General features: G+C 41.1%; 14 protein-coding genes, 1 long non-coding RNA gene and 1 other non-coding gene across 43 annotated transcripts; 6 read left to right on the top strand and 10 right to left on the bottom strand.

Moving 5' to 3' along the window:
• Positions 1-10,166: 10,166 nt before the first annotated feature.
• On the bottom strand, positions 10,167-19,690 carry kif23 (kinesin family member 23). Of its 2 annotated transcripts, XM_086028901.1 has the most exons (23): positions 19,151-19,690; positions 18,856-18,919; positions 18,618-18,746; positions 17,064-17,169; positions 16,816-16,952; positions 16,625-16,734; positions 16,371-16,541; positions 16,207-16,251; positions 15,379-15,491; positions 15,015-15,136; positions 14,648-14,744; positions 14,480-14,559; positions 14,283-14,402; positions 14,036-14,195; positions 13,689-13,850; positions 13,430-13,596; positions 13,168-13,341; positions 12,872-13,078; positions 11,700-11,933; positions 11,479-11,567; positions 11,324-11,396; positions 10,683-10,753; positions 10,167-10,522 (listed from the first exon to the last, which is right to left on the bottom strand). In XM_086028901.1, the coding sequence occupies exons 1-23, from the start codon at positions 19,162-19,164 to the stop codon at positions 10,507-10,509; spliced, it is 2,661 nt and encodes an 886-aa protein (XP_085885027.1). In that variant the 5' UTR covers positions 19,165-19,690; the 3' UTR covers positions 10,167-10,506. The 2 variants fall into 2 exon arrangements, with proteins under 2 accessions (XP_085885027.1, XP_085885028.1); XM_086028902.1 differs by lacking the exon at positions 16,207-16,251 and having other exon boundaries at positions 19,151-19,688.
• On the bottom strand, positions 15,227-15,324 carry LOC147148777 (Z30 small nucleolar RNA). The gene has a single exon (XR_015086697.1). It is a non-coding gene; the product is annotated as a Z30 small nucleolar RNA (small nucleolar RNA).
• Positions 19,315-24,652, top strand: ddb2 (damage-specific DNA binding protein 2). Of its 3 annotated transcripts, none has more exons than XM_086028904.1 (11): positions 19,315-19,780; positions 19,853-19,998; positions 20,071-20,177; positions 20,401-20,592; positions 20,679-20,824; positions 21,568-21,667; positions 21,776-21,953; positions 22,554-22,699; positions 22,823-22,978; positions 24,136-24,181; positions 24,262-24,652. In XM_086028904.1, the coding sequence occupies exons 1-11, from the start codon at positions 19,587-19,589 to the stop codon at positions 24,498-24,500; spliced, it is 1,650 nt and encodes a 549-aa protein (XP_085885030.1). In that variant the 5' UTR covers positions 19,315-19,586; the 3' UTR covers positions 24,501-24,652. The 3 variants fall into 3 exon arrangements, with proteins under 3 accessions (XP_085885030.1, XP_085885029.1, XP_085885031.1); XM_086028903.1 differs by lacking the exon at positions 20,679-20,824 and adding an exon at positions 21,278-21,444; XM_086028905.1 differs by lacking the exon at positions 20,679-20,824 and adding an exon at positions 21,278-21,444 and having other exon boundaries at positions 19,315-19,773.
• A 1,219-nt stretch (positions 24,653-25,871) lies between these two features.
• On the top strand, positions 25,872-31,134 carry LOC147148779 (zinc-binding protein A33-like). Its single transcript, XM_086028907.1, has 6 exons — positions 25,872-26,372; positions 27,654-27,749; positions 27,826-28,056; positions 28,134-28,156; positions 28,246-28,364; positions 29,350-31,134. The coding sequence occupies exons 1-6, from the start codon at positions 25,986-25,988 to the stop codon at positions 29,904-29,906; spliced, it is 1,413 nt and encodes a 470-aa protein (XP_085885033.1). The 5' UTR covers positions 25,872-25,985; the 3' UTR covers positions 29,907-31,134.
• Positions 28,780-40,053, bottom strand: gatd1 (glutamine amidotransferase class 1 domain containing 1). 3 transcript variants are annotated; one of them, XM_086028911.1, is made up of 8 exons: positions 39,896-40,053; positions 39,712-39,788; positions 38,794-38,899; positions 38,589-38,696; positions 38,423-38,514; positions 38,057-38,150; positions 37,860-37,971; positions 28,780-29,678 (listed from the first exon to the last, which is right to left on the bottom strand). In XM_086028911.1, exons 1-8 carry the CDS (start codon positions 39,942-39,944, stop codon positions 29,657-29,659), a joined length of 660 nt encoding a protein of 219 aa, XP_085885037.1. In that variant the 5' UTR covers positions 39,945-40,053; the 3' UTR covers positions 28,780-29,656. The 3 variants fall into 3 exon arrangements, with proteins under 3 accessions (XP_085885037.1, XP_085885036.1, XP_085885038.1); XM_086028910.1 differs by lacking the exon at positions 28,780-29,678 and adding an exon at positions 35,096-35,138; XM_086028912.1 differs by lacking the exon at positions 28,780-29,678 and having other exon boundaries at positions 37,520-37,971.
• On the top strand, positions 32,589-37,523 carry chid1 (chitinase domain containing 1). Of its 2 annotated transcripts, none has more exons than XM_086028909.1 (12): positions 32,589-33,049; positions 34,009-34,152; positions 34,315-34,447; positions 34,511-34,555; positions 34,613-34,719; positions 34,820-34,881; positions 34,998-35,087; positions 35,166-35,267; positions 36,628-36,777; positions 36,866-36,946; positions 37,030-37,069; positions 37,212-37,523. In XM_086028909.1, the coding sequence occupies exons 1-12, from the start codon at positions 32,930-32,932 to the stop codon at positions 37,308-37,310; spliced, it is 1,173 nt and encodes a 390-aa protein (XP_085885035.1). In that variant the 5' UTR covers positions 32,589-32,929; the 3' UTR covers positions 37,311-37,523. The 2 variants fall into 2 exon arrangements, with proteins under 2 accessions (XP_085885035.1, XP_085885034.1); XM_086028908.1 differs by having other exon boundaries at positions 32,590-33,049; positions 37,027-37,069.
• A 218-nt stretch (positions 40,054-40,271) lies between the features above and the next one.
• On the bottom strand, positions 40,272-47,209 carry cd151 (CD151 molecule). Of its 2 annotated transcripts, XM_086029242.1 has the most exons (9): positions 47,064-47,209; positions 45,755-45,839; positions 45,223-45,414; positions 43,095-43,169; positions 42,772-42,792; positions 41,758-41,862; positions 41,492-41,647; positions 41,322-41,408; positions 40,272-41,221 (listed from the first exon to the last, which is right to left on the bottom strand). In XM_086029242.1, exons 2-9 carry the CDS (start codon positions 45,836-45,838, stop codon positions 41,162-41,164), a joined length of 780 nt encoding a protein of 259 aa, XP_085885368.1. In that variant the 5' UTR covers position 45,839; positions 47,064-47,209; the 3' UTR covers positions 40,272-41,161. The 2 variants fall into 2 exon arrangements, with proteins under 2 accessions (XP_085885368.1, XP_085885369.1); XM_086029243.1 differs by lacking the exon at positions 42,772-42,792.
• A 196-nt stretch (positions 47,210-47,405) lies between these two features.
• cracr2b (calcium release activated channel regulator 2B) lies at positions 47,406-55,055 on the bottom strand. Of its 5 annotated transcripts, none has more exons than XM_086029239.1 (20): positions 54,964-55,012; positions 54,417-54,464; positions 53,716-53,759; positions 53,044-53,308; positions 52,866-52,977; positions 52,646-52,793; positions 51,704-51,850; positions 51,511-51,601; positions 50,773-50,868; positions 50,496-50,683; positions 50,159-50,230; positions 49,807-49,861; positions 49,224-49,303; positions 49,051-49,138; positions 48,811-48,937; positions 48,664-48,745; positions 48,486-48,600; positions 48,202-48,309; positions 48,039-48,115; positions 47,406-47,636 (listed from the first exon to the last, which is right to left on the bottom strand). In XM_086029239.1, exons 2-20 carry the CDS (start codon positions 54,438-54,440, stop codon positions 47,552-47,554), a joined length of 2,004 nt encoding a protein of 667 aa, XP_085885365.1. In that variant the 5' UTR covers positions 54,441-54,464; positions 54,964-55,012; the 3' UTR covers positions 47,406-47,551. The 5 variants fall into 5 exon arrangements, 4 of the variants coding, with proteins under 4 accessions (XP_085885365.1, XP_085885364.1, XP_085885367.1 ...); XM_086029238.1 differs by lacking the exon at positions 54,964-55,012 and adding an exon at positions 54,898-54,957; XM_086029241.1 differs by lacking the exon at positions 54,417-54,464 and having other exon boundaries at positions 53,716-53,841; positions 54,964-55,055.
• Positions 55,056-55,300: 245 nt separating this feature from the next.
• On the top strand, positions 55,301-58,348 carry tmem138 (transmembrane protein 138). 2 transcript variants are annotated; one of them, XM_086029522.1, is made up of 6 exons: positions 55,301-55,446; positions 55,864-56,171; positions 56,236-56,374; positions 57,316-57,487; positions 57,575-57,650; positions 57,731-58,348. In XM_086029522.1, exons 3-6 carry the CDS (start codon positions 56,247-56,249, stop codon positions 57,841-57,843), a joined length of 489 nt encoding a protein of 162 aa, XP_085885648.1. In that variant the 5' UTR covers positions 55,301-55,446; positions 55,864-56,171; positions 56,236-56,246; the 3' UTR covers positions 57,844-58,348. The 2 variants fall into 2 exon arrangements, with proteins under 2 accessions (XP_085885648.1, XP_085885647.1); XM_086029521.1 differs by having other exon boundaries at positions 55,864-56,374.
• A 264-nt stretch (positions 58,349-58,612) lies between these two features.
• On the bottom strand, positions 58,613-61,644 carry tmem258 (transmembrane protein 258). Its single transcript, XM_086029523.1, has 4 exons — positions 61,476-61,644; positions 61,101-61,210; positions 58,834-58,962; positions 58,613-58,752 (listed from the first exon to the last, which is right to left on the bottom strand). Exons 1-3 carry the CDS (start codon positions 61,476-61,478, stop codon positions 58,836-58,838), a joined length of 240 nt encoding a protein of 79 aa, XP_085885649.1. The 5' UTR covers positions 61,479-61,644; the 3' UTR covers positions 58,613-58,752; positions 58,834-58,835.
• Positions 61,645-61,857: 213 nt separating this feature from the next.
• On the bottom strand, positions 61,858-93,303 carry myrf (myelin regulatory factor). Of its 6 annotated transcripts, none has more exons than XM_086029251.1 (27): positions 92,783-93,303; positions 79,063-79,153; positions 78,647-78,931; positions 77,482-77,543; positions 76,793-77,018; positions 75,218-75,318; positions 74,960-75,074; positions 73,482-73,678; positions 73,314-73,398; positions 72,276-72,386; positions 72,093-72,198; positions 70,459-70,659; positions 70,219-70,327; positions 69,971-70,080; positions 69,104-69,264; positions 68,941-69,013; positions 68,771-68,853; positions 68,499-68,567; positions 68,307-68,393; positions 68,078-68,145; positions 67,601-67,675; positions 66,830-67,060; positions 66,639-66,732; positions 66,475-66,537; positions 65,079-65,184; positions 64,904-64,978; positions 61,858-63,616 (listed from the first exon to the last, which is right to left on the bottom strand). In XM_086029251.1, the coding sequence occupies exons 1-27, from the start codon at positions 92,826-92,828 to the stop codon at positions 63,536-63,538; spliced, it is 3,111 nt and encodes a 1,036-aa protein (XP_085885377.1). In that variant the 5' UTR covers positions 92,829-93,303; the 3' UTR covers positions 61,858-63,535. The 6 variants fall into 6 exon arrangements, with proteins under 6 accessions (XP_085885377.1, XP_085885378.1, XP_085885379.1 ...); XM_086029252.1 differs by having other exon boundaries at positions 73,314-73,390; positions 73,483-73,678; positions 92,783-93,302; XM_086029253.1 differs by having other exon boundaries at positions 72,108-72,198; positions 92,783-93,302.
• A 5,777-nt stretch (positions 93,304-99,080) lies between these two features.
• Positions 99,081-126,177, top strand: eps8l2 (EPS8 signaling adaptor L2). 5 transcript variants are annotated; one of them, XM_086029624.1, is made up of 21 exons: positions 99,081-99,289; positions 106,952-107,002; positions 107,430-107,476; positions 114,370-114,434; positions 116,112-116,273; positions 116,390-116,539; positions 116,941-117,020; positions 117,106-117,212; positions 117,962-118,032; positions 118,306-118,432; positions 119,836-119,924; positions 120,005-120,079; positions 121,295-121,443; positions 121,528-121,714; positions 121,788-121,822; positions 121,898-122,003; positions 122,818-122,937; positions 123,662-123,737; positions 123,816-123,987; positions 124,080-124,212; positions 125,508-126,177. In XM_086029624.1, exons 2-21 carry the CDS (start codon positions 106,968-106,970, stop codon positions 125,583-125,585), a joined length of 2,064 nt encoding a protein of 687 aa, XP_085885750.1. In that variant the 5' UTR covers positions 99,081-99,289; positions 106,952-106,967; the 3' UTR covers positions 125,586-126,177. The 5 variants fall into 5 exon arrangements, with proteins under 5 accessions (XP_085885750.1, XP_085885747.1, XP_085885748.1 ...); XM_086029621.1 differs by lacking the exon at positions 99,081-99,289 and adding an exon at positions 102,900-103,084; XM_086029622.1 differs by lacking the exon at positions 99,081-99,289 and adding an exon at positions 103,484-103,593.
• Positions 99,899-102,752, bottom strand: LOC147148788 (uncharacterized). Its single transcript, XR_015086587.1, has 2 exons — positions 102,633-102,752; positions 99,899-101,174 (listed from the first exon to the last, which is right to left on the bottom strand). It is a non-coding gene; the product is annotated as an uncharacterized LOC147148788 (long non-coding RNA).
• Positions 126,178-126,563: 386 nt separating the features above from the next.
• On the bottom strand, positions 126,564-134,611 carry fads2 (fatty acid desaturase 2). 4 transcript variants are annotated; one of them, XM_086029626.1, is made up of 15 exons: positions 134,475-134,610; positions 134,172-134,274; positions 133,993-134,084; positions 132,602-132,813; positions 132,424-132,534; positions 130,629-130,826; positions 130,439-130,540; positions 130,249-130,374; positions 130,091-130,151; positions 129,914-129,990; positions 129,214-129,311; positions 127,910-128,006; positions 127,751-127,830; positions 127,561-127,686; positions 126,564-127,465 (listed from the first exon to the last, which is right to left on the bottom strand). In XM_086029626.1, exons 4-15 carry the CDS (start codon positions 132,791-132,793, stop codon positions 127,414-127,416), a joined length of 1,320 nt encoding a protein of 439 aa, XP_085885752.1. In that variant the 5' UTR covers positions 132,794-132,813; positions 133,993-134,084; positions 134,172-134,274; positions 134,475-134,610; the 3' UTR covers positions 126,564-127,413. The 4 variants fall into 4 exon arrangements, with proteins under 4 accessions (XP_085885752.1, XP_085885751.1, XP_085885753.1 ...); XM_086029625.1 differs by lacking the exon at positions 133,993-134,084 and having other exon boundaries at positions 134,475-134,611; XM_086029627.1 differs by lacking the exons at positions 133,993-134,084; positions 134,172-134,274 and having other exon boundaries at positions 134,475-134,603.
• Positions 134,612-138,418: 3,807 nt separating this feature from the next.
• On the top strand, positions 138,419-140,950 carry lrrc10b (leucine rich repeat containing 10B). Its single transcript, XM_086029629.1, has one exon. It carries the CDS (start codon positions 138,561-138,563, stop codon positions 139,704-139,706), a length of 1,146 nt encoding a protein of 381 aa, XP_085885755.1. The 5' UTR covers positions 138,419-138,560; the 3' UTR covers positions 139,707-140,950.
• Positions 140,951-150,598: 9,648 nt separating this feature from the next.
• syt7a (synaptotagmin VIIa) lies at positions 150,599-243,589 on the bottom strand. Of its 4 annotated transcripts, none has more exons than XM_086027076.1 (14): positions 243,337-243,589; positions 205,013-205,116; positions 194,112-194,191; positions 192,813-192,947; positions 187,873-187,962; positions 185,060-185,479; positions 180,031-180,162; positions 177,246-177,272; positions 168,749-168,851; positions 167,448-167,715; positions 165,156-165,325; positions 164,754-164,868; positions 162,994-163,193; positions 150,599-161,256 (listed from the first exon to the last, which is right to left on the bottom strand). In XM_086027076.1, the coding sequence occupies exons 1-14, from the start codon at positions 243,368-243,370 to the stop codon at positions 161,152-161,154; spliced, it is 1,983 nt and encodes a 660-aa protein (XP_085883202.1). In that variant the 5' UTR covers positions 243,371-243,589; the 3' UTR covers positions 150,599-161,151. The 4 variants fall into 4 exon arrangements, with proteins under 4 accessions (XP_085883202.1, XP_085883201.1, XP_085883203.1 ...); XM_086027075.1 differs by having other exon boundaries at positions 187,873-188,040; XM_086027077.1 differs by lacking the exon at positions 192,813-192,947.
• Positions 243,590-243,793: the final 204 nt, after the last annotated feature.

Here is a 243,793-nt window from a genome sequence, read left to right on the forward strand (position 1 = left end):
ACCCTCGTGAGGATAAAGCGGTTCAGATGTTCCATGAACACTTGGACCCACTACGCTACTGTATTTTAATGTCGTTCATTACCGTGGTACTTGGAGAGTTAAGTTAAGTTTTTTTTAGGTGCTAGTTGGTGTAAAGGGTTTAAGAACCGCTGGGTTAGTGGGCTTGGAGACGTTAACTTTGCAGTAAAGTGGCAGTGTCTTTGTTTTGGTTTTTATAATCACACAAAAGCCAAAAAGTGAAACTTTCCCAAAAAGGGTCAAGGTCTTGTCATCCAGCAAGTGTCAATTGGAAGTTCTTTTGTGTTCTCAGTGAGGAATCCTGGCATTTCATTGCTTCCGCAATGTTACAAGCAATTTGATGTAGATATTTGAGGTGGCATGCAATCAAGCATAAGTCAGATGAACAAAAGAGAAAGAAGAAGAAGAACTGGCAAGGCGGACATGTTTGTCTGCTTATATTGAGGAAGAAAGAGGGGAGGGGCGTTGTCTGTTCTGCATTTGAATGCACTCGGTTCCTGTTCAAACACAGAGGATGCTAGCCAAACAAGCTTATTCAAGGGGGTTCTGTGTGGACTGTGTTAGCTCAGCAAATCCAGCTCCACAAACACGCTTCAAAGGATTCAGCCATCTCCGCGCAGCGCTTGATGTGCGTATTGATCATGCAGGGTCCTGGGAGCAACATGGCTGCTCTGATTCTAGCTCAGATTGACGAGAAAATAGCCAAAAGATGCCATCTGCGATTTGGCTACATGACCGTTTTGTGGCCGGTGGGTGGATGTGATTAGTAGTAAAAGACAAGAAACCAGCAAAGAGACCAGCAAATTGGATCAATTGCTATGAGGACAGGCTGCGGAAGCACAACAGAATCTAAATGAAATCGGAATTCATTGCAATCATTCACGGCTGAAGTTGATTGATCGCAATTTGAATTCCGCTAACATTTGGGGGGAAATGATGACTTGAAAGTTGTACACTAACTCCAGCATGACGTCACGTGGCATGAGCATATTGTGCTGTAGGGCTGCTTGATTATGAAAAAAGTATTAATCACGATTATTTTGGTAATAATTGAAATCACGATTATTCAAACGATTATTTATTTTTTGCGAAAAAACAAGAACAGATTTGAACATGTAAAAAATATTAAGACAAAATTCTTTGAAAGGCTATAATAATTTAAGTTTGTTTTGGACCCAACAACAATTTGAAACAAAAATGAACACAAAAAAATTTGACTTCATATCATAGACTACACAAGAAATTTAACTTAAGGCACAGTAATAATGTTTTAGCATGGTTTCTATTTTTGTGCTAGTAAAATTATTGTATATTTGCATAAGATATGTTATTTAAAATAAATCCCTCGTTCCGATTTCGGATGACGTCAAATCTAACTCTGTGTTTTCTTGCTTTGGTGTATCATAAGATCATCGTAAACCAAACGATGGTTGAATAGATTCGTTGTGTTGCCGGTGGATGCAGAGACAACTTGCACTTTATACGTCTTCCATGGCAAACACAAAATGTAACCAAATAAGCGATTTCGACTTGCCTTGCTTGTTTACAAGTCGTTCCTGTGGCGGGTCTTGTGCCATTTTTAGGTCTGTTACTCTGTTAAAACGTTGAGTAGGAGCGTGTGCAGTGTGACTTGCAGGGTGTGGGCTGGCTGGCTGGCTGGCTGGCTGGCTGGCTAGCTAGCTAGCTTGGAGAGGGCGGAGCGGCAGAGTAACTCGTGTGCGCATGCCTCAAAACAACTCAAAATCAACATCAATAATCGTTTTTTTACAATTATGCCAATTTTGTAATCGTGGAGTGTAATAATTGAAATCGTAATTGAATTCGATTAATTGCCCAGCCCTATTGTGCTGACGTCAGTTTCCGTATACGTTTTGTTCTTTCTTTTTCGTTATTTCTTTTTTGGGCTCAGTAAAGCTCCAACTTCACTATATGAATTGTCACTTGTTGTTTTTATCCAAGTGAAGGTGTTTTATTGTTTTTACATTTTACTATCAATAGCGGTTAACTTCTTTTTAAACTTGTGTGTTACAATTAAGTATATGGTATGGTGTGGTGTGCTAGGCATCTTTTCACAGATCGGTTCACATTTGGTACAGTATAAATAGTGAATTGTCAAAAAGTACAAATTGCAAAACATGAACCTGCTTGTCTTTAGTGTCAACAGGAACATACATAATGACATTAATACGTGAAAAAAAAACACCTTCTGGGAGTAAATTCTCGCCACTATGAAAGACTCTCAAACAGAATGCTTAAAATAAAATAATTTTATACTGTATAACAGCTTAGAACCTTCTCTTTTAGGAAAGTATCTCTTAAGACAATAGTTTGTCTTTATAGCAAATGAACAATGCAGAGAGTAACCACAATAACAGTTTGAGTTAATTTGTATGCAATAAAAACACCAATCGTGTTTTTTATTGCTTTGGCTCAATCTCAGGAACACGGGAAAGGTTTAAATGCTGCTGCAACTGCACTGATATCTACGTGCGTGGGACGCTGTTTGACTTAACAGCCATGACCTTTAAAAGCCAGAGGCTGAGCTCCACTGTATTTGTTTACAGAGTAGAGGCGTGACTAAAGTGCGAGGTAGTCTCCATCATTTGTCAAAGTTAAGACAACGTTGACTTAGTTTTACAAATTGGTCACAATTATGATGAAATAAAAATGAGAAACTTTAGCTAACCTCCACATAGCTTTACCGTAGGAAAGTCCGTTCAGGTAATGATAAACAATGCAAAACGCCATAGATTGGCTAACAAATAGCATCGATATCCCTTTAAGCAACCGATAGTTGAACACAAATGTTGGAGCAACATGTAAATAAAGTAAAACTCAGTTATGTATTCTTTATCCTCTGCAAAGAACTACTGATATTACTGTGGCTTAACGAGCTAGGTTGTGACATCGCCGTGTACTGTATATCTGTGTGTCTATATTATACTGCACCCAAGGTGTGCCCACCAGAAGGAGCAGCATAATGTACATTGAATTGAAGCAAAAAAAAAAAAAAGTGGTACAACATTCTATTTATTTATGTCATTACTGAATGTGTGAATCAAGTACAATACCACAGATTGCACTTTTTATTGTTAAAAAAAAACTTTTGTTTTTTTGGGGGGAGGCTTGTTTGGATTATTTGCATTTTAATTCATTTCAATCCCAACGCACCCACTGACTTTCTTTGGGATTTTTTTTTCTCCTGAATCCGAACCTCTTAAACAGATTTGTGGTGCGCCTGGGTTTTATACGGTCAGGCCTTCCTCAGGAAACAAGTGTACAATGTTTGGGTGAGGTGCTTCCAGGTGCCACAGTCCAATGGCAAGAAAAGGCAAAGCAAGCACAAACAAAGGCAACACTTCCAGAATCATACAGTCGACTTGTAAGATCCACAAAGACAAACAAAGGCTGTTCCTCTCCCGCGCCACCCACGGCCCTGCTCCTGTCTCACACTGAGACCATCAGTCACAATGATTTCTCTGCCAGCTGTCCCGGTGTTTGCTTAAATTGGCCTCACAGGCATCTTGAGCCTCTTTTCAATTTTGACTTGGCGTTATCCGGTATGCGCTGCGTCGTTGCCATCCGGGAAGCCAGATACATATTTATGCGCTCCTCAGGTGATGTTCAAATGCAAATGTTCAATGGGCGTTAATCAAGTCGGATAAACACGGCGTGAAAATAACATGCTCTGTGAATTACACGACACACTGCAGTAAGCATTCAGTGTTTTTGCTCTGGTCCTGTTCGCCAGAATTCTAATCTTTGCCGTGCACAAGGATGCGGTAATCTCAGCTTTTCTACGCATACCTGCTCTTGTGTGATAAAAGGCGCTGCCTTATTAGACTGAACGAACGTTACAACTTGGCCATGTCTAATGAATTAACAACTCCTTAATGCACCACCTATAATTACCGACCAATTACAAGTGCAATGTGCAAAGTAGTGGATAAGAGCAGCAGTGTGGACTTTATTTTCAAAAGATGAGCCACTAATGTGCGTATTTAAAGCCCAAGTATGGGCCTGATTTACAAAGCGCACAGGTAATATGGTTTCAAGGTGAGTACTGTGCGTGGTTTCATCTTGTAGGAAGTGCAGTAGATATAAAAAGTCCTGTTAAAATGCCAGATTTTGGTGGTATAAATGAGACCCATACAAATCATTTCCAAAATGTTTTCCATCATCAATGTCACCCGTACAACTTACTGGAAAATACAAATCTGTCTGAGAGAGGAAGAAAAAATAAACGGGTAATATGGTTGCATAACTCACTCATAACTGGGATGAATTAATCACATCCAAACTCATGTAAAGTGTGTTAGCACACAACTGCCACCATTCGAAGTGATTCTGATTAACCCCAAATAAAAATTCTTCTGTTCTAGTAGGAGTTTCCTGGCACTGTATTACAGCACAAGCTGTAGTCCGCAGATCAGAGGGATCGCACGGCTCAACGGTATCAGTCAGGAGATAGAAGACTGTGAAGGCAGTCATCAAGTGGAGAAAATATGTCACAACAGTGGCATAACCAAAGAACTGGGCATCCCTTCAAGATTGTTTTTCTTCTGGTCCTCATCAGCCAGGGCGACTCCCAAGAGGCCAACACTGAAGGTAGGTTTAGTACGTCACAACAATCTCCCGTACTTTTTATATGTCTTCTTGGCTATGGGGTAGCATGGCATAACGGAAGCTTCATCTTACAAAGAAAACATCCAAGCAAAATAAAAAAATGAAAAGTCATTTGAAATCTCCCAAAGGCATGCGGGAAAACGTGTTGTATTCTGAGGAAACCGAGTTGAACCTTTTGGCAAAAATTTCAAAGGTATGTTTGGCACAAACTCAACACTTCTCATCACCAAAGGAACACCATACCTATAGTGAAGCTTCATCATGCGTTCCTTCAGTTCCAAATACGACTCAGTGATAATAGAAAATCTTCCGCATCTGCGAGTAAAAAAACAAACAAAAAAAAAAGTTAGGTAAAGCCTACCAGAACATCTGAACTTTATTTGGGCTTAACCAGAGGCTCTTGGAAGGAGCTTGCTGACTCCCATTTAATATGTGTTTTAATGTGATGGGTTCGTTCTGAACACAGCCACATTCCTTTTATAAGAAGGTGTGCACATATGTGCACCCACATCTGTTGTTTACTTTTACTTTACCATTCAAAATAATGACAATAATAATAACGGTAATAATAATAATAGTTTGGATAATGGATGGATGGATAATAATAAATCGAGTTCTACAGGTTATAAGTCACAAAAATGGTGGAAATGTTTTGAAACAATTTGCCTTGGTCTCCTTTTTTTACATCACAAAAACTTGGAATTTCAACTGGGGTGTGAAGACTTTTGATATCCACTGCCTTTTGGTTAATCACGCTCATTCGTCACTCTTTTTTTTTTTTTTACTTTGAAGGCTCATGTGACGTGAAAGTCAACCTCTGTCACATTCAGACATTTAGTCATCATCCACTGGGCTGCTCTGTACAAGCGTGAGTGCAACCTCCCCGCTCATTTCGTCAGCAAACTCCTTTCAGTGCTGCTTAAATCATCTGCCAACTGCACGCAAAGCCACAGCTTTAACTGGATGACATCAAGCACTTGAGATTTTTTTTTTTTTTTTTTTTTCCTCCTTCTGAGGGACTCATTGCGGTTACAATGAAAGTGAGTCAACGGAAATCCGTCATGGCATACTGTCACCACAGGAAGGACACCGCCAGCTAAAAGTGCAGCCAGTGTACCCTCGGCTGACAACTGCAACCACTTAGTCGACTGCCGAGAACAAAGAGGGCAAGGGGGGAAAATATTCAGCTAAATTTGGTTCTTTGTGATAGTGGCTTCCAATATATTCAGGAGGAATCTACTTGTTTTATTCAGCGGTCCACTGACCCAGAACAGAAATAAAGACCAGATAACAAATTGTTTTTCGTTTTAAGCCACTACTGTGGTCCAAAAGAACATTGAAACATTGAGTAACAACGTAATTAAATAGAATGTAAAGCATTAAACAGTTTGTGTATCATGATTTAATTGACTAATTCCATTAGGATAACGGGGGCATTCTTCAGGCAAAGTTGTGTGGATGTTTTAAAGTGGAAGTCAACCCCAACTTTTTCTTAACAAGAATATGTTCTATGCAGGCCCACTAGTCTAAACAAGGCATTCTGATTAATATTGCGTTTGTGGAATGAGTCAAGAAGGAAAATCCACCCGTTTGTCCATCTCAAGGTGTGGCCATTTTTGACTTCCTCTCGACTGAAAATGACATCACTGTTGCTTGCTCAGGGCTCGGGTAACGACCAATCATGGCTCAGATTCAGAAAACAGGTGAGCCTTGATTGGTCGTTACCTGAGCCCTGAGCAACTGTGATGTCATTTTCAATCGACAGAACGTGGCAAAATGGCTGCCCCCTGAGATGGCTAAGAAGTGGATTTTGCTGCCTCACTCATATTCTACAAACACAATATTCATCAGAATGCCATGTTTAGACTATTGGGGGCTCATGGAATATATTTTTGTAAAGATGTTTTGGACTTTGCCTTTAAATGAACTTTTCTACAGTATTCTAATTCACTGCGATGCACCTGTATCTTATGAACGGCCAAAACGACAGTTATCATTGTGTAGTTCAGTTGTTTCCGTTTGAAAATGGTGTCAAGTAAACAAGCGCCGCAATAGCTTGTGACATACCTTGAAACATTAACGTACTATAAATGGCATTTGATGCTAGCCTGACACAATAGTTAACACCACATTCCTCGTGTAGACCATTTAAGTAAGTCGATCCTGTATTGCCATGGCAACGAGATTCTCTCAAATAAAAGCCAGTGTACCATCAAAATGAATATAATACAATTATTTCTAATTGTTGCTTGCATATTGTTTAACAGAGACATAAAGCATTTAAACCAGTTTCCAGTTGAGTTAACATAACAACATGGTATAATGTGCTTTTGTGTGTGTGAGTGTGTGTATTTTTATGTTTTCATTTGATTGCAAGCGCCTCTGCGGGCTTGTGACTCTTTGACCTTTGTGTCCGTCAACAGCAGGAGGAGAGTGTGAGAGCTTTTCATTCCTTTCGCATATTCTGCAACATAGTGATGTTAGCATACGCTAAAGCAAAGGAGCGTCAGGTGAGCAAGCCCTGAAGAGGAAGAATTCCCAGGACGTTTGCAGACTGGCTGAATGACAATTGACTGTCTGTCAGCCCTCATCTCCAGTCTCCGCTCTTTTGTCGAACATTTGGCTGGCAGGCAGCCACAGTTTTGACATACGACAATGTAGACGGACCCCACTCAAGCAATTCTCGGCTCTCACGCACTATTTGCACACTTGCCACTAATTGAATTTCATTGTCGCGGTTTCTTATCTTTGCCAATGATAGAAAGTGTCATCGTGCATTCTAGTGTGGTTGTGTTTGAGGTTCTTGCTTCAGCAAGTCATTTTAAATCAGCATCCATTAAATTGCTAAAATAATACTTACAAAAGCACTACCATGACTGGATAGCTTAATTTAACTCTTTGGGATACGGGAACAGTTGAACATAACGTAACGTTATAACGTATTCAAACTTTTCAATGCCTCGTCCTATTTCTGATGCTCACATTATTATTTTGATTTTTTTTTACAGCAGCCTGATACTTTTATTGTGAAAAAGCTTTTTATAATCATTTTTCCACAGGACTTAGCCGCATTTGGGTCCCAGCTGACTTGGGGCAAGAGGAAGGGCCTGGACTGGTTCCCAGCCAATCACAGGGCAAATAGACATAACTCATTTACACCGATGGACAATTTAGATTTGGTAGTAAACGTGACATGCAACATTTTGTAGTTTGTATAAGATCTAAGGATTCCCAAAGTGTGGTAGGAGAACCACAAGTGGTGTGTGTGCTCACTCTATTGGTACACAATAATCATTGAATTAAATGTTCAATCTGTGTCAAAGTTTGTCTATAACATATGTCTTCATGCCTTGTCTTTAACCTTTTTAAGTATAGTAAATTAGTTAAGTTCAAAAGCGAATGAGTTCCAGTTGGACCAAACTTATACTTCTAACTACGGAAACGTTTTTTTCTTTTTAGTTTAAAATGGCTTACCTTGGTTAGAATTCCACGTCGTATTGTGGCCAAAGGTAAAATCCTGATCGATTATTGTGCCTTTTTCTGCTGTAAATCCTTGTTGTGACAAGATGGCCGCATACTAATACAGCGATACGTCACACAGTCGCCATGACTACTACTTCTACATCTACTACAACTTCTACACCCTTATTTATTTTTCAGGGAGGTGGCAACCCACTTCCGTCCTTGCTTAGTCTGTCCTTTTTAAAAACAATTTTCCATCCCCAAAATGGGCATATGTCCATCCGGTTCCGTCCCTGGGATGCAACATCCATCTCTGCAATCACGAAAATCGCCTCACAAAAAAATGGCTAAAACGAGTCAGTTGTCATGTCCCTAGCAAATATAAAACTAAACATACAACAAAAAGAATCACCCTCATTGTACATTTAAGTACAACACATATCCCCAGCTAAATGTTGACACACAAATCTTCACACATCATGTTCCAGTCGGTCAACACCATTGCAAGCACAATCAATGTCTTAAACTCGACTTTCTATAAATGGTATTAAAGTTTAAACTGGATTCCAAAGTCTTTTGTCATCACTGAGCCGAAGAATAAGTTATTCGCCCTCCAAAACCCACATGCCTTTCTGAGTTCTGGGTCATATTTGTTATTTTATTTTTTGTTTTTTTATTTTTAGTACTTTTTTCTTCACCCTTCAATTTCGGCCCACTATGACAGCACATTGCTTACCTGCTAACTCCTTGGCACTTTTTTTCCCCTCATCGTGTCCATATTCATTCCTCACTTTCTATGAAGCAGCACAAACATTTTTTTTTCTTTCGAATTTACAGAGCCTTTATTTCTTTCCAAGTTCAAACATTTTGTTTCTACAACACGCTCTTGTGCCACTCTTTGTATCTTGGCCTCGGCTTTCTTCTTCTAACCAACCTTTTAAGTGTGTTAATCTGCATGTGTGCACCAGACTGCGCCCAAGAGGCCAAGGCGTGAACAGCAAGGAACAGCACAGTAAACAAGGCAGGACAAAGCTTGGTTGTCCTTTAAAAAAAATAGCGGCCACGAAGGGAAGTTGTGTAATGGCGTTAATAACGCGATATCTTTTAGATCAGTGAAATATATACTTTTCTTACTTTGCAATAAAACATTCATTTTGATGTACAGGCCGTCTATGCCTGCTACCCTACTACTGAATATATTTTATGGTGGTAAATAATAAAGAACCACTAATCTAAGTAAATAGATGTGTCTGAAATTGGATATTTAATATACAATTGGTTGCTTTTAATATCTTCAACTTGGTGATGACTATGGTGATGAGTGTTACTTAACATTTGTAAATGTTTCACAATCGACAGTGCATGCTCATTGCAGACCTCTGGTTGCAGCTCTCACTGATTCTTAAGAGTCTCTTTTAAAACCTGTAATGTTGATTAGGGGGCTCAAACGTAATAACATCTCTATGGTGCTCGTGCCACTTGGCGTTGAGGGTTTGCAGACCATAATAGTGCGGTGCAAGCCTGGTCAAAAAGTCAAAGCACTCGGAGTGAATTTAATAGCCGCTGTTTGCTCCGGGCTCTTGACCTTCTCCAAGAGGCTCCACGTTAGTCACTCTTCAGCGCTTTCCAATTGAAACTCAGCCAGATGAGAATTCAACTGTCTACAGCTGGGATCAGCGTCGGCTCTCATTTGCACAGGAAATGTGTGTTACCATTTATCTGGATTTCAGAAAACGTGCAGATTGCCAATTATAGTGTGCAATTTCAACGTAAACAACTGGGGGGAAATTTACTGGTACTGCTGATGCACTTGTATAGCCAGTACAAATACTTGTTACTGTAGCGGATACACTTCAATAAATAATGTATTTCATATAATTGCAATTAATAGTCTGCAATCCTTTCTATTGAAAAGTTGTCCAAATTGACATAAGTGAGCCAGCAGAAATACGAATGAAGTTTCTCCGAGCCTTGTCCAGATTTAACGGTTGTCCTGTGATGCCATTCAGTGGTTATTAATTGTATTGCACTAGGCCCCATTTGTTAAAAACAAACCAAGCTGGCGCCAAGGAATTTTATTCCCGAGAACAACTGGAACGTTCCATTAAATCGATGTAAACTTCGCCAGATAAAAAACAAAACAAAAAACACTTAGAAGACTATAGACTACACTGCAGAAACTACACGTCACACAAAACTGACCTAGATCTCACAAATTCTGTTGGTTCTAACAACACACAACATATTTTATAAACAGCTTTGGAAGTGTACACTTGTATAATATAAACGTGTCAAATGTTAAATATGAGCATAGATAAAAAGAAAAAAAAAGAAAAGTTTTGGGCTATTGCACAAAAGGTGATAAAGTGGAGTGATCATGAGTGGGGCCACTTGCTGCTTTCAGGGTTTTCTGCGCCTGTAAAACCAAATACCAACCATAACCAAAATAATACAATATAACCAAATATAATAATATGTATTTATATATAATAATATAACCAAATACATTTATTAAAATAGTCCTGTGTTCGTGTTATACATATAAAACATTGCGAGTGAAACACACGGCAGCTTACTTTGTGATGCAATGATGCTCAACACCAGGTCCCATGGTGGAGCCAGCCTTCATCTCCATAGCCACAGCGCACTGTAGAGAAATCATCTTTTGAAACCCACTTACAATAAAATGTCTTTTTTATTGATCATTTTTAAAAGGATTGCCAAATTCTGCCAAAAAAAAACATTACAGCTTTTCTGCCTGAACATATTTTACCTGAAGGACTCAGACACAAAGAGGATAATTTGTAAGAAATGTGTTGCCAGTAAATGAGTTGCATCACTTGGGCAACAACAACGCAGTCACGCTTATTGTTCAGTTTTGGTTGTCCAAATGTTTTGATTATATTCAGATCATTTATCACTTGCTTCAATTCATGCACGCGTTTCAAACGTGGCATCTTTGCATTTGTAACAGGGCACAATGATATGCAATACTACAGCTTTGAGTTAGGTCACAGAAGCTGGTCGCAGAACAAATTCAACTTGTATCTTATGGTACCACTACATAAACCTTTTTGGGGGGCATCAATTACACACAGATTTTCTCTGTTTGCACCAGGGCTCAGTTCTCATTCTCCAGAAATAGGGGGGGAGAGGGGGGTCATCTGTATTTTTAGAATCAATCTATTGCAATGTTTTCTGATCATAATCATCCTACCCTCTTCTCCACATCTGCCAAAGAACCACCTTTGTGGTCTCCACTATCTCCTTCTGAAGATTTCCTCTTTCGACTTTGGAGGAGAGAAAAAAAAAAAGTTTGTCAACACACATTATGGAAGCTCAGCAATTAAATCACAGCCAATGAGTGAATACCATTCAATCGTGGTGAGTTGCTGTTTCAATGTCTCGATGTCAGTGAACTGAACAGCCTGTCCCCCTCCTCTGGTCTTCATCACATCACCCTGGAACATGCACAAACCTGTATGAGTGCTAATGGTCTGTGCTTTTAAATTGGCAGAGCCACAGAAAATTCCTCGATGTGAGCAACGTTAAGAGTACGCTTGTGGTTCTACAAAAACTTCACACTAACTTGCCTTAATAAGTTGGGTCTTTATCTCGCCGTCGGAGGCAATTTCCTGGTGCGTCAACACGTATCGGTCGCACTTGGACAGCACCTTCTCATTGGGAGCAGACACTTTGATGGCGTTCGGGATGATTGGCTGCAGCACTGTTCCCAGGTCCAGGCTGGAGGAGGGTTTATGGTCCACCCACTTCTCCCCACCTGCCGAGCGGGACCGCCGGTGCAGGGGCCGAACCGGCGTCGACGTCTGGTTAGGGCACACAGATGGAAGCAACGTTCCCCGACGTTGAGTAGAGTCACATCCAGAAAAATAATTCAACGTGGCAATATGTCACAATGAGACTAGAAGATTTTTCAATTTTGGGATTAAATACAGAAGCCCCATAAACAAGAATATTAAGATTGCCGCACCTATTTTGGCTTTCATTATGCAAGTTAAAAAGTGAATGAAGAGGAAGAGTTTTTAATCACAAGTCATGTCTCAAATTGCCATTTTAGGAACACCACGTCGATTTGAATTTTATTGGAGCCCAAATAAGATTACTTACTACTAATTAATATTTGAACATTGGTAAACTCTGATGGCACCGATATTTGGCTTTTTGACGAATATCGGCATCAGCCTTTTTTTTAAAACTCTGCTGGCCGATAATAAATCGATTTAAAATTGTGGAAATCAAATCAAAGATATGTGAAACTTTAACATTTCTGTCATTTTCATTTACTGTAGAAAACTACATGGAGCTATTGTTTTCCTTTATCCTTTTTAAGGCATGCTGACAATGCTGGGCGCTCCCTGAAATTTTTGTTAGAATTTTATAACAGATGTATACTGTCAAAAATTTCTTGTGATAATGATTAAAAAAAAAAAAAAAAAAAAAAAATCACCATCATGCAAACCTGAAACATTGTTCAATAAACATGCTTAAAGACGTTACAACAAAGTTGAGAGTAAATTTTTCTTTAGATTTTGATGCCAATATTTTCCTCTTCACTGAAAATTAATATCGGCTCTCGACCTCCTTGACTACTAATAATCGGTATCGGCCCTTAAAAAAAGCATATCGGTCTATCTCTAATCAATTTGTGAAAAAAAATATGAAATTGAGCATATTTGAACACACGAGGTTTCTGCCCAACAGTAGAACGCCTGCTTTCTATACGTGCTTTCTCAACGCAGCGTACCGTCGGTGAGGGCGACGCGGATCTTTTTGCAGGCAGGGGGACTCGCTCCTCCCTGGGAGGCGGCTTCGGCTGTGTCTGACGTGGTGGGGGCTCAGGGCGACCTGGCGTCTTGCCCTCGGTCACAATGGCTTTCAGCTGCTTCAGCTTCTCATCTTTCACCCACAGTTTGTTCTGCATCTGCTGTTGCATTGCGTTCACACGTCGCTCCTGCACGGCGAGACGGAAGCTTCACGTCATACAGACTTGTGTGGCTTTCGCAAAATGAAATTGGTATTTTGACTTGGGGAAACACTCACGCATTCTTTCTCCCACTTGTGCTGCGTGTCTGTAACGGCACCTTGCATGCGCTGCTCCATGCGTCTTTTCTCAGACAGCTCTCTCTGCAGCCTTTGTGCTCTCGTTTCCAACTCATGCTGCAGGGAACGCTTGTCATCCTCATAGATTTTGGTTGTTTTCTGAAGGATGTCAATCTAGAAGAGGGACATAAGGGATGTGTTTAGAAACGGCTCAGTCAAAGAAAGCAGATCTGAAGGGCTTGAGCCTTGGACATGAACTCACCTTATGCTCGAGCATCTTTGATTTTTTCTCCAGCCGCTCAATTTCTGCCTTGTTATTTTGGATGATCTTGTCCTTCTCCAAAAGCTTGCTGTTCTGTTCATGAATATCATTCTCTTTGGAATTAATATTGCTGTCAAGCTGTTGTAGGAGGGATGTCATTGTGCTGGCTAAAAAACAAAACAAAAAAAAAGTGGACAAGTAAGCCTGGAAGGTTGTGGATTCATGACAAGCGAGGATGATCTCAAACATGAGCGGGCACCTGCTTTGTTGTAATCTTCTAACATGGTTTGCCTGATTCTGTGTCTGTTCTGCAGAGCCTCAATCAGCCTTGGCAGGGTGATATCATCGTGAGCGTCAGTAACCTCGGCGGAGGGGATGGGAGGGAGGCTGTGCATGGCCAAGTTCAAAACGGAAGGCATGTCTGCGGGGAAACAACATAATCAAAACCATTTTTCTCTACTGCGGCAAAATGTTCATCTCGCTCGCACATTCTAACAATACCTTATTTTTTAAAACATTACTCAAACACTACCATCTGCCAGTGTCAACCAAAAGTGGGCATTTTAATATTTGTAATGGAAGATCTGGCAATTTACACACTACTACCTCTGTCCACTGGACCACCGCGCTCCTCCAACTTGCGAGACAGCTCGTCTTTGAAAGCCTGGTTTCTATTGCGGCGGCCCGGCGTGAAGCCACAGATGGGTCTGTCCATTGGCCGAGCTACTTCCACTTCCTGCGTCATTTCTGCAAAGCGCATCACCAGCTGGGCAATGCGGAGAATGCCAAGTTAGATAAAGGAGGAACTTGCATGTTAATGAAAACAACGGGCTAAAATGCAAGTTGAGCTCACCAAGGTTTCTTCGTAGTCATCGGCCTTTGGGTTGACGCAGACGACCATCCTGACTTTGCCTTCTCCATCAAAATAGTTTTTGAATAAATGGGTGACTTTGGAGTCTCGGTAAGGAACCATCTAGTGTAGAAATATATACGAATCACTCACATTGTGGACTAAAGTGCACGAGGAATACGCTTCAACGGAACACTAACCCTGTTTGTACCACACATCTGGTTCTCTCGGAGGATCTCGATACACGTCCGCAGTGTCAGTAGAGACTGATTGATGTTTCCTGCAAGGCAACACATTCGGTTGAACATCACATACATCCCCCGTGAGCATCAAGTCCAATCGGCTAATAACAAACTTTGAAATCCTACCTGCTTCACGTACGCGAGTGCCTTCGGCCCCCGTTCTGCCAGTTCGTTCACTTCCTGCCAGGTCCACCAGACACAGCTGGCTGACAGACACTTGGTTCTTCTCATTCAAAAAAATGTCAGAAGGGGAAAAGAGCAAGTCAAGTCAAAGCAGTTTTAGAAGGGCTGGCTGAGGGAAAACAAGTCAACCGCAAAAATATTGACAAGGCCAGCGGGATTAATGTCCCTAGCTGTAATTGGCCGAATCAATCAAATTCATCCGATTCATCGATGGAATAGTCGATAAAACAATCGATTTTAAAAAGATTCAACTGTGACAGTCCTAGTTCTTAGTCCAGTCACAATTAATGTAGTTTTGGCTCCAGTTCACCTGCAGGATGCTGTCGCCATCTGCGTCCAGAGGAGCCTGCGCCAGTTTGATCATGAACACGCTGTGGGAACGACTGGACTCACGATTTAGCCGGGTGTTTGCCACCTTCCTCCTCTTCTGACCTAGTGACACCACACAGCAGGGAGATTAACAACATTCTCTACCAAACAGAGATAACATCTTCAAAATCTATTTTGAAACTCTTCCGTAGCCTGCTCAGAGAGAAGATTAAATGGAGGTCATTTCCCGGTCAGAGTCGACCCGGAGGGCAACAATACCAAGTCAGACAAATCTAAGATCATCAGTGCAGAAACACCTGACCTTTACATTTTTATCTCCTTACTTTGAAATTTCCACCACTCACCTTTCCAAAATACTTGAAATGCCTCCTCAGCAGATTTGACTTCAACTTCCATGCAACCGGCAACATACATGTTGTGGTTCTGGTCCTCTCTGAGAATTTTAGACTGAGGCGGCCTATGACATGAGAAAGGGAGGGACAAAGGAGCATTAGTCTCAAAACATACCAGATTGTATGTGACATTAAGTTAGGGAGGATACAGCAGGTGGGGGTGGGCAGACAAAGTACAAAATAGATGCTTTAAAGACATTGGAGCTCTGCCATGACAAACACAACAAGCAGCAGGGCCGGCGATATCAGACGGAAAGAATGTCATCACTGTAGACGTATTGATTGCATGCACTTCTTAGGAGAATTGTTTAGCCAATGCAGCTGGGTTTTCTGCCACAAAATTAGTTACACCTGCGCAATCCAGATCTGCATCCTAAGGCATGCCTACACAAAAGATAACATGCTTGGGTTTTCTAATGCTCTCAGTGAAATTCAAAACTGTGTATTGTTTTATTGCTGTGCTTTATAAACGCACTGAATTAGAGAGGTTTCAAAAAATTTGGAAACAAAAGGCAAAAATCTCATTCGATTGGGATGGTGCACCTATTATTGAAGTCTACAGTCAGTCGTAGATAGAAATATTACATTTTCCTGACTTTAATAATTGTGTAAATGTACTGTATCCAGCAAATGGCAGTTTTGAGACAGTTCACATACTAATGAGCAGCTGGAATGCCAAGTGTCATGGAAAACTTAACACAATCTCAAACAAACTACAAAGTATTGAGTTTTCCATCGGATGCTATTGTTTGTTGTACTATGTGTTCACTGGTCACATACATGAACTCAGTGTTCTGACGCACAGGTGTGCCTCCACCATTCCACCTGGTAAGAAGAAAATACAACAATTTGACATTCAGCTACTTTCATATACTCTACTGTAACGATCTGAACGTGTTGCTAGTTTTCAAGTCAATCCAATCATTTGATTTGCTGCAGCTCACTTTGGCCTGATTGCATCCTCCTGGTTATCCTCGAGAAGATCATAGACGTAGTTGTTGTAGATTTCAATGTAGGACACAAAGACGCTGTAGCTGCTGTCCTCATCCACATCATCTGTTTTACATGCCTCCGCCATCTGAATCATGTCAGCAATTTCAGGATCCTGCTTCTGTCTAAAGTCCAAGTAGCCAATTCCAGGTTAAACATCAATTACATAGACACAGGTTTTGTGTTAATGGACAGGAATTGGACGAACCTGGATAAGGCAATTTTGGGAACGCAAACATTTTCACGCCTCTGCCTCTCCAATAGGGCATCGACTTCATTCTGGACCTCTATGCCATTTTTATCATCTGACCTAAAGACCTGCAAAAACAGATTACTTAATGTTTGGTCAAATGTGTTACACAGATGTGTGTACAAAGGGGGTTTCAGTGCAACCCTTACAAATCTTTTGGCCTGCAAGGGCCCGATGCTGTTGAAGAGCATGTCGAGAGAGCGAGGCAGAAGTCCACCTAGGCCCGGAGAGCCAGTCATGGTAAATGTCTTCCCACTTCCCGTCACGCCATATGTAAAGAGCAGGCCTGAATTGAGCAAGAGAGACAGAATGGAATGAAGTGCACCTTGGAGGTTGCAACATCAGCAACACTATTGGGATATTAGGAATCTGATTACAGCCAGTGTTCTTATCTTACCATTTCTGCCATGGATGAGGTCATCAACGAGAGGTTTGGCGACACTCTCAAACAGCTCGGTTTGAGAAACTAATACTCCAAAGACTTTTTTGAAAGAGTACTGCGTCTGTGAAATGAAGGAGATAGTCAGTCAACCTTTAATTCAAGAGAGTAGGATTCTAAAAATTGCACTGGCTAATTTATGACCCTCCGAATAGCTTTTCAAAAGAAGCTAGTTTAAGAGTGGTTTAGAGTACTTTTCTACTTTGAACTTAGCAGCCAATAGCAGTGGAATGAGAAACATGGCTAAAAATAATGACCAAATCACTAAGATGTCAACAATTTTGTGAAATGCTTCCACTCTCCCGTTCTTAGCCATGTCATTCGTGGATTCAGTGCACGTAAGCCGCAGATGATGGATAAATGTTGAATTGAATTCATTTGCGCAGATCAGGAATATTTAGCTTGACACGTTAAAATAAATTCACATGGTATTTAAGAGTGCACATGGTAATCATGCTTATTTGGCATTAGAGTTATGAAGGGGTCTTGGAAAAAAAAAAAAAAAAAAAAAAAAACCTTCTCCCCGGTAAGCAAGCACGTGTATCCATCGCTGGCTGGCTGTCGGCGGTGGTTACTCAACGAGCTTGATTGTGCAATCTAAACAGCAATTGAACCGCTGTAATCCATGTTTCACTGTACTTGCGTTTTCCTTACCACTATACACCAACACTGATGACATCCCAGTATATCCACAAATTCAAAATGTTCATATCAACCAAGTACAACAATTATCAGACAACAATTCCCAATATTTACAAATGACCCTCAAAAACATGCATCCAACATGCATAACATTGCATTAAACCATTGCAGGGGTTACACAACACCCAGAAAGTAAAACTAATGCAGAATTGAAAGAGTTTTGTGACTTTGTAAAAGTTGGGTGGTCTCCAAGTAAGCTCTTTTATCATTCAGAAGCTACTAAAGTCTACTGCCAGACAGCGAATGTGCTGAAATCCTTTGGTGGCATGTTTGAACAAGTTCATTTTCTCATTTTGCCACACTCTACACTGATTTGCTCCTGCCTTTCTTTCTTCTTTTTTCATTGATTCCAGAGACATCAGGAATCACAAAACATCAAAACATACAAAATGGGTAGGTAGGTACACATACATATTAATACACTTCCTACATTTATGTCAATTTTTCAACATGCCTAAAAATGGGTAGGAAGAAGTAAATCTTCATACGGACTAGTACTTAGAAGCCTGACACAAAGGCACACTTCAATGCTCAGTCAGTAGTAGTGCTTTTGATCACCAAATTGTTTTATTTATAATACGAAAACGTGTGCCCTGCGATTGGCTGGCAACCAAGCATGCCCGCGACCCTCGTCAGGAAAAGCAGTTCGGATAATGGATGGATGGATGGATGGATGGATAATATACAACTGGAATCGTCTTTACGAGACATGTTTGATAATGCCGGTCTCATATAATCTTTTTACCACATACCTATTTAAAAAGGGTTAACTTGTTTGTGAACTCCTGGCCTGTATGTGATTACATTCACCTCTTTGTATTCTCCATTGCGGTTTGTTTTGAAGCCTTCGGGTGCATGCAGCTGGATAGTGCTGCTGCTGATGACCTCGATGCAACATTCTTCGTCTTCTCCGCCAAGGGGTCGCACACGACAGTAAACCTGATTGAGGAAAACAATGACAATGTAGACGGTTCACCATAAGACTAAAATCTACCCCGCATCTCGACACAGTACGTCAGTTAATTGTGGACGGCCGTTTAAGACTCACCCCAACTGGATCTTTCTGGCTGCTTGTTTTTTTTAGAGGCGGTCGGCGGGGTGTTTTGGATTTACTGAAAAAGAAAAAAAGGCGGTTTTAAAATTCACACAAACGTTATTGAGTAGATAGGAAACAAAGTCACATGCTCGGTAAACCTCAGGCTATGTAGCCATGCGACTAAGCGTTTCAACTAAAACTGGTGAACGTCCGAAACAACATAATGAAAACAAACACGCCAGCTGTAAATGTCACGATTCTCTTTGCTAACAAACAACACATTTCGCATTTTGTCATGTTTACTTACACTGGTTTGGTCATTTTGGCTTGCACGGTCTATTTAACGTTCTTGTTGTTGAGTTTTCATTCCCTCCCTCGTCTTTGTTCAAACGAAATAACGTTTTCAAAATGGGCCGGTCGCAGCCAATCAGATTCGTCGTCTTTGAATAGGTATTTCCGCTTCCGGTTTGGTACCAAGGAAAGTCAAGAACTGTACAAAAAAATGTACGAACGTGTCAATTTTTTGGACGTCATATCGATTGTACGTGTTAACTACGATTTAACCATAACACACAATTTAACGTTTAAATTGTCTGTTTAAATTTTAAACAACCCGCTTAAGTCTTTTGGAAGATTAACGTTCCAAAATGAGACCACAACGGTGTTTGCGGTTTTTTTGATTGCTTCAAAAAAGTTTTCAAATTAGAATTTATCCCGCCGGCGATGACAGTAAATTTAAATCGATGGTTTTGACGACTAAAACTGAACACGCCTTTCACTTAATACACGAGTGGTTGAAACACCGCCACCTGTCGTGGAACGAGGGGAACACACGTTACAAAACAGCCATGTTTTTAAGTCACGTGTGTTATGTAAACGTCGCCAGTGGTCTGCTTGCTAAACCGCTACCCCAGACGCCAGACATCACGGGTGAGCTGTCAGTGTCTATGATGCGTGTTTGACGTATTGGGTTAACGCGTCCTATAGTCAACCTCTCCGTTTTTGCAAGGTTGGCGATGAAAAGCAAATCCTCCAAGTCAGATAGCCCCGAGTCGAAAAAGGCTCAGGTGAAGAAAGGTGCTGTTGGGGAAAAGTCTGGTGCAACTTTGTCCGCAAAACTACGAGACAAGAAAGATGCAGAGGAATGCAAAAAAGGTGTGTGAACTAGTGAGCGTGCCTTTTTTAACTACGTGACATTGTCTGTTCTTGCTGTCTGTGATTTTGCAGGGTCGCTTCTCAAGTCCACAAGGATCCATAGGAAAAGTGCACATAGCATACTCCACTACATCTACAAACACACTCTAGGACAAAGTGTTCATACTCAAATGAGACAGGTAGGGCAGCTGCTGTAAAACAAGAATACACGTTATGTCATTAGCAGGGGTGCCGCTGGGAATTTGGGCTCCAGTGAAAAAAATATTTTTTTCAGTGGTGAGCATTTGTACTGAATATATATATATATATATATATATATATATATATATATATATATATATATATATATATATATATATATATATATTATTTTATTTTATTTTATTTTTTTTAAACTTTCAGTGTCTCCAAGAGCCTTTTGTCCGCTCGCTCTCTTTGTACCATTATCACGCGACAAACCTTCCCTTCGACCGGCGAGTCACCTGCCTGGAGTGGCATCCCACTCATCCCAGCACACTGGCGGTGGGATCGAAAGGTGGCGACATCGAACTGTGGGACTTTAAGCTCAACGACCAGAAAATGTTCATCAGAGGGGTGAGCCAGCTCTCAGTGAGCGTTATTAGGCGGTGATGTGCTTGGCTTAGCTCGGCTTGATAGCCTGCTGCTGGTTCTCTGTTCAGATGGGTGCTGGAGACTCAGTTACAGATATGAGGTTTAACCTTTTAAACCCCGCTCAGCTGTACACATCATCTATGGGGGGTACGACAGCCCTCCGAGATTTCAGTGGGACCCCTCTCACATTGTTTGCCTACACAGATACACTTAAGTAAGATTACAATCTGCTTTTACTGTATTGGGTGCATGGAGTGAGGGTCACAGAGCTTTTGGGTCTGATCATTGATTCATCAGTCTTTTTCGAAGGTGGTCCTTACTGGTGTCATACCACCGCCTCGTCTTTGACGGAGATATGTTATGCAACCCCCATAGAGATTCAATCATTTGTGTGGCGCATGACATCGTAGTCAATCCCAAACCCCCCTCTTCCTCACATCAAAAAACATTGCGCCACTAATCAGAAGCTAATGCTGGTGACACGGTTAGCTAACACAGCTGAAGCACACTGAACTAGGCAGCTAACAAACACAACTTAGTTGTGCAGTTTCACACTTAGGCAAGGACCACTATTTGTATGCAAACAATAAAAAGAAAAAAATCCATATATATCCCCTTTAATTACAAGTGCCCAATGAAAGGCCCGCATTTGTGTTTGTGCGCATAGAACGGCGCCGGAGACTTCATCGGTGGGATGAAGTTTTGCTCCACGGATCCCTCCAGAGTTTACGTGGCCTCTGGCGAGGGCACATTGACCATGCAGAGCTTTGAGGGCCTCACATCCACCATTCTATCCAAAACGGAAGATTGTGGCCACAATCACCACAACGTATGGTGAGAAAAATGCGGGGAAGACTGATGAAAAATGCTGGACCTTATTTAGTTGTTTTAAAATATTATTTCAAACAGTTGAATCCAGATTTTAAAAGGCATATTTTTCTAATGTTGTACCTCCAGTTTCTGGTACTGCTGTGTTGATGTGTCCATCAGCCGACAGATGCTTGTGACTGGAGACAACGTTGGAAATCTCCTACTGCTGGGTTTAGATGGGCAGAAGGTGTGTGTGATTCTTTTTAGTTTTGAATGCAAGACAAGAATGACTTCACCTTTAGCCTATATAAGAATACTAAAGGCTTATTTGTTTTTTTTTCTCTCAATATTGTAGATTTTCAGTGATAAGTTACACAAAGCCAAAGTGACTCACGCCGAGTTTAACCCACGCTGTGATTGGCTGCTTGCGACGGCATCAGTGGACCACACAGTGAAGCTCTGGGACCTGAGAAACATGAAGGACAAGAAGAGCTTTCTTTACGACATGCCTCACGAGAAACCCGTCAACTCAGGTGCTCTAAAAATTCAAACTAAATCACAACTTGAAGAATGTCATTGTTATTTGCTTTCTCGATAAGCAAAGGAGAACAATTGGTTAAAATTAAAAATTACAGCATGGTGCCACAGGCCATTTAGCTGGCCAGAAAATACAAAGGAGAAGAAAGAGTAGAAAGAAGAAATAGAAGCAGCTAGGCTAACTACTAGCTTATTCCGTAACTAGATTTTGGAAGCAAACTCTTCTCCTTGTTGTTTTCATCTTGTGAATGACTTTTGAGACACCTTACAGCAACACTCAACACAAGCAGTTGCTCCTCTCCAACCAACAGCATGAGCTTCAGCAAACATCCTATTTGGCTATTCTTCCGTTACATGTCACAATTTACAGAGTATGGCACTCTGGTTGACAACACTGTTGGAAAAATGAACACATCCCACACCACAGGATAATTGCTAAAGGTAATCTTTTAGAGACTTTCAACAATTGTCCCTTTGCTGAGTTTGACTGGAAGAGAGGAAAAATGCTTAAATTCGGCCTGATTAGCGTTACCTGTGCACCCGGCTTTTTCCATGATGTCAAAGGACATGCATGATTTTCTGTTACATCTTCACAGCCTATTTTCATCCCTTGGACTGCTCCAAGTTGCTAACAACTGATCAGTATGACCAGATCCGTGTGTATTCGTCCTCTGATTGGTCCAAGCCTCAGCACATTATCCAGCATCCACACAGGCATTTTCAACATATCACGCCCATCAAGGTTGGTTGTCTCAACACAGTGACTTCGTGGTCCACGAATTCTCCCAAGCGTTCACAAAACGTGCCTGATACGAGTCAGGAAAAAACTTACCAAGCCAAACTTGTTTTGTCAACATTTCTACAGGCTACATGGCATCCTGTATATGACCTTATTGTGGCGGGTCGTTACCCTGATGACAGGGTTTGCGTGGGCGACCAGAGAACTATTGACATCTTTGATTCCAACACAGCCGAGCTCGTGTGTCAGTTGTCCGATCCCAACGTTGCAGGAATCAAATGTGTGAGTAGAACCGAGCACAGCAATAACAATGTTCGCCTACAGACAGTTCACATGCACTTTAGCCTACTCAACATAACACCACCGGAATGATTTTTTTGCACACATGCTCAGGTTTTTTATGCCACTGCACAGGTTTTTTATCCCACTGCAATAAGGAGTAGAATGTATTTTGTACATTGGGCCCGATAACAGCTTCTTGCTTCAATAAGATACATTTCGTCGCTGTCCTGTGAAAAACACTTTTTTTTCTCTCATTTTTACATGAATGGTGTTTCCACGTTAAAGACATCGCATTAATGTGAAAATTTAAAAAGTTTCCAAAATTGGAGATACGTGTTTTTCACAGGACAGCGACGATTTGTTACATTATTATTAGAAAGCATTAAAGTTGTTTAATGCCACTCACTCCCAGATGTAGTTTGCTTCGCTGTCAAACTAAACATAAAACAATGTTCATCCATTACCTGAACTAGGGATGTCCTGTTAGGCAACGTATTAAGAAAAAAAAAAGCAAAATGCATTTTCTAAAATTGATAAAGACATATACAGACATGTGTATACATCAATTTACTATTTCTAGTCTTTGCCCCACACAAATTCCCCATTTTTCAGCTGAAAATACATTACTGTTGACATCCATTCTTTATCCAAACTGCTTATCCTCACGAGGGTCGCGGACGTGCTGGAGCCTATCCCAGCCGGCGGGGCACACCCTCAACTGGTTGTCAGCCAATCGCAGGGCATAAATATACAACCATTCGCACTCACAATCACACATAGGGACAATTTATAGTATTCAATTAACCGACCACGCATGTTTTTGTAATGCGGGAGGAAACCAGAGTACCCGGAGAAAACTCACACAGGTGTGAGGACAACATGCAAACTCCACACAGGAGGGCCGCAGCCCAGTTTCGAACCCATGACCTCTGCACTGTGAGGCGGACGTGCTAACCAGCCGACCACAGTGCTACATTACTGTTTACGCTTTTATTCATTTTCTTGGTATTAAAGGGCTTTTACTTGTCTGTACTCCTTGTACATGTTATACACTTAACATACTGATATTTTACAGGGTGTGTGAGGGGAACGTTTAAAGAAAGATGAATACATGCTGAATGTTGTCAATATAAATGATTGTAAATCTATTTTTTCAGATCAATAAATTCAATCCAATGGGAGATGTGATTGGCTCTGGAATGGGTAAGCTGACAAAAAGTGTTTGACACTTGCTTTTTTATGCACTGAAAAAGCTCCGCCTTATACTGTATTTTGTGTCACAGGTATGACGGTGGTCGTTTGGGACCAAGATGAGTCGTTGTTTGATGATGAACACACGCCGCGCGAGGAAGTATCTACCTCAGCCGCGGGACCACAAAGGGAGCGGAGTCGTCAGCCGCGGGCCGCCAGGAGCAGGATAAGTGGTGTGGATCAAAGCAAGCTCAAGAAAAAACTGCTATCCGAGCATGAATCAGAAACAACAACCAAGACGAGGTGTACAAAGCGCACAAGAAAGCTTTGAACTGACGCTTGTGTATTATTTTGTTACTTACTGTTATGTGTGTTAAATCAGGGTAATGAACATTTTGAAGATATGTTTTGTACTCAACTGGAATAAAGTGTTATTGTTATATGATTATTTTCTACTGAACTGGAATAAAGTGTTATTCTTAAGACCTGTTCTTTTCTGTATTTGATATTTGAAAAATCTCACAGTACACTAAACAAAAAAGTCACAAGAAATCTGTCCGTCTGTCTTCTTTATCAACAGCATCTAATCTATAGGCTAATTGTTCCTTCCGCCATATAGTGAAAGAGCATTAAATTGTTCTTAATGTCCCTGTTTGGATATTTACAATTCAATTTACAAATGAGAACAGATTCTCATTAGCAATCCTGCCCTGGCAGCAGACAGTAGAGTAAAACAAAGAAAATACAAACAAAAGTGTTGATGTGGTGATAATACATGACATTACAAATCCTATACTAGAAATACATGAATAAAATACAGAAGTATATGTCACTGGCATAAATAGATGGACAAAGAAAATGAGTTGAGCCTTTCCCGGTAGATTTAGGGCAAGAGACGGCGTATACTGTACCCTGGATTGGTTACCAGCAAAATGCAGCACTTGAATTTTCTGTTCATGTAACACCTCTGAGTCATTGTACTTTCAACCGTGTGTTGGAAAAAACTCTTCATCACCCTTAAGAAGGGGATTTTTACACACTAGAATGAAATGTTGGCAAGCATGCCTTCTGGAAGATTTCCAGTGTAGTGTTACAAGTTTTGGGAAAATGTGACTTACCGTACATTGGTATTTATATTGGTTAAAATATTGCCAATCATGACATGACTAAGAAAAAAAATATTGATGGAATTATTTGGCAAACAAAACAAATGCTAAATCAAAACAGAAAGTTTTATGATTTAGATTCTTCAAAGTAGGCACCTTTTACCCAGATGACAGCTGTGCAACATCTTGGTATTTTCTTAGTCAGCTTTATATTGTAGATGATGCTTTACGACCTGGAATGACTTTCAGTTCACAGCTGTGCATTATCAAGATATAAAAGTTTTGACACATGGTGAACAACACTAACCGGAAGATTATGCGGAAATATGTATTTTTCTATACTGTATTACGATAATTTTCACTTTACAGGCCAGTCTGTTATTTTACCGGTTCTAGTTTGCGCTTTGGTAAATTTCCCTTAGCTCATGCTGAACTAAGGGAAATTTTAATGTTTTAGTCCTTTCTGCCATTAGTCTTGACATATTTCTATTTATTTGTGTTCCAGACAAGTGACGTCGTCACAAGCAACACCTACACGTACATCACTTGTTGTTACATATAGCCAATAACTGAGCGTGTATTGAACTAGTTTTACAAGTTTGACAACATTGATGGTTGCAGTGCGTGCGGAGTGATACGTGAGCACTCAGTGCACCTGAAAAGCAGCAAAGATCCACACTTGGCCCACATGACCGTCTCTCGTCAAAGAAATGGCAACATACACCGTCATCTCCAGAGCGGACCTCATTTGTCCTCAGTGTACGGACATCTACTGCTTCCCTGTTCTCCTCCAGTGTGGACATAACGTGTGCAAAGTTTGCCTGCAGCAGTTCTGGCAATGGAAAGGATGTCAAGAGTGTCCGGTGTGTCGGGCTGTGTCCATTCCCAAAAGGCCTCCCATCAATTTGGCGCTGAAGATAGCAGCGGACCAGTACCACATGGAGAAGATGAGTAGAGACCGTTGCAGGCTTCACGAGGAGAAACTCAGCGTTTATTGCCAGAACGACGACGAACCCATTTGCCTGGTGTGCCAAATGTCGAAACAACACAAAATCCACGAGTGCTGTTCGCTGGATGAAGCCGCTAAGCAGAAGAAGGTACAAAAAGCAATGTTGAACTATAGCTGACTTACACTATTGAATCCTAATTTATGCCACTCACAAAAAGTTAGGGTTGAAAACAATACAATAAGAATTGGTATTTAAACGTATTAGAGAACAACAAGTTATGAAAAAAAGTACTGATTGGGTTGTGTGCACATTTAAAAATTGATTGAATTAAAATACACCTGTAAAGGTTCTTGGGGATTTTAGCTTCATCCTGATACAAAATAGTATCTTGTCAAGCGCGGGGAATACATTCCAAAATTCCCCACGATAGATGAAATAGTGACTCTGTATATCGCTGGCGTCGGGCTGAATCCTCATCAGTCACAATTTGGTCAAATTCACATTAAAAAAAATCTATGCTATTGGTCACTCCACATGTGTTTTTTGTTGTTGTTTTTTTTACAAATTATTGACCAATCTAAAGTGTTGAAAATGGCTGCTCTTTTTGATGGAGCAATGTTAACGCTTAAACTAACATAGTGTTTTGGGCATCTCCTGAAAAGTTACTATTTTGGAATTACAAGGTTTTTGGCAGTTCATATTATGGTAAATTGACCAGGCAAGATCCAGAGAATAATCAAATGGTCACTGAGCCGAATGGAACCCAAGATGCAGAACAAAATGCTCTGGTTGGCTGCCTCCTATTTTTACCAAACACACACACAAAGAAAAAATAATTAAAATAAATATCGCTTATTGTTATTATTGAGGATTTTTTTGTTTTACATGAACACATTCCAACATAAGACGAAGATAATGACATTCAAACAAACAGTTTTGTTTTCAAATTGGCAAACATAATCGGTCGGTTTTTGGCACACCGTAGTTTTCTTTCTGCTGTTAAGTTTAACATATACTAAATGACAAAGTATTATAAAACAGCCAAATGTTTTGTCTGCAATTCATATATTGGTTGTAAGTGTTAAGGCACCAAACAAAAATCATGTTAGTCATGATACATTTTTTTATATTCGGATTACCGGTAATAATTTACCATAATTTTATCCTGCCCAATATTGACATCGGCATCAAAGAATCCTTATCAGCCGGGCCCCCCCGCCCCCAAAAAAACATGATATTGAGAAAACTTCGCAAAATAAAATATGATATTTACTATTTAAAAATTGTAATACCGCGATAGTGAACCATGACATAGCAAAGGACAACTGTATCACCCAAAAGCTATATAGCTCTAACTTTTTGTGAGTAACATATTTCATGTTAACTGATGTGGAGGTTGACCATTCCATGTTAATGTGAACATGTTAGGAAGACATTTCAGGCAGGCTGAAGTCTCTGAAGAAGAAGCTGCAGACTCTCAACAAGACGAAAGAGAGTTGGGAAAAAACCAGGACATTCATACAGGTTTCAGTTATGACACACACACATAGTCTCGCTTCGGCGTTCATGCTTTGACTAAGAGGCCGCTGTGACATTACAGACGCAGGCGGAGGAAAACAACCGAACCATCAGGGAGGAGTTCCAGAAGTTGCACACGTTCCTTCTCAAGGAGGAAAAATCCAGACTTCAGGTGCTCGCCCAGGAAGTGGAAGTGAAGGTCAAAGTGATGAGCCTCAAGCTAGATTCCATTGAGAAGCAGATCAAGAGCCTGGCGTCTGTCATCAGTGACGCCGACAGAAGACTGAAAGAAGCCGATCTATCCTTCTTGGTGGTACGCACAAACACACAGAACCTTTCTTGTTCAAAAGACTTAATCATAGCATCAAATGTCTCGTCTTTACTCTGCAGGACTACAAAGACACCAAGAAGAAGTGAGTGTGCGCAAGTTCCCAACATCTGTTAGTTACACTACTGTGCTTACACAGTCCACATGATTGTTATTATTTTTCTTTTAATGTAGGCTCAAATGCAATATCAGAGAACCGGAAATAATCCGCGATATCCTGATCAACTCTGCCGCACATCAGGCGTCACTTAAATTTCAAGTTTGGAAGAAGATGGGACACCTCGCTAAATATGGTGAGTAAACCAAAAAAACTGACTTGTTTTTTTGTTTTTTTTTAAAGGGAAGTCAACGCAAAAATTTTTTTTTCAAGAATATCTTCTAAACAAGCCCACTAGATGAAGCACGGCATTCTGATTAATTTTGCGTTTGTGGAATATAGGTTAAGAAGCAAAATGCACTAGTTTTTAGCCATCTCTGGAGGCGGCCATTTTGTCTTCTGTCGACTGAAAATGACATCACAGCTGCTCACAACGACCAATCACGGCTCAGATTCAGAAAACAGGTCAGCCGTGATTGGTCGTTGTGAGCAGTTGTGATGTCATTTTCAGTCAACAGAAGACAAAATGGCCGCCCCCAGAGATGGCTAAAAACAAGTGCATTTTGCTGCTTAACTTATATTCTACAAACGCAACATTAAATCGGAATGCCATGTTTCAACTAGTGGGCCTGCTGGGAACATATTCTTGAAAAAAAAATGTTTGAGTTGACTTCCGCTTTAAATTAAAACAATAGCTAGAAGAGGGCAGCACGGCGGCAACATATTTGATCTATGTTCGGAGGTGGCATGGCTCAGGTGGTAGAATGGTCGTCTCCCGACCCGAAGGTTGTCGGTTCAATCCTCAACCCTTGTGATCATGTCCACGTGTCCTTGAGCAAGATACTTAAAGCCCCAGTTGCTCTTGATGCTGCGTCATCAGTAGGTGACGGTGTTAAAGCGCTTTGAGTGCCTCAATCAAAGGTCTATAACAAGTCAAAGCCCATTCTCCATTTTATAGTCTCTTGTGGGTCACAGAATATGCAGTTGCCCACTCAGCTGATGTCAGGGCAGGCAGCACAAATTGAGTTCCCACTCAAGAACGGAGTTAAAGCGGGAGAGAATGCTTGTCTGTCTCTGTCACCGATTGACGACCAGTCCGGGGTAAATCGACGATAATCAGTTGGGATAGGCTCCAACTCACCCATGACCCTGAACAGGATTCTCTCTCAACATTCTTCCAGTTCCCATCGCGTTGGATCCAAACACGGCCCAGGCTAACTTGGAGCTGTCTCAGGAGTTGAGCTGCGTCCAGTACAGCAGTCAGCGCATGCTCCCGGACAACCCGGAACGCTGCACGGGTGGAGTGTGCGTGCTCGGAGCGGGTGGCTTCGTGTCCGGAAAGCACAGCTGGACGGTGGACGTGAGCCGGGGTAAAGACTGGTACATCGGGGTGGTCCAGGAGTCCGTCCAAAGGAAGGGGGCCATGTCCCTCAAGCCGTCCGAAGGCGCCTGGATCATTGGAGGGATGATAGGGGACGTGCTGTGGGCTCAGACTTCGCCTCGTACAAGACTGGAATGGAAGCAGAAGCCCGACAGGATTACGGTGGAGCTGGACTACGACAAGGGGAAGGTGGCGTTCAGCAACGCTGCGGATTCAAAGACCATTTTCATATTTAAAGACAAGTTCACTGAGAGGATCTTCCCTTACTTCTCTCCTGGGATTCATAATGAGGGCAGCGGCTCCTTCCCCCTCACCATTTGTTCTCAGACCATCACAATCTGCATCTCAGACAAGTGAAGACCGTAGCTCAACGGCCATTCCTGCACCCATCCAGTTATACCTCCATTATCTATTCATCTACTAACCCAGCATCCATCTTCATCCACCCAATGATCCATCCGTCCATCTCTCCAGCGATCCATTCACATCAATCCACCCTTTCACCCACCTTCTCTTCATCCAAAGATCCATCTGTCCCTCAATCCATTCATACACCAACCCATCTATATATCAATCGACCATCTTCCCATGATCTACGAGTATTCATCCACTGACGTATCGTCCATCCACTCTTCACCCAGCGATCCAGCCGTCCATCGATCCATTCATCCAACTATTGATCCAAAGATCCATCGATCATCCACCCATCACTATTTGTCCGCTGATTTGGCATCCATTCATCCACTGATCGATACATTAATCCGCTTATCTATCCATTCATCCATCAATACACCCACCCAGGCTCTATTCATCCAGTGCGCTATCCATCCTCATCCTCTTTCCATTCATCCACTAGTCATCCATCCATCTATCAACCATATTTACATCCAGCATTGCTCAATCCCTACAAGTTGTGTTACATGTAGTACACACAACACACAAACTGTACATGTATTCATGCCAGACCGCTGACCTACTCGTCTGATAATATCCTTCTCTTAAAATCAAAGGATGCTGACCATTAAATGTGTGCAGATCACTACAAACGCACTTTACTTGTCAAACTTGTAACAAGTTTTGCTCCCGACCAACAAATTAGAGGATGGGAAAAAATGATGTTCTTGTGGTCTCACCTCCGCTGCAGTTCAAACACACGTGCACACCAACACTGTGCTGAATGTGAAAATACAAGTCTGACAGATCCAGGAAAAAAAGCCTCAGCATTGTGAGATGTTCATTAAGTCACTACAGCTATCACAATGCGGTAAATCGTGCCAGACTTGTTCCTAGGTCATGTTTATTACCTTGTGGTTGTTTTTTCCTTGTCTTGTGATGTCAACAATTAAGTCTCACTGTGGGAAGTAATAAAATACATTGTCCATCAAAACGTTTTACAATTTTACTCAACAGTAACTCAAACATTGGCCATTTTTGAACTTTTCTTTCACAAACTGTTTTTGAAAATATGTCCACATTATTTGTGAATTATATTATCACTTTTATGACACACATTTATGACACATTCAAGGCCCAATTAAGATGGAGGGTGCAATTCTAACTAGACTAGTACTAAGTATGGTGTGCGGTACAGTATCTGCTCAGATTAAATTGTCCTAAAAAGTGAAAGCATTAATTGTGGATTATCATATTTCTAATTGTCCAACCATAGTACAGTATATGTCAATATGAACAACAAATGTTACTCAACACAAATCATAACCCTCTTAAGAAGACTGGTACTTTGTACTTTGTTTAATAGAGATCATACGGAGAAATTGAGGGTACTTTGCGGATCCTAATTGATAAATAAGTAAAGTGCTCAGATTAGCTCAGCCATTTCATATGTTACTGTGCTTTCATTTGTGTCTGTTAAAAATAAAGACCTTGCCAATTCTTTACATGCCTAACATGCACTAGAGTGGCGAAGAGCTCTATTGAAAAAGTTGAACTAGTAACAAGTTGGGGATTTTCAGTAACATACTATCACTACAGTGTGGTCGGGACTTGATGACTGTGCTGATGGAGAGTTAAAAGAATGTTTTAGCAGCGTGATGGCACGGTTGGCACCAGTACAAACCAAAAAAACGTTGGCTAGCAATAGCAACCGACTTGTGTCATACTTGATTCTAATCAGAAATGACACACCTTGACAGCACAAAATGACACTGCATTGATACATCTTACACACACACGCACACGCACACACACTACATAAAACATTAAAATATATACAGTACAATTTTGGGACGTTGTGTAAAACGTAAATATAACCTGAATACAATGATTAGCAAATCTTTTCCAACCAACAGTATATTCAGTTGCACCACAAATACAATATATTTAAAGTTCAAACTGATATTATTATTATTATTATTTAGCAAATATTCCCTCATTTTGAATTTAATGCTTGCAACCGTTCCCAAAAAGCAGCGAGAGGGGCATGTTTACCACTGTGTTATATCACATTTTCTTTTAATCAGTACCAGACATTTTCAGACCCTGTTTTGCCGTAACGTTTGGAAAACAATTTTGGAGGAAAATATATAAATAAGGTCCTGGGATTCAATGGCTGAACTGTGAAAAGATACATATGTCTTTGGATTTCAATAGCACTCAATAAGTGTTTGGAAACCAAGGACATGTTCCTGAACCCACGTGATAATATCCTTTACACAATTATGTCACATTTTATTGCAATGCCTGCTAAGGGATTGAGGATCACAGGCATTCGGGGTGGTTTTAAGCTATGCCACTTACGTGCAGACATTTTTCCAGAATTTCTGAATCTTTCGATGATATTATGGACCACACACGATGAAATCCCGAAATTCGTTGCAATGGTACATTGAGAAATTTTGTTCTTAAACTGTTAGACTACTTCACAACTCACGCAGTTGTTCGGAACCTCCTCCTGTCCTAGCTGGTGAACAATGGAGCCTTTCGGGGAAGTTTCATTTATTCCCAGTCATGACAATCACCTGTTTCCAATTAACCTGTGGAATATTCCAAACACTTTATTAAGCACTCCAGCAGTAGTGACATATTACATTACGGATAACTGGAGGACACGTATTCTTGCACTACATTTATTTTGAAAAGAAGAGCAGCGGAAGTGACCTAGCGAGCCGTGTAGACTAGACAGGGGCACGTTGTCAATCAAGCTACTCACAAGTTATTTGTCGTTAATTGTTATTCGTTTTAATTGCTGTTAATTCGTAGTTATCCGAATAGGCTCGCTTTTTGGCTTGTCCTTGAGCGCGACTTGAACGCACAGCCTGAAATGTTCTGTTACGGCGGTTGTTCACGCTGCGAACCCACATAGCTGACCGAGCCACCAATTTGTTCACCCCCGAATGTAATAATTTAGTTTTTGTTTGGAAATGAGAGCAACGTCATTGGTGTTTGTTGTCGTGGTGTGCTCCTGCTGCTGCTCTTTGATCAGTGGAACACTCTCGAAAACAGATTTGAAAAGATCACAGAAAGCTGAGCGTGAAAATGAGGTGAGCACCGCATACTTTGATATTACAAACACAAGAGTAGTATTACAGGCGATCCATAGCTTACTATGGAGTTCCATTACTACGACGTAACCCAAACTAACTTTTGCTAACGCAGTAGTAAAGCTATAGTTAAATTAACATTTCTAAAAGCACAATGAAGCCAAACTTACACGGTGGTAAATATGGTGCCAGACACAGTACGTACCCGTAAGTGTCGTATGTCGGGGCCGTGGTAAACCCAGGTTGTTTGAAATCACATATTCGTGTTTTTAACTTTGCAATCCATCCTCAGTTGAAAAACTCACCTGTTCAGTTATTATTGTCTTATTTCTAACTCTCTCAGATGCCTCAAGATGGCGCCAAGAAGTTCTAAAAGCTTTCAACTAGGGCTACACGATATTGGGAAAATGTGTGATATTAGTATTATTGCAATATTTAGTTATTGTTTATAATGTGCCTCGTTACTGATCACCTGTTGGATGGTGATGTACATGAAAGGTTTAATCTGATTGGTCTAAGTAGATAAAAGCATATATTTCCATATGAAATTTATTGCACAACTTTGTGGTACGCATTGCATGGGTCAATATCGCAGTGATAATATTTGTAATATATTGTGCAGCCCTAGTTTTAATTCCTATCTAGAAAGTACTGTATATTGAAATGATACATCTGAACTATACATGTACGTATGTCAAGGAAGAGCTGTGCACGTACACTCAAAATCTGCATTATTTTCAAAATCAAACATACAAGCAATTTGTTTTTATTAGTAATGTTGCAAAATGAGTCTTGAATTACCGTATATAAAACTGTTTTGGAATATATTACATTTACTGTTGTAACTATTCAGGTAAGCAATTAACATTTTGTGAGGACGCGAGTTAGTCAGGTTTGTTTACCATTTGTGACTAGGCTCTGTCCCCATAACAATATCATCATTGTGTGTTGATGTCCAGCCATCCCCAACATCAGAGTCTGTGTTGGAGAGAGGACTGGTGGCAAAAGCAGTTAACTGGAAGGATGTCGTCAGGGAGGAGAGGAGATATTGGGCTCGTATCCAGAGGACATTTAAAGGAGAAGTACTTGGTTATGTTACACCAGTAAGTCTTAATTACTGCACTGGTGTACTGTTAATCAATAACACACACATTTGTATTATTATTGAAAATAATTCCCACGAGTGTGGACTAACCATTAGAACCATAAAATACTGCAGCCTTTCCCACACCTAAAAGGTGTTCCACTCTGTTTATTTTCACTAGTGGAATTCCCACGGTTATGACATCGCCAAGCTGTTTGGCCCCAAACTGACCTCAGTGTCTCCGGTGTGGCTACAAATTCGCCGGCGAGGGCCTGAGCGCTTTGAGGTCACGGGGCTTCACGACCATGACACAGGTACTCACTCTTTCTTCTGCTTTAAAGTCATTCAGAGTCCATTAAGTGGTTGCATCTTTCCAGGCTGGGTCAAAGCGGTGCGGAAGTCTAACAAAAAAGTCAAGATTGGTGAGTAGATGAGGCTTCGTGTGTTTTTCCAGATCAAGACAGAGTGTTTGTGGTTAGTGCCTAGGCTACTGTTTGACGGCTGGTCCTATCAGGACTACATGAGCGTGCTGGCCAGTGAAGATGAGATTGAGGAGCTGGGAATTGAGATGGTAAACGTTGCCAAGGTAAACTAGTGGCGAGTCCACTGCTTTGCAATTGACAGGTGACCCAATTCTTTTTTCCATATGGTGTATTTGCACATCGGTTTGTTTTTTTCTGTTGCAGTTGGAGAGATTTGACGGCTTCACATTGGAGCTGTGGAGCCAGCTAGCAGGCAACAAAAGAAAGTGAGTTTTTTTTTTTCCCTCTGCGGTCGATCATCTGCGAGGACTTTTGAACTTGGAATGGCACCAAACCTGCTCCGACCTGCCTGAGGATGAAACACTGTACGTGCGTTCAACAGGGAACTGGTGCACTTGGTGACACACACGTGCGAAACGTTGAAGGCTAACCTATTAGATTGCATCCTCGTCATTCCTCCTGCTGTGACGGGGTGAGTGAAGCCGATAAGACGAGTCACAACGTCTGTGATGGCGATGTTGACCTTGTGTGAAATTTATGTCTTGATCAGCACCGGGCAGCCTGGCATGTTTGGCAGGGAGGAGTTTGAGCAACTCGCCCCTATTGTGGACGGCTTCAGCCTCATGACATACGACTACTCCAGTGGTGCCAAGTAAGAACAAATATACAGCAGTCACTGCTGCAAAAAATGTCCACCTGCTCTTGATATTTGAAAGGAAGTAAAAAGTAAACATAAGGTCACTTTCAGACAGGACTTGGGCATTCACATAACCATTGCAGCGTTGCACAAAGAAATAACTTCATGCATCATGCTTTCCCTGCACGTGACTTTTAGCTTTATTGTTGTATGCAATATTTTAGGGTACTGTATTTTATAGTTTGGTCCAAATTTATTTGTGCCGCAAAGTGCATTGACAAGGGCCTGACCGATACGGGTTACTTTAGGGCGATTCCAATATTTGGCAGAATAAAAAACAGATAACCGACTTATCGGCCAATTAATGAAAAAATAGGAGGATTATAATACCTTCTTTTTTGGGTTCCCATAACGCTTACAACAAAGATATGAATTACAGGCAGAATATTTGGCTGTTTTACAATAACGTATTTTCCGGACTGTAAGTCACCACTTTTTCTTTATCTATGAATTCTTACCGACGAGGTCAACAGATTTACTACCTACAGTCTTGTCACATCTGACCAATGAAATTACTGAACATGTCATAGTGGACCAATGAAACTGTCCGAGTCCTCATATTGAATATTTGTCGGCCATTTGCGGTTGGAGTGCGCAGACTGTGAGAGACAAATATGGAAGTGTGTGTGCGCGCGCGTAGCAGTATGTGGCTGTGTAGAAACGAATACAGAGGATATAGAGCTCCAAACGTCGCGTGGCTATTCCTGAGTGCATTTGTTCACGCAGCCAAAAGCCAGCCAAAAGAGAAAAGTAGTATAGTAGCACCAGAATGCCAAGGACTAACAATGGAGCGCAGCGATAAAACTAGCATTTATCTGTCAACATTGCATGCAGGTCAGTTCACATCTTAATTTGATGTAAAGGATATAATGAGATACATGTACAAGCTGGACATGATATTGGATATTACTGATCTATCAAGTGCTCTATCAAAGAGGGCTTTTTACAATTGGGGGGAGGGTCTAAAAAAAATCCATCTGTGTGACCTCTTTCTTTGTAAACATCACGTTATAATATGGAGACCCGCAGCTATTAATACGAAATTTGGGGGGGGGTGGCTGATTATCATTATCTTTATCATTTGGTTTAATATGTATTACAAAAAAAAACCCCAAAAACATCCAATTCTAAAAAAGCTAATATTGGCCAAATAATTGGTCAGGCCCTAGTTATGACAATACATGAACGAATTCAATTCTAGTTAAATTGTTAACATCACAACCGACCAAATAAACAGTGGCAATAACTTGCAGTATTGTATGAACAAATTTGTGAGAATGAGACGAGCTGATTCATGGTGGGTGTTTGTTGTCAGACCGGGCCCAAGTTCCCCCGTATCATGGGTGAAAGACTGTGTTTTTCAACTGGCCCCCAAGAAAGAGTGGAGATCCAAAATTCTGCTTGGACTCAATTTGTACGGCCTGGACTTTTCAAACCAGCAAACAGAGCCCATCCTTGGGGGGAGGTGAGCATTATGCTGCTGCCCTACTTTTATGCACGACTGATATTTTAGTGGAATCAAGTGTCACGCTCCAGTGTGTGACCTCTGGCAGGTACATAGAAATTTTGCGGGAACACAAGCCCAAAATCATCTGGGATGACTATAATGCTGAGCATTACTTCACCTACAAGAGGTAAAAATGTCCGTCTTTGTTTACTCACCATTGACTTCCATCACGGCAGTTGGAACTAATCTACCCTCTCTTCATTTCAGAAGCAATGGAGTTAAACATGTGGTGTACTATCCATCATTGAAGGTACAATTTGATTTAAATGTATTGCATTCCTTTACAAATACTTTCTGAATGGTAAATGACTGTAATGATTAACCAAGTCAGTTTTTTGTATTACAAATCTGTGTTCATGGTTCTATATTGAAATGATCATTTGACTTTCCAGTCAGTGCACGTGAGGATCACTCTGGCTGAAGAACTGGGTACTGGCATCTCCTTATGGGAACTGGGACAGGGGCTGGACTACTTCTATGACCTCCTTTGAGTCATCAGGACATGGATTTCTCATCTGATATTTCTCATTTTCTTGCATGGAAAAGTCAAGTTGCTGTTTTGGTCCAGTTGGTTTGGAAGTGCAACTGACATGAACTCTTCCATTGAGCCACTGAAGGGATTTAATTGTTGATTGTGACAAAGAAAATGTACTTTGGTGTGTTTTCTGTGTCATTTCTGCAAATAAATCAACTTGTGAAGTTCAGTTGTGTGTCGTTTAGTGAGAAGGAGCAAGTTTAGCAGGACAAATCAAGCAGCTTGAATTCAGTCCAAATAATACATTACTACCTTCACTAGTAAATACATTTTGAAAATAAGTAGCTGTTTGAGTTAATCACAGTAATCACAAGTTGAAGGTGACCGCCCTTGAAAGGTGCTATATAAATCTTGAGTTCTTATTAGACAGTCAGATCTTCACTTAAATTGATTTGATACGAAAGTAAATTGAGCCGAGTTTGGTCACGGAACAAATTAAACGCTGAGGTCAAGGTACCACGATACGGTGGTGTGAAAGTAAAAAATGCGACACAGCTAGCCTTACTTGGCGCTAGAGAGCAGAATTAAATTGTTGACGGCAAGCCAGGTGGACTGCGTGTTCTGTCCAGTTATCAGGTGTCTGTCAGCGACGACGTGCACAGAGTCCTCTTGGCTTGCTGCAAAATGGAGGTTTAATAGATGTTCTCAAAGAAGTTTTGAAAAATATGATCAAGACATCAGCCATGATGAACCTGCACTCACCTGTGTATGAGCCACCGCTGTCCTTCACAAAGTCTTCCACGATTAAAGGCAGGTTGGCAAAGTCTGGCCTCCGCACCAGTTCAAACACTGACGGCTTCAACAAAGACAAAGAATTACAGCCAGAAAAATACTCAAGGAATGGAACTAGGACTGAACAATTAGATTAATAAATGTTCCTTTATTTTAGCGATAGCTTAACATAAAACCAAAACATCTATAACAAAAATGATATTGTTTATTAAGGAGCTTGAAAAAAATGATTGTGTATTCAATCACAATTGCAATATTGAGGGGGGAATTACAATTAGATTTGTCAAAATCGCTTAGCCCTAGGTGGAACTTTCCAACATTGTTTACTGAACATACCCCAGTCAAACTATAGCCGTTGAAGATCCACCTGTTCCCCTCCGTGGCGCAACACAGCGCCGACACTCCCTGTCCGACTGCACACACGGGCTCTGGACGTACAAATACTTATTAGCGTACACGCTGTTATTCTTTACAGGAGACCTTGACAAGAGGCCTGCCTCACTCTGCTGAGAGATGAAGTGTGTAAGAATACGGTGCAGTGAGCCGCTGTGTGCCAGGTCGCTGGGTGCTCCCGGGCAGTCGGGAATGAGCAGAGACTGGTAGCGAGCACCTATTTGAAAATAAATAAAACAAAAAGTCATGGTGACAAAGCTGAGCGACAGTGACACAGCAGACAAAATAATTGACCGTGAATGATTATTTCTCACCATCGATGGATTCAAGTTTGGCAGGTGTTGCGTAAGGTTTCATGTTGAAGTCCTGCACCCATCTAGATGTGCTGTCATCCACCCCGACAAAGTCTATTGGCTTCCCCTTGAATACAATACAGGCTATTTTTTTCTTTTAAACATCACACAGCATAAAAAGGCACGCTCAATTACCACCCTTCTTACTGTATCCCATTTGATCATAAGCCTATTTTTTTCCCCTCAAAAATATTTACTGTAATTATGATTATGACTTTGCGGCTGCGACAAATTATATTGTAGCAATGGAACTCAGTATAAATCAGGGGTGTCCAAACTCGGTCCCCAAGGGCCGGTGTCCTGCCTGTTTTCCGTCTATCCCTGCTGCAACGCACCTGTTTCAAAAGATCATGATCGTTATCAAGCTTCTACAGAGCTTGCTGATGAGCTGATCATTTAAATCAGGTGTGTTGCTGCAAGGAGAGCTGGAAAACGGGCAGGAAAGCGGCCCTTGAGGAGCGGAGGTGGACACCCACAGTGTAAATACTTAGAGGACCCTTGTACATTTGTGGTCATAAGTTTTACATTTGCTGGCAGAATTTGTGAAATGTTGGCAATTGTGGGTACGACGGACGATTGAAGGGTCATTATTTTCTTCATGGCAATGTATTGTTCAATTGTTAGTGTGCTATAATTATACATATACGTGTATAGTTTAAATCAAATAAAATACTGTAAAAAAAAAAAACAGCGTGTTACCTAAACAAATATTTGCATTTTGACATTTTCATTTGTGGCTCCTCAGGGTTAAACTAGAATAGGGAGAAAACTCAAAACTAGGACTCTTCTCCAAATGTAATTATTTTGTAAAATTACATTTCAGTTTAGAATACTTTAGTCCCGTTTGAGCGAATTACATTATCCAGTAAAGAGACTTACCGCCGGCGTGGCTGTCTGGAGGTTAAACACAGAAGAGCTAAGATTGAAGCACTGTTGGAAAGACTTCGCTGACACACCTAGCACCAGTGAACAAACCACAAGTTAAAACCCCCATACATGAAATGCTATCAAAAAGGGGGGAAAAAAATCTAATATTTCAACTTGAATAGTTTGACACACACACCTTGAGGAGAGGCGCTCAACACAATCAAACAAGTCGGCTTCGCAGACATTCTCTTATCTCTTTTTTTTTTTTTTTTTCCCACTTAATCTAAAATCAGTGACAATACTGTAGCAACCAAATTTAGATTTGCCTATGCCAAACAGGAAGCATCGCGGGGAGGGAAAAGGGTCAGCTGACCACAACATCCGCCTCAAGACCTTCATAAGAAAAGCGCTGGTTCAGTCGCATATTAAAAATGGCATTCTTTCGAATACTCAGCTGAGGGCGTTCGCACAGCATACAGTACAGTGAGTTGTTGATGTTTACTTGTTTACTTTACTCTGATGTAAATGGTTGGTGCGTAAAGAATGGAATGGGCCGTTTGTGTCACACGGGGCATTATTTGCACGCCTGCTTTATTTTTTATTTTTATAATATGGCTCATCATCCCTTTAATACAGAACAATACAATACATTTTTATTTATATAGCGCAATTCATAACAGTGCATGCATCGTATGACATTCTCAGTAAAATTCATTTTCAGCAATACATGGAAATAATAAAATGTTTTTTTGGGGAGCATTAATGCTGATAGAATTGTTTGTTTTACAATTAAAGGGAAAGTCAACCCAAAAATGTTCTTTATATGTTGTATGTGCCTCCACTAGTCTAAACACAGCATTCTGAGTTAAGCTGCTATATCCACCCGTTTTTAGCCATCTCAGGCGGCGGCCATTTTGTCACTTGCTGTCGACTGGAAATGACATCAGAGTTGCTCAGGTAAAAAACAATCAGGACTCACCTGTTTTCTGAAGCTGAGCCATGATGTTACCTGAGCCCTGAGCAACTGTGGTTTTATTTACAGTTGACAGCAAGTGACAAAATACCCGCCCCCTGTGACTGACAAAAACGTGCGGATTTGACTACTTAACTCATACTCCACATACGCAGTATCAATCAGTATCAGAATGCTGTGTTTGGACTAGTGTGGCTACATAGAACCTAATATTGTAAATATAATTTTTGGGTTGACTCCCACTCTTAAATATGAATTTCTTTAACTCAACCTTGTGACACACCAAGAACAACAGCGCAGTACTGTACTTGTAAATATAACCACATCAAGCCTTCATTGTCTGCATTACCCTTGACATAAAAAGGAAACAATTTTGCAGATTGAAGTGCTGCCCAGCAGCTCAACTTGAAAAGTGCAAACTTGTCATTTTAAGGCACTTAAGTCTCAAAGCACTCATCTGGTAATGAGACACACAAAAAAAGTCCTACATCAGTAAGGCTCATCTTTCAGATTTTGATGAAGGCAGCAAGTCAACATCATCCCAAATAGCTGAAATAAAAGATACAAGAAAGGGTTAGCTCAGCAGTTAACATATATTTGGATGGAAATGGATACGTTTGTTACAATATTTACTTATGAGGGACTTCACCTGTAAAATTGCAATCCCAATGCCCAGTGCACCCAGAATATACAGCTGACTGAGAATAAACTCCTCCAATTTCATGACACAGCCTCCCTGGCAGCACAGCAAGAGCAACAAATTTAGAATATTTGTTAATACTCTAAGTCAATTGGTGTCAAGTGGACACGCATACCCACCTCCACCTTGTAGACATTGGAGGGATGGTCTCTGATGCCGCAGAGGCTGCTGGGAGTCTTACAGCAGCTGTCGGGAACAAGCTGCTGGTCCTGTGCGGCCACGACCCAAAGACTATCTTTCCAGTCTGAGGAGCTGTTACTGCCGCAGCACTGGAACTGAGAGGGAGGAACACACACACACACACACACACACACACACACGCACACACACATGAGGCACATTTCAACAAGACGCATAGTGTGTAAAATAAATAGTGCATCCACACCTCCTGATGGAGCTTGTCCACAGCCTGTGTGACACTGTCCTCCCCAGCTTGTTGGTATTTCTGCTGCATAGTCATCTTCAAGTTCTGCCTCAGCTCCTCATCCAGCTGTGAAACCACAAGCACAAGGCAACATTCCACTCGATCTCAAAGTCAACACAATTCAGAATTGACAAAATACTGTACGAGTTCATGCTGTTCAAAATTATTTTGAGTTGATTTAAACTTGAGTGACTGTGCATTTTATATATGTCTGTGACAGAGCATGTTGACATACAGTACAGGTGCATTTCAATAAATTGGAATATCATAGATGAGTTCATTTACAGCTTAATTCAAAAAGTAACATTCATGTACTAGGCAGATGCATTGAACACAAGCGAAAACACTTCGAAAGGAAAAATTCCGAACTCATTTCTATGTTGAAAATCATTTTGATTGTTTTTCACTTTATAATCTAATTTCTTAAAATGGCAAACAAAATGATGAAATATTTAACGTTGTGTGTAGTGACTCTATAATGGATGAGCTTCACTTATTCAATTAAACTACGGACTAATTTAAGTTTTCTATGATTTTCAAAAGAGCTGGGGCGATACACTTTTGTCCCAATCCGATACAGATCCCGATACTTGGGGCGCGATCCGATATGTATTGCGATACTTAAATATTATAAAAATATATATTTAAAAAAAACTGAGGCCTGTGTTTCCAAAGTTTTAACTTAACCGGTAAGTGCCATTTTACATTTATTCAAGTGTCACGATTGTGACGCTTGAAAAGTGCATAAACTGCTCCAGTAACTGTTCCTGATACAAAGGTCAACTTTAAGGACCTCAATGTTCCAAAAGTATGTTTTAGAACTTGCAAAACATAACACAAGGTATCCAAAGTATCGATACTTCATCAACATATCAATACTTGGTATCATAAAAAGTGTCACTATATTATTCCCAGCCGTAGTATTCACATTTTTTGAGAGGCACCTGTAAAATAAATCATGTGGCAGCAGATTACCTGGTGGCAGAAAGGGAAACACTGGAGCAAGAAAAGGGAGGAGAAAGAAGTAAGGTGTGAGAAGGCTAAGTGAAGAAGTGCACAGACAGTATTTACCGTAAACAAACAGGCAACCTAACTCTTTTGTGTTAAAATTATGTGGACAAAAACACCAGATGACCAGAAGAAGGAATACAATGAAGAAACATGCATGGAGAAAACACCACATTTCTTTTAAACTTGTAATGGCATTTAAAAATATATCCTGGACTGGGATTTAAAGGGCTGATAGCACTTGAAACAAACAAACCCAAAAAGAAAATATGGGGTTAACAGAGTTTTACCTCTTGGTAGGTAATATACGCCAAGACGCCTGCGACGATTTCCAGCAGAAAAACACAGAGCAACAGCACCAAATACTGCAAGAGATATTCAAAACAAGAAACAATACAACTGTCAATCAGATTTGTAGGGCTCGGAAGTATTTTCCGAATCAGTTTCTACCCTTTGCTGTTGGAAAAAGTGAATGACAATGACATCAAAACAAGTTTCAGTGTTCAATTACACAAGGGTTGGTGATCCTTTACTTAGGACATGCATGCAGTCCCACAGATATACTGTACATACAACTATTCACAAAAAAACAGGAATATTTGTCTTTCAGGTGAAATTTATGGAAAATGCAATAAGTTCACGCAACAGTGATATCACATCCTGAAAGTAGGACCCTTAAGTACGAGGATGCACTGGTGATTTCCTCTTCTCAAACAATTCACTGAAACAAAAGTTAACAACAATGGTGGATATACACTACAACAAAAAACATCAACATCTCAATAACTTGTCATGTGCCCTTGAGCATCAATTACAGCTTGACAACGACGTCTGATGGTGTTCACAAGTCGACCTATTGTCTGCTGAGGCATGGCATGCCAACTCTTATTGAAGGGCAGCCAATCAGGTCGCTGAGGTTCTGGGGTGCAGAATTTCGAGCCTCTTCACGGCGACTCAGCTGATCCCGCAGGTTGATTTTGATCACAGAATTAATGACTATGAATCAAACACCTGAATTTTGCTGTTAAGCTCCTTGTAAGAGAACAGCAACTTGTGTAAAAAGTACTGAAATATTTAACAGTTGGACATGTGCATTCAAAAGCTTAGAGAAGGTCACATTAAGTTCACCTGTAAAGGTTTGAATGTATTTTAGGCTCTTCCTGAAATTTCACCCAACAGCTAAATATTCCAAACTTTTTTTGAGTAGTGTATGTCTAATGATCTCAATTTTTTTAAAGCTACACAACAAGTTGTTCCTGTTGTCAAAGTACTCAAGTCAGTGGGTTTGTTGACTTGAGGTTTTCTATTTGCACAACACGTATCCTCCGGCTGTGTCTGCATGTCTGCTACACGTGGAGGCTTGTGATGCTCCTCATTCCTCTAACATTAGCCGAACTCTAAAAATGTAAACTCTTGAGGACACACGCCATGTGACCTGGCACGTCATACTGCAGCTACACTTAATGTGGGCTGTCCCTGTGATCTGCAGGCAGACACAAGGTCACCCAGGATTAACTTTCAATGCCCCCAGACCAGCGTCTGTGTGTGTGTATGGGTGTGTGTGTGTGTGTGTGTGTGTAAACCAGGGGAGTCCAAACTTTCATCTGAGGATGGCATTCATAAAAATGCAAGAATGCAAGGGCCACATCTCATAATTCTTCAAATTTAATTTATTAAACATGCTAAAATCAGTCAAGCAAGCAATTATATATTGTTTACATTTTCTAGTTATTTTGAAAAACTGTTACATAACAGCTTTCTGTTTAAGGTGATAAGGCAATTGTTTGGATTTTTAAAAAAAAGATTTGGGGGTGACCAATGGCCCTGTAAAATACTAGTCTAGTAGATCCACCCCTGTACTTCCGAATCTCCACATTCAGAACCAAAACAAGATCAAACTGTAGTAAGCTGACCATTTTTAAAACAGTTATTTGAGGATGATTAATGTGATATGTTCATAAATTGGATCTTGACATAGCAGAATGCAGAGGGAACAATTTTTGCTTCTAAAATTAATTAATTCTCAAATAAATAAATAAATTAATTTTAAATAATTAATTTAAAATTAATTTTTATTTATCAGTATTTTGAAGAGAAATTGTTTTTATTTTTGTCGTAAATAGTTTCTTTGTATCTTTGTATCTACAAAAGCTGTACAGTATGTGAACCAATTTACTAATAGTTGTGGCACCTATGCCCTCCTCCACCCTTTTTATTTAAAAAAAAATTGCCTTGTGGGCCATGACAAATGTAATTTTGAGTATAAGCCGCCAGCCACTGAAAAATGGATGGCGGGTCACAAATGGTCCGTGGGCCGTAGTTTGGACACCACTGGTGTGAACAGAATCTTTAACAAGATTTTCCTTTTCTTCTTCAACTTAATAATGAGGACAAAGAATTGTTTTTTTTTTGCCTCACCACAATCAAAAGACTCTTCATCTCCCACAGAGTAGCGCAGCATCCGATGATGCCGGTAACGATCACGACGGCCCCGGCAGCGATGAGGATGTAAGCGGAAGCTGAGTAAAAGCTGGAGTTCAACAGACTTATGTAGTCACTCTTCTCCACCAGAGTCCACACGCCCACAGCCAGCACTGCACCACCTGCCAGCTGAGAGAACAAACCACCCGATTCATTTTATACACACTTGAATTGTTATGATTTGTTCTATGACTAAGCCGAAGTAGTTGTGCATGATAAACACATTTCAAATGAGGACATCCTCTGAACAAATTGTCCTCCATCTGTGATTTTATCATTCAAATGACTGTCAAATATATAGCTTATCCAAGTATACTTTATATTTGAACAAATAACACACACACTGTATATGATCATTATCATATACTGTATGCATCCTCAATGCATGCACTTAGTGAAAGATTCAAAAGGAAGCGTATCATTTTTCTTTGTTTTTAATCAAATTATTGACATTGCTTTTGTAACTTACCCAAAAAAGAATGTTAAATATAAAGAGAATGTACTTCAGACAAATTGTCCCACAGGTGTTGGAGTTTTCCCTCTGAGTTTCCATTCTGGAAAATAAATAAATAACAGACCAGGTTACTGTATAGTGTGACATGGTTTTAAAGATGTGATAAATGATTGGTGACCTCAAACAAATTTGTATCAGCACATATTAGGGCTGCATTAGATCTATTGCGATATGCGGAGCCAGCACACATGTATGCGGAGCATACATATGGTGTCTCATGTCTTTGAAGCAAAGATTTATTATACTGAGTGGACCCAAAAGTCTTTATTTTAGCAACTTGAACATTTTGTGCCTAAATCAGGCAAAAATAGATTTTGAGTCCTGTCGAATTGGGCCCGACAAGGGCGCCTGGTGTGTGTGAACAATTTCCCGGCACTCTTTTTTGCAACATGAAAACTTTCGATGGTTAAACTTCTAGATTTTGCATCAGCCTTGTGTCTTTCAAATCAGATAAAAATGTATTTTGCGTCTCGTCAAATTGAACGAAAATCGAACCCCTAGAAAAGTGATTTTTTTTCAGCTGTGGGTCATCTCATCATGGGCTGCTGACGTGTGTGTAAGGTTTCTTAGCACTCCTGGATCTGAGAGTATACGACTGCAACTTCAAAGAGTTCTGATTTTGTGACAGAATTATCTGTTGAATTCGACGAAATGCAGCTCACTGAAAAAGTGACTTTTTTGGTCCCATTTTTGGATTCTGTGAGTGTGACATACATTAATATCAATTATAAATTAATATTATGAAAGGCAGTGTTGGCACTCTGCCCATACTTGTGCCAGTCTTGGATGCAATGAAAATTACCATGGTTGCTGTAATACATTTCATGCGTGTGTAGGCGATATTCCCCTTGAGTTAACATGAAGAATGAAGCTTCCCAAACTTGCAAGGAGTGAGCAGGAGCAGCTCACTGATGAAATCAAATATGTGGTGGGTAAAGATACTTTACAGCTTGTGTCGCATGACGTGCAGCAATAATATACTGTAGCGCAACGGCGCCGAAGCCAAAATTAACTGCTCAGGCCGAACAACTTTATAAATTTAGACAAATAAAAATCACATCAATAAAACAACACATCAGAAGTGTTAAACCTACAAACAAAAACAAATAAAACAGTGCTCTTCTTGCCATTAGACCAAGTGCACATGCATGAGTGGGGGGTGAAGCAAAAAAAAAAAAAAAACCTTTCCAGAGATTTATTTTTAACTATGGTGTCATGGAAAAAAAAATGCTCCTGCATTCAAGTGAGGCCAAAACTGTCCTACCTGATTCAAGATGTCAATTTCCGTGGCAACGCCTTCCAAGATCCCACTCAGCCCGCTGTGGATGTGCTTCTGTCTGTGAAAGTTGTCTGCAGCACTTGGAGTGTCTTACAGTAGTGTCCTATTGCAGCCGCTTGCTCACCCACCCAAACACTTCCTACTGTAAAGTGCATGGCTGCCCCCCACTGGCTTCTCCCACATTGAAGTGAGTGTGGAGCATAGAGGGAACCTTCAGCAAATAATGATAATTAACACTGTGGCAAGTGGGCTCAACACAACTATATTTAGCTGAATCCAAGCATTGTAAAAGCATACAAACTTGACAGTAAACATGACTTTCAGTAAACGGAAGACGACACATCTGTGTCTGTATCAAAGGAAGAAAAGATTGACCTCTGAAAACAGTCTCATCCTTGGAATATGGAGGTGAACAAATGGTAGTAGCTGAACCTGGCAGCTGTAACCCTTTACAAACATTTGCCTTTTTCCAATTACACACAGCAGCTTCTTTGTGCGGCACACTCGGTCAGGCAAAGTGTGTCTTCACATTGTCGATCAAGCTGGGCAACTAACTTCCTGAAATAAAGCAAAATTGACGTACATTCAACGGCCAGAGCATTAAATACACCAGCACAATGTAACGAGATTCGATGCGAGAGCAGCTAAGTTCAGAGGTTGTGTATTGCATCACACTGAGAGGTAGTACTGGTACTACTAATATTTTAACCCTGTCACACTAAAAATAAACGGAGGTACAATCCTACGCCACTACATACTACAGCTTGAATAATACACAGTTGCGATGATTGAGCAAGAAGAAATAATAGAAATCTTGGATTTGTTCCCTTTTTATTACATGTGGCAAGTAAGTGTGACGCAAGCAAACCCACTGTGATGAAACAATTTTAATCATTAGCGAATAAAATGAACCATAAACATCAATCTAAAGCAAAGTATCTTAAAAACAATAGTCCGTACTTAGCCATATGAGTCATCAGCTCCTCCGTGTTCGCTCCAGTTTTGGCACTGCATTCGTAAAACGAGGCCTGGTGCTGCTGTATGGACCAGAGTTAGACAGGATAGAATTGTGTATTTTCCTTAGCTGTAAAAGAAAGTTTTGGAATGACGAATTGTGCCCCACCTCTGCCAACTTCAGTCCATCTCTTCTTTCCACCTTTCTGCCGTGACTGTCGGCGAGGTCCAGTTTGTTTCCGAGTAGCATCAGCGTCGCACCATTGCACATCTTCTCCTATGACACATGCCGGTTACGTTACAGACTTAGATAGAAGATACATTTTTTATTGATACACAATAATTGTCGGACAAATCAAATTAAATTGGACGAGTTCAAGCGTGGTGGCTATGTAATCACCCAGAAACAAATTGCAAAATACATTAGTGCTGATTTAGCATCCACCTGCTAACCTCCACAGTGTCCATCCACTCTCTCACAGCGGTGAAGGAGGCCGGGCAGGTGATGTCATACACCACCAGGATGGCGTCAGCCTTGCGGTAGTGTTGCTCGGTGATGCAGCGAAACCTGCACGGATGTGAAGGAGGTCAGACGCGGAGGAGCAGCAGGCTGAGGAGGCGGAGGACTGACCTCTCCTGACCAGCAGTGTCCCACAGCTGCAGAGCGATGGAGGTGGAGCCCAGGGTGACAATCCTCATCTGGAAATCGACGCCTAGTAGCAAACACACTCAGAAAACAAGCAGCGTTAAAGGCTGTGAAAAGTTGATATGAGCTTACCGGCAGTAGCGCTCATCGGGCTGCAGAAATGTCCTGTGCAGTAGTGCTGGATGAAGGAGCTCTTCCCCACCCCGGACTTACCCAGGAAGACCACCTTGAACACATGCTGAGGACTCACAAGTCTGCTCTAAAAAGTGACATCAAATGAAATCAATCTTTGACTTTTCTCATGAGGGAGGAGGTTGACTCTCAGCGGGAGTGCTTTCTGAGTTTGTGAATGAAGTACAGTATCTTCCCTACCTGGCCAACTCTCTCACAACTGACTCTATACGGTGCCTTTGAATTGATCGCTTTTTTCTCTGTGCCCTGTTCCTGCTCATCGCGCGAGCTTCAGCAGAGATCAGCAAGTACACACAATTAGTTGCTTCTGCCTCAATGGGTGGCAAAGATAATGTAGTCTTGCTCACACAAACCTTTTCACCGGCTTGTCTTGTAGCAAGTAGTGCCCTACGACTGACCCTCTCTTCTGCAAGTTTTCTTCCATATTTGGACTCTGAAAGGGGTTTAGCGGAAAGCCATTAGTAGAATTAGTTAATACCATCCACAAACACCGACTTTAAAAAAAAAAAAAAAGGAGCCAAGTGCTCAGCAGATATTTATTCTGCTGTGCAAGTAAGCGTTACATTGAATTGTAATTGATGCATGACAAACAGATGGCATTTCAATGAAGTGATCACTGGTACACATAGCCTCTTGTCCAATATAGCAGAAGGAATGTCGTTTGTCAGAATAACCTCACAAAACGCAGAATAAATGTATTTTCAACACAAGACATCAGATCCCTACACATGCAAGATGCTGACTGAATTCAAAGAGTAACAGGCTGCTGAATGCTATGATGGCCAGGAGACGGGAAGGATCCACAAAGCTGTTCCCACACTTAGTGTAGGGTTAGGGTTAGGGCGGATATTGCTGCTTTGTCCATGCCCTGTAAAAATCTTCACTGAGGTCACACGTTAGCGGCAGAGGAGGAAGGTGTTGGCATGGATGACTAACCCTCTTCTTGGTCAGCTGGGCATCTTTCTCATCTCGAAGCCTTTTATTCATATCCCTGCAAAGAACAAGGATTTGCATGCTGCTCTTATTTACAGTGGATAGAAAAAGTTTACACACCCCTGTTCAAAAGCCAAATTTTTCGCGCGGACTCGACCGCAGAGTGGTCCGCACATACCAGCGAGCACCCTAAGGACCCGCTGAAAGTGAGCAATATTGAATATTGACATTTTGAGACAACATTTTAAAGCCAAATCTTTTATCCGATTACATTTGAATGTGCAAAGTGTTCCTGTAGTGTGTTTTGAGTGTCAGTCTTATTTTGTTACCTTTTATTACTTTGAAATTGACTTACCTCAACAAGCCAAGTTGTCTCAGGAGACTCTCCTTCTCTTTCTGCATGTTTCTTGACACTTTAATAATATTTCTGTGATGAAACAAGAAATAGACAAACGATTGTGTAAGATAATGCCTGATTCATACAGGTAAGAATGTGTATCCGTAATATCTACTGTACATCGTCGAAAAGGTGTTTTTCATCCTGTCACCTGTGCATGTAACCAGATTTTCTTCATTTCTACCAACAGATAAATGCCCTGATTTTTCGCTCCAATTTGTTTAATATGCCTATAATATTTATTCAAAATAAAGAGGGTGTGATAAGTCTCCCCAAAAACCAAAGTGACTCTTACTGCTGTCTGGCCACTTGCTCCTGGGTAGCGCTCAGCTGCAGCTGGGCCAGCTGAACCATCGCAGCCTGCAGCTGCTCCCGGCTACTCTCCGCTTGCTCTTGCAGTTGGACGTTGAGGCTGTGCAGCTCCTGGTTCTGTTCCTTGATGGTTGCATGCTCGCAGATCAGCTGCTGCATTCTTCTCTCCAGCTTCCAACAAAGAGAAGTTCTGTTGACTCCCTCGTTATGCTGGTGGCAGCTTTATGAGCAGGGATGTCGGCAGGACCATCAGCACACACCTCTTTCTGTCTGCTCAAGGTTATCTCCAACTCTTGGTCGCGCATCTTCAACTCCTCCTCAACCTGTATGCCTCTCTGCTTCTGTCTGATGCTTTCCTGTATTGCATCAAACATTTATTCAATCGGTACAAATAATACTGGTAGAACGACCATGTCACGGTCCTGTTTTGTTGTCACCCTGCTTTGTTTTTTTTTTTCCCCTTTCTGTTGCAATGAGAGATTTGGAAGGCGTAGTCTGCTGCATCGCACCTGCTGGCGTTAACATCAGCAGTGTATTTAGACACAGGAAAAACGGTAGACGCTGAGTTATTGTACTGGGTTGTTCTGCACTTATCATCACCATTTCCACAGCACAGTGTTACGCTCATTCCTTCTTTCTTTCTTCTTCTTCTTTGTTCTTCTTCGTTCCTTGTTCTACTCATCCAGCCAGGTATCTACTTTTCACCAAACTTTTGCCCCAAGTACTATTGTGATTCTTTTGTTTTCCATATTTGTTTTTTTTGGTTTTTGGTTTTTAGTGGATCCATGTTGTCTTCCTTCCATCTCTTTTTGTTTCTTCTGTGAATTACCGTAGTTTGAATATTTGTGTCAACCTTTCATCACATTGCCTTTTGTTACTTGTTCAATGCTCAACTGGTTTGAATATATATTGTTAAAACTTCGTAGTTGTTTGCGTTTGCTTTGGAATTTACTATTGGCGTTTTTCAGCACCCTTACAGAGCACACATTGAGCTGTACCTGACACAGGCGTTTCTCTTGTTCCTCTCGGATTTGGATTTCCATCTCCTCATAAATAGACCGAACAACTTGATCGTGTTCACTCTCCCGTCTGAAGTGCAACAAAGTTGAAGGAAATGTTCAAACCCACGTCAGTTTGTGGCCACAAAGCGGAATGTGAGTGGATTTATGAGTGGATGTATTTGCACGGTACCTGCGCAAAGCTTGTTCCAGGCTGTCCCTCTCTCTGATGGAATCCTGCAGATGTGTGATGGCGTGCAGCAAGATGCCTTCCATGAGCCTGAGCAGCTCTGGCCGCTCTCTCTGTAGCTCACACCACAGAGAAAACAGCTCCTGCTGACTGACACACAACAGAAAAACAAAGCGGCCCTTCACAATCATGTTGTCACAATCGCAATTAGCAAAATTCTGACTTTGATACTGTACCTATATTAAGTACTTTGGTACCAATACTGAAACGAAAACATGGGAAAACTTAACACATCAGTAAAAGCAGTGGAATCCCAGATGGCAAAACATGGAATTTCAACTTTATATTGTCATTAATTCAAAATAATATCAGGTAATGGAGGCAATTAATTAAAATGGGTATGTAGATTACATCCATCCATCTTCTTATCCTCATTAGGGTTGCAGGTGTGCTGGAGCCAAACCTAGCTAACCTCAACTGAGAGGCACAGACTGAACTTTTCGCCAGCCAATCACAAGGCACATATAGACAAACAACCATTCACATTCACATGTAAGGACAATTTAGAGCAGGGGTGGGAAATTACTTTTGCCAAAGGGGCCACTTGAAAAACACTTACTTGGCCAAGCCAACATGCAAACCTCAAGTTGTCTATATTATTTGGAATGCATTTAGAAAAAAAACACATTTTCTTGTTTCAATGAATTGCTATGTGTGTAGATGTGGTATGTATTTCTATAATTAGGAAATGCAAATTTAAAAAATAATAAGTTATTAAAATGACAGATTTGACACTTTAAAAATTAAACATATTATAACAACTAATGCAGTTATAACTAAGTGGTGTACTTCCAACTTTCAGTAGTATCTTCGATTATGAGGATGGTGTGGTTGCATTTTCATTCTAAATGCTCAGATTTCATGTTGCAGCAATGGCGATCCCACCTGTCAGATAGTTTGTCATCACCGAGCCCATTCAGTATGTCGGTAAGTCTTATTGTAGTAGCATCCTCCGACCAGTCCACCTGGTCTGCGCCTTTGTCTGCAAGCCCTTGGTTCTGCTCAGCGGCTTCTTTCTGCCCCATCAACTCACCTGCACCACAAAGACCATTGTTTAACAAACAGATTCCCCCATAACTGTCATGGTAAACTGCAATATGCACACCAAGTCCTGTGTTGAACTCGAGTGGTGTAAGGAAGCCATTGTGCTCGCGGTCCAGACTCTCAAACACAGTCTCCAGCTGTTCGGGCGACAGAGGCAACTCCACCTGTAGCCTCTGAAGAAAGGATATGAAGATTAAAGGTGAAGTATTAACTTCCATTCTGCCATGCTATCAGCTCACCTGCATGTCCCGCTTCGTGATGAAGCCTTTGCCCTCTTTGTCGCACAACACAAACAGCTGCTTGGCCTTCCCCATGGTCTCTGCCTGCGGGCTTGCTGCTGCTGCTACATTTCTAGGAGTGGGTGAACCTATTGGGCTGCGAACCCTGCCCAGTCGGGGGCTCCCCACCGACAGTCTCTGAGGTCGCGGGCTTACCAGTACAGCCTCGCTGCTACCTTGACCTTCCAGCACTTCTCCATCATTCAGCCACTTAGACATACTGGAGCTGTGCTCGACCAGACAAATGAGTTGAAAAATACACATCTGAGCATCCACAGTACCACCAGCTTCACAAACGTAGCCCCCAGGTAGCCCCCAAGTACCACATTAGTAACAATTCTAAAAAAAATATCCCAACAGTGATGGGACAATATTTTCTAAAGAAAAAAAGAAAGAAAGCAAGAAAATGTCAACACGAGCAGAGATTTAAGGAAATAAAGTGTTACTTAGATTATTTATCTATTTCCTAATTATTTTGAGAAATCATCAACATGATCACAGTGTCATCACGTAAATATGCAAATATGTTATGGCAGAAGTGTGCATCAATCTATTATCCCTTTGCATTAATGAGCACCCAAGAAGTAGATGCTCAGTTTAAAAAAGGTTGACCTCTGATCTTCATATACTCACTTTTTGTTGCCAGTTTCTGTGACAGGTTGACTCACAGGTCCTCCCTTGTCAAACAAATACAACAAACTCTACTGGGACCATAGACATTATCTCCAGTTGCTCTGTCAAACTTGTCTTCACTCACATCTGCACAGGAAACATGACTCCATGTCACAGTCAAAATATTATTATTATTTTTTAAAAACAAGGTTCTATTCAAGGTTTGATGGGACTCCTTCAGAAACAGTTTGTTAGGAGTTAATTTATATGCCCCAAAATACAATTCACATTAATGCACACCTGAGGGACAATTCCAGCAATCTGAAAGTTACTGTACCTTTCCCTTCGCAAAAAAGAGAGTACACAAAAGCTCCAGGATGGATATAAAGTAAGGAACAGGATGGAGTCATGTGAGCTTATGTGTACTCGAAGAGGTGGGTGGATAGCCAGGAGTGGAGATGCAAAACACTGTTTGTACTCATTTGCATGGTTAAAAACTTACGACTATACCACAATTGCAGGCAAATACTTATTAAAGATGATCTATTACATATTTTAAATGTCACACTACATCCAATTCTTTCCATATGTGATTTATTACAGCGATCATGGACACACTTTAGTTACTAGAGGCAAAACAGGCCATATGTTGAATGTTACAACATGAGAAGCCTCTCCAAATGTCGCCATATCTATAAAAATAAATATTTGGACAGTGACTTATTGATAACACTCTTGGAGATCATCTACGAAGCCCTCACAACTTCCTCCTAACACAAGAGATAAGATGAATTCCATCGTGCAAACTATGTCAACGGAGGCTTTTAAAGTAGCAAACAGGTAGAGCAAAGCGCAAATTCACTTGGAATCTCAGTCATGTGTTTAATGTGAGTTGTTTTCTCGCAGAAGGTAAAGTGGAGAGAAAAAACGTACGTTAAGCGTTTAAAACTTACATGGATAGACATTCTAGTGACAGCTCTGTCAAAAGAACCTTAATGGACTACATATTTTGCGTGTCCAAAATGTTAAAGACAATCTTGTCAAAACAGCTGTCAATCGAATTGTCAGTGTGACATTAGCTAACCAAGCTAACCGAACCAAACTTGACATAAGCAATATACGCGCTTGAAATTTTTCCGAAATAAGCAAAACACACTAATATGTTGTGGAAAGAGTCATATATTTTTTTAAATGGTCACATACTCAAGGTAGAATAAAGAATACAGTCTAAAACAAGTTGCGGGGGGGAAAAGTCAAATGATGACATACCAACACAGTGCTGGACGCAGGTGTCCACTACCTTTGATCACTTCTTACAGCTAACCTGGCGACTGGCGAGTACTGATTGTGGCCCATAGATGGCAGTAGGTACCATTGCCGCTCACATCTTACCGTAAAGTCAAATTTAGTGTTCAATACAAATATCTTGTCTGTCAATTTTCCGGTATTTCAGAGTTGTTTTAGCAAGTATGTCTTATTTATGACTAACATTACAAAAAATACGCATCATTAAAATTTAACAGCCAGGAAAAAAAATTGTTTGATAACTATGTGAAGAACACTTACGTTGTCTATTACGGTAAAAGGTTCCGTTACCATGGAAGATACGGAAATGCGTACGCTCCTGCTGAAAAGCATTCAGGGGCTTCAAGTGGGCATTGTCTCTAAATCAGTTCGCGAGGATCGCGAGAAGTTTGTTGTTGTTTTTAGTAATTTTGATTGTCACCTTTTGTGTTCTCATGGTTTCTGTCGGTAAGTAGATATTTTTGATGCCTCACTGACATGATATCAAAGGGAAAACCAAGTACTTAAGGCATTGAGTCTGGACGGAATTCCTCGAAGTCAATATCCACTGTGCAACCATGCCAACCTATAGCGATTAGTTGTGGCGATAAAATAGTGTGTTACTCATTTCCGAATGAGTATCTGTTGTATGAGCTACTTTACGGGTGGAAACACGCGTCAAAATCTCGCCTAGTTTAGGTGATGACATAACAATTAGAATACCCGCCTGTGTAACAACCAGAGCACGTTGCTTACATATTAGTATTACATCAGCTTATAGCAGCTCAATGAACAGCACAGAATACAGGTACACTGGTATAACCTTTGGTTTCTTTTGATACAACAATAACTATGTCATCATCATTCATGTGTGCTTCCTTGCAGGTAATTCAGCATGAGGAGACCTTCCATGAAACGACCGATTCAGTGTCTGCAGTGATATCTTGGACTACTTAAAATCATCAACAAACTTCTCATGCTTGGGGGAACCACAAAGGATGTTTCTAGATAGAGACAGAGTATTTTGGAAGTACTGTGTACAACACTTCCTCACAATGTGAATGAACACGAGCAGTGCTTCTAGAACATCAGCATCAAGAATTATAATGTAGTTATACATGTAAAGAAAGTGCTTATGAGATGCTGCTAGAACATCAGCATCAAGAATTGATGTTGTTATACATGTAAAGAAAGTGCTTATGAGATGCTGCTAGAACATCAGCATCAAGAATTGATGTAGTTATACATGTAAAGAAGGCGCTTATGAGATGCTGCAGACGGGAAACTACTCTCTGGTGCTGTTGATTCAGCTTACACTTCTGGCTTATGACCTTTTCGTCAACTCCTTCAGTGAACTTCTGACAGGAGCCGCCGTCATCCAGCTGGTGCTCTTCATGTAAGTACCTGGCCTGCAGATGCAACCAATCATTAATCTACACATGCAAATCCTGTAACAGATCGAATTAAACAGATTGCTGATGAAATCTGCTCATCTTAATGCCATCGTTTAGACATGCAGGAGCTACCTGTCTATAAAGGTGCATAATTTAGAGCTGATTCAATTCAAGATTGTATAGTTTTGGTGGTTCTGGGCTTTAGTAGAGCTGGGACAAAATATCCATGTCGGAATCATTATCGCTCACGATATTGTATCTTATTTTCCTTTCGTTCAACATTTTAAACATTAATTGTACACACACCACTCACGCACATGCACACAACATAGAGGAATGTGAATTAACAGTTGTTTGTGTAATGAAATACTTTATTTCCCCTTGCTCCTGACTTTTTTAATCGACTCACCTGTTCCAGTAATATGCGTGAACTGTTTTTTTTTCTTCACTTCACCACTTAACAATGCTTAATGTAGAATAAGATGTTTTTACAAGTTTTTCCTTCTTCAGCCATAGATCTATCATCATATGGTATTCCTAATAAATTGGTGACCACATAATTGCTGCAAGGTGATATACAGTAATCGTCAAACTATTGTAAATTACTCTGCAATTTCCTCCTGTAGATCGTACCTAGTAAGTGGACTCAAGTTAACGGTTACACGTTATATTAATGAGAATACATTTACAGTACATCATATATATATTTTTAATCAAGATATGCATATGTCTGGTGGATGGTATTTAATAGCACTATCATAAACTGCTAGACCCCAGCTACCTTGAATGGAGCTTAACTGCTACCGCATTTATTTAATACTCACATTTGTTTGGCAAGTGAACTTGTTTTTTTTTTTGGACATAAGTGCAAATCTTCAAAGAACTGAAAAGGTTTTGTAGGTGTTCTGTTGGTACTTTCATCTCATTTCAAAACCATTTGCAGCATCCAGGACATCGCCATCTTGTTCAACGTGATCATCATCCTGCTGATGATGTTCAACACTTACGTGTTCCAAGTGGGCCTGGTCTCTCTGCTGCTGGAGCGCTTCAGAGCTCTGCTGTTTTTCTCCGCTCTCTACCTGACCCTCAGCATCTGCCTCCACAGCTGGGTGTTGGTACGCCCGTCTGCTCTGTACAAATTCTTCAATCATACCGACAGCCACGTGAAACCGCGTTTACTCAATTGTCCTTTTGCTGTGTAGAATCTAAGATGGAGAGCATCTAAGAGCTTTGTTTGGACGGATGGCCTTCAAGCTCTCTTTGTGTTCCAGAGGATTGGTAATTTACTAATATCTCAAAGTTGTACATTTCCCAATGTTTTCTTTCTGTGCATTCAGCGAATATCTCTCTTCTTCCAGTGGCTGTGTTGTATTACTACTTGTACAAGCGCACGGCAGAGTACCTGGGGGACCCAAGGCTCTACGTGGACTCTCTTTGGTTACGTGAGGCCTTTGCCAGAGCTCGGCAGTAGACGCAAATGATGCGAGAGCATTTGATTTCATTTGCTATTAAGCAAGAAATATGTATGCGCCTCACTTGAAAAAAAAGGGAACCACAATCAAACCCCTATGTCAAAAGAAAATACGCCTCTGTTTGTTTACTATTCCGAAGCGGGCAGTTGGTTGAAAACTTTCCACTGACAGGTAAGCCGAGGGTGGCATATTGTATTAATCAGGATTGAGCCTGGTAATCTACTGCATGTGGCCTTTGTCCTGCACTCTGAGTAGGAGACTGCATCAAAATTCTGTCTGTTATCTATTTTTGACTTCTTCTTTGACCATACATCACTTATACACGTTATCACTTGTCCCCTATGACAAAGCCTGGTGGTTCATTAGGTTTTATGGAAGACAGGTATGAACATGTTTACATGATGCCAGTCATGATTTTATTGTAAACACACTCATCTGTCAGTGTGGATCTTTTGAATTGTGTTCCTGTTTTTGTTTTTTAATTATTAAATAATCCTTCTGTAATCCTAGTCTAATCCATCACCGCGTGTTATCCTGGAGACAAGGTGAAACGGACTGCTCTAATTTTAACGCAAAGATTAATCAGGATTTAGGTGCCACGAGTGCAACAAGCCATAAATAGCTGTCTGAGTGTCACAAATAACCTTCTCGCCACAGGTCAAGTTGCTGTTGTGGACTTCTATTTCTTGTAACTGGAGTAACATCTATTGCCAACACAGCCGTGCCAGTGTTGCAGCTACCACCCCGAATTAATGGAAATAGCAGAAATTGTACAAAGCCCCCTTTTATTTGAAAACAGTCCAAATTATTGTCAGTGCAGTCCAATCAAACTCAAAATCCATGTCCTGTGTTTGTGTGTGTTGTCATCCGTCCCATTGGAATGTGTTGTCATCTTTTACTTCGGCCACCTGAAACGACAGCAGAGCTAATTTATTGCAAACAAAAGAATCAGTTCTTCTTAAGGAAATAGTTTCCAAAGGATCTTCTACCTTCATACGTAGATGCCAACCCAGAGTAGCAAGAAGAGCACGCCGAAACCCATGAAAAGTGAAGCCACTAGGGAGATAAGCAATTCCTTGTAGACGTCTCTGGTGTATTTGGTTGAAGTCACCTCATAGCTGATATATAATGTCAAGGCTGAACTCATTTAAAAGTAAAAAGTACCATGGTTCATGCTACGTTGGACTTCACAGCGGAAAGTGACATCTGCAGGCAGGTATAGGCATTTCAAGATGCTGAGGTACAACACAATATTGCTGACAGTATTTGAACAGTGGTTGCATATTTGGAGTGCTTTTTCAATGTACTAAAACTACTGTAACATACCTCTTAATAATTCTAGACGATCTTGTCAGCAACATTTTGGACAATTGTATGCTTCTAACATTGAGGGAACAGTTTAGGGATTGTCATTTTTCATAACTGTGCCCCACAGCACAAACCAAGGTAAGACAGTACTTGTGTCCATATAGTGCTATCTGACATTCATATACGTCAGATAATCATTACCTGGGTGCGTATACTAGACTGATGGATTACTGGACGTTAACATTTGGTGGACGTAGGTGATTTAATGCCTGGAATATACACATGTAGATGGTTTCTTAAACAGAGCACACTATCTGCTGCGGGAAATTATCCCCTTTCACTTGGGTCAAAAATTATTGCTTAAGCATAATGCATGTTTGTCCTTCTATTTGGGATGCTTTGATCGATCGGGCGTTTCAATTGGAGTCAATGTAGCACGCGTGGTTGCTTGCGGGGTGGCGCGAATGATGCGTTTGCAGCTGTGGGACGCGGAGTGAAGCACCAAAAATCTGTCCATTCGCCCAATTCGTCGCGTATAAAACAAGTCAACTTTTTTTGCCATTTCGCCTCGCGGCAGCCAATCAGCATCGGGCATACTACATCACACATAGCCAAACGAAGCCAGAGCTCAAAGGTCCCTCGTACACTGCGGTGTGTCACACACGGCCAAACAGAGCCACTGTGAAAAATTTTTTAAAAAGCCGCTGAGTGAACAGGACGCTGTTTGGCTGTGTGTGGCGTAGTATGCCCGATGCTGATTGGTTGCCGTGAGACGAAATGGCAAAAAAGTTGATTTGTTTAATACGTGACGTCGTCCCACTGCTCCAAAAGCATCACTCGCGCCGCCCCGCAAGCAAACCGAGTCCGCCCGCGCGAGCTACATTGACTCCAATTGAAACGCACCGCCAGAAACGCTCCCACCGCAGTTGGTGTGAACATAGCATTGTCTGCTGTGTGTGTGGAGTTTAAGTCTTGTAGTACTGTATATGCCATGAAAAGGTCCCTCGCGGGGAGAACATGGCCAAAAGTTTCAACATAACCAACTTAATCCGACATTTGAAGAACAAGCATTTGGGAGACTATGGTGAGTTTACGAGGCTCACTGCATTGAATAAAGTCAAGGCGGACACAGCGCAGTATAAGTGGCATTATAGCCACAGGGAGACGCATTGTAGGTCACTTGTGGGCAACAGACCCACTATATCATTTTATAATTCACCAAAAGATTAACAGTGACTTTTTTCTCCTTGAAAAATGCACAAGATAGTTTGTCTGCACAAGACAATAAACGATTTCCTGATTCGTTTCAATTTAGGAACTCATTGAATAGTTTATTCGAGTGAAGCCTGCATGTGACTATTTTTTCTACTTTGATTATATTCTGAACCATGCAACGTTTAGGTGGCATGTTATTTATTTGACTTTTTGCATAATTAAGTTTTTTGAGACTGCTGATTATTTTGATCTGTTAAAAACTGTGTTACTAAAAGCTGGTAAATTTAAGTTTTTCAGTTATCTTTGTGACTGGGTAATTACTGTATTGTGCCAGCAACGGTTTTGTATTTCTTCATGGTTTTGAAAATATATATAGATTTTTGTCAAAATTACGACACTAATATGGCTGTTTTTTTTCTGATAACATTGCATAATAGCCATCACCATAAAAACATGGAAAATATACAGATATTCCATGTGATCGGAATCGGTATCGGCTGATCTCACTCATGCAAGATCGGTATCTGCATCATAAAACCTGATCGGAACATCCCTACCTTCTATCTGTGCCAGCAACATGTAGCAAGAGACAGAACAATTTTTAATTAATGTATCTCATTTTTGGGTTTGATGGTGTGTCATGTTATTATTTCTCTGGTAAAGATGTGCCTAGGCTTTGTAAAGGTTTATAAACAATTACCTAATGTGCACTAATAAAGTAGTCTAAGGATACACGAAGAACCAGGCGGTGAAGAACATGCCGATGGCCAGCAGGACCACTGTGAGGTGGGGGAACACAGCCGGGTTCACCGGGCTGGTGTATCTGGTCATCGCCTCGAGTTCCTGTAGCGAAACAACATAATCATATTATAACTGTAAATTGCATGCATTTTTTATGCAATTCAAGCACAATCGTTTGGGCGCACTCATTTATTTATTATTTTTGATCGAATCGAAGTTTGACGCTAGAGGGTAATTCCTCTTTGCTAGCCACCACCTTGTTGCTAAAGAAACGACACATCATAGCAACTATGTTTTGGTAATATAATGCACAATTACATTCCACAAGTAAAACTACATTTAAAAAGATTTGAAATCGATACCATACCATTTCGAATGAAGCAAATATCCTGCCACTGTGGTCGAAGTTGATAAGGACACGTACTGCCTCTTCCGAATCTTTTCCGGGTTTAGATGACGCAATAGGTTAAATTTTATCCTCAGTATGGTCTTTCAGGTTTCACATATCTCGAGTATAGAAACAAACAATAACAATCTAGCAATATATTCAGGAAAAGGCGTTTACAAACTTGAACTCTAAGGGTAAAGATGAGTTAATCAGTTGTAAAATAATCACACAGGGTGAATCCTGAGTCTGTGACGTATTCGTGCGTGCTCTTGGCACCTTTAAGATTTACCTCGGGGCACCGGGATCATAACGGTTTCCTTCCTTTGCTGTCATCTGGTGGTAAAAAGAAAAAGCAGCAGTCTTCTGGCGCCACAAATCATATATTTATTTGCTTTTACAGTATTACAGCATATTCTTGAGATAAAAACATCTGAAAAAGTGATGACAAAGGGGACTTGATATTATATGTAATGATATTTAAGTATGCAAGTTAGTGTTACCATTTTGACTTCACATATGTAGAAATGGACAGAATGCTTTCCTTTCATCATTCCAGTTCACAATAGCTAAAAGTTGTACTACTATGTAGACTGCAACAGAAACATGGATTTTAAAAACAATATGATAACACGCAAAATTGAGCATCAGTTTTTAAACACTGCTGCCACGCAGTTACATGTACGTAATGCATTTCTACTGGAGTATCTAAAGCAGATGGACAGCAAGAGCCGTTCTTTATTTATATATACAGTGTATATATATATACACACAGTGTGAAAAGTGCTACAGTGGTTTCATTTATGCTAGCTGGTGCATTATAAATAAGCAAGAGTACTACACAATACAGAAGTAACAGAAAAGAGTTGCTCTGAGTATTCATGTTATGGTAAAGACATTTGTTTTCTCTGATGGCTGTTTTTTCCTGTAAGATATTGAATTTGTCAAAAACCTGTGTCGACAACGAATTTGAAAGACAAAAGCACAACATTTGAAAACAAGACAAGAATATTTTTAAATCAGAAAATATTATATCAAATTTTTTACCACACGTATTAAAATTGTTATAAGACGGTGCATGTTATTCATCGTAATGTGAGGAAAATACTTTATACAGTGATGTCAATTCTGGAGTGTGAAACGCAAATCCCTTGCAGTTTTATAATCACTGATGAAAATGTCGCAATTGATATTTTTGAGGGAAAAGATTGGAAAAGCAACTTTTTTTTTGCACGTTACCAGCATAAGCAAAATTCAGTGTGAGCTATTCCAGTGTTTTCTTGTGAAATATTGTCAGTGATGGACAAATTATATTATAATCCTCTATGATGTTTCCAGTTATCAACCATTTATTCATCCAGTTTGATCACAAGTAATTCTGAGGAAATAACTTGGTCCTTTCAACAAAGTACACAAGAGTAACCGTATTTGTGCAGTAATGCATACATTATTGGTTTTACGTAAGATTCATATATTTTGAATGTTCCATTAAGAGAAACATTTCCTGTTCTGTTTGTGCAGTATTTTCACAAATTGTGGCAAAAGAGGCCGAGGAAGTAGCAGTGTGGACTATTTGAGGTAAAATGCAGTTTGCAGCCAAACATAGCTGTACCATTAAACTCCCCAGTGTATGAAAGTATTCATGTTGTGAGGTGACGGTAGTTTCAGTGTACATAAATGTGTCAACAAAAATGTGTACAGCGTCATCCAGAGTAGTCTGGTGCACAGTACGATGTGTTTGTGATCGATAATTTCATTTCACGAGCATCATTTCATGGTGGCATCAAACTGTGGTACAACACAGTTGTCAGTTGATTTCAAACATTTCCAGACACAAACAACAGCTGATGACAGCAAAAAGAGATGTTGATACGAGCGAGACGATACCAAATGCAGTGATATATAGCTTCACATAACTTTCTTTTAAAATAATGTACAATCATATGACAAAATGCACATTAAAATGCACATCAACTCCATGGGTGGGTGGATGTGGCTCGGTATAAGGCACAAAAGAGGTGGGCAGGCGCCTTTCTCACATCTCACACGCAGCTGCTTTTAATGACAAAGTGGTAGTCGGAGTAGGAGGATGTTTCTCCCCCAGTGGCACAACTCATTCCATCCTGTCAAAAATAACAACAACAGGAATGGAAATGAAAAGACATTTGATTCATTTGTAAATACCTCTTAAAACAAAAAAACGCACTTATTAATAAATGACAACATTTATAGCAATACAATTTTTTCTCCTATAATAATAACATGATACCACGCAACTGCAATATTATCAATACGATGATGATAACAATATATGACAATCTGTGTAAATTTTGATTTTGTTTAGGGTTGAAACTAGCAATTACTTTAATAATAGATTAATCTGTTGATTATGTTTTTGATTAATCGATAAATTTGATTAAAAAACTGACTTCCATCTCGTTATTCAAAAACCGGACATCATTTAATATTGCTCTAATAAATTGATGATGAGTCAGTTACTGGTTTGGGCCGTGATATATATATCACTAAATCGGCACAAATGTTGATCAGCATTGTTTTCTAAAGTAAGATGTTTGCAAGTGTTTTATTTTGAAAAAACACAAAGATAATCATTCTGATTTAATGGAAGAGAGCAGCAATTGGATAACATTTATTGTTGAGAGACTGAAATTCCAAGCACGTGGACAATTTAAAGTTAAATAAGGTCTCTAAACAATTTGCTTCTCAAAATAGTTGTTGATTAATTTGATAATTAATAAACTGTCATTTAATGGATTAAATTAGCACCTCGATTTATTCTACATATGAAATACAAATTACATAACATAAGTGTTGTCTGTAGGGTTCCTTTTGAGAACCTACAAATGAATACAAATACAGTGGTGCCTTGAGAGAAGAGTTCCTTGACGTGCGTTTCTTTTAAGATATGAGCCATCCCTTAGATTTTTTTTTTTTCTTGAGACACAAGCAAAAATTTGAAATACAAGAGTGCTCCAGACTTCACTTCTTCACAAACGTCACAACAAACTGCCACCATCAATTCACATTGATTTCCTTGGACCATTACATTAGGTACAGTCATGTTTTGTGCCTGCATTTCTCTGGAGAGAGAATGTTATTACCGGTACTATGTTTTTTTATACACTACAATACTGTTGAGTGATTTTTTTTTTTTTTTTCAAAAAACAAGTCTACTTGTAATTTTTTTTCTGGGGCTGAAACAACTGCATCAATTCATATGAGCACGGTCATGGAACGAATAAAACTTGGGTCTTAAAGTCACCACTGTATTGATAATTGATGATTGTGTGTCAACAGGAGGTATCCACACTACATATTTCAGGACTGATATTTTGTCCCACGCCTCCTTGTTTCTTAGCTGATCCCAAGCCAAAATTAAGTGTACTCACAGACGAGGAGACACGAAAGTGATAGGTGATGTCCTGGAAGGACAGCAGAGGCAGCGACCACAAGTGATGAGTGCCCTTGAAGAGGAATGTTAACAATCAGCCAAAAAAAACAGAAGGACTTTTGACTTGAATTAATACATGCCTCGAATTCATGATGAAAAGCAACATGTCTTACCCATGTTGATGTTCTTTGTCCACTGTACAGCTCGGTCTCAGTGTGATTTGGACATAGACGTCCCTTGGTGGCTCGACATTGCTGGACCCACACACTGTCTGTGGACCTGAAATCAATCGAATGAAGCGGCCTCAATATATCGCTGAACAAGCATAATATATATGTGGTCAAAGTTTTTCATTATGTCTTAACATTATATATATTTTGAATGTATTGATATTTCCCCTTCATTCATGTTCTTTGTGTTCACGATTTTTTACTGAAATAACTCCTTCTTGAAAATGAATGCCCCATTGTTGCTATGCGTGCTAGTTAACATAATATAGTTTCTTTGTTAGCATTGTTACAAAGATCTCCTTTCAGTTTGTGGCAGCTGATGACTGACTCGGTTTTAGCATCGCCAGCGTGCCTGTTTTCATACTGCAGCCAATAAAGAGAGCCACATTGTTAGTTACTGTAGGTCAGTGGTTCTCGTACATGTACCACTAGTGTTACGAGGCCTCCCTCTAGTGAAATGCAAAAGAATCACTGCCCAAGTACAGCTCAGTTGTATTTAACTTTAACAGTACATTTCCGTTTAATCTTTAATAACTGTTTCTTTAGAAACTTCATTTACATTTTTTACATTTAAATTTTATGTTCAATACATTTTAATTGAATCATTATTAAAGTAAAGTTTTGTTTTTAATGTTCTTATATTTGAGTGTGAATGTTCAAACTGCATAATGTTACAGTGGCTTGAAATAATATTAAATGTACTTTTTAAGAATAAAACCACGATGGTGCTACTTGGAGAGCTAAGTATTTTTTTAGGTGGTGTACTGTAGGTAATAGCAATTGACGTAGGTTACCAATAAGGCTGGTATTCATAGAAGTCCAAATAAATGCAATATCTTTCAGAAAATACATTTTACTAGCCATGTAAATATTGTGATGTGCAGAGCCGGTTATTTTACTAAATATTTCCCATCCATTTGTCGCCTTTTGTCTGCAGCGTGGACACCCTTCCGCTGTCCGTCTAGCCGCCCTTTTGTCAAGCCGGATAAAATAGTAATCACAGAGAGGAAGGTCCGACTATCATTTTAAACGAGCTTCTGTTAGCATTTCAAACTTCACCGCCAACCCCCCCAACTGTGCGAAATTTGAAACGAATGACTCATCGTGGCATGGAAGCCTCACCGCCACTGCACTAAATATCTCCTTTTAGGACCCAGAAGCTGTCAAAAAGCCTCACCGCGGCCATAGACGACAGATGATTACATGGATGGAAAATATGCGCTTCTGCCTCTGCTTAGTCCGTCTATTAAGTATCCCGTCTATCGTTTATCGCCTACAAAATGGCTGTCTGTCATAGGCGGACAGACGGACCGGTCTGGTGATGTGTTCACATACTCACATCATGTGCAAAGTGAGTTGTGAAAATGAAGAATTTGTGTTTCCATGGAGGGATATCGTGTAACTAGGGGAAACAGGAAAAATAACATGAGGCCTGCATTCAAAGTCTGTAAACCCCAAAGGAAATAAAAATGTAACTTCTGTAAAAAAGATGACAATACACACCTGCAACTCTTGGGGTTTTTACAATATTGTGTTGTAATATCTTGTTCGGTCTCCACTATATGCAGACCAGTCAGAGATGGATTCGACCTTCCTTCTGGAAAAATAAGCACAGTGTTGCGGTGTGTAATATGAAGACCAGCTATGTTAGTTGCAGACAAACATGCTGCTTCACTGTGTTTGCGTGAATTTACCATTTAAATATGCACTGCGCTGTCTGCGTGGCGTTGGCTGCTGTCCACCGGGCAGACGGTTGGTGGCTCCCCCTCCGTCCAAGTCTGCCGATGCAGGCCTTTTGGACTTGGACAGGTAGAGCGGAGCGGACGTGTGACTGAGACGGTTTCTGTTGCGTCCATCCTTGTCTATTATTCTGGACTTGGCCTTCTTATTAATGGTGGCTGGTGTGGGAACCAAGTTGTCTGGAGCTACAGAACACAGATCATTATTTGTTCAATCAATTTATTCAATCACAAATCATTAATTTTAGAATTTAAATATTATGAACTGTTATTAAACACAAACATACTCACTAGACTTTTGATTGACACTATCAGAGGAGTATTCATTTTAAGAATAAGTATTTTGGTTGTAATGCGCCATGTGGCTTGAAACCATCATTTGGTTCACTCATGTTAGGTAGCTTTTTTTATTAACTACATTATATGGCACAGTTTAACCTGCACCCTATGACCACAATAATAAATACACTGTTAAATTAAGAAGCACAATAAAAAAAACATAACAGTCATTGACACAACATTAGTTTAATAACACAATAATATGTATATATTTTTTAAATGAAATCCTCACTTGTATCACTTTCAAATAGCTCTATTAAGGCAGATTTTTTGGGGGGGTTATAGATGTTTTGAATTTAATCTGATTTAGGTGCAGGTGTACCTAATGTTGTGACAGTTGAGTGTTTATCGTCGTATTGGTGGCTTTTTGGTGAGTAGCTTACTTACCTGTGGCGGATTGGTTGTTATTTATCGTCAGAGTGGTCGATGATTGGTTGCTCAAGGCTGTGGTTGAACAGCAAGCTGTCAGTAAAGCAAATTGTTCAGATGTAAGTGAAGGAAAATTAATCCCAGAGCACTTTTATGTAGCCATCCATCTACAATACTGCTTATCCTTATTAGGGTCATAGCTTTGCTGTCCCATCTAACTTTGATGAGAGGAGGGTTACACCCTGGACTCATCACCCTATAGACAAACAATCACACCCATTGACAATTAGAGTTTTCAATTTAGAGTCTTCAATGAACCTTCCATGCATGTTTTCGAAATGTGGGCGACCCAGAGTAACATCATGCAAACACGGAAAGACCATGCAAACTCCACACAGGAAGCAGGATTTCAAACCCCAACCTCAGAACTGTGAGGCGGATGTGCTAACCAGTCGTCCACGACTTTTATAAAAGCTCCAAAAATAAATATTTTACCTGGTTCAGGCGTTGTGGAAAGCGGAACAAATGGACTCTTGCGTGAGGATCCCAGTGCAGCTTTTGACCTGCAGCAATCGCATTGTAAACATGTAGCGCACATTAAACCACATTTGGGCTCATGATGGCAATGTCCTTTTAGACAGGGTTGGAAGAACCATGCAGATCAAATTTAAAGAAAGGATCAGAAAGTCAAAATCGTAGCAGGAAAGTAATTCATGCGTCATACCATGAACATGCAGGTGGACAGAAAGTGACAGTGGCAGTGAAGATGGGCATCCAAGAAATGTAGAGAGAACAGGGGTAGGAAACAAAGCTACAGTAGAGCGGCACAGATCACAGAGAGAGACAGATTAAAGACGCAGATGTACAAAAAGTCAATTTTCGCAGGTAAGGTATGCTTCGGAAACAAATGACATACCCAACTTTGTCTGCGACGTCTCCTCTATGATGAAGAGTCAGTACATAAAGGATGGACATGGATATGACACTGGTGGGGGGAAATCAATTTCAGTCAATATTTGCATGACGTGAGTAAATGCATTCAAAGGCTATAATGTACACGCCAAAGCAAGAAGAAGTGCTGTGGATACTTTCTGTCGGTTGAAATCAGTTTTCCAAAGGCTACAATGCATACTTAAACATAAATAATGGAGGAAACTCTAAACTAAGTAAATATTGTTTCAGTCTAACCTGAAGGCCATGACAATGACGAGGGCCAGAATGCTCCCCTGCATGAACTTCTGACTGATACAGCCTTGCTGTGGAATTGGACTCTGTAAAAAAATATAAAATCTTTTTAATATATTTTTAATACAAACATCTTGCTGCTTATACAATATAGTGTTTGTATCCCAGCAGACCTTGCTCCCAGGTTTGACCGTCTTCTTCTTGAGGGGGCCGCTGCCTGTTCTGCTAAAATAGCTTCCTGACTGGCTGCAAAGAAAATGACAACATTTGACGGATATAAGATGTTCCGTCTTAAAAAATAAGGATGTGCTCCTGCATGCGTCTTTGCACCCTCACCTGACTGTGCCTCCACTCACGGTGCTCTTCATGCTGTCCAGACGTCGAAGCTTGGCCAATTTGCGGCTCCAGCGCTCCAGTTCGTCTATTCGGTTCTCGAGGTTATCTGTCAGCTTGCACAGCTCCTTCACCGCACCCACATTTTCCATGAAGATGCGCTCCTGGTCAGGATGGAAATGAGAGACAGAGTGATCTCAGCGTAGAACGAAGACATACAGTGCCCAGTACCAAGGAAGTTTTGCTTGCACCTGCATATATGATTGTTTATGGTTGATATCAGTTGTTTATATAGTGAGTGAGAATCCACATATTGTTTTTATCAATAAGGAATCATCATTTCCCTTTCAATGCCCAGCTCTGGATGGATGCAGGACAAGAATCTGTCCAATTTATCCCTGAGGTGGGCAAACCTTTGTACTGAAAGCGCACATTTTTAAAATGGATAGTCATTTGCAGATGAAATGAAAAAACAAAGTGTAAGTAAAATGCATAAAACGTTTTATTTCATGGAATAAGTCATTCAATTTTTTATGTAATTATTATTAATTAATTTGATCCTAATCAATTAAACCATAAATTAATAAAGTAAATTAATATTTATGTATTAAATGAACTGAAAATAAAAATTGACCAATATTTCTTTACAATAAGTGAATTAACCAATTACATAATGAGATAAATAAATACAAAAACAAATACAAAATGAATAAATAATTTTCAACTAAAGAATTTTTGGGTGGGGTAAAGGCACAATTAGGCAACAAATCAGGACTCTTATTAATGTAAATGTTTTTTCCCCCAAGACAAAAGGATTTATATAAAAAAAAATACAACAGGTAAAAACAAACAAACTGGTTTCGTTATTACCTTGTTGACAACTAAAAGGTTAGGAATGGTTTCCCCGTTGGCGCACACAACATCGCCCCCCTCCTTGACTGCCTCAGGTAAGATTTGTTGGACCTCTTGAGCAATCACTCCTGGAGGAGAACATGTTGGTATAGTATAAAAGCGAAAGATACAAATCCAACATCCATGAAGCACAAACGCATGCTATTAGGATAGTGAACGTGAAATACAGAAAGTGATGAAATGAGATGAGTGACAATGTTTGTTACCGGTCTCTGCAGTGTTCTCTATGCCGACGGTGGCAGCAAACTCAGGCTTGTATTGATAATGGACCAGCCTCATCTGAGAAATCCGTTTCAAATTGTCTGTGGTGTCCACCTACACGCACACGGAACAACAACCAAGCAGATGCAGATGGGATGAAAACACAGATGAATGGACCAAGGCAGGCGTGAGTCATGATGACAAGGAAGGAATCACAAAGAAAACACACACACAAACATCCTGACCTCTTGCACGTTCTCTTTGGCTCGGATGTCCGACGGATGCACAAGGGAGCCCATGACCTTGACATTCCCGTGTACAACAAGGGCCTCGTCGGGACGGTCGGTGTTGATGCCGACTCTCCCGTGATGGTAGACCGAGTCGGGTAATTGGCCTCGCTGCCACAGCACATCTGAGTCACTTTCAAACTGGCCTGGGTTGGAAGCCTGCGGCCGACACATGTGGTAGAGGTGCAAAGAAGCTGTCGTTGAGTTATTTTAAACAACATTCTGAAAAGGTCCAAATAAAGACAATGGACAAAAGTATTGGGACACACTTGATATTCAATTCATTCCATTTCTGAGTTAGAAGTAAACCAAATTGAGTGAAATAGCTTGCTCAGTGCTGGCTCCAAAAGGGATTGAGCCGGTGCTGGGTTCTTTATACCCATTGGTTTGAGGATTTGACCCAGCGCGTTGGGTGAACATTTTGATCCAACAAGGGGTAAAATCTACCCGCCCATATTAGAGAGTTAAAGCTAACAAGAAATGGGTTACATCTGTACAGCTGTGGTTAAAATCAATGCTAAATTTGCTTCCATTTTCAAAGAAGAAAAAGCAACTCTTCCTCGGTCACCACAGCAAGTCACTCGGATCACATTTGACTACACCAGATGCGCCTCCTGACAAAACCCACCCGTTTTCCATGGGTGGACCCTGACTGGGATTTGAAATCACAGCCAGAAGTGTTACCCACTGAGTAATCCAGCCACTACCAACGTTTTCTAAGACTGTAACATTAAATGTATACTTCAACTTCAGTACACATCCGATCTAAAATTGCGACCGGGTTCAGCTCTTCGGCCCGCCCAAATCAAATTTTCAACCCAATCTGCTGGGTCAAAATACATAGACAAAAATGGTGTGTTGAATTTACTCAATGTTTTTATTTTAAAGTGGATGCACAAAATGAAATCATCTGTATGCAGATACATTTTTTAATCTAAGTCTATGTAAAAAATCTGGATCCAGATGATTTTATTTCAAGCAAACACTTGACATAATAAAACTGAGTAAATTCAATAAACATTTTATAAGTGTTTTTAACACAACCCCGTGTAAAAGCTAATCCAATCTGCACTGAAAAAAAATGTTGTGCATCATTTACTCAATTTTATTTCATCAAGCGCTTGCACAAAATAAAATCATCTGAATCCAGATTTTTTAAAGCAGACTATACGTCTACTTTAAAAATACATATACAGATGTCATACAGAGTATTTTATTTTGTGCAACCACTTGACAAAATTGAGTAAATTCAACCATCATTTTTTTTCAGTGTGAGTAAAGTTGGATCATTTCTCACACTAATGAGGCACCGCACAATGTTTGGAAAACGGCGCTCTTGTACAATTGCCAGCTGTCTGAATAATTTTGTCCATGTAGTGTAACATCAGACAAGCATTAAAGTAAATGCACATTCGATAAACTTTTTTTTAGTTTAAACAATACAACGCATTTTGCAGTGAAATTACAGTTTGTTGTATCTCAGCCACGCAAAGAAAAGGAATAATACGACAGAAACAATTAAAGAATGGCAAGCAGAGGATATGAGATGTCTCATTCACAGCTGATAAGATTGCTGTAGGAGGCAGACAGACATGGCTGGACGTTACCCTGACGATGATCCTCTCAGACACATGAGCAGCCACAGTGTAGGTCTGACTGTGGGACTGAGCATGCAGTGCCACTACCAGCATGAAGTACCTGCACGGACAAAATAAGCAGCACCACTTGGGTCTCGCGAAGCTCTGGTTGTCATGAAAATGAATCGTGGCACACACCTCTGGTCAGGATTTGGTTTGCCTTTCTTTCTCATGTTGTTTGCTGTGGTCTCGCTGAAGTGGAGCCTGCCCACTGTCACTTTTGTGACCTGCTCTGGGGGCAAGGTGACCCTTTGGTGGGAGAAAAGTCATGAGAACATGTTAGAACATAATCACAGGGCTTACCTTCACTAAGGAGGAGAGGTGAGGTGATGTTGTTTGTGAGAAGCTTTGTCGACAGTGTTTGATAGGATTTTATATTATAGGAATATAGTGAACCACAGTTCGCTATTCACCTTTTAAATTTCTTTTATGCTAAAAAGATGGTGCCAAAGCCTTGGCTAATAGGAGCTTAATAATTAAAGTGGAAATTAACTCAAACACATTTTTTTCAGAATTTGTTCTGTGCAGGCCCACTAATTGAAACATGGCATTCTGATTAATACTGTGTTTGTGGAATATGAGTTAAGCAGCAAAATCTACCCGTTTTTAGCCATCTCTGAGGGTGGCCATTTTGTCACTTCTGTTGACTGAAAATGACATCACAGATGCTCAGAGCTCAGATAACGACCAATCATGGCTCAGCTTAGGAAAACAGGTGAGCTGTGATTGGTCGTGATTGGTCTAAACATTTTTAGTTGGGCGTCAATTTACGTGCCTTTTTTTGCTATTCGTGGCAGGGCTTGGTCAATTTACCCTGCCAACAACTGAGGTGTACAATATACAGTATATTTCCATAGTTGCTCCAATTACTATTCCACAGATGCTATCTGTGTCGAATCGTATCTGTTTTTAATCTAACATCCATCCATCCATTGTCTACACTGCAAGTCCTCTGGCGCTAAAGATGAAAAAGAAATATTCACACTTACATTCAAACCTAATTGACAATTTAGAGTCTTCAATGAGCCTAACTTGCATGTTTTTGGAATGTGCAAAGAAGCCGGAGTCAGAACTGTGAGGTAGATGTGCTGACCCTTTAGCAACCGTGTTGCCCTTGAGTCTAAAGTCTTATTGAAAACATGTCTTCAGATGCTTTTTATCAACCTCAAGACTTACAAAACTGGCTTGAAAGGCCTCTTGCTTCGATCCGACTGCGACTGCTCCACACTGATGGATTGGTTCATGGCCTCCACCTTGCAATCCAGAGAAAGAAAAACAACACCCTAAATAAATATGCCGGGAGGCCCCTTTTGACAGGATGGCATCCATCACTTGAGTCCCTCACTTTCACTCCGTTGAGTTTGAGATAGAAACAGTCGATGGGCTGAAGGCCTTCACTTGTCTTGACGTACTTGGGATCTCCCAGCATCCCTACGTACACGGTCACCTGGAAGTGGTTCTTCTTCTGGCACACAAAAGCATCGTCGGACAAGGAGAAGTTGAAGCCTTTGTCTGCATCAACTCGGTAGGTTGGCATCGGACTAAAGACATGGTGACATAGGAGGGAAGCGTGAAAAATAAAAGTTTGCATCGTAGAGACTGGACATTTTCATTAACAGTGGAAACCTATTAATGCATTTTCAGTCCTCAGAGAATCAAGCCATCCATTTATTATACTGCTTATCCTCTCTAAGGTGAGCCGGAGTTGATCTAAATTGCCTTTGGGTGAAAGGTGGAGTACACACTGGATTGGTTGCCAACCAATCACATGGACATTACAGAAAACCATTCACGCTGACATTTACACCTATGGACGATTTAGGAGCTTCGATTAACCAGAAATTTATGTTTTGGAATGTGGGGGAACATTTAAACTCAACACAGGAGGGCCTGAGCGGAGATTAAGACCACTACTTCATCTTTCCTATGATGCATTTTTTATTCAAAATTCAATTAATTGAATTCTAATTGACATCGCAATGTAATGAATGCAATTTTCAAAAAGCAAAGGCAGCAATTTGGGAAATTAGATTAGATTAAATTAGAAATTAATTAGAGCAATTAGATTCTTTTTCAAAATTGTTCAGTCCTATTCAAAATACAAACAACAAAAACAAACTGGTTTGGATTGCGTTGGACCTTAGAGGGTTCCAGAGATTCCTTAAAGCGGAAGTCAACCCAAACATATTTTTTTCAAGAATATGTTCCCAGCAGGCCCGCAATCACCTCTGACCTGTTCTCTAAATCTGAGCCGTGATTGGTCGTTGTGAGCAGTTGTGATGTCATTTTCAGTCGACGGAAGACAAAATGGCCGCCCCCAGGGATGGCTAAAAATGAGTGCATTTTGCTGCTTAACTTGTATTCCACAAACGCAAAATGAATCATAATGCCGTGCTTCAACTAGTGGGCCTGCTGGGAACATATTCTTGAAAAAAATATGTTTGTGTTGACTTCCGCTTTAAGTACATTCAACATCTTTTTCTTGTGCTGACGTCCACGACTGAAAGGTCGACTGGGATCATACTCATTACTCTCCGTTTCCAACATTGCAAAGCACTCGTGTTTCAGTGTACGTGTGCACTAATTTCTTCCTTCACTTTCCTCCTCCCGCCTCACGATGTCTTTCTTAATCGAAACCCTGCACTGGATCACTCCCCCGTGCGGCTCACCTCTGAGGAATTTATAGACCTCTGCGGTTCAGCGATGCCAATTCTGTGGTTGAATTATCTTTTCAAACAATTATAACTCCTTTTCATTTTTGGCTGTTAGTTCTTTCTCTGTTTCCCCCAAAATAAATATTTGCCAACATAAATTCCACCCACAGCTCTTTTCCGTTTGCATCATAAAGTGGCGTCCACTTGTTCTGCTGGTGAGGTTGCCACTTGATGCACTGATAGTTTGGATCCATGTATCCATTGTCCGCATCCTGCATCAAACCTGAAATGAAACCATAGGATATGATATCAGAAGGATGGCAACAACACATCAAACCACCAGAATGCCAAAACATTTCTTTTTCGTTAAAAAGCGAGAGTGGGTGAGGTGGAAGAGGTGAGGGAGAAAGAAAGATGCCTGCCTACCTGGTTCTTGTTTGATGATACCTGTGAGGATTTGGGAATTGAGAGTGCTGTTGGGCGAGTCAGAATGCTTCCTCTTTTTGGCCTGGTGAACAGGAATTCCACTGTTGAAACAAATGGAAACAAAAATGAATTCCAATCATTCCATCTGCACAGTATGTGAACAGTGAACCCTGCGAGACTGAAATGTTTTTAATGGCCTTAATAATTCATGAGTATACCACTAACTATGATTCCGAAGCAAATTAACCTCAAGTCCAGCTGACTCCCCACTAAATTAAAAGCAAGCAAGTCAAGTCATTACTTGGTTTAACTAATTCCTACAGTAAGTCAAGTCATACAATCCTGCTCATTCACAACACACACTGGAGCGATTAATAAAATATTTTTTCACTGATCATAACACAAAAGTGTGTTTGTGTGTGTGTGGGGGTGGGTGTGTGGGGGTATGTGTGTGTAAATGGGGGGGTTGTGAGTGCGTGAATGGGTGGATGAGAGGTCTTAACTTTGTGCAGTATGTAGGCTGTAGCTTTAAAACGTTCAGTCTATTTACTTTAATGTAAAAATGGCGGATGCTCTGATGTAGCTCAGAAACGAGACAAAACACTCAACGGTGTCATTATGTATATACATGTATACGCTCACAAAGTCACAAACACAGTTTTAAAATGGTATGGTTTCCAGTATTGTCTATCACTTGATTGCCTTTGCAAATAAATGCAGAACTGACATACTTAAAATTTGATTAGTTCTGTTGAGCAACTAAATTAACTAAGCTAGCTAACTTCTGCTAGTGATAGCTGAAGGTAGACGTCATAGATGCTTTGTCTCTCATGTGTGGGTTTGAAAATCTACCATGTTGCCATTGTTTTTTCTCTGATTTCATTAAAAAATAATCATTGAATCCAAATGTAAACATCTCTGGAGCTTCATCTGTGACACTTGCTTCATGAGGTGGCCACGGCACTCTCCTCATAGCAAACTGGTGGCCCGAGTTGCCAGGAAAAAAAACAGCAACTTTTCTTTCAAAATCAAACGGCACACTATGTTGAAAATTCAGATTTTCAAATGTAAAAACAAGGACTCCTCAAGTCATATAATTCAAGTCAAAGTCCAGTTAAATCTCATGAATGCCAGTCAAAGTCTATTTTTTTGTAGTTTTTCCTTGTCATCCTGGGGGTTAAGATCAGGAGATGTTACTAATATTTGTCAACTGTGGGCATGTGAATCCCTTTGAGACTTTTGTGATTAAGGGCTATATAAATAAACGTGGCTTGACTTGACCAAGTCGCAAGTCCTAAATTAGGTGACTCAAGTCAGGCTTGAATCAAGTCATGGGACTCCAGTTCCCTGCCTCTGTTATATTTCTATTTAGACAAGTCTTTGACACAACAATTCATGTCTTGGTGCCATCTTAGGGCGTTTTAGAAAGAGTCAAAAATAGCAAATAGTCAGATATGAAGATACAAAACATAAGATTTAAAAAAATGCAAATGGGTGAATTTGCAACAGGGACTTATTGTACTTCTTTGCATTATCATCATCAATAACATGATCATCAGTGTCATCATCACTTACTCCTGCCCCTGCGGATGCTGCAGTAGCTGGTGAAGCATCTGTGTCTGCTGCAGGTCTCCACCTGCACTCGTGGCTGGACCAATGGGATACTGTGATATTATTGGCTCTGGCTTCAGGTACATGTCCCGGTGGTGCATGCTGGGGTAGTGGCCGTGAGGCGGGAGGGGTGGCGTCGGAGTCATGTGACACATGTTTTCCGGTGTCATGGTCCTAATCATGTGCGGATCTGGAAGAGACAGTTGCAGTCATAAACAAGATAAGATCTTTTCTCCTCAAAATAACTTGTTTCACCAAAGATTTGTCCTACTTTCTAACAAGCAATGCCAACCTTTTATAGGGCAGTCATTGAAATGTCAGCCAACTTCCCGAATGATTTACTTCTGTTGTTTTAAAATTGCTATATGGATATTCCATCATTGTCAGTGCCATGGACTGGGAGAAATTACACTTTTTTCCATTTCCCAACTTAAAATTGTCTCAGTTTGTTGTACATCCAACTTTTTTTTTTTTACCAGTGTGCACACAATATTGTTCCTTCATTTTCCTGACATTTCTTGTCCCTATTCTGTGTATATCTGCTGTGCACATATGATGATGTGTGTATCGTGAATTTGTATTTGTAACACTACAGTCGTACCGACCAACAAATTCATAGTGTGTTGACTGATCAGCATACAATAGTTACTCACCATTCACCTGCTGAGGTGAGTACGGCTCTGAGCTTGAGTCTGGCGGAGATTCTGGAAGAGTTCTAAAATAAAACAAATGGTGAATGAATTGATAAATCAAAAAAAAAAATTCTATCTCCAAATGGAAATTTTATGTAACATTGTGGGTTCCTTTATTTAATTTCACTTTCAGGTGGTTATTGCCAGTTTTATATTGAGATGTTGAACCAATGGACAGTATTAGCAAAGTGTGCATCTGTTTTCACGCAAAAAAAGAGAATCTTTTACTTTTTTCAGAACAAATGTCTTCTTCTTGCCTCTATCCATCCATAGCAGGGGTGGGCAAAATATGAATGGTGGGTCACATTAGGCGTGTTATAATCTTGAATGTGGCTCACCGAATGTTTAAATGATGAAGAGTCCTGCCATATTTGTTGCATTGTTTTAATGGTTTCCTCCCCTTAAAACAGTTAATTAAAACAGCTTTTTCCATTGATTGAAATAATTGAATCAGTAGTCAAATGACTAAAACAAAAATGGCTGACATTGAAATTTTAATTCGCAAAAATAGCACTCCATAACATTGTACTTCATAAGAACACATAGTAATGACACAATTAATAGAATTAAAATAAAAAAGTTTTGGTCACGCAGCATCAGTTGAATGGCAATTTTGCTACTCTTTCTGGTATGCCTGCCTTGGCCATCTGGGTCAGTATAAGACAGACAGATTTGATCCCGCCCAGATCATCAGCATGGCACTAATAAAAGTCATTCTTCACAGTGGATAAAAAATATAACTGTGAGTAGTGTTATTTTACCTGCCTACGTGTGTTGCTGCACCATTTGTGTACAACCCATTGCTTCGAGGGTAATAGCGCCGCAACATAGTTGCTATTTAGTATTTAGCATTAGGCTACTGGACTGAACAGGCAAGTAGTCTATGTGGTTGTTTTAAACACACAAGGTGTAATTCTCTTTGTTTTATGTTTAGTTTGACAATAAACTTCAACAAGCAGTGGCAATTAAAAGCTTGAAACCTTCTTTTTGAAGATGTGTTCACCAACTGCTTACTATTAAAATAAACAATTTTGCATATTTTACTTTTTTTTTTTTTTAACTCATCTGCTGATGACCTAGCCCATCAGCACAAAAGTTAGCAAACCCTGATCTAAGGTGGACTTACCCTGAGGCGTAGTGGCCTCTGTGCTCGGGTTTGACGTGTGGTTGCTGGTGCTGCTGGTGTTGTTGGTGTTGCTGATGTTGACCCAGACAGGGATAGCTGTGCCGCAGACTCAGGGAAGGACCCGGAGGATATGCGTTCGGACAGTTCGGGGGTCCGGGTGGAGGGGCTCCCTGGCGGAGAGGAATCGGAGGGCTCACCCCGCACACCAATCCCCCAGAAGAGGACACTCCCGCCTGCGGAGATGAGTAATTTGGTCCCGGGGTGCTGTGGACCTCTGAGAAACAGCTGGGAGACCGAAGAGGAAAAAGGGGGGATTAGCCTTATCACAGAAAACAAATTCCTTTGTAACGACATGAACTGCATGGGCAGTGTGTGTTGTTTTGACGTTGCTGGGTTGGCGTGTAGTCCCTACTGACATGTCAGTGTTATCGTCCTCCTTGCTGATGTACTCTTCCAGGATACTGGTGTCGATGTTGGCTGTATCCAGAGTACTGGTAATATCATGGCCTAGGGTAAAAGGGGAGGGGGTCAGAGAGTGGAGATAGAGAGCATCTGCGAATTAACAACAGGAATCTTTCAGCAACTCTTCAGACTGCCACATGGGACTGTAGTTGCAAGACAATCTCACTGTATTCCGTAATGACCAGTTTGTATCCTTTTCCTCCTTATTGCAACTAACTTGATTAGATGGCAATTTCCTTGTACTTTATTTCAAAAGGATTACACACGTAAAATAAAGGCTATGATTTACTTACCAGGAATGGTTGCTTACTTTCTGTCTAAATATGCTAGTAGTTAACATTGCTTCATACATAAACTGGGAACCTGCCCTCCTCAATTAATCAATTGTTGCTACAAGACTTCATTCTTGTCTCTGATTTATATGTACAGTAAACCCTTCTCCATAGCGGGTTCTGGGTTCAGTTTTTTTGTACAGTATCTATAACTCCATTTTGTCCTGCCTCACGTTTATTTTGGGTGTAATTCCACTGTCGGTCAGTAGATGGCAGCAAACTGTTATGTTTGACACGGTGTAAGTTTGAAAGAAGAAGAGTGAAAAAAGAGTTTCTTATCCATTGCTCTTGCTCTTTCTCAATTAAATGTATGTCTTTAAATGTGTTTGTATTATTTTGAAAGTATTCAAAGAGGCCTTCAAAAAATCAAGTGCCAAAAATGCTATAAAAACTTCCCTTGATTCAATTAGTGTATTTCTACATCTGGGATTTAATTTATTGCGTTGGTGGTCAGCAACGCAACCCCCTCAATGGAGGGTGGTTAATTGTACTGGTTTTTCACACATATTGAAATACTTCAATACATTTCACATTGTACATCTTTGTGTAATCACAACCAGGGTGCCGGCAACCCTATTTTCCCATGAGAGTGAAATGAGTGCCTTGGCTCAATTGGGAAACAATCATTCCGTAAAACTTGAATGCAGGTTCTTTCTTTTTCACCCTTTGTGAGCCCAAGCCTCTCAAATCCTTAACACATGACCTCACTAATAGCCTGATTCACTAAGTTTGCACATGCAAAAAAGCGCGCAAACTTGCTTGTTCACACAAACAGATGTGGAAGCTGATCTGCAACCAGGATTGCGCTTGCACTCGCTTCATTTTGCTTGTTCTGTGAGTAGTATGTGCAAATCGATAATTTGGCACAAGCAATGTGATTCATCAAAACTTGGACAAATTTTAGCGACTGATGATTTTATATTTTCTAAATAGCGCATCTGAAAGGCAGGTGCAAACCGGCAAGGAAAGCAATACCAGCATAGCGCAAGCTAAATGAGAGGCATCTTCAGAGACATACTGGGACCAAAATTCCATCCGGGAATATTAATCGATGGCGGCCGTCATGCGGCGAAGTGCCGTTGGTAATGGGGTGTGACCGTCATGCGCTGAAACGTAATTGTCGACGGAGTGGGGGACGTGGTGGCCCGTGGCCGTGATGTCCTTCACCGGCCTGGAAATACACCTATCCACTATTAATTTCCTTACATCGGTGTCATCGGTTTTTGATTTAGAATTTAGTGCTGGCTTCTCCCAGAGCAGTTTTTGTGCATGCTCTCTCAAGTTTTAAATGCAATGTTACACTGGATGGACACTCGTGCCGGGTTAAATAAAACAAAACATGGCTTTCTTGCAGTTGCTGACCTCCCCAAAATTATCGAAGTGATTGATGTCATCTCAGTAACTAAACATGAGGTTTTTCTGACTTCCACTAACACTTCCAGTTCCATCCCTTCAAATGTAATTTTTCACTTGTGGTGTTCCCAAATGTACCATGGTGAAAACAACCAGTGTTAACTAAAGCACATGCAATTTGTTAGAGCAAGTGAAAATACAATTTAGCTCCTGCCACTTAAATATATATAAAATATATATTTTATCCTTTTCAGTTACAAAGAACCAAGAAAATGTTTCCAAAGCTCAAACCACCACATCAAGTATTCAGGGGACAAACCAGACCACATGTCCTCAACCAGATCAGGGTCCCTCTGAATTTTATTGTGTTAAATCAATCTTCACATTGCAATGTCAGGTCCTCTACAACCTTCACTATGTTTACACTCTCTTCACTGGATCGAAGCAGATGGTAAATGTCTCCTAATGCGTGCCAGTGCAGTGGGAGAAAAGCAGGATGGTTCCCCTGAAATAAGATCCAGATGTGCACCCCACCCACAACAGCCGTAAATCTAAACTGGCAGGCCTGATAACGAAATGCTACAGGGAGAGGGGAGGCTGGGTGGGTGGAGGGTGAGGAGAACGGGGGCAAGGAGGACAAACTATAAATTGGACATCCCAGGATGGAATGAAAGAAAGATGGTATGACGTTATACCACCTTTTTTTGTCTAAGTGATGTCAAAGACCTCCAGTCCAGAGTTCAAGCACGAGATCAACAAGTGATTGAAAAATGTCTCCAGAGGTTTCTATTAGGTTACGACACACTCATCAAGTTGTTAAACATGAGAAAATGATGGCGCAATTGGAAAGTTGAAATGATACAAGATGATAAACCGTTGCTTGATTTGGATTGTGCTTCATTAGAGAAGCTTTACCTTCACATTTATCAGTTAATTAATTTACTGCAATTCCATAGAAGCATTTTTGCTTAACCCTTCCCCCAATGCCACAAACAGAACTTTTGAAGCAAATCATCATTTAACCTCTCCTCTAATTGATTTTTGCACACCAAACAGGACTATCTTATGTTTTGTAAGTTATAGAACTAAACTCTACTTAGCTAATGAAAAGCACAGTTGTGTAATTTTTTTTTTTTTTGGCTGAGGTCAGAGGAAGGCAGCTCATTCACTCGCACCATATACTACACCACAATACACTACACTGCACAGCACTCAAAAACAAAAAGCATAAATTAAAGCAGAATTTCGAGGACTTTTGACTTTTACGTATAAAGTGAATTCTTACATTTTTTTGTAAATACATTATATACGTTTGAGTATAATTGTTGAAACCCATGCCAAACAGAGAACTATGTGCTAGACGTAGCATCAATTTTAAAGAGACCTAAATCACCGTACTGTTTGTGGTTATTATTATTTTTTTTTCCCCTAGTTGAGAAGTGGTTACGGTTATGGTTTTTCAGTGTTTCCATTTGTTGCCCATCCCTGTGCTAGATGGCAGAAGGTACAAACAACTAACCTGCATATCCTTCTGTTGTTATTCATAAAACAGAATAAATCATGGCCCACTTCCAGTGAGACAGCTGTAATCCTCATTTTTGAGTAAACACGATCATCATTATTTCAGTATGTTCTGTTTTGTTACTTTTTTATTTGGTGTTGTGCCATTATTTTTCAAATGTCAAACGTGCTTAATGTTGAGAAACACTGATTTACTTTGAATGTATTTCGACTAATAAGCAGTAATTTTCAGTCTTATACACACAAATGGAACAGCTTCCATCTCCATCACTCAATCAGTGGAGTTTCAAAGATGTGATGGTGAGTACAAGTTTACTCGTATTCAGTCCAGCTGTGTCCAAGAAGAAACAGTGAAATCATTGTCAGACTCACTTCAATACAGACTGGTCTTTTCAGAGATTGGTAGTGTGTTTGCGTGTATGCGTGTCTGTGAGTGTGTGTGTAATTGTGCCTATGGATGAGTGTGAGCGTGTTATGGTCGTTTTTAAAAGCCAGGCTGTCAGCCGAACATTAAACTGAAATGCACACAAACAAAAAGAAATGTGTGTGGGATTAAATCGTAGTCACATATTCAATTTCCCTTCCTTTTTCGTACAATATACTCTTGAAGCTCTAAAAGAGAATGTCCCTGAGATCGTACACGTTATATTTTTACCAAATCCCTGTCTTTGGCTTTTGTGAAACGTTTTGCAGATGAAGGAACAGCCTCAACAAATTATGTTAAGAAAAGAAGAAATTTAGACAAGAAGTGCATTCTGAGCAAATTACTGTTTGAAGATTATTCAAAGCCTGAAAGTTTGTTTATCTGTGACAGACCCCACACATAAAGATTTTTTTTTTTAAATCAGGCATTTCACAGTTTTAGTCATATTGTGTGTGATGAATCTATCTCAACACGGCGATCCACACACATTACGATTCTGTCCCATCATCGGTGTTCAAACAAAGTCCTGAAAGGCAGAAAAATGAATGAGAACAGATACTTCTGGTTATGCGCCGATGTTACTCGAGTGTTTCCAAAGAGGAGCGGAGAAGGAAGCAACTTCTTGGCATCTGGGGAAGTCCTCAGAGGCCCCAAGTCTTTCTTGCTTGCCTCTCTTGTGGTATCTTCAGCTGTTAGGCAGTAAGGCGGAGGCGGCGTCCCTTTGGGGCTTCTTTCGTTGCGTCCAATACAGAGGTAACGGAATGGCCTCGGGCTGGCCCAGGCTCTGTTCTCATACAGAAGTCCCTGCCTCAGCCAGTGGAGTGACCGGCATTGGTCTCTATGAGGAGTTATGAGGAATTTCCGCTGGTGTGTCTTACCTCCTGGACAACGGTTGTGTATGCGGATGCTTGCGCTTCGGCTTGGGGTGGCACCCAGCAGCGCCAAGCAGTGAGGAGGATTTGGCCCTGCTATTGTTGGGGCAACACATAAATGTCCTGGAATAAGCGGTCACATACCTGCCCTACGCCACTTCCTCCCACGCCACGCGCAGTACTTGCACGCGCTAATGCTATTTCTGTGGTTTACTACATAAACCACATGGGGAGTGGTGAGGCTGTGGCTGTTGTCTCAGCGCCTTCTCACTGGGGCGTCCATCCACTTGCGAGCCTGCGGGCTGCTTATTCTCCTGGGCTGTGGAATCAGATTGTCCCTGATGGGTGAGTGGAAGCTGAATCCAGAAGTGGTTTCCACCTTCGGTGGGGCATGAGTGGACCTCTTTGCTTTGCAGGAGGGGTACCATTGCCCTCTCTGGTTCTTTCTGTCAGAAAGCCAGGACACGCTGCGGCGCGACTGGCCCTATCTTATGCTGTATGCATTTTCACAGTTTCCTCAAGTAAGACTTCATTTGGAAAATTCTTCTTGGAACCCACTTTGAGACAAAAAAAAAATACATTGTGTTCGACATTTTTCTTTATATTTACCCCCCGTTTCCCTATTGGTCAGTTAGGGACAAATTCATTCTTTACACACCTCAGAGAGAAGGGCAATCTTATAGGACAATATTATAAATCATGAGAATAATCTGTGTTTGACATTCTTGGCTGGGAAGGTGCAAAATTAGGACACAAACTGCCCAATTGTCTTTATGAAGGCATGTCCAGCTCCGGTCGTCAGGGGCCACTGTCTTGCTTGTTTTCCATCTTTCCCTGCTACAAACACCTGATTCAAACGATCAATTTATCAGCAAGCTGTGAAGAAGCGTGATAATGATCCTGAACTTTTGAATCAGGTGTGCTGCAGCAGGGAGAGATGGAAAAAAGGCAGGGCAGTGGCCCTTGAGGACCCCTCAGGGCCACATAAAGAAAACTGGAAGAAAGAAAGGGGACACTTCAACATGTGTTTATAAAACGTGAAAGAAAACAATGCAATATGACAGAATTCAACATGTTCAAAGCATTTGAACACATTTAAAAAAAAAAAAAAACAGCCATAATCTCAATTTGGCGTAACAATGACCAAGAAAAAACTTATTTGTTGGATTAAAAATAATTAGAAAGTTGTGTGATGGCTATCAAATGTTTTAGTTTGACAAATAAAAATGGTTACATATTCATCTATCCATTTCCTGAACCGCTTATCCTTGGACATTTAAAGATATTTACAATGGTAAACGAAATAATACCGTGAAAAATGTAATAATGTTTTTTTGTTTTTTTCAATTTTACACAAAATATTTTGAAATAAAACATGCCGCATCTTGTATCATTCAACTCATGTTACCCTTACTCCCTCTATTTTTTTTTATTTTTATTTTTTTAATGTGTGCTATCTTTAAACATTTTAACTTCTTCTGGTAACCTTTTCATGTAGGTCAAGCTTAATTTCATTCGCAGAATAAGAGGCGTGACAACGGAAAAGAGAGCAGCTGGCCACAAATGTGCCCTGGGCCATAGTTTTGACAGTCCTGCCTTAAAGTGGAAGTCAACCCATATTTTGGAAAAAAAATATGTTCTATGCAGGGCCCACTAGTCTAAACAGGGCTTTCTGATTAATATTGCATTTGTGGAATATGAGAAATCCACCTGTTTTTAGATAGCTCAGGAAGCGGCCATTTTGTCACGCCTGTCGACTGAAGATGACAGCTTCAGAAAACAGGTGAGCCGTGATTGGTTGTTATCTAAGCCCTGAGCAACTTTGATTTCATCTTCAGTCAACAGAAGTGACAAAATGGCCACCCCCTGAAGAGTGGGTGCATTTTGCTGCTTAACTTCTATTCCACAAATGCAGTATTAATCAGAATGCCGTATTTCAACTAGTGGGCCTGCATAGAACATATTCTGGAAAAAAAATATGTTTGGGTTGACTTGCACTTTAAAGGTTCCACTGCATTCTGTAATTGTGTTCTTCCAGCACAGGCAAAATTGCTAAGTTTGAATGCATGTATGGGGATTTTATTCATTTACAAAGTCTATTTCTATTCGACACACACACCCACACACACATGCACCCACACACACATTCTACTCCTATGGAGACTAAATCACTCACTGAAAGCTTTTAGAACAGCAATAAAAAGACTTTCTGGATCATGTCATTTAACAGATTGCTACTTTGTCTGAATGAGACACCCATTAGACCATTTCCGTCCCCCACGGAAGAATATTCACTTGTCGAAGATAACTATTTAGACCTTTTTCAGGGACAAGTCATGTATATAGCAGGTATGCTACTGTGAAAGTCAACTCTCACGTCAAGGCCACTGTCCCAATGAAAAAAAATGTGTTGTTTTTTTTCCTGAGAGTGTACAGTAGTTCTAAGAATAAAGGTTTGTTCAATGATAGCAAAGTGGTTACGATAAATAATAAACACAGACCAAAACTCTGAATGCAGAAGAACACAAACAATGGACCAGCACTTACATATAGACAAAAAAAGGTGAGAAGAAAGAAAACTGAGCTATACTACAAAGGGTTTCTGCTACACAGCCTAAAGATTCTATCGACTTTATACACATGATGGAGAAGAGGATTCTCCTAAATGAGTGAAGTGCACTAAATCAATCAGAGTACCTGCACGTAGCCAAAGCATGTTGATGTCCTTGAGATGAAAACCCCTTAAAGAAAGACGAGAAGAACAATTCCACTCTAATTTTCACATGTTTCACTAATGGCACTGGACGACTTTCTCCTGCAGACCCGATAGCCACAGATCAGTTCAACAAGTGTGTATGTGTGAGGCTGCGCGTGCATGTCTATGTGCAAAACATATTGTTGTGTGTGTGAGTGCGTGTGAATGGCTTGGGGGTGTTATAATGAGGATTATTCCCCAGTCATGAGAAAGGGCTGTACCAGGCTACCACACACAGTCCTCGTCGCTCACAAGCACTGGTCGCACTGGTGGACCTGGCTCAGGAGATTAGAGGAGTGACAGGGCTGGGAGCGCGACACGCAGCTAGCTTTAAAAGAAAGAAAGGGGGAAAAAAAAAAAAAAAGAAATGAGACGTCGAGGAGTAGAGCGAATGGCTGGAGAAAGACAAAGGAGAGAAAAATGAGGTGACCCTAATAGAAAGACGCTTGGTTAAATTAGGGTAAAAAGATCACAAAGGGGATACCCGTTTTCACATTGATAAATTTCTGAAAATTCACAAACAGATGCTTTATTTTAATTCAAATTCCTTCACTATAAACATTTTTTTTCCTCTTGACCTCAGCAAAGGAGGTTATGTTTTCATCACTGTTAGTTAACAGGATTACACAAGAACGAGTAAACAAATGAGGCAGGGGTCAGGGAACAAACATGAAACCTTTGGGATAAAACTGTAGCTCCAGGAACTGTTTTCCATTTTTACTAACATCAGATAAGGCATGTGATTATATTTCCCCAAAGTTTTCTGTAAATAATGTATTCATCTTAAGAAATGTTAGATATGTGTAGGAGGTACATTTCTTGTGTTACAAAAAAGATCCTATTACATTTTGGTTACGATCCAAAACTTTTCACTCTTACAATCCTTTTGCATTGGGGTTAAGTGGGGCGCAACAAAACAGATCCATCAGATGGACTAAAAGGGAACATAATTTTTCAATCGACAAGTCATGTCTTTTTTCAATCAAAGTCATGTCATGTCAAGACATGTTTAGGAGCTCTAAGCTTGACTTATATACTTCCAATCCAATACCAAATGATTTATAGCGCACAATACACAGGATATGAAATGAAGTAACATTACATAAGATAAAAACAATGAAACAGAAAAATCAAAGGTGTGATTGTGTTTATGAATGATTAAAAGTCTGGGGACTCATTTCCACACACACACACACACACACACACACACACACACACACACACGCATACATACTGGTTGAGGATGACTGTTGGCACTGATGATGAAGGTGAGGCATGACAATGAAAAGTCATACGTGAGCACCTCACGCCTGGCTGCTCTCAAACAATACATTCCTCTCAAAGTAAATCACCTTCGGAGCTGTAAATCACAGAAGGCTGGCGCCTGTATATGGCTTTCAAGCATCATTTCCAAAACGGCCTTCTGGAACTATGATTCACTAGCTTGTTGGGAGTACAACGGGACTTAATAGGAATTCTGATATAGAGACATGAGTAATGAACTGTATTTTCTTTTCCATGGGGATAAAGAGCAAGCCTGTGATATACACACCACTCTAGATGTCAGTGCTGATCATACACTTAGTCCATCAGTTGGCCTCAACTGAAACGCTTTCTGCACCGCAAAAAAAGTTGTTGAGAGAATGTTTTTCCAGCGGCCAAGCATTTCATTCAATCGTTGGCACATTCATGTTTCTGGGTGGGGGATGAATGGATGGATGTGGACATGATGGAAGTACAGCATGCTGATTGTGCTCACTCCATGTTGTCTAACATATACGTCAACATACTGCATGTGATGTTTTCCATGATTTGTTAACCTGTATCCACTTTTTTTATCCAGTGTTTTTCTTTTTTTAACATCAAATATTTGCTTTGGCTCAATAAAAGCAAACACTGACTGCATCATGCCATAGAAAAGAACCACTTGACACAAAGAGTGAAGACACCGGATGGCGCTGTTCACAGGTGTAGCACCCCTGAGTAGTCTGGGTGTTCTTAAGTGCTCTGTGAGCAGACTAGCATCTGTCCAACAACCAGCCATTTCTTTTCACTTGAAGTCCCAAAACTTGGTCCTTAATGGGAAGTCAATCTAAACATAGTTTTTTCAAGAATATGTTCTGTGCAAGCCCACTAGTTGAAACAAGGCACTGTGATAAATATTGCGTTTGTGGAATAAGAGTGAATCCACCTGTTTTCAGCCATCTCTGGGAGCAGCCGTTTTGTCACTTCTGTCGATTGAAAATGACATCTCCGTTGCGCATGGCTCAGGTAACGACCAATCACGGATGACCTGTTTTCTGAAGCTGAGCTGTGATTGGTTGTTACCTGAGCCCTGAGGAGTTGTGATGTCATTTTCAGTCAACAGAAGTGACAAAATGGCCGCCCCCTGAGATGGCTAAAAAGGTGTGGATTTTGCTGCTTAACTCATTCCACAAACGCAATATTCATATCCAACTCCAATAGTTGAAATTCCAATCTCGAATGTCTTCAGCCTCAGCAAATAGTGCAAAGTATCTAATAAAATAAAAAAATAAAAAAAACTGTTTTCATTGTATAAATGTCATGAAGATATTCCATCTGCATACCTTGTACATTATGACTCAGGCTTGCACACATCCAGTTGGAATTTGGTACAATTTCCCATTTTACTATTGACAGAACCCTTTCAAAAGTGTGTCAAAATGCATCAAACAATGGATCATATGAATTAGTTGTCTGCCCCTGTGATTGGCTGGCGACCAGCAACTGCTACTATTGCAACTGGACTGTACTCGAGTGACAAACTGCTTTAATCTAGTTGTGCTTCACATGCTATTTACATTATATGGTATGTTTCTGCTCAGAGCACTGTGTATTACTGCTAGAAAGGTCCTTGACAGCTTACACAAAACCCAAATGCTGTTGTTATATTTCAATCAATAGTTCAGACTTAGAAGGGGTGGTTACTTGAGATGAATCAACACAGCAGCAATAAATGTCACTCAACTTTGCATGTGCATATGTGTGTGAGCAACTGTTTATTGTCTAAGTGAGTCAGAGATGAGAAGGTCAAGTTATGGTGGTGGTGATGGTGGGGTGGGGAAGGGCAGTGGAGATTTGGTTGGCTTTCTCCCAACGGGCGATTCTCTCAGCAGTGTGAGTCTGCTCTGTCTCACCTCCTCACCCTGTCTGCTCACTGTTACTCTAATGGAGTCTGCTGAGGAGAAACACACCAGTCTCACCTCATTGTGTTTTAACAACCACCAGGGCTATGCCAGGAATGCAAGCTGTGCATTAGTGTGATGTATACATATTTCGGTAATCCTATTAAAACACATCTTACAAGTGAGATCCATCACTGTGATGGCTGAGTGTGTTCTAATAATGGCAACAAAAACAAGAACTGTAAAATCATCTAAAATCTAAGTCAAATGCCAACTTTTGCAACTAATTTTTTTACGTAGCAGCAGGAGCAGCAGCATCTTTTACTCTACATGGTTAAATGTAATGGGCCATTAATAGTTTAGTTGTTCAGACGGCTCACTTTCATTGGGAATCAATTCCCAATCTTAACAAATCACCCTGTGATGCAATCAGTCAAAACTTATAGGTGGGAGGAGAGCAGGCCGAGATGAACTACCATATTTTCCGGACTATAAACCGTGACCTTTTTTCTAGGTTTTGAGCCATGCGGTTTATAGTCCGGTGCGGCTATTCTGTGGATTTTTCTTCCACCGCTCGGGGTGCTCTAACTGGAATTACAGTACAATTCAATACAATACATTTGCCCAGCCATTAACTGGATGTGACTGCAGGTGGAGGAGTTCAACAGGCGAGGGTACTATGCACTAGATTATTGCATTAGTTGCTGTAATTCTTTGATTTTATGTTTTCCGAGAGGTCCCTGAAGTGCACATGATGCACATGTGATTGGCTGATGTTACGTATGTTCTGTTATTTCGATGTGAAATTCTATTGTTGATTTAGTAGAGTTGGCACCACGTCGTCTGTCAGATTGGCTGACTTTATTAACATAAAACAAGACAGGTGCATATGTAGAATGTAGTAGAACAATAGATGTTGGAGTCTGGTGGACATTAGCTCAGCCGACAAACTGGAGCGGCAGCCGGCAGTGACTGTACTAAGTACTGTTTATTTTCTCTTGGTTCTGTTCCGTTTTAATCAGCAATGTTGCTGCAGTGTTAAAAGGCACTGTTAGGAAAGAATCTGCTCAGGTTCACACATGTACATTTACAGTTCATAATCGTTCTGTAAATGCAGTAAATATAAACGTTTTCAACATAGATAGGTGCGGCTTATATAACGGTGCGACTTATAGCCTGGAAAATGCGGTAATCGCTATATAGTTAATATACAGTAGTACAAGTTGTCCCAATAGTCACTGTACACTTGTTTTTTTAAATTTTTTACATTTTTAATTCCATCTGTCAAATGCTGTTGACCTCACATCTGTCCCGATAATTCCTGAAATGAAATCGGAAAAAATAAAAAAGTGTGTAGTGACTTTTGGGACAGGCTATTGTTTAATCTTTGTGGCAACTTGAATTTCAACAATTTGGAAACATTTCCATGATTGTTGGTGATGATTGACGATGTGACAGGTTTCATGTGGATGGTGTGAGAGTTCTTTTGCCCTGTTACCAGTTGTATTTTGCCAGGTCTGCTTTGCACTTGGACACATACAATCGTGGTGGAAGGCAGTCTCCAAATGCTCACATCACATATGTGATCTCCTGAGCCAGCTTTACATCATTCCCCCATGGAGGTCTGCTTGCCGTTGCTCATGAACGTACTTGACCTGCCGCAGGACTCAAGCAAATAAGGTTCTTCTTTCACTATGTCCAGGACTACCAGTGTGCACCATTTAAAGGGCATGTGAGGAACTGCTTCGAATGCCAACAAATTAAGTGGTCTGCGTCCATGCCCACAACAGCGCAAAATGCCTTTTTTTTAAATGCGCCACACTGCACTGGCTTGCATGGGTCTGCGAAAATACCAAAACTTGGTCTAGCCCTCCCTTTTGTTGATTTACACCACGCCTCGTGCCAGACTTGCACTGGGCATGAAAATAGAGCCCTTAATGTTGTTTCCCAATAGGTAAAGGTAGATAAAAACTAAATGTGTAAACTGTAACTACTTTACACATAAAGGTAAGATAGACTGCACTGCAACCCAAGATACACCACAAAACCCTTGTAGCTGTGAGCTTCATAGGGATAACACTAAGCAACTTCGTTAGAAGCTATGACATCATTGTCATAGCATTACTTTTCTGACTGTTTATCGTTCGAGAATCACATTATTTCATTTTATGATTATGTCACTTCAATATTTGATTCTCAGCATTTACACAATTGAATTCCCTGAGTAAGATATCAAGGGCTTGCAAGCTCACCGTCTTTATCTTAAAAATCATTATCAGTCCCTCAAAGGCAACATCTGACACAGGCTCAAAGCTTCAAAAACAAGCACCTATTTACTTTTCATGGCCAAGCTGACATTTTAGTGCAAGTGAGTGTGGCTCACATAAAGCCAGAGAGAGAACATCTCTTTTACTCCCAAAGCAAGAATGTAAACATACTAAATTCCTGTCAAAATGGCACGGAATCTCTGACAGTCCAGGGTGGCTGTGGATATAAGTTAGCACTGTGTGTATGCAATAACAAAATGTTAAGTATTTGCACAGATAATTGATTATCCATAAAACCACAGAGTGTCTTTATATGCACTTGACTTCTGCAAGACACTTGACATTGATGATGTCAAATTAGTGAGATGGGAATGCAGAGACATGTTCAACATGGCAGTGTTGTGAATAAGTCAAACAGACGTGAGTAAATGTCAATATCTTGCCTGTGATGTATGTAATTTATTATGAGAGTGTGTCAAAGTCAATTTTGGGATGAATTAAAATTAATGCAGTGCTGCCATGTTTAAAAAAAAGAAGCAAACTAAGCATCTACAAACACCACTTTTTTAATTAACAACCCAATTTTTGAATACAAAATACTATCTGCTATTGTGAACAACATTGTGCATGCAGTTCTTCAACCCTAACTACACGAAATGACATTGCCCATGTCTCAAACTCTTTCGTGTTTTTTAAAACACACCATTTATCTTCTCATTTTGAATTCCTACAACCTCCTACCCCCCCCCCTACAGTTAAACTTGATCTGCTACCCATCACTAGCACTTTTGCTGCTGCACCTTTTAACCCTCCAGCTTGCTTGCATTTTTGAGTTTAAAAAGATGGATAACTGACATGTTCACATTAAAGTGAATGACTGTCGCAGTGAAAAGTGAGTCATAACAAACTGATTATGTTTTATATAGAAGTTGGACACACGTGTTGAACTGGAAGGTATACCTCGAACAACGCAAACTTCTCAAGTGTGCGACAACTTAACTTACCTTCAAAAAATCTCTGTAAAGCTTCAGTTTCATCTACCACGTCCATTCTTGCGGGTCCCACATAAAAAAATCCATCAAAAGCCCCCTCTGCTCCGAACGACAGATATTCGGACGGGGGAAACTTTCACAGATGCATCGGAATACACAAAGTCTGTTACTTATCCAATTTTGCACGCGAAGAGCGTCTTTTCTCCCGTTCAGTTGCTCGTGACGAAACGGAGCCAAAGACGCTACTTTCTCCCAAAAAATCCACAGGTGCTGTGGATAATCATTTTGAAGCGCACCTTCCCTTCAGCTCCCACACGCCATCGCAACCATTTCACGATGTGAAAAATAGCGGTGGGCAGTTCATCAAATCGTTCAAATGGTGTCCGTAATAGCTGCGTAAAAGTCATCCAAAGCGAGGGCAGTTGGTCTCCCTCCTCTCGGACTCTTGGACAGGATGTGTGCAGGGACAGGAAAGGGGTTGGAGGAGAGGAGATGAGGCAGGTGAGGGATGGGCTGCAAATGGGCAGAATCGAAGCACCAGACTTAACAAACAAACAAACAAACAAACAAACAAATAAATAAATACATAAATAAATATGTTTTCCCCATTGGTTTGGCTAATATCTTGAAACAGAAATGATATTCTTAAAACTAAAAGGTCATTTAGCCAAACAGTCTTACAGTTTTGCCCAACAATACAAGCTCATCAGCAAAAGCTCATCTCTCTCCGAAAACTGTTCACACACACGCTTCAAATATATCCAGAGGAATTGCAAAGATTCTTCTCAATTTGTCAAAATGATTTGTCTTATTTGCATTCCCTTAGTGCCAGAGGTGGGAGCAAGTCATATATGTGCAAGTCACAAGTCTCGAGTTGTAACCATCAAGTCTCAAGCAAGTCCCAAGTCACTGTGGAAAAAACCCAAAAAAAGAAGTCAGTAAGTCAAGTCAAGTCATTACTTGGTTCAAGCTAGTCATAAGTCAATTTATAAAATCTTGCTCAGTAAAACATGTTGGAGTTTTATAAGATATGTTTTCACTGATCCTACTACATGCTAAATAGGCTGATAGTTGTATAGTGTTTTTCTACCTAGAGCACTCTAAGCTGTACCTCATCTACCTCCTGATGATGTAGCATTAGGATGTTCAGTATCTTGCTCAAAGATACTTTGTCATAGTCACAATGGCTGGGGATGGAACCCACTACCTCCGGATTGGGAAACAACCACTCTAACACTGAGCCATGCCGCACCCTATAGTTTAAAACTCTAAACATGAGGATAACTTGACAAGTCATGAGTCACTTAATAAGTCTCAAGTCACGTCAAGTCAAGTCATTCACACATTTTTGGCAAGCAAATCGCAAGGCGTAAAAATAGCAACTCGGGTCTTAACTCGAGTCCCCCATTTCTGCTTAGTGCTTTTGCCATATAAATAACCTGGATGGTTCAGCACAAAACCTTGGATTAGCTGCAAAAGCTCATCTCTTCCAAAACAGCATGTGTCAAAATTAATTCCTGTATCATACAAATAGTCAGTTATTCCTAAACGCATCCTCCATTTGGCATTGTGTAAGCACTTCAAGTCAAAATGTTTGGTGTTCATGGTATTATGTTCTTGACTCATTTTGACAATTGAACAGACTACTGAGCATATGATGATTTACACAATGAAATCATTGGGAGAGCACAGCCATTTAGCACTGAGAATCAACTAATAAGTTGAGATCAGCAACATGTATTTATTTGGAAAACGTGCTAAACGTGGGCTCATTGTGCTAGCTGTAGACTACCTCCGTTGTACATAACCATTTGCAAAGATGCGCTGAGACACCTTAGACATGTACTAAGACATTTGCAACTTGATGAAATCAAAGAGAAATGACAAATGAAAATTAGGTTGTGAACAATTGCTAGGTGGTTTGGAGATTTGTCTATGTTATTTTGACCATGCCATTTCTATTTCAAGAAATGAGAAAACTGTAATAAACATTATTTTAAAAGTTCAAATATAATTACTACTATTTAATTACTAGCTTAAAATTATTTTAAATGACTTTGGGGTTTTACAAGTTTAAAGCCATTATCAAATTTGTTAATTTAGCATGCTATAATAGTCACATCCACTGTAGTGTAATTCTATAATACAAATCAGAAACAATAGTCTAAAGAGACAAGTATTAATGGCTTACATTATAGATGGATGGGTAGATCGATGACTATTAACTGTGTAATTATACTACATATATAATACTATACATATATACACAGTATATAATTTCCCAACCTTGACAGAAATTCAAATTCATTCAGACTCATAATCTTAATTAGTAATTAGTTCCATTTTCCTGTGTATAAATCAAAGAAAAAAGACTTCAACCCTTTTAAACATAAACATTGATTTTGCACCTGTATGTTTTTCGTGCTGTGGAATGTATTTAAATTGCTTCCGTGGAACGTTCTTACAGTTATACAGAATATACCTATTGCATAAAACACTTGATTTAGGTTTAACTTTGTAAATCTTCCAGAACACACACCCTTACATCACATCTGGAGGGGTGAACGCGTGTACTAAACTTTATACTGTCACTACAAGTTATGTTTGACTCAGAAAAATTCATTGGATTTACTGCAAGATAAGACATGTTTTCTAATAAAAAAGCATAAAGCATCATTCTTTTATGTAGTTTGATGATTTAAAAGACATCTGCGGGGCCTCCGCAGCTTACATCAACAGGAGTGTTTTGCGTTAAGGCCCAGGCGAGGAGGGGAGGACTTGAGGGAATGATCCATTTCTCTCACTCTTATCAGCTGCACCCCCACCCCCATAACAATGCCACTGTGTGCAGCCCCCGCAGCCTGGACGCCCACCTCCCCTTTGCCACATGTGAGATGCTGTTGTGTTGTCTTGTCCCCCCACAGCTGGAGCATCTCCCTCTTCACCCCCTTCACCCCCTGTGCTTTTCCTCCATTCAAGGCAAACAACGCCTCCCTTCTTGCGGCCACACTATGTAGATTGTTTGAGAGGACAAGCGAGACAGAGAGCCAGATAGATGCTGAGGGGGACAATGAAACAGCTGGCCATGTTAAGGCAGTTCATTTTGCTATTCTATATATCTTATCGCTGTCTTATAATCATTTACTCTATGGTATGCACGTGTGACTCCTGGCTTCTTGTAAAATACAAATTATTACCTTGGGTCGATATCACTATGAAGCGCCATTGCTGTCCTCATCTGTATCACGCAGTAATCGTGAAAACATGGCGGAATAATGAAACGTTTGGGTTCACTTGTATTATACTGTACGTGGCCAAACATTTGCACACACATACCAATCACAACTCTCTTCAAATATTTATTTGTTGACTGTATGTGATTTTGACGTGAAAATGGGAAGGGATCCTTATGGTGACAGTGACTCCTCTCTGAGCAGACACAGGGATTGAAAAAAAAAAAAAGTTTAATTGAATTGATATTATCAATATCGTCTAGCTTGGATGGTGCCAGAGTTGTAGTTTTATCAGAACTGTACGTCTGATAGTAGAAGAGAAAATAAATAGTACCAAAGGAGTGATTTATCTCGCTATATTAACATCCTGACCCAGAGATTGTCTTGCCTCCCTAGTGAGCTCGTGAAATTTCCATTCAATTTCAAATCCTCAAATTCTCATTTTAAACTTTATAATTTGGCCCATGTTTCAGCCATTTGGGGCCGACCAAGGTCAGTCATACATCCTTCTTATCACAGAAATTGACAATGCAGCCTCCATTTAAATCCATGTAATTAGCATCTCATGGTCTGGACCAAGTTTAAATTATTGATCAGTGTGGCATTCATTCAAGTGATACTCAACACTCAAGTGTAATGCTGCCACACCGTCAAGGTTTCCTCCCTGGGTACAGAAGATGCCAGGGCAGACTCACGTTGGATGCAAAGTCTTTATCATATATTATTTTTGTGGTGACACAGATTTGCTCATCTGTGTAAAACAACAGTACGAGAACTTCCTGGCTTGGGTTGTATCATAATTGCATTAAAAAAAAAACTAAGTTTAAACGAAAAATAGTAATGTGAGGGAATTCACAACATGATTGGAAAGTTAAAATTATTTCAGGAAGGTCTCAAATTCACTTTGGTGCAGCAACACCAAGTAGAGTTCTGTATAGTATTTTCACATGCACATTTATGAGCTGTAATTATTAACATGCATCCTCCAATAGAGGGCGCGGTTTCTCTGATAAAGACTGGACAGAAGCTCAAATTCAGTTTAAGTACAGTACCAGGGAGCATGGATGGAATTCAAGGGCTAAATTGGATTTAATGGGACCTGGCAAATAACAGCATATGGCGATTTTAAACCCTTTGTCACTGACCTGCCTACGTGTCATATCTAAAAATAACACATTTGTTCTGCATTACAATTTGGCTGTCCAAAGCTATTTTTAATGTCCATATAAGATCAACACTATAATAGTAATGAGAAATAACTTCAGGATGCTTAAGCAAGGAGTTTACTCCTAGTACACTAATTACACAAGTATGAATATTTCCAGCCACTTTTCTACCTGACATTCTTCAAACAGGTGATTTGTCAGGACTGACAGCTTCAGTTAATGATCAAACACTAAAGTAAGGTTTCCATAGTAACTGGCATAAATACAAATCACATAGAGGCCTTGAACAACAGTCAAGCGCATGGGTCAAACCTTTGTTTGGACAGGCTTTTATTGCGTACTCCCCTTTTACATGGCCCCTCACTGCTGGCATGCACACGGTGTGTGTGGACATTTGATTTTTACACAATATAATAATAATATAATAAGAAGTAGTCCAACTACAGGGTGTATCACACTGGTATTGTTTATTGAGGGGCTCTCTGTTTGGTCCCTGTTTGAATGGTGTCAAAAGTTTGGTCTGCATTGCTGACAGTAGATCGGATTGGTTTTCAGTTAGATTGGACTCCGTCAAGGCTGCCTTTTGTCATTGATTTTGTTCATAACTTTTATGGAGGGAATTTGTAGACGCAGCCGAGGCGTTGAGAGCGTCTGTTTTGGTGTATTAAGTCTCTGCTATTTGAAGATGATGTAGTTCGGTTGGCTTCATCAAGCCGTGATTTTCATGTGGCGCTGGAACAGTTTGCAGCCGAGGGTGAAGCAGGGTTAAAAAAGTTTGGGATTTTTAATTATAGTTATTACTTACTTTTTTTATTTTTGTTTTTTAAGTTCAGTTAGTTTTTATTCATTTTTAGAGCAACTTTGTCTTTTTTTTATTATTTTTTCAAAAATGCGTGCATTAATAAAAGTATTAACATATATTTTTTTAATATATGGAGTATTTGTCGAGTGCAAGAAAAAAAAAAAGGTCGCTGCAATAAAGTAAATAACAAAGTGAATAACAATTCTCAAACGACTGACCTTTTCTTCTTCCATATGGACATACAGCAATACCGAAATAAATATTAAAAAGATCACCAAAAATTCATGTATGATATTAATTAACAAAGATGAAAAGGAAGGAGATTCTCAGACTAGAATTATAGTTAGTTTAAGTCACTTTTGTAAATGTAAGATTTAGTTTGTTAGTTTTGTTTTTCAAAATCAATTTTGTTTATATTTCATTACCGACATGTTTTTATTTTTGTAATCAATTTTAGTTTTAGTTGTTGTTGACAACAATATTGGTGTGAAGCGACTGGGATGAAAATCAGCACCGCTCATTCTGGGGCCATGGTCCTCAGTTGGAAAAGGGAGATCCTGTCCCAAGAGGACTTTAAGTATTTTAGGGTCTTGTTCCTGAGTGAGGAAGCGGAAAGGCCATGATCTCAGTTTACATCTACATTTCCACACTGACTTGTGGTCATGAGCTGCTTGACCCAAAGAACCTTGATCTTGATCAAGCAGTTGAAATTAATTTCCACCTTAGGCCGTCCAGTCTCTCCCTTAGAGATAGGGTGAGAACTTACAATAGCTTGGATGAGGTGGCTCAGGCATCTGGTTGGAAAGGCGTCCTACTGAGGTGTTCTGGGCATGTCCCACTGGGAAGAGGCCCCGGGGACCGATGTCACAAAATCGCAAAACAGCCTTTGTATCATGGCTGCTTAATTTTTTATATGGCCTAAATCATGGAACAGTTCAGTCAGTTGCATCACACCCAACTCACATGCACAGCAACTCCCAACTCACATGCACAGCAACTAGCGACCAACCCACCCTCACTAAAGTGCCAAAGGAGCTCCGCCCCTCACGTATTGAATTACCTGGGAGGCATCTGTCACTCACCTGCTCCCACATTCCCTCCTCAGCGGCTGCTCCAGGGAACCAACACCAACTCTGCGTGTGTGGTGTTAAAAAAGCCGCAGGAACGCTCGCAGGCTCAGGATTAAACAGCTCTGTTGTGATACCAATTGATACGCTATTCCCGCTGGGGTTTTGTGTCTGCTGATTGGCGGCAGGTTGATGCTTCTGCCCCCCCCCCATGTTGGTCACCTTGAGCATCCAGTGCAGAAAACACAAACGTAAGTTGATTCCTTTCTTCCTTTGTTCTTTTTTTTTTAATTTTTTTTTTTACAAAGTGTACTTTTCTATTTAATGGTTATCTTTTAAGAAATCCAGTACATGAATTCTGCTTTCTCAAAAAGAATCTTGCTCAGTGTAAATAAAACAAGGCACCCACAACATTAGTAACATCTCGTTGCGAACATAATTCAATGTAATTAAGTGGCACAAGACAATCAATTATTAACACACTTTGTTTATGTAACACGCTTAAAAGTGCACACATATGCACCTAGCTGCACTGCCAATCATATTCCATGACGACTTTCACAATTTGAGTCACGATCTCCCACTTTCAAAATGACAGTTTTACTGCTTGTAGCTATCGTACATTATTACTTGCAGTCATGCATAACCTAATGGTCACAGTTAGTACAAGTAATTTACGTTCATAATTGTGCTACACATTAACAACCAGTTGATAAATACTGACTGTGAATGGTCTGAAATCACGCTTACTTAAAAAAAAATGCATGCATGCAGTGGGATGTTGTTTCGGTGACATTTCATTCACCTCTTGTCACATTGATCCAGTTGTCATATGATGAACCAGGAAAAGAAGCTCCAGCTGAGACCAAACAGCATTTTATTTTAAGATATAAAACCAGATAACATATCTCTGACAAAATGCGTACTCAAGTACTGAGGACGAAGTCCACATTGCTCAAGCAGCATATATTATTTTCTAGTTACATTATATAAACAGTATTGTGAACACTCCCCCCTCCCCACACACACAAATATAATGTTTCGACTACTGTGCAACCATGGTAACAAAACATCTCTTTTGTGCAGTCAAATCACATAAGTTCATGTCAGACTTGCTGATTTGTATACCAGCCTTGATTATTTAACTATTCATGTGTGAGGCAAGATGTCGCGGATTAGCAGTGTAGAGTTGCTGCTATGGATCTTTATTTAATGGATCAGTTGTTAAATCCAGTGTTTGCCAACCTTTATCGAGCCAAGGAACTGATTTCACATATTCAAAATGTCATGGCACACCACCACCAAAAATATTTTAGAATTAATGATGATTTTGTCTCAATTCACTCCCATATTGACTCAGTGTGAAATGTGGTTCATTGCTGGGTTCAATTTGCACTCGGTTGCAGTGTGAGTGTGAAAGTCTTGTCTATGTCCTGCGATTGACTGAAAACTAGTCCAGAGTGTAGTCAGCCATTTTGCTCGGCGTCAGCTGGCAAAGGCTTCAGCTCTGAACAAAATGGCAAACAATATGAAGGAAAATCGCTGTTCCTAAATCAATCCATCCAACAATACTCTTCCTCATTAGGGTCACAGATGAACTGAAGCCTAACTCAGCTGACATTGGGCGAGAGGCGGGGTCCAACTTAAACTGGTCGAATAATTACTCCCATGGCTAACTTCTATTATTCTATTCTATTCTATTTGCAAAAAATGTCAGTCTTAAATTTGATTGAGCATTTGAGCAGAACAGACAACATGGATGATACTACAAACATAGACATAGACTCAACAAGAAAGGACTCGCCTCGGTGACTAGCTTTTGAGGGTATTGCTGTCTAACCTCATTCCAGCAGATATGAATATCAAAACATTCAGTCAATGCCAGAAGCTCTCGAAAAATATCTCAAACCAGCATGAAACTTGTCGTAAGTAGCAATGCGATGATCCATTTTTGCAGCTCCAATACCACACAATTACATCTAAACAAACAGCTGCCTTTGTTAAACAAAGAAGTTGAGGGGAGTAGTGCAGTGGGCCTCTTGACAACACCTGACACCCAACCTGTCCTCCTTTGCCTTCACCTCCCTCTGAAAGCTGGCTCTGTTCCAGGGGAAGGAACAAAAGAGCTAAGAGACGCTAGGAGATAAGGACAAAAAGAGGAAGCATTGAGTTGGTCAAGTTTGAAGTATACAGGACAAACCTTCTTTGCTAAATCTTGTGATTTTCTGTCGGGAAATTGGAACCGAACTCTGATGAGTAAACTCTGGCAGTAAAGCTTTTTCTTCTATATTTCATGTCATCTGTTGACAGAAGATATCATCACAATGTGCTGCGAGATTGTTCTTAGTGACCTCATCATATTTTGTTTTACCTGCTGCAAGTCTCATTTCGCTAAACTCCCGCAATAATATTTTCTTACCTCAGTAAGACGGGTAGCCACCTTGTAGAAAGTAATATATCACAGGTATGTTTGTGTAGCGCAGGTCCATATGTTATATAGGCCTATGATGCTTTTGGTCTAACATGGATTAAAAGCTCAACAGTGAAATCCTTCAGTCAATTTATTTTTTGTATTAGCCTTTTATAAGGAGTGCATGTTGTTTTTAATCGTTGCTTCATTGTTGATTTATTATCTCAGCCAAGCACTGAAGTGCTAAGGTGAGAGATATTGTTTAGATTGCTCTCTGTTTGTGTTTTAGTTGGCCGGGTTATGCAAAAACTACTTGACCTATTTCCATGACACTTAATTTGCACATACAGGTATGTGTCTATCGAGAAGCCATTCAGTAAAATAATAATAATAGTGATAAAACCTCCGTATAAATAATGTTATGATCTGTTTCTGCTATATGTGTTCTTGACGTATAATTGTTTATGTTGGTTTAAGTTGACAAGATGTTATGTTACACCAGCAGTTAACTGGCTGTTATCAGCACAGAAATCTCAGGCAATATAATCATAAAGACCAGTCATTGACATCGACTTCTCGCTCTGTTGAGTGTGGTTGGAGGAACAAATCCGATGGTGCTCCACCATTTTTAAAACTATTTGAACCTTGGTGTACACTCTAGCAGGTGCTATTCTAGTTTATTTGTTTTTAGGGAGCAAATTCGACTTTATTGATTACAGCAAAACATGACGGAGACATGGGAAAAGGAAGAATCTTCAATTTTCGTGTGGATCCATATCTTAACAGGAAGTTGCTATCTACAGCAAGGGTATCAAGCTTATTTTCATTGCGGCCCATATCGAAGTTATGGTTGCTCGCACTGGGGCCGGTTGTAATGTTGAGACCATGTACAGTACTGGGCACTTGACCATTTTTTGCTGGTCCGGCCATGACCCTCCACCCTTGACTTGGGTACCCTTCCATATGCCATATTAGGCAGGGTACCTGCCATATTCATAAACATTGTCGGTCCCCGCCACATTCCGCCCCCTGACCCCCCCCCCCCCCCCAAAAAAAAAAGTGTCCGTGATTGACGTCGCTGCGGGAGGGACGCTAACGGCAGAGGCTTTTTAAGGATTATTAGCTGGCTAATTTACTATTCGAACCCGCTGTGGACGCGCTTCAAATGCGCCAGTAGTATTTACCCAACTGCGTGCTTCCTTGCATCGCGAGCCCCGGGGTTGGATTTGTCGAATTGTATAATTATTTGGGTCCAATAATTATAGAGAAGAGTCGTAGAAGAAGTCGCAGAAGTCGTAGTCAAGCTAATTATTTATTTTTGCACACTTCCCCTCCTTCCCGGCCTTCAAAAAAAAGTATTCCAGCAAACCACCAATACACTGTAAGTTTGCTATGGCGTATTTCCGGAAGTAGTGAACGCCATAAAAAGTGCATGAACTCCACCTTGATGTGCTAGCGTCTGAATATACTCGTGGACAGACACAAATTGTTTTGAAACAAGTCGGGGGGCGTAGCTTCAAAAAGACAGCGACAACAATGCATATCTCCCTGCTACAACCATAAAGGGATGACTAGACGATGCATTTAATTTTATTGCGAAAACGATCCAGAAGGTGGTGGCTAAGGGGAAACGTGGGTGAGTAGCTTGTTTAATTTGAGTGATGGGACTTTGCAGCAGCAGCAACGAGCTGCGTGGGGCATCCTCTACGTGTGGGGAAACTGTATGTCATCGCAACATGTGAGACAGCAACGTGCGCTCAAGCGTGTTTGTATTTCCTCATTTCAACGTCACGGAACCCGCGCCTCCCACCTGCAACTGGGGCATACCATTACAAGAGGGGGCGTGTGAGGGGGGCAATACCACAATCCCTATAACAGCAGTTGTCGCTCGCGCCGACGCAGAGTAGAAAGACGCCTAAAAGGAAGCCTTTCACCGAGTAGGCTGAGATGACTTTTGGCCGCATCGGAGCACGTCATAGCATGAGGGCCGATTAGTGGGCCGGACTAAAATCAACTTCCGGCCATGCTTAGTCCAGCCATTTTTTAAAAGTTTGTCACCCCCCACTCCTCCGCCCCAAAAATGAGCATCCGGCCGGGTTGGAGGGTCCGACCGGTCCGGCCCAGGGACCGACTGCCCAGCTCTGAGTAAATGTATAATCGCTTGGGGCGCAATAGTATGCCCATAATCGTGTTCCAGTATTACCTCGGTTTTAAAAGGGGACTTTGCAGTTATAAAACTCTAGCAAGTTTTGATTGTAGCCGCACTTTGTTTAGAAACATACCTTCTGTCTCTGACTGGTTGTTTTTCCTGTCTCTGTGGTTTCTTAAAAATCATATAACAGATACAAGATGGGATCAGGGAGGGATAAGACTGCTCGTTTTTACAATATGATGGAAAGTGATTTTCATGAAACTTGCAAACTTCCCAAATTCACGTTCTTGGTCACATGCGGAACAGTAAGGAGACTGAAAACAATCTCTTTGGGCCATTTTGCTTGGCTAATAGTTACCACACTGACCCAGCCACGCAGCTTAAAGGGAATACTGCACACTACTAACTTTTAAGCTAGGTTCCACATGCAGGACCTGAACTGCCAGCAACTCTATTAGACCACTCTAAGAGGACATTTAACCTCACTTTGCTGCAAGGATAATGGGAGCATATAGAGAACGACCAATGAGATATTTGCATTCTACATCCAAAACTGCTGTAGTAGAAAATGTTGTTGGCGACTTGGTTTACGCATTTTTAAAAAAAATGTTTTTATGCTGACCAGTATAATTATCACGATATTGTGTGATATAGTGTTGACATTAAAAAAAAAAGCTCACGATACTGTATAAAAAGAAATGATATAGTCAAAAATAAAGAAAGGAGCTCATGATGTTTTGTAGATAACAGCAGTGACAAAGACATAGGCTTGGCCAGTCATTTTATTGTCATGTGTTCCAATTGGCTGAGCAACGCAAAGTATCATGGTCTATATAGTTCACAATGCTGTGATCGGCTGAAGCAGGCGAAAAGTTATGTTTTTTTGGATGGAGAATAGATGCTTTTAATATGGTAACATAACAACAATGAGATTGTAGCAATTTTAATTTGCCAATATCGCCGTTATCATTACATCCCAAGTGGCTACAGTGTGAAGCAGTCTCAATATGCTTGTTGTTCCAAAATAATAGTTACCCCACCATATTACATAATAGCCTGTGCATTTAGTTATCAATTTTATAGTTTATTTTGACAAATCATGGCAAGCTTTCGCAGTTTAACACCTGTGATCTAGAGCATGGTGTACAATTTGGTGTGGATACAGATTAGGCATGTTCAGACATGTCTGACTTATTCCCATTCCGATTGAGTTTGCAAGTTTCCAAATATTATCCTATATGACAGTTCCTCATTAGATTAATCAATGAATAACGCCACACTGCTGTCACTGCGCCATAATCACCGCATTACATATATGCAGTGAATTGTAGGCATTGTGAAGGAAAACAAACGGACCGTTTTGTTGTGTAACAAGCTTGTTAGGGTCCATGGCGATAGAAGAGCAGCCAGAGCGTGTTTAGTTCGTGTGTGTGTTGGTGTGTTATGTAATGTCATGAGGGCATGCCTTGACAGACGACGTGGAAGCTTTGTGCTCAGAGATGTCTTCTCTCATTTCCTACTCCTATTTGTCTCTCTGATTTCAACGCAGCGCTCTCTTGCACACCGGCTCACCTCCTTGGAGGCCACGCTAATTGTCACTAATGAGCCTGACCGAGTATGAAACCGAATCAAATTATGAAACGTGGCTCAGTAAATGTAGTTGTAAGCAGTGGGTTTAATCAAGCAGTTCATGTCTGCCATTGTCACAGATTAGTCCCCAGGCTGATAATACCGGCTCAGCACCTGGATGAGCTCAGTGGAAGAACAGGCCGTTTAGTTGACTGTTTCCATGTGGGACTCGCATTCTATTTACACATTATGGGCTGTGTTTAGAAACAGAAGCTGGATTGAAAGACAGGAAAGACAAGAAAAACATAGCAGGTTCAAGCAAAGGCAAGATGGATTACACACATTTATATGGATGGAAAAGTCTCATTTGCCTTATTTCGTCAAGTTGTCCCCTTATGTCAAATCAAGAACACGCTAGCGTTAAGTGTCCCCTTGGATGGATGCTTGTAATTGTAAAACTACAGAATTGTGCCAGTCTTTAATGCGGCACCTGTTTAATGCTTTTTCACACCAGCCTTTTTGCGATTTAGCAAATAAACAAATAAATATACAAAGCTAAAACTTTGTAGAGGGATAGTACATGAATCAAACGAACGCCCATTATATTTTGTTGAAGCTAGAGGTAGAGGTGCGCACATAAACAGTAGGTGCTGCATAGAGCAATCCACAATAAGAATCACAATGGTAACACCCACCTTTTATCACCAATGAACCAGGAAGTAGACTGGTTGATACTTAGGCCCTACTGGAATAGATGGACAAACATATTGTCCTGCTGTTTTTTTTTTTTAAACATTTTGGCTTTGGCTTAAGTCGACATGCCAGTGAGTGGCATTCAATTACATTTGGATATTACAGAACTGCCAAAAAGAAAACCCAATGTTGTATGATAAGAGAGTATTTGGCCTCAATATACCTTATGTTGTATAATTGCCTCAGCAACAAATTATTGAATAACGTCAGTTCTTAAGCACTAGCAATAGCTTTGAAATGAAAAGTTTGAGGAATGAGAAGGAATGTTGCAACTCATTTAGCTATATGACAAAGTTAAATTATCAGACAACCAACTCGAAAACATATACTTACGGCAATAGTTCTCTGTGACTAATTATTGTTATGAGGGCAACATTTTTTCTTGGCATCTCTTGTTTTGGATCTTAGTAGACCAGGTGTTGGAACAGGTTATTTGGAGATGATGTAAAAAAACAAAAACATAAAAGTATGTTCAAAAAATAATTGCTACATAATTGAATTGTGATAGATTAACCAATTTTCAACACAAATTATTACTTGTATTACATTTTAATGAGGGAGAAACATACTCATCTTTATTGGCCAAGTATGGTATTTAAAGACACACAAGGAATTTGTCTCAGAGTATGAGCTATCCAAGTATTTCAGTAACAAGCAACAATAACAAAAAAGAACATATTCGACATGACGCAGTACAGAAAGTCTTTACGTAATGTGTGTCATTGGTGCATGTAGTATACCAAACAATGATAGCTGTGCACATGATGAGGACAATCATCAAAAATTAGTAAAAAATAAATCACTTAATAAATTAACAATTGCTTCAAATTCAAAGAAAGAAAACAAATAAGACACCAATTTTAGGGAAAAAGCCAACAAAAACCCAACAAAAGTGCAGACGTCTAGAACAGAGTTGGCCGCATATGCCCAGCATGCCATACGTTGCCCATCCCTTCATTAGACTGGTGTACCCAATGTTGTGTCCGGTCTTTCATGATCTTATGTGTGCCTCTTTCCTCCCTCCCTCAGGTGGATGCCTTGAGCCATGAGTGCCTTGGGATCTCCAACAAGGCAAGCCAAGTGAGTGTGCCGCGCATTCCGTCCTCTCCCTCAGTATTTACCTTTCCCTACCTTAGCTCTTTATCGCAGGTGACTGTCACAGCGGCCACAGAATCACTAAACCAGTATGTGGAAGGTGGTGCAGGTCAGGGACCTCAGGCACAGAGCGCCTCTGTTGAGAATTATTTGCTTTGCCTGGGCTTTTGGCTCCAGCTTCCCTGCAGGCCCCCTCCTCAGCCTCCCCCTCCTCTCCCTTTTCCACTCTCCCTCTTGCTCCCATATGGTCTGAATCTCAGGGTATAATCTCACGGACACTTTGTATATATCACTCCTGTTTTTATGGGCTTGAGACTCATGAAGAAGTGACAGAGCGGGACTTTTAGTTGGTTTTAGTAGGAGACAAGATGAAGGGAATGCAGCGTAATCCCACCTCTTCTTGTCATTGCAGTGGAGTGGCTAGATCGGACAGCAAGATCAGCGCCAAAGCCCTCTTTGGTAAGTGCTGGTACCTTTTACCTCACCAAACACTTTATGCTTTGGTGTGATTTAGTTGTAATGAATTAATTATTTATCAAGCCAACCTGGGTTCCCTTTAAATGTTTGTGAGAAGCCACACATGAATGACTGAAATATTGCGCAATTTGCACAAAATTCATGTGTACCAAGTTCCATTTGGATCTGATCCTGTTTTCACAGTTGGTTGCAATTTCAGTTTAATGTAGATACCCCATTCAACACGTACACTGTGTCATTGTCCAATCTTATTACACCAAGCTGTCGTTTGCTATGTGGGTGAAAAGTTTGAGCTAATTGTAGCTATGAAGATTCTACAATACAGACATTCACTGGTTTAGTCATGACCTTGTTAGCACATGTTTCATTTCATGACTGATATATTTATGGCCATTTTATTGTATTTGCCTTAACTTGTCCTACACTGTAATTAAACAGTCCTACCCTTTTATTTCTCTAATTGCCAAAACTATATTGTTCACTCTTTCTTTTCGAGGCAGAATTGAATGAAAATGGAAGGTTCTATTTCTAGCATTTACTTGTGTGGAGTAAATTTATGCCAGCATGCCACACACTCAGAAATTATATTGAATGTTAAACCGCACATAGTAGTAACCACTACATTAATGCTTGCCCATAGAAGCATGCAGAGCGATACACAGGAGTTGACTTGATGAATTTTCCAGGGCAGAAGAGATTACTGAGATATATTTTCAGATACAGTACATACAGTAAGAACTGATGTGTATATTCAGTAGGGCTTCAGATAACACGTTCTGTCAAATTTCTGATCTGATCGAATCTGATAAAACCAAAAAACATGCTTTAATTTCCATAATTTTACTCAAAAACAGGACAATATTTAAAAATGGACATACAGAAAAATAATTATGATTCTGTTGCTGGTTTGGTCCACAACATGTCAGTAAACTGGGAAAAAAAATCGATGATACCTTTGAATCATCGATTATTCCAATAATCGCGTAATCGGATGGATTTGTTTTGTCTGAAGGCAAGACGCTAGTGACTACACAAATTCACAGACTTTTATTTCATTGCTTGACTGCAGTACCAACTTTCCACCAATAGTGTGCTGACGAGAACCAGAGGGCAGGAGCACATTACACCAGTTTTAAAATCGCTGCATTGGCTACCTTTATGTTTCAGGATCGATTTTAAGGTACTTTTATTAGTTTATAAATGTCTTAATGGTCTTGGGCCATCTTTTTTGTCTGATTTGCTTTTACCATACCAACCCTCGCGGATCCTGAGTTCCTCTGGCGCCGGCCTTTTAATTATTCCTAAGGTGAGGACCAAAACCCTCGGCGAGGCTGCATTCAGCCATTTTGGTCCTCAACTTTGGAATAGCCTGCCAGAGGACGTCAGGTCCGCAGAGACTGTTGATATTTTTAAGAGGAACTCAAGACCTACCTTTTTAGTTTGGCTTTTAAATAATTTAAGTAATTTATCTTTTTCTTTTTATTGGGGATGATTTTTACTTTATCATATTTTATCAAATTGATTTTAGTTCTTGGATTATATTACTGTTTTGTCTTTTAGTTTTGTTGTCTTCTGTTGTTGTTAGCTTTTAGCTCCAGTGTTTCCTCGGGGGGGGCCTCCGCATCGCGGGGGGTGGCTGCCCTTCCCGCGGGGGCCGTCATCACAGGGCCTCCTTAGGTCCAGGTGACTGGGGGCCTCCCCACTAGGTGTGGGGTCTCCCCGGCTAATCTGGGCTGGGGGTCTCTGTGATGGTGGCACTCCCTGTGGCCCGTGGGCTGTCATTCCCCTCAGCGTGAATGAGCCCCCCTTGGGTACCCTTTCCTCATATGGTTTTTCTGTGCCTTGTCATGTATTTTTTAACACAATTTATCAGGTTGTGTGCTTTGTATGTGTGTGTGTGGGTGTGTGTGTATGTGCGAGTGCTGCTATACTGGCAGATATATGTCCTTGGGTTTGTTGGTAGGCAGGGCGGCAGCAGGTCTTCCTTTTATGTTGTGTTTTGGACATTTTTATTGGACAGCACTTTGAGTTGCATTTTTTTTGGATGAAAAGTGCTATATAAATAAATTTGATTGATAATACACAGTGAAACTGTCATGAGCTTGAATGAGGATGTTTGATGACAACACAATGGAGTTTGATGATTGATTTAGACTGTAAATGTAAGTCTGGATGCCTTAACATGATGAACACAATAACACGGTGAAGCTTTGGGGCAAAAATTTCGTGTTTTTTGGGTCAAGGTTCTAAAATATCATTTTTGAAGTCACTGATATTGGGCCTGACCTCACAATCTCTCTTGTAGAGGGTGGGTGACAAATACAGGCATCATCACATGCTGTTTCATTATATGGGAAAATGAAAGTCAAAATGAGAAGATACGAAAAGACAAGAAAATAAATTAAACGCTCCTGAACAATCAAGTGTCCAGCCATCTGCAAAATAATGAATAAGAAATGAGACAATAAGAAATCCCCACTAGTTTTGTCTATTACAAAAAAAAAATGCTGTCGTAATGACTTCAGTGCTAAAAAAAATCTACAAGCTATTTCTAACGTCCAGTTCATTTTCACACACCCTGTAGTGCCAAAGCTCTTGATGGAGTTGAGTTTTTTTCCTCTACACCATACTCTTCCAAGCATGCTTTCATGGACCAACAGAAAAGGGCCTTAACTTCATCTGAAAAGTCCCGGTTTGCTCAAAAATTTAGATGTACAGTGGGCCCCCCTCAAACCTCACGGTTCTGTACCCGCGGATTCTCATATTGGATGTTTGTCAGCGTTTTTGGTACAATTGTTTTGGGTTACTTTTATTTCTCCATTGCATTTCAATGCGTGTCAATTATACGCAGATTTTCGCTTTTAATGGGCCTTCCTGGTCCCTATCCCCCGAATAGCAGGGGTCCACTGTATCTAATAAATGTGTCTCCATAGTTTTGTAGAGCATAGCGTGTGCGTTCTATTTGACACTAGCGAAGGGTGCAGGGTGTGCCTGTTTATAAAGTCTGCTTGGAAGAGGGTGGGGATGCCCATGTCCTGTGGGTGAATAAAAGCCTCTTTGAAAAGGGAGGGAAAGACGAGTCAGACTTTCTTTCCTCTGTTGCAGCCCATGCAGCCTCAGACTTGGGCTCGACTACACGCCGTAAATACAGTGGAATATTGTGCTGCATATGATTCAGAAACAAGCTGCCTCTATGAGAGGCTATTCTAAATTTGGTATGTTATATGATGGGAATTCTGGCATGCTGATGTTCCCACGCCGTCTGGCTTCTCACCTTGTCATCTGTTGGTGCTCTAAGACAGTCATCCAAAAATTCACAGGACGCACCCGCCTGTGTTGTTCCTTGCGAAGTGAATCACAGTATGTGTGGTGACTCGAGGCGATGTTGTTCTCCTTTCGGCTCGCCTCAGCCTGTGCGGCAGATGGTCAGCACGATATTGTGTGCGGCATGAGAGCAGCTTGCCTGTCCTCACTAAGCAGGAGATGGGATGCTGTTGTGTATCATCAACAACAACAACAGCAGTGGCTATCCGCCTACTGCCCACTCCATGTTGAATACACACAAAGTGCAAAGGTCCAATCTCAGTATGCTGTATGCAAAACCGGACACCGTGATGCAAATGACACTTTATCAGCACCTTTGGGATAGAGCAGAAATGCACCACATTGTTTCAGAATTACATACATTAGCTTCGATGAAAACAGACCATAATTTAATATCTACAGGGGATAAAAATAAGTGTGTTAAAAAAACGATACTCTCACCGGCCACACCATTAGGTACACCTACAGTCGAATGGCATCCGATATGAGAGTTTTATCAGAAATCACAATCAGATGGAAAGACACTCAAGGCAGTCAAGTATAGCTCCCCAAAAAAGAAGTTTTTGTAGTTTTTGTTGGTGTACTGGTCAGTTTGTTAGCTAACAGGCCACTACGTCCTTGTTGGGCTGTCATTTTGATTTTATGGTCAACTGTTGCGTTCATCTCATTGGAACTGAAAATAAAGCAGGTTGTTGATTAAGTTTGCTACACTGTATTTTTTTTCCCCAAACAGACAAATATTCAACAAAAGGTAACAGTTTCTCACTTTGCTTCCTGTTATTGTGCGTGTACGGTGTTAGCTTAGTAGCTTAACATTATTGTCGGGTGGAGTATTGTCAATTTCATATTTCGTCACGAATCTGTACTATTTGTCAGTCCCAATGTGGGTCTGTTATTATTATTATTATTATTGTTATTATTATTATTATTATTATTATAACATTATATAATGCTATGGTGCTGTGGTAAACAATCTCATATGGCTGAATGATGTGTAGCTCACTTAAATTTAAAAATAGATATTTTTAAGTTAAGACATGCCGGTCAATATCAATTATCATTTTTTGTAGGACAAAAAGGACAAATTACATTAATTTCAGTAGCAGACCTTTTTAGATCCTCTGTGAAAATACATACAATATAATGTTATAGTGCGTTACAACATTAAATATACATAACAATAAAATCTCTGTCTCGTTTTTTGATGAAGTCTTAGATCACTCAAAGCTACTGTATTAAAATAAAATGAAAAAAAAACATTAAAATGTTTGTATTGATGGTGGTTCTTAGAGAGCGACTTGTTTTTTTTTAGGTCATAGTTGTTGTACAAAGTTTGACAACCATTGCTGTAGTGAATACTTCCTAGTAACAAATAGCCAAATGTTTGTGACCACAGCCCTACACTAACATCCAAATGTCGCTAGGCAGTAAAAACAAAAGGCAGCTGTTGCCAAATCATGTAGTCTGACTTATTGGGCAGCTTTAGCTTCTCATGCGGACATAAAATCAAATCCTAATCACACGGCAGTTTATTTGTATGCACTTAATGTCAAATTGATCCGGTGTTGACCCGATATCAGTTTGACAGTCTGCCATCCTGCCGCCACTGTTTATCTCTGGTCAGTGACTCTTGCTTCTCGGCCCAACCGCCTGCTAAATGGCTCTCACTGCGAGCTGTTGCGGCCCTGTGAATTGGTTGCCATAAGTGGCATTAATAAGACATGGCGGCCAGCTCGACTTTCAGACAGACACCTGATGCCTTTCTTTCACCTGCGTGGAGCCAAGCAGGAAGAAATGAGCCAAGAGGGATTGGCAGGGAGGCAAATGCTGGCGTCGTTTGCACATGGTGGCATGGACACAAGCGATCACTTTTCAAAATAACACTTGAGTCACACAGTTCCCGACAAGGTGCACGGGAATGAAAGGACACTTGACAGAGTCAGTGAATTGTTGTTCAAACTCGGTGCCTTTGTGTGACATTCAACACACAGTACAATGGGCCCAATGCAGAGGGAACAAGAGCTTTTCATGTTGTGTGTGGCATCCAAATTATTTGCTCTGTTAGACATTTGGCGGTGTGATCCTGATAGCAACATGCTCTCATTTAATAACCGTGTAATGGTTACCTGCAAGCCATTCACCTGGTAAATAGGTCAGCGGGCGCAGTGGCACGCTTATGTGCCAGTTAACACACAACAATAGAGTATCACATCATGAGTGTTGGCTGTGGCTATATGAGATTCGACACAACTGAAGTTTGAATGACATTCAGTTAATTACGCCGGAACGTTTCTCAAGTAGCGGCCTGAAAATATATATCCCCACCCCCGATTGTTCATCTGCCCTAGCCCCCATAGTTGCCAGTGAAATAATTTAAAAACTTTAACAGAGCTCAGAATCTGTCTGCCCGTGTCCCAATCAAATTCACGTTAGACTACATGCGACACTATTTGGATATGGTCCAAGCAGGCGTATCCCGCATAGACTCATTTTCTGCTGCCAAATTGTCATTCCTCTGGCGCATCTTCAACGCACCCTTGCTACGCCGGAACACCCAGCATGGCTCAGAGCGTTCTGTCAAATTGAAAACTATTTTTTTGAAGACCACATTTTTCAGCTTGACAACTACACAATGCACCACCCTATCATCATCATCATCATCATCATCGTCTCGTCATTTATGTATAAAACAATGATAGAAAACAAGACAAGAGATTGAAACAAATTGGAACAAAGATGAGTAAAAAAATGAATTAGTTAGGTTTGCTTGAACCCAATGAAAACAGGCGCAAAAGAAAGTAGGTCCTGAAACCTTGCAGGGCGTTTTTAAATCACGAGTTGTAGCGGTGTTTGTAATATGAGCTGTTATCAGATGAGTCATCCATATACACGACATCTCAGTGGGGCACTGCAAGTAGACTTGGAAGTTGTCACTTTACAGCTGGCATCAATAGCACCAAATGACAGCGATGAGGAAGTTTGCATGGTGTTGTGTTGTTTTGTTATGTAGCGAACATCTGTGATCTTTGAGCCTGAGGTTTGGTGCTTTTATGGCGCATTTACAGGACGCAATCCTTGCCAGCATTATATAAAGTGAGAGAGAACACTTGAAGTTGGACCGACTCTTTGATAGCGTGATTAATATTTAACTTTTAAGATATGCATTTTGCCACTCCTTTGGCAGCCAGCCTTTAGGAAAAATCCAAAAACATTATTATGTTTTTTTTTTATTTTTTGGGTTTATTCACTGCAAAATGTACTTGTTAAGTAACCTTACTACATGAGTTCACTTTGGCTGTTATGGTTTCGTTTGGCTCCTATCATTTCCCTGTAGAGTATGTATAAAAAAAGAAGAAGAACAAGCATACATAGAGTGGGTGTTCTTCCTTATTGCCCTGCTGGTGTGCTCAGTTCACTCATGTGTGTCTTCTTTGCTCTATTCACACCTGCTCTGATTGGTGCAACATGTGGGACCCAGGCGAGTGTTATTACTATTAATAATTTTACTCTTTGACTGAAACATTTTCTAAATGTTTTTTTTTCTTTTTCAGAGCAAAGGAAACAATATTCCAACTCCAATTATATTATGCATGAGACGTCACAGTATCATGTTGAGGTAAGGCTGCCATGTTTGTAAATGTTGACCTCAAGTTTTGACAGTGTTTTTATTTCAACAATCGCAATTTAGAAATGAGGCTTGATAAATATCATTTAGCATGTATCATAATTATCGCTAAAGGAAATGAAAGTTTGTTTTATGGGTTAGGTTAATTGAGCTGTTCGACTTTGAGAGAATGATTAGATTAGTTTTTAATTGTCCTTTTATATGATTTCATATTTGTTATTCATTATGTTGTTATATTTTCATTAATGTTATGCATGATCCATGTACATTAATATATAAACATAATTTATAATTAGTAATTACTCATGTAAATTAATCGTAAATTTGAAAATGAACTCTCAGAGGCGTCACAATATGAATATTGCAGTGTTGCAGTACGTCTTGTCTGATTTCTTCTTTTTGAAAAGCTAAGGTGATAAAAAGGCAGTTTCAAGTTACGATTCATCTTGGCATTTATGACAACGCGGAAGAGATTTCAATAAATGTCATAACGGCAGGAAATCAGTCACCAGATATCAAATGAAACTGTTCGAATGGGAATGAAGTAAAGGAGCAAACACAAATATTTTATTGGATTACTTCACTCACAACTTAAAGCTTACTCTGTGTTTTGTTGCTTAATGTTCCGAGAATAATATATATTTTTAAATGATAGAAAAATATGCAAATGTTTAATGCTTTTTTTTTTTAACACAACAGATTTTCTTTTATTTTATTTTTGGATGTATGTACTGAGCTCAAACAGCCCAATTATGAATGATTGCCAGCTAAATTCTTACAATAACACACTGAGTGGACCTGTAACTTTGCTGCAATTTTTTTCTTCTAACCATGTTTCATAGGTTGTTCACTGTGCTCTTCTGGGAAATGTTCTTTTCAGAAAAAGTTGAGCGTCTAAACCACTCCTTTTGGTACTATGTGTTATCCCTTTATTAGACAAAGAAAACAATATTTGATAACCTAGCTAACCAAACAAAAAGATGACTTGAATTTCACCATGTCAAAACAATTCAGTGGCTCAGTCCGAACATGTTCAACAAAAGATATTCTAGTCTGGAATACAATGAATGGCATACTATTTAAAATTGGACTTTCATCTCATTTTAGAAAAACACTCTTTGTATTTATATTGTATTTGACAGAGCTGGGCACTTTCTTTTGCCGTCCTCGTCCCTCCGCCCTTATTCATAAAAATGATCGTCCTCCGAACCGTCCGTATTCGTCCTTTTAAAGCCGTTCCGTCCTGATGTCCGCCCCCACCCCCCAAAAAAAAAAAAAGCGTCCGTGCATGACGCCGCGGGAGAGATGCTAACAGCAGAGGTTTATTTAAAGCTCATTAGCTGGCTAATTTACTATTCAAATACGCTTACCTTATGGGCACCCACTTCTGGGTTAACGGTTTGACGAAGCGCTTGTTACCACACGTATGTTGTGTGTAAAGGGACGAAGTGAGCGAGTCGGGGGTTGTAATGTAACTGTTGAATTCCATTATGCAGTACAGACTACTATAGTGACTTAGTACTCCACTTAGTGACCTAACTCCATGTTGGAGTGTTATATTTATCTAGAGAAATTGTTTCTTCCGTATACTGTATACTTTTCTGTGCTTCAAGTACTGTAATGCATATTTCTTTTCCCTCTATCACCATCTCTGTCTCCCCTGGTTAGCATCTGTCCACCTTCATCATGGACAAGACCGAGTCCATCGCCACTGTGGACGACGCCATCAAAAAACTTGTCCTTCTCGATTCAAAAGACAAGATTTGGACTCAGGAAATGCTCCTGCAAGTCACTGATCAGGCAGTCAGGCTGCTGGACTGTGACACCCAGGTGCTGCTCCGCTGGAACATTGGCACATGGTTACATAAAGTGCAATTAAGAAGTTCATTGACATGTCCACATACTGACTAATATTTAATGTCCACTTCTCGTGACACTCTCCGCAGGAGGAGCTGGAGAACTTCCCCCTACCCACAATCCACCTGTCTCAGGCCGTGCTGAATCAGACGCGTTACCCGTCCGTGCTGCTGCTCATGTGTCAGGACAATGAGCAGCACCGGCCAGACATCCACTTCTTCCACTGTGACGAGGTGGAGGTGGGTGTCGCCGTGCTTGGCTCACTTTGCCACCTTTATTGTCTGTACACAACTGGTCCACTTACAGTAAGGCTTCGTGTCATTCATAAATCCAAAAGACCAGCGCCTCAGTTTGAGGTCACATTTCACGGGGCTGTTAGCGGCTTTGCACTTCTATGTAAGGACTCAAAAGTATCTGTTGACAGGTCACCATTGTGTACCTGCACAGCGGTCCTTCTTATAAGATATTATTAGAAACATCCCTTAGTATGCAACCACTGCAAATTACAATGTGTTAGCTGAGGAGTGCGGAAATATTGTCTTTCAGAGATTTTTAGATGATTTATCTAAAAATGAAACTTTGTGCTCTTGTATATATTTGTTCATCTCATAACATTTGACTGATTGTCTCTCTCACACAGGCTGAATTGGTTCATGCAGATATAGACAGTGCCCTTGGAGACAACAAATATGGGAAAAAATCGAGGCCCCAGACACTCAAGTAAGAGATGCACACGCCCACATGCTCACACAAGCACTGACCAGCAATGTTTAGCGAAGGTCCTGATCTACGCTTCCTCTTGTAGAATTAACCAGGAAAAAATGAAGCACCGAAGGGAGACCATCCTTCCCCAATCGCCCCCCAAAGCCACCCCTGTTGCAAAGGGACGCGTTGCTGCCCCAATCCCGCAAAGTGAGAATACACAACAACATCTAATCTGACATTGTCCAAAATCACTAATAGAGAATTTATTCATCGTCATTCATATCCAAATATAAAAAAAGCTCTGTTAGGAAGCCTGTTTAATTTTGTGTCGTGTTAACATTGAAACTTTATTGGGGCTTTTCCACGCTGTGACAACAAGGCGCTCTAATATGTTCATATGTGTACATTAGATGTCACATATCTAATGTGTTGCAGCATGCTTGCTGTTGAATCAGGCTTCTTATATATTTTTTGTTTTACCTCCCTCTTTTGCCTTCTTTCCATTACACTCGTGCGCTTATGGCTGACAACGAGGCGCTCTAAAGCAGCCATGCGAGCCCGAAACTTCGACCCATACGCTCTACATGAATTGCATGCTGTCTTTTTTCTTCAAGCATGTATAGTGTATTAGAAACAAATCTCTGAATTCACTTAACAGGCTCTATGAGTTTAAAAAGCATCAGTATTACATTATGAATAATGTTTTGTCATGAACTACCTGATTGAATGTTAATGGTTGTAACTTGTTATGGATTGAAATTTCAAATATGATTGCTTATATTACTTATTATCAATGCAGTTTGAAAATATGGTTTGTGTTATGAGTGCAAGTTGTTTATTTTGACGTTAGATTAAAAAAATAATAAAACTGCATTTTATTTAACAAAATAATGTAATGTTAATAAGATCATTTCTAATTTTGTGTAATGCCTGACTTAATGTTTTTTTGGGTGCAGACAGGCGATCCTCTGGACACAGTGACCCAGAGTCACATGAAAAGTTGGCCCAGCGCATTGAGAAGGACGTGGTGAGTGTTTTCCTCCGCCTTCAAACAGGACACTTCATTAGTTACACTTGTAAAATGTAATGGCATGCAATGCAACAGCTGTATCAAAAATTCCCCATGAAAAAGATAAAAATACTTGTGATTACGGTAACACTGTTTTTTGTTACAGTAGTGTAGAACTGCACGGCATCATATGAAAGAAATGTGGTACCCCAGTTGTGCAATGCAGGTGTACCTAATAATTTGTCTGGTGTCATCATGGGACACCCTCATCCATCTTGTTCTTCTTTGTAGCAAATACTCAACTGTGCCCTGGATGATATTGAGATATTTGTGGCGCGAGTGCAAAAGGCAGCAGAGGCCTTTTCCCAACTCAACCAGCGCAACAAGAGTAAGAAGAATAAGAAGAAAGGACCAGCAGGTCTGTCTCCCTTTCTTCTTCTGTGGTGGCAACCATGAAGTGACAATATGTTGAATATTGCTCACACTGCCATGTATCTCTTTGTGTTCTCCAGTGACATGCGTGGTGGTAAACACCAATATTCCAATATGGCCTTTGCTAACAAGTCATTTGATAAATACTCAGTTTTCATTTCAGTGGTATTATTATTATTACTATTATTATTTTATGAATGCTAAATTATAATGATTTAATTTGGTTCATTTGGCTCCATAGTATTTGAACAAAGTCTTAAAAATAGGCCTGCAGTATATTAACGTGAAAAATAATAATAATGCCATAATGTGTTGAGTGATGTTTTATCTATGACATTCCTGTTTCTACATGTTTGGTCAGTGGTGAAGCAATTTGAACACATCAATTTACACAAATTTTGCAAAGTTAGACAGATGTGTGCTGTCACTGACTACACATGCAGTCATTTATTCTCTATTCAGAGAGTCTGACTGTTTCTCAAATCTGGAACTCTGTGAATTTCAGGATTAAAAGATTTCTCTGCATAGAAAATAATGTAAATAGGATTACATTATTAGAGGGAGTAGATCATAATAACCTCCTTGTAATTACAAGTAACACACATAGTGGGTTCTAAGTTGAGAAACCCATTATACACACTCTAAACTGCTGGGGCCAAAGGAAGCGCAATTGGGTGAAATAGCTAACGCAGTGCTGGGTCCAAAAGGGATGGAGACAATGCTGAGTCATTTATACCCAGCGCATTTGGTTGACGACCTGACCCAGCAAATTGGGTTTGGGATTTTGACCCAACAAGGGGCAAAAACTAAACATAATGGTGAGTTAAAGCTACCAAGAAAATGGTTACCAGGTTATCAGTAGAGCTGTGCTTAAAAATAATATTTTTTTTACCAACATTTTCTACGAAGAAGTAGCAGCAACAACTTCCACTCCTTGCATCCAGCTGCTACCAATGTTTTCTAAGAATGTTACATTACATTTACTTCAACTTCAGTACATAAAAACAAAATGGTGACTAGCTTCAGCTCTTTAGCCCGCCAAAATCCAATTTTCAACCCAATCTGCTCTGTCAAAATAACTAACCCAGCCTTGTACTCCAATTTGCTCAAGATCCACTGCTACCTAGCGAATGGGTTAGGAAAACAACCCAGCATTTTTTAGTGTGAAGTAAATCGTTTCTTGGACTTGTATGGCCAAGGTCAACAATGCTAAACTATGCTAAAGCTATTTATTTACTATAGCTCATAGGTTTTAGCAGAGATGGTAACACACTTTTAAGGTTCCTGCGGTGTCCTTCGACATTTACCTCAAACCCTGGCAATAGAGTGAAAGGGTAAGACTGTAAACTTGAGTGTGTGTTCATTGCTGTCTTGTGTGGTTGTTCGCAGAGGGCATGCTAACCCTGCGAGCCAAGCCCCCCTCTGAGGAAGAGTTCATCGATAGCCTGCAGAAACTGAAGCTGGCCTTCAATCTCTTGGTGAGATATCTCAGATCCATTCACCTCTCGCTCTCGTTTATTACCTCACGGCCTCCTCATTGTCATTGCACTCCTCGCAGGCCAAACTGAAGAAGCACATCCAAAATCCAAGCGCGTCAGAGTTGGTTCATTTCCTCTTCGGCCCGTTGGAGCTGGTAAGAGTTAACAATGGAGTGTATGTTGTATACTACGGGGGCCTTTGTCCCCTTATAAAACAATATTCTCATCTAGCCGCAGGTTTGCCCACAGGTGTACCTTAAAGTACATACTGGGACATTGGCCTCTCAAGCCATAGCCCCACCTTCCATGCTGGAAATAATACATGATTGACTTTGTGTTGATATGGTGAACTTACATCTGCACACACCATATTTGCTTGATAAGCAACAGATAAAGCAGCAGTCTGAACTTTTTGTGCCGTAAGGTCAACACGCTTTTGGCCTTTTTTTTTGTTTTTTTTTGTCAGTTTAAGTTGGTCCTTATGGGCTCTCTGGTGTCTGCTGGCACCATCTTGGTGACCCTTGCAACAAGAAGCTATGACTCCATTATGGTCCAATAAGGACGACAGAACTCAGAAGAAAATTGTTGCAGACAGCACAACATTCTTTTTGTACTTAAATTACTAGTGATTCACTTTAAATGTTACCTGGATAATTTTTTAAGTCGACTGGTTAGCACTTCCAGCTCACAGTTCAGAGGTCGTGGGTTCGATCCCGGCTCCGGCCTCCTAGTGTGGAGTTTGCATGTTCTCCCCGTGCCTGCGTGGGTTTTCTCCGGGTACTCCGGTTTCCTCCCACATTCCAAAAACATGCATGGTAGGTTGATTGGACACTCTAAATTGCCCCTAGGTGTGATAGTGAGTGCGGATGTTGTATTGTTTCTCTGTGCCCTGCAATTGGCTGGCAACCGATTCAGGGTGTCCCCCGCCTACTCCCCGAAGACAGCCGGGATAGGCTCCAGCACGCCCTGTGACCCTTGTGAGGAGAAGCGGTATCGATAATGGATGGATGGATGGACAATACAGTATTAATCAGAATGCCTTGTTTTATCTAATAGGCCTGCATACAAGATATTGTGGAATAAATGTTTGGGTTGACTTCCCTTTTAAGTGTATAATGCTACATTTGTTATGGGCTAATTTTAGTCAACAAGTCATCAAATCCAAGGCCATTGTCATTGTTGTGATTTTTCAGCTTGGTCCAACTGAAGTCATGACATCACATGATTGGAGTCATGTCATCACATGATTTGTTTGGCACAGTTTGTCGCTTGACTGTAGTAAAACACAAGTACAGTAGTGTTAAAAAAAAACTAAAACAAAATCCTATACAGGTAAAAGGACTGACAATTACCTGTCTGTGTGTCTGCAGGTTCTGCAGAGTTGTGGCAGTCCTGAGCTGGTCCGTTCTATTATCTCCCCCCATCTCTCCAAAGACGCTGTGGACTTCCTGCGGGGGCACCTCACCCCCAAAGAGACCTCCATATTTGAGCTTCTAGGAGAGGGTTGGACCAAACCTAGGTTTGTCAACTATACTCAAGCTGGTCATTTTTCAAGAATCCAATCGAAAATTGTGTTATCATACCTCTATTGTTGCGTGTTTAGGGCGGAGTGGCCGAGGTACCAGTGTGCTCCTCCTTACTATCCCAAATTCCGGAATGGCTGGGAGCCTCCAGCGGAGTTCTTCAGGACGGCCCCATGGGAAACAGAGGGTCCCGGTGGGCCTCTGGGCTCCCCCATTTCTTTGGGGTCCCCCATTAGCCCTGATTACAGGAAACACTCATCTGATGATGTAAGACTTACTGTATAACTGAATAGAAATTCAAGGCTCAACAACTCTGAACAATTTGTGTGTTTCTTCACAGTTCTTTGGAACCCATTCCTCAAACTCTTCCAATGGGTAAGAAATAATTCCGTTCATTTGTGAAAACTTTTAAATCAGCCAAGGTAGAAAGTCCGATATATATCTCAACAGGTCCTACAATGGGATGCCCCCCACACGCAAATATGCCAAAATCCGCTACCACTTTGTAGCGCGGAATGCCAACGAGCTGTCAGTGCTGACGGACGAAATTCTTGAGGTGAAAACATTTTCATATTTTTATATATAATCAAAGCCAGCCAGCTCTAACCAATGAGACACACTAGGTGAAATTTTTAATATGGTACCCCCCTGATAAGCATTCATGCTAATCAGTAATTAACCATGATGATTTATGGTTAAGTTTTTACTGATTGAGGTGATGCTGAGGCTAATCACTCACAAGCAAGTTATCCATTTAAGTGCGCTAAATACAGTAACTGATGCAGTGCAAATGATGCTTCATTATTTCATTACTGTGTTTACATCTTTCTTTCTCACATTGACCCTCTTCTTTGATTTTTTTTTACTTCTCTGTGTTCCATACAGTTTAGGTTGTATTGACATGTTTACAAAGTTCTCTAGGGTCACGCCCATAAATTCGCCCCTCCCCTCAAAGCAGTTACTGACCAGCCGGAGAGGCGAAAGTGGGGGACTTGGTCTGTTTTATCATTTGTAGTAATGCTAATTAAGCATTGCTTTACAACTACTGATTTATGTTCGCTTAATCGTAATGACGACTTGTTTGAATATGCGTAGTTATGTTAGAGGTTACATTTTTTTCACAATTTTGTGGCGCCCTCTGGACGTCATTGCACCCTTTGCATTTGCCTTTGCAGTGCAATATTGCCTAATGGGCCAGCCCGCTTTGTCATGCTTTCTATTGGTCAGATGTCCACGTGTTGTACAAAGTATGCTTATCTGTAGTGTCTCTTTAGTTGTAGTTGTGAACAGATGTTCAGATACATTTTCAGCAGGATTTCAAATAAAGAGTCTGTGCAACATACAGTATTGCATGATGTCTGGTGTCTCAGGTGATCGAGGACGACAAGCAGTGGTGGAAACTAAGGAACCGTAGCGGCCAGGCAGGTTACGTCCCTTACAACATCCTGGATGTTGTCAAGCTAGAAGAACCTGACGGTATTTACAGCCAGGTAAGCTGCAGCTTTCCATTTGCCTGCACTCCATCGAACATCTGGATTCAGGTTCTCCATCTGCTTCATAACATAACGTAGTGCTTCCCAATCTAATGCAAATTATTTGTAACATAGAAATTAGGTAGGAATTGATTATTTCAAAAGTTTTTTGTTTTACTTTTTTTTTTATTTGAAATTTACCTGTCTTTGAAATAGTGGTTTTGAAAGCAAAGACGTTGGTCTTATTATGGTAAACAAACACTTCTGCGACACAGTTGAGAAGTTCTCATCTTAGTAGAGTTCTTTCATGTTTGCTTGAGTTTTTGCAGGTACTCCACCTTCCTACCGTGTTCCTAAAACATGCATGTTAGGTTCACTGAAGGTTAAATTGTCCATAAATGTAAACGTGATTGTGAATGGTTGTGTGTCTATATATGTGATTGATTTTTATCCCACTCAGCTGGAATAGGCTCCAGCTCACCAGTGACCCTAACGAGGATAGGCCCTATAGAAAAATAATTCATGGATGGACTATTGTCACATATTCTGTCAAAATGAATTCATGTATTTTGTATCAGGTCTCTTGTGCAAGTGTACCTAATAAGTTGTCCCGGGGGTGTACATTATTTTCTTGCAGATGATAGGAAAGTACAGAATACATAGGTTTTAAACCAATGCCAAATCCTTAATTTGATATGTAGTTAAAATAAAAATGTTTGTATGTGTCTGTGACTCTGTGCAGCAAGGCTATGGTGCGTCCTCTCCTGGTTCCCTCAGCCCAGGAGACAGTTTCAGTAAAGGTCGACACAAAGACAAAAGTATGCAAACCTCACTTTTTTTTTGTTTGTTTAATTTAGATTACGCTTACTGATTTGTGTTGCGCCGCTGTGTTTCAGTGATGGATGAAGTCAACAATGAGCTACTGATGATGATCACCGCTAACAAAAGCCAGCCACCCGCCAGAAAGTTTCGCGTTGAGCGACCGGCTGCCACTCTAGTGCCGCTCACGTACAACTCCAGCCCGGAACAAGTCAAGTCTTGGCTTATTGCCAAGGGTTTCTCCAAGGCGTCAGTAACACATGCAGCATTTACCTCCACACCTATTTGTAAAGATGACAGGATGCAAATGACTTTTTTTCACCATGTTACCCGCAACGCAGGACGGTGGAATGTTTGGGCATCCTGACTGGAGCTCAGTTGTTTTCTCTCAACAAACAAGAGCTGAAGGCTGTGTGTGGAGACGAAGGCGCTCGCGTCTCATCGCAGATTACTGTGCAGAAGACACAAATAGAGGTTAGTCGCATATCCGCTAGCAAAACTATGACACATCATTGGAGAAACATAAGACAGATACACACAGGCCATAACATTAGGTACGGCTCCACCAGTAAATAGTGGGGTGGTCTCTTTGGGAAAAAAAAGGAGGGAAAAGTACCAGACTCAGTAACTGTAACAATATATGATATTATATTACTCTGTTACCGCCAAACATTATATATTACTGTAACACATGAAAAAATAACTCATTACAAAGTAATGTGCTACTAACCATAACACTGTCCTCTACAATCTAACAATATTAATCCATCTGGTCAGTTTTGATTGACACCGTCAAAGCTGCATGACACTACATCTATTCGAGCATGGGTTTTTCCTTCCTTCCTTTTGGCATCTGTTCAAAACCAGTTATCGTGACAAAAATGATAAACAAATGCTTGAGCAATTACAGGATGTAATATAATGGGCCGATAAGGGTTGATACAGAACATATTTGATAAGGGTCAAGACGTGTAACGGCCTCACACCGTAACCCAGGGGACAGTGTCACGGCCCTGATATTAAAAAGGACTTTTATTGTTTTTGTTCTATTTATTGTATTGTTTGTAAAGTGCTTTGTTACAGCTCTAGCTGTTATGAAATGCGCTATATAAATAAAATTGTATTGTATTGTATTATGTTGTAGAAGTGATCCTTGCAAAATGTCAACACTTGCAGAAAGAGAATTTGTTTCCCATCTTGTTAAATCTTTGCTTTATCTTTATTTAGAAGAGTGGAAACTATGTCTAAAAATAGCATATATTCAAAAATAATTTGAGCATGTGTTGTTTCAGAAGTGTGTATCAAACTAGTAGCCCTTCACATTAATCAGTACCCCAGAAGTAGCTCTCGGTTTCCAACAGGGTGGTGACGCCTGCTCCAGTCGCATATTTAGGGGAAGGTGTTTAAAATATTTCTTTAGCCTTACAGGCCCAATATCCTTTTGGTTTATTTTAAATATTGTGATATTTTGCCTTTGTTATCTTGTTTGGAAAATACAAATCTAACAAAAATATTTATCCAAATCTACTAAACTCCACGTGGTCCATTAACAAATACAATGTAACTCAGCTTCTGGCTATACTGGATGTTATGGCTATCTTTAGTTTTGGGTTTTTTTCCCCTATAATAATATGGTACTACTTGTAGTACACTTTAAACAGCTTTAGAGTCAAACAATAAGAAATGCCATTACTAGTGTTTTCATTGCTTCATAATTCACTGGTTACGTGACTTCATTATTACGGTTGCATCCTTCATTTTTCTGGCAGAAAACGTGTGGAGACAGCGAGCTTCAGGAGGTCATGAAGCGCAGACAGGAGCGAATCGACTCGGGGAGCACAGACTGAAGCTGCACAACCCACCCCTCCTAATTCCACAATTAATGCTGTTGTGCAGGACCTGCGGCAGACCATATTCACACGTTGTACACATTTTCATTGTATATTTATTTTCTCCCATTTTGTATGTGCGCAAACTAATTTGCATCTCTGTGATGTCTCAAGCTTTGTGTGGATCAACAAATGTGAACAGAGGATGTAGAACTTTTTGTGTTTGCGACATGCATGTACTAGTACATGCTTGTAAAGGCGATGTGGCGCATGTTGATGCTGAATGACAAGATTCATATTTCATCAGTTTAGTGAATGACTCAGTGAATAAGATTGTTGCATAATTTGTGCCAGCAAGTTTTGACATTTTCTCATGCTGTATGTATAGCCAATGATTCGCATTGCTGTTTACATTTTACTCACCATAATTATGCATGAGTCTGTAAATTATAGTCAATGTTTTTTTTTCCCATTGTTTCTGCACGGGTGTATTTTCAACTGTTCTGCTTCAATAAGTAAATGAAGATTGACACACAATCAAAAGGACTAAATATGATGGAAAACAAGTTCAAAACAAGCTGCAAGATTAAACGTTAGTGAATGTTTGCTATCCCGCAGTCTCGTTTGTTTTTGGATGAACCGGATGCAGACAGTGTCATAAAATGTGTGGACCCTTGAGCACAATCCTGACGACTCCTGAGGCACACCTCAGTCCATAGCACGACGTGAGAAATTGACTGCTTGTTAATGATCACTTGATTACTTTTGATCAGCGATGGGCAACTGGCGGCCCACACAACCACACTTACGTGGCCCTTGATTAATCCCTTACCCCAACACAAATTTTTGATTAAAAAAAAAACAACTTGGAATTAAAAAAAAAACTTGAATTGACACCAAAATACCACCAAAATTTGGGGAAAAGCCAAAATATGAAAAAGTATTGAAAAACAAAATCTCCAAATATGCAAATCCTCATGTGCCGAACTCTGAATATGCAGCACAGTGGAGCTTTTATACATGTATTGAAAATGTTTTATCAAAACATATATTGACAGCATGTATTTGGCACATATGCACATATTTGGTCCATATTTAAAAACATTTTTGTCATACACCTGTTTAGGAAGTGTGTGGTTCTTTCTGCCCCCTCCAGCATTTAAATTGCCTAACCCTGATGTAGTTGCAGTGCCAGCCCCAGAAATGGCGTCTTTTCAAGACTCAATTGAAAAGAATTGGAACGTTTAAGTATTTTAAGTACCGGTATCTTATTGACAATTCTGAGTATAGGTAAAAGTTACACTTTTTCTTCGTCCATGTAAGCGTATCTCTGTTGGGAGTAACGTTATAGGACACATTGTGCTAAGGCTTCAGCGTGTGTCGAGAAATGCAGGAATTTGGGGCGCGCAGATCAATTTTGATTGACATATGAAGCCTCTTTTTGTCGTGAAGTGGTTCACAAGCTCTTTCAATTCCCCACATTAGGTGTGAATGTAAGACAATTCTTGCTATCTTGTGTCCTGCTGCGATTGGCTGATTGCCAGTCCTGGGTGTGCCCTGGCTCTCCCCCGAAATCAGCTGGGATATGATAAAAGCTCATTACAGACGAAGTAACACAAAATACACACACTAATACACAAAACATCCATGTCAAAGCCCAAACCTTTTTTTTCTATGACTGTATTAACTACTACATATATATTCTTAGTCGGGGCTCTTCATTATTAAAACAAATATATATGGTCAAGTAATACAAAAGACATTACATTATTCCTGCACAAAATCGGAGAACACACTGAATTAAACCAAATGTAATCGATCCCAGACAGCAGATGTGAGAAAATGATCATTTATGAAGATAGGCATCAAGCCAGAGATTCCCTGAAGTCTTCAGTGACCTGCAATAAGAAGATAATAGCACCCAGTGGTTAAAACCCCACTAAGGATGGAATTTTTGTCCGAGGCAGACACAAATATTTCAGACATATTCTACCTGATGACGTCAATCATGCCTTTCCCCAATGTCTTCTCTTGGTAAGGAATCTTATGTTTGTCACACAGGGCGCGCACCAGCGGCGCCACCCGATGGTAGTTATGACGCGGCATTGTCGGGAAAAGACTGGAACGCAGAATATATCAATCATTAATTCTTTCAATCTTACCATCTTGCTTATGTGACTTACTGGTGTTCAATCTGAAAGTTGAGGTGTCCGCTGAACCAGTCGTTGAAGGGGGACTTTTCAACGTTACAGGTGGCGTGTAGCTGAAGCACACAAAAAAAGAGCCAATGAGTGTGAAGATGAAGTAGTGACCACAAAGGATCTATATTTCCCAGCATGCACCTGCATGTTGAGCCAGTCTCGACGCTTCTCGTGGTCGATGTTCATCGGGAGGTGATTCATCTGAGTCACCCACACGAACCAGTGGCTCTCCAGAAACCTGAAAAATCAGAGCCACGTTACAACATATTTGACATTAACTGAGAAGTTCAACAAAACGAATGGCATGAGCTCGGCTTGATGGCTTAAAGTTGAACAACAGTGGCCTCTGCAGGCAACGGTTGTCATAACAGGATCAATGCGTATGAAAGGGGCTATATTACAGAAATGTGCCTTTTTAAATTGTTTATATATATAAACAATCGGTTCTCTGGGGTGCCTCTCCAGCCATCTAGTGTGAAATTAAAACCAAGTAAATCTATTGTTATCTGCCTTGTTATGATCAAGCTGTTCTGCACTCCCACGTTAACGCAATGTTATGTAAGGCTAATTTACATCACAATCACTCTCGCTGGGTTTTTCGACTAATGACTTGGAAGCTCGGCTGGCCCAAGATCCAGAGCCACTTTCCAGAAAGGGCCAGACACAACTGTCTGAGGCCCCATAATGCAGAGGCATGATAATCCAGAAACACATCCCCCAGAGCCACACCCCTGCTATCATGTCAAAGTCAAAATGTTAAGTTTTGTTGGACGCACAGACTATTCTTTGAGTATTATGACTTTTTGTGACACATATTTAAAATTAATGAAGGAAATGCTTCAAGTCCAAGCAGTGGGGTTAAGTGCTAATGTTAGCCACTAGCCACAAAGAAGCTTGCTATCAACTGGCTAGTGAAATCATAGTATATAATGTAGTTATAGTTGTTACAGAGCATGTGTTCTTTCAAGGGCGAGCAAATGAGAAAAAAACATAGCTGAGAATGTCTCTGTTTTAATGTAGCAATATTACTATTCTTAACTTCTTTTAACACAAGAATGTTACAATCTTAATTTGAAATATTGACTCTATGTTAAAAAGGTTTTATGATACTGAAACAGATTAAGTTCTAATATATCCTATGGCAACAATCATCTTCAGTGGTCATTTGTGTTGGACTTGTTCTCAACAGAGTAAGAACAATGAGAGAGCACTTTTGCAAGTCAGTGTAAAGCAATATTCTCAGTTAAGGGTCACATAGTGTGGCTTTGGTCAGCACTTCAATCATTTGCTTCACACTGGGAGCAATTGAGGGCTCATTTTCCGCCACAGTGTTATTCAGCGATGATTTAAACCCTCGACCCAGCAGCCACAGCACATTAACTTTACATCAAATAGGTGATTTTAAGAAGTGTGAGCCTTATTGCGATAATAAATCCATCACTTACCTAACGAAGATGATGAGCGCCACTGTGCCCAGGAGACCATAAAGTGGAACATAACAAGTGAAGTAGCGAAGGTAGTAAGAAAAGCACCAGGCCATATCCTTCAGAAGAAAAAAAACTTCTTAATATAAATGGCTGGTATTTCTTTATTGAGAATTCTTTATGTATTATTAAATAGTAAAAGAAATAGAAACCATTTTAAACCTAGAACCTAAAGGTAAATCATAGAAAACCACTAAAAATAGTACAAGTACAATACTATATAGCGACTATAAAGCGTTCTACTGTTTTACAAAGTTTGGTGGGCAAATAAGTGAATTAACTTAAGGTATAAATACATTAGATAAGAAAAATGTCATTTCTTTAGGTACATGTTTAAGATCGCAGTAATATTGAATGCCACATATCGCATATTCCCTGTTTTTCCAATATCTTGCAGCCCCTACTTTAAAATTATTAGAGTTATAACGTGGGGCATCTTTGAATATTATTTCAATTTCCTGAAGCTGTGCCAACTGTCCCCTTTTTGGGAAATCAAAATATGGTCACCCTATGCTAATAAGCAAACTACCTAAAATAACTATGATATTATTGAACTAACTTTAGGGGGCCTTTACTAGCAAATAAAAAGGCAATTTCCTAACTGTTGATAAAATTCTCCAATGAGCAGACAGGAAAAGGAAATAGGAAGGCTTCATCTTACCACCCAGTCACGTCGCGATATCATCACATGCATGATTTGAAGGTGAAAATATACTGGAATTAGCAGTGGGGGTCCAACTAAAACAAAACAAAACAAAACAAAACAAAACAAGTTGTTGAACATTAACTTCATTGATTCATTGTACTGAATTTAGAAAAGTGAAAAAGAGGAGAGTACCCAGGAAGAAGTAGTGGTGCTGATGGTTGTAGGGCATATGTTTGATCTTTTGGGTGCCATACTGCGAGAGAGAGAGAGAGAGTAGTGCTAAGTTAGGATAACAGAAGCATGCTGGGTGCTGGTGGTGATATCATGCTTGTGCTGTATGTACAACTTGCCTCTACTGGTTGAATGGCTCCAACAACAAACATGCGCAGCATGTTGACATCGGGGTCTTTACTGAAGACGTTGGGTTTTGCGTGATGTTGGAAGTGTCGATGATTCCACCAGTTAGCAGAAGCTCCCTGTGGGTAAGAACAAGTGATTCAGTAAAACGTATTTCGGGTTTGTTGTCAGAGATGTGGTTACCTTCAGGTGCCCAATGAGAAATTTGTGTGCAAGGTGATTCCATGAGGATTTCTTGAAGACAGATAAGTGACCAAAATCATGCTGCAGCCATCCGGCCTGGATCTTATAAGGAAGACAAAAGAGGCGTTAGTTTGGGATTCATGTTTTGCATATAATAACTTGACGGCCAGTCGCACATCATTCCTGTTACCTGTGCAGTCGCCATCAAAATGACACAGAGCACCGTCGGGATCCAGCCAGTCCCCCCGAGCCGTACGAGCAACCAGGCCAGGACCTCCATCAGCAGGATGTGAGCCAGGTGGGCCAAGAAGAAAAGGGAGTGGGCCCGAAACAGACCCTGTTGCTCTGCATGAGCATGTAAAGCCTTGAAGTCCTGGGTGACTGCAGCCTGGAAGCACAGAATCATAGACGGGGAGGGGCATAAATACACAGAGTGATGATGATCGTGGGCTTCAGGAACCATCGTTCGCCACAGCTGCCCTTCACATTGTCCAACTATGTCAACCGTCAGCGCCTTCAACTCCCTGGGAATTGTGCTCTCTCACAACCTCAAGTGGGACACCTACAGGAACACCATTCTCAAAAAGGACCAGCAGAGGATGTACTTCCAGCAACTGCTGAGGTCACACGGCCGGCCACAGGAGCTGTTGCGGCAGTTTAATACAGCAGTCATTGAATCGGTCCTGTGTCCATCCATCACAGGCTTGATTTGGTGCCGCTACGAAGGACAAAATCCGACGGCAACGACAGTTAGGACTGCCGAGAAGATCATCGGTACCCTTCTATCTACTAATGAGGACTTGCACGCTGCAAAAACAAAGAGGAGGGCAGGCAATATTCTCTCGGACCCTCCAAATCCGGGTCACCACCTCTTCCGGCTCCTTCCCTCAGGTAATCACTACGGAATTACACACCCTAAAACCAGCAGACATTCCGATAGCTTTTTGCCTCTCCCTAACTTCCTAAACACTTGACTTAAAATTCCATTTTGGCTTTCTGCCATTTTTTTTCCAATTATGCACATCTCTGTTGTGACAGTACTACCGTATTCATTGTTGTAGCTTTGTCACTCTGTTATTTGCATAAATGTTGTTGATCAGTATTCTACACTACTGGAAACTTCAAATGTGCCTGAGGACTCTCTGCATCATTTGCACAACTGTCATTGTGTCAACATGACCACACTATTGGTACCCTTACATTGCTCGTTGACTGTCTTGTTGTGACATGATGGGTTGCCAGGGACTAGTGATGGGTTACCATCCTGTCATCAACCCAAAGTTCTGCTAGTTATCACGGCAGGCCTCTAACCTGTTTTCCGGGTTTGGTCACGTGACGTTCGCAAATGCGAGAACAGTTGTGACGACAGCAGAGGGGATATTGCCCAATATGGTGGCCCCCTGAGATGGATGAAAAATGATTCATCTGATTAATTGTTATTCCACAAACACAACCTTAAAAGTGGAAATTAACCCAAACACATTTTTTTCAAGAATATGTTCCCAGCAGGCGCACTAGTTGAAACACGGCATTCTGATTAATATTGCGTTTGTGGAATGGGAGTTAAGCAGCAAAATCCACCCGTTTCTGGTCATCTCAGGGGTCGGCCATTTTATCACTTCTGTTGACTGAAAATGACATCACAGATGCCCTGAGGGCTCAAATAATGACCAATCATGGCTCAGTTTCAGAAAACAGGTGAGCTGTGATTAGTCGTTACCGGAGCCCTGAGCAGTTGTGATGTCATTTTCAGTCGACAGAAGTGACAAAATGGCCGCCCCCTCAGATGGCTAAAAACAGGTAGATTTCTCATATTCCACAAACGCAATATTAATCAGAATGCCTTGTTTCAACTAGTGGGCTTGCATAGAACTGGAAAAAAAAATGTTAGGCTTTACTTCCCCTTTAAAAGAATACCGTGTTTTTGGCACATACGACTTGGGCAGATTTGGTTCCGCTTTAGGACTCTTGAAGATACTTCTTACGTTTTTCTGTCTGTCTTGGCTGGGTTCTGTTTCCGCCAACTCTCCAATCAGCAGTGGCTTCAGAAAGCGTCGCACAAACTTCTTGTCAGGATGAAAAGCAGTGAACGCTTCCTAGACAAAAAATAAAATGAGAGGGGTGAACAACATAACATGAAGATAAACCATACGCATCACGTACCGTGGCATCCTCTCCAGCATAATGCTGGATGACCCGAAAGCCTCCAGGGTGCTTCTTGGCCCACTCTGTGACGTTGTACACTTTCCGATCAATCACCAACCACTGGTCATTCCTGCTGCTGTGGCTCTGCACTTCTTCCCAGGTGAAAACATCGCTGCCCATTGGCTCTGTCTGCTGGCCTCCAGCACCCATTTCTTCAGAGCCTCTACACACTAACACAATTGTGGACACATACGTTTGTACCGTGTGCTCTCTAGGCAGATAGGCAGGTGTTTGAACCTGTTGCCGTGTGTGCTCGGAGCCTGCTTGTAACACGAGTTAAGGAGAACAATGAGCAGTGGAACATGCACACAAATAATTAATGATGAATTTGATATGCAGTGCGCTATAATGTGCGGTTGGCTGTGCATCATACTTCAATCACCTGACATCTGCTACAAATGACCCAATTCATTTGAACCCAAATCTGGGAATATTACTGTATATGGATATGCACCGCGTTGAGAATGCCTTGTCTTAACTGCAAAAAGTAGTCACGAAAACGTTATCAAACCACAACTAATAAACATTTTAGCACAACGAAAATGTCGCATCGCAAATCCGCAATTATATCACTTTTATATTGCCCGCAAGGCTTTTTTATCTGCAGTATCGCAGCGTGAAGAAAAAAAAATAGACTCACATGCGGGGTTGGTCTCACACTCGGCGCGTTACAAGCACACGGGCGCGCATGTACAACTCATTAGCCATGTTTGAATCCGTTCTAAATTGTGAACAATTGCCGAATTCTAATAAATCTCCTTCGATTTTGCTGGCTGACTATTTCACGCTGTCCTTCATAACGAAATTCCGAGGAGATCTTCCGACGGCTTTTTAGCCAATCGGCGTACAGTAAATAAAGGACGTGCACGGGCATGAGCGGGTACCCGTTCCATGCCCAATTGTGTCACATACGCCCATCTACTTTTGAGGAATAATATGTACCACTACTTTCTGTATAAAGTATACAATTAGTGTTTACATTACTTTTTATTATATAGCACCGTGTTTCTTATTGTGATGTGAAAGTCCAGAAAATATATCTTGAAAACATAACTTCAGTACTGTAACTGTACCATAAAGTATTGTTAGAATGTAAATACACAAACATATTATCGTATTATATTGATACTTTTCTTTGTAAAGCCCCAATTTCATTTTATGATTGTTCTAACTTCTTCATTTCTTAATATTTCTGGCTGTCTGTTGATAGAATTGTATTTTACCATCTACATCTACACTTTAAATGTGTCAACCATCTTTCTGTTTGGGGTTGGAATGGTATTTTAGTGTCTGTCTGTCTGTGATGCAATTACTGTGTGAAACAATTGCGAATACATTTTAATACTGACCTTGACCAGCAGGCAGTACAAATGAGCAGCTCAAACAGACACTTTGTCCTCAGGTGAACCGCAAATACAATGTGCTCGCATCTGTGAACGTCCTAAAATAAAATAAATTAATTAAACATTTTGAATTACATGTGTCTGTTTGGAACATGGTGAAGTGAGATAAAAGTGTGTGTCGTTACAAGCTCGGTGATTCATTGAGTCGCTGTCCCGCAGCACAATGAACAAGCGAGAAGTTGTCAGACGTGCGCTTCACTTTTTTTGCGGCTCGGTACCATCAAGACACTGTTTGCAGTCATCAAACAACAAATGAACACAATGTCAGTTCAAAGAACAGGATGAAATACAATGAAACACACTGACAGTCTATGACCTATGACAAACAGGAATAATGAAATTATTAAGGTTAATAACATTACCTATATTAAAGCAAAGAATATTTTGGGGGGTTTATCAATGAAAATTATGCAAGTTCCATAACCTACGTTTGGCCTCTTTAGGTTGTATTCCTCTGCTTTGTGTCCTGAAGCTCCTTTCTCCCTTAAGTCCCAGTGAGCTGTAGTCTTTCCTTGAGATCTCTGAAGCCAATTTCTATGTTACATCACATTGAAAGAGGTTTGCTGACAAAGCTCGAAAGGGGGCTCTAGTGACTGCTGGGCCGAACCTCCAATCAAAGCCACAAAAAGGCCAAACCTCTAATCAAAGTCAACAAAGGCAATTGTCCACTGATCTCAAAGACCTGAGATCTTAAAGAACTGAGTGATTTTCCTATGATATATATATATATGCTATGCGGTTGTAATTTCTCCTTCCTGATTTGCTCAGAAAACAGCAGGAGACAACTATTGGCAATTTAATTTAACGACTATTTAAATTTATATTGACTTTGTACTCAAACCCCGTCAACCGACTTGCACGGACTCATCCCCTGAAATGTGCGATAGATTCATGCAGTTTTTCATTGATAAGGTTGCTACAGCTAGGGCTCTTGTTTCGAACGCCACATTTGACCCCTCTGTGAAAGTTCTTGCAGCGTTTGATTCCTTTGAGCCGATTTCTTTGACATTTTTGGAGGAAGTGGTTTGCCATATGAAACCATCGGGCTCCATTCCCCCACACTTCTTTAAGGAGATTGTCCCGACAATTGGTAAATCGGTTTTGGCATTATCAACAGCAGCCTGGCTGCTGGTGTGGTCCCCCAACATTTTAAGCATGCTGTAGTTTATATATAAACAATCGGTTCTCTGGTTCAGTGTGAATTCTCTGCAAAGGTGTGTCTTGCCCATTTTCGTTCGTGCTACCACACGGTATGTGGCAGAAACATAACACACATAGTATGGCACCTCCCCCTTTTGCCTCAAAAATGGTTTGATCCACCGGATACTTCCCACCCACCCTGTGGTTAACTGGTGACCAGTCCAGGCTGTAGTCTGCCTTTTACCCAAAGTCAGTTAGCCTATTCAACAGTTTACTGTCACCCTGAACAAGATTATGCAAAAAGCACTACGAAATGGATGGATGGACATTTTCCATGGCATCATTTTGTCATTTGCATTCACCTCCACAGTCACATTCATTGACCTCTTCAGCTGTCTTGTTTCAGGGCGGTTTCAATGTGGAGCAGAAATGTGCAAATCAGCATATCAGACAGGATTATCCTCAAGCAGCCAGAGGCCCCCTCGGCACCCCGCCCCCTCGCTGACTGAGGGCTGAAGACTGAGGTGCCGAACATCTGACCCGAGCGGCTTTGCCAGGTTTTTCTTCACAGTCGTAACCCATTTACACAGTGGTCTGGTCTAGAAGGATGATGTCATTTTTATAATATATACCTTCTACTGCAAAAGTCCAGGTCACCTCTGACTTTCTTGTTTGAACAACCTTTTTGACAAATGTCATTTTGACATGATGACACGTAGAGTACATATTAGGGCAGACTTTTGTACACAGAGTTTTTTCAAGATATAGCTTTATGTTGTATTTAAAAATAGCACTACTACTACATTTCTACTTCATGAAAACATGCAGTGCTAACATAATTGAATAGGATGTGAAGTATGAAATAGTGTCTGCATCATGACTTCATGCTGCAATGTCCATTGCCCTTGTAATCACCTTGGACACAAGGGGCCAGAATAATACAAACATATGACAAAGAAGAGTTTCACAAATAAATGACTCAGTAAACTGCAGTAACATTAGTTCTTTTTAAGAGGTTTTCATGAATAAGGATGCAGGGACAATGACGATAGGATGCCCAGGTCGCGAACGGTGGACGGATCGGCAAAATAGGGTAAAGTGCCCATCGCTGTAAATACAGTACATATATTTAAAGTTCAACTGGGAGTGGCAATAAATAGCTTGAAGCAAGCTCTGTGCCTTCAATCATTTACTAGCTGCTACTTGTTTTGAAGTTATGCCACCTTTTCGTGAACAGAACTAAAATTTTTGTTTGAACTGAAGAGAAGCGAGGTCACTTGTAATTGAGGTACAACTGTGCGTCATCATGTGGCACAAGAATGCACGCTTGGTTACAACTGTGCTACGTTAGCGTTAGCGTGAGACTAAGAGTGTTCTGACTTACACACAGACTCTGCATACAGCAAAAATTGTTATTATATATTATATTGGTCATTATGACATTACTAAAACAACACATTTTATGTTTGTCAAGGACTAGCAGCTCTCTCGTATTTGTGTGCCTGTTTTGTGTCTTAGCTAAATGTCACTTAGAGGTTGTCGTCACAGCTTTTTAACTGTTCAATAAAAGGCTGTGAGATAAACCAGTTGCCATCTTTGGAGATGATCTTTTCCTTCTCTAACTGTACAAATAAGATTGGAAATGCCATTCAAGCCCCACAAAAACACCAACAAAAATCTTTGTGGCGTTTTTAATAGGAAAATAATAACATAATTATATGGAATGTAAGAATTTAGCAGTTTGTGCAGAATGATTTCATACTTCAATGCCTATTGACATTGTGCTCCTTCTGGTGTATGCGCCTTGGACACCAGGGGGAAGTATAATACAGACGTACATAATATATGAAGAGTTTCAGAACTAAGTCACTCAGTGAGCCGCAGTAATTTTTTGCAGAGGATAAATAATATATCTGTGATTATTGTTATTTTTGTCTGTCTACGTGTGTTTCTGGAAAGATATTGTTCAAATATCTGTTGCTTAAATGTTTTAACTACCAAAAGAGCAATGCTACTTTTGTTATCCTATCTATGGAGTTCCGCATCGTGTGTTAGCATTAAACCAGCAGGCATTTGTAAGTTCAGTATATTGGTTAAATACACGACATGTAATTTTCAGTTTTATGTTTGAACTTCAACTGGTTATGTCAATAAAGAGCTTTACGCCAGCACTTGACCTCTTGTTTGAAGAATTGTTCCACTGTTTCTTTGAAGATTGCAGCCACAAGTTTAAAAGCACTTTACTGTGTTGCGCTACAATCACATGCAGATTCGAGAATCAATCATGTCATGTTGCAAACTGGTAAAATTATCCATATTTCATGACCGCATTCCATTTGGTTGGAATGTGCACTCATTGACCCCTTCATTAGGCACATCTGCACAATCCAATAAGTACCAATATAAGAGCTCTATCAAAAATGATTGCTTTATGAAGCGAGAGAAACCATATTACCACACCCCCCAGTTTTTTTTTTCGCCATAGTTTTAAACTTAGTTTGTTGTTTTTTCTTTGTTGTCTTTTACTTTGTTGTTATTTAAAAAAAAATGTTTAAAAAAAAAAAAAGGTGGGAGAGCGAGACCAAGTTTTAGAAAGAGGTTACTTTGTACTCATACTCACACACTTGACAATGCGATTTGATGCCCAGCTGTTCGGGTTACACAGTGGGGGCGAGGGAAGGGAGGAAGGAAGGGGAGGAAGAGCAGCAGTTGAAAGTGAACCTCCTCACTGATGGCAACACGCGGACAATATCAGGACGAGGCTTGCAGTCAGCTTAGCAGTGTTGCTAAAATGTGCAATAACTTGCTCCATTGTGGATCAGACATTTGGACGGACCTCAGCATAATTCTATTGAGGATTAGCTGCATTAACTTCCTTTGAGTGTTTTTCTTTGCCGCCGGCCGGGTCACCGGGCTGAGCACTCTGGGCTCCTCCACCAGCGCGGAGCCGGAAGCTGGTCGGTAGGCGACAATTTAATATGCTAAAGTGGAGCTTTCGAACCTTGATAGGCAGTGTCACTCATGTGACCTAAACGGTGTTTAAAATTAACGACAGAGAAAGAGAAGGGTAAGACCGGCAAAGAGTCAACTCAAAATTGAGTTCTATATATTAGAGCTCGACTACCTGCAGTACTACTACTACTACTACTATTACTACTACTACTATTATTACTACTACTACTATTTTTATTACTCCGCACTGTGCTAGATGAAGGCACAAAGAGACGCCTGGCCGAGTGCGGCATGGCGACAGTTAATTGGCCTGAGGCGTGATGTTTTTTTGCAAGCTCATAACAAACGCAGCGACTAGGTTCGTCCGTCATCACATCACATGACTCTGCTGTGACTCAAGCACAGAGTCGGGAGGCCACAGAATGGGCAACTCCTCCGGGAAGGGCGAGGGAGACGAGGAGGAGGACGAGGAGGAGGAGAAAGATGGTGAAGAGGTGGAAATAGTGCAGAAGAAGAAGAAAAAAGCGGAGGAAGTGGAGGTGGAGGAAGAGCTTCCACTGGGGGTGGATGAGTTGCTGGAGAGCGGAGATCCAGTGTTGGACCTGAGCTACCGTAAATTTAAGCGCTTACCTGCTCGTGTTTGGGGACTGACACACGTGGAGAAGCTCTACGTTTGTGGAAATAGCCTGCGCACTCTTGCTGATAGCATCACCCAGCTGCAAGGTCTGCGGATCCTCGCCCTGGACTTCAACAAGATGGAGGATGTTCCCGTCGCCATCTGCCAGCTGGCTAACCTCAGCCGCCTCTACCTGGGCAGCAACCGCCTCATGACGCTGCCGCCCGAGCTGAAGAACCTGCGGAGTCTCCGCTGCCTGTGGCTGGAGAGCAACTACTTCCAATGGTTTCCCAAAGAGCTGTACGAACTTCCCAACCTCAAGTCCCTGCAGATAGGTGACAACCGCCTCAAGACGTTGCCTCCCGACCTGAGCCGCATGGAGACTTTGAGGGGGCTGTGGCTCTACGGCAATCGCTTCCAGACCTTCCCCAAAGTCCTCCTAAGCATGGAGGGCTTGGAGATCCTGGACCTGGACCGCAACAAGATATCCCAGTTTCCCAGCCTCAAGCGCCTCCGATCCCTTCGCCTCTTCTCCTATGACCACAACCCGGTCAAGGAGCCGCCGAAAGTGGGCGAGGAGGTAACGGTGGTCGGGGAAGGCGCTGCAGAGTTCTTGGAGGAGCGTGAGGTCGGGAAGGACAGGAGGCGCAAGGAGGCAGAGGAGGCAGAAGAAGCAGCTCAGGCGGGAGAGGAGCCCATCATTCACGGCATTTTGAAGAACGGCCGCTCCAAACGAGCCGCCGTTGAGGAGGACGAAGAGGAGGCCGGGTCTCCGGTCCCGGAGTGCGACGGCGGCGAGCTGGAGTACGACGAGGAGGCGTTTGAGTATGAGACGGAGGAGCTGATCTGCGAGGGAGAGGGCTTGGAGTACGAGGGCGAGGAGCTGGAATATGACAGGGCTTACATGGATTATGAGTATGAGGACGACATGGAGACGGGGCGGGAGGCATGAGGTCAAACCTCCATCCAGACTGAGAGGATCTGCAGGCAGGTGGACAGCAAGCTTGCTTAATTTTACATTTTTCTTTAGCTGTGAATACGAAAGTATGAGTTTCATCTCAGGTTACTGTGAAGCAAAGCAGAACTGTGTGTGCGCTATTTGGCATTATTGAATTGCCACCCACCTGAGGAAGTCAACTGTCAATCCTTTCTAATAAAGGAAGTTCACCAGTTGCTCTGAGCTGCAAAAAGGAACAAAATGGCATCACTCTAGCGTCTGTAGAATGCCTTGTCATTTAATTTGGTATCAGGATGACAGTACATTAATTTATCAAATGATTCGTGATGGATCAAAATCCTCTGAGTGTGTGAAATAGATTGTTCATTATTCGCGTGTTGAATCAGTTCAGGCGAAAGCACAGGCACTGCTGGTTCGGCCGTTACTTGTTTGCTGTCTAAAGAAGTACGACCTGATTTCTGTTCTGGCAAGTCCACTAGAGCCACACAACGGCACATATTCCTCTGGGTACCATTATTATGATCAATACAACACTGACATTTAAACATTCACAGACATTCTGCCATCTCATGAAAAAATAATGCGATTGATTAATAATTCTAAATAGTTGGGTTTGGAAATGTAATCAAATACTCATCCTTAGTTGGTACCTGTAAAGGCACAGATTTTAAACCTCAAACACGACACCATAGTAAAAGATTCAAATATAGTTACCCTGAAATCCAGTGATACTTGAGTAAACTTAGTGGGCTCAATAACTATATATATATATTATACAATAACATTCATTCAACGTCCTTGAATACCTTCATCAAGGTATTTTAAATTTAATCACAAAAAGTTCAGTCACACATGAAGACACAAATTAAGACAGACTCAGAGTCACAGGCATAGATTCTTTCTCCTGTGTGAAAAACGGCTAATAAAAAAAAAAAAAATTGGGGACAGGCTGGAACGGATTAACAGCATTTCCATTCATTCCAATGGGGAAAGATGATTTGTGATACATGTTTCGGCGTCATTTAAGAATTAAACTGGTATCTCAAGGCACCACTTTTTTTCCCCTCAAATGATGTATTTTGGTTAATTTATCCATGTCAGCAATGACTTATACATAACAGGAAGAACAATTATATGTGTATCCATGAGATGGCAGAAGGTACAATTACCTTATGAATCCACCATTGGCATTCATACAAAAAAACAAAAAAAAAACAAGACTTACTCTGAAGGCGATGGTGTGCCGTGGGATTTTTGTCATGTAAAATATATGCCTTGGCTCAATAAAGGTTGGGAAATACTGTCCTCGTGGACCCCGTCTTTCTTTCTGACATTGCAGAATTTACACCCATTGTGGTCGGCGTCTGTTTAATGTGCCTAAGGCGACCAAGTAAAAGTGCGTATTGGATTTAGAGCAACAAAATATTTATGACATGCTAAACACACGAGCCCCTTCCCGGTGTCTGCGTTGTGTAAGCACCGCAGTGAGGCCCAACGACGAAGATTGCGCGTCGCCACACCAAAAAAGGGCAAGTCCACACGGAGGCCGGCTTCAATCAGGAAGCAACAAGCGGCCCATTCTACATTTCCCTCACTAGCTGCACCTCCTTGTAGGTCACGGCCTCCGCTCCATCATCAACTTTGTATACTTCTTTTTTCCCACCTGTCCACGCCTCCTCCACCTGTGTCTCTGAACGTGAACATGTCCTCCTCTCATCCCCACAGTCATTATTCATGGAGGGCTCTAAGCGTAACGCAATCCTCGCATCTTTTTTTTCCCCCCCTCTCGTTGCAAGAGTGAAATATTCATCCCGGCGCTGAAATATTCATGCTGCCGCGTACTCTCACGTGTCCGTCTGTCTGTCTGTCTTTGCTGCTGGTGTTGCCCGGCGCGCTCAATCCGATGATTGCTTTACTGGAATATTTATCATCCGAGGTACACAAGATTCACATATGAAGGGGAATGCATTAAAGATCAAGCTGCAAGCAAATTCATTTTTCATTGTCACAATCCATCCATTTCCTATAGCGCTTGTCCTCAATAGGGTCTGGTGTGAGCTGGATCGGCGGATTTTAGCTGAAAAACGTGGACCACCGTGGTTTGATCACTAAATATTCAGAAGTAATTTTGATGCCCCGTAGTATGTGCCCCGCAAAAGCAAAGCATGTGTGTCAACTTCCGTGATCCTTGTTAAAATTTGTACCAAAATTCCAAAGTCGTCATGTGTAATAAAGGATAGCTTTGAGATTTTGCAAAAATTGTTTTTTTTACCCTTTCTACAGTAACAATAATTGAACAAGCTATTATGCTTGACTTCTGATTTCAAAACTAGTTATCCATCATTGTGTTGTTGTGACGATTAAACAGTTATTTGGTTTCAGCGTCATAACGGCCCTCTGAGGGAAGTCGTGACTACGAAGTGGCCATTGTCAAAAATGAATTTGACGCCCTTCTGCAGAGCGAATTCAGAGATTTGTTTCTAAATACATTTGACATGTTTGAAGTTTAAATGCTGAAAACGTGCAAAGACTGACACCTATATAGTATTCAATTTTGGTTTCCTGATGTTGAAACCTATTACATAAGTGCCGATGTTAAGATCACCCAAGTGTCCCTTTAAGAAATTATTTGTTTTGACAGAGCAAGTGCGTAGTTGTCTTTTGTACGCATGATGTAAACTCCGTGCACTTTTGGACCCTCAGTTTTGTACAGTGACGCCACATGACGGTGATGACAACACAATGGGCTTCAGTCTGGGTTCAGCGCTGGGCGGTGGAGGGGCTGACACGCCACAGACGTCTGTGGGAATCTGTGTCGCACCCCCTCGCAATATTTCGCTATTTTTGTTTACACTCCTCGCATCCTATGTAGGTCGGTGAATACCAGCGAGTGGCTCTCTCACTTTCCACTGCGAGATTCTCAACGCAGACGTGCAACTTCACCACCACGATGTCGTCCCTGCACAATTGACTGACATACATTACTAAGATTCTGCCTTTATGGACTCGAATAAAAATAGGTCTCAAGTGAGTGTAGGCCTTTGTCAAGTCCAGGGTTATTATAGTTTTGGGATTTTTCAATGTAGTTCGTTGTTATTTCATTTTGACGTTATTTCATGTAGACATTTTTGAAATTCAGTTAGATTCGACTAGTTTTTAGAGCAGGTTTGTTAGTTTTTATTACTTTTTATACTTTTGAAAATGCTTCATTTTAGTTTAGTTCTTATTAGTTTTTCTTTTAATATATGGCGTATTTATCGAGTTTGGGGAAAATAAGTGAAGGCGTATTGCGCAATAGAGTCAAGTAAACTTTAATTTAACTGTTTGATCTTCCTTCCTCTTTATGGACATACAGCTTTCCCAAAATAAATACATTCAAAATGAACCCCGAAAGCTCATGTAAAACAAAGACGAAAACAAAGGACAGTTTTGTTAGAATCATAGTTAGTTGTAGTTAGTTTTATAAGCGTAAAATGGAGTTTCAGTTGCTTTTCATTTTTTAAAGCGTTTTTGTTTTTTTGCATTTTCAATTCGTGACGAAAACGTTTTTTCTATTTTAGGTTTAGGTGTTTTGTTAGTTCTGATTAACTATAACAACCTTTGTAAGACTAAACTTTGATAAAAGAAAAAAAACGTAGCATGTCGTTCTTTTCATCTGTTGCTGAGTAAGATAGCTCTGAGTTTATTGAGGATACAGTTACACATCTGATGTTTTGTATGTCATAATATATAATATGTGTTGTGTTGACTGATTATGATGATTAGATTGAGTTTTGTTTCATGTTGTCTTGTTGGTTGTTAATTTTTTGTTTCCACCTATTAATGTCAGCCTAGTCACTTGTGTCAACCAATCAGCTTCCTCCAGTCTCTCGTGACTCTCGTGTCCAAGTGTGCCTCATTGTCTTGCCAATTTGCTTGTATTTAGTTGCCTGTTTTTTTTTTGTTGTGAGTCTCAATTGGTTCATTCATGTTTCCCTGAGTTTTGTTTCCTTCTCTACTCACTTTATTCCCAGTTTTAGTTTGTTACTTTGAATCTTTAATCTTTTTTGTAAAATGTTCTTTCTAATCTCATGAGACAGCTCTCTCTTTAGCTTTCTGTGGTCCAGTGGCACTTTCGGCACAGTGACTACTCAACATTTTTGAAAAATAATTGCATAAATAAGAAGGTACTGTCTGCCTACAATGAATTATATCAGTAACACATTATGCAAATGAATATTGTGGTAGTAGCTTTCAGTGGTGTTGAATTCCACGAGCGATTGCTTGCATTAATAGTAGTTGTCGAATGTCAAACCACCTGCGTACCCACTCCCACTGCTTGCCATCATCAGTGTAATATCACTCCCTTCTTGCCCTGCTACTCCTCCGCATGATCACATTCTCTCACGAGAAGCAGATCATGAAGGTTTTCGGTGGTCAGTCACAGGCTCTCAGTCATCACGACTGTCCGCTGATCAGCCATGTGAGACCATACAGTAATGGAAACGTCATTGGATACACTGATGGATGACAAAATCCTCAGGGTGCGCTGGCTGGCACTGTAAGCACAAATAAAAGAGGCAAACAGTGTCTGGACGGCTTTCTTTGAGATTGAATGGAACGCAACTCAACTGGAAGTTGTCATGAATGGGATTTGCAGTGGAGACTGATGTGAATCTTTATTAAATGAGTGCAGAAGAGCCTTTGAAAACAATTGCCTTTCATTGCATGTATTCTTACAATAAAGTAACCAGCCATTTTAAGTAACATTTTCTCACAATACACTGTAGGAAAGATAGAAATCAATAAGAGTGCTTATGTTTTCACATGCTCACTTCTAAGACATTCCAAGCAAATCAAATCAGAATGTTCCATCACTGATAAGCTATTTTTAGAATAGGCACATAAATGACTCGTTTGGTCCTTGGGGGATACAGTATATGTATCGAAAATGTAGACATGCTAGTACCGTTTTTGCCTGCCATTATCTTCCTTTCAGTTGTTCTTTAATATACAGTGGGTACGGAAAGTATTCAGACCCCTTGACATTTTTCACTTTGTGTCATTGCAGCCATTGCCCAAATCAAAAAAGCTCATTTTATTTCTCATTAATGTACACTCAGCACCCCATCTTGACAGAAAAACTGAAATATCATATGGTCATAAGTATTCAGACCCTTTTGCAGCAACCTTCATATTTATCTAACATGCTGGCCATTTCTTCTGATCCTCCTTGAGATGGTTCTGCTCCTTTATTGGAGTCGAGCTGCGTTTAATTAAACTGATTGGACTTGATTAGGAAAGGGCTACATAAGACCTTACAGCTCACAGTGCATGTCAGAGAAAATGAGAAACATGAGGTCGAAGGAACTGTCCAAGGTGATGGGAGACAGAAATGTGGCAAGGCACAGATCCGGCCAAGGTTACAAAAGAATTTCTGCAGCACTCAAGGTTCCTAAGAGCACAGTGGCCTCCATAATCCTCAAATGGAAGAAGTTTGAGATGACCACAACTCATTATAGACCTGGCCGTCCAGCCAAACGTGAAGGGAAGAGGAATGCGGCCAAGTATAGAGATATCCTGGAGGAAAACCTCTTTGCGGGGTGTTCAGGGCATCAGACTGGGCTGAAGGTTCAAATTTCAACAGGGCAATGACATCAAACACACAGCTAAAATAACAAAGGAGTGGCTTCAGAACAACTCTGCGACCGGTTCTTGGCTGGCCCAGCCAGAGCCCTGACCTAAACCCGAACTTGTTGCATCATTCCCAATAAGACTCATGGCTGTACAAGCTCAAAATGGCGCTTCTACTCAATACTGCTCAGTGTCTTAAGACTTATGACCATATAATAAAAGTTATTGTATATAAACTTTTAATTTTTAATAATAAAAAATGTCTATATTTCTGGGGGGGGGTTTGTCAAGAAGGGGTGCTGAGTGTACATTAATGAGAAATAAAATGAACTTTTGGGGGGATTTGGCAAATGGCTGCAAAGACATAGAAAGTGAAAATCTTCAAGTGGTCTGAATACTTTCCATACCATGCACTGTATTTATAAATGGACTTACTTTCAATTTAACGTTCAGCCACTGGATGGCAGTATGACGCCACAGTGGGCTATGACTATAAAAAGGAGGTTATGTAAAAATGATGGATGGTTTGAAATTTGCATTGACAGCTTGATAAAAACGTCCAGCAAAAGCAGGATGATGATTTGAAGAAAATGTCCGCACTCGCCATCTGTATATGATGCATCTACATCTACATCGCATTAGCTCTCACACAACCTCTGGTGTATTGAGGACATAAAAAAAAAACAGCCTGAGATTCTGTGTGATTTTCCAATTTAATTCCCTTGTGCGTGTTTTCCCTTCAAATTAACTCGCCAAGTAAAACAGTCATCAAACTATTAAACAGTGAGATGTTACATCTTTTATTGTTCACGCTGTGCTTTTGTGCCTGGGATGCAACATGGACACTTTAAAACACACAGCATGATAACTTCAGTGTGTGTTCACCACACAAAATCTGACTCGCCCCAATGACAGCTTGCTCAGCCTTTGGATTAGTGCATCGATAAATGTGACACTGATCATCCCACTGTTTGCACATGTCTATTTTAATTGTGACTCCTTTCATCTCCTTTTTTTTTTTTTTTTTTTTTCTGGTCTCATGCGGCATCCTCACCTCTGTCACGCTACTTTTTGCTCGCCTTCCTCCCTCCCATCTGTCCAAGGCTGCCAGTCTGCAGGGCCTATCTTTACCAAGCTGTTGCTTTCATTGCCTATTTTTTTTTTTTTTTTTTTTTTTGGGCTTGACATGCTGTCATGCCAAGTCTGGAGCGCTTCATTATCTTTGTCCACAAAAATAACTTGAGGGAAACGCCTGCGACATTGAAAGTGACAGTCTCATTTCCTGCTTCTTTTCTCTTAAATACAATGCGCATATCGCTGGCATATTTCGTATTTCTAATGATCCATTTGCAGAGGCTCCATTTGACTGGAGGAAGCCTGGCGGTGATTTTGGTCGCAGTTAAAGTCGCATCAGTGCGGTGGCACCTGCTGCTATTATCGTGAGCCGAGCATGTGATAGTTGATGATGGATACAAAGACAGCAGTCTATATTTGTCCAGTCTCAGCATGATGAACGCAAACAGTAAGGGCAAATCAGAAGAACTACTGGCGGAAATATTAGCTTGTCGACAGCAACACTGTCTGAAAAGTAAATATCAGCAAACTGGGGGGAAAAAAACAAACTATAGTTTAAGTCCATGCGTTGAAACCCTAACCCTACTTTCAAACCCAAATTTGGAATCTTAGCTTTTGTTGAAAACCGTACTTTGAAACCCTAACCCTAGTTTAAAACCCTACTACGAATCCTTAGAGCTTGTTTAAAACCCTATTTTGAAACAGTAAACCTAGTTTAAGACCCTAAAGATTGAAACCCTAACCCTAGTTTGTAACCCTACTTTGAAACCCTAACCCTAGTTTAAAACTCGACTTTGAAACCTAACCCTTGTTTAAAACCCAATTATTTTAACTTGAACTCTAGTTTGAAACGTTATTTTGAAACCCTAGCCCTAATTTGAAACCCTAACACTAGTTTGAAACCTTGCTTTGAAATCCTAACTCTAGTTTAAAACCTTACTTAGAAACCCATTACTTTAGTTTGAAATCCTATCCCTAGTTTAAAACCCTAACTTGAAACCTTAGCCCTAGTTTGAAACCCCAAATTGAAACCCTGACCTACCTTTGAAATCCTAAATCGAAACCCTGGTCCACCTTTGAAACCCAGACGCTACTTTGACACCCTAACCCTAATTTGAGTTAAACATAATTTCAAACCATCGCCTTGGTTTGAAATCCTAATTTCTTAAGACTTACTGATTTATGTTTTCGGCACACTTGCTTGGTAGAATTTTATCAAATTGTCGTAGGGAATGTTTTAAAGACTTTTAACGATTTTAGAAGTACAGGTAATCTGGATGGCCATAAAAAAAGAAATAAATAAATAAACGGTGTTGGTAATGCTTGATGGTAGACCATCCTATACCTTTAATAAAATAACTGGGTTGCCACACAAACTTGTGCTGTACACAAATATGTTTTTTTTATCCTACCTCACTGAGAGTAGTTTCATGGTAAGTTTATAAACATGCTCCCAGCCAGGAAGTCTATGAAGTAACATGTGCTGTGCCTGAAGGTTCATTTTCAGGTCCTTTAATCTTATATAAACTCCCTCTTGGCGGTGTCACTAGGAGGCCCAGAGTGGATTTCCACAGCTATGCTGATGCGCAGCTGTACATCTCTGTGTCACCTGATGACGCTAGTCCAGGGGTGCGCGATTCCAGTCCTCGAGGGCCGCTATCCTGCATGTTACATGTGACATAAAATATGCAGGATACCGGCCCTCGAGGACTGGAATCGTCCAATAGATGCTCTTTTGAACTTTATCCTGGACATCTAATACTGGATGGCAGAGAACTTTCTCCATCTTAACCAGGACAAAACCTTTAAAAGTTTTAACCATCAATCCTGGGGCCCGGAGAGAGAAATGTTTAACTAAAGTACGAACACTGTCTCTATATCCCTCAGCACAGGTAAAAAAAAATGGGTGTGATTTCTTACTGTGAACCCACTTTTGATTTTAACACGTACAATCAACCTCCGCATACTCGTGGTTCAGTACCCTCAGATTCGTGTATTTTTTTTCCCCCCTTATAAATATACTTTGTGCGCTTCGATATTGTGCATGGACTCCAACGAGTCTATTTCTGCTTTTGCAATGTCAAAGACTCTCTGTGTCTCTCCTGCGCTGATTTTAAAGGGAATGAGTGGAGTCGCTTTCATTGGCCGGGAAGTAAGCCGACTGTGTTCACTCCCACAACGGCGCAAATCCTCTAACGTTTTGGACGGTTTAGATGGAGGCGCAAGAGTTTGCACTTGCTTCAAAGATGAGAAAAGGTGGGTGCGGCACTTCTAAAAATAGACGGAGGTGATGCAAGCGAGGATCTCCTGTTGAGTAGCTGTGCTTGGCTCGTCTGCAGCCGTCTGTCGTAGTTCAGGGAGGGACCAAAGCTCGGCCCCCGGCTGCTAAGCCCGCCTTCTGTCTCTGCCCGACTGTGATATCTCCGTCTCACGGAGGAGGATCACTGCTGTGTCCGTACAAGCTGTAATATGCGGCCCATGGATTTGATTATAGTCTGAGACACATAAAAAGACAGCTAAGAAGACCCTTCTATGTAAGTCAGCTCTCTGAGGCGCCTTTGCTCTGCCTCACTGCACCAATGTTTTTTCTTATCACCTTCCTGCTTCATTTGGACTTCTCCTCTTAATTGGCCAGTCTGGCACAGACAGCTTGGAGTAAAATACACTGCGATATTTCTGCCACTGATGGAATGGCGAGAGGCCATATTAACATGGAGGCCTCACTGTCAGCTCATTTACTGTACTTGAGTAGTTCTCAAATTTTCACACGAACATGAAGAAATATATGAAGGATTAAAAAATAAAATGAAACTAGTGAGCGCTGCCAGGAGCATTTTTGGAAACTATAGTGAAAATAAATTATTGTGTTGAACTACAAGTGCTCACATCATGTCATACTTCTAGCATGTGCAGAGGTGTCAAAAATATTCACGTTCATTTGTCAAGTACAAGTAGATATTGGGATTTAAAATTACTTTAGTAGAAGTTGAAGTATCAACTCCAGCTTTTTGTGTCGGAAATATGTCGGATTGCAAGGACATCTCTTGTGCAAAGCTGTTTTTAGATCAGGACACACATTTCCACTTGGATTAGGTCTGGGCTCTGGCTGGGCCATTCCAAGACAAATTTTCTTCAGGTGATGAAAACATTCTTTTGTTGAAAATTATGTGAAGGTAAAATTCCTTGTCAGATGTCATCTTTCTACAGTTTGGTTCCACTTGAAAAAATGATGGATTGATGGATAACGGACGGGTACCCAGGCTGCTGACGGATGACAAATGACGGACTGGCAAACTTTAGTAAAATGCCCATATTTTTGTATTTGGAAATGTTCATGAGTCCCTCTGCTTTGACTATCTTTTAAAATTGAAACAACAGAGGGAGAAAGAACACCATACCAACAGTGAATCATGGTGGTGGCAGCATAATGAACAGGGGCTGTTTTCCTTTCGTTGAAATTGGGACCTTGGACAAAGCGGGGGGAATTATGAGCAGTTCCAAACAAACCCTGTCAGTGTTTCTACTAGGTATCAAAAAACAAATGTCAGGAGAGTACTACTAAAATATCATTGGCACTTAAAATGGTAGCAGGTGTGTGCTGACTTCCGTTTGTTATGAGTTTGAGTGTGATTGGTCAATTCTGAACGTGGCCTCATTTCCAGTTATTAAAGAGTGTGCACACATTGTTTTTACTTTACTTCTCTAAGGAGGCTATAGGCCTCATTAATGGTGGAAAACTACTTCACATTTGGGGTGTGTAGACTTTTTATATCCACTGTAGATCACATTATACATGGAAACAAATATGGAAATATTTATTGAGGTTAAGGATTTTCTTAATCTTAATAAATACTTCCGTATTTGTTTTGTTCTTTTTCACGTTCAATACCGACGTCAAACTTTACTTGAAGTCAAAATTCAAGCCTGAATCTTATGACTAAAACCTCAAAGCAAGACAGCATTGCAAATCTGGGATTTGTCATTTTTTAGTACGAATTTATTTGCTTTTTTTTTTTAATTCCCTGTCTTCAGTTTCATGAGATTGTATTTTAGAAGCAGGTTTATACGTGGCGATTCAACTGGTCACAATAAGCAACATGTGATAAATGCATAATATATCAGTGACAATAATTACCAGCAGCCCTCTGATGTTTGTTTTTTTTAAAAATGACTCATCAATCATTAAAAAAGCAGCTGAATTATGTAGTAAAAATGATTCTTTAATATGGAACAAAATCAGAGCTCAGCTCCATGGCTCCGTCCATCACACTCTAACACTGATGGGAGGAGAACAACGACCACCAGTAAGATCACAGTCCGCTCGGCCAAAAAACAGGAGAGGCTGAAGAAAAAAAACATGGAACGCGAAACCAAAGTGCTACTGGGCGTGACCTTCAGACGCCCTCAATTGGACCTCCTGATCCATGATAGGAAACAGCAAGCAACCACTATGCTGCCTCGCTGGGCTCTTCCACCTCCAAGCCTTCCTCACCCTTTTGCTTCTCAAGCCAGGTCAGCATGGCGGCAGGTATGAAGCAGCAGAGTGGTGGAAAGGTGACATGAACTAGCTAGCATCAATACATATTGTTAGAATCATGGCTTGTGCAGAAATGGCTGACTCAATGCGAAGTACCAAGAGGCCGAGGACGTCTGCGGAGGCCGCCCAGTAAGAACCCGATGCTACGCTAACACGGAGACGAGACGTCAACAGAAGTACGCCACACGTATGTACAGAGCAAGCAAGCAACACATCAGAGCACTTAGTTATAAATTTCGAGTGTGCAAGGGAGTGGTAGGAATGGTCCACAACAAGTAGCCCACTAGCGAGTGGGTGCCATCTTTTAAGGCTGTTCTCAGTCTCTTGCTACAAACGAGGTGCCAAGCCGGCCTGTGCTTGACCTTTTTAGTATGGCTGCTTTTGGCTGTGCTGACGGGTGCCCTTGGTTCATTTCGCAACTCCATTGCGGGACAAAGAAAAGCATGACCACTTTTGAGCTCAAGGGCCACATGTGTGATTTCAAATGGACAAACAGGCCAAGTCATTCATAGAAGAGGTGAAAAAAAGGAAAAATGTATACGTAAAAATACATTCTCAACAATAATAATAATTATAATAGTACTTAATTATTATTACTTAGTATTATTGGTAATAGTCACTATCCCTTTTCTTAGGAGCCATTTGGACTGTTTAGAACGTTATTTACTTGTTTGGCAAAAGTTCAACATGTCAACATGGGACCTACTTCCGTATTCATTCATGAAACGGTGAATGGATTTTACGTAGGTGGAACTTCCGCCTCGCAACAATTTGCACTGACGGCTTTTTTGACGTGATTACACCGACATTATCCGTTCGTTGTCTTAATGAAAGAGATGATACATTCCAATGAATAACATACACACTACCAATAGTATGACGTTTTTACTTCTATTACGCAACCACATCATTCACAAACGCACCGCTTTTTGATTTGTGGTTAGATGATCAAGGATGCGGAGGTGGAACTTTCTGCCAAGACTATTCGTATCGGATATACTACATAAATCGAGGTAAAATTTCGATGAAACTTTTGTGCGTAACTTGAATTGTTCATAAAAAGGGACGTTCGTAACTCGAATTTCCACTATATCGGGTAGTCGCGGGGCTTTCCACACCGTGACGAGCAGTGCCAGCCAGCACCTAGCTTTCGAGCTAACTGGCTTGGGCCTTGTAATATTAATGAAGTAAAACACAATTGACCACCACGAAGGTGCTCAAGTTTTTACTGTAGCCTATATAGAGGAGGAAGGGATGGGGGCAAGGTCTTTAAAACTCTGAACCTGTGGGCACTGTGAACTTTGAACTATCATTTGAAGTTGTTAGCATGTGACAGCTAAAGAGTACAGTAGATTTGACCGACCTGGCTGGGCCATACTGTGTTTCCCTGCGTCTACCTCTGATTCGTAGCTTCTGTTTTTTGCTGCCTCTCTACTTTGAAGTGTTCGGCCCTGGGGAGGAGGTGCAAGGCTCTACCTTCTTTTTTTATGTGCTTGATCACTGTCTGGTCCGCAGAGCTCTGCAGAAAAAAAAATAAAGGGAGGAATAAGAGCCGCTAATGGACACAGAATCCCAGATAGATGAGGGAGCCTGGATTACTGGTAAATTAGACTCTGGAGGTGTATGCATTACCGTCTGAATGGGAGAGTAAATGAACAATCGAGTGGAGGAAGTGGAAATCTATACTTGGTGGAGGATTAAAATGAAGCTTTGTAATGAAGGAGTTGAGTGGTCATGGGGGGCATCTGCCAGCTTCAGCCAACACGGTCATCCTGCACCTCAACGCATACCGGGTCACATCGGAGGGAGGGGAGCTTTGCACAGAGAGCACTAGCGTGGACAGACACACACTTAACACGCGCACACGCACGCACACACACGTTAATGCACTGGGTCCCAGTCTGCGTTCCACTGCACTCTCCTGGCTGCCAGAACCTCGCTGTGTCTTGTAAAATCAAGAAGGGGAAAATACAGCAACAGAGGAACCAACTAAGAAATGAAGGGACAAAATTAAGAACAACACACTTTGGCCCCCACTGGCGAGATAAAAAAAAAACAAAGCAGAAATAAAACTTAGGTTATAAAAAGCGCCAGTGGCACAGAGTTACTATGCAAATGTCAGTAACTGGCTTTTGAACAGCTCTACACTTGTTTTAGTCTACCAAGTACATACTAGGAACCTTACCAGGCAGCTAAAATCTATACAGTACTGTCTTGTTCATATATTTATAGATATTTATACACTTTACAAAGTTGGCAAAAATACATAAATAAATAAGTAAATACATGGAATTAGATTGTACACATCACAATTGTGTGTATTTAAGCTTGAGCACTCTTTGTTGAGGAGGTGAGCCACGGCAAGTTCAGAGAGGAGGTGAAGAAACAGAAGTGCTAGCCGCAGCATCCCAAACGAGTCCCACGCTAAGTCACATTTTCAGCGGGCGTATCAGAAATGACTCCCCTGCCTCCCCCAATTCCCCACCTGATCACATGTGATGGTAGTGGATCCAAGTTGCTGTGCAGCCAAATTACTTCTACCCTCAGAGAGAGCAAAAGACTCCTAGGGCGTGGATCCGGAGTAAAAGATTATTTTTAGAGCATCAATAAATGTGTGTTGTCTCCCCCCCACCCCGATCGGGACGCCCCCTATGGGACGGCATTACAAATGGAGACGGAAGTGCATCGACTGTCCTTCCTGCAGACTGCTGGAGTAACTGTAGCACGTTTGCGGTCGGTGGGGCCAGTCTGAAATATGAAATGTGAAACCCCACTTGCATTAATATATTCGGTGGACATAGAGAGGGATGGAAATAACTGGAGCCAGCGCGTGCATTTGAGTTTCAATTTTGCCGCGCAAATTTATGGAGAAAGGCCCATTGTATATTTTGGGTACAATAGAACCCTAAAGATAAAAAAAAATATCCGGTGTTGTCAAGGTCAGATTATTAAAAAATGTTCACTATGTGTGTATGAAAGAACACGTTTCACATTTAGAGTTAAATCAGCAGCTAAATCCACCTGATTTTAGCCAACACAAACCTCCGACTTGTGTTTATACAGTTTCTAGGTACCTCTAATGCAGGGATTTGTTTCGCAAAATTTCACCACGCAAGATACACGTGCCTTTTGTGGTGTCGGTTGTGCCTGATGAGAGGAATACGCACAAACGTGCAAATAGTCCTCAGGGCCGGGCGCTCACCCACTTCTGGCCTTTAGATGCACAATGAACGCCTCCAAATTTGGTCTGGCATCATCCGTGTGAGAGCGGGGTCAGTCCTGTCTAACACAATGGCATTACAGTAAATCTCAAAGCCCATAATAAGACAGCGGAAGGCGTCGCCAAAGAGACAGGGGCAGAGTGACTGCCTTTTGGTGCGTCTTGTAAAAATACATATGAGTGCATTCGTGACTCAGTCTTCTTCCACATTCTATTTCCAGGAGTAAAGCTACGTGGCAGTGTTGCTACAGTGGGCTTGGGATGCATCAGGTAGCACTCCTTCCTTTTTTCCTACTCCAAGTGCATGATCCCCTCCCACAAAAATACAGCGGACATCAAAAGCCCTTATTCAAGAAGGGCGGTTATAATCAGCATCGTCAACATCACCACTGTTATCATGAACGCGTTTTCTTCATCATTTCAAGTGACAAAGGAAAACTCGTTGTACAACAAATGTTAATTTCCATCAACGGTATTATTTACAGAAAGTTCTCAAAAACAGAAGGATTTTCTTATCACGTTTGTAAAGAAATAAACTCAACACAAGAACACCAAAGCACACACATACTGACCAACAATCAAAATGTGAACAAAAATAAAAAATATATTATTTCTCATTATTGTTACAATTCAAATAACACTGACTGGAGCCCTGATTGGGAGAAGTCACACTGGTTTTTAACAAATGCTTCAAACAAGTCGAAAGGTGAGTTTGGGGGAGGAGGCCGAGTCTGCCTGCGTAAGGTGTGACTCGCAAACGACCCAAAAACGACGACAACTAGCTGATTCAGCCGGTACGCTGTGATTCAGCAAAATACCATCTGCACATGCACGCCCTCCCCAATGAGATCACAACAGCCTCGTTTCAATCTGCACACATTCAGCGCAGCGGAGCTTTAATTTAATATTGCACAACTACAGCAGAGCAGGGGAACAGGCACGTTTCCAAAGAAGTGAGTCACCGATGCCACATCCATCACGGGGAAACTTGCATTACACAATAAGAAACAACATAGCATCATAAGGACAAACAATATTATCAGGCTCTGACATATAAGCTGCTCGGTAAAAGCAAAACTAGTTCCTCCACTTATTGTTTGTTAGCAAATTTCAAACTGACTTGGATTTATTTCATGTTAAAGATGGAATGATCAACAAAAATAACACTGCTCAACAAATTTGAACAACATTTTCTAATCAGAGATGCAAGCAAAATTTTCTAGATTAATTTCTTGTGCTGATAACGAATCAGCCCTCATTTGTTTTCCTCTAGCATGTTTAATAATAATAATAATGATATTATTATTAATAATAAAATAAATGTAATATAGGAATATATTTCATAATATTTATGAATTAAGGGCTAGGTTGAGCTAGAGGTGGATATTTTTCTGAAATGTAGCCATAAATGACAATTCACATTAAAATCCATATTGCGCAAGCTTTTATAGGTCAAACTTTAAAACAAAAACAAACAAACCAAAAAAGAAAAGATCTCAAAACGTGATGTGCTATAAAAAAAAAAAAGTAAAGGCAATTTTTAACTCATCGTCAAAAATATGTTACAGGACACATTACGCCATCTCTGATTTAAATGCGCTTAATATATGTTTTGAAATGTATGCGAACAAGGTGACAAACCTAAAGCTTCAAATGTTTTGCAGTAAATCATGTTCAACATCTTAGTGTGTCAGCACAAAAGCTGAAGCAAAGTTAAAGCCAGTAGCTTTGTGGATACTCAAGTTCCCCCCTAATTGTTGCACTAAATCATTCTCACCTGTGTAAAGGAAAAGTTTTGGATCTCATTAAATAGTCCAAGTGTTGGAGCCAATTGGTGTGTTTATTAAAAAAAGGGGAAAAAGTGTTGCTGACTTAGCTTATTACCTTAATATTGGAGCCTGTTTTTGTTTAATGGGGCATATACTGTTCAGTGTTATATATAACCCGATGCCCAGTGGGATACACTTTAGGACTATGTAAACTAATGGGTCCAACCACACCGCTGATTGAGTAATTTGTAAAGAGGACTTAAAGGGGAAGTCATCCCAAACATTTTTTTTGTCAAGAATATGTTCTATGCAAGCCCACTAGTTGAAACAAATCATTCGGATAAATATTGCGTTTTTTAACCATCTCTGGGGGTGGCCATTTTGTCACTTCTGTCGACATAGAATGACATCACAACTGCTCAGGACTCAGGTAACGACCAGTCACGGCTCACCTGTTTTCTGAAGCTGATTACCTGTCTGTAATCAATTTTTAAAAAGTGGTGCATTCAATTAGTGCTTGATCGTGAATTTGGGATGGCGTTGTGCTGATGTTGGTTTAAAAGAGCAATATAAAGCATAATACCACCTTGCTAGTGTTTTTTAAAAATATTTTTTTTTCCTGAAAAGTAGTGATTTTGTAGATGTAAAATGGTCAACTTTGTTCCAACGGTGGTGATACCCAGTGTTGGTTGGTCAGTCATAATAACTGCTAACACCTGCAAATTGACTCCGCCTGGCAACAGAGTAATGATGAAGGACAGAATTGAGGCTGTTAACAAGCTGGGGCACCGCTAACCCCCTCAAAAAAGGAGTGAGCATCTGCAACCTTGTTCTATAAATTCATCATGAGCAGGAGGTTCTTTGAAGGTGACTATTCTCACAATTTAGAGGTGTGAGACAGGTGGTAGGTTACATAAAAACTTAGATTTGCAAATTGCTTTCTCTTTTATATTGTTCAATATGGCCTCCATTCTAATGGTGCTGGTTTTAGAGCTGCTGGCAAAGCGAGACTGTTTGTTATGCAACTTGTGAATAATCATAGAAAGTGCATTTAAATGCTTACTCACTTTGCAACCTTGAGCATGACTATTCATGTGGTTTGCACTTGATGTAATCACCGAAAATATCACAGCAGATCATTATCACAAACTGTCTGGGCCCGGGGGATATTTTAGTTCAAACAAAGGCGATAACCCAAATTTGATATTTTAGTTCAAACAAAGGCGATAACCCAAATTTCATATTTTAGTTCAAACAAAGGCGATAACCCAAATTTGATATTTTAGTTCAAACAAAGGTTAAACAATGATATCAGAAATTTGCATGAAGGAAAACAAAAGCACTCACTGGTGTGCTGAGAGTTTTCAATTGGGCACCTGGCAAGCTATCTGCATCCATTCTGCCTGCACCAGCGGCAAAACACAGGCCTCGCGCTACTAAGAATAATGCCACCTCTCTGCCAGTTTACTGGGTCGAGCGTTGCGATTTATCCCTCCTTGAGGACCATGTAATCATGGTGAAAAGAAAAAGCCGTGGTAGTACATCCTCTGCACATTCACCTTAGGAGACCAACAGCGTGATGATTATTTCCCTCCATTTTAGCCCCTTCCAGCATTTTTATGGTTGCTAATGAGGGCACACTCGACTTTTTTTTTCCCCTGGCAAGTGTCGCTTCGGCAAACTGAACAGGCCAGAGTAGCTGAAAGGCAAACTAGATGTCTAATCCTGTGCAGATAAGGCTGAAATTGAGATTCATCTGATGGCAATTACATCATCTTAAACCTAAATTTGTCACTTGTGCTGTGGGACGGCCTAATTGTCACACTTGCTAACTTGGGCATCTCTCCCTAATGCATTACCATACAGTAGACTGTTCATGTTTGTAGTTATCTCTGGTCTCTACATGGGAATGCAGAAAAAGAGAATAAATAAACCAAATAGAATGATTGCCCTGTTGGGTCATAAATGTAGAACCGAGTTGAGTCCTGAGGCAAGAACACATGTGGGTGAGCAAACAAATTGTTCACATTTCCCAGATACCACCTTCTTGCACACGCTCTACACAATTGCTGGATTGTTTTCCTAACCCACTCGCTGTGTAGCTGTGGATTTTGAACAGATTGGGTCACTTTTACCCAAGGTTGGGTTAATTATTTTGACGCAGCAGATTGGGGTAAAGACTGGATTTGCGCTGAATCTGGTCACCATTTTGGAGTTGTGTAGTGTAGTTAAAGAAGTACATTTCGCGTAACATTCTTAGAGAATGTCAGTGGCGGCTGGATGGATTAAAAACTGTGCCAAGCATACGCTGTGTGAATTGCTGTGGTGACCCAACAGAAAAAAGATTCTTCTTCCTCTTGGAACATGTTGGTGATAAAATTAGTCATAGTAGTTCTTAACCACAATTTTAATGATCCATTGGAAACCCATTTCTTGGTAGCTTTAACTCATCATCAGTATGGGTAGTTTTTACCACTTGTTGAATCAAAATCTGGACCCAACATGCTGGGTGAAATCCTCAACCCAATTCACTGGGTATAAATAACCCAGCATTGGCTCAGGGTTTTCTGGACCCAGCGCTGGGTTAGCTTTCACCCAATTTGGGTTCCTTTTGACCCAAGCCTGCATTTTGCCATTGAGCCTAAAAAACACACACCTATTAATCTAGAACTACCGTGTCCAGTGCTAGCCTCTTATTATTAATAACCACCCTGTAAAGCAAAAATAAATGTCTTGTGAATTTGACAGAGCACAAAGAAAAGTGTTAACAACCCTGCCAAATTTGAATGATTAAAAAAAACCTGGCCAAATATGTCAAACGGGGCTTCAAAATCATGACAAATCAAGCTATCTTTTCAGCCATTTGTTTACGCGTTGAAACCACACCCCGCTCAACTGTCAATCAAACACAACTACTGCAGAAAGCAGTGTATATACGCACTATGAAAATCTTAATCCAAAATGGACGAAAACAAAAAAAGGAGTCACCAGTTGTCAGGATTAGGCCTCAAAGAACTTTTACTACTGTAAAAACATTTGAGCAAGTAGCTTTAAATGGCTGCAAGTATCCATGCTGTCCATGGATGTCTGTTTTATTTACTGTGAGGGAATTTGAGTTGACTGTGGCTGACAAAGCAGACAGCCACTCAAACACTGTGCTGGTCTCAAGCACCCGGGGAAAAGATTATCTGCTTCTCCAGAATCTCGCAGTCACAGATCAGTCAATTTTCAAAAATCACACCCACGGAGTATGAAACAAAATTCTATGCTTTGCTTTTTTGGGGGGGGGGGGGGGTGGCGAGCAACAAAGCGGGGAATCCACACCAACCTGACTGATTCCAGCATCGCCAACAACATACAGAAAATATCAGTCCCTCAGTCAGAGCTCTGATCAAGCTTGTCCACTTTGTGTCACAACAATGCTGGCTTGGCAAGCCTCCTTATGACAGGCAGAGCCAGCGCGAGCTCTCTTTTCTCACCGCAGCAGATCGCCAACAGGAAACATCCGCATGCATGCCAGAGAACATGCTCAAAAATAACAAGCGGCACAAAAAGAGGCGGACGAGAGCCCTTCATCCGTCCTCTGTGTCCTCGCCCTCTTCTCGACACCCTCAAGCCACAGCGCAGAGGCGGCCTCTCCCCAATCTCGCCTTTCACGCACTCCTCCCTTCATTTTCAGCACGACTAGAATCATCACCAAAACCATCCTCAACCTCAAGGTTATTATTATTATTATTATTATTATTACATTTTGAAAAAGTGCAGATTAGAACTTCCCCGCGCCCTCGTTCAGAAGGCAGGGCAGTAAAGGAGGATGGGGAAGCGATGGCAGTAAGAAGAGAGAAAGAGAAAAGAGAAGACTTCTGCTGCGACGGCAGAGTTGTGTTGCTCGAACACGATCGCGCACACGCAGGGATACATTAATACAGATGCGCCACGGAGGCAAACGGGATGGGAAGATGGAGCGATTCTCTGAGATCTTCAGCGCAACAGGGCAAAAACAAGAGCACAGGGCAGCACGAAGAATTCAATCCACAAATTGAAGTGAGCGCGCACATTGGAACGCATGCACACAAAACAGCACGAACTTTGCGTTGCCTTTGTTGCAAGAAGATTTGAAACTGGTTCCCTCCTTCGCAGTGAAAAATGACATCATCGTAGCGTCTGGGATTTAGGGGTGTTTTTTTGTTGTTGTTGTTTTTTCCTCCACGTCTTCTTTTTTCTCTCTCCGTGTCAGGGGCTTATCGTCTGGAAAAATCAGGAGTAATCCGTCGCATGAGTTTATCGTGTTCCCGCTTTCCCGGCTTCGGAAAGTTCAGTACATGTACAGTATATCTTTTAACCTCTATTTTTGTTTGGAGCTACAGCACAGTACCCACAGCACACAGACAACAAGGGGAGGGCGGTGGTTGTCGAGGGGCTATTCGGGAGGGAGGGGACCACTAATATTGTGCCAGAGGATAAGAAAAAGGGGACAATAAAGAGGAAATGAGGGGATAGAAGAGAAAAGAGGAGCGAGACAAGGAGTATCAACAATACCATCTTGAACTCAGCTGGTTTCATCAAAAACTGAGGATTGATTGCTTTCTGCGGCTTAAGCCAAACATGAAACCACACAAACTCTAAGTAAAAGGAGGGAGCAACATAATGGAAGATACAGTACAATTGGAGACAAAAGAATGGAAAGAACAACCAAAGGAGATTTGTATAGGGGGGGGTGGGGGTAATCTATAAGCCTAATATATTCATGTTTATGTACATACAGTACATACTGGATAGTATTGTGTTCCTGGAATTATCATACAATATATTACGTATCACTTAAGATTCTCTGTGATCCCACGGGACTGGCACCTTCAGTGGGTCAAGCGGCTGCAGCGCAGTTCAGGGCCGAGGGGTCCGCATGTTGAAACAAAAACATTAGGCCTCCAAAGACAAAGTGCAAAAGGACGTATGGGCAGTCAAAAACAGGAGACGGTGGGGGGGGGGGGGGGGAGCACTGACAGAGCGGTGAGAAACAGAGGCGAGACAGGAGCGTACGAGAGGAGGAACAAGAAGAGTTGGAGAGGACAAGAGAAAGAGTTTAAAGGTTTAAGAGAGCAGATGGCTAATTGTACCCGTGTTTCGCGGCCTGGCAGCAAGTCAGTCTTGTGCATAAGGACGGGACTGGGAGGAGGAGAGGGAGCGGGGACAAGGTGGGGCCATGGAGGAAAGTGGGCGGTGCCATCAGGCCTTGAGAGCGTGCCATTGGGCCACGTTGGTGCGCGGCCGGGCGAGCATGTCTTTCCAGTGCTTCACCTCCGCCGGGCCGCTCTTCCACGACAGGTAGATCTGACAGAAGGGAGGGAGAAGAGGAATATCGAGGATCTTCAAAAGGGTCGCTGAAAAAGCTTTTTAGACGCCTCTTGGGTTACAATTACAGCAGTGTTTCCCAACCTTTACTGAGCCAATCAAGGCACATATTTTGCATTAGAAAAGGATCAAAACACCAGACAAAAATTGCAATTTAACTACAAATTTGTTTAGTAGGTGTGAAATGTGGGTGGGCCTGTTTAGTTGAACACAGCGGGTGCATAGATAGTTATAAATCTAATGTGTTACTATTATTATTATTATAGTTCAATTGAGCATCTCACTATGCAGCACTATCGTAGCAAGATAAATTAAGATACTGTACATTATTCATAAGGCTGTAACAATACAGTATCATTTCCTTGTCCCAGTAGTGGGGAATCCATGAATTAGCATGTATGGGTCAACCTGGAGCGTCATCTGTAACAATTCTAAAACATGGAAGACAGTTACATTGATTTCTAGTACAGTTGCATCAGTTACTAGAATAACACTGGGGAACACCGTTTTTGTTGAGTTAGGTCTGACAGCTGTTTTTAACTTATTTTTGGGTGCGGAATCCAAAACTGATCTCAGTTTTCACTTCACATTTTTTAGCTGTAGGATTCCCGTGTGCTTACAAAATATGAAATAAATGTGCATGTATGTAGATAAAACACTAAGATGGAATAGTTTTGAAAACTAAAAAAAAAACACAACATAATACAAAATTGAACTTACAACGATATGTTCATGGTTAAGAGAAAGCCAGCACTAATAATCTTACTGTAATTCCTACTATACTATGCTTCTGTTTACATCACCCGGATTACCACCACTGCGCATGTGCGTTGCAGCTAGGAAAACAGCCAGCGAGAGAAGAGCGAGACGCGGCGGTCTCGAAAGAAAAACAATGTGCCAAATAAATGATTATATAAATAAACGACGCGTCGACGATTAAAATTAATGGTCGACGATTTCGATCGTCGACGTCGTCGTGATTAGTCGACTAATCATGCCAGCCCTAATTTCAAGTGTAGTTTAATAGCTTCAAAATCCATTTAGTGATGTTGTACGAAGGGGTTAAAAATAGGCCTTGGTTTCAGGACAGTGAGCTCTTAAACCTCTGTGAAATATTGTTTTTAACTTTAACCTTGTTTTTCAGTTTTGTCACATCCCGGTCAAGACCAAAAAAACTAATTTAGGAAGACTGAGGAGTCTTGCTTTTCACAAAGTGTAGTCATCCATGTGGTCCCATTAATTACAGCAACTTTGCACCTTTTATGCCACTCTGAAAAATTGAAAGTCATACGTTTATAGTAATACATCTTTTGTACTCTGGAACAAGCATGTGTAGTTAGATATAGTTCAACTAATTAACTAAATGACCAGCTCTGTCTCCAGCTGCAGTTTTAGCACATCCAGCAGAAACCAGTATCTTTTAATAATTTGCATTGCTGTATGCAAATGTGCCAGAATGCTAAATCCCCAAAACCGACAGGTGCCCCAGAAAAGTCAGCGTATTCACTTTTAGAAGACAATCAAGTGACAGTAAAGATGACTGCCGATATGTATCGGTATGGTTATGTGTGGACTGTAAATATTCATGAGGGATTGTGTCATTGCTCCAAACTTCGGACGTATTTACATTTGCATCTAACCTGAGGTGAAAATCTGAAAAGGACGTCGCTGTCGTAATAAAGGGCAACGACAACAAAGCCTAAAGCCAGACTTTACCTTGCCGATAACATCATTGCGACTGAGTCTGTCCTTGTCCATGACAGTGATGATGATGGTGGTCTCCCTTAGCACATGGGCGGGAACGTCGAAGGGGAAGGACTCATTGAAGACGGGATTGAGACAGCGCTTCATCGTCACTGTCTTTTTCTTCTCTACACGCCTGTCTTTGTGCATCAGCCACACCTTCACGTATGGATCTGCAAGTTGGAAGCAATGCGCAGAAGGTTACTGTACATGTAAGCGATGATCAAAATGCCCATGAAAGGTGATTTTTTTTTTTTTTTTTCTCGAAGGTGTACGTGAACTTTGGAAATACCCTCTTAATCGCTAAAGACAGAAAGGACGCGGGTATATAGTTTGAGCTCAAGGTCGACGTATTCCCTAAGCAAGAAAACAATTGAGCAAGTAAGGGCTGAGGCCTGTGCTACCACTTCAGACAGCTACTGTGCAAAAGCTACAAAGGACAAAAGCATCCACACTCATTCTTTTTTTCTTTTTTTTGGGGGGGTGGAAAAATATACTTATTTTCTATCATTGTTCTACTGTCACTCATTTTTGAATGCAAAAGATTTTTTTTTACGATTATATAGCAGTGCTGTGAAAATTATACCAAGGCATTGCTTTGAAGCACTAACTGTGCGTCTTGTCAGACAGCTCCACTGTGGGTCTATAATGGCCACAGCCCCCATGGGATATAATTGCGCTATGCACTGAGAAAGTCATGCGTTCACATGCAATTACTGAGGGAAGTGCAATTACTTTTCATTTTACAACAAAAGAATCAACTAAAAGAATTAAATTTGTGGTTTGGGTTGGGGGGGGTTAAAGTGTTATTTGTCTTGAAAAAAATCGAACATTTTATGGAACTAGAAAAGCAATATCTGTGACAAAAAGGGGTTTGTTCAGATTGCTTTGTTTTGTTTCTGTTATCATGTGCTAATTAGCTTTCCAATCAGCTCTATGGCAAAATGATGTTTGATTGAGATGCGAGTGACCTGGCATTACGAATTTTCAAGATACATGCCTTTGTTACACCAATTGTTTCGCTTTGGTTTGTGGACAAAAAGTTTGAGGAGTGAGCACTATACGGTGGCAGTCATCTCAACTCACTTTGCCTTTATTGCAACCACCAGTTGAGATTTACTGTGAAAACTAGTACAAAAAAGAGAATTGACGTTGTGTATTTAACACAACCACATACATTTACCTCAGGAAAGCTAACAAACATTAATAAACGCAGTAAATCGCAGTTGCTGCGTTTTAACCCTTAAAGCAACAGATATTTGAACACAAAAAGTGGAGCAGCGCATGTTCCCAGATAATATACTGTAACAATACTTGCAGATTCTTTATCCTCTGCAAAGAATGACCAATATTACTGCATCTTACTGACAAGCAAACATTGGCAGACTGTGATGTGTGGACCAGTCTTCAATTAATCTCCCTTGTTTAGAATATCTTAGCATTCCCACACATTTTTTTAAGGAATGGCGAATTGTAATTTGACAAAGACACAGGAACCTTTTCAGTGAGGTAAAACGCTTGATGTAACGTCACCTTGCTACACAGCTACAGTATATATGGCGTAACCCTGATCAGGAACCAGGTGACATGTGTTCTCGGAACAGTGTGGGGCACTGAATACACAAATATTGAGCAGGTGTTGTGCAACGTCACACAACCCAAAGTCGGGTCCCATGACTGTTGAGCAAGGGTTAGCGACAGGAGAGAAACAGCAAATAACAAGTAAAATCTACCTGAGGTGCCCCCGATATCCATGGCTTTGAGATTACGGGCTTTAATTATGTTCACAGTGATGGTGTTGGCGGTGGGATTATAGCAGAGAGACACTAGCAAGTCCCCTCGTCTCCCCTGAGGAACACACACACACAAACACACACACACGTGCAGCATGAATCATTTATCAACTAATATCTGATTTGGTAAGGGAATATCAAATTCCAAATTGCTCACTATGATGTAATCTATAATCAAGCTTTATTTAATCGAGCATAATACAAAGAACAAACCAGTTGGTTGAGATAATCGAGACAAAATTGAATGTGGAAGGCACTGGCATGTTCAGTGAAAAACTGCAATTAAAACATTGGAATGGAATCATCATCTTGCACCCCGGCGGCTGACCCTCCCTCTCTTACGCTGCCATCACTGCAGGGCTTGAGCTCTTTCCAGAAGGTCTTTATCTGACCCAATTCCACCTTGTTAAGGGGGATTGAGACCTCTCCAATGGGGTCATTCCTGCTGAAGCGGTCGTAGTCCAACACCTGAAGGTAAAGTGTGCGCTCTCTCACCTTCTCATAGGGGAAACCTAAAACAAAGGCAAAAGAAGATGAGATGTACATTCATTTTTATTTGTGGGACCAGCCTGCACTCTATCTCAAATCAGTCGAGGGATTCATTGTAATGTAGACACTTTAAAGTGCAATAAAGATCATGACTCATGTCAGTCAAATTTCAAAAAGAATCCTAGTTTCCCATCATGCGCTAATAATGAGGATCACAGCTGCTGGTCACAAATAATTACATAAAAAAAAAACATTTAGCAGAACGTAGCCCCCCCCCCCAAAAAAAAAAGTATTCAACAAAGCTAAGAGCCAATAAAGCTTTCAACATCAGCGTGCTAACATGTCGGCATCCCAATGTAGCTGCTCATGTCATATTTTGCATTTAGGGCAAGAAGGGTAATGACCAGCTAGATTCAGCAGGTGGTGCTGTGGTGAAACACGTTCGTCATATTTCCTACAGAGTTATTTTTCATGAAACCAGTGGCATCATAATCCTTACAGTTATGATTTCCTTAGTGCAAGTCTGCTTGACAGTCTTTGCTTCTGCCCTGCTCCCCCGTCCTTTCTCTGCTGTGTGATGCAGCATGCCCACTGCACAAAATTGCCATGGATACAGTAGAACAGGTCCGGCCAACCCGCGGCTCGCGATCCGCATGCGGTTCTTTGGCCGGTTTCATGCTGCTCCTGAAGCCCTTTTCGAAAATGTGCTTAGCTGGGGGCAGCGCGCCGTAACCCCATTATTGACAATGTGGTGACGGGTGGGGAGCACGGAATGATGCGGTAAAAGTTATTTGCGATCGTATTAGTCTTGTTTCGCTGCAAAATAATGAGCCGTTCTTCTTAAAATGTAATTTCACTCGCCAGTGTGGCCTCTCAGGACCTCACTTCCGGGTTTGTGTTACGCGGCCAAACGGGTGCCTGTATTCGCAATACAGGCCAATCGGGTGCCTGTATTCGCAATACAGGCACCCGATTGGCTGCGTAACCCACATGGTAATTTGACATGTCTGAGGGAATGCACTGATCATTGGCTGACTGGCACATTTGACATTTCTCCCACAAAGCTATTAAACAGAAGCCAGCCGTGTACGCTCGACGCTACAGTACAATATCTTCTGATTAAAAAAAATTAGATATGTCGCGCCGTCGTCTGGTGGGGAGCAGTGTCCGTGGTTGAGACTTCCACTTGGCCCGACTGCCACCCCTTGCCTCAGACAACACATCTGAGATAAGTTGGCCTCTAAATTTAAGCATATCAGTAAGCACAGAAAAAGAAACATAAAAGGTGATTATTTTATGTATTGTTACTTGGCTTTTTCTATACCTGTTGCCTTTATTCACGACGGTGTTCCAGTGTTTCTGACTTGATAAGCAAAGAAATCACTGTCAGTAGACAGTATCACATTTTAAATGCTAAAAATAAGAAATATCATACTGTCAAATTAGTGAACAGACAGTGTACTGTGAAAATACAGTGAGGCTGACTGCAGTGTGAGCTTTCACACATTATTGCAATAAATATCGTACTGTGACGTCAATACCATGATAAAACCAAACCATGAGGTCTTGATATTGTTACAGCAGGCGTGTTTGATGAAAGCGTAATTTCGGCCCGCGACAGGATTGTGAGGAACATTTTCTGTTTTGCACAGTGAGAAAAAAAAAGATACAGTGTGTGTGGAGGGCTCGTTTGAACGTGGTGATGGAACGGATTACATTCAACAATCAAGGTACCAACTAAGCGTATGCGTGTGCTGTGGCTTTTTGCCGTAACACAGTCGAAATGGTGTCTCTTTGCCTTTGAGTGGTTGGCCACCCCTGCAGTAGAGTAAGCATGAATGACAATTGTGTTACTACAGAATCACAAAGCCCGTTTGCTGGATGTAAAAACATATACTGGTATATCAGACAAAAAAAAGGTACAAGTGTAGTTTTGCCAGTATGACGAATACCTCCATAAGTGGATAACCCACTATCTTTCCCATATAAAATGCCCTAGCAATTAATTGTAAACCCAGATAATACCATTTTTCTATCAAGCATCTCTTAATCACGCAAAGATCTTATCAGGCTGACAGTGACTTAACTGTGACATTGAATGAATGAAAAAGCGAACCGTGACAAATATTAAGGAAAACAACACACCCTCAAACAGGAAGGTTTCATTCCAGTGGGGGTTGAGGTTCTTCCTCTTGACCTTGGTCTCCAGCTTGTGCTTCTTATCAGGCAGCAGGTAGATTTTGACAAAGGGATCCGAAGTACCAGAGAAGTCCTTGGCAGGGAGCTCCTGGCCCCTCAGAACTTTGACAGTAAGGGTTGTGTTCTGGAAGCTGTAGCCTATACTGAACTGGATCCGACCCAGCTTCTCACTGATTGGCCCCTCGCCGTCATCATCCTCCGAACCTGGAGATAGCTGGACCACAAGTGCTTCCCAATTAAAAACCAACACATGCAACGGCGGCCGACAAATTCATGTGCAGGGCAAACGCTACGACAATCAGGAGCCGGCTTGACCCACAGAAGCTGTGAAGGTCAGGGCAGTTGGTTGGAGGGCTTTTGAACAGAAAAGGCGGGTGCCTCCACTGTCATTTAGTCCCTCCATGGAAATTACTTTTCAATCAGATGGTGGACGTACGTAATTTGTATTTTGCATTAGTGATTTATCCTATCTAAATGGAGCATTCATTTTTACAAAAGGAAGCCCTTGCTGCATTTCCTTCCTTGTAATCACATCTAATTCAAAAACGATGATCCTCAATCGACTGGAGCAGCATCTAATAATGCACCGTTCAACACAACTTTAAAATCCAATCTCCTGAAGGATTTATAGTAACAAATATCTTGCTTGGCCCTTATGAGTTCATTATCTGATCAAAGTGTAATACATGGTGTGTCAAAAATGTTTCAGGAATGGTGTCAGAAAAGATAGATTTCATATATCTGAAGTAATCCCAGAGGATTCTGTTGCAATCCCTCATTTTTGATGCACTCCTGAGAGGATTCTTCCAGAATCCGCCGCAGCTCTGTCATACTGGCCATCTTGATGTTGTCGTCGTCTTCAAAACGGGTTTTCCTTGATGACACCCTTGAGCTTGGCAAACATAAAAAAAACATCACGCAGAGCCAGTTTGGGTGAGCAGGGAACTGTCAGATGCTCAAGGGTATTGTCAGCAGGCGCGATGTCATGGTGACGCGGACACGAGATGTCCTGCTACAACTCTTGCCTGTGCTCCCCCACTGGACAGGAAAAAAAAAAAAACGCTGCAGGATCACTTTGTAGATGTGCTTGTTAAGAACGTGCATCTTTTGCGACACCAGTCCTGGAACTTTTCTGACAAACTTCATATGAGGTTCAAATAAACTGCAAAAACATGAGTGTACTTAAATCACAGAGGTGTATTTGTATAAACTGTTTGTTGTATGTGTGCTGGGACAGTTGGTCTTACCATCACCATGTCTCCAGTGAGGGAGTTAGCCAGGTCGGTAACGGAGGAGTGGCCATCAGCATCAGGGGGTTGGCCTTTGGGACTGTTGGCTGGCTTGTTACCCCTAAAAGCACAAACACACATTGACCAACGGGACTACACAAACTTGTCCCTGGAAAGAGAGAATGTCTGAGTCCAACCTCCACCTGTTTGGCACATGAAAACTACCTATCACAAACATCCAATTGAGTCCAAATTTGTGTTTGGGATAGATGTCACTTCAAAGCTGATTGTGTCTTTCTCTTGCTTTCTTTGAGAACAGCCAAATCAGATCTGCCAAAAAATCCACAGATTAACAATGGGTGCTAGAACTGGGGACGTTTGATGTGCGGAGTTGCTTTTGACGGAACTTGGAATCTGAAATGACTATACATATGTCCAGTGTGGCAAACATCCATACCTCCAACAAGAAAGTTACCTCCGGCAAGTAAACAAATTCTACATTGAAAATGAACCACTAGATTTGTATTCATTGAAACCAATTCAGTAGCCGACCATTAGTTCCCTGGGAGGACATGGACAAGACACCCACATAGAAATGACATGTATGAACAACAACAAGACATTACTAAAAACACACAGGACAAACATGTACAGCAACATGTAGAAGACTAGACGGACATTTAACACGACAGAGGACGTGTTTGTTTTTTTTGTAGTGTGTTTAAATCTACAAGGAGCCTGCGTGATCAAAAACAAAAACTAAATTTCAAAACACATTTAAAAAAAAAAAAAAACTGTGATCTGATATGGCTGAGCTGATATCTACTGTAAATATGAATTAGATTTCAACAACTGTCCCTTCACATGAGGATTGTAGAAAACATTAAGGTGGAATAAACACTGTGGCAAAAACACTTCTGAGTTCATACAGCATGAAAAGAAGGTGTACACAACGTAAACAGCAAAAGAAGGCAATACAATTAAGATAGTTGATTTATGGAATTAAAGAAAGCATGTAATACAATACAAATATCCAAATGTCCTGACCAATAGAATGTGACATTTTGGAAAACAGCACTCCATACATGGACAGGCTTAACACTGAAAGACTGTTAGGCAATAAATGAAAAAAAGAGAACAACCACAGCGAAAAGAGAGAAAGACAACTCAAATGAGAGGATGCAGAAGGTTGAAGACGCAAACTCGACAGAAATCATAAAGACTGCAGATAAGATAGAAGGTCCGACAAGGAATGTAAGAAAGAGAAAAGCGAGCATAGAATCATTTATCTGTTTAAGAAGAGATTGTAAGTATTAATAGCATGAAGGTCACAAAAAACCAAAACAAAACAGAGTGAGATTGTTACAAACACCACATTGGAGAGAAAAAAGGAGAGCTGCAAGAAAAGATAGGGAATGAAGGAAGGAAGGAAGGAAGGAAGGAAAGCCTGGAAACACAAGAGAGGCTTAGTTTGGTCAGTCTGATAAGTATCAAAGAATAAGATACCAAAATAAAGAGCTCTGCACACACAATCTATCTAACAGTAGACAAAGGGACACACATGCTGAAGGGAGAGAATGATGAAGAGAACGACAATAAATACAATTGATCATCAGCAGAAAAGGAAAATGTGAATTATGAATCCATAATGGAAAAACTATGAGAGGGACATAAGTTGTGGGATACCAAAAACAAAATGTCAAAGGTGACATACTTTGGTAAAAAGAAGAAAAAAAAAAGTGGGAAATGCACATTTAGAGTGTCACAAAAGAGGGTGCTACTTGAAATGAAGTAATGCCAACTTGATTCTAGCCTTATTTCCCAACCATTTAGCAACACTCTAAACACACTAAAAGTGACGACTGGGATCACAAGGGCCAAAGCACAAACTGGCATTGGCTACATGTGCATATATGACATATGCAAGTAGGTGTCACTCAGAGAGTGAGGGCAATGCCTTGGACAGGCAGGAAACAACGAGCCCATCAACAAGTCTGTCTGTCTGGCCAGCATCTGTCAAGCTTTTTTGTTTTTTTTAATTGAAAATGTTTCATGGCTTGTTCGATTTTAGCCGAACACCAAATTCGGAGAGGTTAAATGTGTTCAGGTGTACTTTTTTTTTTGCAGACACAAGGACAGAACTGGGGAAAATATACTGACAAAAAGACAGACAGAAAAAGCGAGCAAACGGGACGAGCACAAAATCACAATCAATTCAACCAGCAAAGGAATTGGAGCAAGAAAGGCGGGGAGGGGTGTTAACCCATTCCGGGAGGGAGGGGGATAGTCATCCATCGGCTATTAGTTGTATTAATTGCCGGGGGCGGCATTACATTTTCAGGGGCCTTACTCTCTCTCTCTCTCTTTTTTTTAACTGCAGGCAACAGGTTAAAGGCAAGCGAAAAAGGCATCTCAAGCTCTAAATCGCGATCCGAGACTTAGATGAAAGGAGCTCTGAAGCAGAAGGCGATGCTTAGGATTTAGAGTAAAGCAAAGCACCTCCCTCCTCCTCCACCTGCCAAGTATCGATAGGGGAGTCGACATCCTCAATTATTCATTCTCCTACATGCTTCACTCAGGGCTTCATTGCATTCTCAGGTAGGGGCTCCTGCAACCTGAGCAATGGCTTTCCTACCAATCTGCTCTACAGCACCTCAGGTGGTCCTCTGCTCCAGTGCTGCCTCCTGCTTCTTTTCACAAAGTGGCTGGGACAGCACATTAGTAGCAGGAAATACCTCTGTCCTCCAGGTCTTTTTTGTGTATCATGAATTGAAATGAGGGTTGGTTTTGAGGCTTATCTAATCTTCCCCCCCAAAAAAATCTATGAATCAACGTATTATGGCGCCGATGGCGTTTCGGTCTGACCCCATGGGGCTTGATGGAGATCTTGATGCGTTAAAGCCTGCAGTTTCCTACAGTAGCCAGTAGAAGGCAGAATCGACTTGAGTTCAGATCAGACTCCCCTGCAGCTCAGAAAGTGGGCTGTTGGCATAGCAACGGTTTTTAGAAACATAGATCATACATATTGGGATTTAGGGTGTGTGTGAGAGGCAGTAGGGAGTGGGCAGGGGTGGGGGGTGGGGCAGGTGTAATAGGAGGGATGCAGCAAACAGGCAAACACAATGAGAACAAAGAGTTTTAGGATATATGACAGGTACGGGTGAGAGCCTCGCGGACACACGCGTTCACACAAACACACATGTGGAGGCAGGCGGGGCCACTGTGGGTTTCACCGTCCTGTGATACTATCCTGTTTTGTTACCTGACCGAGGGCCAGCAGCTCGAAGAGGGGTTGGGGGGTAGGGGTAAAGACACTCCACTTCAAGGCTGGAGAGAGACGCGAGAAACAAAGCCCAACCCAGCCCCCTGGTTTTGCCGCCACCCCAAGACACACTCAAACTCAGCTGAGACCATGTGATGACGTTGTTCAATCTCAGTGCTGCCCCAGCCCAGCTACACTTTAGGGGCCATAGTGGAAACTCCCCAGGATGAAACAGTCACAGCAAGAGCAGCGCTCACATAACTCATCGTCCGTTCAGCCAGTCATCCCTGCTGCTTGAGCGCCCCCCCCCCCCCCCCCCCCCCGCCCCCAGGACCAAAAACTCAGATGCGTTTACTGTTAACTAATTGCTGCCAGCGCGTCAAGGCTGGGAACGTGACTTAAATAGCAACTGTCAATCGCTAGTCTGCTGAAATCCAATTTCCAGAAGAGGCAATACCGTCGGGCACTAAATGAATGTCGTCTTCCGTGTGTCTGCCTCATTCACAGAGAATGAGCTCCTAAAAGCTGTTGCGCAATTTTTAAAATCACGGTTGTCAATTTAACTCCCGTAGCCATGTCGAATAGGATCACTTTGTCCAAAGCTAATTGTCCAGACAAACAATAACAATCCAGCGCCTTTCAATACTGTCTGTAATTTTTACGTTTAGTCTGAACGCCACTAAATGATTTCTCTAACATTAACTGATCACAACAGTTTTTTTCTTTCAAGGTCCATCACACAGCCGCTAAATGCTTTGAATGCAGATTGAAATGCAAGATTTGACTCTGAGGTGGAGGCAGCAGCAAATGAGCCACCTGTTCTGAGGCAGAACACATCTTAAAGCTCCTAATTGCCCATCTCCCCGTCCATTTATTTGAGGAGCACACATGTACCAGCCTCGTACCTGTTATCAGGCCCACGTAACGCAATGCACAGCCTCCGATGGCTCAATTGGAAGGAAGGTGATGCATGACTATAAAAATGCAACCAATGAATTTGTAAGTCTTTCTCACGTTTGCCTTGGTTTGATAAGTGCGTTAATGCTCCAAAGTGCATTCCCAGGAGATGTAAACATATTAACGGCAGCCACACTGATAGGAAGATTCAGGGGTCAACTTAATCAGCACGCCTGATTAGTCAGGACTGAAAAGCCCCTGTGATAGGAGGCGCGTAGTATCAGCGCAGCATCGTAAAGTCTCATCCAGTGATTCTCAAAAGTACCTAGTGGTACAAGCACTCCCTCTAGTGCCGGGATGGGCAACTAGTGGCCCGCGAGCCGCACTCTGAGGGACCCTTTGATTAATTTTCACACCCAAAAAAGTAAAACTAAATAAAGACATTTCTTTTGTATTTCTTTTTTTTTATTAACTTCAAAAATTATTTTTTTGGGGGTGAAAAAAGGTAAAATGGGGGACAAATTCCCAGAAAAATCCCAAAAGAAGAGAGTTGTAAAATCAGCAATCACCACTAGATGGCAGACATGTCTTAGATGCTCTTACACTGGGTTTATACCGCCCTATATTACAATTGTGAGTAGGTCTAACAATTTTTTGAAAATTAGGAATGATATGCAGGACAAACACAGGACCTCTGACTTCTTGCACTTAATGTTGGTTTCTTGTTCAGCAAGCAGTTTTGTGCCGTCATTGAATGGTAATTTTTATGCAAGAGAGCCCTTTGTACTGGAAAAAAATAATTCCAGTATGTAGTTATTTTGTTGTTCGCTTCAAACCCTTTGTTGCCGGGTTAGGCTAGTGCATCTTTTGTACATACATTGAAAAGTGTATTGCCAAAAAAGAAATTAAGAGCATATATTTTGCACGTATGGATGTATTTTGTCTATATCTGATATAGCCTTTTTGACATACAACTGGTTAGGAAGTGTGTGGTAAAAACGAAAAAATGAAAAATGGTGTCCCCTTCCAGCATTTAAGTTGCCCATCTCTGCTTTAGAGATACATGAATACAAGAATAAATGCCATTTCAGTTGTGTTTAACTTTTATGTTCTAGGCGTTTGCACTGAATCTTTACTTTTAGGAATAAAACCTCTTCCTTTTTTCGATGAACACTTAAGCTTACAATGATACTGTATTGTAATGTTCCTCATGATGGTGTTACATATATAGCAGAAGTAAATTTTTTTGGGTAATACTTGGCATAAAAAGTTTGATAATCACTGTTCTAATCAATTCACATGACATATTTACATTAAATTTATTAAATTAATGGTTTTAGGATAAATGTCGCAACCTCCATCTGTCTTGTTTGATTTTGCTGTTCATGTCCAACAGTAAGTAAGCGTCACACTCATCTCATGAAATATATAATACATTTTATAGGCCTTTTTGCAATAATGCCATCTCTCAGCCTTGGATATTTGCATCTATATCTATTAATATCTCTCGGAAGTATTCTAAAACAAGCAACGTCTCTGCTGGCTTACACAAAATGATGCAACATCCATGCTTGAATAATTGAAAGGCCACAGGCAAGTGGATTGAATGTTAATGCGGCACAAGTATACATCCCGCCTCCTCTGTCCCGAATCTCCGTCTCCATTGGGTGGCTGACTCGCTGCTCACACTGAGATGTAGATTCAAAGCTCTTGGGGAATGTGGCTTCCCTTTATGGCAACACTGGAGGAGCCTGTGCTATACAGGTTCAGTGAATCGCAAGAGAATTGTATGAGTAAAGACCAATGAGGCATTTACAAGCCACTGTAACATTCTAATTACCAGTAAGCTTTTTAATATCAACAGTGTATGGATGCCTGCGTCATACGGTAAATATCTCAGCATGCTTGGTTCCAATCAGAGCAATGGACCAATTTCCAGTCCAACTGAACTCATATGTCCGTTTGTCCTGCAATCATATCCACGCCCCTCGCATTTCTCTTGAGCACATCTAGAAAATTGTTTGTCAGCCCAAACTCCACCTCATAAACTCATGGTCATGCGGAAGACTTTTATCGCATTTTTATCGTGTGAGCGCACATACACAAGGTCAGTGACAGCGCCGAATGAATGTCGCGGCCTATCTCGGCTTCTCATGCCCAGTGGGGATGATGCCGTGTTTGTTTGGCTGGCTTTCAATCATAGCAAAGGAACAATTAAGCATTAGCACGCTGCTCAAGGCCAAGGAGAAGGCCCATTAAGCGGATATTTGACCCTTTGATACTTTGCATACATGCATGCTTGATTACTAAGCAAGGTTAAGAGTGTCAGGAAATACTCCATCAAGAGATCAAATATAGACAGGGGTGCACATAATTTTTTTCATGCGGTACTCGCATGAGTACCAGGAGATTGTCTTTGGTACTCACTAGTGGTCCAACGGATCGCGAAAGTCACGGTTCGGACAGGTCATGGAATTTGAGTCATGGATCGTTTTTTTTGTGGGGTTTTTTTTATGTGCAAAAAAAACAAACAAAAAAAAGCTAACTAGAACTTTGTCTTCATTTATTTCATAAAACGCTTTTACCCATAAAAAAAAAAAAAAAAAACTCCTAATGTCTAACATGGCCGTTTAGGATTTAAGAACACAATTTAACGCAATTTTCTAAGTGGTAGAGTGTATACATTTCAAAGTATCCTGCCAGACACTTTGAGCTGAATGTTTTCTTACAATATTAGGCAAACGTGTTGGTACAAATTAAATTAAGAAAACGTTTTGTTTTGTTTGTTTTGTTTTTAGGCACCTTTCTTAAAACATGGACAGCACATTACAAAGTAATCTAGGTCCACAATATAGAAAATCAAGTTTAAAAAAAGGAAAAAAAAGTAAGCCAGGAGGCAGCTGTTCTACCAGCTAAATGATAACAGCTGCTAGCCACTAACGCCGGAGACTTGTGCCGTATCATACAATGACATCGTAATTAACCAACGATTTGTTCGTGTCCTAAATTAGCGACTGAAAATGATTTCAAGACAGCGTTGTGTTGTTGTTAGTAGCATACGTTAAAACTGCCGAATAGTCGAAAACGGAAGTCAAGTTAGCCGTTACGCCACCACGCTGGCCAACTTCAAAGAAAACGTTCACTAAGGCTATTGCATTGGAATTAATGACTCAATGTATTATTTGGTAATCTTTGTTTTGAAGTTGGTGATCTTGGGTATTCAACTTCTTCTACTGAATGCAGACTAGTCACATTGCCTTATTGTGAACGCAGTTTTTTTCACCGACCATTCTGCGGATCGTGCCCATCCTGAACCGATGCTTGATCCTTACCAATCAAAGATGATTCGTTCCACTGCACCACTAGTGTTTTTTTTTTTTTTTACCACTAGTGTGTACAGGTACGCAAATGCGCGTCGTGACGCAAATGACGGTACGCATCAGTGATTTCTGTTGCGCATGCGTACCTGCGTACCAGTTATGTGCACCCCTGAATATAGACATATTATCAATTAGCAAGTCAAATTTTATGTAGAATATTGATTGTGCAGTTTAGTACGCTACTGGATATTGATTCAGTCTCATATGGATGATAAAAAATGGGATAGGAAAGTTGCTGGAATATATATCACTTGTTTCGATCATCACCCCAATATATTGCAGTATTTAAGGTCTGTAATTAAACTTTGTAAACATTATTATTTGACAAACTCTTACTCAAATTTGTAGAGTACACCTAATAAAATAGATCATGAGATTTTACTGTGATGCATTGAAAACATTTTCCATTGGAAAGTTATGCGAATAGTCCATTTTGGTTTGATGTTTGATTTATGACAGCAAAATGTTGCCAAATCTAAATAGCTCTATATGGACAAAAGTAAGGGGACATTTAAAGGAAATGAACATGGAGGAGAATGTGGAAATGAAAGTTTCTGGGAAGGCTTTCGACATGAGTCTCTGTTTCGTTGAGTTTTGGGCCATTCATTCAGAATATATTATCGTCGCTGTCGGGCGGAATTGTTGTAGTGTCAAAATTACAACTTTACAGGAGGTAAAAAACAAACCAACAAAAAAACGCCAGCTATTTTTGAGTTGTCTCTCAAGTTGTATTATATCTTATATTGCTATTGCACACTCATATCAACGTAACACTACCTAAAAAATAAATTCAATCGCTAATCTAACGCTGGCGGCAGCCGAGTACTTCAAAGTCCGCAATCGTGTGAAGCCTCATCACATGATCTTCACAAAACGCCTTCTTAAAGGTCTAAAGCCATGAGTGATGCAATAAATAAAACAATGACCCAACTAACCCCGTCGATCAAGTGGATAATAAAATGAAACGGAGACTTACCTCCGTGACACACCATCAAGGATCCTTCTGCAATGAAGTATCACATCGATCCATATTAAACAAACAAGCCAACTTAATCTAGCAAACCTTACTATTTTCACTTCCTTACTATTAAAAAAAAAAAAAAAAAATAGAGGCAACAATTACGGCACATTTTGTCACTTCTGTCGACTGAAAATGACATCACAGATGCTCAGATAACGACCACTCACGGCTCAGCTTCAGTAAACAGGTGAGCTGTGATTGGTTGTTACAGTAACAAAATGGCCGCCCCCAGCGATGGCTATAAACAAGTGGATTAACTCTTATTCCACAAACGCAACATTTATCAGAATGCCTTGTTTCAACTAGTGGGTTGACTATGACTATGTTTGGGTTGACTTCTCCTTTAAAAATTACAAACAAATAAGGGACGAACCATTAGAATCGATTAGTGAAAAAAAAGTGAATTTGACCATATTTGTCCATACGAGGTTTCCACCGGACAGCGATGTTATGCTATTCGTCTCATTATTTGTGTCCATTTAGAGCGCATGGATATGTGACAGGCACATGAAGAGGATATTTGATGTAAATACACGGGTTTTTATGAAATGGAGAAAGTGACAATGAAAGTTAGTGCCTGTTGTGTCTCCAGCTCGAGGCAGCTTCCAGATGATAATAAGCAGTATGCCAAAAGCTTGATCGATTCGATCATAGTCAGACATCTGTGAAGTCAGCACTAACACTACAGGGAATCATAAACTCCCAGAATGTGTTCACTGAGCATTGCTAACACGCCACGGATTTCATCTGAGCCTCTGTATTTAGCATCCAATTAAAATGTGGCTAAATCACTCATTATAACACTTCAGCTTGTAATTTGTCAATAGACCAAATAAAATAGGGAGTTCTGTTGGAATTAGTTAACAGCAGAGGTGAGGCACACACAGGAGCTCAGCAAAAGGTTATGGCATTCAAATCTTTCAATATAGCTAAATACTCCTTTACCATTTTTATTCTATTTCCAAGAAATTACATGAACCCCGGGTTAATCTACCCGCACTCAATCACAGCTAATCAAGGTGAGCAGTTGAGCCTCTGTGCTGGAGCACAGAGTAGCCTTACAGCGCCTGGCTTTTGTTGGTCTTATTAGTGGATTTCACAAGCCATTAAAGGAGGTTTCCAGGTGAGCACAATGGCTGGAGAAGCCAGACGTAATATGCAAGAAATGGCAGGAAAGGGTAATTCTCCGTGGCTGAATTTCATACTAAGCCTGGGCAACAGAGATAGTTTTGATGTTCATAAAAGAGGCGTTCTTTCACAAAGAACACTTTCATATTTGCAGTGTTAAATGAACCCCAAGGTAATACATGTCATGGGGAAGTTTTGCAAGCACTTAAGGCTGTTATTAAAGTAGGAGAGTGCTTGCCTTTTGCTAAAAGCATTTGCAGCCTTGTTTGGATGCTCTTCTAGTAGCAGACGGCCATCACGTTGTCCTACAACTGCATGAGAATGATAAAACACATCTGTCTTGTAACAGACCTTAGTTTCATGTCTTCTTCGTCTCATGCTGAGTGAAACACCTGCGAGTGAGACATAATTGGTGTGACGAATAATCAAAATTTGTTCACCCTACTAACGCCATTTCAAGGCGTGTGTTATCATCATGTATCTCCAAATTGTCTCCAATTTGTCACAGAATCAGAAGAGAGGGTAAAAAGAGATTAATAGGCCAGCGTGGGAAATCAAACGTGCTGCTGATGCCGAGCATTGGATTTCACCGTGGTTCCGAGAAGGTACAAATACTTTGAACCTGGCCACATTCATGCACAACATAAGCCCAGTGCACTTTGAGCGTTTTGTTTCGCAAGAACAAACCACTGTTGTATTTTGCAGTGCTTGAAATGCTTCCTACCACTCCCCGCTCCCGCCCCGAAATTCCTGTACAGAATGCAAAAGCAATTATTTTGGAAGATGAGTGTAATGGATCCCCATAGATGAGTGCAAATCTTTTGGCTTCTAGTGGGTAAGGTGGCAGTCAAGGAAAGGGTTTATTTTTAGCTGGATATTTATGTAAGCGACGAACATGTTGTGGAATAATGAGAAGGCTCTCTGGGCCCTTGGTGGAGCTACAGAGACGGGACTCTCAGAGCAGCAGAGGGTGATTGAAGGCAGCTAATGAGCATGAGGCAAAAAAAAAAAAAAGACAGCAGAAGAAGGGACTAGAATAATGAAAGTGTGAAAATACAAAGGAAATGTGATAACTACAGTGTGGTGGCAGGAGTGAAGTGACAACAAAAAAGGTAATGACAACACAGAGGAGAATGCCATTGTGATACAGGAGATGATTATCATCCCAGTTTAAAAAAAAGAAAAGATCACGAGTTGAGAAAACAATTTTATTTCATTGGTTAAAATGTGTCGAGAAAAGGGACTGGAGCATCAGTGGGTGCAAATGATCCTCCATCCATGTAATGTCTTCCTTTTTGATTTTACAGCTAACATTCAAAGTGCTTTGCCTTTTTACTCATTTCAAAATTGCAGCCATTTTTCCCCGCGTGTGGTTGCCCCATCATCTCTTTTTACTTTTGTGTACCGTATATTTGCGGTGTTATTTCAACGACGGCCTTTATCACAAAGCATTTACGGCAAGTGTCGTGACTCACCACTAGTCAAAACTACTCTCCTCTGCCTTGCTGCAGAAATCTTGGCTAAGCTCATTCTTCGAGATCATACTCTTCCAATTCTTTCCTTTGCCATCCTTTTCACTACCTAACAAACACACTCATACATTATCTGGTACCTCTTCTCAGGGGGGGGCTCCTGGCTGGCCGCTGGGACTGTCTGCTGCGTTTCTTGCAGGTCAGGGATATTGGCAAAGTCGTCTTGCTCGGCCACACCGATGGCCAAAGACAGGACCACCAGCTTCCCTTCGCTGGCTCGCCAGGAAACAAAAATCAGATAAGAGAGAGACACAGATGGGAAGAGAAAGGAAGGAGAACAGATGCAAAGCGTCGCGAAATCGAGCACAGAAGATGTGGCGCACGTGGGGGGCGGAGGAGAAGAGAAGAGAAGTCAATTAAGGTGAGAACAGACAGCAGCACTGTGACAGGACACTTCAGGACCTTGTGAGAAGGAAAAAGTTGCCATCTTAAAGTAAAATGCTGATCAAGAGAAACTTATTGAACAGCAACACTGTCCAGGGAAGGATATTAACGAACCTGAAACGAACCCCAAATTGAAAGCTAATAATTAAGGAACTCAGTAGATTGCAAACGACTGCTGAGACTGAACTAGCCATGTGTGTTTGACTACATTTTCATGGACTTTAATCAGCTTACTGATTAAAATATTTTGCCTGGGATGGTAGAAACTATCCTCGAATGTCCTGAACTCGTGTTTCCATGTCCGAGTTGTACAATGCTGACTGGAGGAACTGTTGTAGAGTGGATGTAGGTCAATGTCCAATAGTTGTCATGTTTTTGTTCTTCTGGCAGCAAAGTTGAAGAATGAATCAAAAGTACCTCTCGGTCAGTTGCACCCAATTACTCACTCTACTTTGGCCTACATGGAGTCATAATGCATTTAACAATTAGATACAGTCAACAAAACTTTTAAGATGGTATCTCACTAAGTCGCGAATGCTTACAAACAAGTCTGAACAAAAATCAGGGGGTCCCCGCTGTCATTAGCGACATTTAGTAGTGCTTTGAGACAACTATCAACATTCATTCAAATGTATGCAAAAATGTTTGAGAAAGACAGTTGGCTAATATTAGCGACTGTAAGCAAATGTCAAGGATGGTTATTATGAAGATTAGCAACTATTTGCCAAATCTTTATGCTTCTTTAGTGAATGTATGAGACCTTTTGCCAACTCCTGGTAAAGTAACAGGACCCAACCCGATCAAAAGGGTGAGCAAACCTTCCCAAACATTCAGATTTCATCTGACCATGAGGAAGAGGAGTTAGCATGTTCTAAATAAACATCAGGGGGTTCAGCAGCAGCAGCAGGGCGTTCTGCAGCACCCTCATGGTCTGAAGGGAGTTCTTTCTCAGCGGTGGCTTCAGCATGGATGTGCACAACCTCCTCAAAATTCCCCGGAGGAAGCTTCGCCTTTCGCCTGGTGAAACAAACTTTTCCTAAAACCCTACTATCAAAAAACTAGGAAGAAAAGTGCCTTTGTGGCAGGGAATTAAAGACTCAAGTTCACACAGACATGAACTAATTAAGGCACAAATGTTAAACAATACGTGTTAATGGACGTGTTCATTCAACACATTTCAAATATCCACGCAGTTGCACATCTTCACCAAACATGTCCTCCACCCAACATGGCAGCTGTCGACTTTGGCCAGAGTTAGGATTGAATTAAGCCTCATTACAAGGATCTGGACTAATTGTTTCTATTTGAGTGACATAGCGTCTAGAGGTGCTCGGCGTGTGTCGCCGCTTTCTGGGTCACTGCTCTCTCTGGCCCGCCATGCTGCACTCCTCACACTTCACTATTCAACCACACTTCCTCCCGCAAATCCGCCACATCCCTATCCCCTTCGTTTTAACCATCCTGCCTCCTCATCGCTCCGCGCCGCCTGTCACACACACCCACGCTTCTATAGCTTAAGCCGCTGATGCCACTACTGTACCTCCGCTTAGAAAATATGCTACTGTCAGACTGCAGAAATATATCCCCCTTTGCTTCACAATTTTGCTTTTCTTACACGCAATTCAGAGCTTTTCTCACAAAACGATTAAGCTGTTTAATAATCTTCAGCTGCACATGTATATCAGTAGTTTCCCACCTTCTCTGTCATCCTAGCAGATGAAGGCACATCCCCGGTCATAATTTGTTAGCCAAAAATGTCCCACATTGCTCACTTGAAAAAAACTTGAGGCTCTTATAAAAGTGGTAACCTAAATGTGTCCAACGAACTTCAACAACAAGCTAAAAGAGCTAAAGGATTATAAATGGCTGGAATTAGTATGGCCTCAGAGATATAGTTACAAAAAGGATCTAGTTTGTAACACCGTATGCGAATAATACAGCTAGCGACTAGCATTAGCATACACTTTCTGTTGAGGATACTGTAAAATGACATTACAGTAACCCGTTTGTGATATTTTTTGCACAGAGATTATGTGGTTTAACAATATCTTTACATAAATCATGTGTTTCCCACATTTTGTCATCCAATGAAATAACTGGTCATTATTTTCTTAACCATTGCCCATATTAGCTATCACTCGTCAAAATACACTAGCCCCTTAATAATTGGTCAAATAACACAGAGCAGTCTAGGACAAATATTTTAATTGGTTCCAAATATTGCCTGACAAATAGTAATACGTACTTTCTTTTGTAAAAACAATGTGAGCTGCTTGTGTTCGCATTGGCTTTCCACGAAGTGTCAACTCTTTCTTTTTTAACATTTTTTCTATTCATACATTCATTGTCTATAATGCTTGTCCTTATGAGGATCGCGGAGCAGCTGCCGCTGATAACAGCAGTCTTCGCAGGGAACAAATAGACAAACAACCATTCGCACTCACATTCATACCTACGGACAATTTGAAGTCTTCAATGAAGCTAACTTGCAGAAAGTCACAGTACCCTAAAGCCAAGCAAGCACAGGGATGGCATGCAAACACCACGCACGAAATTCAAACCATGAACCCAAGAACTGTGGGGCAGATATGCAAACCACTCGGACACCATGCCACCCTGAAAAGTTTTATGTTGAACTCAACTCTGTTCACACAATGAATTATTCTTAAAAGCTGTTTTGTATTTGCGGTGCACTCTTCAATAAAATGTTGCAGTCGACTGAATGAATAGTTATTGGCTTGCTCTTCCCCCATTACTAGGTGATGAAGGCATTTACAATTCAGTAAAACACTTCAAGTGATACTCTGAAAGTAAAGGAAGGCGCAGTGAGACAGTTAACAGATATTAAAATGACACAAGGGCGAAATCATTGATTTAAGGCTAAAAATCAGTTGTATCTCCCAAGAGATCCATTTGGTAAAACAGCTCAAAGAAGGGATATTTATCCGTGCCAAACACTTTGACAATTTCACTCAAGCAATGGTTCACTTGTTTGTCCGAGATTGAAATGACCTAGCTTGAACGTTGGCTTGTGTCTATTACCGCACTGCTCCATCATCAATCATCTAAGGTGTCGCTATTGTAGAGAAAATATAACAATGACCTCTAACTCACATTTACAATGATGAGTTGACTATAACGGGCAGTTCACCAATGACCTTGGTGCTTGCATGTGCTACATTGCTAATGCTCATTGAGCTGAAGGCATTAGTCCAGCTGTGTCACTCTCATATGCCCGCAGATCCTTAAACCTTAGATAAAAAGGCAGACGAATGTTAAAAAGTCTATTCTAGCACAGAATCAGTGCAAAAGCACAAAGAAGATGCTGTATGTTGTACCTCGGCAGTGTCCTTCCTCATGCCTTCTTCACCCCTCCTCCCCTGTGTGTGACTCCATCCTCTTATGGCCTGAAGTAACAATATGTTGGAGACGTAATGGTTTCTGTTGACATAAGATCAATGCTTCAGCTGCTTAACTCTTGCTCTTATACTGATGCACAGTGACACATGGCCTGTGTGATGTGCCCTTGCAGACACATGCCAGCATCTTAGCAGCTCAACCATCAGCCCAGGTTTACCATCAGCATGAAAGTAAGCAAATGTCCCCAACAGCTGGACCAATATTAGTTTCCACGACTCATAAAATATGGATTAGGCCTACTTGTGTGTCTCCCAACATTTCATAGTTACAACAAGGGGCGGCACAGAAATAACGTCATGTAATTGAGTGGGACTGCATGAATATAAAATATAGAGATTCTCACTGACATCTCATGAATATTGTAAACTCATGGCCCTGTCCTGTAAAGACAATTGCACGCGACAGGCTGAATTCAATCCAAACACATGTTACTGTTTAGCAGAGCATGCACCGTAAACATTGAACATTTTATCGTGGAATAAAATAGCAGCAGCTGAAAGGTGCTGACCAGTCCACTGACCAGGGGCTTGTTGTGACATTTAATTTAAAGATAGGCAATAACAGACTATTGGCATATTGCGCGATAATTAATAATGTAATGCACTTCAACTCATTACTGCTAAGGCTGTTTGCATTAACATGTGCAAGTATCTCATTAATCACGTAATAATTCAACATTTTATATTAGCATAAAAGAAATCAAAAACCAGCCTTGCTCTTCCATGCACCAAAATCTGTGAGACAAAATGTAATCGTCATCTTAGAGGGAGATACAGTACCGGTATATCCTTTATCAGCCAAATGAGAGCCGTGGATCCAGCTCAAAAACAATGCTTGTAGCCATCAACAATATCGAATTAACATTTATATGACAGATTTTTCAGTCATGCCAACATCAGGATCATATGCTTTCGATCTAATCCGTCGACATTAGCGTGGTACGCATGAACATCAACAGAACTGACTATACAGACAGAGACATTAATAGTCATATGTTTTACTCGAAGGTCCAGTGCAAATAACAATGACGCTCACACCCACCTTAATTAAATGCACATACAGTAAGTCAGTGTGCACAGTTTGACAGAAAGATGTAATATCCTTCCCTGGATCTCAGATATCATTCAAAACAGAATAAATTAGATGCATGGACATATCGTAGACTTAAGAATTAGTGAGTCACTAAATATAATAATGGCATATAATAATTACTCATTACATTAAAACTCATTGACAAACACTTGCACTAGTAAAACGGGCCTATGGATGAGGAGATTCCACAAACATGCTGAGGTAAATACTCACAGGAAGGATTTGACGTCCAACCCGCGATTCCGGATCTGGTCCATCATGTAATCCCAACTGCCCGGATTGGCACGCGAGCGCCCTCCTGCGCCGCCTCCTCTATAGCGAGAGGCCCCCGCTCCTGCGAGGCTGCCCCGCGCGGCTCGTGGAACAGCTCTTTTACCTGCGCCCCCACCCTCACCACCGCCACCACCACCTGCCTCCCCTCTCCCAGCAGCCCCGCCTCCCCCGGGATGTCCAGGTGCTGTGTGTAACTGCCCCAAACTCTGAGATGTGGTGGGCGGATGGCCAAATCCAGATCCCGGCGGGTTCATGAGGGGCTGTTGGAGGCTCTGCTGCCGTAGCAGCGTCCGAGGGCGGGTCGGCCCAGACGGGATGTGTTCCAGAGTGGATGCGTAGGACAATACCGGATCCCCAAAGCTGGGAGGGCAGAGGAGCAGCGACGAAAGAGAACGAGAGGATGGCCACGGCCGGCAAAGGACATGGCGGTGGGAAGAGAAGGAGGAGTCAGAAAAGGAAGTAGGAGAGGTGTTAGGGCAAGAGGGGGGGAGTAGTTCAGGAGCGGATGTGTAGTGCAGGGCGACAGAACCATCAGAGGTGAGGCAAGGTGACAGAGGGCAGCAGGGAGTCACGGCAGAAACAGTCAGGTTGACGTCGGGATGGATCGAAAGTTCATCCACACAGGAAGTTGATGTTGGAAAAGGGGTGGAGGAAGCGGGAGGATGGGTGGGGAAGGAGTCGGAGGGTGGATCATGGGGAGTTGGAGAGAGGAGGAGGAGGAGAGAGAAGGAGAGCAACGTGAGACAGCAGCAGTAACAGCAGTAGCACAAATAGCAGTAGGAGGTGCAACCCGAGTGAGCGCCGTGTGCCGTCTGCTGGTCGCACGCCGGCGTCAGCCAGCCGCGTGCCAGCTGTGTGCTCGCCCTGCGCGCCCGTGTCACGTACAAGGGCGGCTTGCGTGTCTGCCCGCCGTGAGCGTGCCGCGTGCGCGAAAGAGTATTTCGAGGCGGCAGCGGTCGGATGTGTGGAGTCCGAACGGGCGCGGGGCGTCGTTGCGACGCTTGGCTTGTTGCTTTGCAGCTTCCGGGCCTTCGTGGCGAGGTTTTTCTGCTCTGATGAGAGATCCCCATTTTCCTCCACTCACTACTGAAAATTATCTGAGAGTCTCTCATCCTTTCTCCTTTTGGGTCTTTTAAACACATGCTGGCTCTCGAGAGACATCTATCAGCCAACCAAGGCCTACATTATGTCTCCCTCCCTCTGTCAACTTCTCATTTCCACTCCCCTTTTAAGATTGTCTACATTGGCACTGATGATTATAAAGCTGGGCGACATAAAATTCCATGCACACCTAAGTACAAAGCTAACCTGTGAATTCTTTTTAAAACGTCATTTTTTTGCTGTCGACTAAATTTATCATCCACTGTCAGCTGACTGCATTACCCAGACTAGCTGAATTAGGTCATGATAGCTATTCACCTCAGTTTACTCCGCTTTGCTTTACTCCACCCGACGTTATTTTGCAATTTTGCTCTTCGGTGCACCGTTAATCATATTTAATGACCGTACATAAAAGATAAAAGGGGTGATGTGAGGTTGTGTCAAAACGAAACAGGAATCAGAGACTGGTAGGAGTGGCTGTACATGCAAACAGTAAGATGGAGAGGAATAACAGGAGAGGGTAACGATGGCGGAGAGTCTGAAAATGGGGTGAGAGACACAAACACAAGATACAGACTCTTATGGCTGCACGAAAATAGAAACCAATTATAGAGAAGGGGTAAAACGAAAGGATGGGGGTGGGGGGGGTCTGAGCAGATGAAGGATGAGGTAGTGATGAGCGTGAATGCCGTGTGTTGGAAGAAAATCAGAAGGCGCCAAAGAAAGGTGTAAAAATCACACCCAACTGAAAATTAACAGCCTCATATGAGCTGAATATAGAGTCTCGGTGATGTCATACGTCACGGGAGAGCAAAATAACGCAGTCGACATGAACTCGGCGCCAGATGGATGACGCATCATTTTAGCCATTGTGTGGAAGTTACACTTTTCCGTGTTTCATTTTAGTAGGAACACTTGCAGGCGGTGCAGTCCCAATTTGGTTACATTGTGCAGTGGAGCTGAAGACTTGAGTCAGTGTGGTGTCAGCTCAAGGTCTTATTGGGTTCACACACCAAGATCTGCGCCCACACGCTCACCTTGACACCTGAGCCCCACCTCGCTCCCTGCTGAAATTGACCTGCTTAGTCAGAACACTAAACATAGCTGCTGAGGATTTTAAAATGTGTAACAGACTTGTGTAACAGATTATAAGGTTCTCCACGAAACTGAGACCCCTGGTGTTCATACTGAGAAACAATGCGTTGATGATCCGCATATAACTGTACTGTAATACTTCTTATTTAACCACGCACATGGCGCAAATGTCAATGAAGATGCGGATTTCCTAGTAGCTACATTGTAAGCGTACAAAGAGAAATAAAGGACAGTGTGTGGATATTTGAGAGGCTGTTGTCAATTATCGCCCAATTCATTGACTGCATTTGGGCGTTTCTGCAACGGAGACTCTCCACACTTTACTTTTTATCCAAGGACACATATGAAATTATAAATACAATGGTACCTCAAACTTACAAACTTAGTTGGTTCCGTGACCCCGTTTGTAACTCAAAACATTCATAATATATATATATATATATATATATATATATATATATATATATATATATATATATATATATATATAACACGCACTGCACAACAGTTCAGTCGCGTTCCACCTCCTTGCTTGGTGCACGGCAGGCTAAACTCACTTGCTGGGTCTGAATCCTCCAGACTGCACGTGGCCCTGGACGGCCTGCCATCTCCCGGCCTTCGCTCCCTCCGTCATCATGCTCTTCATGCTGTCAGTGCGATAAGGCCCACCCCCATCATCCCCATGCCCAGTTGCTGCCCCCTTCTGACACCCTGACACTGCCCCACTAAGGGAGACAGACAGGATGCAGAGGTATGGCAGCAGAGAGAGGAGAGAGCAGCGACAAGCAGAGGAAAAAACACCAAAAAGCACGTGAGAGCAAGAGAGGGACACACATAGAACATACACACAGGAAAAGAGGTTGAGCAACCACATAGCTAAGGTGGTGAGACACATTAGTAGAGTGTGTGAGGAGACAGCTTTCCAAGCCCAATGAAAAACAGGTAAATGAAAAGGGTCTGGAATCCAGTGTGTTCAAACACAGAAATGGGGAGTGGAGAGCAGGGACGAGGAGAAGCATTTGCAGGGAGCCTGTGGAAGGTGGAAAACCAACAAGGTCACTCCGTCTGGGCCGAGAGGACCAATCTCACAGCTGCCAGCGTTCACCAGCGGCAGCAGCAGTTTGTGGATGCTGGCCATTAAACTCTCATTCCCGCCTTCATTTATGCGTTCGGGGCTTGAGACGTGCCACTATACGAGGCAGTTCAATGGTGGCAACACGAGCGATGGCTTGTAGTGGAGTGGAAATAATAGACCGTTTTGCGGAGCCATTGAAAGTGAAATTTAACTTAATAGTGTTCCAATAAAACATGGATTGCAATCTATTTCGCAAAGTCAATACCTGATATTTTAGCTGCCATTTGATTACCACTGAGCAAAATTGAATAGTGAAATACACTAAATGGACAAAAGTATTGGTATACAGCATGTTGAATGAGATATGGGGCTTTCTTCATAGAGCTTGTTGAATTTGATTATTAAATATTAAGCAGGCCACGTTTGCAATAAGTCAGGTGGGGCCTTTATTTGACTGCTAGATATTCTCGATAAATTGCAAGTGGCCTTGTTGCAAGAAGGAAGTGTTTTGAAACAATAACTCCACGAGGAATCACAGAGCAAGGCCGCTGGTCACGCTAAATAAGCAGCGTTCCAAACCTCATCTGGCATTACGTCCAGGGTGGCCTTACAACTACACAATGCCAGTGGAGTAGCTAAAGAGTGGAGGAGTGGACAAATGTTGAGATAATACCAAGGGCTTTGTTTTGTGGTGGATCGTACAGGACCGCGTACTTCTATTCTATGGGGAACTATTTTGGGAAGGCCGTTTTCTGTAACAAAGTCCCAATGCACAAAGCAAGGCTAATAAAGGTGTGGTTGGATTAGACTGGACGTCACCTGAACCCCATTAAACAAGTTAAGGGTAAACTACAATGTTCTTGTATTCTTCTGAATAATGGACAAAAATTGCAAACAGAAACATGCTGTAGGAAGTGTTCGAAAGAGAGTGGAACCTTGTGCTGCAAAGGGGGAAGAAACTCTGTTGCAGTAGATTACTTAATACTTTTGCCCCTATAGTGTACTTACTACACCATGCACCAAACAGGGAATAATAAAGACTTGACTTGAGTGTTTACATGATTGTTGCCAACTCAAATGATAGCTCGACACTGTTTGGGGGCTTGAACATAATCATGTTAAAAATTAAAAGCAGTGGTAATCAAAAATAAAGCAAATTAGGGCCCCCGGGTGACACGACTGCTTTTCATTAGCATGTAGGGTCGTCTGGCAGAGGCAAAACATGATGAATTTGAAGGATTTTTAGGTCAGGGAACGCTAATATTTGTCTTGCTCACGATTGGAGGTCACACTTCACATCTGATTGTGACCAACTGACCTGAATGTGCATGTGGATAAGTCATCAATCACAACAACAGCATGAACGGCACAGCAAGAGCAACGGGCAATAGAGGAGACCTGGGCTTCGTTTATCGAGCTGAATCCAGGATGTAAACAATGTCATCCTTATATTAAAAGCAGGAAATGTAAATAAATGGGGTCCGTAAATCAACACGAGTATTTACAGGAACGTGCAGTAAAGTCAGGCATCAATCTCTTTTCTGCCTAAGGTTCATTGGGAGTAAAAGTGATTTATGAAAGATATATAGCCACATTATCCTTGACACTTGACAGTTCCTCCCCTCTGATGTATTAGATTGATAAGCTGCACTATCAAATACAGTATATATACAGTTCAGTCTCATGGTGAATATACTGTATGACAAATAACTGCTGTCAATTTTTACAATTGCGTCATTGTCACTAGAGCCATATAAATATTAGGGATGTAACAACATCGGCAATATCGTGATGCTGCGAGATTAAAATTGCCACGATATCGCCGTCGTCATGTCACGATATTAATAGCAGCAAATCTGTTTAAAAGCCCAAGTTGTTTTGCATTTGTGCAGTTCCGGCACCCTCTGGTGGTTAGTTTATTAGTGCAGTTTAATTTGATGTTTGTTTTGGCCACCTATGTTTGAGACCCACGTTAATCGCCAGCACATAACACATTTGAGTTCCTCCACAAATTGAATCAATATGTGCGTGCATTAGCAAGTAAGTGCCTCAATATTAGGTGTTATCAGCCATTGGAGGTCATTTGAGGTTAATGTTAACTGCTGTTTGAACTATATGAATAATTAGGACTACAGCTAATTAGCATTGTCTAGACACATTTACATGCAACTGCTCATATTATTTTATTTGTATTTCATGTTCTACAGAAACAATACACATACAACCAAATTAAACAGATTATTTATTGTTCACATGAACAAAAAATTGCTGTAACCAATAAAAGGTCCCATAAATCAGTCATACCAGCAAATATTTTTCAACATTTCCGTCAGCCCGCTTCAGCCAAACACAGCATTGTGAACTACATAGACCATGATACTTTGCGCTGCTGAGCCAAAAGGAGCGCATGACTGGCCAAGCTCGTTTCTTTGTGAATGCTGTTATTATGTACAAAAACAGAATATTGTGATGTTGTTTTTTTAATATGAGCTCTTTTTTTTTTTTTTTTACAATATTCTGAGCTTTTGAACAGTATGGTGATCATTTTATATTTCGCCAACCTCCCCACAATATCATGATAATTATCGTATCATGAGGTTCATATCGTGATATTATCGTATCGTGGCATGGATATCGTTATATCCCTAATAAATATACTGCAAAAGATTGAAAAAAATGTTGTACTGACTTTAAAACGCAGTAATTCCTTCAAAATGAAGATGGATCTCATAGGATAGCAACCTATTTGATAATTGAGGCCCACTGTCATTACAGAAAGCTGAAAGCTGCAAATCTCAAGGGAATTTTAAACAGGAAATGATTTTGTCGCTGTCTGCTTGAAAATCATACATCATATAAAATAACCGGTCCGAGTCAGGAGGTCATCCTCTGTCTCTCCTTATAATAGCAAATTGCCGATTTCTTCAATTTTTCAATGCCGATATATTTCCTGGCATGCTATTGAGAAAGAAATCCATTTTGCCATTTTTGCAGGGATAATTGTCCATTACTACGAGTAGTCAAAAGAATAACTGGAGCATAAAACAATTTTATGAACAATAAATGCCAATCTTGAGGGTTATTTTTAAAAAATGAACTTCTCCAAAACACAAGCACCGCAGGCTTGAGTACGGCTGGTTTACCGGGATCAGCGGCCATCATCTTCTGGTGGCGTTTTAAGACAGGAAAACCATGTATCCAGCCCCTTCACCAGCACACTGCAGCCTCATCTCTCCAGGCCATTTAGCACACATTTCTCAACAGCTCAGCCTATTAAAAATGACCATTCATTAGACAGTTTATCTGACAGATTCCTGGTAGCAGGAAATCTAAGCCCAGAGCCCTCGCACTGCCTGGAGGGAGATAAGTCCGACCTTGCTTGAGCTTTTACTGGATTCCAAACATTACTTTTAGTGCGTCACGTAAAAATGCCTTATCTCCCATTGTGACCGACAGTACATGCAGCTCAAGTGTTACGGTGTTAGTGTCGTTGATATAATGGGAGATCAGAGGAAGGGCACAGATGAATGTCAGGTGAACGTTGGCATCACACAGCAAAGTGCTCTAACGGTCAACCCTCCACAAGAAAGGCACACACAAGCAATAGGGGAGATTAGAGAAGACAGGTAAAGTATATGCATCTTTTAGCTAGGAAGGCTACGAGGGTTGTCCGTCTCCATGGTTACGATTCCATGGGAGAGAGGTGAGAGGTTAGAGGTCAGGAGTTAGTACGACCGGCAGGGCTGTAGGGAGTTGGAGAGGGCATCGGAACATGTGCCTGGGTGTTCGTTAAAAGGTGACAGGGAGTGAGGAGGATCATCAGGAAGGAGCCAGAGGGAGTTGCGCGGCTGCACTGATTTGCTCTGCAGGAATAATAGGGTGGCTGTGGCAAGGAGGCTATAATGCGCGTGTATGACATTTTACCCACTCACATTTCCAGAGCAGATTATGAGTAATCATTGGTAACCATTTGTGCCCTACAGTATGGTTACATTGGATGCATTTGTTTTTCTTGTTGTTCCTACACTATGGTTGATGAAAATTGTATTCAACAATAACACTCAGCCTTGAAAGCAGCAGTTTGTATTCATTTTGCAATGTATTAGAATATTTATACATTGGCCTTTAAACGAAGCCTTTCGCCTCGTTACTCATGTGAAAATGTTTGCCTGAATCACCCAAAAATGAATCGAAATTATACTAAGAGTCCAAATGTCGTCTGACAGGCACATTGGATGACTTTAATTAAATGAGTGGTAAGTTGGTGGTGACTGAAGCCAGGGGGACAGGGGGATGGATAGGGATACAGATAGAGGTAGTGATTAGAAAAGGGAAAGGAAGGGAAAGGAGTGGAGGTGTCCCTGTCTCGTTACAGCCCTGCTCAAGGGTGAAGACTCTTACCAGTCTTGGACCAAGACTCACTTGAGTGTGAGGCGAGGGTCTCCATATGGGGCATAGGGAGAAATGTTAAGTACGAACTCCTTCGGCGGATAGGAGCTCCACCTCTGCTGCACTGTGCTGCTGTCATTGTTATTCCAAAAGTCTCTGTCTAGATCACTGTGGCCAAAGAGAAAGACAGGTCAGAGCAACACAACTGCGGACGGCCTTGGCACTAACCAACAACTTTGCAACAAACGTCTCTTCTCTGGAGATGATGCGAGAGCTTGGTTTGAGGAAGAGTCGTTCTAAGAGCTGCATGAAATGGGAGGCTGTTTTCCAGCCTGAATTGGAAGAGTCACCACAGCGATTTTAAGGAGATAGGTAGCACGGAAAGAGGAGCACAATAGCATGTAATGACGTTTTGTCCACCTAGCATGGCGCCCCTAATGAAACACATTTGAGTGAGCATTGCGAAATCTGGATCCCCCAGGCACCCCACCCAAACTGTCAACATGAGAAGTAAGGAGACAAATGCACGAGACATGTGGCGGAAAGATAAATCACAGAAGTAAAGGAGGAAAAGGTGAGCAGAATCACTGATGTCATACAATTCACACATCAAGTGGTCAGAGGCAAAGCACAAAGAGAAGAGTTGGAAGCAGAGATGAACAACAGAGCACATCAATGCTGCTTGAGCCCGTAAGTAAGGGAGAAAATGGGGAAAAAAAAAAAAAAAAACAAGTCACCCAAATCACAAAACATTCACATAACCATCTTTGAACCATTCAAGTATGAAATAAAAGGGAAAGCGGGACATTCAGAGGAAACAGCAACAGCAGCGTAGTAAAAGAGAAGTGGCGATGAACAGGTTAAAAAGACATTTGTGGAATTAAGAATTGTACTTAGCATTACAAAGCTGACATTTTCCAGTATTGACCTATAGCCTCAATTCATCAGAGGGAGAAAAGCACCTTGAAAATCATTTCATACCTTTATACTCTTGACAGTTTCACAAAGAGGAAAAAAAAAATGAATGCCACCGCGCACACACACCTCTTGTTTGATCAAAGTTAACACGGGCATGGCAAGCTGACTGCACTCAAGAAGTCATACGTGCAGTCACAGTTGACACGATACAGATATAATCTATAATCATTTGATCACTCAGCCTCCATTTAACATCTGTCTTATCATACTTCTTGCAGAGCTTTTGAAAATGAACAACAGGCCTCGATTTCTGCCTGGTTAGTGTCATTGTTTAAATTGAGAGCCTTAAAGGTGAACCCATTGCAGGTCATTGTCACCGGACTATTCAAGCCCAACCAGTTACCAGGCACTTACTTGATGGCTTTCTTCTCCCCTCGCCCACGTGCTGAGTCTGGAGTATCCGCCGTTTCCACTCCCGGCTTATTTCTCTTCCCCTTGATCCAAGCGCAGGGAGGGGAACACAGACACAGATGAGAAAATGAAAAGGTTAGCATGCATGTGTCATTTTGAAGCAGTGTTTTTGCATGTACAGAAGCCACCCCTATTATCTCTTGAACACCAGCCCTTTACCTGATGGTCTCCTGATTATACTCATCTTAGTCAAATCAAATCTGCAGTGGAGTGCCATTTGTGGCCATGATTATCAATCGCAGCCACCCAGAAATTTCCATGGCAATTGCCTCTTTTAAGGTAATCGTCTGGGCACTGGAGAGAAGCGTCTGGGAAGTCCTGCTCCATTCTGATTTTAAACAGCTGGAGCGTGAACTGCCATTACCGTGGGAATAATGACAATTGAAAAAGTTAGCTATGCTGGCCGCATTCTACTAAAAGTGTTTGGCCATCATCACAATGGAGGTAATCTCTATTGACATTTGGCTACATATAAGGCAAAAAGTGGGTAAGTCAAAAGCTGCCCGAATGCCTGAATTTGTCGTAATACTGTGATACGCGGTGAATGAGAAAGGATTCTTCATCTTAGAAACTGACTGTAAAGAACACACAGAAACATGCCACCATGGCGTGGCATGTATGAGTGAATCTAACGAAATGGGGTGGGACACGGCTGACCATATTAACTGGAGTATTATGGCTGCGTATGGAAATGTATGGCTGGACTCCCTCAGAATAGCATCAAACAGCTGCAGATCATTCAGAACGCTGCAGCACGGGCTAGTACTAGAACAAAGAAATCGGAACATCTTACTCCAGTCCTAAAGGCTTTACACTGGCTTCCAGTTAGCTGTAGAATGCATTTTAAAAGGATCCTAGTGGTCTATAAATCACTGAATGGCTTAGGTCCTGAATACATTTACGAAATGCTCATGGAATATAAAGGGCTCTGGGGTCTGCAAACTTGGGTCAATTAATGAAGCCCTAGAGTTCAAAGCAAACATGGTGCAACAGCATTTAGCTCTTATGTTGCACGCAAATGTAATTAATAAGCTGCCAATAGACATGAAGTTAGCCCCGAGTGTAAATGCTTTTAAATCCAGGTTAAAAACTATGCTTTTTTCCCCCGTACCAATGATTAAGATCTTTTAGAGTATTTCTATATCGTGTCATCATTTTGTCACTTAATAATGCATCAGATTTATATAGAGCTTTTCTGGACACTCAAAGATGCTTTACAAGCATACATTGTTCATGTGCTCACACATTCACACTCTGCTGGTGGTAAAGTACATATGTAGCCGGAGCTGCCCTGGGGCAGGTTGACGGAAGCATGGCTGCCAGAGTGTGCGGCCCTTCTGACCACCACCAAGTGTCTTGCCCAAGGACACAATGGCACATGACTCAGACAGAGCGGGATTTTAACAGCCGGTCCCTCCGTTTACTGGACGACCTGCTCTACCACGTGAGCCACGGCCGCCTCAAACATTTTTTTTAATCTGTTCTGAGTACCAAAGAAACTACAAAGTAGTTCAACTTCCAACATGAAGTTTTGCCTCAAAAAATGAAAAGGAGAAACAAACAACAAATATTAAAACAGTTTTCTCTCAATAGCATAACAAATGTGCAATAATATAAAATACCATTTCACAACCTGCTAACCCCACTCTTTCCAAAAGTAAAAATAAAAATGGAAACCTTAACTCACAAAACCTTCTCTGTAAAATCTTCTTTGTCAACTTTATTACTTCTGACTTAATCAGCCTGAGAAACTAATGATTTTCTCTTTGGTGCATACCGTCACCTGCTGTACATATAGAGTCAATGCAGTCTGGGTCGCGTTTCCGTCTCTCTTCAGCAAAACGGACGTAGGTTAATAATGGACTGTGAAGTCCATTCAATACACACTCTAGCAACAGGAGGTGCACTGATGAGACGTGGCTAGAGAAAGATTTGTATAGATTGGTTTACCGGAGCTCCATGACTTCCACTCAAGTATACACCAGCCCATCATGAGCCTATCTATGTGAATGCAGTCCTTAAGAGCCAAGCACTCAGCACTGTGCTTCTGTATGAGTTTCTGATGGAGACCGAAATGGCTCGTATCTATCTATGATTCATTCACAGACTACATCGGGATACAAATAGCTCCGAAGCCTACATAGGATGCACCAGGCAAACTGCTTGGCCCAGATAACTCTCGATATCATTTCAAAGTACGGCTTGTATCTTGAATACAGCCATTACAAATACCCATTACAAAACCCAGAACACCAAAAGCACAATAGCCAGGAGTGTTTACGGGGAACAAATTTCCTCCTAATATCTGGCAGGCAAGCTTATGCAGGTTGGTCATCTATCATTCCATGTTGTCCTAAAAGTTTCAGGACGTTGGGAAGACAAAGAAAATGAGTGAGAGTCCACTGCTGAGAGAGCCAAGGGAGCTAAACATAAAAATTAGATTTGTAATAAATAAATAAATAAATGTGTCAGCCAAAGGTAGGGGAGGGGGGATGCGGGGCAGAGGAGAGGGTATCCGTGGGGAAGGACAGGTGCGAAGTGACTGAGGCAGCGAGTGGCAGGAAGTCTCAAGTGGACTGGTGGTGAAAATAAGAACAGACTCAAACATGCAGCAGTGTCCCACTGCGTTTCTTTCCACGAATCCACGTGCACATACACACGCATGATGCAACAGTTTCAGAGCAGTCACCTTCCTAATAAACACTTGTGTGTGCGCATGTGAGACGAATAAATGCTGCAGGGATCCATCGCATATGACAAAGCTCTTACGACATGCACAATCCAGAAAAATCATCTCAGTGCCCCAAATGAGAGTTAAAGCAAACCAAATGGAAGAGTGAGCAATGTCCCTCTAATCCTCCACTCAAATACCCTTGAAAATACTTAAGTCTAATTTAAAGCTGCTACTTTTTTGTCACATGACAAAGGAGAAACACGATTACAATGCCGCTTGGCTCTGAGCCATCAATTCAAAACAGCTCAATGTGATTTAATGGCCTAATTGTGAGAGCCACTGAAATTGCAGCAAACTACACCAAATGCGTTTTCATACGGGAGACCTAAAGTGATGTCTGGTGAAGTAGAGGAAGACTGCCCGCAGTGATGATGAGCTGTTTTTTTTTTTTTTCCTTTTTCTGAAGGTTCTAGACATGAGGGATGAAAGAAGCTAGCATTCTGTCTGCATCAGTTGGCAGTGTTCTGCCCTCCATCACCCAGCTGTGTTTGTTTGAACTAAGACAGCACGAGTCCACATGCTCGCTCAACATTACACACATCGCGCCATAATTAGAAAAGAGTGATCGTTTGACTGTCAAAACGTTATTGTATGTTAACCAGAATTAACTTTGAATCACATGATTCACACATTAACGCAATCAAGGACAATCTGTCACTGACAACATTAGGGCTTCAAATAATGGTAATGACTGGCCATTATCATACTAATTCATTTTATTTAAGCTCTGCAATCATTGATTTTCACAACTATGCTGATTGGCCTCATTGCGATCCTCCTCCTGTGACTCCCAACATCCGAGCTGATCCCAAATAAAAATGTTGCTCATACAATTGATTCAGTGGAGCTGTGAATGTGGTCAGGTCCAATCTCGGCTGCGCTCAAAGTTATGTCACGGATCAAACAGCAAAGCGTTCACAGAAGCAGCAGGCATAGAGGCCTTCTGAATGCCAAATAGCCACTGCTGCTGAGACAGATGTTAGCAGCACCAACACTGATGAGTTCAAATCCCACCTAACACCAACAACACGAGGCCCCACTGCACAGAACCTGCAGCTCCACAGAATGAACGTAATAGTCATTTGACCTGCATGATTATTTCAAATTTTGTCAGTCATCCTAAGGCGCTTGACAGTCATGAATGACGATAAAAACAGTCCGTAATGTGAACGGCCGACAATGACGTCATCCGGAGCCCAAAATGCAGGCGAAGGAAAAGTGCTGACACCAGGGGGATCGAATCTGCAGGGTTTTTTTTGAGCAACAGTATTGACTTTATATTCTACTTGAATTTAATCCCACTTGAAACATGAAGCATTAAGTGGGCATTTATGGTGATAGTCGTCATTCAGCCACAGTTCAGATCGATCCATTTTTACACGAAAAAATAGAATAAAAAAAAAAAAAAAAATCTGAATTGAGCGTTAAGACCTGCGGTGTGAACCTAGCCTAATGTTGCGTTTGTGGAATATAAATTAAGCAGCAAAATGCCCCCACTTTTAGCATCTCAGGGGGGCGGCCATTTTGTCACTTCTGTCAACTGAAGATGACATTGAAGTTGCTCAGGACTCAGATAACGACCAATCACGGCTCAACTGTTTTATGGAGCTCGGCCAAGATTGGTCGTTATCTGAGCCCTGAGAAATGTCGATGTCGTCTTCAGTAGACAGAAGTGATAAAATGGCCGCCGACTGAGCTAACTAAAAACGGGTGGATTTCTCATATTACACAAACGCATTATTAATCACAATGTCGTGTTTAGACTAGTGGGCCTGCATAGAACATATTCTGAAAAAAAATAGGTTTGGGGTGACTTTCACTTTAAAATCTCTGAGAAGTTGTTCTGTCTTATCTTATTCAGGGTGCTCCACTTCAGCACACACCAAGAGAAGAATACGTGAGCCATAGAGGAAAAAGTAGACAGAAGACGACAGCGTGAGTCCGGCAGTGAAGGAGAAGACGTGTTTGACGCACGTTATGGTGCCACGAAACATGGTGCCACGAAACATGGTGGAAGGCAGCCCAGGTGGCAGCGATACACTCGTATCTCGCCTACAAAGAGGGCAAAAGGGCAGAAGTGTGGGAGTTTTTCATTTTTTGAAAGATGACAGATGGGAAATTAATTCAAGATAGTTACACTGTATACAGACAGTGTGAAAAAATGGAGCCACATTTGGCGGTGCGGGCAGGACGTCAACTCTTTGAAGTCAATATTTGGAATGAAAATGAATTTGCTGGTGCTGTTTTCTATTTCTAAAGCAGAGTGACCAACGCTTTTGTAACTGAGCGAAAATTGTGAGTATTGAAACACACTTCTGAAATAAATTTGCTCAAATCACCTTAAATTATGTTATTATTAATAATTAACCATATTCATGTATGTGAGACACGGTTCATGTTTGATTTCTCACAGGAAACATCAATACGCAACACTTGATTTCCTCTTCAACACTCCTAGGAAATCACAAGGTCCCAATCACTGGTAAGCTATTTATAAAACAGGCCCCAGGTCTACACATATTGTCCTTTGGGGGTTACCTGTGGCCCATGGATGCCATGTTGGTGTGCTGTGTTCTATGCATACAAAATAAGAATTCAATGTTTGTTATTTAAAGCATTATTGACATGTTACTGATAGCTGTGGTCACTTTGGTCACTACAAGTGTGATAGGAATGTTGATTTTTTTTTTTTCACCTCGCAGAGTTGATCTAGCGCCTATCCGAGCTGACTTTAAGTGAGAGGTGGAGTACACCCTGGACTGGTCACAAATCAATTGCAGGGCACAACAACAACAAACAACCAGTCAAACTAATATTCACACTTCTGGTCAATTTAGCATCTTTAATGAACTAAAAAAGCATGTTTTGTGATGTGGGATTAAGAACCGTCAGGAAACCTATGTGACCACAGGGAGAACATGCAAACCGCACGCGGAATTTGAACCCTCAACTTCAAACTGTGAGGCAGAGACGGCCATGACCCACTTAATACTGCATTCCCATGATTTCCTCTGGGACGAACAGTTTGAAATCAACACATAAAGGAAGGTTGACCAGCACCCTAGAATGAACAGTTTTCAACCTTCGAGGTTCCACTAACAGGTGACACTCATTTTCGCCAACAATGTGACAAAAACTATACCAACCGACGCATCTGGTGCTGCCTTTAAAAAGGACAGAGGTTCCGTCATCTCTATAGATAGCAGGTCGTGTATAGAAATGATGGAGGATTTAAGCGCTTACACAACAGGAAGCAATGTGCACGAAGGAGGTTTCAAGACCAATGCACACAAGGAGTTTTAAAGTAAAAACCTTTTTTCACTGGTTGCCAAAGCTAAAACACCGAAAGCAACACTTACTCAAAATGTCTTGTCTATTAACCTATGAATCATAAGCAAAACTGGCATGGGCGTCCTCACAAGTGACACGTGAAGCTGCGGGCAACATTTGCTCTTATGAAAGCTGACACCGTCAAAGAGTACACTCGGACTTTTGGAAAAAGAAAGGTTTACGATGCTAGGCTGTGGTGTACAATAAGGCTAGAACGTTCCTCCTTCGTGAATATACAGCATAACCTCGATAATATAAGGCATGTGACGCGCTCATGCAAATTGCAGTCTGTTTACATTCTAATGACGAGTCAGGGGAGTATAGAGCTCCTAAAGAAAAGAGATCAAGGGAGTGCAGCTTGTGTGCCTGCTAAGCCTTCATCATCTGTGTCAGTGATAATGAATGTGTGTGGCATTGGCCACAAGAACTGAACATGTTTACCACCAAAATGTTTAACACATTACATGCTGACTATCACTCGATGTAAGATTGTTAACTACATTTTACACCTTGGGTCAAAACGCACGGCTGTGTGTATTTTGTACAGTGTCATACATTCTCAACAATCAGTACACCTGCACAATGCAATGAGATTCTTACAGTATAAAGTATACTGCAGATCAGGGGTAGGCAACCCGCGAATCCGGAGCCGCATGCGGCTCTTTCATTCTTATGTTGCGGCTCTGCGTGGTTTGGGAAAATAAATTATACGTGTCCGTTTGAAGTGTATGTTATTTGTCTCAAAAACGTGTTTCATGTCTTCTTATTAAGTCAAAGTTTTTGGCCACTTTCATATGTGTTCCTAGATCGGATACCTATCGGATTTTTTGCAATGCGACCGCAGTCTGAACCGCGCCAGGTCGCATATATCCGACATTGATGTCATCCGAGCCCAAAATGTGCCCCGCATGGGCGGAGGGAAAGTGCTGGTAGGCGGTAGATCGAATCTGCAAAGTTGTTTTGAATAACAGTATTGACTTTACATTTGACTTTAATTTAATCCCACTTGATGCATCAAGCATAAAGTGGACATTTATGGTGATAGTAGTAATTCAGCCACGCCTTAGATCGGCTCATTTTTTACGCGCAGTTATGACATGACGTCAGCTTTAGTGAGTTGTGCATGAAATGAGATCGAAAAGACTCGCCTCATCATTTCCCCCAAATACTGTATTTCTTACGTTAGGGTAAAAGAGGGTCTGAAAATGTCTGGCAGTGAATGAGTTAACCAGGTAAAATAAATATTCAGGCAGTTATTTTGCAAATATTTATTTTTATTGTTCAGTGAAATAGTTCTCTTTTTTTCATTGTATTTTTAAATTCAGGTCAAGGCTGCATGCTCCGAAGTGACGGCTCACGGCATTTTTGTTTGCTAGATGGATAACTTAAGTTCAGCTTTTTAATTCATCTGAAAGAGACCTTCAACTCTGCGATTCGTTTTTGTAAGAGTTCAAAATGTGTTCACTTAAAAAATAAAATGTAATTTTCCGAAACATGAATGGACTGCATGGATTTTATAAACAACACACTATATCTTACAACCGCGTTGAAATGGCTCTTTGAGTGTTAAAGGTTGCCGGCCCCTGCTGGAGATAAATATGAAATAATATACAAGTAGCCAACCCTCCCAGTTTTGCCAAGAGGACTACACAGAAAAAAATGGTGTTTTGAATTTACTGAATTTTATTTTGTCAATTAGTTCTACAAAATAAACTCATCTCTGGATCCATACACATTTTTAAGCAGATGTATTGTTTAAGTAGATGTATAGTGGATGAAATAAAATTTAGTAAATTCAACAAAAACGTTTTGCAGTGCAGATTTGGAGAGGTGAAAATGTGGGTTGGACCATTCAGCTATCCAGTTGCTTTAATTTTCACCGGTGTCAAAAACAAACAAGCATTATGCTATTTTAACAAAGGCAGATTTTTGTTAAATGCTAATCTTGTATTGGACCTTTATATTATGCATGTGTTACATAAGTGTAGATGGATATTGTTGACTAAAGTGCATGTTAACAAAAGGATGTGTCTGCCACAGTGAGGCAACACATTCAAAGGGGATTTGTGCAACATTCCAATCACATCATTATCTAATGAAGGACGTAGCCAAAATCAAACTTAAAAGGTGATGATACCATCACATGGAACGGAGACAACGCTAATAACACCTACAATATGTCATGAATAAATTGTTGTGCATTACTCCCATTTATCACAGTTCCACTTGCTAGTGCATGTAGCGGGAAGTGCTTAATGTGATTTCACACCAGTGAGAGGCTGACACTTTCTCAACGAAAGCGGTCGAAAGACAAGGAGCTTAATCGACATCAATGTTACCCCTCCACCGCCAACTCACACCTAACCAGAGTGCGATGCACTGATGCGAGAGGAAAGTACGACATCATCCTTTGCATGGGATGGCATGCGCTCGGCCGGGTCGCGAGGCCAGCAGATCCCGTGCAGCCTCTGCACTGTCTGTTTGCTGCTGCTGCTGCTGCTGCTACTCCAACAGGACTGTCACAAACTGGAAATAAGATCCATTTACAACAGAGCTCCCGTAGAGGGCCGCAGGGACTTTCCAAAGAGCTGGCCGCTCGACAAGCTCACTCCGCAACAGGAAATCAGGAGCCATTCCCTGCTCCATTTCCTTCCAGGTGGAATATCTCATATAACACGTTTCAGGGAAGGAAACAAGAAGGGACAGTATGCCGCTGAGATCGTTACCCTCCTGTTTTATATGCGCTATAATGGTGTAATCTAGTTACAATCCCATTACGGGTGTGTCTTTAATGCAAACATTATGTAGAGAAGCTTGTTGTCTGCACGACCTGCTGGGATGTCGAGGCCTGCCATCTGTGCACCAATAAGTTTCACAGCAATGCAGCGGTGAATTGGTTGACCGTTGCTCTCGTAGGTCGTTGTAGTTGTTTTTCAACTCCGCACTGACGTTTCACGCTTCAAGTCAGCTAACCACTGATGATGTTTTTTGGCATCTCGTCTTCCATTCAACCAATTTACAGTGGACTTTCGACTCGCCCGTATGCTCCCATCGCCGGACTATAAGGCAAGGCAAGGCTACAGTATATAGCGCATTTCATACACGAGGTAAATCAATGCGTTTCAATCTATGCCCTTAGCACGCTAGCGGCTGTTTTCAGACCTTTTTGTAATATTGGCATCACGTTATTCACCTCTAGGGGCCTCCATGTAGACTTATTTACTCCAATGCTCTGTGGAGCAGCAAAATGTCCAGCCAGCAAGAAAACACAGTCTTCATACATCTGCGTGGGTCTGTGAGTATGAAAATAAGATGGTGGTGGAGGACATTAGCATTTAGTCTCGCTAGCTTTGGCAATTCCGATCACCGCTAGACTTAAAATATTCACTGACGTCTGCGTATAGTGCCGTATGGATGCTAACAACTGAGTGGAAATATTTTACCAAAAAGGGACCAGCTAGCTTCAAATACAATTACAGCATAAGTCAAACTGAAACAGTGAAACATAGAAATGCTTATTTTTTCAAGCCTACCTGTCCTGTCTTTGCAACATTACAGGCTATGGAACACAAGATGAGACGTGCCTGTATGTTGAAGAGAAATTTGCTCAGGACTCACTAATTACCATTAGCGTGATAGTGAGATGTATTTTTAATCATTTGTTTTTATTTGTTTCTATGCTGTTCCATCTCAGTTTCACAAAAAGGTTGCAGACCGCTGTACTGTGCTGAAAAAATATCAAGGACAAATTTGATTAATCGATTTTGACATGACTTTCATCACATTAGCGTCGACTAGAAAAATGTTTTGTTCCACAGACTCCTAATAGGTTGTGAGCTCCAAGTTGAGTAAAAACTCACACAAAAAAAAGGAAGGGGAAAGGCTGTTTGGGCATTGTGCTCAGACTGACTGATAAGGGGTTGCCTCCCTTTTAATCAATCACATTTCATAGCACATAATCACAATGATGTGCCCTTAACAGAGGTCAGTGTGCTCAATCTTTGTTGTCGTCTAACGGAGGCTGTGTCAGCACACTTGGCTAATATTGTAACTGCTTCTGGGAATGAATTACAGTCCTGAAGCAGCTGTGGATGTGGTTTTTGGAAAGTGACGCAACACGGGCCGGCATTTCAGCTTCTCTTTCATTAATTACTATCTAACTTCACTTCAATGAGCATGTGCATCTTTATTTTGGATTAGAGAGTCCCATAAAAGTTTGCACACATTGCTATTTCCTAAATAAATTACCCTTTAAAGATTTGAATTCACAGCGCACAGTGACATTTAGGCATCTCAGATTCATCCATCCATCATCGATACCGCTTCTCCTCTCAAGAGTCGCAGGGCGTGCTGGAACCTATCCCAGCCATCTTCGGGCAGTAGGCGGGGGACACCCTGAATTGGTTGCCAGCCAATCGCAGGGCACACAGAGACAAACAAACAACCACACTCACAATCACAATTTAGAGTGATCAATTAACCTACCATGCATGTTTTGGGAATGTGGGAAGAAACCGGAGAACCCGGAGGAAACCCACGGGGCGAAAACATGCAAACTCCACACAGGAAGGCCGGGGCCGGAATCGAACCCGCGACCTCTGAACTGTCAGGCGGACATGCTAACCAGTCGACCACCGTGCCGCCCGCATCTCAGATTATTCAAACTTTTTGTGGAGCTACTAATGTGGCTGAAAAATACATTATGTGTGTGTGTGTGTCTGTGTGTGTGTAGGCGTGTCGGGGTGTGCATGTGTGTGCGTGCATGGGTGCTTACACTCACCAGCTTGCGTTGACACCAACCGCAGACGCCACAAAGAGCCACAAGCCAAACAGCACACACTGTCACTGCTAGGGAGACCAGGAACACACTGAGGGACACTGAGCCTGTGTACACAAACACACACACACACATTACAAATTATAGGAAGAAAGAGTCAACAAGGGCGATTTTGCATTCATTAGATTACATGTACTGCAGTATGTCTTTCAGTAACTATGAAAAGTTGTTTATAAATAAAATGTATTATTATTATTATTATTATATTATTATTATTATTAAAACAGAAGTTATGGTGTTCGGTCCCAGTGGCTCGTCTCCATCCCACCCTGTTGACCTGGGCCCCTTGTCTTCATATCTAAAGCCAACAGTCTTAAACTTGGGTTTTAAAATGGACAGTGATCTTAAATTGGACCAGCAAATCAGCGCTGTTGAAAATTCAAGATTCTTTCACCTTAGACAGCTGGCTAAGGTAAAGCCCCTCTTTTCCCATCAGCACTTAGAAACAGTCATCCATGCCATCGTTACATCTCGGCTAGATTACTGTAATGCACCTTTTTTGGGAGTCAGCCAGTCCTCCCTCAGGCGTTTCCATTTGGTCAAAAATGCTGCTGCTCCTCTCCTAACCGGAGGACAGAAGAGGGAGCACATAACCCCAATTCTGGCCTCCCTTGACTGGCTCCCAGTGCATTTTAGAGTTCATTTTAAGATAATTCTCTTTGTCTTCAAATATTTAAATGGGCTCGCCGAAGTGTAGCTCTCTGAGCTTCTCCACCCCTACGCACCTGCCTGGTGCCTCAGGTCTGCGGATCAGACGCTACTGGAGGTGCCGAGGACTAAGCAGAGCCTCACAGGGGATCAAGCCTTTTCTGTTGCCGGTCCTTCCCTCTGGAATGACCTTCTATTAAATGTTAGGCAAGCCCCCTCTCTGTCCACTTTTAAAACTTGTTTGAAGACACATTTTTATTCTTTGGCTTTTGGCCCAACGTGATACTGGCACTGTTCTGCTGTTTTCTGGTGTCTACTGTATATGTGTCGGTATCATTAATTTGTGTTTTAATGTACTACTTTCACTGTCTTTGTTGTTGTATCATTGCTATTTTATGTTATATGTAAAGTGCTTTGTTACAGCTGCAGCTGCTGTGAAATGCGATACATAAATAGTTGTATTGTACTGTATATTGTATTAGTAGTAGTAGTAGTAGTACTAGTAGTAGGAGTACTATTATAGTCCAAGTCTACTTAAAATTGTGGTGAGTGAGTGTAGCCTTGCCTGATACGTGATGGAAAATATATATAACAATGGTGACTGTTGCTTCAATGCAGTTTGAAGAGTGTAAATGTTGTGTGATCAAACAGAATTTATGTCAATTGGTTTGGTCCAAACTGTTTTTACTTAAAGTACTTTAATACTTTCATTGTCATTTGATGTCAACATGTTGAAAGTGAGATGCTCAGGGCTCAGGTGACAACCAATCACGCCTCACCTGTCTTCTGTTGACACAATCAACAATCAAGTTAATTAAGGGGTCAAATGAAGCTAACGTGGAGATTAAAAAAAATCTACACACCCTTGTTAAAATCCCATGATTTTGCGGAATACAAAAATGAGACCAAATTAAAATCAAAACTTTTTCTTGTTCTTTATAACATGGTTGAGCAAGTGCACAAACCTTTTACAAATTGGGATGTGGCTGTGTTCAGAATCAAGCAATCAAATTCAAATTCATGTTAAATGGGGATCATCACACTCTAACCACCATTTAAAGCGCCTCTGATTAAACCTAAATAAAAGTGGGAGCAAATATACAATTCCGCCGAGGACTCAAATAAATTCTTAAATATCAAAACATTTTGAGTGGGATTGATTCGGAGTGGGTAATTTTTATTTATTATTTAAATAATTTAATGAAGAAAAAATGTGCAGCAAGAAAAGGGGTATGTTTTCCATCCAGGGCAAAAGGGCAAGTGCTTTAGCACCACTCGAGGTCTGTGCGTGTATGTGCCTGTTGTGAACCTAACATGGCGGCCAGTGAAAGTAACACCAACATGCTTAGATTCTTGCGTAAAACATGAGAAAGACTTCTTGTTTACATTCATGCAAGTGTTTTCTTCATTGTGTGCCACAACAGCCATTTCCAGGGAGCTGATTTTACGCCACGGTAGCCCATCTTGCCAGAGGGTGGGACAAAGCTAAGTTGCGCCTGCTCCCGACAGGTTTAATTGAAAAGCAGGCGAGCACTGCTGCCATTTTAACATTCTGTCACAAGCAAGCGAAAAATACAATCTCAGGTCTATATCCCCCCCGGGCCAGAGCATTTCAATACCTTTCCAATAGGAGCTGACGCCAGGCATCACTCAGAGGCACACACATCACTGTCATGTGTCACGGCTTGTTAACTGACAGGCTGCAAGCAAAGGGAGTGGCCAGGGTGGCTGACAATACAACACAGCTGATGATTAATGGGTATCAGTGGAGGCGCAGCGAGAGAGTTACAGAAGAAAAGTCCTATCTTCCTTTCCATATGGGTCGCTATGTGTGAGAGTACTCACAAATGCACCTGAGTCCCGCTGCTTTTCAAAATGAGCGGATCCACCCCGGCGAGCTATTTAACCAGCTCAATGGCCTTTACTTGAGAGAAAAAGGATCTTAAAGCCTCATTGAGCTTTGATATTTGCACAGCAGGGGGGAGATGCTAATGTATTCAAATGTGCGAGTGCCTTCGAACATTCCTTATACCCAAATATACAACGATAAGCAGGTGTCAGGATCCATTTCCACGCCGCTGAGTGACAACCGCCCGCACTTTGCCTTCAGTAAGTAGATTTGTTTTCTCCCCAGTCGCTGTCTCCTCGCCTTTCCCTCCCTTGTCACGACTGGCCTTTCATCCCGTCATAGCTTTGTCTTCCTCTTCTTCCCCACCTCCAAGTGTCCTCTGGGAAGGGAGGAGCATGGCAAGGAGGAGAAGCCGAAGGTAAACACGTTTCATATGGAAAACCAGGATGGGATCGACGTCGGATTGCACAGCCTTCCGTTGGCTTCCGGCTACAGCTTTGAGGTTAACGGGACACCTGAGGCCGATTGAAGTTGGAATGAGCACACAGACACACACCAACGCACCCACGCGCACACAGACACACACAAGGAGCAGCTTGGAGACAGCAAACACCAAATGACAGCTTGATGATGACATCTTGCACTGCACATTCCTTAAAAAAAAATCACAAAGTCACAACACAAATGGCAGGAAAATGGAGGGAGAAAGTTGAAAGATTTGAGGTCATACATGGAAAAATAGTGGCTTCTTAGATGTCAGTGAACCGGCAACTGAAAACAGTGCAAAAGTTATTATTATTTGTTGTATTTACCATTCGATCATGATCATGATCAACCTGGTAGTTAGAAATCCATCCATCCATTATCGATTGTGCTTGCTCAGTAGGGTTGTGGTTAAGATGAATCCTACCCTAGTTGATTTTGGGTGAGAAGTTTATGTATACTCTGCACTGATCACCAGCATATCACAGGGCACATATAGACAAACATCCACTCACACTCACATTCTCACCTATGGACAAAATTGGCATGTTTTTGTAATGTGGGAGTAAATACCATGAGAAAAACATGCAAGAATGAAAAGTCTACTCTACTTACAGAAAAATGCACCCAAACTAATCAGGAAAATCTTCATCATGCACAATGACCCAAAACACTACCAACACAACAAAGGACTTCGTCAGGGGGGAAAGGTGCAAGGTCTTCAATCAATCACTGGACCTTATCTCAATAGAGCATGCATTTCTCCTCTTGAGGATGAGACGGAAGGGAGAAACACCCAGAAACAAGCATTTCAAATGAAGAATGTCAACAGCTTGATGCACTGTATACGCGTATACATATATATATATGTATACGCATATACATATATATGTATACGCATATACATATATATATGTATACGCATATACATATACATATATATGTATACGCATATACATATATATATGTATACGCATATACATATATATATATGTATACGCATATACATATATATATATGCATATACATATATATATATGCATATACATATATATATATGTATACGCATATACATATATATATATGTATACGCATATACATATATATATATGTATACGCATATACATATATATATATATGTATACGCATATACATATATATATGTATACGCATATACAGATTTATATGTATACGCATATACATATTTATATGTATACGCATATACATATTTATATGTATACGCATATACATATATATATGTATACGCATATATATATGTATACGCATATATATATGTATACGCATATATATATATATATATATATATACACACAGTATATATACACACACACGCACAGTCACGCACACATATGCATAATGCATATTTGAAAGAGCTACAAAGTGGAGCCACACAGTTCTATTTATTTACGTATGCAAGGCAATGGATTAGTAAACCAGTTCTTGCTTTAATGTGAAAGAGGATCATATGATTAAAAAATGCAAGTCAAATTAAGGATTACTTTTTTTCATAATAATCCCCCATTTTACAATCTTCCTTTCCATGCAAATTCCACTAAATTATGAGGCATTTTGCAATGATTCTGTGTGCTGCAGCCAACTTATGGACTGCATCCTAAACGTCTCCATCATCCCACCCCGCATCGTTTTATGTCCTGACATCCGCCTGGCCTCCTCTTGATTAATCTTGTTCTGATCGTAAAGATGTGGATTTAAACCTCGCGAGCATGTTGCCCCTCTCACCCGCTAATATTTATCTGTACTCAAAGAGGCTCTTAATGACAAAGATACATTGTTGTCCTCCTCAGCAGGAGAAGGTCGAAGAGGGTTCATGCTTTCAGTCTGCTGTATGTCTCCATTCAAAGCGGGAGTCTCCACTCGTAGGTCACTAAGAGTGAGTCCATTAGATTCACAACATCATCATGGGGAGCAAAGGTTCTTATAGAGCTAGTGCAAAGTGGCTCAGTGATGGAGGCTTTGTATTGCATAATTTTGGATGATTTGTGAGGTTTCCTCAAGGTCAAAGAAGGGTGATGTGGAGGGGCCATGTTTTATGACGTGTCAGTTCATGGAATAGAATGCAGCATCCAGTCAGTCTTGTTCAGAAACGCCGGCATTCTGCTGCCTGCTTTATATATTTTTTAAAAGTTGCAGTAATTGCAGCACGTGCAACTAAACAAAGAGCAGGAAATACGCACTGAGATGATATGCAAATCCTCAGCACCGGAGAACCAGCATTGCCTCCACCGTCTGCGATTTTTTGTTTTTTTGCTCGGCAGCGGGATTACGCAAATACTACGTAGCTCATTTTCATAAAACTTGAACCAAAGAAGAACCTGCTTTGGGGAAGAGATATAACTTCCTACTGTCGAAAGATTTAGAAAAGGGGGCAGTTTTTTGATCATTGAAGGAAGCTACTGATGCACAGGTTGGGGGGTCATTGTTGGATCCTTATTGGGTACCTTTATAAAAGCCCCTTTATTTACCTAATGCCGTCTTTGCATTTTTGTTGCTAGATTAAGACATTTTTCAGACTATCCCAGAATCTGTCTTTGGAAAAGTCACCTAGCAACAATGTTAGCTACTTTTAAAATATGTTCAGAAACTGATTCAAATGCTAAAATGAATGCATTTTCCCTCTAAACAACACGTCATGCTGATGTTGAAAGGAATGATATCAAATGGGCCCTGCATTAGTCCACATTCTGCAGTGAAGTGATCATTCGCAGTTCGCCCTCAACAAAATAACATCTCCACTATTCTAAACTGGGAGGGAGGGCGAGTATGGATTTGCTCACTGAGTAAATGTGACAAGAGAGTAGAAGAAGCCATTGAGCCGTTTGATCAGAAGCTTTATAATTCACAGCTCTAGTGGTGCTGACAGGCACTTGTTTCCTTTAGATTTCAGTGGTCATTTATTTCATACGCACATAAAAGAGAATCATAATGGCCGGACGCACAGTATATGAAGGTGAGTTATGCACAGAGATGTTACAAATGAGCTTTGAAAAGTTCACTGAAGGGAAAAATAAAGTCATACAGGAAGCTTCATGTGGACATTGAAACGGTAGCAGAGGCGGGACTTATATAAAAATATAGAACTTATGTAACACCCCAGTGTTGTTAAGAGTGGAAGGTCTGTGAGTGCAGCAAGCACTCATGCTACTGTACCTGTAGGTGATGTGGCCCACATGCGGGGAGCTAAGCCACGCAGAAAGGGACCGCTTCTCAGGGGTAAGAGAAACTGCTAATTGGACAGGCGGATCTCCAGCAGTGTCCAGTCAGCACAGCTGCCACAATGTGTAACACAAAATATAGTTATGCTGTGACTGAGGTGGAAAGGTTAATGTCTCATTGCCACTGTGGTCCATATGCCTAAGGGTTCACTTATACCACAAAGACAGCGGAAAAATGATCTTTTGCTTTTTCTTTGAGTTCTTGAAAAGTTTTACATCCGGATGTCAGAATGACTTCCGGCTCACACAAACCCAAAGACAAAAAGCCGAAAAGAAGAGCCTGAAACGAAGTGCACGCAAGCTGCATGTGCAAGACCTTCCCACAATGAGGAGACAAAAATGAAAAATTCTCTGACTTTAAATTTGACAAGACCTTAAAATGAATTTGGGGATTGCTTATTATTTTAACAGCAAAATAAGATTATTTTAACAGGGCTATATTTAAATTTGCCTAAATAAGGATATGATCTGGCTCACCCAAGACCCTCATGTGGACAAAAAGTATAGACAATGGATGGATGATAAATAAAGTTAGAACTAGCCCGAGTTTAGAATTGGCTTCCTGCAAGTAATGCCTTTCCAGTGTATCATCGGTGCAGTAAAAGCAGCTAACAGCACTTCGGTCCACACTTTTTGTATTGACACAAAGACTTAACATGTATGTCTACTAAGGCAGTGCACGAATCGGTGGTGACGCAATCTGGGATTCAAGTTGCCATGGAAAAGCGATCAGCAAATCACAATTTCTGGGCTTGAATCAGAATGAATCTCAGAATATACAGTAATTCTACTTTATTACCGACCAGAGCCGCAACTGCTGAGACTCCACACTAACAAAAAGAAAACAGAAGTTATGGTAGTTATGGTGTTCGGTCCCAGTGGCTCTTCTACATCCCACCCTGTTGACCTGGCCCCCATGGCTTCATATTTAATCTTCATATCTCATCTATCTATCTCTTGTTGTATCATTGTTATTTTGTTATTGTAATGTAAAGTGCTTTGTTACAGCTGTACCTATTATGAAATGTGCTGTATTGTATTTCCGGTTCAATTGATCGATCGTTTTCAAATGGTTACATTTTTTTATGTGTTGGACATGCTTTTTTTTTTCGGAATAGCGCAACTATTAGATTCTGATTCAGAAGTCCATTTGTTCCTGTTAACGCAAATAATGAATAAAACCTCAGAGGGTGGAGTAGCTCTCATGTCTAGCGTTTTCAACAACAATTTTTAATGCATACATGAAAATAATAGTTTTCAATTTAACAAATGATCAGTCTGTTACTAATATTAAAATGATGTGTTTTCAAGCTCATGACAGTCAGTAAACTAACAGACAAAATGACTGTTTTTATCCAATTTCATCTTAAACTAACATATCACTTCCCTCCCACATTAACTTTGCATTGTTTTTTGGCCCAGTTACACCTGCCTGCTGATGCCTTCGGTAGTCCTCAGGTGTCACGTCTGCTGTGGCAGAATATGCATGCAGTTACAAAATGGCTTTTACCCAGGATTTCAGACTCCTTCTGTCTGCTTTTGTGGTTTATTAATTAAATGCCACATTTAGGAGCTTTTGTAAGGCAGTTATCACGCAGCGCGACAGAAAGTAAACCATTTAAATGCATTCAAGCTAAACAATTCTCGAGGTGCATAAAATAGATTTGCAGCTGTGAAATGCAGACAAAACGAATAATAGCTGCTTCCACGTGAATAATGTCATTGTGACTTCAAGAGCTGAGAGGACATTTCACACTGTGAGCACGGAGGCTCCGTGCGATGGGCACGCCAGGAGGATTTTGGGATGTTTTGTACTCATATGAGCACAAGAGCATTCACAAACTGACATACGATGGATGATTGACAGGTGTCTACTGAATGCCCTTCATGGACACTTAAGCTACAATTGCGGGATGACAAACTTCACACCCAGTTTGATGTCATTTTTTCATAATCCTTTAAAAGCATAGTTATCTGTTTAGCATGACATTTGTAAATGTATTTTGTTGCATGTAAGATGTACACTTTGTGTCACGGAAAGCAGAGCTAGAATACATGAGATCCAAATGATCAACGCTTTAGACTCCCAAATTCAAATTGCTTGAGAAAAAGCTCATCACTGCAAGTGTTTGGATTTTATAGAAGAGCATGTCTTTACTTCTAGTGCCCAAACATATTTGACAATGACATCCCGTACATTTATATGCTAAGAGGAAAGAAAATCAAATAAACCCCAAACACATTTCTGCTGTGTTTGTGTTTCATTAGCAAGTGACTGTTAAGCAACACATTTCTATCAGTATTTTCTCCATCATTTCACACTCACAATGATGACTGGAGGGCTGTGTTTTCCTTTGTCATTATGCACCAAAATGGTAATTAGGAGAACAAATAGGCACCTCGACGAGTTCTGAGTGGGGCTGGTCTTGGCCATTTATCAATTGTGAAAACAAAAGAGCTGAAGAATTGAGGATACAAGTGGTTGTTTTTCTGTAGGGGCGTATGCAGTAGTAAAAAATAAATGAATCTTGGAGCATATAGAATGAGGCTTTAAAGGACACGGTGAACCAATAGGGGGCGCTATGACCCCCTACACGTAGTACCATCCTAATACATTCAGGATTAAGGGAAGTCAAGCATACAGACTGACTGTGATTGTGACTGTGTTATTTTTGAATGTCATGCTTGAATATAAACTTGACAAAACAATAAAAGATACACTAGCACTCAGTTGAGCGCAGACCTCCACCAAGGCCCAACAGTCTTAAACCTGTTTGTTTGACTTGTGGCCAATACCATTCTACTCCATTCCCTTTAGGTAGCGGCCATGCAGATTAGATTGAACGGCGGTAGCTCTTCTGTAGGAATTTGGGCTTTGGAACCGAAGGGTAACGTCAAATGAAAACAATTTGTCCTTAATTTAGAATAATATATCAAAACCAAGATATCAAAATATCCATGGAGGGAGATCATGTTGATAATAGCTGTAATGTCTCACAAGGAGACAAGCCAAAGTAAGTCATTTGAAATCCACATTTTTGAAACTAGAGTGAGCAAAAGGCCAAAACACATCATCAAAAAATCTGTTGGTATGTTCCTTTAGGAAGAAGCTCATCTGAATGCAGGAATTGTGCTGCACATACCAAGTAGTATTGTAGCTGTATCGGGTAGAAGAATGTTGTCAGGTGGAGCACACCTATGGTTAAGTGCGACTGCCCCTGTAGGCTACATACAGTAAAGCGTGGCCTCCTTTCTGCTCTTGTGTGCCCCCCGTAGCTCAGACGCATTGGCCGCAAAGGCTGCGAGAGGAATCGGGCCACCACCCACGCCCTGTCTGCTCTCAAATGAGGGAGAAGATCCATCGCGGCTCCAGCGACAAGCTTGGCTGGAGTTGGATCGGAAAGACGTCATGTGACATGTCACCTATCATAGTGCCATCTCCTTATTAGCACCTCTGACACTGAATGAGAAAGCAATCGCAGAGATGTGGACACATGGGAGATACGAAGAATTTATATGCTGTATGTGTTGAATGCAAAATGAAGAGAAAGGCCAGAGTAGTGAGTAACCCAAGATCTTTTGGGACTGTTATATGAATGATGAGATGAACAAATATTCTGTCTGTCACAATACGTTTATGTTATACTTACTGTGTACAGTATATCTATATCTATCTATCTATATCTATAGACAGGAATCCCTCGCTACTTCTCCGTTTGAGTTTCGCGGCCTCAGTGCATCGCGGGTATTCAAAAGGTACTCATCCAAAAATAAAAATGAAAAAAAATACAGCCATATTGCGGAAAGACATGTTGTGTCAAAGAGATAGTTGACTGAGAGGCTTTGTACATACCCACGGGCAGTACAAGGCTCGTGATTAGTTCCCGGCGCGAGATCGACGAGAGCACGGGTGGAGTTATCCTGTGAGCTGGTTGGCTGCGCATCATCGCTGCCTCAAACGGGATTTTCCTTGTTGTGTCAGTCAGTCTCATCCACGCTAATAAACGAACGGCATTTCTGGACCAAAGGGACCAAATAGTAATCGCCATAGGCCGTTCTGCCTATCATTTTAAACGGGCTTCCGTACCTCACCAGAGTTTACTCACAACTGGACAACTGAGTAAAAGCGGCATATCAAAAATTGTGTTTTGAGTGAATTTTAAGATCTACTGTACATTACCTTGTGACTGAATGGGAAATAACGCTCACATCTATTTCCCTCCCTGGCATCTCTCATAAGGTCTTTATAAAGTATGCATGGTCTTGATCCATCACATAATCTATCAATGCCTCAGCCTCAGAAAGACTAAATTAACAAGTCAGCCTGAAATAGATGACTTCATATGAAGACTGCAACATGTTATATAAACAACGCCTAACAGGGTGATTTGTTTTCCCGTTGGTACGAGCCCCTGCTTTCATGAAACTTGCATTAATGAAAGATTACAGTCATATATCCCACACCACTTCTTGTAATCCATCAAGATTTTAGATTAGATTCAGGATCATGTTCATCGATTAAGCTTCTCACTGCTGCAGGATTCAAATCCCTTGCCATCCAAAACTTTCCTTCCCACTAGGCATCTCCTCCGTGTCACAGTGAGACCAATGGCTGATACCTTTTCCGGAAAACTGACCGACCTGAAAGAGCTTCTCCTGTTTAGTGGTCCCACAGCTTTGGCATGTTATGGTGGTTCCACATGGTTACAAACAAGCCATTAGTCAACAGCCTCTCTCGTGCCCTTGACTTTATTGACTTGAGTCCATGAGGTGGCTCTTAGGAATCGGGAGGTAGACGCGTGTCCATCACAGTAATGAGTCTGTGAGCTGTAAACCAAGTCACACATGACTAACATCAAATTACAGGCATAGCTTTATTTAGTAGTTTAAATAAAACCAATAAAATGTGATCGTATTGAAGCGGTTTACTATTCTTTCTTGGTTGGTTTGTTCCGCTTTTGCTCAGCTTTTTAGTATGTTCGTCACAATAACACCTTTAGCCCTTAGTGCAGGCATTCTCAAACTTTATATTTCCAGGGAGCTCCGATGCAGCTGGATTGATGTTGTGCCTCAAAGCAAATACTGTATTTCTCCCTTCTATGTAACAGGGTGCACACTATGTGCTTACTCCAATAGTGTCTAAGGTTTGGCAGGGTGCATGATTTTCAGTGCACATTTACAAAAATGTGAGTCATGCTCGTCATTTACATTGCAGTTTGTTGTATGAATTTGACCATAGAAAAATTTGCTGAAGTGTTCAATTCCTTGGAAAGCATTTTCAGAATGGTTAAACTAAGGGCAGTTGCCCTCTTTGTATAGAGGAGACCATTGGGGACTAACCTTGATACCACCCTAGTGTTCATACTGCATATTCATCAGTGTGCGTGAAAGCACTTGAGTGCTGATACATTCAAGTACAAGGGAATATTCTGATTTCACACAACGTGATAACAGATTCAAATTATCTGAATTTACAAACACCTTCAGAATGAGGTCATAACAGTACTTACATGCACGGTTTGTTGAATTACAGTCATTCAAAGTCCCTATAAAGTGTAAATATGTCACCTAAATTTAATACACCAAAGAGAAGAATGTCAACAACCCTGCCAAATCTGAAATGTTAAAAAAAAAAAAAAAATGAAATCACCACGAGTATGAAATTCGGCTTCAAAATTATAAAAAAAAAAAAAAAAATCAAGCCGCGTGTGTGTCCGCTGAATGTGTGAAACCAAGCCCCACTGAAAAATGAATGCTATTCCCACTAGCATCTTTCCTATGCCAAGACATCCCTACATGTTTGAACCGCGAAAATATAACTGCTTAAAGCCTCCAGTGGATGTAATATAATCCACCAGGTCATTGCGGGACTTTCTCCAGCGCTAGCCACCAGCTCGCTTGCTAGCTAACAGGCTCGGGCCTAGCATTAATAATTAAACAGCTCGCAGTTGTGCCTAATGTTGTTGTTGTCATTAAATTGTGTTCTTTGTAACTGAATTCTGGGGAGAAAAGGGACACATAAAATCAGACATGTCTTCATTCTCCTCCATTTCATTCAAGATCGAAGAACATTTGCATTTTGATTATATTGTTTTTTTCTTTTATGAATGAAAGAACGAAATGTCCATCCATCCATTATCTGTACCGCTTCTCCTCACAAGGGTCGCGGGGCGTGCTGGAGCCTATCCCAGCTGTCTTTGGGCAGTAGGCGGGGGACACCCTGAACTGGTTGCCAGCCAATCGCAGGGCACACAGCGACAAACATCCGCACTAGAACGAAATGTATGAAACAAAATGAATCACCACTGGTTTAAACAAAAAAGCAAAAAATTCTGAAAACAGCTTCAGAACAGACGAACCGTGACTGGTCATTTCCTGAGCCCTGAGTAACCGTGATGTCATTTTCAGTCGACAGAAAGTGGCTAAATGGCTGAGATGGCTAAAAACGAGTGGATTTTGCTGATTAACTAATATTCCACAAACACAATAGTGTAACCAATTGGGTTATCTATGTTGTGGTCAGATTTGCATTTTGACGAGTTGTGTTTTTTCCGAGGCTGTTGAATGCATCACGCGGCTCACTGGAGGGGAGGGGGGTGCGGCGAGAGAGGAGCAGCGGAGGACGAAGGGTAGCGAGTTTTGCGTCTGTTGTTGACCTAACGGTTGTTGTACTGTGTTGGTGTCGGCTGCGACCTACAGTAGCCGGTTGATCTAATAAAAACACGTTCATGAAACTACGTCTGACGGCGTGATCTTGGAAGACGCTACAATATTAATCAGAATATCGTGTTTAGACTATTGGAGGCGCATTGAACATATAGGAAAGACCTTTTTTTGGTTGACTTCCGCTTTAAGGTGCTTTCATACCAGAACCCTTTAAACTGAGCTTGAGTTACTTTTCCCCTTGGTGCGATTCATTTGCAAGTGTGAACACAATAATTGAACTCCGGTGCGAATAAAATCAATTCGGTTGTCTATGTACGGTTCCAAACAAACTGGTCTAATTTAATGGTGGTGAGAGATTTTTCAATTTCAAAAAGCTTCCTCACTCCCTCGCTTTCTTTTTCTTTCTGTCCTTGACCAGGGTGAGCACACAAGATAACTTCTTTAGTAGTTCATCAAGCTACCTTAGGAAGCCACTGCATGCGCAGGTAAACATGCGCCAATCCATTCGCTACACTTTTGCTCTCGTATTTGCAGTTTTGAAACAGCTAAAAGAATGTATTAAACGCAGCTGTCGCTATCCCCTCGCCTGTACTCACTCATGAAAACATTCAAAGGTTTGTATTCATTTAGTAAAGCATATTTGAATTTGCTACACTTATTCAAAGTTGTCCACACGCAAGCCCTCCCTTTACCATCTGCGTTGAGTTGTGTTGTCCGTGCGTATGATCACACACACACTAATAAACATGTTTTTAACGCTCGAGGTAGCGTAAACACAGAGACAAGAGAGGGTGCCATGTGTGCTTAGTGATGTTAAGACCTCAAAAAGTGGAGAGACAACAAATCAAGCGGGAAAAAGTGGGAGCAGTGGAAGCGGAACTTAACTATAATGCTATTGAGGAGCAATTATATGCATACAGGCCTAGAGCCTTTGTGTGCCCACATCATCAGCTCACTGCCGGGGACATAAACCAAGACAAAGCGGTCTCCGATGCTCCAGATGTATTATGTGGGTGGTATTATAAAATCTAATCCGAGCCTATTGTATTTTCCTAAGCATACGGGGCAGCTGACTGCCTTAACGCTATGTCTATTTATGTGTGTGTGCTTTTGTGCTTGTGTATAATGTGCGGCAGTGGGCTGTTGCCTCGATGTCCAATTTCCATCTCTGCGCTTCACACTCCAGTATCCTCTCTCCTTCAAAAGTGGCAAAACAATTATTGAGAGTGTAATTAAAGTATTGGCAGGACAAGTGCAACAGTAATTGAATGACAGCTAAATGACAGTGAGGAAGCCTCGTCCAGCACTTTCAGTTATTATTTTTTTTTTTGTAATCTCATCAAGTGCCTTAGCTAGTTGCAAGAGAACTCACCAACACAACATTCACACATGCATGGGAAGCCCAGACAGGATGCTCTCATCATGAGTCAGTAACACTACCTGGAGCTCTTCACCTGCGTTTTTTTCATTCAATTAAAATTCTGCTTGTAAACGATTCTTTCGTGACCTGTCTATACCAGCCAATAAAAACGAAACATCATTGAGCTAAATGTCGAATTACTGACTTGGCTACAACTCAAATCATCCCCACAGACTCCATTAAAAGGCATTAAAACTCCGACCCTCAGGCCACCTGACGTCAACCATTTCAGTCTTTTCAGCCTCCCCTTGTCTATATTTCAATGTTGTGTGCAATCTCTCTTAATGTAGTTTGTCCATGTGTGAAGAGGATGTTTTTAATTGGAGAGAGGAAACATTGGGGCACCATGAATAATACCTTGAAAATAAACCATTCTGCAGGAACTACTTTTAAAAGATTCAAAGTTCATTTCCACCTTTTAGCGGCCAGATTTGTGTTGCATGTCCATGCTGTTCTCATACATAACATCTTGTTTCACTTCTTTTTGTTATGCTTCACGGGCATTAACGGTGCGCGCCCTTTGCCTGTATTGCTATTCTGAGCTTTCACGCAATATAATTTAGTAGAACTTCATATGAAGGTGAAAGCAAGGAACTGACATTTAGGTGGAAAATCAAAATAAAACATCTGTATATCAGAGCAGCGTGTTTGAACAGGCATCGTTGTTGCTGAAAGATAGAGTCACGCGCTCCTGTGGTCATGCAAATTGGATTTCAACCGACATTTTTGTCAACAAAGTAGCACACTCAGATATGTTAATGAACAATCAGTTCCACACAATCCATTTTTATGCTCATCCCCAGTGATTTGAAACGTCTTGAAAATTGATAAATGATCTATGAAGCCGATAATTGGACCCTGAAATTGATTATATCTAATTCTTTCAGACACTACAAAGAAAATGTGTCCAGTTCCTATAATTTAATGTTCATGTTGATAAAGACAGTTTATGACCAAATTCTTGAATGGAAACTTTGGCTCGCCTGCTGTCATAAACTTTGTCCGACTAGTGTTGGTAGCTCGCACTAAAGGGGGAGGGTCTGTGCCAGCAAACAAGTGTGGCAGGTAAGTGAGGGGCGCTGAAAGGTTACAGCGGAAGGCTTAATAGTTGTGATCCTGTCTTTGTATGAGCAACACCCTGCTTTATAACGATAATTTACTCTGTCAAGCGTGCACCAGAAGACCAGGGTAACTTCACAACAGGCTGCATTAGATTTGTTCAAGCGCTGTTGCTCAAATAAGATGGAACAGAGAATCCCATCTCTCCAGTGGCCAGTTTTTTTTCCCCAGATGACCTCCCATCTATCAGAGGTGAACCTCCACAATGGTGCCGCTGAACTCGTCCCGTTAAGCCGAGTGAAGGGAAAGGCTCTGGGGAGGAAACTACATTGGTTCAGAGGCACCTGTTTTTAGACTCCTTCTGGACAGGCGGCACCAAAAATAACCCTCATTAGCATCAGTCAGTGTCAATGGAAGGACAAATCAAAGTACATAATGAAATATAGTATACTGTATCCCATAACCTCCACTGCCAGAGACATAAAGTATGAATATTTAGTAGATTTCCTAGGTATCTGTACTAGACTATTTATTTTTCTGATGACTTTTTACTTTTATTCCTTTGACTGAGTAATTGATTGAGATCTTGAAGGCTTATAGGGCGGGAAAAAAACAGAGACAGCGGCAACATGGATAAATACAACAGAATCATAGGAACAGGATATTCCCCATCCATGGCCTAATTTAAGAGATTTGTTTGATGTTGTCAGTTCTAAGAATAACTCGTAGGGAATACTTTGTGTCTTGAGCTGTCCCAAAAAAGACTAGGTTTTGGTGCTCCTAGGTTCTCTGTCTAATCTGAAGAAAAAAAAAAAACATAACATTTTTTTTCAGCTGTCATCATTAGCTAATGTAATTATTTTTATTAATCATTTCTCAGCGTTAGCAGACTATTTGAAAATTTTGTTTTAAGAGTGAGTCCAGTGAATTTATTTTCTCCTCAGTACACACACAAGTTAATAAATAAAGGAAAACATCTTGTGTGCATAGTTTTTTTTTCCTCCTTATACCAGGTTATCAAAATGGATATTGTGTATAATTGATTTTGAAATTGTTTGCTTTTGAACTTAGGTACAATTCATTCTGTACGATTTTACTTTAACTTGGGAGGCGGAGTTTGAGATTTAAATGAAAACAGCACTTGTCAAAAGTGTTAGAAATACCAGTTTGACCTGATAGTAGTACATTATCTGTATGAAAAAATAAATAAAATCAGACCGGTCTGGCCCCATCCTTACCTACAGCATGATGTTTAACAAACCACCGCACTCAAGGGAGGAAAAAAATAATAGTGGGCCTCACAAAAAAAAAAAAAAATTAATAAATAAAGACTTGTTTAAACCAATTTTGTGTGAAAGTAACACTCCATTACGGATAAGGTGCTTTTCTGGGTTACTACTACTACTACTCTTACTACTTCTAGTTCCAGGTCCATTAAATTGAGGTTCGACTGAACATAAAAACAGTATATAATTGTTTACCTACAATGATGTATTGGTTTTAGCATGTTCAATAAAGAAAAGGTGAAAAAAATCATTTCATTTTTCTGTATGTGGCCCTTTGAATAAAAAGTTTGGACAACCCTGATGTAACGTATCGCCTGCACCTACTTTACATATGGGCTTCATCCAACAAACACGATTAATAATGATGATGATAATGACACCATTTAACATGCGTACTATTCCACAGACTGAAGTTTTTGTTTTAGCCCACAGCAAGTGCTACATAAACAACATTTGCTCTCCATAAGCACACACAGGCCCTCACCGCTGCTGTCTGTTGGTTGACTGCCCATTGATGTGTTTGCTTGTAGAACTGTCAACAATTTACAGCGGCGTAACACCCAGCAGACTGAGACTTATTGACGACGACGCGCAGCTGCTGGCTCTCATCAGGATGGAGTCAGTGGCTCATGGGAAATATAGTTTTCTTCTTGTGGATTTCACTCTGCCAAGACCCAGACTGTAATTTTCCTTTTGCATTAAACTCAATTATACAGCACCAGGGGACATTTTAACTGACTTAATTCCTACTCACAAGTATATTAATGGAAACTCTTATGGCGCTAGCATGATTGTGACACTTGCATAGTTGGGTACGAGAATGGCTGCTTTACCAAGAGAGATGTCATTGTTTGTCGCTTAAATAAACAAATACATCAGCTCGCTGGCAAAGAATAAATGACAGGTCTGGTTGCCGCTGTTACACATTGGCATGCAGTCAGTGGTCCATCACCTACTTCGGACGCTGTTGCGGCACAAATCATGACAAAGACGTCATTTGGCGAACTGCTGCGTGCATAGCTGAGGCGGGAAAATAATATTGTGATGCTAAACTGAAGATTTACTAACTGGGAAAAAGAGAGACATTTAGGTTATTAGCAATAACCAGCCAAGTCCCAACTGCAGATAGGGCCTTTCATTTCATTTCCTTGACCGACTGTGGGTAAAAATAATAAAGACAATTTTAAATAATATTCTTAATGAGATTTATTGTTGTTTTTGTTGTTGTTGTTGTTGTTGTTGTAGTGCACTACATTTTGCCCACGTGCTTCAAGACATGCATAATCACTTCGACGCAATCAACTGAATTCTAATTGATGACTATACCCAACCCAAGTAAATACAATCAATGTGTTTTGGTGACTAAACAATCTGTTAAGGTTTTTCCAACAACCTTTGAACATTTCCCTGGGATTGTTTCTGGGTTTTATGTGTAGTGATTTTGAGATGAAAAGCACAGAAAACCACAGATGTAACAGTATCTCCACCGACAACCGCGAGTGCCCTCCCCGAAAGCAGATGTCTGCGTAGCACCTGTCCAGTCTTCCAGGAGGAGAAGGGCAACTACACCTGAGCCTGAAGATAGAAACTGGAGTGGGAATGTGATGGTCCCCTATGTGGCTGGTTTGTCAGAGAACATATTTTTTCCAAACATCCCAATGCATTTCAAACTCACAAACACCCTGTGACAAAAGCGGATTCACTTCAAGGACAAAATACAGAGAAACAAACTCAGCAATGTTTTTCATAGAGGCTAGTTTAGTAACGAGTGCAATGACCTCCACGTTGGAGAGACCAAGGAACCATCACACAAGTGCATGGCACAACATCGACGACCAGCTTCTTCAGGTTCGGAGTCAACATTTAACTTGCATCTTAAAAGAAGGGACATTCCTTTGAGGACAATCCAGTCCGAATTCTGGATAGGGAGGACCGCTGGTTTGGAAGAAAAGAAGCCATTTGTCGAACAACAAAAGTCGTCTCTAAATAGGAAGAGGTTTAAGGCATCACCTATCAACGGCCTGTTACGATATCCTGACATCCCTCACTCCAAAGATTGGTCTCATTCCGCGGGAAGAATGGCCGAGGGTTTTTTTTGCCACCAGGTGAGTAAACGACTAGCTGATATGCAGGACATACACTACATACAACAACAACACCCTTTTGTGACCACCCCCAGGGGACACACTCACAGAGGCATAAATAGGGACACTCCTCACCTGGACTAAAGAAGCATTTTATATTAAGGGTGAAAGGTGTTCAACAAGAGAAAAGTCACGTTGCCTCAATTCAACTTTTGCAGATTACCACGACCTGGATGACTGAGGATCGAATCAAAGTTCATAACAAGACTAACCTGTGAAAAGCAGCATGATGCAACAGGGTGAAAAATACAAAGAAGAAACAGTAGTAGAAGAAACAGAAGCAGCTACTGTATAACTGTTAGCTTTTCCAGTAACTACATTGCATTGTCAACTCTTATTCTTACCATTTTTATTTGGTAAATGACTTGATAGACATGTTTCACGTCTCACAATCACAGAGTTAGTGGATTGGCCAACCTGTGTTGACCACACACAATGACTGCAATCAGATATACCCCATTTTCAAAGCAAGTCAGGGGGACCAAAAAAAACCCACTCTTAACACACCCCATAGCACAGGATAATCACTTACCAACATCGGCTTGGTCTATCTAGGCATTAAGGCCTTAGGGACAACCGATAACAGGGCCTTTGCTGACTTTAATCGGTAAGGGAAGAAAGTACTAAAAATCAGCTTGATGATTGGGATGTGCATAGCCCGCCGAATACAATCAGAGACAAACAGCAGAATCTAAAAGGAAAGACAAGCTAAAGTGCTGCAGAAGAATACATTTCAACTTGTGGCAACATCTGCTCACCCACAACTAACGAGCACACTCAAATGTGTAGGTAAGTAATGGTCTTGTTTTTCCATTCTTTTTTCATTTTACTCTCAGCCCTGCTGAGAGCTCGCCACACTGCCCAGGGCACACGCATACTAAATTGCCACAAAGCATCTCGCTGGTACCACGCACGTTATTTATTGCGATTGGACTGGAAAAACAAAGCGGCAGAACTAACCTGATCAAAGTTGATTTATTAACTGTCTTCAGGAGACCTACAGCTCCCTTCATGTGTCACGGCCCAGATGGAGGAGGCTCAGAGTAACGAATGCTAAGAGGCAGCCTCTCAGCCTCGTCTCGATGAGGTTTGTTAAATTACCAAAAGGACAAACAGGGCGCTTGAGCTATTTGTATGCAACCTGACCTTTAAGACGATTGAGGTGCTCTCCAGAGAACAAACCGATCCAGGAAAAGCTTTCAAACGGAACTAGAACAATAGAGTTTTGTGCTAGTCAACACTTCCTCCTTTCCTCTTTAAATTAGGTTGCATTTGTTTGCCCCAAAAGTCAGAAAGAGGGATTTAAAATAAACTAAAATATAAATGTGTTTCATTTCATAATTCAAGCAAAAGGTTTGCATTTTCAGTCTTAAGAGTCTTTGATAGTGCCATGAATGCCAACTTCTACATGACGAAACAAACTTACATTAGGGATATGAAACAATGACATTTAGCACATCCAAGGACAAATTCTGATCCAACTTATTCTTATCTCTCACAGTACAGAACCAGATACTGATAGTCAACCGCTGTCTGTAAATATTTTTATTTTCCTCCATTTAGTAAACACGGCACAGCTAAGCAATCATTGAACAAGTTTTTCTATTATTATTTTATATTATATTAAATAATTATAGGCAAACCACACATGCATGGAACAATGGATTCTTTTAACCTCACACAGCTGGTTTGGTGATTTTTATGAGGAAACAGTGAAAACATTGCATCAAAGCCAATAATCCAGGGCACAGTGATATCAGTCACAAACACTGAAATAAATATCAGGTATCTGTGACTTCATTGTGACAAAAGCACACCAGTCCACTTTAAACATCAGCTAATGGCTCCGATTTGCACAAATCCCCAGCAGTTATCTAATGGCTATGTGCGAAGTGCATCATTTCAAAAGACTAATTGATGCGCAAATGATATGTAAAACAGGATATGTGTGCATGTGTGTGTGCCTTGATGGGAATTGTTGTACCGTGCATAGCCTCTGCTATTCCAGGCACCTCTTGGGGATTCCTCACAGTCCTGGAGGTTTGGACCTAAGACAACGGGGGTGGTGGTCCAGAGGAGTCCACAAGGGACCTTGGTACACATGTGTTTGCGGACTGGTGAAATGACAAGTGTCACTTCCACTGCATTTCTGGCTGATTACTGTATGGTTGAATGGTTGAGTGGTCACAAACAGATGATGTAATAATGTGTGCGGGGAGGGGTTTGGAGCATCTTCTCCATCTGGTCCAGTTAGATTATGCAAACCTGCTCTCAAAACACTGCAACCAAAATAGGTTTAGACGGACCAAAGCAGGGGAAAAAAAACATTAAGGAGGACTGCACGCGTGCCCTACCTAAAGGCTACGTACGCTAGCTGCAGGCTGACAGCCCGCATAGTGGAGAGGGGATGAGGGGTACACACGTATGGTTGGCTGCACTGGCGACTTAAAGAGGACAATGACGATGGCAAGCAGGACAACAGTTGCTCACGGCTCTTCAATGTGCAGCCCAAAAAACGACTAGGCAGGACTTTTCTCAATTGCTCACGTCTGTAATTTCCCTTTTGAAGAACATCTCTAAATGTTGTCAGCAATGCTTGCCAAGGTTAGAGAAAAGAAGACAAAGACAAGAAAAGACAGTGTACACACTTATTAAAGTATGTCAAGAGACTAAAAAGCTCGTTGCAGTTTTTTGTACCTCACAAGACATCAGAGTGCCTTGGGAAATTGTTCAGTTCCACCATTGTTGTTAAGCCCAACTGGTACAAAAACATTGAAAATTGAGACTGAGAATCATAAAGAAGAGCTTCTAATTTACATAATTTCTGCAAAGATATCGGCTCTCTTTTAATCCATCAGGTATCGAGTTTTCTCACTGGATGAAGTGCAAGTTTCCCAGCATTCTCTGACCCTTTGGCTAAGAACATTTGGGATATATGCAGTGCTCCTTTTGTTTTCAACTTTATCCAAAACTAATTCAGAGCTAAAACAAATACGTTAATTGATTTGTATTTAAAAAGTAAAAATTTAAATAAATAAATAAATAAAAGAAATAAGACCAGATTTTGCCAAATATTTTTTGCATGATTATAGAAATGCACTTGTTAGGAACTGCCATCCGGAAAGAGAGTTGGGGATTCTCCCAAGAGACACCAAAAAGAGGTGAGCGTCAGAACGGCCTTGCCAGTGGCAGACCACTTCCCCCAGGTTATTTTATTATTTTGTTTACACAGTGAAATATTCCATGATTATATTGAGTATAGTGATCATTATATTTTGTAGTTTAGAGCTAACATAAAAAAAAAAAACACAATTCACCATCTCAAGAGATTTGAATATTACATAACCAATATGCTTTTTAACATAGGAATTAGGTAGAAATTGTCTTTCTGATATGCATGCTCATATATCACATGCAGTCTATATTTGATAGGAGCTCCTTTGGCGTTCGCTTTTCCATGATATTCAGATTTTTTGGCTGACAATGCAAATTCACGCAGACCTGCAGAAACAATTTAAAGTACTGAAATATGCATGTCTTTTACGTACCCTTCATAACTATGGATTTAGAAGTTGACTGATGTGTAAGTAATGTGTCTCCGCTGGGCTCAGTAATGTTGACGCAAATGCTCCCTTTGTGGGAGTGACAACGGCGCCGTGGCACTCCATTTTTCTGTTTGGTTTGCCTACACTCAAAGAGATATTTTTACTTGAGACTGGATAATCTATTGCAGTTCACTACATAATAAGGTAAGCATGTCTGTCTCACAGTTCTGAGGTTCAGAGTTGGACGCTTGGCCCATAACTTACTGAGTGGATTTTGTATGTTCTCCCTGTGCTTGCATAGGTTTTGTTTTATTCCTTCCATATCCCCCCCAAAATAATGTAAGCTTAATTAAACAATTGGAATTGTCCAAAGGTGTGAATGAATAAAAGATTGTTTGCAATTGGCTGGAGACCAGTCCAGAGTGTACCCAACCTCTCGCCCATAGTCATCCAACATAACCAACAACAATGAGGTCAGGTGATAGATAAAGTTGGATTCGTGTCATCAAAATTTGATCTGCAAATTATACAATACTTTGTGAATGGCTTTATTTTCCCCCTCATAATTGTGACATTATTGTCTGAATCACTTGCATTGTGGACGTGATAGCCATTTGTAATCAGCTCCATAAAGCTGTTTTGACACCAAAGAAAAAAATGAAACATTCACAATGGACTGAGTGCAGTTTGTTTACAAGTGGCTCCTTCTAAAAATCAGTGCAAATCATCCCTCCGCAGTGGCTCAATGAATGCAAAAGTAGAGCATCCCTGTCGCACAAATGTAGATCTAAGAGCTATCATCAAAAAAAAAAAAAACAATGGCGCCATACATTTCGAGGTGCCACCAGCGACAGATGCTGCACACGCGATCAGAAAGCAGCGTTCACATAATCACTAACGCACACACCACCTCCAAGAACAAAGCACTAGTCCTCTACTATTACCGCAACTGTCCACATTCTTAGTTAATACTTCATTCTTATTTCTAATTAAGTGCCATTTCCTGATTATATGCTGCCCTGTATTTAAAATCAAACCACATTCATGGTGTGGAATGGACTTCTTTCTTGAAGAAAATGGGATGAATTCCCCCAAGGCAATATTTTAAAATCACAAGGAAACCTTCAAAACCTCATTTCCAACTCTGCAGCTTCACCTCGTGTCCTCAAGCTATCCTTCCATTCCATCCATTTCTTTATCTCCCTTACTCTGCCTAAACTCTGAATCTCTAAGTACATGCCGGTTGTGATCCACTGGATAGTGTAGTGCTCGAGCAAGAGATGTTTTATGGGCCACGTCCAGGTAGTCAAATGTGTGTGGAGTACATCACACAAAGTACTGCAGCAAACAGTGGCTAGTAAACAGAGGAAAACATATGGGAGTTTTTTTTATTGTGTTTTACAGGTCGTTGAAGAAGGGGGATGGCGTAATAGAGCAGACATTAGGACAAGAAGCTTTTTCTATCCACCTCCTCGAGCCATTTCAAGATGGCATTATAATTCTCTCCGAGTCTTGTGAGTTTCAGAGGCAATACTTGCAATCACATAAGAATGAATGAGATATTCAGTAGAAAAAAAAATGGACAGCATGGTCCTGCTATATTTCAGTTCATCCTTCGCACCACCGCCATATATAGTCTCAGATTTTGAATGATACTTATTAACGTTACGAATATTTTGGCGAAACGAGCGCCTCCTTGTCAAATCTATTGTTAATGGTCTGTTTGTATGCGTTTGTATTTGTTTGAAGGTTTATAATTACCGTAAAATGTATGCTAATTTCACTTAGCTCATCTATTCATTTCGTGTCCATTTCATGTTAGCATTCAGCTGGCGGACTTTAATTAGACACAATTTTTAGTGTTTAAATATACATTGTTTAATTTCTTTTGTTTTGTATCCGTCAGTATTACAGTCTCATGTTTCGCAAACATGTTTCTACTGGAGAACTGTGCGAGTAAGAAAGTCATCTTGGCTTTCTCAAAGGGACGTCATACGGTAATCTCTCGTATGAGTAAGAACAGATGCTGAGTAATATTTTTAAAAGTGTGTTTTAATACGTCTTGGTGTGTTTTAAAGGGTTATTTTTTTAAAAGCAAACTTCAAGCTTTTTTTTTTTTTTTTAAATAAGCTTTTTTATATAGTCTCGCAATACTACAGAAACTACCCCGAACCCACCCCGCGATGAAATGTGCATACAGTGTATTGATATGTCTGTGGTGTCTATGAGATTTGACTGTATGTCCAGAATGATATTGACCTCAATATTAAAGCACGTAACTGAATACAAGACTGATGGTAAATGTTCTCTGCAGCACATATGCTTCTCTAATTGCTATAGATCCATGTTTAAACTGTTCCGCATAACCTTGGGTGAATCATGTTTAATACATGACGCTTCCTCGTGTCCATGGAGCTCGCGAACTCTCTTTAAATGAGCTCTGTCAGGCGCCCCGAGACCAAGGAAAGATTGTCGGAAGAAGCCGGCAGCCACATGCCTGTCAATGCTCAGCCGCGTCCAATGTGCACTGGGTCTGCCTGGCCGTCAGAACTCACTATCAGTATTATTTGTTTGAAAAGCGACGTTTAAGAGCAAACCTGATTGTGAATCCTTTCCCCGTCGGATGTCGCAGCTGCCACCGTGCGTTTTACCTCAAACTTGCCATATTTGCTTTTTTCCCCTCACCTCCCCTGTCTTCTACTCTGCAATGCTACGTTCACACTATGTTCCCTGCGGCCACGGCAGCCCCGTTTACCCGAAACTTAGTGCGCTCTGGGATTTTAGGCATTTTGTTCTCCGTTGTTAAATATTGGTAAGTTTTCTCACAGTCTATCACGGTATCTGTGATAGGGCGTTGTTGGGGAAGAGGCTGCTGAGTCCCATAGGCTCAAAGGCGCTAAGTTTCAGCTCATGATACACCATGGATGCCAGTACTTTCCCCATTCTAATGGGCTCCCTCGACTGCCAGGGCAAATTTTTGAACAGTTTACAAATTTGGCTAGGCATCCACGGCAACCACAGCATGTCACATTTGCTCATGCCGTCCCCTGCGATGTCTCTTATTTGTCCCATTTTGTGGCCTGAAAGGTGGCTGTCGTGAACGCCAGCATATAATGTAAACGGAGCATAATTAAGAATGTGTGTTTCAGAGGGCAGTGGAACAGATGACTAGGCAGGACCAGATAAACCCAAGGGATGGTCTGGGAAGCCAATATTATGTTGTTCTATGTATGTATTATCCTTCTAGGATGGCTTCATTAACGAGTTAAAATGCCCGTTGTCTTGTTAAGACTGCTTCAAACACCACCGTTGGGCAAAGAAAACACTTTACCAATGGATAATCACAAAGCAGACATTATACTTCAGCAGCGTGCGTCTTATTTACTGTAACACCCAGGAAGGAAAACCACCACAGGCAAGATGCACACGGGATGATAGCATGACAATTACTGTATCATACTGGAGTTCTTGTTTTTATTATGTAATCAACATGCTTTTTTTGGTGGTGAGTGAGCCGAGCTGAATCACTGTTGCATTCTGGGAGCTCTCTGTTTGACCTGCGTGTTTGTTTTTGCGGACTGTGCAGCAGGATTGTGCCAGTGACCACACATTCAAGCGCATGCAACTCACTGTGGGACTGCGGAGTCCAGATTTGACTGTTTGCTCGTGCAAATGCAATCTGATGGCATTTGACTGCCTGCCAACTCTGTGGGAAAATACACTTCAGCAGCTAGTGGCCCAACATTTAAAAAGCCTCCAATGTCGAGACAATTGGGGAGTATCTCATTCTATGCCTTTTATGAGTCATTAATGGTACACCATCAGCAGTCCGTCCCAAGCCTGAGAGCCATAATCACCAGGAGGGTTCTATGGACACTTGGCATTAATCAACGAATGTGGTGTATTAGCAACATGATCTGTAGATGTGGAAAAGCAGAACTGCTCATTAGTGTGAGAGTGAGGTGGAGAGAAAAAATATATACCCATACAGCTCGCCAAAGTTCAAATGATTCCAGTCAATTAAATTCAAAGAAAAAATAACAAATGATCAGCAACATCAAACCAATTTATACCCAGTTTGCATAATTCATAAAATATGATCGTGTCTGTATGTGTGGGGTGCGATTCGCTTCATGAACGGTAAATTTTAAAATGTAATGATCCGATTTGGTTCGCATTAATCAAAAGGGATTTTTACGGGTGTTGCTTTAACCGGTTATTTGTGATTAATTAATTACAAATAAATGAATGCATTCAAAAAATATGGAGCTATTTTAATCACAGTTTGCATACAATGCGGAACGTTTGTCAGTGCATCCATTGCAGGTACACCCGATACACATCCGGACATGTCGGAGCTCATCTAATAGAGGACTAAGAGTTCAAAATAGAGGAATCACCACATTAAAAAAATACCAGTGTGTGTGCGCGTGTAGAGTGGCACAAAAGGCCCATTTTGTGGCTCAAGCTAGTCTGAGATGCGTTGCTTGGCCAATCCTGTGTGTCTGGCTTCTCGTAGGTCCATGGCTTAGCTCATTCACTCGCTCCCATGCATGAACAATTGCTTGCCTCCAATTCAGTATGCTCCTCCAGATGCACAAATTGCCCCTGCTGCCAAATCAAACATTGGATGATACGCTTACAAAAGTTAGATGACGGATGGGCAATCAAAAACAATAAAAGTGATCATCTTTTGAAGTGGGAGGAAGCGAGAACAATAACAGTGTCTTCCAGCCATCAGCAATATGATTTTTATTTCCTTTCTGCGCTGTCATAACAGCCACAATCACGCTGGTTCCCATGAGTCTGTTTTCCCCCACACCAGACTTTAAATTTCCCAATCAGCCCAGTAAATGCACATTTCAGTTGAGGGAGACGAGTGTATATTTGGGGCCCTCAATGTCCCACTTCATCTGTCCCTCCTGCCTCGGCTCATTACTCCACTCTCCCTGCCAGCTCCCCCTGCTGCTCCTCCTCTTCTCCACCTCACTCCACATGGCGCTACACGCAGTCGCGAAAGACCAAAAGGACAATGGTTCAAATCCTTCAATCTTTTTGTTTGGACATGGATATGGATCGTAAGTAAATCAGAAAGGCTTTTCTCAGTGTGGTACCTTTATAGGTCATACTTTTGTACCCTTACTTTAATAACTTGGGAACATCTTTCCTGCCTTTGGACTCCAACAAGTACTACAGATGACCTTGAAATTGAAATCATTGTTTCAGTAAATACACTTTTTATGTCACTTTTGTTTGGTTGTGTGATGTGAGATTTTTCTCCTGTAAAATGTGTTCCTTGACTCAATAAAGGTTAGGACACACTGGAGTGGGGTACCACGAGAACTGTTATGTACCGTACTTCTTTTTTTAGCACCGTTGCATTGGCATAACATCCACTTTGGCATGACACCTAACTGGTGAGGTTGAAAACACTGCTGTCTACTGATTGAGCAACAGAAAAAAAAAGTCACTCCTGTGCAACAATGGTAAGGGAACGGCAAGAGCAAAAACTTTTCTCAGTAAAAATTTCTCCTGGTCGTCTTTGACGAGAGAGCCGAGCCAAAAGGTGAAACTCTTGATTTGCCGGTTGACCGATGTTCCAACCCTACGGCTACAAGTTTTGGGTAGTGATTGAAAAGAACAGCATCATGAGCAGAAATAATTCCTCCACAGAGTGTCTGGGCTCGTCCTTAGAGAAATGGTGAAGGACTCCATTTTGAGAGGAGCCAGTAGAGGTGAGGCAGGCAGACTTTAGACACACTGAAGGGACCACATATCAACCACAAGTGCTACAATTCAGTTTGGTTCACAAAGATATTGGCGAACCCTGATCAGTTTCATTTTTCCAACTCGGTTGGCAAAATTTGTCTTTTTTTGTAATACTTCAAGCTTTTGCAAACAATGAAATACTACAAATTAACATTCCTATTTCTTTCTTCTCATAATACAGAATTTATTGTCTCCCCGGTGGCGTTTGATGCCATCATTATTCACAGCATTATTGCAACAATTTTGAAACCGAGATATACGGTATTTATATATTCATAATAACGTTACATCCGTACTGCTCAGTGACAACATGGGTTGATATTATTTGTCACAGCTTGCCTGGGGACACATTTCAGTCCTTTTGGGTGGAATTGTATGACAAGGATCCCTTTTTTGACTGCTACCCTCAAGACCCAAACCCGACTAAGTAGAAGAAATTGGATGAATTGATGGATGCCAAGAAGAAAACACTAAATGCACAATTTCGCTCCATTTATATATTTTGTTTACTGAGTCGTATTCTTCTAATGTATTGGCGGTTTACACTGTGGAATGATGTCATACTAGTAGCTACTGTGAGTGCATGACGTAGCTACGACAATCCCGCCCACACGCGGTGGTGTTGGGAACACAAGTCGAATCAAGGATTACCATTTCAAATGAAGTGAGCTGAACTGAACTGTGGCGCTTGGTGGAGACTGGGCTCAAGCTAGAGCTTGATGAGGACAGGCTAATAAGTCTTCTGTGAAATCTTTCTATTAAGGTCACGGTTTGTATAAGAAGCACAAGTGTGAAGCCAGCATCTATAATGGCTGACACTGATGCAAGGACACACCAGGACATGCTGCATTTGAACATCACACGGTGCGAGGTGTTTGGAGCGCATGGTGAGGATGGCGGGGATGGAAGCGACTGACCCATCACGTATTGTTGTGGCAATCATGGAACATTGAGAGGACTTAGTCCCGGTAGAGGGTTTAGCTAGATAACGTGAGCAAAATGTGCCCTGCCCTGCTGGCCACCACTGAAGCAGGCTAATAGCGAGATGAGTTGAAGCGAGGAAGGAAGAACGAGGGAGAAACGCTCAGGCAGCCAAGCTGAGGAGATGGCACTCGCACAGCCCAATCTGTCAGTGGCACTACCTTGCCAGATACCGGAGGGTGGGGGCTCGTACAAAGCCGCACACTCCTTACTAAATGCCCAGTGACAAGAACAGCGGGGAAAAAGAAAAAAAAACTACACAAATTAGAGCCCAAGCATGCACACTAAGTTTGGGAACATGCTGTACTGAAATCAAACCAGTATTGAGCGGATTTAGTTCACATTTAATATGAATTGCTAAGTTAACTGACATCCATTTGACTGATATAAAGTTAGTTCCTGGATTTACAGACCAAGCTTCCTTTTTTCGGTTTCGTTCTTTCTTTTGAAAACAAACTATCAAAGCGAATGACTCTCCTTTAAAGACCTGTGGAGGTTTCCAGTCAATTAAAGTTAAGGCGACCTTTTGATCGATGAGCACGTCACCGCAACGATTCACTTCCAGCCAAGTGTCTCGCTTCTGTCACATCTGTGTCTCTCACCAGAACCCATCATCATGCCCAAGGGTCACCTTCACAGTCTTTTAAAGATTAGTGAAATTACAGCTTTGAACATATTATAACAGAAATTCTTACATCTGCATGAAATCACAGTGCGCAAATGTGTTAATTACCCTTCCAAATGGCAATGACGTCTGTCAACAGGATCATTTGCTGGGAGTCTTCGACTGAGAGTGATTGTGTGACCACAAGAGGTTTCACATGGATTAGTGACGGTGATTGCCTTTTATAGGATAACACAGCGCGAAAAGGCACAATTCCCCGACGAGATAAAACAACATGGAGATGCAGGGCAAAAATACATTTAGATAAATTGTCTTAAGCCGCAAAAAGGAGGCCCTGCTTGTGACCCGAGGGTGGCAGAGGAACCAAAAAGGGGGACCTCTTGACCCCGTGCAAGTGTCGTCGTCATATGTTATCACAGATCCGCACACCATCGCTGCAGAGAAAGCGTCGCAGCAGCCGCCGAGCCACATCCGATCTTTCACATCAGCTAACCACTATGGCAAGCTCGCTCATGCCAGCTCTCCCGGGTGTGACATGCAAACAGGCCCAATGTGTTTGTAGAGGCAGCACTTAGTAATTCCTCCAATCAAGCCCATCACAAATGAATGTCGACCACAATCCCAATACTTGAAATCCTCCTGGAGAAACGGGCGCCATTGTATGTTCTGCACCAATTGGTTTAGGCGTCATGGAGAACTCTGTCAGTCAGCTTTCAATCACAGGCCAGAGGTAGACACTCCAACCAATGGCACTCAGACTTGAAGTAGTGTAGCTGTCATCAACGAAAACTAGGACGAAATGCCTTCGTCAACAAGATTTAATCACGTGCGGGAGACGAGACAAAAATGGTCACGTGACGATAATGATAATTAAATCTATAATGCCATATTGTTGAAAAATCAAATCGAGACTACATGTGGTTTACAAAATAATAGCTATGCTAACATGTTTCTTTATGTCTAATGTCATTCCTGCATGTTTTTATAAAGTCAAATATTATAGAGTGCTATTTTTACTCATTAAAAAAAAACAAATTACAACATTTTTTTAGGAGGCTGGATTAATGTCATTTCCATTCAATTCAATGGTGAACGATGAATTGAGATATGAACCATTACATTACGACAAATTTAACTTGTATCTCAGGGCACTACGTACTGTACATGGATAAACTAACGTTTTACTTTCACAAATGGTACCACCAAATTTCACACTTCCCAGTCTCCTACAACGCAGCATAAACCCACAGAACAAGCAAAGTCCACGCCCACTTGCAGCGCAATACAGCGAAGAAATTGATGATGAAGAAGCTGATGAATGTCCATTGTGATAGCGGAGTTCAGTAAATGGGGACAATGGGGAAAAAAAGGACATGATTCCCACCACAGGACGCGATGGTTACACATCTATACATGAAAGAGTGGCTGCAATCTCTCACTGTATTCATCGCAACAGCTGTCATATGACAAATGTCACAGCGAAACATTCACAAATACATCCCTGTTGTTGTGGGAAAAAAAAGCAGGACTTAAGGGAATCTTAAGTATGATGACAGTGTTGTGCATCCATATGACAAGCTCTTTTCATCTTTTACTCTGCTTTCTTTCTACGTTGCTCCCCCACCCGCCCCCCCCCCCATCAATCCCTTCTTTCTTTACTATGTAGGCCTCCTATTGCACGCACACATGGAGACATGTAACAAGGCCTCCTCCTCCTCCTCCTTTCCTCTCCTCTGTGTGACCTTGACTGGCTAGCACTCCAGGGCTTGTTCTTTGCTCCTCCCTCTCTCTCGCTCCCTCCATCTTTTCTTGCTCACTCCCACTCCATCGTCTGCCTCTCATCCGCTTGTTTTCTGTCATTCTCGCCCGGCCAGCTGATTTTAAGCAGTGCACTTCCCTTCGCCGCACCAATCCCCCACCCCCTGTCGATTTCTACTCCATCCCCAAGACACAGAGGAGAAAGGGACAGAAGATGGCAGAAAGGGAGTAAAGAGAGAGAGAGAGAGAGAGAGAGAGAGACAGAACGAGACAGAGAGAGAGAGCCCACCCACCTCTTCCACCTCTGCAATCAAGTCAGCATAGTGAGAGTCAGTTGTAAAAATAACTCTGGCTCTGTGAACTATTTATCAACAAGTCTTATTTCTTTGTTTCCTGACTTCCTGCATTCATTTAATATGAGCGAAAACAAGCAATGAGACATTTATATTATCTTTTTTTTCTTAAAAATCGGAATAGCAGGCCACTTCTACATTAGTCATATTTTAGGTGGCTTCTGCGCCGTCTTTCTGTTCTATCACAATCTCGAATGCCTCTTCACAGGCACATTTTATATGAATGTGATACAACTTCCTGTTCCACTGGAGGATGACGAGTGCTCGCAAGTGGCAGCAGGTTCAAATCAGCGTTTCTTGGCAGGTGTTCCAACAAAAGCGTCTAATGACGCCATTGTAGCCTACTCCTCCGACTCCAAAACGTCTCTTGAGGTTTCCCCAGTGTCTTAGCACGCTACACATCCATCTGTTTAATATATTGGAGCCTATTAAGCATTTTGACTATTCATTCAAAGCCAAATAAACTTAAGCTGAAGTGACGGAGAGATCCATTAAATGTCAAATTGATGCGTAGATTATGAGCTCATGCAATTACGCCATCCCCGTGCCAATTCCTGCACCGTGCACATCTCGGAAGGTCTCTGGAGGGACTGTGTTTGCACATGGCATGCTCAAACTCAATCTAATTCCCTTCAGCCTGCTGTTGTCTAATATGACATTTTCCAGGGAACATCTGATATCAATACAGCAATAGCAAACAAATGGAACAGTGTGAGGTAAATAAAAAGAGGTGAGGAAAAACAAGGGAAAGAATGTCCTTAGAAATCTTCATATCGTTTCTGATCATTTAACTTCAATTGATCCTACAAGCATATTTCAAAATGATACCTTGAAGGCGACAACTATTAACAACTATTATGTATAGTGTTCACTGCTCTAGTTTGTGGCTTTTTACAGTATAAGGCGGAACCTCGGTGTTAGCGTTCTAGAAAGTCGGACTAAAACCAATACGTACAAAGCAACATTTCCAATAGGAAATCCAATGAATCCATTGCAAAATAATGACAATTCTAGGAATAACCCCAAAACATTTTCTTTAGTTTCTACAAACTAAGGTGAATATAGAACTCATCTTTTCTCTAGGATAGTGTAACGATTCGCTTTCCTGACTTTCCTGCAGGCAGTGTGGGTTCAATTCCCACGCTGTGATCGTGTGAATGTGAGTGTGAATGGTTCTCTGTCTCTGTATATTCCATGTGATTAGTGGCAACCAGTCCAGAAGTCGGCTGGGATATGTTCCAGCTTCTCATTATCCTGAACAGGATAAGCTCTATAGGAAATAGATGCATGGATCTTTATTTTAGTCTTTCTTAGAAAAAAAAACCAATTAGCAATTTTCCACATAGTTGATCACGGAAAAAAAGTCAAATGCCCCATCTCATTGTTTCAGCCCACTTGTTTAGACAACAGACCTGAATTGTGTACCCTATACTCTTGGTGTTAGACTCTCTCAGGAGATTATGAATAATTAAGAATTTATAAAAGAATTCAATGAAGCAAAGATGCTTACTTCGAATGAATCTGTGGTTATCATGTTGACAGCTTTCATGCTTTATTCATAATGTGTTACAGGCTTGACAAGCAGAAAATCTATATCTTTCATAAGAATGCTCCTTAAGGGATGCTAAAAGGTTGCCTGTCTCTAAAAATGGCTCGTCCTAGTGGTCAATAAATTTGTCTGTTTCCCGGAACATTAATTACCTCAGTGTCTTAACCAATAGTTACTTTGCTTACCTGTAATCTTGCCTTGCAGTAAAGTTTTATGCTAATGGGATGCACAAATTAGCAATAGACATATTAGGATTAGGTCAGGGCAACCCCCGCAAAGAAAAAATGTATACGTGTAATGGTTTTCATTTGTTTAATGTCAACCAGTGGCAATAGTTTGGAGCAGTTGTTGAGTCTGCGTTTGTAAGTGAACATACTGTATTATCGAGTGAATGTGAACCTCAGGGCTGAATCAGTAACTGAATGAAAAGCACTGGTCAATTCAGTGAATGAAACCTTTGAATGAATTTTCTGAATTAACAGATTCCAGTTGGACGAACTGCCATTCCCAGAACAAATACATTGTGGTAATGAACAGGGTGGTCACATAGAGAACATTAGCCTTACTCAATACGAACAAAATGATAAAAAAAAAAAAAACATGCCGCGAGTCCCATTCAAGCTAGAACCACCACTGGACACGGTATACACCATAGTCATTGTACTAAAAGTAAACAAGTTATATTATTTTAAATGGTAAATACCACCATCTTGTCTTGTCAAACAACATATAAGTAATCTTATGTGCATCTCACGAAAAAGGAATCACCAACATTGGATTAAGTCAGTACAAAATTTGGTCAGTATGTTGATGAATGTCCTGTGAAACCTCTAACTGGTTTTACAAAGAATAGAAAATAAAATGAATTGGAATCATAAATTCACCTTTTTTCAATAACAATCCATGTGTCGCAAGAGGATTAAATGCAAGCAAATCTATTTTCCAAAAGTCCCTGAAAATAATGCACTCTACCTGAGGAGCTGTCTTAGTGCAGGTCCCGCGTGCCAAAAATAAGTCATTCGGAGTATGTCAGTATCCCTGGCTCGAGGCTTGGACCTGTGCCCGTATCTGTGAAATAGCGTCAACTTAAATCAACAAGAACCCTGACAGAATTAAATATAAATCATATTCAAGAGGTAGATAGTGCAGGGTGCCACGGCACTCTAATAAATCTGTAGCAATTTGTTCCCAAGGCACCAACTCTCCATCTGTGGTAAAATGACAACAAAAGATATAAAAAATAAAATGAAAAATCGCAGTGGTGGTCTGGCTTGAACTGGAAAACCAAGTGGGAAAAGAAACTATGCAAGTCTGGAAGCTCTTCTAATTGTGTTCATAGTGATTGCAGTGGCGATGTCGCCTGCATGATAATTTCTCACACTTGCTGCGTGCTGATAGAAGAAGTGGGGAAACACACACAGTCGTATAGGAGTGACAACTAAAGATGTAGAAAATCAGCCTCCAACTGACCAAAACAAGAATACCTTTTCAAAACAACCACCTATTTGGTGTATTAAGAGTCAGCTCTCCTACCTGATCTGCTCCGAAAAAAACCACCAGGTCCGACAACTTTTATTGTTAAACCTGCTCAATAATCAAGATTGCAAATCATATTTGTGCGGTCAACTCTGAGAGCCACTTAGGAAGAAACTTCAAGCGAGCACTCTTGCCAGCCTTTAGAAATGGAGGAGAAACTCCTTATGTTTTGTTTGTATAAATGTCCTATATAAATGTTTTTAAAAGGTTTTAAAAATTGGTTTGGATTAGAAAAATTAGTGGGTGTACCCTGCTTTATGATACAACACTTTTATTTGTCTGTTTTCAGCTAAAAACCGTCTACTGTAAGCACAGAGGTGAACAGAATTTTGCCTTTAAAAATCAAAGGCAACTTGCACTTAGTCATATCTTACTTTGTAAAAGCTGCAGTAAGAATTATTGTCAGACATCTGTATCATTCCAAGAACGCAATTACATATGGTTGCTTTAAGGCAAACAAACATCGTAGTGCATTTTGAACATCAGCCAATAGTCCAAATAGCTCTTGATTGTTTCCTGGTGGGTATAAATAAGAAACCATTAAGCCATCAGACTGTAGCGACGATAAGAGTGCCACATTATCCTCACGATCCAGACTCCTCTCCTCCCTACATTTCTCTTCTGTATCGACACACTCCATAATATTTCTGCTTTGGATTTGACCCGGGCTCAAAAATGATCAACGTCTTTGAACTGAATGCCCCCCTTAATCCTCCATAATCAATATGTCCCAAGTAGACCTTTCTCCCCCTCCATAGCGCGCCACCACAAGACACGGGATGAATATAAACGAGCCGAGAGGGAAACACCCGCCACACAAGAACACCCTTTTAACAGGGTCAATTAGCTGGGTGTCAATCAAGTATCGAGTCCCCAGTAACTAAAAAGAAAAGTCCCAACGACGTCATAACCTTGCTTCTTTAACAGGGATTCCGTTTGTGTCTCAGGCGGACGCTAAAACGGTCCATTAACACAAATAACTCTGAGGTTTGCACATAAGCATGATTTGATCAACAAACATAATCTTTGTGCAATGCCTTTTACAGTATACCTTCATATAGCGAAGATTTAGGAATACAGTCGCCCTGCTTGTACTTTTTATCACAACAGACAATTCACCATTGACAAAAATAAATGCTAAGTGTTCTTATCCCGTACAGCCAGAGGTGGAGCCCATTGGAGGCCACATCGACCCCTTGTCACTCTCTGGACCCCACTGGCCCACCTCCACATCTAGGAAAATATTTTGATAACTGTGACACCTTTTCCGCCATTTTCACATGGATGCAGTTTTTATAGCCCTTGATACTCTACCACAAGTAATTTACAGTAACTGCATATTTAAAGCATAAATATACAATTAATCCAAATGCTATTTGTAAAAATCTGTCTTAAGTCAAAAACACAAATCATTACTTTCACACCATAGCTAGCAAAAAACAAAAAAAAAAGATAAACAACATGGCTGAGAAATTATTGTTTATCATGCCATCCACAGTCAGAGTTCACAGAATAAAATGCACATGTACACCGATCTTGCCCAAGACACTCATAATACAAGCAGGAACAAACCTAAATAGAGATATTTAGAATTGTGAAAAATTAAGATCATTTTGTATCATTGTGCTTTTTAGTTATGAATGATGCATTGATCACGGTATGGAAAATGGTGTCGGCCATCGGTGACAATTGATTATTATGATTGTGTGTTAGCAAGTGAATCAGTGCATGAGATAGAAGTAGACTATGAAATACAGGGCATAAAAAGAAAAGCAACTGCAAAAAAAATGTCATTATCTAATAAATTAAGCTCAGCAAAATGTTTTTTTTACTTAAGACTTGTTCCTGCCTGTATTATGAGTGTGTGACATTTTTGGATATGTGAGCATTTTATTTCATGAGAACATTGACTGTGAATGTTATGATAAACGATGACTTCTCGGTTACAGAGGTGTTTACAAGAATTCAAATGATGTGCGCGCATGCGTATAGCCACCCCTCAATGAGGCATTGTGTCACCACGGCCACCCCACTGAAAAACGCCTAGCTACGGCCCTGCATACACCTAGTCAAATCAAAATGGGTTGTAAGTGACATTACTAGAACAGGTTTTTGAAACCATGTCGATTTACGTCTAGAGAAGAAAACTCGATAGTATTGACAAAAGTATTGGGACACACCTCTTAATCAAATGAAAAGGGGATGTAAGAGACCTCTTGAGCCACATGAATCTTAATGAGAAAGACTTCCAACATGATTGTGGTGTGGACTAACGTACAAGGAACCACAACTTCAACCCCAATGAACACCTTTGGGATGAACTAGAGCAGAAATGGTGGTAACCTTAGACCAAAATTCCTGCATTAGAAACTTGAAACAGAAGACCTCTGTTTATCAACCAGACATAATTTTTTACATCCTGAAAGTATAATACTCACTATGTGCCAATACATTTATTGTGCATTCACTCATTTCCTTAGAGGTCATATAATTAAGTAATCATTTTTGCCATGACATGTAAAAATATAACAAGTTAAAACCTTTCTTCCTCCAAGTTGCTCTACTAAAATAGATATGCCCACACCTCACATCCGATATGCTCTGCCGCCTGCACATGCATACACGTACACTACTGTACTCTGCTCTTGACCAGTGAAATGAACAAGAACGGCTCCTCCCATTCTGTCTTTTTTTTTTTTTTTTTTTTTTTTTTACACCCTCCTTTTCCTCATCCTCATCCTCTGGCTCCTCTGCAGCAGCAGGTGTTATTCTAACCTGAAGATTTTCAGGCTGCAATTAGTATTATGTGCGGCATTCTAACAGCAGGGGCCACTAGCGGCGTATGATGAGAGGAGAAATCACGCCTCAGAAACACGTGGGAGACTACTCAAATATGCCCCCCTCCCCTTCCTAACCACACACACACAAACACCCCCTTTTACCCCTATGGCTGCTGCACTGTTCTCTCCCCTAGTAAAGCGAAATGCATTTGCAGGCTTTTTTTTTTTCTTTTTACAAAGATGATACTTTGGGTTCCGTTGAAGGGTGGAGTGGGGGAGGAGGAGGAGAGGGGGGCTTTGACCTTGCACAGTGTTGTCCTTAAACATGTGCAAAACCTTGCAATCACGCACACGCCCCGACAACAGGTCAACAAACGCACGCGCATCTCACGGTAGGCACGATGCACACTTGCTACATTACATAATGAGCGCCCCACACACACTTTGTGGCGCCAGCGCGGTGTCAAAAGGACGCCGAGGAGGATGCCCGCGCGCCCCTCCTCTGAGTGCAGTCGTCCGTGAAACACCTTGAAAGTGTCACGGCCGCCCCTCCCCAGCTCACCTTTGCTATTGTTCTCCTCCCTGTTGAGATACATGGCTCTTGGAGTTGGCGGCTCAGGCGATGGTGGAGGTGGTGCTGTTGGGGAGGTGGTGATGTCGAACTCGCAGCGGTGTCAGTGTACTCCTCAACTCCTCCTCCGGTGTAGTTGGAGCTGTTTTATTGTTTTGCTCCTGCACAGCCTCTCTCTCTCTCTCTCTCTGTCTCTCTCTCTCTCTCTCTCTCTCTCTCTCCGTGTCTCCTCCTAAGAGTCACAGTGTGTAGGTACAGGCTGCTGGATACTCTCACTAGCTGCCTCCTCCTCCTCCTTCTGATTCCCTCCCTCCTTCCTAATAAGCAGTATCTGGCTTTGGTGGTCCACATGACAAAAAAAAGAAGAGATGTTGTTGTTTGTAATTTCCACAATTGCAAGTGGGTTTTGTTTACTACGTGGGTACATGGCAAAATTGCTCTTGCAAGG

Source organism: Filicampus tigris, chromosome 4 (genome assembly GCF_054856515.1).
Source record: "Filicampus tigris isolate MCC_2025a chromosome 4, RoL_Ftig_1.0, whole genome shotgun sequence".
Classification (NCBI taxonomy): Eukaryota; Metazoa; Chordata; class Actinopteri; order Syngnathiformes; family Syngnathidae; genus Filicampus; species Filicampus tigris.

What these genes read in the sequence shown, in the direction of transcription:
- kif23 (XM_086028901.1), bottom strand. An exon ending in CGGTGGTCCAGTGGACAGAG is followed by an intron (nt 13,851 to 14,035) that starts GTAGTAGTGTGT and finishes GTTTCCCCGCAG; the next exon opens with ACATGCCTTCCGTTTTGAAC. An exon ending in CAAAGATGCTCGAGCATAAG is followed by an intron (nt 13,342 to 13,429) that starts GTGAGTTCATGT and finishes TCCCTCTTCTAG; the next exon opens with ATTGACATCCTTCAGAAAAC.
- syt7a (XM_086027074.1), bottom strand. Translation starts at nt 186,261, where the DNA reads ATGTGTTTAAAAGACCCAAAAGGAGAAAGGATGAGAGACTCTCAGATA. An exon ending in TTGGACGTCAAATCCTTCCT is followed by an intron (nt 180,163 to 185,059) that starts GTGAGTATTTAC and finishes CTGGCGAGCCAG; the next exon opens with CGAAGGGAAGCTGGTGGTCC. An exon ending in AGCCCTGCAGTGATGGCAGC is followed by an intron (nt 164,869 to 165,155) that starts GTAAGAGAGGGA and finishes TGTGTTCCTCAG; the next exon opens with GGGAGACGAGGGGACTTGCT.
- fads2 (XM_086029625.1), bottom strand. An exon ending in ATGCTGGAGAGGATGCCACG is followed by an intron (nt 132,535 to 132,601) that starts GTACGTGATGCG and finishes TTTTTTGTCTAG; the next exon opens with GAAGCGTTCACTGCTTTTCA. An exon ending in GAGACTGGCTCAACATGCAG is followed by an intron (nt 127,831 to 127,909) that starts GTGCATGCTGGG and finishes TGTGTGCTTCAG; the next exon opens with CTACACGCCACCTGTAACGT.
- LOC147148779 (XM_086028907.1), top strand. Translation starts at nt 25,986, where the DNA reads ATGGCAACATACACCGTCATCTCCAGAGCGGACCTCATTTGTCCTCAG. An exon ending in CCGATCTATCCTTCTTGGTG is followed by an intron (nt 28,057 to 28,133) that starts GTACGCACAAAC and finishes TTTACTCTGCAG; the next exon opens with GACTACAAAGACACCAAGAA. An exon ending in GGGACACCTCGCTAAATATG is followed by an intron (nt 28,365 to 29,349) that starts GTGAGTAAACCA and finishes ACATTCTTCCAG; the next exon opens with TTCCCATCGCGTTGGATCCA.
- gatd1 (XM_086028910.1), bottom strand. Translation starts at nt 39,944, where the DNA reads ATGTCTGCGAAGCCGACTTGTTTGATTGTGTTGAGCGCCTCTCCTCAA. An exon ending in GTTGAGCGCCTCTCCTCAAG is followed by an intron (nt 39,789 to 39,895) that starts GTGTGTGTGTCA and finishes CACTGGTGCTAG; the next exon opens with GTGTGTCAGCGAAGTCTTTC. An exon ending in TCCAGACAGCCACGCCGGCG is followed by an intron (nt 38,900 to 39,711) that starts GTAAGTCTCTTT and finishes ATTGTATTCAAG; the next exon opens with GGGAAGCCAATAGACTTTGT.
- chid1 (XM_086028908.1), top strand. Translation starts at nt 32,930, where the DNA reads ATGAGAGCAACGTCATTGGTGTTTGTTGTCGTGGTGTGCTCCTGCTGC. An exon ending in GCTTCACGACCATGACACAG is followed by an intron (nt 34,448 to 34,510) that starts GTACTCACTCTT and finishes GCATCTTTCCAG; the next exon opens with GCTGGGTCAAAGCGGTGCGG. An exon ending in CATTACTTCACCTACAAGAG is followed by an intron (nt 36,947 to 37,026) that starts GTAAAAATGTCC and finishes TCTTCATTTCAG; the next exon opens with AAGCAATGGAGTTAAACATG.
- eps8l2 (XM_086029620.1), top strand. Translation starts at nt 107,386, where the DNA reads ATGAAGGGAATGCAGCGTAATCCCACCTCTTCTTGTCATTGCAGTGGA. An exon ending in TCGAGGCCCCAGACACTCAA is followed by an intron (nt 117,021 to 117,105) that starts GTAAGAGATGCA and finishes TTCCTCTTGTAG; the next exon opens with AATTAACCAGGAAAAAATGA. An exon ending in TCCTCAAACTCTTCCAATGG is followed by an intron (nt 121,823 to 121,897) that starts GTAAGAAATAAT and finishes ATATCTCAACAG; the next exon opens with GTCCTACAATGGGATGCCCC.
- cracr2b (XM_086029239.1), bottom strand. Translation starts at nt 54,440, where the DNA reads ATGATCTCCAAGAGTGTTATCAAT. An exon ending in CCCAGCTGACCAAGAAGAGG is followed by an intron (nt 49,304 to 49,806) that starts GTTAGTCATCCA and finishes AACCCCTTTCAG; the next exon opens with AGTCCAAATATGGAAGAAAA. An exon ending in CTGATGACTCATATGGCTAA is followed by an intron (nt 47,637 to 48,038) that starts GTACGGACTATT and finishes GCTTTATTTCAG; the next exon opens with GAAGTTAGTTGCCCAGCTTG.
- lrrc10b (XM_086029629.1), top strand. Translation starts at nt 138,561, where the DNA reads ATGGGCAACTCCTCCGGGAAGGGCGAGGGAGACGAGGAGGAGGACGAG.
- ddb2 (XM_086028903.1), top strand. Translation starts at nt 19,587, where the DNA reads ATGGTTTTGACGACTAAAACTGAACACGCCTTTCACTTAATACACGAG. An exon ending in TGCAGAGGAATGCAAAAAAG is followed by an intron (nt 19,999 to 20,070) that starts GTGTGTGAACTA and finishes GTGATTTTGCAG; the next exon opens with GGTCGCTTCTCAAGTCCACA. An exon ending in CGAGAAACCCGTCAACTCAG is followed by an intron (nt 21,954 to 22,553) that starts GTGCTCTAAAAA and finishes ACATCTTCACAG; the next exon opens with CCTATTTTCATCCCTTGGAC.
- tmem258 (XM_086029523.1), bottom strand. An exon ending in TTCACCGCCTGGTTCTTCGT is followed by an intron (nt 58,963 to 61,100) that starts GTATCCTTAGAC and finishes ATTATATATCAG; the next exon opens with CTATGAGGTGACTTCAACCA.
- cd151 (XM_086029242.1), bottom strand. Translation starts at nt 45,838, where the DNA reads ATGGAAACTCAGAGGGAAAACTCCAACACCTGTGGGACAATTTGTCTG. An exon ending in TATTTAACATTCTTTTTTGG is followed by an intron (nt 45,415 to 45,754) that starts GTAAGTTACAAA and finishes TTGTTCTCTCAG; the next exon opens with CTGGCAGGTGGTGCAGTGCT. An exon ending in TTGGGATTGCAATTTTACAG is followed by an intron (nt 41,222 to 41,321) that starts GTGAAGTCCCTC and finishes CTTTTATTTCAG; the next exon opens with CTATTTGGGATGATGTTGAC.
- myrf (XM_086029251.1), bottom strand. Translation starts at nt 92,828, where the DNA reads ATGGACGTGGTAGATGAAACTGAAGCTTTACAGAGATTTTTTGAAG. An exon ending in AGGCCTTTCAAGCCAGTTTT is followed by an intron (nt 72,387 to 73,313) that starts GTAAGTCTTGAG and finishes CTCCCACCAAAG; the next exon opens with GGTCACCTTGCCCCCAGAGC. An exon ending in GACGTCGCAGACAAAGTTGG is followed by an intron (nt 68,394 to 68,498) that starts GTATGTCATTTG and finishes GCTCTACTGTAG; the next exon opens with CTTTGTTTCCTACCCCTGTT.
- tmem138 (XM_086029521.1), top strand. Translation starts at nt 56,247, where the DNA reads ATGCTGCAGACGGGAAACTACTCTCTGGTGCTGTTGATTCAGCTTACA. An exon ending in GCCTCCACAGCTGGGTGTTG is followed by an intron (nt 57,488 to 57,574) that starts GTACGCCCGTCT and finishes TTTGCTGTGTAG; the next exon opens with AATCTAAGATGGAGAGCATC. An exon ending in CTTTGTGTTCCAGAGGATTG is followed by an intron (nt 57,651 to 57,730) that starts GTAATTTACTAA and finishes CTCTTCTTCCAG; the next exon opens with TGGCTGTGTTGTATTACTAC.